The 273729-nt window shown below is 35.6% G+C and overlaps 5 protein-coding genes and 1 long non-coding RNA gene across 7 annotated transcripts; 3 read left to right on the top strand and 3 right to left on the bottom strand.

The window, feature by feature from the left end:
• Nucleotides 1–60141: 60141 nt before the first annotated feature.
• On the bottom strand, nt 60142–75932 carry LOC126828284 (uncharacterized). The gene is made up of 2 exons (XR_007682971.1): nt 75900–75932; nt 60142–61796 (listed from the first exon to the last, which is right to left on the bottom strand). It is a non-coding gene; the product is annotated as an uncharacterized LOC126828284 (long non-coding RNA).
• Nucleotides 75933–82710: 6778 nt separating this feature from the next.
• LOC126828279 (histamine H2 receptor) lies at nt 82711–96129 on the top strand. Its single transcript, XM_050557961.2, has 2 exons — nt 82711–83730; nt 95107–96129. The coding sequence occupies exons 1-2, from the start codon at nt 83319–83321 to the stop codon at nt 95625–95627; spliced, it is 933 nt and encodes a 310-aa protein (XP_050413918.1). The 5' UTR covers nt 82711–83318; the 3' UTR covers nt 95628–96129.
• Nucleotides 96130–103533: 7404 nt separating this feature from the next.
• On the bottom strand, nt 103534–237633 carry LOC126828272 (integrator complex subunit 13). The gene is made up of 17 exons (XM_050557954.1): nt 237022–237633; nt 236623–236688; nt 236094–236284; nt 234445–234525; nt 163229–163319; nt 134344–134472; nt 127751–127841; nt 117992–118087; nt 116690–116779; nt 115062–115240; nt 113789–113876; nt 111958–112034; nt 111165–111322; nt 110233–110448; nt 109166–109275; nt 104927–105059; nt 103534–104523 (listed from the first exon to the last, which is right to left on the bottom strand). Exons 1-17 carry the CDS (start codon nt 237238–237240, stop codon nt 104457–104459), a joined length of 2082 nt encoding a protein of 693 aa, XP_050413911.1. The 5' UTR covers nt 237241–237633; the 3' UTR covers nt 103534–104456.
• LOC126828273 (FMRFamide-activated amiloride-sensitive sodium channel-like) lies at nt 222083–223966 on the top strand. The gene has a single exon (XM_050557955.1). The coding sequence runs from the start codon at nt 222083–222085 to the stop codon at nt 223817–223819; it is 1737 nt and encodes a 578-aa protein (XP_050413912.1). The 3' UTR covers nt 223820–223966.
• A 765-nt stretch (nt 237634–238398) lies between the features above and the next one.
• On the top strand, nt 238399–242061 carry LOC126828282 (EF-hand calcium-binding domain-containing protein 10). The gene is made up of 4 exons (XM_050557965.1): nt 238399–238561; nt 239168–239332; nt 241284–241374; nt 241906–242061. The coding sequence occupies exons 1-4, from the start codon at nt 238438–238440 to the stop codon at nt 241946–241948; spliced, it is 423 nt and encodes a 140-aa protein (XP_050413922.1). The 5' UTR covers nt 238399–238437; the 3' UTR covers nt 241949–242061.
• Nucleotides 242062–246441: 4380 nt separating this feature from the next.
• On the bottom strand, nt 246442–264542 carry LOC126828276 (class E basic helix-loop-helix protein 40). 2 transcript variants are annotated; one of them, XM_050557958.2, is made up of 6 exons: nt 264143–264542; nt 259035–259107; nt 258307–258408; nt 249667–249748; nt 248889–249080; nt 246442–248108 (listed from the first exon to the last, which is right to left on the bottom strand). In XM_050557958.2, the coding sequence occupies exons 1-6, from the start codon at nt 264217–264219 to the stop codon at nt 247402–247404; spliced, it is 1233 nt and encodes a 410-aa protein (XP_050413915.1). In that variant the 5' UTR covers nt 264220–264542; the 3' UTR covers nt 246442–247401. The 2 variants fall into 2 exon arrangements, with proteins under 2 accessions (XP_050413915.1, XP_050413916.1); XM_050557959.2 differs by lacking the exons at nt 258307–258408; nt 259035–259107; nt 264143–264542 and having other exon boundaries at nt 249667–253561.
• Nucleotides 264543–273729: the final 9187 nt, after the last annotated feature.

The raw sequence follows: 273729 nt of genomic DNA, 5'->3' as shown, positions 1-273729 counted from the left end.
TTAGTGATGGGACAAGCTCTATATTATTAGTGATGGGACAAGCTCTATATTATTAGTGATAGGATAAGCTCTATATGATTAGTGATGGGGCCAGCTCTATAAGATTAATGATGGGACAAGCTCTATATTATTAGTGATGGGACAAGCTCTATAACATTAATGATGGGACAAGCTCTATAAGATTAATGATGGGATAAGCTCTATAGCATTAGTGATGGGACAAGCTGTATAAGATTAATGATGGGACATGTTGTATAACATTAGTGATGGGACAAGCTCTATATGATTAATAATGGGATAAGCTCTATAAGAAATAACCGGATCTGAATGAAGACGTCCGTACGCAATGCAGTGTACTATTCATCGAAGTGATACGCCATGTAGTGTGCCATGGGGATTATTTTATCCGATTGCGGCGCTATAGCCTACTCTTCGTAGGTCAATGGGAGGCCAGATTTGGAAAAAAATCGATCTTACTGAGTTACCGCCAAGCACACTGCGGCCCCCCCCCCCCCCCGCCCCCCCCCCCCCGCCCACCCCACACACACCCCACACACACACACTGGCGTGGTTTCGATTCCCCGGTTGTACGTGACAAGGAGTAGGATCGACTGTCCAACCTCGTGGGTTTTCTCCGGGTCCTCCGGTTCCCCCCAACAGCTAAAGACCCCTACGCGCAAGCGAAATATTGAAATAAAATTGAACCATATGTTAGTCCCGAAATGACCTAGTTTGTGTCGAGTGGACGTTAAACCCCCATTTCTATTTTTTTTAACTATTTTTTTAACTAAGAACAGTTAACTCTTTATCTAATCTAAAGAGGCATCATCACTCCCGCCACAAAGTATCTAAGAGTAAGGTAACTTTCATGGGTTAAACGCCTTGGTCCACTAAATTATTACGATTCGTAAATTTAAAGTTAAAATGTGCAGATCTCAGCTATGGTTTGTCAGACCTCTAAAGAAGTAATTCGTTATTCTGAAAAATAAAGTTGGTCCTAAAAGTCAGACCTTTTATTTAGTTCCCCTATGTCACAGAGATATTGTTCACAAAAAATAATCTCACTGAAACACAAAATGATTATGATCATCCCCCTGGGGATTGGATGGTCTGTCATTGTGTCAACTGGCATGGTTTCGATTCCCTGGTTGTACGTGACAATGAGTAGGATCGCCTGTCCAACCTCGCGGGTTTCCTCCCACTGCTAAATACCAATACGCGCAAGCGAATTATTGAAATAAAATTGAACCATATGTTCGTCCCGAAATGACCTAGTTTGTATCCATTGGACTTTAAACCGCACCTCTCTCTCTCTCTCTCTCTCTCTCTCTCTCCACGCTATGTGTTAGCTATGTTTTGCAATGCAGATTATCCTTAATTTAGTAAATTGTCCCTCTAAATTTTTTCTCCGTACAATGGAAATTAAATATACTATATTATGTGTTAATTTCTGAAAATATAACAAGTACCACGTGTTAGTCTTCATTTCGTGGTTAAGGGTTGCGCAGAAAAATCAGGACTTAAAACCCAACTTCATTTCATTTCGATGCGCTGTTGTATCAACCCAAGATTGACGGTAAACAGCAGATTTGCCACGGACAACTGTTAAAGGGAGACAACTACAACTCCAACCTTTACTTTCTGTAAACAAGAATGACGTTGAGCTAGGAAATTTAACCAACTTAGTGTGGGGCATGTTGGAATGAAAATGTATTTACACCAATATGCACGTAAAAGATCCTATGTCAGTTGGAAATACATGTAGATGACTCAGCTGCCTGGGCAATTTTCTCCTCGCTAGCACTGTACATGTGGCCACTTACAAAAAAAACTAATCCCGTGTTAACCTTAAAATGACCCAATTCGTGTTGAGTTTGCGTGACGCTTAAATTCACAGCGTCCATTTCCTGTTTTGTTCTGCAGTTATTCTGGTGCGGAAAAGTAAGGCATTAAACTCCATTTCATTTAATATCTCTTATTTCGTAATATGTCACAAGGTGTTAGGACTATAGAAAACTATCCACTTTCAAGGGCTGACAAGAATAATGATGCTTAGACGTACGGATGGTACGAAAAAACCAGGGTCGTCCCCGTGTACACGTTGGTATGCACGTAAGAGAGAGAGAGAGAGCAATGGGGTTTAACGTCCACTCGACCCAAACTAGGTCATTTCGCAGGGCCGTAACTAGCTCAGAGCAACAAGGGGACGAGAAGTGTTCACAGGAGTGCTGTAAAATTGACGGACAATGTATATCTATTTTTTATGGTCGACAATTTTTTCACAAGGGGGGGGCGAAACATTTTGCAGGGGGCGGGGGGGGGGGCTCCCTTAGTTACAGGCCTGTCATTTCGGGACTAACATATGGTTCAATTTTATTTTAATAATTCGCTTGCGCGCATGGGGGTCTTTTAGCAGTATGGGGAAACCGGAGAGCCCGGAGAAAACCTACGAAATTGGGCCGAAGTACTGTGTTGATGAGACGCGCTACTTTTGTCTTCCACTACTAACCCTAACCCTAAGTAGCCGGATCAACGTACTGCGCCTGAGACGCTAAACCTCATTGAATTTATTTCCTGTTTTGTTCTACAGTTATTCTGCATTGTATAACAATTATATCCGTATTGCTGTAAACCGGACAATGATAACGATCAGTAACAGAGATGGTGTTAGCTTTTAAATTACAAGTTAAACCGATGGACGACGGGTGAATACAGGAATATAATAATATACATCATTAAATTCCCTGAGAATAATTTGCAGACGACAAATTATTGATTTATTCCTGTGACGTCTGCTCGAGTACAGGTAAGCCAATCAATAACCGTTTTATATAATGTCATGGATATTATATACAATATATATTATATACAGTCCACTTGCTATTTTATGGCTTAGGTAGCAATGTTTCTTCTCCGAGAAATTTTTATACGAACTTAACCAAATACAATAAGTAGCTCTACGTCATGAAGGTATGTACGCTCAGGTGTGTGACATGAACGAAAGAAAATGGCTGACAGTCAAAACCTACATGACTGTGGTGAAATTTTAAACTGATCTACAGACTAACAGGTAAATAGAACTCCACTATTTCTCTGCATAATAGGCAGGGCAGATGTATACGCATGGCTGTGTACTGAGATGTTTTGTTGTCTATCGGAATTCGCCGATGGCTCGTGTACTTCGATAAATTATTGGTTCAGGCAGTACATTGCCATTGACAGTAGTGTAGCCACTACATATGTGGAGCATGACTGGATGATATCCAAACGATGTATTACAAATAAATGTCAAATACCAATGATATACGCTAGTGTACCACAAAGCATAGTTAAGTGATTAAAATATAGACATATTTCGGTCATTAACATTGGATAATCTCTCCTTGACAAGAACTCGGTCAGGCCTAAATTTGTTAGCTTATTTTAAAATGTCACCCTGAGCGTTTTGTACCTTTGTAAATAATTCATTATATTCACGAAACACTGGCCTGTCTGTTTAGGCTTGACCTTTAGTTTTTTTTCTATGCTAATATATTGTCTGATTGTGGTATGTTTGTTCTTACTAGAACACCCCATAACATTTATTCACAATTAACAGGTTCTGAAATATATGAACTGAAACATAGTTAGTCACACATAGCATATTCATGTACGCTAATTGTTGGTCTTTTTTTCTATTTTAAAGATAAGCTGTTTTCCATATATTATTCATAATGTAGACTAGATATTCACCTAACATATAATAGACATAATATGCTATTTATATATAGTTACAATGTATGCCGTTTTTATGGTGTCATTCTAAAGTTAAACTTCCTTTGTTTTACTATGAATTATATTATAATAGATATTAAAGTCCCATGTGGTGTTTTCCTATGAATAATATTATAATAAATGTCCAAGTCCAAGTAAGGTCGTAATAGATGTTAAACTCCCAGTAAGGTCGTAATAGATGTAAGGTCGTAATAAATGTTAAACTCCCAGTAAGGTCGTAATAGATGTAAGGTCGTAATAGATGTTAAACTCCCAGTAAGGTCGTAATAGATGTAAGGTCGTAATAAATGTTAAACTCCCAGTAAGGTCGTAATAGATGTTAAACTCCCAGTAAGGTCGTAATAGATGTAAGGTAGTAATAGATGTTAAACTCTTGGTAAGGTCGTAATAGATGTAAGGTCGTAATAGATAGTTTAACTCCCAGTAAGGTCTAATAGATGTAAGGTTGTAATAGATGTTAAACTCCCAGTAAGGTCGTAATAGATGTTAAACTCCCAGTAAGGTCGTAATAGATGTAAGGTCGTAATAGATGTTAAACTCTTGGTAAGGTCGTAATAGATGTAAGGTTGTAATAGATGTTAAACTCTTGGTAAGGTCGTAATAGATGTTAAACTCCCAGTAAAGTTGTATAGTGTCTTCATTGTTTTTTTCATGTTATAGACGTATACATATTCTAATGAAGAGCGATATATGCAAAAGTTTTACTTATTAGTAATCCGACAGAATTAAACATACATTACGCAAGAGCTAAATCTGCCAATTGCAGGTCTTTCTTTACAGGGGCGGATCCCGGATTTTCAGCAGAGAGGGTCCAGAATTATCAGATCTCCATATTAAAGTGGTGTAGCGCAGTAACTATTCGTCAGCACCGAGAGTATAAATCCCACGACGGGGCGTCTGGGTGGCCTCTCCCCAGAAAATTACAAAAAAATTTAAACGCCGTAAATGCAATTTCGCCCCCCCCCCCACCAACAATCGGCGCAAAGTGTAGGCTAACGGCCGGGTTTCTATACCTCTCAGACAGGTTGCAGGATCAGAAAAGTAATTATGACGTAACATAGGCCTACGTTGCGTGTTTTGTAAACAAAGGCATTGACGAACAGGATAATAATATGCATCTTATAATGTCTAGTGATAAGCAAGGTATCTAGGAAAGAAACTTCATACAATTTCATATTCTCTCCCAGTAGGCGGCTTTTCTCATTATAAGTTACATTCTGTCAGTTACAACAATAACGTATACATATTGGCGTGCAGAAATGGAAAAAGAGCAGGTGGAATTGTGGCCGTCCGGGAAACATTCTTCCACCTGCCATTTCCATAGAAATAGAATGTACCATATAATATTTATATTTGTTTGGCTTCACACCGCCATGTTTTTTGTTTACAGAATGACACATTGCGTATTACGTCATATTAAACCTAACAAATAATATTACATTGATATGTCAATCATCTGGTTATTGTGTTTTGTATCTTTATTGACATGGATTGCGATTGTTAATAAAAGCTCAATATTGCATAATAAACGGCAAATATAGCTATTTGTTATTTACACTAGGGAAATAGACTTTCAGGTCATACTTAAAGCCGCTTATCGTCATTTGCATGTTCGGTCAATATATAATTTGTTAGGGGCTTATTCCACGCTAAAGAGGGTGTTTGGTGGCCGAATGGTTAGCGCGTGCGCGCTGTATCATAAGGTCTGTCATTGAGTCAACTGGCGTAGTTTCGATTTCCCGGTTGTATGTGACAAGGAGTAGGGTCGCTTGGTCAACATCGTGGGTTTCTCCGGGTTCTCCGGTTTCCCCCACTGTTTAAGACCGCTAAGCACAAGCGAATTATTGAAATAAAATTAAACCCTAGGTTAGTCCCGAAATGACTTATTTTGTGTCGAGTGGACGTTAAACCCCATTTCTCTCTCTCTCTCTCTCTCTCTATCTCTCTCTCTCTCTCATAGACCGGAGGCTCAGTGTCCGGGTGTGTCCATCAAATGGGCACAAAACCAGACCCAACTTTTCTATAGTAAAATTTTGCGTAGAATACGATGCCGAGTGGTAATCAGTCCGCCGTTGGGGCGTTTTCGAGATATTCGGGGTCATTGAATCTTAAAGACATAAAAGTAGGATGTAAACTACCACTGGTACTGGCACTTTAAAGTAGGTTTGGTTTTAATTAGTTTTAATTAACGAGAAACAATTGAGATAAGTATGGCTACGTTGATAGCATGTGATTATATTTTATTAAGCGAACTTGATACAGTTATATACACACAATTACTTACACCACTGTAACACGTTCTAGAAATAGACGAATCCACTTGTATCTTAAGTGTCAAATTATATTTAACCACATTTTAGTTTGACATAATTACTATTTAATCGCTATATTTATTTCTCTTATTAAACAATTTAGGATAAGCAGTAATAAATATGGTTGACAATTAAAGAGAAATTAGCGCTTTTGAGATCTTTAATGGTTGGAACAAAAACTATTTTTGGATTTGATTGTGATTTGAGTATGCAGTTAAATCGGAGATCTTAAGATGTGGCTGTGGGTATAATTTGAGACACGCCAGTTGTGAAGCCATCCCGGAAATAATATAGACATTTTATCTTTCAAATTACGAGCCGTACACTTTCTAGGAGTATAAGGATCGCTCGTTAGAAAATATCATACTGTAATTTGGTTAATGCTGGGAGATATTAAAAAATAAGGTCAGTTTATTTTTGATAATTGGGTTTCAGTCTTATTTTGAATATGATATGATATTAAAAGAGATGGGGTTAAATATCCATCGCCGCTAAGAAGTTCATTTTGAGACTTTAGCGATGTTACTCGTTGTCACATTCTAACTCGGGGTCAAACTCCTGACTCATTTTTGGCCTGTTGTTTTAGAACAATATATTTATATACACTACTTACATATTTATGTACTTATTTTATATATTTATATTACCCGTTGTGAACACAGGTCGAACATGCAGAAGAGTTAACCTACAACATATAGAATAAACAAAACACTTATGTACAAGGCTCATGAGCAATTACAACCCCCTTTCACCTTTCCCCAACCCTCCTCAATTGAGTTCAACACTAGTTTAATTATATTATATACTTGATAATATTATTTTAGAGTAATTCATTCATGATATTTCAATTGGGAGAGATAATCTGCATTGCAAAACATATCTTACACATAGCGTGGAGGAGAGCGAGAGAAAGGGTTTAAAGTCCACTCGACACAGACCAGGTCACTTCGGGACCAACATATGGTTGACTTTTATTTTAATAATTCGTTTGCGTGTATGGGTCTTTAGCAGTGGGAGGAAACCGGGAAACCCGGAGAAAACCCACGAGGTTGGACAGGCGACCCTACAACGTACAACCGGGGATTCGAAACCACGCCAGTTGACTTAATGACAGGTCTTATGATACAGCGCGCACATGTAACCATTCGGCCACCCAACCCCACCTATTTCGATTGAACCGTTTACCAATATCAGTTATACTAAAGTTAAAGGTATTTATATGTACATGTATATCCTATATTCCCTGTTCGACAGTATATAATAGCATAGTAGAATACCAGTTATATTTATATGTACATGTATATCCTATATTCCCCGTTCGACAGTAGAAATATCATAGTAGAATATTATTGTACGACTGATTTATTATATATTACAACCTGTTTCACTTCAACAAATCACACACTCTGGAAACACGAATAGATTATATAAAATAAATTAAATTAAATGGGGTTAACATCCTACTTTTGTGAATGATATGGACTAATGGAGACGAGCATACGCCATGCAGTGTGCTTTGAATGGAATTTTGCCCAGATAGCGGTGCTACGTCCTATCGGGATCGAACTGGGTATTTCCTGCTTAGTGAACCAGCACAATACTCACTGAGTAAATTATACAAGATACCTTGTTATTGTCTATTTCCAGAAAATGAAATCTAACATAAAAATAGGAGCTCTTTTGATTAATAAATAGGAGCGAGGGCTGGTAGGCGGAGGAATGGGAAGTTCTAACTAGCTTAGTTTTCAAAAGTCGTTGCAACTCACCGCTGTGGAAAGTTTTAATATTTATTTCTCGAGAAATAAGCCTAATGTGTTGTAAACAAAACTGCCACACTCCAATTTATGTGCCAGAAACGTTTTAAACAAATAATCTAAACGACAGCATTTTTTGTCCTCGCAATAATAAAAGTAGTGAGACGGCGAGCTTTCAGCCAATGAAAATCTAGTAAATAGCGAATAACAGTAAATACACGTGACCTTAAGGAGAATTTAATCGATCACCGTCGTTATTTTGCTATAATATAATTAGGTCGATTTTTTTAGCCAAACTCGTTGTAAATCATATTTCTAATGAAAAGAAAGTGCGCGCTATTAACACTGGTATTTACCGGTGTCGGCTAACATGTAATAAGTGCATAAATGTGAAAGATTTAGGTCAGCAATGACTCATTGGGTAGAGTGTCCAACTCACAGCTGCTTACCACTTGGCGATAATGTGCCGTGTTTTCGGACCCTTCACCCCATCAGACGGACAGTTTTCCCCGATGCCAGACAAGCTTTACCCCTTTTACCCCCGTGAAGCCGCAACATAATGAAATTACAATAATAAATCAAATACATAAATATACACATATATATATTACATACACTCACACACACATGTACACACTACACATACACTAATTCATTAATAATTAACATCAAACAACTGAGAAAAAATGTACCATAATAGACTAAAATAAATATGTATGCTGCACATGTCTGATATATAAAGAAATAGTTAAGATTTTTAATACATGTAGTTCAAAAATTAAACATTAAATATTACTGCAATGACTTTAATTGACAAAAGTTCTGTTTTTAATGAAAATGAATATGGAAAAAACAGTATGTACAAGCTCTGTTGATAAGATATGAATTTATAGGCTTGAATCAGCATACAATAGGTATGTAAAAACATATATACAAAGTCATTTTAAAATTTAATAAAACATATTGATTTTGATTTTATAATTATACTAAATCATTCATGGACTAAAGTGTACAAAATATGCATAATGAATTTGTTATGGTTAATATATGTGATAGCGAGTTCAATGATAGGTTCAATATTAACAAAGATTACTTGAATTGTAAAACTGTTCAAAATTTAAACTCGACTAATGATACAGATTTAAAACATTAGTTTTACTATAAAATAAAACAAAATTATAATCTGATAGAACAAATTGATTTTAAAAATATCAGAAATCAAGAGAGAAAAAATCACTAAACTTCTGCTGATCATAAGGGACAGACACAAAAAAATCCCTGATGTCAGAGTTATAAACTATGTGAGAATGTAGCATTCAACTGAGGATAAAATCCATACTCCCATATATTGCTTTAATTTTAGTAATGCCAGGTTAAAGGTGTACAAAGAATTGGGGATAGAAAATCATTTTAAAGAAAAGGAAAAAATAATAATACTTTTATAACAGATATTTGTTGATGTAATAATGAAAATATATATATTTATTTTTTTTATATATAGTTTTTACATTCAACATTCTTCTTCATCATCATGATCATAATCATTATCATCCATAGCCATCTCTGTGGGTGTAGATAGATCTGTACAGGAAAGAGCAGCAACTTTACACGAACATCTACATTTAATACAATTGTGTGAAAGATTAAATTATCTTTGCTCAATTAACAATATATTACCAGTAATATAGTAACTTAGCTCAGACTTCCTGGGGGAAAATTAATTTCTAAACTATAATTCTTGCATGATATTTATACTAGAATATATCGCCTAAAACTACGAAGCCCAATTAACCGGCCCACTAGATCCCTACATCTAAATTTTTTTGAGCAATGCAATCTCTAAATGAAATCAAAATGACTAATGTAATTTGTTAGTTATGTTTCATAAAAATGTTTTGCCCTTCACCAGTTTAGGCTTCGGTTTTGTTTTAAAACTTGAAAGTTTGCCCACCACTGGTTTGCGTGGGTGATACCATGTATTCTGAACAAGTACTTTATATATTTCTTAACAACAACCAACGTGAACACTCACAGCCTAGAACAAATTTAAATACTAAGACTAAGAAAATAATAATAATAAAATAACAAACAATAACATACAAACATACCTTCGAGTTCGAACACATCTCGATACGTGATTGCAATGTTTTTTAATTTGTTCTTCTCCATCTAAAGTCTGCCACTGTTTTGAATATTCCACACAATGCCTCCAGGTGTTGTCGTTAAAAACCAGTAAACTTGCAGGGCTGTGTTGCATTCTGATGAATAAGGCACTTCATTTTTCTGGTCAGAATGCCAGAAAAATGTGTCCTTGTTGACTATGTACGCCATGATTGAAGGATCGGGGATAGAAGTTTTCTTTATTTTGATTGGCCAAAATGGCACTCGGCATTGATCATAGTGCGTATTCCTACGCGTGTAATGTTTATTTTTTAGGTGATTAGGTTTAAAAGAGATTCCATTTTTAAAAAATTATTATTAAATACTGGCACATGCTGAATGTGTGGAGATCTGTTTTTTTAAATTAGTACAATGAGACGTGTAATTTAAAAATTAAAATCTCCCACAGAGGTTGTTGCAACGAACTTGAACGATAAATTGCTTCGGTCTCTCGCCTATGGGGGATATCGTGGGTAGTCGCCCACTGTCTAGATTTTGGCGGGTTTCACTGGATACCTGACAATTCAATAAAGTAATTGAATGTCATTAAATAAGAGAACACGAGAAAAATAGAAATAGTCCGTACATTCCCATGTTTTTATTCATTCTATACCTTATAAAAACATGGTAATGCACGGACTTTTTCTGTTTTTCTTTCGTGTTCTCTTATCTAGTGGCAGTCAATTCTTTTTATGAATTTTCAGATATCCTCTCACAGTCTCACACAACAACTTTTGGACTTGGAAGGAATTATTAGTGAGCAGAAATTCGGCCGTGTATCTGTTATTACTCGTCACATCAGTCAGTTATATAGAGGTATGACTCGTGTTTTCCTTTGGCGTTCGTCACTTCCGATTCAGGAAACCTGTATTACTCAGCTATCGTAGCAATGATTTCTGTGTTAAAATTATATTTGGAACGTGTTTAATTTGTTCTATCACATATGTGATAATGACTGACATCAATATTGTCCTTTAAACTCTTTCGGTGGTATTTTTGATCCACAGTCGAAAAAAAACGATATTGCTCCCGATTTTAGTAAATATCCATGACGATTTGGTGGCGAAAAGATAGTATAGTTAAGAGGTTCTTTCTGTTGGGATGTACGGTCAATAGATTTTAGGGGTATTTGTGTGGTTCTTTGGTATATAACCAATATGTCGCAGTTTCTATCATATTCCGACTGCCGTGGAAAGTGCAGTAATACAATAAAGCGATATAAATGATGTTCACTAATTGCTGTGCACATCCAATAATTTGTTCACTCTGTTCTATTTCCAGATATATATATATATATACAGTATATACACCGTACCACAGCTGTGTGGTGCACATTTGATTTAATTGTGGTCTGTAACCTTTAGTGCTTCGTGTTTCAAACTCAGAGTTATTTCCCTTCAATAGAGATTGTTTCACAACTAATTCGTTCATCACATTTATTCCCCTCAAAAGACCACAGATTAATTTCGAAGTTAGTTGATAACTGAATCCTAAAGAAGAAATGCATCTGCTCTGCCCGGGGATCCCAAGCTTTAAATGTTGACACATTTATTGCCTCCTTCGCACAAGAATCCCGAACGTCATAATTATTTAACTTATTATTAGGCCTACCTAAATCAAAGAAGTCTGGAATGGGGTTTAAAGTTTCGTAAACACAATATTTCTGTCATTTTGAGACTTAACATACTGAAACTTTCGTCTCTATGGTTACCTATGCAACTGTACTTTTACGAACATGCAGATGTGTACCAGGATGGACTTTGGTTTTGCAACCCATTCGAACGACTAGTCACCACCACCTCTCAACCTATTCGGGATTGGAACCCGGAATATCCTAGTCGAATCCTAACGCAAATGGTAAAATGAACAGACAACTTGAAGCAGTTCCGGTTTGGGTAGCTCTGGGACTTCGGATCAACTGGATTCCTTGGGCCCCAATCGCGGCGAAGATTACGTGATGTGAAGTAAACGAGCTTCATACACCTTTTCCCCACCCTAACTCATAGATCATTTTTCTCCTCGGATTAAGGCCTTTATATATTTCAGTGTATGCAAAGATGAATTTTATTTATTTTGAAAAAGTATTCGATCCCTGCATTGGCCGAGAAAGTTCATCCAGTTTCCCCTTGTCAGTGGTGCAGGACGGAGGGCCTGACAAGGACAGCTGTCTAGTCGTTCCGACGGGACGAAAAACCGTGGTCCCGTGTACACATTGGCGTGCACGTAAAAGATCCCTTGACTGTTGGAATTCGATAAAAGACTAGGCCGTAGTGCTGCTGTCCGGGCAAAATTTCTCTCATAACACACTGTATGGCGTACGCCCGTCTTCATTAGCCCAGTTCGGAGCAGAAGAGTAGGGCGTTAAATCCCATTTCATTTCATTTTCATTTATTTTGAAAAAAAAAACATATGGGCTCTTGGGCCATGTTTGACGGTCCGAGTTCCAGCCCGCCCCTTTATCATGATATGAATTAAATGTTAATATTGTTTTAATCATTACAGATAAAATGTCGGAATCAACGGATGGTGGTGACCTCAGTATAAGCGATGTTTTGGGTAAATCAAAATTACGATCATCTTATACAACGCTGACGTACATTAGTGACGACGTGACATCTCCAGAATACGTCAGTCCGGATTTTAATGACAGCTATGATAACCCTGCTATGGACATGGAAGACGGGGCGAGTGCAAGGACGGAGGTTGTGAACGCTTCTCCACCGAAAATTCCAGCACCGGAGATTCATGCTAATACAGGAAATAATTCGGATAACGTTGTTCCAAAGATTGATGTGTCTAGTTCAACAAACGTGGCGACAAGAGCGGGGCATGTCACAATTCCAGTCGTTGTACAGAACATTTCTCAAAATGGTGTTAACTCCAATGGTCATGCCCAGAACGATTCAGCAGTTACGTCACAGACTGCAACAAACGGACATCCCAGTTATCATAACGTGCAAATTGTACAGACAAATCGTTACGACTCCGATCAAACGCCATTAACGAAGCGACGCATAACGTTACTGAAAGTGTTTTCAATATGTGCGGCCATTTTCTTTTTTCCCGCTGGAATACCAGCCGCGTATTACGCCTTTAAGATAGACAAAGCTTTTCAAGATGGCATTATCCAAGGAAACATTGACCTGGCCTTTAAATTCGCGAAGAGATCAGAAAGACTGATTATTTTATCCATTGTACTCGGTGTTTTGTCTATGGTGATATTATTTGCAATTATAGAACGTATTCTGGTAGGTAAGGAATATTACTGGCATTCGGGAACTGTCGTCGGTCACTGAAACCAGACGCCGATTGATTTGAACAAACAGTCCACACCTATAATTGCGGATGTGCTAGCGGATTAAAATCTGGAGTGATTTTCGTTTCGTTTCGTCTTACTTTTTTGACAAAGTCCTCCGATGATCTGAAAAAAAATCCGAAAACTTCACGAAACGAAATTGTAACCTGTTTTTAATTAATACGGAAGATACTAATAATACACATTTTCGTTTCGTTTTATTTTTGATCAAGTCCTCCAATGATGTGTACAAACCATATAACTTTCAGCAACGAAAGGGAAACCTGTGTTTTTTTATTAGTTAGGAAGATGCTGATAATTCACAACCTTTTATTACGTGTACTGTTTAAAATGAGATTTGGTCATTAGCAGTGTCTGTATAATACTCACTTGGGGCTCTCTCGACTTTTGCACACGACACCAAGTATATTTTATTATCTGAATTTTGTGCATGCTGTGTATTTTAACAGAAAGGGAAATAAAACGAAATATGCATTATTGACATGTATTCTGCACCGCCTGAGCTAATGACGATGGGCATACGCCATGAAATTTTTAATAACAGAACCTTTCAGTGTGATTGTTTGACAGATAAATACGATAGATTAAAACGTCATCGAATTGTGCAGTATCATAGTGTGATGAATAAAATACAGAAAAACGCCATTAAATTGTGCAGTGTCGTCTGGTGATTTAGATAGAGTACGTCATCGAATTGCGCAATATCCTGGTATAATGAATAAGATAGAGTAAAATGGCATCAAATTGCGCAGTTGGGGTGGAGGTATACTTGTAGTGTTACTTTATGATCGAAATACGAAACTGCACACCTAGTCAACAGCATCAGCACGCCGTGGCTACTAACTTTAATATGGCAAACTCTAAACATCATTATGCATATTTCTGTTGGAACATTGTAATTTTGAAAATATTTTTAGTTATATAGCGTCAATGGTGTAGTGCTAAAAAGAAGTGAGGGAATCCATTTTGAAAGAGTTATCAACTAGTGGTGCCAAGAAGCTACTTTTATTAAGTAAAGCGACGATGTCATAAAATCACAATACCTCAAAGTGTATAGGCGAGAATTGAAACAGTTTTAAAATTAGTCTTTCTTATGTTTTTTTTGTGGTAGAAACTACAAATGTTACTACATTCTAGAATTGTAAGTTTGGATATTGTCCCAAACAAAGTACGAGAATGCCCCCCCCCCAACACACACCACACTATACTACTATATATGGTTGATTATTAAATTGGGTATTTGTGAAATAGAAGAAAAGGTTTTTGTTGAGATGAAAGCAGTTAGTAATGGCTGTGCTAGTCAGAACTAGCCATATTAATTGGGTTAGAAGATTACCTTTATCAGAGCTACTTATATCGTATAGTAAAGATGGCCGTGTATTGGAAATTGATAAATAGTTCGATAACGATCTCCTTTAGGACTTCCGGTCTTGAGATTTTCAATGACGTAATTACATGTCAATACAACTGTCTATTGTCTCCTCCTTACCAAGTAGACCGAGAAGACCAAGATCCATTTTTAACTAGACTATAATTTTCGATTTATTTACTTACTCTTGATCGTGCCACTAGTATAGACCAGTTAAACAAATACCATTATGTCAACATTTCTGATAATATATGATTATATACCCTCGAGAGTAAATTAACCGTTAGAAAGGGGAATAGGTGACGTGTTACACTTATTAATTAACGATGAAAAAGGAGTTATTGAATATGCGCAATGAAAAGCAAGCACAGTCGGACTTGAGCTGTACTCAAAACACTATCTGTAATGGTGGAATTCTGAAAGGTATACACCCCCTTAGATTTTAATGGGCATAGTTTACTGTGACTTGTTGGACTTATAGAGCACCGATATAAATGACGTCATTGATGTGCAATAAATAATATAACAAGCACAGGCATTCCACTGCCCGTACTCAAAACAATAACTCCTAGATGTTATCTTTAATTCTGACATGATATACTCCTAGATGTTATCTTTAAATCTGACATGATATACTCCTAGATGTTATATTTAAATCTGACATGATATACTCCTAGATGTTATCTTTAAATCTGACATGATATACTCCTAGATGTTATCTTTAAATCTGACATGATATACTCCTAGATGCTATCTTTAAATCTGACATGATATACTCCTAGATGTTATCTTTAATTCTGACATGATATACTCCTAGATGTTATCTTTAATTCTGACATGATATAATCCTTGATGTTATCTTTAATTCTGACATGATATATTTAATTTATTCGAGTTAGTCAATGCTTTGTTTTTGTTTTAGATATCTTGTCTATTCCAACAAAACAAATGGATAATATATCATATTGTACTTGATCAATTAGCTATATATTTATAAACTTAACACATACTTGTGGAAGAACAATTACTAAGTATTTGGTAAACGTTGATGAAAGTATAGTCTTCAAACCGTAGTCGAAATGACTTAGTAATTGTTTTCGGTGAGAATATATTATAGTTTATTACTCTATCCAGTTACAAAACAAGTTATTGTGTGGGTGACCGCTTGAATAACACCGCCATAAGCAGGGCGTTAATTGGGATTATTCCAGTAAGCTTACAACACTCCCCGACGTCATTGTCTTCGATGAAAATCGATGTGATGTAGGCGACCGATTGTAATTAACGAGAAATCGGCATATTTTAATTGTTTAATCCCAATGCGTATGAATCTGGGAATTCCATTACATAGTAAAAATATAGTTAGCTGGCGGATACAGTTTAACACAGTCTATTAGCGACCGATAATCCTTGACACGCGCAGACCTTTGCCAACACTGTGCTATTACCTTTTTTGTGATAATGGCTTATGATAATATCAGTTGATGTTTAATAACAAAATACCTACCTGACTGTGGGCTAATACTCATATTAACTATTACTATAAGATCATTGATGTATAATAACAAAATATCCCAAGGTATAATAATAGTAACAATGTTCATTATTACGATACAATCGTTATTTTATTTATGCATGTATAATAAAAACATAACAGATTACATAATGATAAATTTTTCATAGTTACACAGTAAGTGCGTTATTATATTCATGGATGGATGTAAAATACTTTCAGAAAATAAGGACATTCATTGGTGTTAAGAATGGTTATAATGTTCCCTAATATTTTATAGGCAAAGGGCCCTTATTTCTGTAGGGTAATCCCCTGAATACACCATTTTTTATTTTCTGTAGTAAACTCAAAAATTATTGGATGATTGTTTTACTGAAATGAAATATTTTATTTGTAGGAATATAATACTTATGACATATTACCCCCTTTATATATTTCCTACCCAATCTGATTAAAATACAGATCTATATTTCGTTTCGTTTTTTGTATATACTTTCGATAACCCACACTGCATAAAGATCTGGTCAGTTGTACTGGTAGCTTGCGAACGGGTGGCTTTTGGCCCTGTGGTGTCAGAAAATGATTAATCATTCAGCGTTAACGTTTCTAGTCGTTTACCCACAGTTTCGTGCATCGCACGCCAAGAAGTCGCCGTAATAGGCGTTACATTGGCTAATCCCTCACTTCAACCAGAACGCCGGTAAAATATAACAACTCTTCCAGACCCTAGTGTAGTAAAGACAAGTAAAACGAAATTTTGAACTATTAAAAAAATGAAACGAAATAAGATCTGTGTTTTATCAGATTGTTTCCTACCCGTCAAAACTGTTATTCTGGTGAGATCATGATATTTATTAAAGGACAATGTTGGTGTTTTAATATGCTTATCTGTGATATAAATAAATCTGCCATTATCTTGTATGAATCGGTGTATATATTAGCATTAATTGTTTTCTTTGTTTCCATATATTTATAGGCATACATAATAATATTTATGTGTTCCTTATTTAACTTACATGTTTTAATGCATAATGATAATATATTTTTGTTTTCGGGAAAAATTGTATTAAAGCATTCATTTTAACTGCCGTCTTGTTCTTCTGTCATCGACTTTTTGATTAGGGTAAATTAAAATTTTGTAAAGAATTTTGTGGAACGAAAAACCATAAGTACTGGTATTTGGTCGGCTCGATGATGGACCTTTCTAGATCCTCAATAAATAAAATGAAACGGGGTTTAAACGTCCTACTGTTCTGTGTCGACTGGGCTAATGTAGATGGACATACTTTAACCCTTTGTGCTACGAGGGAAGTTTTGTCCGAACAAGGGACTATGGCCGGCCAACTCTTATTCCCAATGTGTACATGGGATCTCGGGTTTTCGTCCCATCCGAACGAATATAGGTTGTCCCTTGCCACCCCGCACCACCACCCCACCCCCACCCCCCCGCCCAACACCACAGACAAGGGGTGTCCTTGTCTCATATGTTTCAAATTTCACGAGGAACCAAATGGATATCATTTTTTTTTGGGGGGGGGGAGAGAAAAGGTGAAATAGTGCAGCATTAAAATCTACAAGCAAAATTATTCACCAGGCTTTGTGAGTCTTAATTATTTTTAGTCAACTGTATGCTAGTTGGCCGAAGTTGGTACGTGCAAATACGTTCGGATACGTTACGATACGGTTACCACGATTGCTACGAATATATGATAAGACCTTATAGGATCGCCACGATTACTTCATGGTTAATATGGAAGGGTATGCGAAAAATGTAAAACGTAGACACGTAAAAAAACATAAAACATAACAAAACATAAAATTTTGTCATTTAACACTTAACATTTAACGTTTTACATTTAAACCTTGCCTTAGAGGTATTTTGTCTTTAACATTATCGGTATTACGACTTTGTACATTGTACTTGTTACATATAATCAATGGTAACGACATTGTCGCACAGCATTTAATATTGGCAGCGATACCCTTCCATAGGTTAAAACCACGATTTCAATCGCAGCACGAATCGTGATAGTGGGCACCTGCCATTACCAATATGATTATATGGTGTAGTAGGAGGGCTCAAAGTTTAGATCCATTGCATAATCACAACACTTTAGATTGTTAGTGCACTACTTTATTCTCAATCTGGTTTCTCGTCTTACAAGATATATGTAATGGTTACAGGGAATAAACCACTCTAAGGCCCGCTTTCCATGTACGAGTTTCCGTCGGTGAAAAAGTATGTCGAATGCGATTTAATGGAGCCGTTTCCATAGGCGAGTTTCCATGCACGAGTTTCCGCCGGCGGAAAAGTATGTCGAATGCGATTGTACTCTATCCGTTTCAATGACGACTTTTTTCGTAACTTTGTCGCAAATGTAATAGGGTCCTTTCGCAGCTTTTTCGCAGCGTTTTCGTCGCGTCTCCTTTATAAGTATGCGGGCTCAATCGGTTGTTTATGTTCTCGGACGTGGGAGGAAACCAGTGGGCCCGGAGAAAACCCACGAGGCGGTGCTATTTTGAAAGGCGGCGATTAAATGAAAGCCATGTCGGTATTCCTGAATTGAAGAGAAATCTTCATTTATGACGTCATTTACGTAGGATTCCCTAAACTTTTCATCGATTTTCAGTACACATGGAAATACACGTGAACACACGTACACGGAAAGCGGACCTTGCTATATAGGTTGCTAATTATTAACATGTGAATAATACAATAAATGAAATGAAATGAAATGGAGTTTAACGTCCTACTGTTCTGCTCCGACCTGGACTAATGAAGACGGGCATCCGCCATACAGTGTGATATAAGGAAAATTTTGCCCGGACTGCGGCACTACGGCCTACTCTTATATCGAATTCCAACTGTCAAGGGATCTTTTACGTGCACGCCGATGTGTACACGGGTCCTCGGTTTTTTGTCCCATCTGAGACTAGACAGCTGTCCTTGTCAGGCCCTCCGTCCTGCATCACTGACAAGCGAGAACCACGCCGGAAAATCTGGATGAACTTTCTCGGTTAATGCAGGGAACGAACACCTGATCTCCAGGCTAGCAAGCAAGCGTCTCACCTACTTAGCCACCGTGACCCCGCATAACGCAATAATGAAATGAAATGGAGTTTAACGTCCTACTGTTCTGCTCATAACGCAATAAGTATATATGATTTTATATAGTGCCTAAACTGTTAAAAGTATGTGCATGGTGCAAGCTCTGCATTTGGATGCTTAGTGAAATTGTGTTGACCATTCTAGCATGATAGTTCTGTAAATGTTTGGAAAATATTAGATATACCCCCTGTAGCTAACGATGCGGTTATGTAATTAAAACATAATGAAGTGTGACTTAGTGATTCGTTTGAAAGTAGTTGGGTGATTTTTTTGTCACCTTCGAAACCCCACTGAAAATGAGGCATTTGTTTTTTATGATCAAATTTTATCTGACCACACTTAGCACTACATTAGCTAATTAGTACGATGGACTGTCCTGTTCATCCTTTTTGTGGTGTAGATGTAGAATAATTCTCCTACTAAAACAACGAAAGATACTGCTAGTCCTATAGCTGATATCAGTAATGTGCCGAACATATCAGTCACATATACGATCTTCAGGGGATTTACTACAGTTTGACGACAGCCCTTTGGTCGATGATCAGCGTAGTGTACCTCTTCTAATTTTTCTAACAAACCAGTTTTAGATAATTCTATCATAACTCTTTGTAAATCCCGTTTTAAGTAAGAGTTCTTGTTAACCGCGAGCGCAAGGTTTAAAGAGGAGACGAGTCTGTCAAGCCATTGAAACACACAGTCCTGTTGATTATACGCAAAGTATTTAGCATCGACGACAATATAGGCGTAATTTTCATCTCTTCTTCTAATTCTGTTCATATGGTAGTCATGATCCAATAGCAAAACACTTGGATCTGATTTGTTAAATTTTATTATCCCTTCCCACAATGCTTTCATTTCCGATGACGTATGAGTACTGAGGATATCTTGTACAAGTTCATCGCTTGACCCCCATTTCCAATTCTCCAAAACTGCTAATTCTTTTATATTGCTGAATGGCTTCTTCTCCTTTGTTTCTGCTAATTTCGCCGTTAAATTGCCGACATATGTGGCACTGACTACAGCACAAAATATCCAGAAAAATGCTACGAGAACACGAATGGATTCCTTCTTTGGCCACAACTTATTATCTCTCAGAAGTATAAATCCAATCAAAGAAAAAATAACATGGGTGATATACGCGATGTTAATAGACCGGGCGGAAGTTTCGTTTGTAGTCGGAAGTCTGTCGAAGACAACTATCATTATGCCAAGTACGACGATTGATGCCAAAATACAATAGTATACATAGGTATGCAATGGACCGAAAACCTTAGACCATGTGGTATCAATTATTTCTCCCCGGTGGTAAAGTATTCCCATAGATTGTACTAAGTATGCTGGGAAGATGAAATCGATAACTTCTTGTCTTTCTGGTGTGGCGGTCAGATCTGCGACTACAATATCCACTTCCTGTCGAAGTAGTTGACCCACCATACCTGTCCAAACACCGTTGACCTTGAAACCCCAGTTATAGTCAGCAGGTTCGACAAAGGTGAAGGTGAAATTTAACGACTGGGCCAACATTTCTGTGAGTTCGACCACGAGACCAGAATAAACGGTTCTGTTGTTCTTATCGAGTCGGATATCGAAATATGTTGAAGATTCGATTGTACCTATAAGAAGATGACGCTTACTGAGTTTATAACGGATGGACGGATAAAGGTCGCCGGTCGTACAAGACGCAACGCTTTCTACGAGTGTTACATTTGCATTATAGAGGCAACGTGGTTTTGTTGCAGTACCCCGTACAACCGTGTACACTCCGTGCTTCTCTTCAAAACAACTGCATATTATCAAAACATTATTTAGTTTGAATTCATATTTAACTAAAGAATTGCTCATTTCTTGGTCGCATATTATAATCCACTGGGAGTTAGATCGATAGTTTGTTGTCCTGTTCGAATCACAGTCTACTTCATTGATGTCGTCCAATAGTTTTAAATTGTATGACTCTAGCATTAAAATAGCACGAATGCCCAAATTTATCCGTAAATACAGATTTATCAAACTTGATCTCATCTCCTGGGTGGTGAAGTTCGAGACGTCAAATATAACAGTTTTCACACCAGCGTTGACCTCGTATTGATAGCAAGTATCCAGAGCGGTTTGTATCATTTCCAGATGGTGAGAAGAGTCGTAGAAAACGACAATATCCTCCCATCTCAGAGTCTTTACTGTAGCGCATAGGATTTGTTGAGTCTGAACAGAGTCTTCAAGTCTGTTGTGAGAAGTAACTGCTGGAAAAGATTGTGATAAAACAGAAATTAAACACACAAAATCTGTGATATTTATTATGAGATAACTAGATGTCTTCATGTCTAATTGTTTTAGTCCATCAATAACCATTAATCTACTGTTTTAATCCTTCAAATTACTATTACTGTTTTAGTCCTTTAAAAACCATTAATCTACTGTTTTAATCCTCTAATAAACATTTATTCGCAGCTTTAGTCCTGTAAAAACCAGGAATCATTTAATAACCAGGAATCTACAGTTTTAATCCTTCAATAGCCATTAATCCACTGTTAAATCCTTTAAAACCACTAATCTATAGTTTTTGTCCTTTAATAATCAGGAGGCTACTGTTTTAATCTTTCAATAACCATTAATCCACTGTTAAATCCTTTGAAACCACTAATTTACAGATTTAGTCATTTAATTACAAATTATGATTTAGTCATTAAAAAACCAGAAATTCTTTGTTAAACATTGATCCATTCTTTTAAACCTTGTATAGCCAGTTCTTCAATGACCATTAATCCACCACTGTTTCAGTACTTTAAAACCACATTAATCCACTGTTTTAGAACTTTAAACCCCCATTAGTCCACTGTTTTAGTACTTTAAAATCCGATTCATCCACTGTTTTGTATTTTAAAACACCATTAATCCACCACTGTTTTAGTACTTTAAAACCCCATTAATCCACTGTTTTAGTACTTTAAAACCACATTAATCCACATTTTTTAGTACTTTAATAATCAATCAAACCACTATTACAGTACTTTAATAATTATACGCATTTATCCACATTTAGCTAGGACTACTTTGTAACCCCTTTTCTGGATAATCTCTATAACAGTTAAATTGGGTACGGAAAATGGACAAACATCTAGCAGATTACATCAACACTAAGACTTCCTTGTGTGCTTTCCTTTGCCCTACACGAATACAGAACTACTATGTTAACTAATGTCTGGACTTATCATAACATTCTAGGGAAGCATAACTTGTAATCCTATTTCCTAATAATCTTTCTGGCACTCCGATTGGCTGATTTCAAACTTTAAACAATTACGGCTAATTGGTTTGGTGTGTTTTGTTTTATTTATTTATTTTTTTTTTTTTCGTTTTCTATTTTGTTTTTTATATCAAAGGTGTGAATTGTGCTAGAAAGGATTTCACCTCACATCGATGTACTATTATTTATTGATAAATCTTTAAAACAAACATCTAGTCATACGTAATCGATATCCTGTCAATCTAATCATAATCCACTCGTTTAAAGGAGCTAAATCTCTATTCTTTGGCAACTAGAAAAGAACACAAATGGGTCGCAACGCTTTTAATAAAGTAATATATAAACTGATTTACATTCAATCGTTTCTGTTTTACTGTAATTTCTAATCAGTTATGTTCGACGAAGAGTTCATGCAGTCTACACCAGTCTACACCGGTAGTATCCTCCTGTGGGATATGTTTAGCCCCGTTCTTCAAGTCGCTTCATTGCAAAATTTTCATTTTGTCTTAAATTGGATATCAGAATGCCATCTTTTCACGGTAAGATAACAATGTTGATTTAAATTAAGCAATAAGTTGTGTTTGGAATGTCAAAGACTGTGGATGATATTGAGTTAGAGACTTGCCTCCTTTAAAGTGGAGTACATCATTATCTCAAAATAGATTTGTCTTTATTCGTGAGCTAAAATAAAGGCAGAAACAAATATTTTTCAATCGCTTATAGGTGTTTTTTTATACCTGTTTGTTTGCTATGTGTTTTATCACTTATGAATATGTGTACTACTTTTTAGGCGCGGAGGAGCCGCGGTGGCTTCGTGAGTAAGACGTTGGCTTGCTAACCTGGGGGCCCATGTTCGATCCTGGTGTTGCCCGAGAATGTTCATCGGGATTATCCGGCATGGTTATCCCTTGTCAGTGGTGCAGTACAAAGGGCCTGACAAGGGACAACGTATAATCGTACTTATGGGACGATAAATTGGGGTCCTTGTGTACACATTGGCGTTCGGGTAAAACATCCCTTGGCTGCTGGAATTCGATTTAAGAATTTCCCCCCATAGCATAATGTGTGGCGTATGTCCGTATTCATTAGCTAAGTTGGAACAGAAGCACGTTAAATCCAATTTCATTTCATTGTTGTTGGCGTGGGGTTCGTTGGGGTCTAACGCATTCGCTTTAGGTCATAAAGTCAGTTATTTGGTCAAGTGGTGTGGTTTCCATGTCAAGCTTGTATACGACAAAGAGCAGAGTCGCATACCCAACCTGGTAGGTTTTTTTTCCGGGCGCACCGGTTTCCTCTCGCAACTAAAGACCCTTATGCGCATGCAAATTATGCAAATGTAATTGAACCATACGTTAGTCCCAAAATCACGTAGTTTGTGTCGAGTGGTCTAATTAAAAACGGCTATTCGTTCCGACAAAGAAACCGAGTTCCTCAGTCCGCAAAACAGCACGTGACGGTTGGAATTCAATGAAGAGTAGGCGGAAACACCACTGTCTGGACAATATTTTCCTCGTAGCACACTGCATGACGTATACCCGTCCTCATTATCTCGGTTACTCAGCAGTAACGTCGTCATTTGTAGCGGAGATGGAGAGGGGAATGGGGTTTAACGTACGGGTCATTTTGGGACTAACATACGGTTCAATTTTATTTCAATAATTGGCTTGCGCGTAGGGGTCTTTAGCAGTGGGGGGAAACCAGAGGACCCGGATAAAACCCAAGCCGATGCTTGCCTAAAATACAATAGCAAACCCATTTATAAAACTTTTATAGGTATTGCCACAAAGTAAATACCAGTAAGAATTTACTTAATTTCTCGATTACCATTGGTCGATGAATTAGTTCGACGCATGCTTGTCTGGCATTGACCAACCACAATTGATGGTGGCTGGCATTTACCAATCACAATCAGGCATGTTTGCGCGATTGTCACATGCGCAGGCGTGTTATTAAAACCAGCTTTGTGGTAGAATGAAATCGTTTTTATGTCACCAATTCGAACAAACATAAATGTTTAATTGATACGCTTTCAATTATTAATAGTTCTCGGAATTTTTAAGTGGAATATGTAATATTTAAAAGTACTTTTTCTTGTTTTATTGAGATAAAAAGGGCCAATTATTCCACTCATCGTGGTTTCACATTAGAGTACAATCAGTAGCCCTTCTTCCGGTGTCGCGGTTGGACTGGGCACCCGGATGCTTGCCTTTGGAATGCGAAGGGAAACTACATCTATATATAATCCATACTCTGTCGATAATTGTTTTTGAATAGAGCAAACATTTGACTTTAGTAATGCTTGTTAATAAATGAATTGATTCATATCACTAAGTGATGACCTGAGCGAGTAGTAAGACGCGTGATCAAGCGAGTAAAGAAGCGTGATCAAGCTAGTAATAAGAACTGTTTCAATGGCATTTAGTAATTGAACTAGGGTATGGAGATGTGGCAGTCAAACTCATTGAAAGTATGTATACTCTAGTTCAATTACTAAATGCCATTGAAACAGTTTATCAGACATCAGTATGGAGAGTCAAACACATTGAAAGTATGTATACTCTAGTAATAAGAAGGGTGCTTAAGCGAGCAGTAAAGAGTGTTAGGGAGTCATGGTCCGAGCATTTATGGCAAAGCGGGCCAGACTGCGCACGCTTGCCATTCTTTCATTTCACCTCTAGATGAAATTCACCTTTGGCGCTTCCCTGCAAAGACATTGTGTCTTACCCCCCAAAATACTGGATCAAGCCTATTTTGTGGCTTCCTCTGGCAAGTTTCTTAGGAAACACTTGTCTACGATATCACCTTTGCTGGAAGTGGACGTACAACTCCAGGAACGAACGAACGAACGATGGTCCGAAAAGAAGAATGCCCTTTTGGTGGCTATCAAGATCACCCGGTTTTTGGAGGATTTTAACACAGATTCCGTAGCGAATATACCCTCATTTACATAATGTTATCGAGTCATTGTGGGTGCAGGAGCAGGGCCTTATTTAGCGGGGGTGCAGGGGATACATTGCACCCCCAGAAAAATAAGGCGCCCCGAGAAATTGCGCCATCCACCCCATCCAAAAAAACAAAAATTATTTGACAATCTTTCAATTATAAAATAATACACTTGATTATGATCACACAGTGATGCCCTTAAGGCAATGATCAGTCGATCGGTTTTAAGGGCGCCCACACGCCAATGGGTTCGTTTGCCCTGATCCAAACTTTCTTATATCACATACGTGGAGGCTATGGGGAGGCGCCCCACCACTCTGCTGCACTCCCACTTTTAAAATCCTACATACGCCCCTGTGCAGGAGAATGCCTTTTTGGTGGCTATTAAGACGAACATGTTTTGTTTTGGGTTTATTGGAGCATTTTGAACGCTGTCATACCTAAATTACACATATAACAGTACCATTCACCTTTCTAAAGTCTTTCCTCAACATATGTATTCACAGTTCTGTAAAAACGAAACAATAAACCTACCGCGCATTGATAATTACATATTTTCAGCCAACATGTTGAGAGAAAGAGAGAGAGAGTGACCCTACTCATTGTCACGTACAACCTGGGAATCGAAACCATGCCAGGTGACACAAAGACAGGCCTTTCAATACAGCGCGCACGCGGTAACCAGGGGATATTCGTTTGGGCGTGACATCTAACATACATTTCGTAGGTCTGATCATAATCATTTTGTGTTTCAGTGAGATTATTTTTGTGAACTTTCTTAAAATATCCCGACAAAACAGCCAGGGCCATATCTCTGTGTCATAGGGGAACTAAATAAAAGGTCTGACTTTATCGGACCAACTTTAGTTCTTTAGAGGTCTGACAAACCATAGCTGAGATCTGCACATTTTAACTTTAAATTTACGAATCGTACTAATTTAGTGGACCAAGGCGTTTAACGGACACCCATGAAAGTTACCTTACTCTTAGATACTTTGTGGTGGGAGTGATGATGCCTCTTTAAAGATACATTATGGGAGATTAGATAAAGATTTGACTGTTCTCGCTATAAAAGTTATCCCCCTTGTCAGTGATGCAGGACGGAGGGCCTGACAAGGACAGCTGTCTAGTCCTTCGGGTGAGACGAAAAACCGAGGTCCCATGTATACATTTTAATGCACGTAAAAGATCCCTTGGCAGTTAGAATTCGATATAAGAGTAGGCGATAGTGGCACTGTGCGGGCAAAATTTCCCTCATAGCACACTGTATGGCGTATGCCCGTCTTCATTAGCCCAGCATAGGAGCAGAACAGTAGGACGTTAAAGACCATTTCATTTGCTATAATAGTTTAAAAAAAATAGATAACGTAAATAGAATATGTTGAAAATTTCAATCAAATTGCTCCACTCTGAACCAAGATATTAGCTTTTGAATTTTAGGCTAGCCTCGATCATCATTACTAAAGTCGACACGATAAAAAAACCAAAGTCTCGATTATCCACTTCTACGTTTAAGTTTAAGTATTTTTTCAATAAATGTAGATTTGGCTCCATTATTATTTTTCCAATTACTTTGTTTCTCTTACTCATCAATTATAAAATAATAGCCTCGCTACTTTACGAATTATTAACGATCCACCGAATAGCTCTGTGTCACATAACATGATAAATAAATGATCATGTATTACACGACAGATAATGAAAATAATATTTCTGATATGCCTGTAAATGTAGCTATATATTAAAGATTGATTAGCAGATTTTCTATCAGGAACTAGGCCCAAAGTGCTACACATCTTTTGATCTTCGGTGCGACGCACTTCGAAAAAAACCTTAGGCGATTCACATCAATTTGATATGACGTTACAATTCAAAGATGGCGGCGATGACGTCATGCGCTGTTCCTGCTCCATACACAACTATCGTACTTGTTACTTAAAGATACATTATGGGATAACGAGTTGGCTGTTCTCACTATAATAGTTAAAACTAGATAATGTACAGCCATTTGCTGACAATTTCATTCAAATTGATCCACTATGAACCCAGAACTAAGCGATTGAAATTTCCGGCTAGCCTTGATCATCATTACTAAAGTCGGTACGATAAACAGCATAGTCTCGATTATCGATTTAATCGTCAAATCGTGAAGGAAAGTTATGAAGTAAATCGGCTCATCATCCACTTAAGATCGCAGGCCTTCGATGCCATCTAGAGTTGATTATGGTCTGAATAGGTTAATTAATGTCTAATTAATGATTTAGATAACATTTCAAGCCTAAAGAAAGACCTGCAATAGGCAGATTTAGTTCTTGCATAATGTATGTTTAACATAACCAACGCTTTTGATGAACAGTTTAATGTTATTCAACAGCGCCATTATACCTCCCAAATATATTTTCATTCCAAGACTCGTTCTACTCATATGCTTGTCTTGAAATTACCTAGTTTGTGTCAAGTGGGCCTTAAACACATTTGTCTCTCTCTATCCCTTGATCAGCTAGAGTAGCGGCATTGTCACGTTCGAATTTGCGTATTCAAGACATAATTATGTAAAAATGGGACGGAAAAGGTGAAAAATTAGGAAACAATAACACAACTAAAAACTGTTTATTCAAATATTAAATCAAAACATGTAAAAACATATATCAATTAATAGTATACTTTTTATTACAAATACACCTGATATATACTGTTTATTTTACTGTTTGACATTTCACATGCGCACTGGCGTTTGGCTTCGTTCACCAAGGCGCCTCGTTTGAAATTTGGTTCGAGAGTATAGAGAAAACGACGTCTCAGACTGATTTTAAAATGTTCACCGTGTCTTAAATATTGGATATCGGGAACTCAGTGTTTTTAAATATCGAAGATTGGATAATATTGGGGTGTGGGTTATCATAAGGACTGTCATTGGGTCAAGTGGCGTGGTTTCGAGCCCACACTTGTACGTGACAATGAGTAGGATCGCCTGTCCAACATCGTGGATTTTCTCCGGGTACTCTAGCGAATTATTGAAATAAAATTTAACCATTAATTTATGTTACACCCGAAATCGCATAGCTTGTGTCGAATGGCCGTTAAACCACAATTTGGGTGTTGTTTTTAAGAACATTACTCAGTAATTATGCTAAAAATAATGCTATATTCAGAATTACATAACAAAAGCTATAGAATGCAAATATCCATATAGATTACTACAAAAATTAATTTACTAGTTCTATCTAATCTTACCCCACAAACCCCACGAAAAACATCCATTTGTTTGGTCCATGTAGCCGTAAAAACGGGTAGGGCCTACATCTATTTAATTCTTGGCCTTAAAACAAGTAACTTACGTGATTGAAGCAGGCACATCAAATACTCAAATAAAGCAATCAAATAAAATCTAATGTTGTGATAATAATAACAGTTTGTTTTGCAGAAATAAAAGCAACTGCAAATAATAAACATTTTTTTTTTTGTGTTCATTTCAGTATTGTGCAAGTTTGTCTTATATTTCTATTCTTATCTGCCATTTTTACCGTGCATCGTCATGATCATGTGTGTGTGCCGTGTGACACGGGTCTATATTCAGATTGATTGAAATATCGATGGAAACAGCTCATTGAAGAAAATCGTTATTCTTAATATTGTGTGTGTAATATGAACACTACCCATTGATATTATGCCCTTATAAGAGAATGAGACAATTTGTCATTGAACATAGGCGGATCTGAAATTGATAAATCTGCTCTCGAAACATGAGATTAGAACCCATACTCACTCTCGGGATTAGACCCAGGGTGGAATAAGTGTAAAACATACGCAACTGCCATGTCTCAGCGTATTATTTATTGAGGCAGTGACAGCTCATAAACTTTAGCTTTTGTCATCATGGCTAATTGCATCAATAAACACGACTGGATATATCTGACTACATCCCTTTAAAGATGCATTAGATAAAGAGCAGTTTTTAAAAAAAGATAATGGAAAAGGAATATATTGAAATTTCTTGTAAAATTACTTCATTCTGATCGAAGTTATGAATGCTGGAAGAATAGCGTAGTCTCGATTTTCTGAGGTACCGGTGTTACGATAATAAACAAAGTCTCGATTATCCATTTTTAAATTAAATTATTTAACTGAGATCGTGTTTCAATGCGTTCAAAAGCACAACCATCCGATGGTATAGAGGGTTGATTACGGGCTTGTCATGTTAATAAATGTCTAATAATTTATATAACATTTGGCGACAAAAGAAAGATCTGCAATAGGCAGATTTAACTTTTACATATTGCATCTTTAAAGGCGTTAAATATCAAACTCAATATTTTCCATAATATTCGAACATAAAAACACGAATTAGAATTCAATATTGATCAATTTGAATCAATATTGGTGTTGTTATCTTGCCGTGAAACTATAGAATCCTAATATTCAAGACACAATTAACATTTTATAATTAGTACACGAGTCGTGTACCCTATGGTTTCGGGTGTCATTTTGTAATGAACAGATAAAAACATATCCCACAACACACTGTGGAAGTAATTAGTAAAGGCTGATTCACAAACGACAAAATAATGATTTAAAAAAACCTGTAGAATGCACTAAGCAGACGTAAACGACTGCTATTCAGTTTGAACTGTTCACGTATTTCACCGAACATAATTGATTAGAAATTACAATATTTATTTTTCAAAAACTGAATATAAATCACTTTACATACATTCATATTACATTAATATGTGGTTTTAGAACCATTTTTGTCTATTTCAAGGTTCCAAAAAATATAGCTATACGCCCTTTAAGCAAATTTAGTAAAATCGAACAAACTGACCAGACTAATACATAACCAGCTGCATAGTATCCGATAACGTTCGCTCGTGACAAATAACTTACCTTCACTTGCTCAGTGCTTGGATGTTCAATAAACATGCGAATTATAGGATAATATTCACAATATTTACATTTAGCGATTTTCAGGCCTGTACTAAATCTAAATACAGAAAAATTCCGAAAAAAATCGAAAAGTACCGAAAAATTCCAAAAATCAAAAAAAAAAAAAATACCTAAACATACCGAAAACCCTTTCTTAATACTAATTACCGAAAAAATCCGAAAAACACTAAATACCGGGAAAAAAACGAAAAAACAACACTAATTACCAAAAAATCTCTAAGCCACACATAAAAATTGTTATGTGGGTCATGGCTTAGGCTAGGACACGCATAAATGGTGTATTCCCGCGAAGGCGCAGTTACAGAGCGTGACCAAAATTAATCCTTCCCACGAAGGCGCAGATATCGACTTGTCGGCTTTCGTTTGAAGAGAGGCATGTTGCTATTAGGACCCAATTAACGGTGTTAAAGATTTTATGAATTCATGTTCACTCTGAATTCTATTCACCAATTGGCAACTAATGATTAAAATCATCAAATTATCCAAGTTTTCAATATGAATCCTAATTTGGAGACGAACACAGAAAGTAGGTCTACAAGTGCAATATAGAGAAGATGAAGAAATACAGAAGGTGGTACGGGGGTTTGCAGCTCTACCGTTGGTACCAGTAGAAAGGGTAGGTGTATTATATTATGTCTTGCTGTATTGGCCTTCGACTTCTCGAGGGTTAATTTGCAACTCATCAGTGGGACTACTACGACACAGAGGAGCACAGAACCAACAAGACTCTGGAAGGATGGAATGCAAGAATCAAGAAGCTACTTGGAAAAGCCCATCCGAATGTTTTTGAAAAGATCACATTTTTACAACAAGAACAAAATATTAATAAGATTAGAATCGTTCAGTATGCTGGGGGACAGGAACCACCAAGGAAGAGATATAAATATGCTCAAATCCAAAGCCAACTCCAGGAATTAAATGGAAGACACGAGGAAGGGGAATTGACTTTAGTCGATTATTTAGACAGGGTGTCTTATTTGGCGAAATTAAATTAATTTTTGTTATAGTGTAGTTATGTTTTTATTTCTTATGCCAAAAATGAAGCTAAAATAATATTGGTTAATCAGTTACATTGGGGATTACGAAAGTGTCCTTTCTTATCATAACAATCTATAATACAATTGTTACGTTTTTAATCCATTTTAATCCCTAGGAGCTGGATTCCCACGAAGTCATCGAAAAGGGCCTCGTTTAATCCGTTACGGCCAATAACTGCGCCTTCGTGGGAATAAACCGCATAAATATTGTGGGGTATTCTTGGCCACGCATAAATATAGTGAGACACTCTAGGTTGGTCATGAATCACATAGGTCCCGCATAAGATTTGTGGGGACACTGTAGGTGGATCATGGGTCAGCCTACGTTACAACCAACCTCTGTTGTAGTAGAAACTTCTATTATAATAAATATAATAATTTTAATAAAATTTCACGTAACCCCTATTGTAATATCACCCCCTATTGTAATAAATGTGATACTTGGAATGAAATTTCCTCTTAAGCCTATGGTAATATAACCCCTATATTGTAATAATTGTAGTTAATGTATATTACCATACAATAAAATCGACTATGGATTTTAATCACCATTTCCGTATGATATAGGAGTATTGGTGTGCTTTTATACTGCATAGAATATTATGAAGCAACATTCATTTTTTTTATGCGTGGCCTTGTCTGAGCAATGGCCCGTTATGTGTGGCCTACTTTTTTTGGTAATTTGTGTTGTCAGGGTTTTTCGGATTTTTTCAGTGATTAGTATCAAAAACTTTTTGGTGGTATTTTTCTGAGTTTGTTCAGGGGGGGGGGGGTACTTTTCGGAAATTTTTTAGAATTTTACGGTACTTTTCGATTTTTTTCGGATTTTTTTTATGTCTGTATAAAGTACAGCGGGACTTTCAAGGTTAGTTGACAATTCTTTAAAGGGGGAGTGTGAAGCATGCACTTGTTGTACGTCTTGTCTTCGATTTTCGGTGTAGTGCACTTATAATATCATTTTCTGATATAATAATGAAGAAAAAAGTCCTCGTATTTCTTTCATTCGTTATTCTGTTGTTGAATAAAGAAATAACGATGTTTGGTCGTGCTGCTGGTATCAATATTGACATAACACGTATTTCGATTAGGGAAATTAGTATAAAGTTTTCCTGACCTCAGTGGTCCCGTGTACACATTGGCATACACTTAAAATATCCCCTGGCCGATGGAATTCGATATAAGAGTAGCCCGTAGCGCCGCTGTCCGGGCAAAATTTTCCTGCATGGTATATGCCCAGTCGGATAAGAGCAGTAGGACGTTAAACCCCATTTCATTTCATTTCATATATCTTGCAGTGTTATTTGGAAGTAAACGTGTGGACTATTCAGTCAGTTTTCAAACTTATTTTCATCAAATTGAGTTTAGACGGAAACGTGGAAAAACAAAACGTTACAGGTTTTTACCGGTATTTACCCCTTGTTTACCACGTGGTAACCCACGGGTGGTTTTTACCAGCCAACCCTTTCAATTAAACAATCGTGGAAAAGAAATAAAGTCATTGATTGATAATGTTGTTTTTTTTATTTCTTATGTATGTATATGAATAACTTATATAACATCAAATATTTATAAATAAATACAACATAGATGTATAATAAATGTATAAAAAAATGTATAAAAAATGTATAATTTTTTTTTTTCACTTCTTCGTTTTAAAAATAGTTATCGGGCTTACATCTTCAAAAAATAATGGAAAATTTTAAAATATATTCTGTATATAACAATGAATAATGTATATTTTGTATACAATAATAAATGAATAACAAATATAATATTGTATATATTTAATGAGGGTATTTTTTTTTTTTTTTTTTTTTTTTTTTTTTTTTTTTTTTTTTTTTAGTTCTTTTCTCTGAAATAATTTTGTTTTAAATGAGTTCTCTATTTTCCCCATAACAGTCTTAATCAAAACAATATAAATTGTTATATATAACAAAATACTACATAATATGGAGGGTATCACAAATATTTTAAATTGTAGCTTCATTCTGTTCTCATTCCCTTTTTAATTTTTTAGAAAAACAATAAACTGTAGTATTATATTATCCGTTCAACGATTTTGTCAAAATTTAAATGTTTTTATTGAATTCTTACACACAAATGTCATCTGTTTGGACACAGCATGTGAAGAGTTTCTTTAAGTTTTTAGCCGCTTTTCTTCTCCATCGTCGTAATCTGGATTCTTTAGGTTTTGTTGATGAGGTAGGAGTTAAATCTAAAACTATAAATAAATATAACATTTCAATTTTCATATCAAGAAACAGTAGTTAAACATTAAATACCTAAAAATTGTCAATGAATGTTGCAGCTCAGTGAGGAAGGAGGTGGCTACCTATAGCCATGTCATGGGTTCCATCCAGATGTTGACCGAGAAAGTTCTCCGGGAATTTCCAGCGTGGTTTCCCTTTGTCAGTGGTACAGTAACAGTGTCGGATGGGACAAAAAAAGCGAGGTCTCCTATAAACATTGCTGTGCACGTAAAAGAGCTCTTGACAGTTGAAATTCGATCTAAGAGTAGGCCGTAGCGCTGCTGTCGGAATAAAACTGCCCTCATAACACACTCTATGGCGTATGCCCTTCTTCACCAGCCCTGTCGGTGTAGACTTGTAGAACGTTAAACCATCATGCCATATATTGTAAATTATAGTGATTACAATTCCTACTAAGATAAAGAATAATAAAATAAGACAATATACCCGTAGTAACACCATCTATATCTTTCTGTACAAAACGTGGAATAGTATTATTCATACCTGTAACAGAATAGTTTTTAAATTATATAAAAAAAAAAACATTTAATATCAATAATGACATTTACCGAGGTCGTACTAAATTTCAAAATTCATATTTACCATAATATTACAACCCATTGCAATATGTCACTTGCCTTTAGCAGTGGGAGTGAACCGAGGAACCCGGAGAAAACCCCCGAGGTTGGGCAGGCGTCCCTTTTCCTTGTAACATACATGTTTGGGATTGAAGCCCCGCCGCTTGACTCAATGGCAGACGGTACGATCTAAAGCCCAAGCGTTGCCCCCCCCCCCTTTCTCTCAACCAAATATATACCAAAATAGAGGCCCGGCAATTTAGCTAAATACTGACTGTATTTATATGGAAGTATACTATGATACATTTCAGACAGCAGACTATTTCAACCAATTTAAGCAGGTATTTTAAAGTCATATCATAATATACTATGATACATTTCAGACAGCAGACTATTTCAACCAATTTAAGCAGGTATTTTAAAGTCATATCATAATTAACGGTACCTTTAAAGGGGTCTTCAAATCTTTTTGGGGGATCATCATCATCCTCAGTATTAAACAATAGCTCATCATCAGTAGATAGTTCATCAACAGCATCACTGCCATCAGTAGACAATACATAACCGTCATCGTCACTGCTTAAATCAGGGTTGCCAGTAGATACAACAATTACTACAGGTTCTGATGGATATTTACCATGTTCTTGGTTTAAATCTCTTGGAGAACCCAGATTTTGTATCAATCTATCTAAAGCTATTGTTTTTGTAGACAGTTGATTTTCTATTGCAGAACATCTTGTTCTCATTTGACAAGCTCCAATTAATAAACTTGTTCTCTCATCAAACGTCAAATTGGCTGAAAAATATGAAAATGGGACAGCGTGACTTCTATGAAATAAAATGGCGGATAAACTTTTATACCTACATTGTTTTTATTACATGTACATGTATTTTGTGTGTCCCTTTGTCTGGGTTTTTCAAAACGGAAAAGAAATGTCAAGATACCAAACCTGTTGGTGGATTGGGCTCTTTTCGGTTTGACATGTAGTCTTTCAAAAGCTCGGCGAAGACCAGGACGATACAATGATCGATACATACGTGTTGATCTTCTTCAATCCGACCAAATTGTTTTAATATTTTACCATATTCCCGACCCAATGATTATAATTTCTGGGAGCAAGAATGATCTGGCATGACCAGTTGCAATACTAACCCCAACCCTGGCAATTTGAAATGATGTCAATATTTGAATATTACTTACATAACCAATTGTTCAAGAAGGTATGAAGATTGTTGTCAACCTTGTTATCCATTTTAAAAAGTTATCTAATAAGAGAAAACAGAATTAATTCCGAGTTCCTGAAACCTGTACATAGGCCTACATCTTGTGGAACCATCGGGTTATCCGTTACTACCTTGATAAGTGGTTTAAATTTAGATTAAGTTTTGATCAGAGATATTTTTAAATAGTTTAAAATTGTAAAATCATGTAATACATACCCTTTTCTCGCTTATACAAAGTAAATACTTGTAAATAAATTCGCTGAGAGTCTTTTTAACGTGCGGTATCAATAAAGATTCCAGCTCAAATGGTGATATTCTATTATGACGTCATAATAACTTGACGTCACCTTTAAGTGTTGACGTTATTCCATTATAGTCTAGTCAGAGTTGCGGTTCGTGTTGTCAATAGTAGCCTTGATTTTATCCTATAATTTTTCGGAGAACGCTAGATCGGAGACGGTCTGCAAATATGACGTAATATGTGGGTTGCCCGTTGGGGTAAGAATTTGGGGGAGAGGTTGAGTCTCCACATCAGCACTAACCTAGGATGATGAAAATTCAGTTTGTGATATTTCCTGGTTTTATAAAAATACAAAGGTTTTTTTCGCAAAAATAATGTTAACTAACACACTTCACATGTCGCCGAAAGTGTGTATAATATTTATAACATTATCTGAATAAGAATTATATTTTTTCTCGTCTAACAAAAAGTTGCTACACGGTCAAGTAATTGACTAATAAAACTCGTTGGATTGCACCATGTGATTAGTCACGTGATCATTGTTTATAAACCAATCGGTTTAACTGAAATAATTATGTTTTAAGGCTGGTTATTGTCATTTTAAGCTTTGTGGAAACGGTGTTTCATCAAGGATTGGTAAGAAATGGATTTAGGATAATCGAGCACACACGAAACCGTAGAAACGTTGAATTTGTGCTTCAAACTCAGTGCAAATAGCGTCATTACGGTATTATCTATGTGTACACTCACCGATAAGATAATCATGCAGTTTTCAATAATTGTTGGGGACGGCCTGGGGACATATGGCTCAAAGCTATAAAACATTATTTATTTTACTTTTTTTTTCATATATAGTTCATATTTCAACGGCTTTTTACTATAGTAGCTTGGATCTAAATAATATTGGAGAAAAATCAACTCAGTAATTTCTTGATGCTACAATAAATTTGATTTAACTTTTAGCTGAGTAAAACAAGTTTTTGTGGCTGGCCCATGGGCTAGGAGAAGGGTCAAATGAACCTGTGAGTCCCCAAACTATGATTTCCATCAGGCTATAATTACATTAGGCCTCTATACTAAAATTTAATTTCTCATCATTTTGCAAAATAGGTTAAGGCATGGCAAACCAACATAAATAGATTGAAGAATGTTCGATCAACCACTGGCTATTGCTCTAAGATTGACAGGCAAAGCAATGCTACATGTAGGTGAAAAGAGGATAGCAATTGACATCCCCTAAAGGCAATGCACAAAATAAGACCAAAAATATTGTTAATTTTGTATTTATTAACAAGCCGACCAGGGAGATAATTCTATAAAAACAGTCACAACAATAACAATGCATAATAGTTTGTTTGAAAGATCTCAAATTATTTGCGACAGCAAAATCCAATTAAGAACTTATTTGTTCAAAAATATCTAATGTAGACTAAAATTGAATAGACATATACATGTATATAGTTTATTGCTCTTAATAGTCTTAAAATAAAATAAAACCAAGTACGAACAATCCAAACCATAAGACAGAATTCGAAGTCCTAAAAAACGTTATAGGCAAAATAATGTATTCAAGCAAAATAGTGTAATCAGCAAATGGACTGCTCCTCGTGTACAAAATACACGACAAACAGTGGTAACAGGTGTCCGGAAGAGTAAGCTTACCCTGCCTGGCGCCACACCCGCCATAGCTGCATCCAAACTATTAGGCGAAATGTCAGTAAAATAGCGTGATTGGCCAATGAACTATCGGTATGCAAAATGCACGCGATGAACTGTGTTAACGATGTAGTAGACATTATCAGGGAGATAGTATACGTGTCAATTAAATATATCTAGAATAATAGCCGAGAGAGACATGTTATATTTATCAATCAAATCAATATGACGGCCATAAAACTTTTTAAAGGTTTTAATAAGTTTAGTGCGCAAGTATCCTTGTAGTTGAAGCTTAGATGACAAATGCCTCGATCTACTTAAAAAATCAGAATAAAAGGAACAAGCTCTCGCGTAAAGAATTAGCTGAGACACAAACACTCCATAAGCTGGTGATATTGGAATGTTACTACTAATAAATGGAAAGTTAACAATCGGAAAGTCAAAGTCATCACGTTTATCGTACAATTTAACACTCAGTTTATGGCAATTGTCAAAATCGAGACGCAGATCCAAGTAGGAAGCGTAATTGTCACTGTCAGTGGTGTTTTTAATTTCGAGCTCATCAGGATATATGAATTCTACATAATCACTAAATTTAGGATTATTAAGTGATAAAACGTCATCGATATATCGATAAGTGAAATTAAAAAGTCTGACTGATCGTTTATTAGTTTTTACGAGCGTCTGTATGTAATCGGCTTCGTAGGAATAGAGAAACAGATCAGTAAGCAAAGGTGCACAGTTGGTGCCCATGGGGATGCCAACCACTTGCTGATATATTTCCCCTCCAAATTCAACAAAGATGTTATCAATTAAAAAATCCAACATCTGAATTATCTTGATGGCCGTGAATTTGTTTTTGGAATCACTGTGATTCTTAACGAAATATGTGGAATTGTAATTTACAACTAAATATTGATATCTAGCTGTACCTGATTTAGACGAAAAGACGCTGTGAATAATGTCTTTCAACCGGGATTTTAATTTACTATGGGGAATTTTAGTGTACAAAGTTGAAAAGTCAAACGTTTGAATAGATGAGACTGAAGCAAGGGATCTAGATTGCAAACCATCAAGTAATTCTTTGGAATTTTTCAATATACGCATTTGATTTATACCACTACGAGAGTATATTTTGTCACAGTATTTTTGAATACCCTCTTTAACAGCCGTTAGTATAGATGTCAATACTTTTGAAAGTGGTTTTGTGGAACAACGGGATGAACCTGCTATAAAACGTTGCTTGTAGGGATTTTTATGTAGTTTAGGTATCCAATATAACAAGGGCAAATCTGTATAGGTATCTCCACACGGAGTACCAAATGAAGTGAGTACGGATTTGTGATTGGATATAATTTCATCCTTACAAAGAGTAGATCGTTTGTATGTAGCACTGTCGATTGGTTTCCCGAAATTAAGTTCTTTGAACAGACAGTCAAAATAATGTCGTTTACATATAAACACTATGTTATTGGACGCCTTGTCAGCCGGAACAATGACATACTTGTCATGCAAGGCATTGAGATTTTCAACGATGCTAACATCATTGAAAATAGACTTAGGCCTAGTGTCAACTGACAAACGTTGCATGTATATTCTTCGTTTAAGTAAACGACTGATAGACTTAGTCCAATCAGAGAGAGTATCCGAGATAACATCTTCCCTCTTGGCCCATGATCTAGCGTAGTCCTCTACGGCATCCATAAAAAGTTTGAAATTTGATCCCATGAAAATGGTTGCGGTTCCCGGTATATGGGTCCTTTGGACAAAATTTCACGTAGCTTATTATTCTGGACTATGTTCAAATAACCAGTGACCACATGTCCAGCTGGTGGGTAAAAGAAGGACGACGTAGAGCAAGAACATGGTAGAGGGTTATTATATAAGTCTTTTGCATTGATGTCAGATAATGCGTTTCTGTAATTAAATATTGTGGATGCAATGGGTTTAGTATAAGTATAAGAAACTTTGAGCATGCTTATGGGTGATTTGGCGCTCAAGAACTGGACGTTTATTATTATTGCATGTTCATATTGTTCAATCAGGAAGCTTATGATCAATATTCATCAATATCATTATCTGATAAATCATCAGCATCAATTTCTGTTGTCGTAAGCATAGTATTATTACAGTCCCTACATCCACAAAGATTGGTGCATGAGAGGTTTTCAAGTCTCCGTGAACATCTTTTAGAGTTACAGGATCAAGTATCCTCCATTTTATTGAAATGTCATGATCAGCTATATTCCACCCATCCTCTGACGGGAGTGGAGGGGAAATAACATTTTTCATAGTTACATCTTTTAACATGCAAAACCAGGGCATATTTAGTTGTGGGGGGGGGGGCGCTTTGTTCAGAAGAAGTTTTTAAGCAGAATAATTTATATCTGGCACTGTCCACACTATTACCTTTCTGTATATACAAATCACAAATTAATTCTTCTAAAGGGATATGAGGGTTTCATCGAGGATGAAACTACTTCTAAGTTTTATGAAGGCCTGATCGTATTTCTGATTCCTAATCATTACTTCATAAAGCTTTTTCTAGCCTTTTCCTTGGAAGCAGCTTTTTGAATCACAGCCAGAGAATGTATGAAGTCCAACCATGGCTAATGAAATTTCACGCCCAAGTGACTGAAACACTTTTAGTAAGGTTATTATTCGACTTTTATTTTTTGTCCCGGTGTAAAATAATAAATTTGCCACAATGTCCACAATAACGGAAAGTAAAATGATTGCCACATATCAGGTCTTTTGATGACTATATCTGTAAAAGTCGGAGTAGAAGCATGGTCAGCTTGAAGAATAAGTTTCTGCCTCTTCATGATCCGAGTATAATTCAGGAACATTCTCTATATTTAGGACATCATTATCAGCACCAAATTTGGTACATAATAAATTTCCATGGGTAACATACAGATTAATTACACCTGGTGTAGAAGGCTCTATAGTTTGCCAAGGGCTCCGTTGTTTTATCCATTACTAAAAAACTTGACCACTCATGTGGAATGTTTTGGTTCTTACTGTAAATTATTTTGACACACCTTTATTAGCTCGTCTACTGTACTTGGCATTCTTGATGCTTATAACTGGGTACTGATCCGCAACGAAATCAACTTGAGTTACATTGCGGTAGAAGATGTGACGAGTTGAGGGACTATTTTGGGTGTTCGTTGTTGCTGGTGCGGCCCTTTTCAGGAATCTCTTTTCCAAACATCAGACCCATTGCTTATCACAGGAGCGAGATAGCATTTGGAAGGGTAACCATAGATCTTAAATGGTTCTTCTTTTGAGCCTACAAAAAGTAAAAAATTACAGCCCACCTTTGAATAAAGTTTATATTTTCAAAAAATTAATGCATTACCTAATTTTCAACAGTTTACAGTATCTGGTCAGTATGAAATAGATCTCCTGTAAGTTTAGATATTGCGTCAAACATTTATGTTCGAGTTCGACATGCCATTTTTATTTTATTTATTTGTTACCATTTGGAGACGGATTAATATAAGCTTAAGCTTTATAGTTTGTTTCCAAATTCATATAATTTATTCAATTGTATATTTCGTGCAATTATATATTAAATATTGTTTAAACCAAACATGTATCTGTGTGTATTAGGCATAGACGTAATGAATAAAATCCGTTGTCATTTCAGAGAGAAAAGAAAATTATTGTAGGCCTACTTTACCTTTAAACACATCATAAGAAATAGCAATTTTCTGCTCCTCTCCGTCGAGATTTTGCCACTGAGAAGCGTAGTTCGCAACAGAATTTCAACTGGTATCACTAAACTGAACTAATTTGCACGGATTCTTAATTGCTTGGTACATAAAGCACTTCATAATTCGTTAAAACGTTGACAAAATAATCGAACGTTCGTCTTTGTTGATATTTACATCGGTTCCCGTAATAACGATTTTTCTGATTGCTGATTAACTGAAATCCCGAGCCCAGACCGTTTAGTTACAACTTCTCTCAACCTGTTTACCGGCGCATTAATATGGCGGTGAAAAGGACCTAGTCCGCGAAAACAAAATAATAAAAGTTAATTAAAAAATATTCACACTCATGGAAAGCAAGGTTTGGAGAACTGTCATTATTCATTTTATGTATTTTTAAATTAGTCTGTTTATGTATTTTTAAATTAGTCTGTACTCTAATATAACACAGTTTGGGTTAACAGAAAAAAAAGATGGTCTGGATTCAACATTTTATTCTAACATATACAATGGTATACTAAATATATGAGAAGCCCTTCTCTGTGAGCTACCAAAGCTCGTCTGTTGTATATCCAAAAACCTAAGAGAATTTATAGTCAAATGGTACATTCATTAATGATATTGAACAAAAAAACTTAAGATTATCTTACGATAATCACATAGCAGGTTACAGAACAATTGATGTGTGACAACTGGACACATTGTAGTAAACGCAACTAGCGGTCAACGTAATAGTATTATCTATCTTGACCATTATAGTTATGCCAACCGCTGGGCCTTTGTTAAATTAAACAATAGTATGGTCAATTAAGGACATCGGAGATTGTATCACACAAGCTGTCATATGATGATTCTAATCTTTTACCTATCACTGTCTTTCACATTATGCAACACATACCCGTTTTTCGCTTATACAAAGTAAATACTGGTAAATAAATTCGTTGAAAGTCTTTTTAACGTGCGGTATCAATGAAGATTCCAGCTGAAATGGTGATATTCTATTATGACGTCATAATAACTTGACGTCACCTTTAAGTGTTGACGTTATTCCATTATTTATAGTCTAGGAAGAGTTGCGGTTCGTGTTGTCAATAGTTGCCTTGCTTTTATCCCATAATTTTTCAGATATACATGTAGGCAAGACGTACGAATAGAACACTTCTAATGACACCAAATTATCGTCTATGAACTTTTCATCTGTATTTTTCCATTATGCTGCATCTTTCAGGTTATGATATAACGTGAATACTGCTAGATTGGCAAATGCCCCTTTTTATACGCCCACAATTCAGTGTGAGCGTATTATGTCGTCACCCCGTCCGTCGACCCGTCATCATTTGGCTTGCAATAGAGGCTAGAGTTTTTGTTGCATTCTTTTCAAATTTGGTGTGAAGCATTGTGGTCATGAGAGGACGTTGTGACGGGATAGAGGCTAGAGTTTTTGATGGATTCTTTTCAAATTTGATGTGAAGCATTCTGGTCATGAGAGGACGAACCCTATCGTTTAGTTCAGTGCTTCTCAACCTTTATGATTCAATTCCCCACTTGAGAAATATTTTCTCAGCTATTCACCCCTGGCACTATAAAACATCAAATTAATAAAAACTAAAAACTGAAACATGTTAATTAGGTATCGTTTCAAACACATATTTAATGAACAGATGCCATAGATTTACACATTAAAAGCACAACGGAGATGTCATGACCCTTGTTTAGTGAGCACCTTGTGCTTGGTGTTTTTGAACAAGGGTTTTAACATCCGGAACTAACTTTGTTAACTTCAGGCGTAGATCGCCGCGTTCAGTAATGTTCAGACTGCCTCGTTTTTTTGTCAATAAATCCGCTACGGCGCTGAATGCACACTCCACGAGATACGAAGTGGGGAAAGGTAATAGCAAGTTCTGTACTCGTGTACTCAAATTTGGATAGTTTTCAATGATTTCTTCGTCAAGCCACATGAACTGGCGCTTTGCTCTGTGGAGAAGTTCAGCTGATGGGTCGTTCTGAAGATCAGCAAGTTCAACTTGGAACTGTTGCTCAACGTCACCGAGATCGACCAATTTATATTGAGTAAGCCACCCAGGAAAGTCCATCTTACTCAAGTCGACGAATCTCTGTGTGAACTCTGTCATCTTACTTTGTAGGTGACGCGTGATCACAGTCAAGACCCGATCTGAAACATCATCACAAGAACTCAAACGAATGAAGTTCACGAACTCCCGCCTGGCTATTTCCATTCTGTATTGACGGAGTTTGGTAACAAAACCGAATATTTTCGTTTTTGAATCCAGAAGGGTCTTGTTTGCACCCTGCAACTCTGCATTCAAACCGTTGAGCTTTCCGAAAATATCGGCGAGATAACAGACTTGTGCTTTTGCTTCGACCCCTCGTAAGACAGCCATTTCGTCTTTATCAGCCAGAAACTCATCCAAAGCATCATACAACTCGACAAACCGATCCAAACAGTTACCCTTGGACAGCCAGCGCACTTCTGTATGCAATATCAAGCGAATATGAGTTTCTTCCATTTGCGAACAGAAGTCTTTGAAAAGGCGTTCTTGTTTAGCATTTGACTTGATTAAGTTGATACACTTAATAACTGCTTTCGTGACAGTGTTCAATTCTGGTGACAGGTTTTTAGCCACAAGATTCTCTCGATGAATGACACAGTGCACATTCAACATGCCAGGATTGTCATCCTTCATCAGCTTCAGAACTCCCTGTCGTCTACCCATCATAGCTGGAGCACCGTCTGCTGCGCATGATATTACGTTTTGTAGTGGAATACGTGATTCTGTCATGTATTTGGTATATATTGTGTAGATATCTGCCGCAGTTGTGGTTGTTTTCAGTTTTTCGCAAAACAACATCTCCTCTCTGAATTGTCCGTTCTCTACATATCGCACGTAAGCGAGTAGCAACGCTACACTTCTGCGGACTGTCGATTCGTCCATCTGCACTGTGAACTTCATGTTTTGTAGTTTGGATATCAGTTGTTCATGAACATCCGTTGCCATTTCATCGATTCGCCGGCGTACGGTATCGTTACTGAGAGGTACTGAATCAATTCCCACTGCATCGTCGCCCTTCTGTAGTACAGTGCGAGCGAATACTGATAATGCCGGCTTGATCAATTCTTCACCAATTGAATGAGGTTTTCCATTCTTTGCAATCAATAACGATATTTCGTAACTAGCCTCCAACCCGCGTTCCAAATTAGACACTTGTTTTCGGAACAATGACTCGATTGACTTTGGTTTCTCTTTTTCCCGTTTCAGTTTTAAGTCTTTGAAATATTTGACTGTTTTTTTGGCATGCTCCTGATGTTTAGCTTTCAAATGTTGCTCAAGTTTTATCGGTTTCATGGAATCATTGCACAACGTTTGATCACATAACAGACACAGGGGTAATCGTTCATCGTGAGGTGCTGCAATAAATCCAAAATTCAGATAATCGATTGAATATTTTCGAACTTTCACCTTCGCTTTCGTAGCCATGATGTTAATTCACTAGGACACTAGCTTTGGTGTGTGATACTGCAGGGGTAATAATGCACAATCGCACAATACAGTGCTTATTGTCACATTGAAACGGAGAAACTGAGAATTGAGCAACCAATACTAAAGACAAGTGATTGAAGTTAAATTGGGAATCCCCATTCAGGCCGTACAAATTTCTGGTGTAAAAAGAAACTAAGCAATCGACAATATATCCTACCTAGCTGCCTATAGTCTATTTCACATTGAGATGAGACTAGGTTACCCACCTCCCGGACAATCAACAGTACAGCAAGATAGGATAAGAGCCATTATACTAAGCGTCGAAATTAATTATGCTAGTGCTAGTCATGCAAATCCCCCCCTATTCACAAAATTCACCCCTTTGTGTATAATTCACCACCAATTCCCCCTTTTTCCAAATTTCACCCCCGAGCATTTCGAATTCACCCCTGGGGGTGCACATTGACCCCGGTTGAGAAGCACTGGTTTAGTTCCTTTACAAACGGTCTCTGGTCGCACGCTGCCCTCTCAATGTCCCTGTTCATCCCTATTAAGCTGCAATATGAAAATACCGCTCTACCCCCACCTATGTTCAAAGCTCATTTTGGAATTCTTACCTTCTATTTTCCACCGTGACTCTTCTTTTTCCACCAAGGGAATCATTTCTCGCCACATATGACACAAATCTATAATAATTCAACACTATTTTCCAGTAGAATATTGCGATTAAAAAACCTAAACAAAATAGGCTTGCATTGGTCGCCATTATGAAACTCGCGTTTGCGCAGACTGGAGATCGCGGGTTCGTGGCTGAATCAATAAACCCTATCGATATTTAATGTTCCGCGACTTTCCATTCGGGAGTTATCATCCCGTTGCCGAAAAACTTGTGAACACTGTAGAGGTTGGAGTTTTCAACGGATGTTTTGCAAATTCGGTGGGAAGCATTGAGTTCATAAGAAGATGATTTTCAGTCACCCCCTCTTGTGAACTCGATAGAGGCTATAGTTTTTAATAGATTTTTGCAAACTTTGGGGGAAGTATTAGGGATCATGCGAGGATGACCCCTTCCGATAGTCCGCGTTACGCGACTTTCTGTTCTGGAGTTATGCATCCTTTTCCTTTTTGAAACAAGTTTCGAAGTGTTTTGGTTCTGTTATGCAAGATCTTTTTCGGCGTTCCAAACTAATTGTACGGTGCTAAGACTACCTTAAGATAAGTTTTAAATGTTCCTATTATTAATTAGAACAGGTTTCGCTTTAGTTTTTATATTTTACGCCGACATTTTATTGCTTTCAATCTTCCTAGTTCAAAAATATAAAATTTGACCTTTTGAACGCTGGGGTCACAAAGAACAAGGTAAATTTAGCAAGTTTACATTTTTATTGAAAGAGTGATTACTTTCGATCATTTTCAGCATGTTTTCATGATACAAGAATAGCTGCGCATTCACTTTCTGTGCAAATGATCTCATTTGACCTTCGACCCCAATATCTCGAAAACGCCCCAACGGCGGAATGATTACCACTCGGCATCGTATTCTAAGCAAAATTTTACTCTAGAAAAAATGGCTCTGGTTTTGTGCCAATTTGATGGACACCCCCCGCACCGAGCCTCCGGTCTATTAGACACGTCGACCATTTACTAAACTTCAAGGAGCACAACCTCTTTGAATCCGGTAAAAATAAAGTATGGAATTGGGTTGAACTGATGTGTTATTTGTGAATGTGATGAACTCTTACAGTTTTTAACAGATCTTTTTTTTTTCAAATTTGGTGTGCCGCATTATGTTCATGTCAGGTCGAACACTATCGATATTCTGGAATTACCCCCCTTCGCCGAAAACTTTCTGAACGCGACAGAGGTGCAGTTTTTAACAGATGAGGCCTACCGATTTTCCCAGTTCACAACACATTTCTTGCAAAATGTAGGCGTATCTCGATGGCAACCGTTTGTTATTCGATTTCGAGACAACTTAAAGCATATGTTTATTGCACAAAAATCATGGATGAGTTCGATTTTGGTGAAAATTGGACTGTAACTTTCCGTCAAAATAGCCCCTCCCCTTTACGCAAATGTGGCAAAGCATGTAGATAATCTTCTCTATAAAAAAATCAAAAATGTCTGTGTGTGTATGTATGTGTGTATATTCGCCCATCACGCTGCGTCACCACAAACCACCCCACATATGCGGTATCAAATTAACCAGCGTGACCCCGTGAATGTTTAGGTCAGGATTTATGAAGGTCAAGATCATTTATTAGTTTAACACAGACAATTACAATTAACGGTTAACGTAAAGTAAGTCTGTTTATTAAGGTAATTATGTTTTAAAGACGCGGCAGGAAAAAGCTATTTTCTTAACTACTGTATGGATTTCATTGAAATTTGGCAGGTGTTTGGATGGTTATTATAAGTTTGTGTGCAAAACATCAAATAACTAGGTATATCAGGTACTAAGTTGTGAACATTTTATTGGAGGAAAACGGTTGAAAATTATACATTTTTTAGGGAAAGTAGTTTTCCCAGGAAATATAATATATACCATAGAACAACGTATTTCTGAAGTCCAAATGAACCATTGTACAGAATTACCTATATAAAGTTAATGATGACCTTCATTTTAGAAAATCAGTGTTAGCTAACTTCATCACTGATGAAAAATTTTAACTATTTTTTTCCATTTTCCAAAGACAGATTGTAAATTATGTATATAACATACCAGTCTCAGTAGGTTTTTTGGAAACAAGCACAGTTTTACTAATGTACTTCCAAACACGGGAATGCAACCCTTCATTAGCATTTTGTGTTGTTTTTTTTTTGGGGGGGGGGGTGACACCTTTTTAGTAGTTCTTCATTTGTCAGATGTTTGAATAAGTCAATGAAGTAGTGGGCGACCTCTTTTGTTAGTGGGGTGTCATGTGTTTTCGAGCACGAAACTCCTCTAGATCGATACCCTGTTCCGTAGCTTGTTCATAACAGCACCAAGCCATAGCACATCTACCATGATGCGGTTTATTGTTGTCGGACATGCTATGAAAAAAATAGCCCAGATTGCACTTTTCATGTCACAAACCGATTCCGAATTTTCAATTATTGCCTTTCGATAATACGATGACCAGCTCCTCGTTCGAGCTTTCATCATTTCACCATGACCGCTGACAGGGTTTCTAGACTTCCCTTCAGTCCTGGCTGCTGTCATCACATTTTTACTGATCAGCTCAAGGCCTTTGTACATCCGTTTCGACACATGATTGATGCACTCTTCTTTAATAATAGGGGTAGTCTCTCCGTAAGGGCACAATTCATTTAATGCATCGATTGTTTTAGCATCTCCAACACTTAACACTGTAGTGTATCTGAATCCTAAATCTTGTGAAAGTGCCCACAATATTTTTGCAATGACAGTTTCCATGGAGCTAGATGATCCATCAAATTTTGTTTCAAATTTGTGATGTGTCAGCCATTCGGCCTTTTCAGCATCCGAAAGTTTATTGCCATGCACTTAAAAAAACATGGCAATACTTGCTCAAAATTTCATAATCAATTATTAGTCCAGTGTCGACATGTATGACAAAACCTATGCCATGTAATGAAGAATGCCCATGGGTGTGCTTAAAACCGCCGTAACTGACGAGTATGTCTTTAGGATCACCAGTATCATCATGGAATTGGCTTTTACATTTGTTAATTATCTCATGTGAATCACGTAAAATATTGTTGTTTGACAGTTTATCATGCAATGTTGTTAAAATTTTATTATATGTCTTATGATGCAATGCACCTAAAACACCACAATCGGATGTAAATTTATTTAGCGAGGTACAACCCATACCAATATCTTTAGAACCAAAAACGACTTGGTGATTAAAAACAAATGCATTTTTATCGTGAACTAACTTTTCTGCCAATTTTGGACTAGACCAAAAGTTATTTTCAAACGGGCAATTTGGGCATTTAAAAAGAATCTTGGTAGCGTAACCCTTCAGCATTGACAGAGGGACAGATACCTTTAGTGTGGCATTCCGGACACAAAAATTCAGTGGGACTGTAAAATGTCAGTATGCATCATTATAAAACCGCTAGTATTAATACTATTATTGTTGTCATTTTCAATATCTTCAGTTTCTTTTTTATTTATATCATTGTCTTTTAATAATTGTTGAAGGGTCATTTTCCTAACACTTACGGAAGAATGACCTTGATAAGACATAGTAGGCCTGTGGTCCTCAGTCAGAAACACATTCCTCATGACCTGCATTTGTGTCATGTTCATTATTAATGGTTAGTAAGGTAGATTCATTTTTTTCTGTTGATCCACATATGAGTATCTGTGGAACATGAAAGGATAGAAAAATCGTCTGCTATAGAAAATTCGTCTGCTAGGCCTACATCTATGTCTGTTGGCACTGAGGTTTTATTTACATTATTTTTAGATCTACATTTCACTATATTCTTTTTCAAAGTATGTCTTTCTCAGTGGAACTTTTACTGGCAGCCATGTCAAAAGTTAATTAATCGAAATTAAGTAATTTGTTTCTTTAAAAAAGGCCCGGTAAAACACACGTGAAATTTACTACAGTAATTGTAGCCGCAATTGTCATTTATAAGTAGTCATAGGTAGTTGGGAAGTCGTGTATGATCCCGTATCTCCGCAACAAGGTTCCGTGGGGAAAGTAAGTAACAGCGCATGCGCCGTAATAGGTCATGACTGATTGACCCTTATTATGTATTCAAAAATCCATAAAAGGCAATTTCCGTGACATTTTTTTAACGGATGTAACCGACAATTGCCAAATATGTAATGGTTATAAATAAAATATTTTTAAACCGTAATGCGTAGCGTAATTTCCTCTATACATCGATATGTGAAACATGGCGAACAAAACACTAGAGTCAACGGCACAGAAGCCGAAAACAAAGGAATATTTAGCGATTCACGTGTCAAAAATATTGATTTTAATTGACGTACACATTTTTAAAACATGAAATTAGGTATTTATTTTTATTTTGTCAATGTAATTTTTGATAATGACATCATTAGACATAATTAAGCTGCCCAAAATGTCAAAACTCATAAAATTGATATATTTTCAGACATTTTCAATGCCGCGTCTTACCTTTATGTTAAATAATAAAGTGTGCAAGAAAGGAAGATGGCGAGTAAGCATATCTTGGGCCCCGGGAGAAGCCGTGTAGCGAGCTAGTACATACTAATAAAAAGGTTGTGGACCCTCTTGCGGTCCATTTGTTTAAAAAAGGATATTTTTTTTGGGGGGGGGGGGGTGAACTTGATTTTGGTGCGCATTGAACCGTAACCTTCTGGGTTATGACATTTGCCTTTTACGGAAAGTGTGTAACAAAGATCGCGGAATCTCCTGTCTGATATATTGGGAACACAAGAGCATGAAACCTCGGTTGTCCGTCCGCTCCATCAGTGAAGCACGGTATCATAATCAGCATATTGCAACAAACCCCTCCGCTCATACAACACATGCAGAAAACGTGTGAACGTAATAAAAGCTACAGTTTTTAACAAATTATTTTTAAAATTTGGTGTGAAGCCGGTTGCAGTGTTGTTGAATAGATATGAATTAATTAAAGATACCTTCACATGTACATACTGTGTGATTTGATGATATCTTTGAACTAAAACATGTTCAAACCAATTTATCCATTAAAAGTTGGTTTCAAATCCCCCACAAAACATTTTAACAGTATGGAACTACCCCTAGCCGAATTAATATATTTTATGCAGCCTAAATTTTCACGCGACTTGAGGAACAGTCCATTGTAGCTGGTATTTGTCGTTACTCGCTATACATTACCATAAATACCTATTAGTAGAAATACTGTTCTGAGAGAGCTTATCTGCCCGTCCACCCTGCCAGATGCGTTGAACCGTCCATTTTTCGGGCAATGTATTTCAGTTTGTCGGGCACAAGCTTCAGAGGATGGAGAATGCGACCATATCTCATAGAAATATAATTGTATATTTGTGTAATTAATTCAAAATAAACAACCATCACAGGTTTGGGAAAATTCATTTTAGATAATGATCGATTCATTCAGAAAATTTGGGTGTCAATTTTTCAGGCAAATAGGCTCAGCCCACCCTCACCCATGTAGCCCTTTACCTGTTGTTCAATCCCATTCAGTTTCTTGAATCAAATATTGTTTAAACTATTGTTTTCCCTCCCATCCGAACGACTGGGCATTGTCCTTCCAGCCCACTCCCATCCCGTACCACTCACAGGGGGATACTGCACCGGGGTTGTTTTATACATGTACATATCTAATCTGTGTAAGTGTAGTAAATGTGAAAATGAAACAAAAAGACTGTTGATGTTTATACATATAGTGACAGTGATGATGATAACGACTAACTTTGATGGCATTTAAAGTGCAGGGTAACTGCGTAATTTTGATTTTCAATAATTGATTTACTTCAATAAAATTTTGTTGTCTTAAATCTATATTTGTTAGCAAATTACACAATTATAGAAACGGTGAACACGCACCTGAAATACTGTTACCAATTGCAAACATTTGTCAGAAAGGGAGATAACTCTCTATTACCGTTAATGGATTTCCAAAATTCTATATGTGCCCTTGTCCATTATGTTTTCTGTATTTTGGTTTAAATCAAAATTTAACCAATAACATATTCTTTGCCTAGGATGAAGCATCGGGTGTTTTCGCCAATATTTAATTTTATGTCAACTTCACAATTATTAGTATAAATATAGCATTACTTGACAATTATCACAATTTTTATCTGGCCCTAAATCGAGTTAGTGCAGACTTTTTGCTTGGAACTACTGGATTTGTGTTCCTGGTGTTAAAAGCTTTCCAAAAATGTATAGTTTGTTTATTTGGGAGGACCATGTAGCGGAATTGTGTTTCTAAGCAAGCTAGAAATTTTGGCTGCAGGCCTAGTAGTGGTAAAAAACTGTATAATATTTTTTGGGAAAAAATATTTTGCCTTTTAAAGTTTTAGTCAGCAAAATGATGCGTAAAAAAACCCGATGTATTGTATTTGTATAGTGCCACTCTATTGTAGTCACTCTGCCCAAGCGTTGCCCCCCCCCCCTTTCTCTCAACCAAATATATACTAAAATAGAGGCCCGGCAATTTAGTTAAATACTGACTGTATTTATATGGGAGCATACATGATACACTTCAGACAGCAGAGTATTTCAACTAACTCAAGCAGGTATTTTAAAGTCATCATATCATAATTAGCGGTACCTTTAAAGGGATCTTCAATTCTTTTTGGAAGATCATCATCATCATCACTATTAAACAATAGCTCATCATCAGTAGACATTTCATCGTCAGCATCACTACCATCAGTAGACAATACATAACCATCCTCGTCACTGCTTAAATCAGGGTTGCCAGTAGATACAACAATTACTACAGCTTCTGTTGGATATTTACCATGTTCTATATCTATATCAACTTGGTTTAAATTTCTTGGAGAACCCAGATTTTGTATTAATCTATCTAAAGCTATTGTTTTTGTAGACAGTTGATTTTCTATCCCAGAAGACCTTGTTCTCATCTGACAAGCTCCAATTAATAAACTTGTTCTCTCATCAAACGTCAAATTGGCTGAAAAATATGAAAACGGGACAGCGTGACTTCCATGAAATAAAGTGGCGGATAAACTTTTTTACCTACATTGTTTTTATTACATATACATGTATTTTGTGTGTCCCTTTGTCTGGGGTTTTCAAAACGGAAAAGAAGGGTCAAGATACCAAACCTGTTGGTGGATTGGGCTCTTTTCGGTTTGGCATGTATTCTTTCAAAGGCTCAGCGAAGACCAAGACATACAGTGATCGATACATACTTGTTGATCCTCTTTAATTCCACCAAATTGTTTTTAATATTTTATCATATTCCTGACCCAATGATCATAATTTCTGGGAGCAAGAATGATCTGAAATGACCAGTTGCAATACCGAACCTATCCCCAACCCTGTCCATTTGAAATAATGTCGATATTTGAATATATACTTACATAACCAATTGTTCAAGAAGGTATGGAGATCGTTGTCAATCTTGTCTTCCATTTTAAATAGTTACCTTATAAGAGAAAACAGAATTAATTCAGAGTTCATGAAACATGTTCATAGGCCTAGATCTTGTGGAACAATCGGGTTTTCCGTTACTACCTTGATAAGTGGTTTAAATATAGATTAAGTTTTGATCAGAAATAGTTTAAACTTGTAAAATCATGTAATACATACCCTTTTCTCGCTTATACAAAGTAAATACTGGTAAATAAATTTGTTGAAAGTCTTTTGAACGTGCGGTTTCAATGAAGATTCCAGCTCAAATGGTGATATTCTATTATGACGTCATAATAACTTGACGTTACCTTTATGTTTTGACGTTATTCCATTATTCATAGTGTAGGTAGAGTTGCCTAGCTTTTATACCTTTTTCAGATAGGCAGAGGGCTTTGCAAGACATTTACACCAAGCTAGTATTGATCGTGGCTTGCCTCTTTATCTTCTTTTTTAAACTTCTATTTTACGTTGTCTTTATATACTCTTCAAAAAAATATAGGGGATATTCAGAAACAATACAAATCTGCGGAAATACACTGCTGTTTTTATTAGAGGTAACCAGTGTATGTTAATAACAGGCCAATTGCCTACGCAGGAACATAAACAGTTCATATGGGCGGCTTATCTGACGGCCCCATTTCTCTCGCAAAGAGATACACCGTCAAAAGTGAAAATGGACGTTTTTTATTTTTGTCTTAATAATTAGTAATTGCTCCACCAATCGCCAGACATTCAGCAATTCGTCGTGGCATTCTCCTAATCAACCGTCCAATCACGATTTGGACGTTTTTTATTTTTGTCTTAATAATTAGTAATTGCTCCACCAATCGCCAGACATTCAGCAATTCGTCGTGGCATTCTCCTAATCAACCGTCCAATCACGATTTGGTGCAATCTGACCCACTCCTCTTGCAGTGCCACGGCCAATTCTTGAAGTGTTGTCGGATGACGTTGACGTCGACGAACACGTCTCCCGATCAAATTAAACGTAACACACTAAAGCAAAGATACGCTAAACAGTAAATCTTATGCAAGAACCGATAGGAAAGCAAACATGAATAGATAAACCAGCACGTAGCAGTTTTCATCAACCCTTCCTTGAAGTGTCAAATTTGATAATGAACCCTTCCCACGTGTATGGCGCTATTGCGTGTCGCATGTGCAGGTGTGAACATACCCTCGAAGCATGTCAAATGTCCATGACTATTTATCATATCGCAACCTGCATAGGTATTTGCATTTAAATATCCCCTACTTTTTTTTAAGAGTATATTTATAACATTAGTTCCAAGTGGGGCAAAAATACAACGGGGCGCAAAAACTCTAATGCGATGACACAAAGCGCGCTATGCCGCCCTCTCATGTAGCTCCGGTCTTCAATCCAACTTTCGCCAGACAGACAAGTATATGATCTTATAATTCGGAATTTCGAAATTGTCTGTCCTTACCTATTCTTAATATCTTTTAAATCAAAACCTGTTTAGCATTGTCGCGTTATCACAGACGAAACTTCGGTGACAAGAAATCGGACTGTGAGCGCCATACAATTTAACTCGTCCGATAAATAGTCATCGGTGTGATTAGGCCTTTAATTTCAATTGATCTTTACAAACATATATTGTCAGGCAATGAAATTTACGCCCACCCACAGTTAAGAAATGAAATGAAATGGGGTTTAACGTCCTACTGTTCTGCTCCTAATCTAGGTTAATGAAGATTGTTTCGCTAGTCTGGAGGTCACGTGTTCGATCCCTGCATTGGCCGAGAAAGTTCATCGGGATTTTCCGTCGTGGTTTCACTTTGTCAGTGGTGCAGGTCGGAGGTCCTGACAAGGACAACTGTCTAGTCGTTCGGATGGTTATGAAAAACCGAGGTCCCATCTATACATTGACATGCACGTAAAAGATCCCTTGGTAGTTGGAATTCGATATAAGAGTAGGCCATAGTGCCGCTGCCCGGGCAAAATTTCCCTCATAGCACACTGTATGGCGTATGCCCATCTTCATTAGCCTAGTCGGAGTAGGACGTTAATCCCTATTTAATTTCACTTTATTTACCCGTGATCACCGTTTAAGGGCTTCACGCTTTTTTGTCACGAACATTATAACTGGTGACACTTTTAGTTCATTAGATGAACAGTATTATAAATATAAACTTTATTGTACACTGTATAGCGAGGGTATGTCCGTCTTCATTAGCCCAGGCGGAGCAGAACGAAATGAAATGGAGTTCAACTTCCTACTGTTCTGCTCCGACTGGGCTACAATAAAGTTTATATATGTCGTATTATCAGGTAAAAATGTCGTGATGTCGGGTTGTCGTAGTGTCGGATTAAAATATCGTGATGTCGGGTTGTCGCCTTTATGAAGGGCGACACCACGACATCGCGACATGATACCAATCATGTTAATGGACACAGATCACCAATAAATTCCTACTTTGGTCATGTGGAATGTCTAGTCGTCTAGTCAGTTTTGGTGGGAAAAGAGGATATTTGCGCGGAAGAATAACATGGGTAAAAGGGCTTGAAAGACGTCTCACATTGAACCGGAAGTACAGAATTCACCCCAATCTACTTTAACTTTTCCTGATTTGAGATTTCCATGTTGAACCTCACACTGCCAGGTGTTATAGTTTATGCCTTGTGAAGGAATTAGCTTAACGAATATTGTGGAAAGAGTTACAGCTTGTGATATGAGCTTGAAATAACATTGAAGTCAATCGGGCAATCTTTGGTGATCTATATCCTAATCACGCGCTGCGCAGGGGTCAACAGATTTACTTCCCCTGAATTACATTTTACAAAATAGAGTTTTGTCCCATTTCCCCAGAGATTGAAACTGGACCCCTGACCCCACATGGGGAGTAGACGTTGTCGCCCAGCGACCTATTTCAAATTCCGGGTACTACATTTCAGCGACAGCCCATAGGGTATTGACAGTAAGTTATTGATTATGAAAGAAAAGTTCAACCTTTGACTAGAAAAGTTGAATTACGCATATCAATCGGGTATGGGATGCATATTTCTGTCCACGATTTTCATAATAGAATTCGAGTTTCTCCGCTGCGTACCAATGACGCCATTCGGCGTTTACACGATCGATCCCATTGCTGGAGCCACCCCAACGCATGATATATAAAAATTGATTGTATTTGTTGAAGTGAATATCGAAGTTTATTTTAGTTATTTTATACTATAAAATCCAGAATGCCTCGTCCGGCATTTTTGTCCAAGCGTGGCAAAAACGTGTTAATTTTTTTTTCACAATTTTGCTACGTTGTACCGTGGTAACAACAAAATGCCACGTTTGTCTGCAGTTCCAAAAAGTATTTTTTTTAAAAATTGCCATGTTTTTGGAACGAGGTATTTTGTGCAGAACGAGGCTGTTCACAAAGTTGGATACATGATTTTTTAAAAGGGTTGGGGGTGTGGTTCAGCCAAACCAAAGTCTCGTCGAGCATATCGAGGACAGCATAATATTATTTGGTGACATTTTCAAGCAATTGTGTAGAGACAAAAACACAAGGCAATGTCGACTAGAAATGACATTTGTTGCATAAAAAGAATTTGTTACATTCTTTGTTGCAGTTTCATATGTTCACACAATATTTCCAACAAAGAGATGTGAGAAATGAAAAACAGCTAAGTTCAAAGTGGAGCGAAATCAATAATTGTACTTTAGGTCTTTGAAAATTATTAATTACAAATATGCTGTTCCTGTTTTTATATAATAAACTATATTATATTTAATATATCTCATGAAATTTTATGTAATTGGCACCCAGTTGTATGTATAAAAATTGCAAAAGCAGCATCTTAACGGCCAATTAAATTCAATCTAAACATGAAATAGACACAATTTATGTTTATATAATGACATGCAAAGTGAACAACTGGATTCTTTTTAAAGGGTCGATCTGGACTATATATTGGAGAATAAAACTGCTTAATTTTGTGTTAAAAGCCCTTAAAATCGTCTACATTTGGGCCGAGCAACCAACTCAATATACGTGATACGTTTTGATCTTAAAACCGTCGTTTATTATATAAAAACAGGAACAGCATATTCGTAATTAATAATGTTCAAAAACCTAAAATACAATTATTGAGTTCGCTCAACTTTGAACTTGGCTGTTTTTCATTTCTCACATCTCATTGTTGGAAATAATGTGTGGACATATGAAACTGTAACAAACTCTTTTTAAGCAACGAATGTCATTTCTAGTCAAGACTTTGCCGTGTGCTTTTTTTTCTCTACATAATCGCTTGAAAGTGTAACCAAATAATGGCATGTTGTCCTCGATACCCTTTTGAAAGATAAGCTGCGAGGAAACAAAACATACGACCACAGCAGCTAAATCGTCCGGTGGGTGACAAGGGTTGTCGCATTTATTCTTTTGTAGGTAATTTGGGGCATTTAATAGACAATTTCATACAGATGACATTATAAGATTCGTCGTTTGAGGGTTCACAAGGTTCTAAAAACTAAAACAAGGGCCGTAACTCTGGAAGTAATCTACAGAAATTGCTGAAATGCGACAGGCATTTTCATTTTACTAATTCAAATAATGCATATAAATTTCATACAGATCGGATGATAAATTTTGTCGTTCGAACGTTCACAAGGTTCAACAAAGTAAAACAAGGGCCATAATTCTAGAAGTAATTGTCGGAAATTGCTGACGTTCAATAGGCCTCTTCATTTCACTAATTTAAATGATGCATTGTGATTTCATACAGATTGGGTGATAACGTTTGTCGTTCAAACGTTCAAAAGATTAAGCAAAGTGAAACAAGGGGCATAACTCTAGATGTAATTAACGGAAATTTGCTGAAACTCAATAGGCTTGTTCGTTTTACTAATTTAAACGATACATATAAATTTCATACAGATCGGATAATAACTTTTGTCGTTAGAGCATTCACAAGGCACAACAAAGTGAAACAAGGACCATAACTCACAGAGTAATAAATGGAAATTGCTGAAATTCAATAGGCTTCTTCGTTGCACTAATTTAAATAATGCATATCAATTTCAAACAGATCGGATGAAAACTGTTGTCATAAGAGCGTTCACAAGATTCAACAAAGTGAAACAAGGGCCATAACTATAGATGTAATAAACGAAAATTGCTGAAATTCAATAGGCTTCTTGGTTTTACTAATTTAAATGATGCATATTCATTTCATACAGATCGGATTATAACTTTTGTCGTTAGAGCCTTCACAAGGTACAACAAAGTGAAACAGGGGCCATAACTCACGGCGTAATTAACGGAAATTTCTGAAATTCAAAAGACTTCATCGTTTCTCTAATTTAAATGATGCATATCTATTTCAAACAGATCGGATGATAACTGTTGTCATTACAGCGTTCACAAGATTCAACAAAGTGAAACAAAGGCCATAAGTCTAGATGAATTAACAAAACTTGCTGAAATTCAATAGGATTCTTTGTTTTACTAATTTAAATGGTGCATATAAATTTCATACAGAACGTTCACAAGGTGCAACAAAGTGAAACAAGGGCCATAACTCCAGAAGAAATTAACGGAAGTTATAGAAATTAAATAGGATTCTTCGTCTCACTAATGCAAACAACATATATCAATTTCAAAACAATCAGATGATAAATGTAGTCTGTAGAGTGTTCACAAGAAATTGTGGACGACGGACGGGAGCGACGGCAATATACTCCACATTTCCATGTATCTAACCTTGTGAACAGCCTCGTTCTGGACAAAATACCTCGTCACAAAAACATGGCGAACGAGACATTCTAAGGTTTATAGTGTTAGTTATAGGTCAGAAGCTGGGCCAGATTTTTATGACTTTTTGTTCCACCATCGGTGTTGAGGCTAAAAATATTTTCAAAAATTCAATAAAGTATCCAATTTGTCGAAACGAGCTCAATAGCGCGAAAAACCTGCTAACCAGATATCAAAATTATTTTCTTAATTTAGGATTTTATTTTGACGCGGGTTCAGCGATGACAACTGGCAAGTAACTGCTGGTCGAGTTATCAGGCAATGAAATCGATGCAATTTGCTGTGATCTTTGAAGGTAAACAGAACGTCTCCTTTTGATTGCTGTCCTTTTATTTCGTCGTAAAGTTACACGTCAGCCACAACGTTCGTATGTAGGACATACTATAAATATACGAGGCGATGGATCTGTAGACATTCGAAGCTCTTCTTGTGTCCGTGGGTAGTATACGTCCTGAAAATAAAGATGCTATTCCGCCAGATGCGTGTCAGATGTATGATATTGGCAGAACAGTACATTACAACATGCTCAGACAATATCGTTATCTAATATGGCAGGACTTTTTATCAATTGCACTGGAACATTGACACATTTTGAATTATTCTTTGTAAAGTGGTATGTTTTTGACATGATAAAATCATTAATGATTGTGAGAATGAAGTAATCATTATCGTTAATAAGAATAACGTCATGCTTAGTTTGTATAAAACCGAAAAGTCTTATATGTTGCAGTTCTTGTCTTTTGGGGTATGGTGTTTGCACATGGCATACTATTTGGGAAATTGCAGGTAACGGTTTTTGGCTAGGAGCGCCTGACCGTGTCATCGCCTGCTGGAGATGGCTTAATTCGCCGCCTAACAAAAAAATAGTAATACTGACAATGCACAAGGAGTATGCCATTTTTCTGGTTATGGTCAAACAAGTTTGGTGTGTCGAGGGATGCAGACTGACAACGTACATAACAATCTCGGCTCCCAGAGGATACGTAAAACTCGTCGGCCATTTTGTATGTCACGTGATGTATCCTTCCGTTGGTCGCTTGACAAAGATCCAAGATGGCGGCTCCCAAACTCGCGTTTCTTAAAAAATTCACGTATTTTACCGAATCACTCACATTGTGCGCTAAAATAGTTCCTAATAAACCATCTGGATGTCAAGATGTGGAAAATGTTCCAAGGATCATTAACATGTAACTCACGCAACAAAGTGGTGCCTAATTGTCGAGAATCGGCAACAACTAGGGGCGGAGCTTAGGAACCGATTTAAGACTGATTAATGGCCGGCGAGTTTTCCCAGAGATAAACGAAGGGTAAACTTAACCCGGGGGGGGGGGGCGAGGTTGCGTACATAAGTCACTCACACACAGAAACTAGTCCACTGACTGGATCTACATAGTTTTATAGTATAACAGTTTAGAAATGAAAATAAATTTTGAACTCTTGCTATCCTGTACAACTATACATTTCCCACCCATAGTCAATTTCTTAAACCGAAAATTTCACATGATTGATCTCCGTACCTGTATGTGCGCATGTCTGAAGCAGTCTGTACATAAAAAACGAACATATGGCTACACAGGTTATTTGTGTGCAGACGGATACTGGGGGAAGGGAGGGGGGGGGCATGTATTAAAACAAATTTCATACAGTAAAGATTCTCTTGGTAGTAGTTTATTTACGTTTAAAGTCCAAAGATACAAAGACCATACATACAATTTACACAGTTGAATAAAGTTGGACATAATATACTGCCATTGATTTGTGAGTGATGAGAGAGAGAGAGAGAGAGAGATATCACCCGGCACAAACGAGGTCATTTCGAGACTAACATAAGGTTTAATTTTATTTGAGCAACTGCGCTTGTGCGTAGGGGTCTTCAGTGGGGTCTTTATCTGTGGGGTGACCTGGAGAACACCTACGAGGTTGGGCAGGTGAACCACGCCATTTGACACAATAATAGACCTTATTATCTAACGCACAAGCGTTAAACTATTCGCCCCCCCCCCATCTCCTCTAGTGAGAGATGTGTAATGATATATAAAACCAACAATACAGGGGTTACTCGACTTAATAATATAAAACCAGGAGAATATTGCACAAATACATAGATTCACATACATTTTACATTAGATAATATATAATATTTATAGTATAATGAATAGGTGAAAAATATAAATTGGAACCCTGCCATATAACACATTTATTTGAGGTAAGATTACATCAGCCCGTCTTTATCTTTTGTAATTTTGTAACATCTTATTACGAATAGATTGTCTTATCAAAGCATATAAAAAATATATAAATAACAAATTATTAATGCCCCTAGCCCAATTACCCCTAGCGCTATCATATAGCTGGGTGACATTATACAAATATTTTTTTTTTTTGGCAATCTACAAACATAAATCTCTAATAAGGTAATCTAAAAAATATTTGGTTTTCTGCCATTGTCCCACGGAAAAGAAATTAATCGTGTTTAACATCCCGCCTTTCTGTGCCAAACGGGCATACCCCATATTGTGTGCTATAGGGTGAATTTTGCCAGAACAGCGGCGTTTCCGCCTATTCTCCGTCAAATTCCAACCTCCATTTGTTAAACCATCCGAACGACTAATCAATGTTGTTTGCAGGAATTTTCTCCGCGAACCCGTGACCTCTAGTTTATTTTAAATTGAAGAGACATTATGCCCAATGCAGATCTTTTTTCTGGCTTGAAACGTTATATAAATTATTTTAGTCATATATTCACAGATGACTCTAAAGACCAACGTTCCCAGAAACTATCTATCTATGTTGAGCGGACGTAAACAATATAATTCTAAGTAACAAATTTAACGACCATATAAAACTGCGCTATAATGTTAATATACAGTTTTTATATCCAAATTAATATTTTTAGGCCTTTCGTACTGATGCCCGATACTATGGAAACGCTTTCCTAATGTAAAAAATCCAAGATGGCTGCCAAAAAGACTATGGAGTAAACACAAACTATACCTAAAGTCAGATTTTAAATAGCACGATAAGTTACCGTTGATGGGAAAGTCTTTAATTTAACACAGGGGCTTTGCTGCAACCATATTCTCGGCACAGGTTAAGGGCAATTTCAGTCCCCTTTCTATAAAGTTGATAAGCCCAATAAATCCACTGCAACAGGCGGCAAGCGGGCTCACTAAAACGTAGATGGGAGCACAGAAAAATCCGATTGGATAAGCGATGCAAATAAGGATGACAAGCCATACTAAACACCATAAGAATCCACAGCCCGCCATTTTATGTAATTAGTCTTTAATCTGTTCACTCTGAAATTCTAAAAAAAAAATTCTAATTATTTGTGAGAAATTCAGCCAAAATTAATAAAACGAATACAACGTAGGCCTATATAATTTTTTATCAATAATGTCAGATATAATTTAGGAGGCATTTATGACAAAACTTCAATTCGCCTAATAATCAGATAATAATATTTCACAGCTTTATCAAGGTGATATATAAGACTTTCTATATAATTATGATGATCATATCCTATTCCGTTCATGTTTGAATGTATATGTGACAGTCAATGTCTACAATCAGGCAATGTGTACAATGCCTGAAATATACCAGTCAATGTGTACAATGCCTAAAATATACCAGTCAATGTGTACATTGCCGGGTTAGGGTTAGGGTGGGGGTTAGGGTTACAAAGGCACATAACAACTTTTGGTCTTCGACGGAATTAATAGTGGGCAGAAATTCGCCCATGTACCTGTTATCACCCGTCACTTCGATCAGTTATATAGAGGGATAACTCTTGTTTTCCTTTTGCATTCGTCATTTCCGATCGTTGAAGCATTGATTACGCCTCTATCGTAGCAATGATCTCTGTGATAAAATGATATTTGGAATGTGTTTAACCAGTTCTATCACATATGTGATAATGACTGGCACCAATATTGTCCTTTAAGAATTAAAATGTTGGTCAATTAGCTTCGTATCTGACACATTAAGCAGCGTAGCTCAATATTCGTATGTTTAGTAAACTAAGAAAAAATACGGCTTCGATATAAAGATGTTAGGCTTCTGGGCTCACCCGAGTTTAGTAGCTGTATTCGACAGCTCTAGAAGTGGAATGCTTTAGAAGGAGTGGACGACATAATAATATGCTCTAGCCTTTAGCTATACACCGTATACACACCTGTATGATTATGTATTTATGTTCTTGTATCTGTTCCTAGTGTAAATTTTATATGTCTTGTTCCTGGTGTAAAAATTATATAATTTCTTGTTCTTGGTGTAAATATTATATAATTTCTTGTTCCAGGTGTAAGTAGTATACGATGTCTTGTTCCTGGTGTAAGTAGTATACGATGTCTTGTTCCTGGTGTAAATATTATGTTTTCCTGTTCCTGGTGTAAATATTATGTTTTCCTGTTCCTGATGTAATTTCTTGTTCCTGGTGTAAATGGTATATAATTTCTTGTTCCTGGTGTAAATATTATATAATTTCTTGTTTCTGGTGTAAATAGTATATAATTTCTTGTTCCTGTTGTAAATAATATATAATTTCTTGTTCCTGGTGTAAATATTATATAGTTTCTTGTTTCTGGTGTAAATAGTATAAAATTTCTTGTTCCTGGTGTAAATATTATATAATTTCAATAGTCCTGCTTACATGGAAACGGTCTCATTGCATTTGCATTAGACGGACTTTTTCGCCGGCGGAAACGCGTGCATGGAAAGCTGGCCTTACACATATAGCAGATACAGCTTTCAAGCATGAATTGTAATACTTAAGACATTAGTGTATCTTTAACTAATTATTGGTTCACACAGACTAATGAAAATGAATGATATATTTATCTTTCAAAAAAAAATAGTGATATTTGGGAGAATGGGGTTCTTTATTCCATATATGGTGGAGGCAGAAATAAGGGAGTTATAAAAGAGGGTGTTGAGCGAAATTGATCAGAGCTTTATTGAGAACGAGGGACCTTCGAAGCCAACCAATTTAACAATAAATTGGAGGAACAACTATCTAGTAGTTTAATTTACGATCATAAAGGAAGTACAACAACGATGTCCGATATTACCACAGAATGTCGAAGCCCAAGAACGTGACTTCCGTTTGAAAACAAACACTGCTTTCATCTAATATTTACTTCGTGTATTTTTGTACCGACAATATCCCTAGCATGAACAAACATTTTACCCATTAAGCCAAAATTAATTATCATTTCTCAACCTTTCCAAAATGATTTATGACCGTAGACAACCCATCTATCTCGTCAAGAGATACCACTTCAAATATATTTTAATTACTCACACAACAAACAGTGACTCGTTTCCACCTGTCAGGAATGCAGGACGTGGAACATGTTTAGTTGTTTGCATGCACGTAAAACAAATGAAATGAAATGTAATGGGGTTCAAAGATACATTCCCGGGTACAAACTGGGTGATTTGATGATATATTTGGACTAAAAACATATTCAAACTAATTAATTTATCATAATTTTGCTTCAAATCCTTCTCAAAACACTGCAATTGTCGGGGAATACCCTGGCTATAAAAAATAGATCAAAATAGGTCATGTTTGCGTCAAGTGACTTGCATCTCTCGGTACTTTGCAACGGAGGCGAAGTCGGAGGAGAATTCATTGCATACACAAGACGATGTTGTCTTTTATCGCTGACTATTTATTACAAATATCGAAGCCTAATTAAATTATCGGATTATCTACTGCCCGCGACCTTTTCTGTGATTTTTATCTCAGAACGTTTTGTAGGTCTAATTCTTCATAAAGTTTATCAACATGTACATCAAGCGCTCAATCTCCACGTGCAACCTTCGACGTCACGCGTGGAGACACTCCTAATCGTCGGGCTGTAGATTAGGGAAACCCTTACATTTTGGTCCTGTATGCGCTCCATGAGTGTTTTTCATGGAATCCAGTATTTTTCTAGTTAGATTGGATATTTCTACTTTCCATATATACCAAAATTGTCATACTTTTATTGGAAATAATCACCCGATAAATACTTTTCTGGGAACGTAGCTTTGATGTCCTACTGTTCTGCTCCGAATTGGGCCATACAGTGTGCTATGAGGGAAATTGTGCCCGGACAGCGGCACTACGGCCTACTTTATATCGAATTCCTACTGTCAAGGGATCTTTTACGTGCACGCCAATGTGTACACGGGACCTCGGTTTTTCGTCCCATCCGAACGACTAGACAGCTGTACTTATCATGCCCTCCGTCCTGCATCACTGACAAGGGGGAAACACGCCGGAAATTCTGGATGAACTCTCTCGGCCAATGCAGGGATCGAACACCCGACCTCCAGGCTAGCGAGCCAGCGCCTTACCCACTTAGCCACCGTGAACCCCACATGCACGTAAAACACACTTACCAATTGAAATTCAAAAAAAAAAAAAAAAATAGGCAAAATGCAAATTGTCCCTTATAGCACATTGTCTTGATTATCCCGACGTTTGGTGGGGAAAAGTGGGATGTTAACCAGCTATTATTTCCATTTCATTTCCGCAACAAATGAAGATAAAAACAATCATTTCCATGAAAAATGTTTTTACATACAAATCCAAAACACCGATCGATCATTGACACCTTATCTTCAAATAAATACCAAGATATTCTAGGAATAGTAACGAACATAACTATCTTGACACCATTATAGAGTCTTCGCGTGATGAATTTAGAATCCACAATTGTATAAACCATGTTACACTGCTTACAATAATATATAGCCATCATTATTCGATTTATATATACCTTCAGTACGGCTTCTTCACAAATAAGTGAAACATTCGCCTCAAGGAACTATCGTGTCACATGGGGTGGTTTGGGTGGACCCAAAAAATAAAATGGCGTTATTTATCACTTAGCGCCAGGTGACATTTAAAGATGCATTCCCACGAATGTATAGTAGAGACACTCAATCTTACTAGAAGAATACTGAATTCACCGAAACAAAACACGAGTCGTGCACAGGACAAACAGTGACGTTGGGGGCGCTTGGTAGGTGTTGGTCAATTACTAACGGTTATAAGAACCGTGAGAGGTTTAACCGTACCAGAAAAAGAAATAATCCAATAATTTACTTATATAGACTTGGACATTTATCGTAAATGTGCAGCAAGTAACGACAAATACAAGCTGAATGGATCATCCCTAAACTTGGCTATTGACCGTGACGGTCAAGTCACGTGACAAGCAAGGCTGCTTAGAATAGATTTAGGGGATTTAAAGCTAACTTTTGATGGATAAAATGGTTTGAATATGTTTTTTAGTCCAAATATCATATCATCAAAGTAACCTACCATACAATTATATCTGAAGCGATAACACACTCAACAAACTCAAAGTGGATAATGAAGATGACACACACAATGCAGTGTTTAATGGGGTGTGTGTGTGGGGGGGGGGGGGTAATATGATCTACCCAGTTCTGCACCGCTGACAAGGGAGTACCAGGCTGGACCTTTTTTTTAGAACTCTCTCGGCGAGCTCTGGGATCGAACCTTACACCGCCTGGTTAGTCAGTGACGTAGGTATATGTCAGTCTGGTGTAGGAATTTAATTGGATAATTTGCATGGCTGTTGTGAACATTTAGCCTTATAGACCAAAAGAAATACGAATTAAGTTGTCAGATTTGCATGGACATGGGAAACGGCTGGATGTCACATCTTTGGGGATTTTCAGAAATCTATGGTTACCGCAAAAACTAGTCTCAAATATCAAGACTATAAATTTTAAATGAACTATTGTTTTAATTTTAATTCAACACCAACTATTCTGTGAGTTTGGGGGGGGGGGGTGTTTTTCTTTTGTTGTTGTAGTTTTTTAAACAGTTAGACATGTCTTTACCTCAGCAAGAAATCCGACACAACTTCGCTATGAGTTAAGAGCGCGAAGGCAAGAAATGAACAATACGTAGGTATGGAAGTGTCTTCGCACTTAGTCAACGCCAATGCATGCAGGGCAGGAGAGATACTGATCGGTTTTTGAGAGTAACGTCAATGTAAAAATATTCCAAATTTCATGAAATTATATCACAAACCGTAAATACAACAACAAAACTACCCAAATTGTATGCTGTATTGTAAAATATAGCTATAACAAAACAATATTTTATTGATTCTGCTGACCGAATCTTTTCTTAAAATTAATTGTACCTGATTGTCAAGTGGAAAGTCAATGCACAAATCTACAAATGTTGATGAAATAGCATCTCGAAACGTAAATATAAAGATACACACAGCAACAAAAGTACCAAATGCCGAGTCGTAACAAATAACTAACAAAACAATACCGTAGTGATTCTAAATTAATCATAGGTCGTGTGCCTGTGCTTTAAAACATTTTTTAAAAATTCAATTAACAATTAATAGTTGTATTCTTCAAGTTTGACCATGCGCAGAAGCACGCCATATTAAATTCTCTACAGACAAAAGTTCCTAGATACTAAATTCTTTGGGAGAACGTCGAGAATAAATGTCTGAGTAACAAATATAAAGATCATACAAAAATATGCCATATGTACAGTTTTATGTCAACATTAATGTTTGTACCTCTTCCTTACTGATGCCCTATACTGTGGAGTACTTTCATCATTTGACAATTCAAAATAGCTGCCAAAACGACCATAGAGTATACGCACAATGCCAAAGTCAATCGGAAGGTATTAATCTAACACAAAGGTTTTGCGGAGACCATATTCTCTGCACAGGTTAAAGGCAATTTCACTCCCTTTTCTATAAAGGTGAGAAGATCAATAAATCCACTGCAACAGGCGGCAAATGGACTCACGAAAACGTAGATGGGGGCACAAAAAAATCCGACCGGAAAACCAATGACAAACAGGATGACAAGCCATACTAAACACCATAAGAAGCCACAGTTCGCCATTTTATTAATATAGTAGGTTCTCTAATCTGCTCAGTCTGAAATTCTAAAAACATTTTTAATTATTTGCTACAAATTTAGAATAATAAATAAAACGATTACAACTAAAAACAAGCGGTTGCCATGCAAGATACGCCCACATTTTGCAAGAGATGGACAGGAAACAAGCTAAAAAAGGGCGATTTATCGTACAATCAGGGGACATAATCCTGGAAGTTATGGTCCGATATGCGTGAATATCAAAAGGAATCGAAATCTCTGGGATATAAACATATTTTAAGTTTCATCAAAATCGGATAAAAATTCTGACCTCTAGAGGATCCATAACCTTGGTATTACACTTTTACACTATTTGCGTTCAAGGAGCGGCCATTTTGTCGGGCAGTTTCGGTCTGATTTTCACGAAATTCCAACTCAACCGCCATTAGGTTGTAACACTGATATGTGACCTGTAGAGTGTCCACAAACAAATTGTGGACGGATGGATGACCGGACGGACAGGGGCGACGACAATATAACCTGATTTACATATACAGTAGTTTTCTCATTATTGTAGGTGATGAAATTGATTGTTATATTTAGGTATAGAGTGTGCCATAAATCATCATCGACACCTCCCCCCTCTACAAGTGTCCCCGACAGACCTGGGCAGCAACCCACACACCCCCTTCAACAATCCTGGCGAAGGGCCTGAATTAGGGAAGTGATGCCTGAAATGTGGTTTAGCGTCCTACTTGTATGCATCAAGCTGGCCTATGACGACTGGATTTTTCTGTACAGTGGTGTAATAATCGCTAAGTCCAAGCACGTGACGCCATGGACGCGAACAGCTGACTACATGAAAACAATATGGCAAATCGAATGTCTATGACCTGACTGTACTACATCAGTATCAAATGTGAGATAATAACTGCCCTCGACTTTTATATAGTTTTATCTGTAGCTGCTACGTGATGGGACACGAAGTGATGAAATCGAGCATTCTGTTTATGATAACACGCCTGTGTAGATTTAAAAGGGCACTGAAATCGAGCATTCTGTTTATGATAACACGCCGGTGTAGATTTAAAGGGGCACTGACCAAAGTGTATCTTGGACTTCTGTATCCAAGGACCACTATTCTGTTTTGCAAATAACATGTTCAAACTCCAATAGGTCGACACCAGTTTGTAACAAGATAGTGGTACTGAAGCGTCTCTAAAACGCTTAAATTTACTGAATAAAATGTCCCTTTAAGCTATGCCAAATCTTGGGGGGGGGGCGTGTTCAAACGTCAAACAGTAGGATACGCAGTGTTTCAGGACTGCATTGACCTAATTATCTCTTTAAATTACAATTAATATAATGCCCAACTAACTCTTTAAACTACACTTAATATATAATTATCTCTTTAAACTACACTTAATATAATGGACAAATATCTCTTTAAACAACACTTAATATAATGCCCAAATATCTCTTTAAACTACACTTAATATAATGCCCAAATATCTCTTTAAACTACACTTAATATAATGCCCAAATATCTCTTTAAACAACACTTAATATAATGCCCAAATATCTCTTTAAACTACACTTAATATATAATTATCTCTTTAAACTACACTTAATATAATGTCCAAATATCTCTTTAAACTGCACTTAATATAATGCCCAAATATCTCTTTAAACAACACTTAGTATAATGCCCAAATATCTCTTTAAACAACACTTAATATAATGCCCAAATATCTCTTTAAACTACACTTAATATAATGCGCAACTATCTCTTTGAACTACACTTAATATAATGCCCAAATATCTCTGTAAACTACACTTAATATAATGCCCAAATATCTCTGTAAACTGCACTTAAAATAATGCGCAACTATCTCTTTAAACTACACTTAATATAATATTGTAATTCCCAATTATATCAAAACACTTAATTTAATGTCCAATTTCCCCTTTAACCGACACGTAATATGATTCCCAATTACTTTATACTATACTTATAATGCTCAATTATCTATTATCTACTACACTTAATACAATGTCCAATTATCGCTTTAAACCACACTAAAAATGCCCAATTACAGTTATCAACAACGTCGACACCCACTTGAATAATGGTCTAAAACTATGGACTGCCGTCAACACATTTAAACAACATGTCTTTAGTAAAGCCAGTGTCTTACAAATCCAGTTAAAAAGTAATAACCATTTCTTTTCAAAATGATTTATGCCCGTAGAGACAACCCGTATATCTCGCCAAGAGAAGCCACTGTAAAGATATCAATGTCTGCATGGCGTACACAAAAATTAATGTATCTACATTTCATTCAAAGCTCATATCCAATCCCCACCCCTGTCTCTTCGATGCTATGATTTCTGTTCATAGTTATCCTTATCAAAAACATTCTCAACACCGGAAGTTTTGGAAATTGTCTCGGGGAGCTCCGCCCCTACTACAAAATCCTATGACAGCACAACAAATGAACCCAAAACAAATTAATTATATCATGAAAAGATTTCAACACAAAATTTCCCCATTACAAATATTATCAATCACCGGCACCTTATCTTTAAATAAATGCCAATCTATCCTAAGAATAGTAACGAACACCTAATCTTGTCACCATTATCGTGCCTTCACATGAAAAAATCCATTAAGAATCAGCAATGTTATAAACCATTTCATATATTAATAGTAATAGCTACCACATATTCAATTTATATACCTTTATAACGGTTTCTTCACAAATAAGTGAAACATTCGCCACAAAAACATTCAGTGCAAGCTAGGAACTGTCGTATCATATGATTTGGTATGGTCGGCCTCAATAAACAAAGTGACGTCATGTATCATTTACCGCCAGGTGACACTTTAAGATGCGTGTGATCTACTATTGTATTTGAAGTGATAACCCAGATGACAAAAATACCTTTTATAAAGTTTACACCTCCGAAACATCTCCGTCTATATCCAGATATCATATCATTCATAATCTGTGATTCCGTTCGTTTTGATACCATGATCCATTATATCGGATTTTCAGAACAGTAGGTAGTTGGGCATAAACTGGATATCCCATTCGTTTCTAAATTCCGGGGAAAATTCATGTTCACACAATCAAGATAGAACACAGTCCTACTAGGCGTGCATACTAACGTTTGTGTGTGGGGGGGGGGGTGCAGAAAATGAAATATTTTTAATAATTCTTATATTCGTAATAAGCATAATTTTATATTTGAGCAGAAATATAAATCTGAAAAACAAAGCGGAGTTGTTATAGGCCAGAGTAGATAGTAAAGGTCGCGTCCTTTACACCAGCCCCTGGGTGGCCGAATGGTTGGCGCGTGCGCGCTGTATCATAGGGTCTGTCATTGAGTCAACTGGCGTAGTTTCGATACCTCGGTTGTGCGTGACAAGGAGTAGGGTCGCCTGTCCAACCTCCCACTGCTAAAGAATCCTATGCGCAAGCGAATTATTGAAATAAAATTGAATCATATGTTAGTCCCGAAATAACCTAGCTTGTGTCGAGAAGACGTTAATCCCTCTCTCTCTCTCTCTCTCTCTCTCTCTCTCTCCCTCCTCTCTCTACGCCAGCCCCCACCCTCACTTCGCATCCCACACTACTTCACACAGCTTTCGCTCAAAGAGGTAATTTGGCAATATATAACGTGCAGTTTCAAGTGGTAATTGGGCATTATATTACGAAATGAAAATGAAATGAAATCGATAACGTCCTACTGTTCTGCTCCGACTGGCATTTCATTAGGTGCAACTTAAATAGATGTATTAAGTGTAGTTAATTGACAATTACAGTAAGTTTAAAGAGATAATTTGGTCAATGTAACCCTGAAGATGCAGCTTAAAGGGACAACTTATTCAGTGAGCTTAAGTGCCACTATTATGTTACTAACTGGTGTGGACCCATGAAAGGTGTTACAGTATTGGGTCTTTAGATTAGGTTCTTGACGACAAGACTGGTTTAAACTTGACACAATACTTTTATTCTTCTTTAAACATATGTACAAGACTTGTTCTATAATAATACTTAGTTAACAGGTTCTTCATCTGGTAGCGGTCTTGTTTCCAGCTCGGTTCTCAGATCTGGCTTGGACACAAACGTTTTATCTCATCTTTTATATTACTGGGCAGGATCGATGTCCAGCCTTGAATTCTGGATACCACACCCACGCACCGTGACCTGTTTGGTCAGTATTCAGTCTGTGGTGGGTTAATGCCCCGAACGGACAGATACTTGTTGACCAATCCGCTACGGACAGGTGTTATATTTCAGATTACATTATGGCCGGAGGTTGCAGCTGGTCATTATATAATAACAGGTTAAGCTTCCAGTACATATTGCTTTACCATACAAAGGACCTTCCGCATGGCTGTTAGTCGTACCAAGCTAGTGCCAATCTGATAAGAATGCTAATCGATTTCATGTAGTGCGGGTGTTAAGTGATATTTCCTAAATAATGTCAATTGTGTAACAAAGGTTGAACATGTTATTTTCCAAAATGGAATAGTGGTCTTTGGATAAAAAAAAATTGAAGATACAGTTTGGTCCGCGTCCCTTTAAAACATATAAACAGAAAGTTCAACTCATCACTTTCTTGTCCCATCATATAACAGCTACATATAAAACTAAAAATGTCGAGGAAAGTTATTATCTCGCATTCATTTAATACTCTGATCTATGTAGTGCAGTCAGGTCATAGATTTTCGACTTGCCTCATTAATTTCACGTTGTCAGCTTTTCACGTGGGGTACCTGGACATAAAATCAATTTCATCAGATACAATAACAATAATTAAGGCACCACTGTACACGTAAATCAGTTTTTTTAGTGGGCATCCTGTTGTTATTTGACATTATAATCGTTTTATTTATTATTCTTAAATTCTCGCAAATAATTAAAAATGTTTTTAGAATATCAGCGTGAGCAGATTAGAGAACCTGCTGTATTAATAAAATGTCAACCTGAGGCTTTTTATGGTGTATATATAGTATGGCTTGTCACATTCTGTTTGCAATTGGTTTTATGGTCTCATCTACGTTTTCGTGAGCTCATTTAATTACCGCCTGTTGCAGTGGATTTATTGATCTTATGAACTTTAAATTTATAGATTGGAGAGTGAAATTGTCCTTACCTCCACACACCGTCAACATGTGCATGACATACTTTATACTAAAATTTGTGACTTCCGTTCGTTTGTTTGTCTGTCTGTTCAGGGTTGACGGCTACACTAGGGCTTTCCCGTGGCTGAAATAGGTATATAGGTAGTAACATAGGCCTGGTGGTGACGGCCTACCACTTCCGGTTTCGGTGTTATGCTACTTTCAGTTCACGGCTATACCCGTACTACGCAGTGTCAACCGGTAGTACAAAATAAGATACAAACGGGCGCAAATGATTTCCACCATAATATACTTAGCAATACCTTTTGTCAGACATTTTAGTTTTTCACCGCCGCCTAACCCAAACTCCTAGCCACTTCACTGGTCTGTTTTGCTGATGTCACATCGTTTTGATGTCATCTGTGGGACAGCTACTAGACGTGCGGATTGAACGAAAACCGAGATCAAGTCGTGTAACTGTTGGGGTACACGTAAGGAGCCCTTGAAAGCTGGAATTCGATGTCGGGTAGGAAGCAGATAAATGGAGTTTAAGTTTCTACCTTTCTGCATTAACCACAGAGGCGGATCAAAGCTCAGATGGGCCCTGGGCAGCTCGACCAGCTGGGCCCTTTGCGGAACTGGTTTGCCGTAGTAAAACTAAGACCACTTAGTTTTCCGCTTTTTTTCAGCATTTCAGCTTTATGTTTTTTCTGTTCTCTCTTCTCCCATCCACACCTTTGCCTTTGGGTCATATCAACGACGAACCGGCCTACGTCAAAATGACGCGGTCTTCACGTAGTGAAAGAAAGACAAATTTCAAGAGAAAATCACAAAAACTTTTTTAAAATGAAAGCGAAACCGGATGCCAGGCTAATGCGAGGCGAGCGAGTGACCAGTCTCCCTGTTGGAGTGATCGATTACACGAAAGCTCATCTCGAGCGCTATGGTGTCACTGACCGTGTGGGCTTCTTCCCTCATAGTGAACGACCGACACAAGCAAGTGAGGATCGTCAAATTTGAAAAGGTCGTCAAAACTTTTATGGGACCAATTTTTTCTTGGGCCCTAGGCATTTGCCTACACTGCCTATGGGGTAATCCGCCTCTGACCAACCATGAAATTCTGCCTGGACAGCGGCGTTTCCACCTATTATTCAACGAATTGTTTTACGTGTACGTCACTGATGCCATTCGAAACACTAAACGTGCTTTGTTTTTTTTTTTAAATTACCAGGTCTATCAATCATGCACCCTATCAAAAGAACCAGTCCTTATACACAATCGTCACGACCTTTCTAGGCCAACATCAACATTGAACCTGCTGATTAAGATAATCTGAAGTAGCGGTAAATCTATGAGCGGTGTAGAGTTCACTTAAAGTTGTCTCCCTTTGTCACATATCTCAATACTATGCCCTATACTTGATTCTTAGGGGCATACTATCAAAGGGTTGACTATCTGGGCATCACAGAAAACTCTACGCCACTTCCGCCCAGGTTATATAGTTTATGAGACAACTCTTTATAGTTTAGATTTAATTGCTGGAATATAATTATGTCAAAATATTTAAATATGATCATGACCTTTATATAATAACCCGTCACAGGTGTCCTTGAAGGCATGTGTATTTCTGCTTAAAGGCAAAATGAAAAGTCCTAGTTTACTATTTAATGAAGGAGAAAGGGGGGAAGTTTTAAAACAAGTATGAGCGTACCAAACATGACGTCGTCGCGGCCATCTTGGATTTGTTACGCCACATCAAAAACGGAAGTCCGTAAACCGCTGCGCAATTTTATTGTCCAAGGAAAAACCAGCGAGACAAGGTTTATGCCAGAACTGTTAACGAAACGAACGTAGTCAGGGGCATGTTTCACGAAATTTTAACTAAGATAAAATCCAAATTTTAGCAATTTGATGGGATAATATTAGATTGATTTTAGTGCTTGGCCAATCAAAATTGAAGTATCTACTAAAATTTGGATTTTATGTTCAATTAAGATTTCGAGAAACGGGGCCACGGCCATTAAAATCTGATCTGGGAGCCACGGTGTCTAAGTGAGTAAGACGCTGGCTCGCTAGTCTGGGGGCCGTGGGATTTTCCGGCGTGGTTTGTCCTTGTCAATGATGCAGGATGGAGGACCTGACAAGGACAGCTGTCTAGTCGTTTGGATGGGACGAAAAACCAAGGTCCCGTGTACACATTGGCGTCCACGTAAAAAATCCCTTGACAGTTGGAATTCGATATAAGAGTAGGCCGTCCCATTCGACCGACTATAGACGCTTTTACTTTCCAGATCTACCGCCCTACACCACTGGCTGCAGGTGGAAATCAGGCTGAAAAATCCTTTGGAATTTTGTCGGCCAATACCGGGATCTAACCAGCGCATTACTTATTTAGCTAAAGCGTCGGACATACTAGTCGAATTTCTATTCGCCCGAATGATTCTCCCTGGGCTATACTATATACCGGAAAACACCGGAAAACTACCGGAAAACACCATGTTATACTGAATACCGGAAAACACACTAAATACCGGAAAACACACTAAATACCGGAAAACATCCTAAATAGGTAACTCGGAGCCTGGTCCTCTGGAAAACACCTTAAAAACCTAACCCTAACCCTAACCCTATCCCACCGCTGGTCCTCTGGAAAACACCTTAAAAACATAATCCTAGCCCTAACAATAACCCTAACTCTCCGCAAAAGAGGACCAGGCTCTTTGTTACCTATTTAGGGTGTTTTCCGGTATTTAGTGTGTTTTCCGGTATTTAATGGTTTTCTGGTGTTTTCCGGTATTCAGTATAACATGGTGTTTTCCGGTAGTTTTCCGGTTGTTTTCGGTATTTTCCGGGTGTTTTCCGGTATATAGCATTGCTATTCTCCCGAATCAAACATGTTTAATATGTTCATTCGCCGTGTTTATATTCGCCTAGCGTGTCCGTTTCGCCGAAGCATTCACCCGATTGTAGAATTCATTAGCCAATCACCACTGATGTCGAGAAGTCATCTGATTAAAGATATGGTCGCTGCCATGTTTAATCATGTGACGTGAAAGGTGATGCAATCATAGACCTTATGATAGTATTAGGATATAAAGTCCATGATGCAATCAACTGTTGAATCGGGCGGAGAATTCGCCTAGTGTGTCCATTCATACGGCTGCAATTCGGCGCCGAATGATTCGGCCAGTGTGTCTGCCGCTGTGGGTCTATTTACACCATATTGACATTTTGCGAATGTAATGCACTGAAAAATCTAAATTAGAAGCGATTCAGCGTTTGTCATAAATGCCTTTATGATATTAGATAACAAAAATAGTAACTTACATTAAATGAAATTCTTAACCACGTTGTAGAAAATAGTAACTAACATTAAATGAAATTCTTACTAACCAGGTTGTAGAAAATCTGCTGAGTGTTGCGGTCTGAATCCAATAATAAAAGTTAATTGGGTGTCACGACTATATATTATAACTATGTTATTATTAAATCAATAAAATGATTCATATCCTAACAGCTGTTACAGTATGTATATATATATACTTGTCTACAACTATAACATGTTTTATACTAAATAATATATGATAATATTATATGTAATGGGGATATATTTATATGTATCTACATTGTTCTTCCATCCTTCGTTCATTTCATTTGTTCTCCCATCCTTCGTTCATTCATTTATTCATCCATCTCTTTATTAATTTGGTTATCTTATATATATCATGCGCGACGTTAAAAACTTTTTAAAATTTAATCGATTTGTTTCGTAGAAATTGCACCTGGGGTCGTTAAACTTGTATATGGCACGTTAAAGGCGCAGTTCCAGATATATGTTAATTCTGTGCAACTATGTAAAACTCAATAGCTTCAATTGTATGATAAGCGTAATCAGTTATTGATTCCGTAGGATTTGTGCGAAATAATAAAATCACATACTTTGTTGTTATCCCAGGGGTGCTATGCGCCAATTATATAAAAATCTCACGTTCCGGGACTCAACTAGAGAGTTGATAATAGGCTTGTCATGTGAATGACTGTCTAACTAATAATTTACATAATACCTGAAGCTAGAATAAACACCTGCAATAGACAGATTTGTATTACTGAAGGTTATCATTTCCACAATTTCACATGCTTAAAATAAATTTGTTTAGACATCTGAAGGATTTAGGTCAAAATATATTATAAAAGAAGCTTACTAAAAATCACATGTTTAAAAAATGCAATGCCAAGGTCGCCAAGCAGAACTGTGGTTACGTGGCTGTTTATGCAACGACATTCCAAATATGGTTCCCTTGAAATTGTTGGCGTGGTTTCTCCTTGTCAGTGGTGCAAGCGGGGGGGGGGGGGGAGTAAGGATGGGAGGAATAACGGAGTTCAAGGGTACCCATCGGTGTGCACGTAAAGGAACCCTTTGCAGTTGTCATTCGAAAAAAGAGTATCGGCTATAGCGCCGTCGTCCGTGCAAAATCTCCCGAATCCTAGCACTCCGCATGGCGTCCTCACTCGCCCGGTTGGTGCAGGAAATTAGAACGTAAAACCCTGTGCCATTTCATTTCAAATATATAAATGTGATCCAGCTAAATAAATAACATGTCGTTTGTTTAATGTAGTTGTCTGCATTATCTCTGAATAAATCTGGTATTAAGCGGTATCTGTCAATCGACAGCTATTGTAAACATTGTAATCAACTTAAGAATGGTCCAGATGTTTTTTTCTACATAAAAACTACGCTATATCCACCTTCCCCATTTAAACACTTATACCTCATTCGCTGGGTGCCTATCAAGTGGTGGGGCGGGGGGGGGGTGTGATGGCCGAATGGTTAGCGCGTGCGCGCTGTATCATACGGCCTGTCATTGAGTCAACTGGCGTGGATTCGATTCCCTGGTTGTACCTGACAAAGAGTAGGGTTGCCTGTCCAACCTCGTGAGTTTACTCCGAGTCCCCCGGTTTCCTCCCACTGCTAAAGACCCTTACGCGCAAGCGAATTATTAAAATAAAATTGAACTATGTGTTGGTCCCGAAATGACCTAGTTTGTGTCGAGTGGCTCTCTGTCATTTATAATAAATAATGCTTTATCTTACCCTACATGTCTCTGACGGAAAGGTCAATTATAACCAACTACCAACTAGAGAAAAAGTGAAGTACCTTCAAATGACATAAATGTCATGTAAATGAAGTACTTTAAATAATGTAATATGTAATCTTATGTAAACTTATCCCATTTAAACCAATCAATTAACTTTTAAACTTTTACTTAAATTCAATTTGGCTTCCACTTTAAAACAAACACAAATTTGCACAAATACTAAATTAAACATACATTATGCAAGAGCTAAATCTGCCTATTGCAGGTCTTTCTTTAGGCCGAAAATGTTATCTAAATTATTAATTAGAGATTAACTTATCCAGACCATAACCAACTCTCGATGTCAACGTTAGCCTGCGATGTTTACTGGATTAGGATACCATTTGCTGCTTGACTTTCATTCTAGATTAAATCATAAAATGGATAATCGAAACAACTGGAACAACTTAAAGTAGCTAAGTCTCTAACTCAATGTCATCCAAAATCTTCGACATTGAAAACACGATTTATTTGTCGGTTTAAATCAACATTGATGTTGTGATCTTACCGGGAAAAGATGGGCTTCTGATATCCAATATTTAAGACAAAATAAACATTTTACAATTGGTACACGAATCGTGCACCATAATTCGTTTCAGCGCTATGTGTAATAAGGGACTCGAAAAACGAGGCTAGGCATATTCCACAAGTCATGTCAAACGGTGACGCTATATTCTTATCCGGAGAGCATGCCCAATAAATACTATCGGCGTAGACTGGAATAACCAGAAGCTAGAGATAGAAATTTGATTGAAAATACTGCGGTATGTCACCAAATCTAACCGATTAGAAATTACACTAAAAACAGAAACGATCAATTTATATACATTCATATTAAATCATTGTATGCTTTGCGACCTATTTGTGTCAATTTCTAGGTCTCAAATATTAGCGACTAAGCTCCTTTAATGTAAGTATACTACAAAACTTTGTATATCAAAGGAAATGAAAGATGTCTGTCTTTCGATATACAAAAACTATAGGATGAATGTCTCCAAGGGAACACCCATAAAATAACTCACTAGCATGTCTAAAGGGTTAAATACAATGCAGGGTAGATTTAAAGGAATAGTACAACAAATATTACATTTTATTAAGTTCAGATATCTTAATATCTAGAAAATTCTGGGGAACTTTCTGGACCAACAGCTGGTTCCAACCCCCGGACCTCCTGAACCACCACAGTTCCACTGATTTACTGTGTTGCAGGACGGAGGATCTGTCATGAAACAGCGCCTAGTCGTTTCGATGGTACGAAAATCATCCGAGGCCCAGTACACACGTTGGGGTTTCCATAAAAGAGAGAGAGAGAGAGAGAGAGAGGGGGGGGGGGGTAACGTCCACTCGACACAAACTAGGTCTTTAGCAGTGGGAGGAAACCGGAGGATCCGAAGAAAACCCGCGAGGTTGGACAGGCGACCCTACTCCTTGTCACGTACAACCGAGGACTTTTTCATAAAAGAACCTTGACAATTGGAATTCCGGTAAGAGTAGGCGGAAACACCACTGTTCGGATTACCCTCATAGCCCAAAGTATGGCGTATGTCAATCTTCATTAACTCGGTAGGTGTAGAAAAGTAAAACCAAAGTTCATTTCTTTTCATTCTCGTGACAAGGTGGGGATAATGGCTCCCGTTCTATTGTCGTACAGGTACAGGTTGTATATGTACCTGTGGGTCTAAAGGTCATGTACAGGTGATGTTGTTACAATTAGTCTATCAATAAAATGTCAAGGTTTAAGATATGAAAGGACACTGACCCAGGAAAGAGACAATATCCCGAGACTTATCACGAAAACTTTAATCTTTAACTTTTAACCTGATTAGAACTTTCTCTTCTGGCACAATGCCCATCTTTATTATCCCAGCAGGTGCAGAAAAGTAGGACGTTAAACCGCGTTTCATTTAAATACAGAAGGATCACTTTATCCATATTGCGACATTAAACATAGATTATGCAAGCGCTAAATCTGCCTATTGCAGGTCTTTCTTTAGTCCTGAAATGTTATATAAACTATTAATTAGACATTAAATAAGTTATCCAGAAAGGCCATAATCAACGCTCGATGTCATCGCTAGCCTGCAATATTTATTGGATTAGGAACCGATTGGCTGTTCAACTTTCATTCATGATTTAATCATGAAATGGATAATCGAGACTATGTTGGTTTTTAGCGTACCGACTTTAGTAATGATGATCGAGGCTAGGCCGAAAATTCAGTCGGTAAAATCTCGATTTAGAGTGGATCAATTTGACTGAAATCTTCAGCAAATTCCCTTTACATCATCTAGTTTTTAACTATTATAGTGAGAACTGCCAGCTCTTTATCTAATCTCCCATAATGTATCTTTAAATAAATTCTATGTAATATAAAGGTTAACCGCTCTCTTTGCACCAAGATCGACATTAGTTACACTTGAAATTAAACTTTAAAAAGCTGTGACCATTAAATGTATATAACCTTCTTTTAGGTTCAATAATAAGTCGATTTCTAGCGGATTGCAAACAACCTAATCGTAGTTAAGAAAATAGTAAGTCGATAGCTAATTTATCAAACAATATAATCAAAAGAAAACGACAGCTTTTTAAGACTATGCAGAATAAATCACAAAGAGTTCTTTTACGTGCCTGCAAAAGTGTATAAGTGACCTTTAACCGACTGAGCCACCGTGGCTCCGCATACCACAGGATCGTTGCGAAATTTGTAGCGGAACATGCTAAAAGTTAGAACAATTGAGTGACCCATGTACTCACAGAAATACAGTCCACCGCTGATAGTTCGAGACTACCATTGAAGCGTGCACATTCGCCGTGCCGAGACCAACTTTCTGACAGTATGATACTATAAATAGCCATGGCAGGTGCAATTCTCTACAAATCTATCAACTATTACAGCCGTAAAAAATTTATTGTTGACGATTTTGAATAGCAGTAAAATTAAGCTTCTTGGTTATTACAGCAGATTTAGAAATTACGTTCGTTTCATTTTTTAAATCGCTTTATCATTAACTGTACCGTTAAGAGCGGCATCTTTTGGTTTAGTACAAATAATATCTCTGAATCACTCGGGTTAGACAGGAACATGATACTAGCAGTAGTTTCTTTTTACTTTTACAAGCTTCTTAAAACGATTGTTGAGCTACCTAACGTGCTTATTTCTAAATTCAATTTCTTGTTCTAGCTTTCTGTTATGTTTCGTAAAAAAGTAGTCTTGATTATCCCGACCTGTCAATCAGACGTAGAATGGTCGATAGACTGGTTAAGCGAGACTAATTTCAAAACAAGGGCACGTAACCTATCTTTTACTCAAAAGTGTCTGGATGTTATGGACGACTCTTGGAACCAGTTTTCAGTCTATTATTTATACATGATTAATGATCATAGCTTATTAAGTACAACATGATCGTTTATTTGGTGACTATAATTGTGTGAAACTGATTTGAGGCTTGGCATATATATAAATATTGTGGCGTAATTGTCGAGATATATGGAGATATTTATTTATGGTGGGTCACCCTACAATGCTGTGATAGCTGATTACTGCGAGTATGCACACATCTGGACTTTTACATGATCGTTCAAATTAGTGAGACCCCACCCCCACTCCCGCTCCACTATACCGTAGCCCTGATTCTCCAATATAGATTTACAGGAGGTCCAAGGGACTATTTCATTGAGTAGCTGAGTCTCACACACATACACACACACCCACACACCCACATGTCCAACTTTATTCATAACAACTTCATCCCAAAGAGAAACTTAAAGATACACTATGGGAGATTAGATAAAGAACTGAAAGTTCTCACTATAGTGGTTACAAACTTGATAATGTAAAGGGAATTTGCTGAAAATTTCAGTCAGATTGATCCACTCTGAAACGAGAATTTAACAATTGAATTTTCGGCCTAGCCTTGATCGTCATTACTAAAAGTCGGTACGATAAAAAAATATAACATGAATGGAAGTTGAGCAGCAAATTCGATCCTAAACCAGTAAATGTCGCAGGCTAGCCATGACACCGAGAGTTTAATATGGCCTGGGTAAGTTAATTAATGTCTAATTAAAAATTTAGGTAACATTTCAGGTCTAAAGAGGCAGATATAGCTCTTGCATAATGTATGTTTAATAAGATGAAGTTTGTTTGTGTCTGCAAGGGTTTTGTATCAAATGCAACGGAGGTTATAAAAACATTAGGCTACTTAATATCCACAACCTGATTGTTGATTTCCATTAACTTCCATTATGTTTTTCGTTGTCGATGCAATGTAAATCAGAAATAATTCATCCCCCCTAGAATGTCGTCATAGCTACCTGGTTAGTGTTTTTTGCTGTTATTTGTTGTTGTTGTTTTAACCCTCCGTTAGGTTTGTTAGTGCATCTCGTTTATGCAATAAATCAAAAGATTTAAGAAATGGGCATGAATTGTGTTTCATGAGAGAGAGAGAGAGAGAGAGAGAGAGAGAGAGAGAGAGAGAGAGAGAGAGAAATGGGGTTTAACGTCCACTCGACACAAACTAAGTCATTTCGGGACTAACACATGGGGTTCAATTTTATTTCAATAATTCGCTTGCGCGTAGGGGTCTTTAGCAGTGGGGGTTAATCGGAGGACCCGGAGAAAACCCACGAGGTTGGACAGGCGACCCTACTCCTTGTCACGTACGAATTGTGTTTCAAGCAACTGTAGCTAACCAGTAATTATTTAGACGGGGGGTCAAGGTTACTAAGTAAGTAAGACGCTGGCAGCGGTCCCCACACACTGATTAGGAAGGTTGTTAATTTGTTGTAAAGAAGATATTGCGTTTTGTGGAAATTTCTTTTGTGTTCTGTATACGCTATAAGTATTAATCAATAAACCAAAATAATACGAAAATTATACATCACGTGTCCGTTTTTCCGGCTAGTTTAGAATTATCATGGGATGGGCGGCGCTTCAACGTGCCTAGGAACTGTAAATCAATGGCCATAGTAATCGACGCTTTATTATAGAGGACGTCATTGGTTATTCAATATTCAATTTCTCTTGTGGAATCTTGGTGAAGTCCATCTAGTGAGTTGGGCTAATATTGGAAATACGTTATAACATTGTGTGAAATAAGATCGATTTCATTACATCTCGGGAACTTCTTTTGATTTTGAGTACGCATACTGTACAAACATTATTTAATTGTTCATTTTATGTCGCAGATTTCCCTTGATGACGTACATGCGGTGGGTCGGTTTGTTTGCATTTCAGAACTGATTTTATTTATCAGAGTTAGTTAAACCGTAGAAAGGGACGCGGTTGAACCTTTCTTATTGTGACTAAACCCGTTAAACGGTTAAGCTTCTTATGGTGACTAAAACCGTAGAAAAAGACGTAACTAAACTTCTTATGGTGGCTAAAACATTTAAACTGCTTATAGTGACTGAAACCGACAAACAGTTACACTTCTTATTCTGACTAAAACCGTAGAAAGGGGACGTTATTAAACGTCTTGCGGTGACTAAAACCGTAGAAAAGGGATGTAGTTAAATGTCTCGTGGTGACTAAAACCAAGAGACATAGGCGTAATGTCAACACCATTATTATTTAAGAGATAATTAAGTGATACAATTTATCTCGTGGGTTCTCGATGAAGTTCTAGTCTCGGGTGAACTTGTATGATTACAAACAAACGATACATAAGCATCAATAATGAATTGGACAAATGACACCGTTACTGATGAAGAACACAGATCAACTGCTGAACAGATCATAGTCATAATAATAATGATTTTAATCTTCTTTATTTCCATAGCAGGTAACGCATGTGTATGTTACATAATAGTTAAAGACCCAAAACTGAAAAAGATTTCAATGATAACCGTGTTCAACCTGGCAGTGACTGATCTCGGATTTACTAGTACAAGTATACCAATATCCGTCATAGTTCTTATTCAAGATAAATGGCCGTGGGACGGTGTCGTCTGTCATCTTAATGGGATCACTATGCTCGTATTTGGAATTGCGTCTCTGATGAATCTTGGAGTTATTGCAGTTTCTAGGTATATTGCTGTGTGTCATTCACAGTTCGCGAAAACATACCTGACTAAAAAGTTTTATATCGGTAAGTGCATTGTATAGTTTATTCCATTAATGCCATAATATTAAAAATCCTGGATAACATGATTCTTTTCTTTTTAAAATTATGTTATCAAACAGGCGCGGATAGGGGGGGGGGCACCCGGCGCACGCCCCCGCCCCACCCTATTTTTTGCGGTGGCGAACAATTTTTTGCCCCATATATTCTCGCGGGAAAAGTTTAGGTTTAGGTTTAACAACCAGTTTAGGTTGGAAATCGTAATTTACTCCGAAACGAGTCGGATGGTGACTTGGTTGATTGCCCGTCTGTCCGCCGACTCCCAAGTGAGGGCAGCACGCCCCTCTCCCCTTTCTGCAAATCCTGGATCCGCCCTTCTCAAATTTGTTTTGTTATGTTTTGATGCCCTTCTTTATTGGCCCACATGAAGCCGAAAAGTAGGGCGATAAACCCCCTTTTATTTCATTTCATTTTTAAAAAATATGATACCAAATGTTTTGCTGAAATCCTACGGTTTGATACTAAATTGTTTCGGTTCTTAAAATATGGCACTAAATGGTTTTTTTCGGGTGAGTTCTTAAACTTGGACGCGGGGTTCTTAAAATTTGACGACAAATGTTTTTTTGGCGGGGAGTTCTGAAAAATTGACTCCAAATGTTTTTTGAGGGGAGTTCTTAACATATGACACCAGATGTTCTTTGGTGAGTTCTTAATATATGACACCAAATATGTTTTGTGTGCTTCCTAAAGTATGACACCAAATGTTTTTTGTGAAGGTGTGCGACCCTGCACCTTGCCATGTATAAGCAAGAGAAATGAAATGAAATGAAATGAAATGGAGTTTAACGTCCTACTGTTCTGCTCCTAACCTGGGCTAATGAAGACGGGCATACACCATACAGTGTGCTATGAGGGAAATTTTGCCCGGACAGCGGCACTACGGCCTACTCTTGTATCGAATTCCAACTGCCAAGGGATCTTTTACGTGCACGCCAATGTGTACACGGGACCTCGGTTTTTCGTCCCATCCGAACGACTAGACAGCTTTCCTTGTCAGCCCCTCCGTCCTGCATCACTGACAAGGGAGAACCACGCCGGAAAATCTGGATGAAATTTCTCGGCAAATGCAGGGATCGAACACCAGACCTCCAGGCTAGCGAGCTAGCGTCTTACCCACTTAGCCACGTGATCCCCTTAAATCATATAAGCAAGAGAGATCGAACCTATGACTGCATGGATGATCTAAGTTACTCACCCGCCCAACACCTATTTATCTTTAATAGATCCATTGTCTGAATACAATCATCGTACATTTTCCCTGAGAATGATAAGATCAAATTATGTTACCATATTGTTTCTGTTATTTATAGAAATTCACTTTCAACAAATTAAATAAAAAATAACCGTATTGTATTAAGTCATCGTTTTATCTAAAAACAAATTGCAAAGCAAAAATTATTGATTTTGTTTCCGTTTTTTTGGAGATTCTAACATTTCTGTGAGTAAGCAATGTGATATTTAAAGACAATGCATTAGATAATTTGGTTGCTTTTATAGATAAATTTTTGAAAGGCCATATGCATTAATGTCCATTGTCTGTTTTGCACTTAAAATGTCATTAAAACAGAAGATGATCATCAATGTGTCCAATATGAAAAACACATTCCAAGGTCCATGGGCGTGGGATGTTAATGACGGCGTGTTATTTAATCACAAGAATCTATTAAATTTTTAAACAAATAGATCTTCAAAACGCTCGCCTGTAAAGTATGCACACCGTATAGACCAGAATAATGTACAACCCAAATCGAATGATTGTACAAAACACAAAAATATCGAAATTTGAGAATTTTTTCTTTGGTTCAGTTTACCGAACAACGAAATTTTCAAAATAAAACGCTTAAGAAACTCTGACCTATGGAATGGTTTCTAATAAAAGGGCGCTAATTCTAGCTGGTCTCTTTAATATGTTTGAGAAACTGTGCGAAAAATTAATTCTCGATTTTTCCTTGTAATAAGATTATTTCTAGAGGCTCAAAAATGCCATCGAATGCTCAAATAACTTTAGTTTCTTTAGGAACGGTCTCTGTTCGGACGCTGTCCGCTAATCGTTCCTTTCCGTCCCTATTTAGCTGCAATATGAAAATACCGCTCTTCCCTTCCTCTGTTCTAGGGCTATTTTGGGATCCTTGCATTCTATTTGTCACTACGACTCTTTATTTTTCGCAAAAAGGAACCATGTCTGGCTACATCTGACACAAATTTATAATAATTGAACACTATTTCTAAGCAGAATTTTGCGATTAAAAATCATACACAAAATACCTTTGAAATGATCAGCCATTACGAGACTCGAACATGCGTAGACCGCATGATTTTTTTTTAATCGCAAAATTCTACTTGAAAATAGTGTTGAGTTATTATGTTTCAATGGCATTTAGTAATTGAACTAGAGTATACAGGTCACAATTCTATGGAATACAATTACTGCTTTTTACTGAGCGACGTTTCGACTAGGCTTCTCTAGTCATTATCAAGCTATGATTAAAAAAATGAAAATATGACAGGACAATATATACATGAATACAACAATGCTCAGTTAATGCTGACAAACCAGGGATGTAACTACTATATCGGCATCCCTGCATCGCATGGTTTGTCAGCATTAACTAAGCATTGTTGTGTACATGTATATATTGTCCTGTCTATTTTCATTTTTTATCATAACTTGATAATGACTAGAGAAGCCTAGTCGAAACGTCGCTCAGTAAAAAGCAGTAATTGTATTCCATAGAATTGTGACCTGTATATTGAGTTATTATGATGGCATTGGAAACATTTGACCATAGTTAACTTGAGGGGGGAGGCGTTTATCGACTTTCATAGCTGGGCCAAAAAGCTGTCCACCGCGCCGTTTAACTAATAACTTTATAGGCCTATCATTACACGGGAGAGATAGAGAAATGGGGTTTAACGTTCACTCGACATAAACTAGGTTATTTCGGGACTAACACATGGTTCAATTTTATGTAAATAATTCGCTTGCGCGTAGGGGTATTTAGCAATAGGAGGAAACTGGAGGCCCTGGAGAAACCCACGAGGTTGGACAGTCGACTATTGTTACAGATTCTTTTGTTCTTTTCAATAAAACTCTGAATAGTAGCCCATTGTGGACGGATTGACGACCAATAGGCGAGATGACAATAAAAGCCTACATTATTATTTGGGCGTACACCAAACAACAAGGTAAAGTGTTTATTGTAACAAACATAACGTTTTATTTCGTATTTGTATCAGGCACGAAATCATTATTCCAAATTTTAAAATTAACGATTCTTAATACAATTTACATATAAAAAAAATATCGTCGATATACAACATCCTTGTTTTTAATTGGCAATAACTACCCTTCTAGTTTCTATAAGAATGTTTTTAAAGGCGTATATGAAACAAATATAGGAGGTTTGGTTTATCATCATGATCACGATATCCAATTAAATAATTGTAATCAATATTAATTAGTTCAGCGTTTTTGCATTGTCCTCTCCTTTTGTTGAAAAGTTTTTAGAAGTAAGCCTAATCTGGTTAGTTTCTTATCAAAAAAAAATCGACTGTGTAGATCAGCAAACTACAACATCCAAATCAATGAATCTAAGTTCAGTCAACGTCCTATCGATGTTAACACTAATTTTATTGATTCGCCCCTTTCACAATTGGTATTTTCATTTCTGACATGGTTTATTTCGGTCATTTAGGGTATCTTATTAATTTGGTGTGTGGTTAAAAGAGAAATTTATTTGTTTTATAAACATTTATTAATGGTTGTACAGGTTTTGGTTAATAAAGTTTAATTATTGTCAATGTATATACCTTGGGGGTTTTTTTTACAGAATGATTGTGGGTATGTTTTAACAAGTTAGGTAATGAGGGTGAACGTAATATATAGAGGATTCTCGATTGTCAGTCCGGAACGTTCCGAATTGACGGAATTGTAATCGTGTGACGCGGAATAATTCAGTCCTGCCACAGTTCTGTCAGTCCCAACAACGAAGGTGGTGTGAGTAGAATCATGACGTAATTAAGCACAACCAATATGTTTCAGCTGTCATGGATGGTTGAGATGTTTTCTCATGCAGTCGGCGCATGCGTTCTAGCCCCAAATTCCCATTTTCACTCGATTGTCACTATTTTGGGGTTTGACAGAATTCAATTTCGGAACGTTCAATCGGACATCCCCAATGTGTCTGGACTGAGATGCATGTGCATGTGGTGCTTAGGTTTGATTGGATGTTTGAGCCATTCAAGGTTTTTTTGGTGTCCTAATTGAAAAACTTTGTCAGAGAGGTTTGAGTTTGGTTACAGGTTAGGCATGGCTGTTTTCTCTACATAGTCTAAGACTCCTTACGCAAGTTCAAATAGGTTCAAACGCACAATTGTCAACACATATCATTACAGTTTGTATTGGAATAAGTAATTCTATGACAAATAGTGAAGACTGGACCACTAAAATAGTTACCGAACAGTTTTTCTTTGTGGTTGTGCGTTCTACATTTGCATAGCGATGTTTCTTGTAATGACGTATTACTACGCAAGCCACCATGACACCGGACAGTTGAAATTTCGCGTTTCATCAAATCATATAAATATGCGGTAAGGCTTCACCTTTATTTTAATGAGAATTGATTTATTATATGTTAAGCTATGTGCAGTACTGTTTTGGGTCAGTTTATGTGTAAATTAAGGGAACTATAGGCCAGTAACCTTTTTGTAGTCATTTGACTAAAAAACTTGCGCAAAGGAACTCTGTAGGACGAGCCACTACTGTGGCTGGAGTAAGGCGGAAGACATCAGTAGTGGAACCATTTCTACGCTGTCCCGGCAAAGCTGCCTTCGTAACACACTGCATGGCGTATGCCGTCTTCATTTGCCAAGTCATTAGAACTCATTTCATTTCCTTGGTCTTGAGGGTTTTTTCTTTGTGCTTGCTCGTGATGTATTTAAACAAAATAATCTTGTTGTGTTTGGAATTTAAATATTTATGACTAGATTCCTATTAATAATGTAAACAATACCCCAGACAGAGCTATTATTTAGACGATAAGAAAATCAGATTAAATCAGCATTGTTTCACTAAGCATAAACTTTAATAAGCATATTAATAAACAGTCGGGGATATTGCGTGACCTTATAAACACAAACGATGAATATGTTATGAAAACTATTGATTGTAAATCTAGACAAAAATATATCAAATTATACACAAAGCCTTAAAATAACAAAAAGAGTTAAAATTGCCTTCCGTTTATTTTAAGTTGTTTACTGCCCTGCATTTCGTTTTAAAGACACGTGTAGAATCGTTCAATAATACGTCATACTGGTTGTTTTGATATCTAGAAAATGTCTTAACAATCGATGGCGGACATCCGTAGATGGGCGAAGAGAGCTTAGGGATGTTCGATTGACATAATCGAGTGACACGAATTCAGGCCCTGTCACAGTTCTCTTAATCCCAAATATGGGAGTGGTGTGAGTAGAATCGTGACGTTTTTTTTAATGCAGTCGCGTGCAAATCCACCTTTTCCCTCGATTGTCACTATTTTTGGGATTGAGAGAATTCAATCGAGTAACCCCCCCCCCCCTCTGGTTAGTACTAAATGATATGGACAGCTCAATTTTTCGTGATAGGTCACGAGATGTAAACAGGGCTAGCGCTAATCGCAACACTAACACTAACACTAGACCTAGTCCCAATGCTTACACTAACACCTAACCTTCAATCTAGCCAACAATCACGTGCCCTAACCTTATTTACATCTCGGCGACCTTGACAATAATTGAGCTGGCCATAACAAATAGCCGTCCCCCACCCCCCGGCTTTGGTCTTTTGATTATTTGATCAAGAATTTTGGTTTCATCTCAAAATGATTTTTTAATGTTGCAAAAGAAATGAAAGTTGTTTGACAAATTTACCTCATGTCTAAACTAGATATTTTTAATATTAAAGTAGCTAAGTCTCTAACTCAATATCATCCAAAATCTTCAACATTGAAAACACGAATTATTTGTCAATTTAAATCAACATTGATGTTGTGACCTTACGGGCAAAAGATGGGCTTCTGATACCCAATATTTAAGACAAAATAAACATTTTACCATTGGTACACGAATCGTGTACCATGGTGCATTTCAGCGTCATTTTTAACAAGGGACTCGTAGAAAGGGGCTAGATATATTCCACAAGTCATGTCAAACGGTGACGCTATATTCTTATCTGGAGAGCATGCGCAATAAATACTATCGGTATAGAGTGGAATAACCAGACGCTAGAGATTTCCATTCGATTGAGACTTCTGGCGTATTTCGCCGAACATAACTGATTAGAAATTGCAGTAAAAACAGAAACGAGTGAATGTAAATCAGTTTATATACATTCACATTACATTATTATATGCGTTGCGAGCCATTTGTGTCAATTTCTAGATCCAAAATATTAGCGATTTAGCTCCTTTAAATAGTGTAACATTGACGAGAAATTATTTTGAGATGCAACCAAAATTCCTTAACATTAAATTTTTGATCATTTGCATGTTATACTAACATCACATCTGGGCTGGATTCACACCTTAAGCGCCCCTAAGTACGAAAGGGGGTGGATGGCCGAATGGTTAGAGCGTGCGCGTTGTATCATAAGGTCTGTCATTGAGTCAACTGGTGTGATTTCGATTCACCGGTTGTACCTGACAAGGAGTAGGGTCGCCTGTCCAACCTCGTGGATTTTCTCCGGGTCCTCCTGTTTCTTCCCACTTTGTATTATAAGGTCTGTCATTGAGTCAACTGGTGTCATTTCGATTCACCGGTTGTACGTGACAAGGAGTAGGTTCGCCTGTCCAACCTCGTGGGTTTTCTCCGGGTCCTCCTGTTTCTTCCCACTATTGAAATAAAACTGAATCATGTTAGTCCAGAATTGGCCAAGTTTGTGTCGAGTGGACGTTAAACCCCATGTCTCTCTCTTTCTCTCGCCAAAGTAAGAAAGGGAGCCACGATGGCTAAGTGGGTAAGACACTAGCTTGCTTGCCTGGAGGTCGGGTGTTCGTATTGGACAAAAAACGGAGGTCCGTTGTATACATTGGCGTGCACGTAAAAGATCCCTTGGCAGTTGGAATTCGATACAAGAGTAGGCCGTAGTGCTGCTGTCCGGGCAAAATTTCTCTCATAGCACACTGTATGGTGTATGCCCGTCTTTATTAGCCCAGTAGAACGTTAAACCCCATTTCATTTCCAAAGTAAGAACTGATGGTTTCGCTATTTTTAATTTGAAATAAAAACCATACTAAATTGTAAATAAATTTGTTATCTTTCATCAAATTGAAACAAAGCTTGCATGATGCTGAATTAAATATAGTATTTTTTATTTCTCGATTTTCTGATCGAAAAATCCTGGATAATTTCATTTGAATCCAGATTAATGAAAAGATTAAAATGATTTACCATTGTTATTACAATACATGTTTACACATCGCCAGTCATATAGATTACAGATAATACGCAATATCAACATTAAGACACGATCATCACATACGACACGATCATGACATACAGTGTAACTGTTGTGGAGCCACGGTGACTCAGTGAGTATGACGTTGGCTCGTTAACCAGGAGGTTCCGTGTTCGATCCCTGTGTTGGCCGAGAAAGTTCATCGGTATTTTCCGGCGTGGTCCCCACTTGTCAGTGGTGCGGGACGGAGGGCCTTGGACGGGATTACATATAGTCGTTCGGGTGGCACGAAAAACCGATGCCCCGTGTACACATTGGCTTGCACGTAAAGGATCCCTTGGCAGTTGGAATTCGATATAAGGTTAGGCCCTAGTTACGCTGTCCGGGCAAAATTTCCCTCATAGCATACTGTATGGCGCATACTGTATGGCATATGCCCGTCTTCATTAGCCCAGTTCGGAGCAGAACAGTAGGACGTTATCCCCCATTTCATTTCATTTTATTTTTGCACCGATTGTGTTATAGGGATAACTTTGCCCGGGTAGCGGCATTAGACTTACAACTATCAAGGGTTCTTTTATGTGCATGTCAACGTGTACACGTCCCATCCGAAAGACTACACGTTGTCCCTTGTCTTGCACCACTGACAAGGGGGAAATAGTATGTGTCGAATTTCCCAGAATGAATAAAGAGCAGATGTCATTCTGCACCAATTATAACAAATATAGGCTAGAATCGGAAGTGAATAACAGCATACGCCACTTTAAGATAGAAAAAACACAAAATGTCCATTATGTTTTATGAAGATAACTCATGCAATGACCCGGTTTAGTGAAGAGACGGGTAGCAATCTGATAATATTATAGAAATGAGCAAATATGGCAATTAACAAACTTGGTTATTTCTCATTATCTTATACATCCACATGTTCAACCCATTCATGTCGACAGGAAAGATTATATTATGTTTCCTTCAAGGAATGGAACAGACTGGCGTATAGGGTTTAAGCCTCGTCAACATAATGGTTTTATTGTTCAGGCGGAACCTAACAAATCGGAACAATAACGTCTTTGGTTTCCGTATTATTTATATTATAGCCACACTGATCAGCAGTGAATTTTCGCTAGATCTTTGTGTATTAGATTGATTTATAGCATGTGATATGAGATTAAACATACGCACACTCTATTATGTTCAGGGAATCGGTGTAATTAGGGATTTCTTTTAACCGCTCTGGCCACCAGGGATTTCACAAAATCACTGAAATGTTCCGATTTTGTGAAACCTCTATTGTATTTCCAGCGTATCATCTTTCACCTTTCACCTTTCCCTTGGGCGTGGTAGTGCGAGCATCCTTGATCGATGAAATACCATTTGAATGCAGATCCTGATACATGCATCTTTACAGAATTTAAACTTTAAGTTAAATCTGAAAACATCATTAATACAGCTTGATTAATGGCTACTAGCTGATTAATTTACTCAATCTGTCGGGTGATTATTGAGGCTTTGTGGGGAAAGAGGAAGGAATGGGGTTTAACGTCCCCTTGATACAAACTAGACAATGCCGGGGCATTATTTCAATAATTTGTTTGCGCGTAGGGGTCTTTAGCAGTGGTGCGTGGAAAGTGGGAACCGGAGGACCCGGTGAAAACCCTCGACGGTTGGAAAGGCGAGCCTACCTCTTTAACGTAGAAGTGGGGATTCGAGACCACGCCACTTGACTCAATAACAAACCTTATGATCTAACGTGCACGCGTTAAACTATTCGGCCATCCCACACCTCGATGCTTTGACAAGAAGGAGAAGAACAAGAACAAGAAAATAAATATCAGCCAAAATGTTGGAATAGGAATACAGTTCTGGTGGCCAAGGTTCGTCAGATTTAACCTCGTTGGGTTTAACAGCAGATCTGGATGTTTCAAGAAGTGAAATGGGGTTTAACGTCCTACTCTCTTGCTTCGACTGGGCTATTGAAAACGGGCAAACAGTTTGCTATGGGGGATAATTTGCCAGGGCAGCTGCGCTACGGCCTACTCTTATATCGAATTCCAACTGCCAAGGAATCTTTTACATGCACGCCAATGTGTACACGGGACATTGTTTATTTGTTTTTTGTCTCATCCCAATTGTCCCTTTCCAGGATGTTTCAAGAAGGTCAACTTTTTCAATCGGCGTTCATAGCAGACTATGTTTTAATAAATAACCGAATAAATATGCAGTGTCTCTTTTATGTAAAAATCGTCCAGGGGTTTTATGCAATCACCAGGCAGTTGCCAAAACCAGGGATTTACATGAAATCCCTAATAGATACTCTTTGACGTATTTATGAATGGCAATTATATACGATCATAATTCATCTGAAGCTTGTATGCACATTATTTAAGTCACACGACGTACTCGAGTACCATTTTTCCCAAACTGATACGCAGTAAATATTCGCTTGGATGCTTCATAAGAAGAGAGAGAGTGAAATGGGGTTCAACGTCCACTAGACACAAACTAGGTCATTTCGGGACTAACACGTGGTTCAATTTTATTTCAATAATTCGCTTGCGCGTAGGGGTCTTTAACAGTGGGAGGAAACCGGAGGACCCAGAGAAAACCCACGAGGTTGGACAGGCGACCCTACTCCTTGTCACGCACAGCCGAGGAATCGAAACCACGCCAGTTGACCGAATGTCAGACCTTATATATACAGCGCGGACGTGCTAACCATTCGGCCATAAACAGTTTCCTTTATTACCTCTGCGTTCCCGTTTTCGACATTGCTTAGATTACGCTATCCACCAAATGCGCCATATTCTTATACAATAGTGTCGTCAGTGTTTTCCTTTGGCGTTCGTCACTTCCGATTCAGGAAACCTGTATTACTCAGCTATCGTAGCAATGATCTCTGCAGTCCTTTAAAAACCAACATTTGGAATCAATTTTATCCATTAATATAGTTTGGGTGGTCGGTTTCCTGACGTTATCATTGTTGAAGCAGGATATAACTTGATAGCCAATCATCATTAATTGATAACGGATATAGAAGCTTCCAAAATGACCTCGTGATGAATCAGTCACCGAAGACGTGACAATAAGAACGCCTCTGCCAAGAAGGACGGGATGTGCGTATGCATATTCATTGTTGAATCGATGTTTCGTTTTGATTCTTCTCGATGATTAGAACCATAAATCTCCCTCTTGACAAACGATACGTGCTTTCTGACCCGTATGTGAGCTAAAGTGTTAAATTCGTAACTGTGGCTATGTTAGAGGATCTTCGTATTAAAGGAGCTAAATCGCTAATATTTCGGACGTAGAAATTGACACAAATGGAACGCAACGTATATAACAATGTAATATGAATGTATATGAACTGATTTACATTCAATCATTTCCGTTTTTACTCTAATTTCAAATCAGTTATGTTCGCGAAATACGCGAGAAGTCTCAATCTAATGGCTATCTAGAGCATCTGGTTGTCCCAGTCTACACCACACCGGTAGTATTTATTGCTTATGCTCTCCAAATAAGAATATGCCGTCACCGTTTGATATGACTTGTGGAATATGTCGTTCTTCAAGCCCCTTGTTACAAATGGTGCTGAAATGCATTTTGGTACACGATTCGTTTACCAGTGGTCAAATGTTTATTTTGTCTTAAATATTGGATATCAGAAGCCCATCTTTTCCCGGTAAGTTCACAACATCAATGTTGATTTAAATTGACAAATAATTTGTGCTTTCAATGTCAAAGACTGTGGATGATATTGAGTTAAAGACTTAGCTACTTTAACGTAGCTTTGAATAAATGAAGTAGTTGTCATCCATGTCTTATAGGCTAATGCATTAAATTTGTCATACGAAATGTTAATTAAATTTTTTCTTTGTCTTAAAAAATATTATTATTCTATTTTCCAGGTTCTGTGATCTTTATTTGGATAATATCGATCGCCATTTCCTTTCCACCAATAGTTCACTGGGGAAGCATTGAATACAGTTATGCTAAAGCAGCGTGTACCCATTACTGGCCATCAAGCATGTCCTACACCCTGTTTTTGATTACGTCGGCAGTTTTTGTGCCTTTTATAGTGATCGTGACGTTGTATTCTTTGCTGTTCTCCACCGTTCGGAGCAACACAAAACGTATTCGTGACAAATCCTCGAGTATTACCATAACTCGATCGGATATAAGATTAGCCAAAGTTTCCGCTAGTATTTTCTTTTCCTTTTTGATATGCTGGTCGCCAATCTCAGTAACAAATTTCCTGGAATTAGCTGGCTTAAAGGTCAGACATCAGTGGAATATGTTCGCTATGGTGATGATGTATTCAAACAGTATCTGTGATCCTATAATTTATTCACTCATGTCCAACCATTTTAAAGCTGGTTTTATGAAGCTTCTATGTTGTAAAAATCAATCGGCGGAAACATCAGATTAAACCATAAACTCTTCGGTTTATCTGAGTCAAATGAGAAGATTTGGGGTAAATGGACACAGCTAACCAAATATTCCTACGCCATACGCCATAAGAAAAAGTACTGCCCCTGTCACCGAAACTCTGAATGCGATGCAGGCCCTAAGGACAAAACTGTTTTACATTTGTTACGAAAATTGTCATGATATTGTACGGCAAAGTGTGGTATCAAAATTCATAGTTAGGTTTGGTATTATGCGTATTTATTATTGCCCTTAGGCTACAAAACCTGAAGACCAACCTTCAAAATGCAGTATATATTCATTATCTGGCAACGCTAAGTTTATTTAAACAACCCCATGCATTCAGTCTCTATACTAATTTGTTAAACATAGAATTTTGATCCAATTGAAAGGGTAGCTTCCCGCGCCCTTGGTCATGTTTTGGAAGCAGTCTATATTGAACAAAAATTCTACGACAAGAACAACAAGAGAGGTAGCGTTTGGGGACCAGTTGCTAGGGCGGGATTAAAAGGGGGAGGAGTGACTGGGCTGAAGCCAGGTGGGTGGGGCCGGGGCGGGAGGGCAATATTAAATGGACCCCACAAACTATTTTTAATAAACATTTGTACCATAAATAAATATATATTATATTGTACATGTTTCTGCCAAATAAATCTATCTTATACTACACTGGTAGGGTCGCCTGTATCATAAAGTCTGTCATTGAGTCAACTGGCGTGGTTTCGATTTCCCGGTTGTACGTGACAAGGAGTAGGGTCGCCTGTCCAACCTCGTGGGTTTTCTCCGGATCCTCCGGGTTCCTCCCACTGCTAAAGACCCCTACGCGCAAGCGAATTATGGAAATAAAATTGAACCATATGTTAATCCCGAAATGACCTAGTTTGTGTCGACGTTAAACCGGATCTCTCTCTCTCTCTCTCTCAAAAACCCTCTCTCTGTGTCTTATTCCGTTCTACCCTGGGTTAATCCATAGGGTTTACACGATTTCAAATTATCTGCCCTAACCTTGATTGTAGCTTAAGTCAGCGAACCAATCAAAAGACAGTTTACAAACCAGTCATTTCGCCTTCGTTTTTATATGTCCATTTACTGAATGATTTATGTAAATGATGTATATATTTCTAATTCATTTATATTTAATCTTATTATCAAAATCTGTAGCATGTTTCGCTGATTTCAAATATGTATAACATCTATATGTTTGACTTTTGTTATTATTGTTACTATTCGTTCTTTGTCTGAAATGTTTCATTCTGTGATGTTTATTATTATTCAACTTAAACCTGGCAATTTGATTCTCCACAGAAACCCATTAAGTGTAAATAATTTAATTAAATCAATCTGTCCATATATATCGTACTTAATGTATTGGACGTTAAATCTTTAATAAACAACAATCAACAACATTCTCAATAGAACTCTTGAACCTACATATATAAACGTCCAGTCTTCAATAACATATTATATAATACTTGTAATTTGTTGTTAATAAATACTTATTTAGTATAATTTGGACTTCTCGCATTTAGGCTACCTTCTGGCTAATTCCTAATCTTGTATCTCGAAGGGAGCCTTTGCGTTTTACTTACTTTACCCGATGAAAGTTACTTCCACAGAGTTTTTGCTCTGTGTCACTTCCCTTTGCCATCTTCATTTGCAATTAACCTGATTGGTCGATAAAAATAGCACACTCAATAAGGGTGGATAACTTGAAAACGTCCCCCCCCACCCCCTATAGATTAAGCCAGGGGTTAGTGGAGTAGAACGGAATGAGACCACTGGGGATACCGAGGATGTGCAGCGACTCACTCGCCGGTATTCCATGTATAAAGTCTGTCGCACTGTGTTGATTCAAATACCCAAAGCTTCTCCTTTAATGAATTTCAACTTGGGCGCTTCCCTGCAAAGACATAGTGGCTTTCCCCAAAATACTGGATCAAGCCTATTTTTGTGGCTTCTTCTGGCAAGTTTCTTAGGAAACATTGACTACGACATCACCCTTGTTGGGAGTGGACGTAAAACTTCAGGAACAAACGAACGTGTTGATCCTTTCAAAAAAACTGGGCTAATGAATAGGTGCATACGCCATACAGTAATCTGCTGTGAGGGAAACGTTGCCCGGGCAGCGGCACTACGGCCTCCTCTTATATAGAATTCCAACAACCAGGGGTTCTTTTACGTGTACGCCAGTGTGTACACAGGACCTTGATTTTTCGTCCTATCCGAATAACTATACGTCGTTCCTTGCCAGACCCCCTGACAATCGAGGGCAACAACTCAACTATACAATTTGCTAAGCTTCTTCCTGACACTTACATCAACGACACGTATATATTTCAAATCTATCAGATGTTAAATACTGGGTAACTAAGTAAACCATAACAATGTAAGAAGTAAACAAAAGCGGTAATAACTGAAATCAATAGACGAAATCTTCTATAATGAACACTTAAGTCAATCTGATGACAACTTACATCCCCCCAGCACGTCCCAGACATTATTTTAGGGCGATTAAAGACAATGATTCTGTAAGTATTTATCGGCAATCGTTAACAATCAATAGGTGTCTTTGTCTCTTGAACATTATGTATATCCCTGCTTTTCAACATCACGAACGATTAATTTTTATTTTATTTAGATTTCTCCACATACAATTGCAATTAGAACAATTCTATCTAACACAGGTTCAGATCTTCCATTGTCTATCGAAGCGATAAACCTGGTGCCATGTAGATATTCTCATTTCAAGTCCAAAACGGAAGACGTTTACAGATTAGCCTTCAAATGTTATTATACGATTATAGCCGGCCAAGTTAGTGAAAAACAACAAAGGATGAACTTAAAGGAGCTAAATCGCCAATATTTGTGACCTAGAAATTGACAAAAATGGGTCGCAACGCATATAATAATGTAATATGGATGTATATAAACTGATTTACATTCAATCGTTTCTGTTTTTACTGTAATTTCTAATCAGTTATGTTTGGCGAAATACGCCAGAAGTGTCATGTGAATGGCAATCTCTAGCGTCTGGGTTTTCCAGTCTACACCGATGGTATTTATTGCGCATGCTCTCCAGATAAGAATATAGCGTCACCATTTGACGTGACTTGTGGAATATGTCTAGCCCTGTTCTTTGAGTCCCTTGTTCCAAATGGCGCCGAAACGCATTATGGTACACGATTCGTGTACCAATGGTAAAATGTTTATTTTGTCTTAAATATTGGATATCAGAAGCCCATCTTTTTCCGGTAAGATCACAACATCAACGTTGATTTAAAGCGACAAATAAATCGTGTTTTTAATGTCGAAGATTTTGGATGATATTGAGTTAGAGACTTAGCTACTTTAACTATAGAGAGATACAGGGTAATAACTCTAAAACTAAACGTAGTTAGTCTTTTTATGTCAATTATTTCTTTTGTTTCTTTCTGAGCCACGGTTGCTAAGTGTGAAAGACGCTGTCTCGCTAGCCTGGAGGTCGCGAGTTCGATCCCAACACTGGCCAAGAAAGTTCATCGTGATTGACGTGGTTTCCCCTTGTCAGTGGTGCAGGACGGAGGGCCTGACAAGGACATGAAATGGGGTTTAACGTCCTACTGTTCTGCTCCTTTGCTGGGCTAATGAAGACCGGTATACGCCATACAGTGTGCTATGAGGGAAATTTTGCTCGGGCAGCGGCACTATCGCCTACTCTTATATCGAATTCCAACTGCCAAGGGATCTTTTACGTGGATTCCAATGTATACAGGGGACCTCGGTTTTTTGTCTCATCCGAAGGTCTAGACAGTTGTCCTTGTCAGGCCCTCCGTCCTGCATCACTGACAAGGGGGAACCACGCCGAAAAATCTGGATGAAGTTTCTCGGCCAATGCAGGGATCGAACACCCGACCTCCCGGCTACCGAGCCAGCGTCTTACCCACTTAGCCACGTGATCCCCCTGACAAGGACAGCTGCCTGGTCGTTCAGATGGGACGAAAAACGGACGCCCCGTGTATACATTGGCGGGCACATAAAAGATCCCGTGGCAGCTGGAATTCGATATTATAGTAGGCCATAGTGCCGCTGCCCGGGCAAAATTTCCCTCATAGCACACAGTATGGCGTATGCCCCTCTTCATTAGCCCAGTATAGGAGCAGAACAGTAGGACGTTAAACCCCATTTCATTTTTTTCCGTTCCCCGCTTTTACCTAACATTTTTGTTGGATGTTTGAGTGTCAATTTTCTGGTGAATATTCATGATTTTGAAATCAATGTTCGCATATATTATGTAATTAGGTACTAGACACCCGTCAATACTGTATTGAATGTCCGAATTAAGCTGTAGCTACTAGGTAGCCTACTTTTTGTTTGCTAAGGGTGTGCTTTGACGTGCACGCGCTCAGGTTTTCTCCCCATTCGAACAGTTTTACCTTGCAAGGCCATCCGTCCCGCACCACTGACATGGGGAAACCAGTCTGGCGAATCTAGACGTACTCTCTCCGCCAATACCGTAGCTCTGATGGTTGTTATATGTTAACTAATATACTTCAAACCCAATTTCATTTGTTTGTCCACAAATTTGGACAACGAAATAAAAGTGCTCTAAATATCATCTACGGCGATGTAATTTTCAAAATGTTCAAGGGGAACACCCCCCCCCCCCCGTCGTTGCATGAAATACTCACACCGATTCACGCACAGGTTGACTTTCGCACACCCTAGTCGAAAGGGGAATCAAAGAAATACCAGCCACATTCAGTCGATCCCATTGAGGATGAAAGCAAACCAGCAGCGAGGAGTAGTTGGTGGTGTATATTCGTACATTGAGCGCGATTGTTTTTTTTTATTAGTGTCGCAGGATCTGGTTGGAACAAGGGAAGGGCAGCAGGAAAAGAGGATACAATATCGTCATTAGGACAATGGGAATATGATGATACTGACGTGGACATTTTAATGAGTATTTGAGGTAACTCGAATTTCGAGGGTACTTTTTCATAATGGAGGATACTATTTCGGACGGTAAGGCACTATTTTAAAAGGGATGGCACACAGCTACCCCACCCCCTTACCCTGGTTGGAAATCTCCTACCCGTCCAGTGTCCAGTGCGCTTCTGCGGCTGAATTTGGGCATCGTTGACTCGGCTGCAAAACTACTGCAATCACTTCTTGAAAACCGTGGATACTGTGCTGTCATTGATGATTTCGTATAAAAGAAGGCTGAACTACTTCGAGGTGTGCCACCAGGATATGTTTTAGGCCCAATTCTGTTTAACCGGTTTAACCGGTTCAATTGTCAATATGGGGTTCTGCGGGCTAGCCACTGGAGAGACTGTTAAGTTATAATGAACCAATGTTTGTAAATTATTATTTTGTTGGGGTTTTTTTTTGTTTGGTTTATTTTTTTCGATTTCTCATGCCTGTCTCTATTGGATGACAAATTTCGAATGATCGATAGTGGTCTAAATTTCAACTTGTTAGCAAGCCAATTAGTCCAGTTAGTATAATGCACTATAAAGAACAGGGCTGATATATTCCAGTGTGATAGTGGTCTAAATTTTAACTAGTTAGCTAGCCAATTAGTCCAGTTAGTATAATACACTAAGAACAAGGCTGATATATTCCAGTGTGAATATTTCAATAAGTCTTTTACTTTAACGGCTTAAAATATTTCACACTGAAAACATACAATGACAGATTTTAAAAGCTGAATACAATAGATCCTACAGAAAACATAACGACCCTTTCAACTTCATACAACGTTACTTTCAATACGCATACAATGGCTTCATTACTCTTTGTCCTTTTCCACGAATATTTCTTGAAATTAGATTTTGATCTACTAATTTCGACAGATAGTATTGAAATACAGGAATACTTGATGAACTGAGGGCCCACTAAGTATTCTATTGTGAACATTGTTATGACTTCCCTTCTGTCTTAGATAGATGTTTAGTTGATTAGATGATGACACTGGATATTATTCTTTTATCCAAACATGACGAAGTAAAATTTCTTTTCAGAAGACTTGAAACATGAAAATGTAACTGTTCCTTCAACATAATATATTTTGATACTAAACTATTATACCATTATACTATTATAAAAAATTAGAATTTTCAGTCATTAATTGTTTTGCCCACCTTTTAATACTACAACAGAATAAAACAAACATTACAGGTGTATAATGAGGGATTAAACAATTTACTTTCATATTCAGTATTTATTGTGGGACTTGGTGGCCGATAATGTTTTAACAAAATCATAGTAAAACATACACCTTGCTTCTCGACAAGGATTCAAAAGGACGTTCCTGAACGTACAGGGCGAGTGTAATGAGACCTACGTACAGAGATGAACTATCACAGATGATTTTGCTACACCATCTGAGTATTGTTCCGAACATTGGTCCGCTTACTCTATCTCCTGAATATGTGCAGTGCCAGGTTAGATCTATGTGATAAGGTCAACTTCAAGTTTGGTCAAAGGTCACGAGATGTAAACTGGTCTAGCGCTAACCCCAACCCTTACCCTAACCCTGGAACTAGCCCTAACGCTTACCCAAGCCCTAACCTACAATCTCGCCAACAATCACGTGCCCTAAACTTATTAATATCTTAGCGACCTTGACGAAAATTGAGTTGGCCTTAACAAATAGATCTAGCGATGTAGCAGAGCCAGCTGGGCTTATTTTCAAGATGGATGACATCGAAAACATTGTCAATGACAATGTGAAAGTCGTTTTTACCCTTTCTAAATAAATGAAGTTGGTTACAGTGAAAATTCTAGGGTTCTTTTAATTTTTTAAGTGAACTGCGTACACTGATAGACGCAAATACGATCAGGCAGCATTTCCGGCAGTCTATTTTTCACAATTTTCTTGGGGAGGTCCCAATACCCTCCGTAAGAACTCGCTACTTTGGCGCTCACGAGGGGGCTTCGTTGAGGTTCGCAAGTCCGTTTGTTTGACACTTTCTTCTCTGGTCAGCTCTATTTATCTAGACTGATTACTGTCAGAATGCATTTACGGCAGTCTATTTTTCAAAATTTACTGGGAGGGGGGGGGGGGTCCCCCATGGCCCATACCCTCCGCAAGGACTCACTACTTTGACGCTCGTGAGTGGGCTTTGTCGAGGTGCGCAAGTCTGTACGTGTGACACTTTATCTCAACGATCAGTGCATCCAGACTGCATTTCCGGAAGTCTGTTTGAAGCTCATGCCTTTGCCCCATTAACCTTGGACTTTGCTCCAGCGTACTTATTTTATTTGCCCCTTCAACCACAAACGAATCCCACAATAAAAACAATATCAGACCATGATAGACTTTTTATAAAATAAAATCCTCAGATGATTACTAATAACATGAAATAGGGTTAAAACGTCCCAGTTTTCTACACCAACCAGGCTAATAAAGGCAGTGTTTACACCATGCAGTGTGCCGTGAGGGAAAGTTTGCCTGGATGGTGGTGCTTCCAACCTACTCTTTGTCAAATTCCAACCAAATGCCAAGGATTCTATTACCTGTAACCTACGTGTACAACTACACGTTGTGTCTTGCCAGGACATTCATCCTACACCAAGGGGGAAAACACACTGGTTAACTAATGGCAGAAACAATGGCTTATTTCAATAATTCGCTTGTGTGTAGGGGTCTTTAGCAGTGGGAGGAAACCGGAGGACCTGGAGAAAACCCACGAGGTTGGACAGGCGACCCTACTCCTTGTCACGTACAACCGGGGATTCGAAACCACGCCAGTTGACTCAATGACAGGTCTTATGATACAGCACGCACATGCTAACCATTTCGGCCATCCAACCCCCCAGTGGCGTACAGAGGTGTGGCCATGCCCGGGGTCAATACTCCCAGGACTCGATTATAGGGGCTAGTATAAAGTACTCAGAAATGGGAGAAAGGAAGACAGTTTAAATATTTAAAAAAATTTTTATTTAATTTCACTTTCTGATTAGATGCCCACCTGAAATAGAGAGGGGTTAAATATAGGCCATGCCTGTTCCCCAATCCCTATTCAGATAAAAATGAGAATAAAATATTGTTTATAAATTTTTTTAAAGATACTTGGCAGAGAACAAACCATACTCGCACAACAGCTAAATCATCCGAGCAGTCAACAAGGGTTTTCGCATGTTTTCTTTTGTCACTAAAATCTTATTAAGAGTAATATCCCATTAAGTAATTATAAGAACTTTAGCCTCTAGCACCTCCGTAAGGTTTCTGAAGTGATCAAGGGCCATAACTCTGGCAGTAATTATCAGAAAATAAATAGTCTTCTTTGTCTTGTGACTGTAAACACTGTATATAAATTTAAAGTCAATCAAGTATTCACTTTGGCCTCTTGAGCGCCCATAGGACTTTTCAAAGTGATCAAGGGCTATCACTCTGGCAGTAATTATCGGAAATCAATAAACTTCTTCATCCCATGGCCTTATAAATTTAAAGTCAATCAGAAATTAACTTTAGCTTCTAGATTTTAGCCGTCAGGAGCGACAGCAATATGGATGCCAGGGGCAGTCGCCCTCTCTGCCACATTTTCCAATATACAGCCACGGTAATGTAGACATAATATATTTGTACTTAATATACCTAGCTGGTAATTAGATCTTTATTATATCATGGCTATTATCATGTCTTCATTCAATTAACAATAACAGCTATTCATTTATCCATTAATATAAATTTACATTAAGATTTATTCATTAACGATAACAACGATGAAGAAAAGCAATTGTTTAAACTTAATGCGACCGTATTTCTTGAACAAGATTGTTACAATGTTGTCATCTGATTAATTCTCCAGGGTATCAGAGGTATTCTGTCATGTCTTTTTCTTTTCTACTTGCCAGGGATCAGAGGTGGTCTCTTAATATTCTGTTGATTAGAGTCTGGTGGTGTTGTCTCCCTTTAATCAGAAACAAGAAATTAATTTCAATAATAAACTGGGATAAGTATGGCAACTTAACATCCACGACTGAACACAGAGAGAGAGATCTCCTTTAAAGGGAGTAGTAGACAAGATGAGAGAGAGAGATATCCTTTAAAGGGAGTAGTAGGTTAAAATGAAAGAGACAGAGAGAGAGAGATGGGGTTTAAAGTCCACTGGACACAAAACGGATCATTTCTGGACTAATATATAGTTCAATTTTATTTCCATAATTTACTTGCATGTAGGGGTGTTTAACAGTCTGGGTTAGGCCAACATACAAGTGTGGGATCGAAACCATGCCACTTGACTCAATGACAGACCTTCTGATCTAAAGTGACCATTCAACCACCCCTTAGTGAGACAGAAGTTCAATAGTTACTTTTTGTTATCTGTCAATCCCACATATAACTCAGCTATTGGTCCAGTACTGTCCTCTCTACCAGCAAATTCAGCATGACGTTTATTGTGAATAGTTTTTATTCTGTTGGTCCACATGGATAATAAATTCTGTCCTGAAATTACAATCACCAAATTTAGGGCAATAAGAAATGAATCCTTATAAGAGAGAGAGAGAGAAATGGGGTTTAACATCCACTCAACACAAACTAGGTCATTTCGGGACTAATATATGGTTCAATTTTATTTCAATAATTCACTTGCGCGTAGGGGTCTTTAGCAGTGGGAGGAAACCGGAGGACCTGGAGAAAACCCACAAGGTTGGACAGGCGACCCTACTTCTTGTCATGTACAACCAGGGAATCGAAACCACACCAGTTGACTCAATGACAGACTTTATGGTACAGCACGCACGTGCTAACCATTCAGCCATCCAACCCCCTGAATCCTTATAAGACTATAGAAGTAGATTTCACAAATTAAAAACACTTATATGGATATACTACTTCTAAATTTATTAACAAGCTACGTTTCGATACACATACAGGTATCGTTATCAATTTGTTAACATGCTGCGTTTCGATACACATACAGATATTTGCTTGATAAATTAAGAAGTTGTATATCAATATAAGTGTTTTTAATTAAAGATACATTATGGGAGATTCGATAACGAATTGGCAGTTCTCACTATAATAATTAACAAGAGCATCGCTAACGCTGCAATATACGTCCACATTCCAGCTTTGACTGATATGGTACTTTTTAAAATGAAGAGAATGAAATATGTAATGGCTGTAATATGATCAGAGGCAAAGAAGGCTAGGCGTCGGGTTTGTTTTGCCAAATTAACAGACAAAATACTAACAATAAAGTGGGTGTGACACTGCCCCAAGAGGTCGGGGCAAGTATCAAAATAAAGAGTTGCTGTCTTTATGGTATAAGGAATAAATATGCAAAGTTCCAAGATGATTCATTCAGAATTGCAGCCTGTAGACGATAAATACAAAAACTGGGCGTGGCTCTGCCCATGGGGGTTGGATATGGAAACAATATAAACAGGTACCATCCTGTTATTGAAATGGCAACATCAATAGTTGCCGTCCTTAGGGTCTAAGGAATAAGTACACCAAGTTCCAAGATAATCCATTCAAAATTGTGGCCTTTGGGCGTTAAAGGCAAAAATTGGGCGTTGCTCTGCCCCTGGGCATTGGGGCATTCACCAAAATCAAAAGTTGATGCCCTTAGTCTATAAGGAATACATATGCCAAATACCAAGTTGATCCATCCAGAATTCGGGCCTGTAAACGATAAACATAAAAATTGGGCGTGGCTCTGCCCCTGGGGGTTGTGACATGCAGTTGTCGTCCTTAGGCTATAAGGAAAACATATCCCAAGTTCAAAGACAATCCATTAAGAATCGTGGCCTGTAGGCAACTCACAGAGACACAAAGAAAAAATGGGTGTGGCTCTGCCCCTGGGGGTTGGGCAATCACCTAAAAAATAGAGGTCAGCCTTTGGGTATAACGTATAAGTATAAAAATGTTTTCAAGATGATTGATTAAGCATTGCAGGCTGTAAGTGACATACAGAGACACAAAAAGAAAATGGGTGTGGCTCTGTCCCTGGGGGCTGGCCATTCACCACAAACAATAGGGATGTTCCTTAGGATAGAAGGAGTAAGCATGCAAAGTTTCAAGGTGATACGTTACGAAATGCGGTCTGTAGATAGCAAACAATGAATACAAGAAATGGGCGTGACTCTGCCACTGGGGGTCGGGCATGCACCAAAAACAATAGGGATCATCCTTAGGGTATAAGGAATTCATATGAAATTTTTTCAAGACGATCGATTAAGAATTGTAGCCTGTAGGCACACAAAGAGAAAATGGGCGTGGCTCTGCCCCTGGGGGTTGGGAATGCACCCCTAACGATAGGGGTGTTCCTTAGGGTACAAAGAAAAAGTATGCAAAGTTTCAAAATGATGCATTAAGAAATCCGCCCTGTAGACAACAATAACAAATATAAGAAATGGGCGTGGCTCTGCCCCTGGGGATCGGGCATGCACCAAAAACAATAGGGATCATCCTTAGGGTATAACGAATAAGTATGTAAAGATTCAAGATGATAACTTAAGAATTGTGGCCTGTAGGCGACACACAGACACACAAAAAGAAAATGGGCGTGGCTCTGCCCCTGGGGGTTGGGCATGCACCCCAAACGATAGGGATGTTCCTTAGGGTACAAAGAATAAGTATGCAAAGTTTCACTATGATACGTTAAGAAATTGGGCCTGTAGTTGACAAACAAAGAAATACAAAAAATGGGCGTGTCTCTGCCCCTGGGGGACGGGCATGCACCAAAAACAATAGAGATCATCCTTAGGGTATATGGAATAAGTATGTAAAGTTTGAAGATAATAACTTAAGAATTGTGGCCTATAGGCGACACACAAAGACACAAAAAGTAAATGGGCGTGGCTCTGCCCCTGGGGGTTGGGCATGCACGCCAAACTATAGGGATGTTCCTTAGGGTACAAAGAATAAGTATGCAAAGTTTCAATATGATACGTTAAGAAATGTGGCCTGTAGATGACAAACAAAGAAATACAAAAAATGGGCGTGGCTATGCCCCTGGGGGTCGGGCATGCACCAAAAACAATAGGGATCATCCTTAGGGTACAAGGAATAAGTATGTAAAGTTTGAAGATGATCACTTAAGAATTGTGGCCTGTAGGCGACACACAGACACACACACACAGACAGGGGCGAAGGCAATATACATCCACATTATGAATGTGGACGTATAAAAACTAGATAACGTAAAGGCAATTTGTTGAAAATTTCATTCAAATTGGTCCACTATGAACCGAGAACTAAGCGAATCAAATTTCTGCCTAGCCTCGGTCATCATTACTAAAGTCAGTACAATAAACAGCATAGTCTCGATTATCCATTTAATCGTTTAATGGAGAAGGAAAGTTATGCAGTAAATCGGCTCACAATCCACTTAAGATCGCAGGCTAGCGATGCCATCTAGAGTTGATTATGGTCTGAATAGGTTAATTAATGTCTAATTAATAATTTAGATAACATTCCAGGCCTAAAGAAAGACCTGCAATAGACAGATTTAGCTCTTGCATAAGGCTGACCTTAAAAATATCTTTGTTTCGCCTAACGCGACCGACTAACTAAAACCACCCCCGACTTAAATTATTTTATTGCACTTTTCCACGATCTTTTTATTTTATTTTGTTTGTCAACCTGAAATATATCATGAGAGTTATTTCCCTTTACTATGGCTATGGTTTGATTCATTATTGAAACTGGTTGATCAAGACAAAAGCGTCATAGGTGTCGCTTCTCAACAAAATGGTTGCAGACGAATACACGTCCATTCCCACAAAATGATTCTGCCTCTATGTCTGTGGTGCGTAGTTTTAAACATGACGACGATATTTTCAATATCCGTTTTCGAGAAAAATGAAGGCACAACCCGCACTATCGTTAAGTTCGTGGCAAATCGTGTGCGAGTCGGGCATCACGAAAAATCCCGATGTCATTGATTTGTTTGCCAATAAAGAAGACGAATGTTTAATAAGTTTAATAAAAACTTTCAGTTCGTTACTTTTTACGTCAGACCCCAAATTCATTAAACAAAATTAATGAATCTGTAGTATACAGCTAATAAGTTTTCTGTATTGATTTCTCTGACTTTAAAAAAAAATCTGAAAAAAAAACCGACCTACCGACCCTTCTCCTCGATTGTGGGTCGGGTTTGGTGAAACAAAGATATTTTTAAGGTCAGCCTAATGCATGTTTAATATGAAATGAAATTAAATGGGGCTTAAAATCTTACATTTCTGTTCCAAAAGAAGTACAGGCCAAACAGTAACTTCTTCATCAAATTTTAACTGCCAAGAGTACACACATGCAACTTGACTTTTTTGTCCCATCCAAACAACTAGACATACAGCACTACTAACAAGGGAAAACCTGAGGAACTTTTTTGAAAAAAACATAGGGAACAAAACCACGACCTCTGGTTAGTAAGCCAGTGCCATTTTGTTTAGATGTTATTGCAGTGAACATCAAAATAAGGAATGAAAGTAACTGATATGACTATATCTACATGCAAGTCTAAACCACAAAAGATAAAATATATGAATCTTTATCAGTTTAGCAGCAACTGGAAAAATATGAGTTCTGTTACATATAAATACCTCCTGATCTCATAAAAGACTCTTCTCCCTTGAATTTTTTACTAGGAACAGGATCAGATTTATCTCCCTTGAACTGTTCAGTTTTCTCTCTTTCTGATAATCCTTGAAACCTACAAAGATAAAGAAATGAAATGGGGTTTAACGTCCTACTGTTCTGCTTCGACTGGGCTAATGAATATGGGCATACGCCATACAGCATGCTATGAGGGAAATTTTGCCAGGACAGCAGCACTATGGCCTACTCTTATATCAAATTCCAACTGTCAAGGGATCTTTTACGTGCACGGCAATGTGTACACAGGACCTCGTTTTTTTGTCCCATCCAAATGACTAGACAGCTGTCAGGTCCCCCGTCCTGCATCACTGACAAGGGGGAACCACGACGGAAAATTTTGATGAACTTTATTGGCTAATGTAGAGATCGAACACCCCGACCTCCAGGCTAGCGAGCCAGCGTCTTACCCACTTAGCCACCGTGACCCCCTACAGAGATAAATGGAAATAATAAGACAAATAGGCTATTTTGTCTATTTTCAGTGGGGTTGGAGTTGGAGAGTTCAGGCATTTTGGGGAGGTTATATCCATTTGGAAAATTCATCTATCTGGAACCCTAACTTTTGGTCAGGGATAGTGATAGGGTTACTCATTACTCTATCCCTACCAAATTTTGTAGTGTTTTACTCGATATGTGGAAATTATCGACCACCCCAACGGACCTGAAAATGCCTCTCTCCTTATTGGACACAGTGTTTATCCATTTTAATAAATGACAGACTAAAACAAGCAATTTTATAGTTACATGGCGGGGTTCTATGTTCGAATATGGGCTAGTTTTACGTTGTTTAAATTGATTGTTGGGTCTCAAAAAATTTCAGTCAATTTTAAATACAAGTGATCAAGACCGGCATATAATATGGCCGACTTGAAACCCATGGTTAAGTGTTCTGTTTTATGTTCAAATATATGATGCAGCTATGGGGATTTGATTTAAACTTTGATTGGATAGAAAATATATAGACAATTAAAGAGTAAATAACCCTTTAATTAAATCAACAAAAACAGCCAACCTGTCCATTTCCTTCCAACTGAGGTCTGCTTCACTGACTTCCATTTTTTCTTCTTTAACAGAACCTTTTTCTTTTTTCGGTGATGATTTGGTGTCATCTGACGGCCGTTTACAGTCTCGAATACAGTTTAAAATTTCACTGTGATTGGATGACGAGTCAGCATGCGGACTGACCATCTGTTCAAGCTCCGCCCACAACTGTCGATATTGTTCTTCTCTAAAATATAAACAAACAGATGAATGTTTATGAAAAAACAGAACTGTTTATTGTCTAATGTGTACTCTGAAGAAAAAGGGAAGCAGGTTTTGATTAACATATTGTCCTTTGGATAAATCATGGGGTCATTCCAAGTCAAATCACCAAAACATGGTGGCTGAAAACATGACCTGTTCAATTTTAGCTATTTTTATTCTTATGGTACATGTATTCTTAATTCCTTTAAATTGTATAATTACTTCGAAATGAAATGAAATGGGGTTTAACATCCTACTGTTCTGCTACGACTGGGCTAATGAAGACAGGCATTTGCCATACAGTGTGCTATGAGGGAAATTTTGCCCGGACAGCGGCACTATAGCCTACTCTTATATCGAATTCCAACTGGCAAGGAATCTTTTACGTGCACGCCAATGTATACATGGGACATCGGTTTTTCGTCCCATCCAAACGACTAGACAGCTGTCCTTGTCAGGCCCTCCGTCCTGCATGACTGACAAGGGGGAACCATGCCGGAAAATCTGGATGAACTTTCTCGGCCAATGCAGGAATCAAACACCCAACCTCCAGGCTAGCGAGCCAGTGTCTTACCCACTTAGCCACCGTGACCCCCTAATTTCTTCGAAATAAGTTTTTAAATCATTAGTTCAGATACAGTGCTTGAACCCCACTTTAGAAATACAGTTGAATAATACATTGAGGTAAATGGAAAATACCTTTTTGGGCCTTTTCCTCTTGTTCCAGAGGCAGCAGCCATTAATGGTTCATTTTTATTCTCCATGGCTACCACATGATAAATTGCTTTTTTACACTCTAAAACCTCTTCTTCTGTTAAAGATTCCTTTACAATTAGGGATGGCAGAGGTTCTATACTCTAAAATAGAGAGAAATGGGGTTTAACATCCACAAAAACTAAGTCATATGGGATACAACATACAGCATAGTGTATTTTAGTCATTTACTTTTGCGTAGATGTCTTTAGCAGTGCGAGGATAAAGCAGAGAACCCATAGAAACTCCACGCGGTTAAGTAGGTGATAGTGCTTCTTGTCACATACAAGAATAGGATTGAAAACAATGACACACTACACACACACACACACCCACACACACACAGAAATGGGTTTTAACATCCACTCAACACAAACTAGGTCATGGTTCAATTTTATTTTTCGTACAATCAGGCGCCATAATCCATGAAGTTTCAATCAGATATATGCCAATATAGAAAGAATCCAAGATCTTTTGGAGATAAACCTATATTTCAAGTTTCGTCAAACTCGGATAAGAATTGTGATCTGTAGAGTGTCCACAAACAAATTGTGGACAGACAGACAGATGGACGACAGAGGCGATGACAATATACGTCAACATGAAAATTTGGGCGTATAAAAAATGAAAAGAAATAGAATCTGTGTTTTAATAAGATTGAGTTGGTTCAAGATAAATCCTTGTTTAAGAAAAAAAAAAAAAAATATTAACAAGGCTATGAAATGTATGTAGTACTTACTGATATCATACTTGATAAAATGGAGTCACTGATAACCATTGGTAAATATCTGCTTCTTCTTTCTAACACACTCAGAGCTATCAAAAAAACAACACAGTATTAGTATTGTTTTATTATTATTATTATTACAGCATATTTATAGTGCACCCTTTCATATAACATGTTCAGTAGCACTTTACAAAGTGACAAAGTAAATCATACATAAACAACAAGATTATGGACATGTTAACGATTGTATACAGAGTCAGTTAAAAGCCTGATTAAATAAATGTGTTTTAAGTTGTTTTTTAAAAGAATATAGAGATGTACAACATCTTAAACTAAATGGTAGATTATTCTATAAAACAGGTGCTTGATAACTAAAAGAGCGCTGACCATAAGAGACTAGTTGAACAGTTTTGGGCTTTAAAAGTAGTTTATCTGATGTACGTAATGTTCGACCAGGTGTATAAAGTTCTAAAAGATCTGAGAGGTAAACAGGAGCTAAATTATTTAAACATTTAAAAGTAAGTAATACAATCTTAAAATCAATTCGATATTTAACAGGTAACCAGTGTAAATTATATAAAACAGGAGTTATGTGGTCACATTTCTTAGTTAAAGTAACAAGTCTAGCCGCAGTATTCTGTACTTTTTGTAATTTATCTATAAGCTTTAAAGGTAAACCAACTAAAAGTGAATTAAAGTTATCTAATCGAGAAGTGACCAGAGAATTAACAAGTGACTTAGTGGCCTCTACAGTTACACATTTACGTATTTTACCTATATTTCTGATATTAAAATAGCACAATTTACAAATATTATTTACTTGAGCTCCCATAAGCATAAAACTATCAAAGATTGCGCCAATATAACGAGCAGAATAAGATGAAAATATATCACAATTACCAATTACAACAGGGGGGTTATCATGTGCAGATTTACTTAATTGATGCCTTGAGCCTAATAACAAATATTCGGTTTTATCATCATTCAATTTTAGAAAGTTCTTTGACATCCATTTTCTAATTTCACTAATACAGTTCTCAAGTTGCAATTTTGATAAATTGAAAGAAGATGGACAATCAGGTGTAAATGAAATATATAATTAAGTATCATCGGCATACAAATGAAAGCTGAGACCATATTTTCTGACAATATCGCCTAATGGTGACGTATAGAGGGTAAATAAAATCGGACCAAGAACAGAACCTTGGGGAACCCCAGATGACAAAACAGATTCAGACGACGATTTGCAATTAACTAAAATACGCTGTTTTCTACCCACAAGCTTTCTGGAACTCAGGAAGAGAAAGAGAGAGAGAGAGAGAGAGAGAGAGAGAGAGAGAGAGATGGGGTTTAACGTCCACTAGGTCATTTCGGGACTAACACATGGTTCAATTTTATTTCAAAAATTCGCTTGTGAGCAGGGGTCTTTAGTAGTGGGAGGAAACCGGAGAGGTTGGACAAACAACCCTACTCCTTGTCACCTACAACCAGGGAATCAAAACCATGCCAGTTGACTCAATGACAGACCTTATGATACAGCGCACACGTGCTAGCTATTTGGCCATCCACCCCACCTTCTGGAACTCAGAAAGCACATGAACATATTTAACGTTTTGAATTAACACTAATTTTGGAAAATTAGGCGCAGAAATGTTTCATGATGATAAACTGAGATGTTTAGACCTAGATTTTCTCTGCTAGTATGGTCAAAAATGTCTACATAAAAAGAGTAAGTACAATCAAAGGAAACTTCTCCTTCAAGATCAATATATTTGTAAAAGTATTAATGACATGACCAAATTCTACCTGTTTAATGAATAAATGAATAAGAAATATATTTTACCTCTCTGTAAGGGTGTGGTAGAATATTCACTTTCCATAATAGGCGTCGCTGGTGCCAAACGATTTTCTTTCATGAATATACCAAAATCCTATAATAGCAAGTAAAAACAGGGAAAATACATTAGCATTAATGTTAAAACTTTAAATGAAAAACCATGTTCTCTCAATGACCTGCTCTTTATTTCAATTTTCAACTATCAGGAGATCTTCAGTCCTTCACGTTTATAAAATTGTGCAAGAGTCATAGAAAGCTCCTGCCAATTTCAAAAATTAGAAAACAGCTCCTGTAAAAAATTATATTGAAAGAGTAATTCTACATTTTCTTGAATTGTATTTATGCTTTAGTCTTGTTTCATATTTGGTGAATATGTTTGGTGAATATGGTAGCATCAGAATTATCATCATGGAAACTGATAGCGCGAACGCTGTATGCAGTTCAACAATAACAAAAACTGAAAGTAGCTATTAATCTCACTATTTAGGAGAGCAATTTAGCTAATTTGCAGGAGTCTATAATGACTCCCGTGAAGGAAACGTCGCGGTGCGTCGACTGGAGCAGGAGCGAAAGCGCACCTTAAACGTGAAGTACTGGATCTTTAATTTTATTGTCAATCCCTCGGGCACTATTTCTGACAAGTTGGAACCATGCTTGGAAAAAAACCCAGAAGGTGACATGTATTGAAATGAAATGAGGTTTAATGTCCTAATTTCTTCTGGGGGTTGGATGGCCGAATGGTTAGCACGTGCGCGCTGTATCATAAGGCCTGTCATTGAGTCAACTGGCATGGTTTCGAATCCCCGGTTGAACATGACAAGTAGTAGGGTAGCCTGTCCAACCCCAGTTGGTTTTTATCCGGGTCCTCCGGTTTCCTCCCACTGCTAAAGACCCCTACACATGCAAGCGAATTATTGAAAAAAAAAAATTAAACCATATGTTAGTCCCGAAATGACCTAGTATGTGTCGAATGGACGTTAAACCCCATTTTTCTCTCCCTCTCTCCTAATTTCATACACCAACAGGGCTAATGAAGATGGACATACACCATGTAGTGTACTATGTGGGATATTTCGCATGGACATCAACTGTTCCGCCTATTCTACGTTGAGTTCCAATTGTCAAAGGTTCTTTTACACGTGCATGCCAATGTTTTCACTGGACCTTGTTTTCTCGTTCCACCCGAATAACAAGATGCTGTTCGTCACCAGGCCACCGCCGCCACACTGGAAAATATTGGAGAAATTTCTCGGCCATAATAAAAGGTTTAATATCTTACAGGTATTCTATAATCTGTAACTCGACCGCCACATCCTTCACTAATAGATGGTGGATCTTCTAATAAAAATCGGTACGTATGTAAGGAATGTATGAAGATTTCTCCCCCGTGACTCGCCAATATATGGGAGATCACTTTACCCCCTGTTTTACGAGGCTGTTCTAACATCACTGACCGATCTGAAAATAGAAATTATAAATTATTATTTACACCTTGCTTAAAATTATTGTAAATGTCAACTGAAGGCTGGTGAATATGGTCTCTTCCGAACGACTAGATACTTTTCCTTGCACGGCCCTCTGGGAGCAGTTGTGGCTCAAAGATCATCGTTCTGGCTCATCTCATCCGAATGTCATTGAGTCAAGTGGCATGGTTTTGATTCCCCGCTTGAGCATGACAAGGAGTAGGGTTACCTGTCCAACCTCATGGGTTTTCTCCAGGTCCTCCGGTTTCCTCCCACTGCTAAAGACCCCTATGTGCAAGTGAATTATTGAAATAAAATTGAACCATATGTTAGTCCCGAAATGACCTAGTTTGTGTTCAATGGACATTAAACCCCATCATCTCTCCTTCTCCCGGTCCTGCACCACTGACAAGGGGAGACCAGGTTAGATAATCATGAGGAACTTTCTCAGCTAACACCAGGATTGAACCTTGTGGGTGAGCTAGACAGTCTCATACTCACTGAACCATTGTGGCTCCTAAAAAATTTCAAAGGTCTATGGGTGAGAAAGTTCAGAAAAAATTACTGATTAAATGTTTTAAGGCCTGGGTGAGAAAGTTTAGAAAAAATTACAGCTTAATGTTTCAAAGGCCTAGTGGTGAGGAAGTTCAGAACAAATTACAGATTAAATGTTTCAAAGGCCTAGTGGTGAGGAAGTTCAGAACAAATTACAGATTAAATGTTTTAAAGGTCTAGGGGTGAGAAAGTTCAGAAAAAATTACAGATTAATGTTTTACCGGCCTAGGGGTGAGAAAGTTCAGAAAAAAATTACAGATTAATGTTTTACAGGCCTAGGGGTGAGGAAGTTCATAACAAATTACCGATTAAATTGTTTAGTGCACATAAAACATCTGTGTATAATTTTGACATTTTAAAATTATCTTGTACATTTAATTAAGCAATCCATTATGTATTTACTTCTAAAATCTTGTATATTTATATTATCAGAGGTAAAGTACAGATGCAATATAAACTACTCACAATGTTTACATTTTTAATGGTGTATAATGGAGCAGGGGAAGTATGGTACCATGCCCCCACAGGTCCACACTCTCAAAGTCAAAAAAAATAAATACAAGCAGTTGACATGCAAGATAAGAACACATTTTGCAAGAGATGGACAGAGAATCAAGGAAGTTACGGTCCAATATGTGTGAATATCTACAGGAACCTAGATCTTCGGGATATAAACATTTTTATCAAAATCAGATAAAAATTGGGTCTTCTAGAGGGTCCACAACCTTGGTATTACATACTTTAACACTATTTGCGTACAAGGAGCAGCCATTTTGTTAGGCAGTTTCGATCCAATTTTTATAAAATTCGAACTCAACCATCATTATGGTGTAACGGTGATATATCTAAACAGTTTTTAAAATTGGATAAAAATATATAAATGTTTTACCTCCCAGTAGAAAGTTAGTAAGACATGATGATGGTCGACTATTAACATCAACAGGTGTTATTCTATATGCTCCACAACAATGATGTAATTCTGAAATCATAAAAATATCAAAATGTTGACAATACATCCCAAACGTCACATATTTGAAGTAGGAGCTGGTTGCACACACTTGGTATATTCTTGGGGGTCTGCCAAAACGAGTACAATCAACATTAAATTTGTCATGCTTGTTCTTTCAACAACTGCTCGTCGATTGACAGACTTCGCTTTTTGACGTGACGCCAAGATGGTACCAATTATGTCTTACTCGGGCCTAACCTACATCCCTGACATGGGGGAACCGTGCCGGAAAATCCAAATGTACTTTCTCGACAAACACTGGGATCGAACATGGGCCCTCCTGGTTAGGGAGCCAACGTGGCTCAATACATGTGTTGGCCATGAAAGTACATCAGTATTTGCTAGCCTGGTTTGCCCCAGTCAGTGGTGCAGCACAAAAACTTGGCAAGGAAAATGTCTAGTAATTAGGATGGAACAAAAAACTGAGGTCATGTGTGTACCACTGAAAGCCTGTTAAAGATCCCCTGACAGTTGGAGATCGAAATCATGCTGTAGTGCTGTGGTCAGGGCAAAGTATCCTCACACCTCAATGGATGGTATATATTAACTATTAGGTCGCTCAATTGATGCAGAAAAAACGTTAAACATGTTTCATTCCACATTAGCTTGAGATAAATTGTTAACTGGGAAAACATATTCCAACTAGAGACACCCACCAGCAACACAGTCATACCTTCTAGCTACAAAACTAAGTTAAAGCAAATTTGTTTGTCAATGAATCCAGGGAAATGTTGACATTTTCTCCAATTTATAATGGAAATGAGTCAAATAAATCTTAAACATGTCTTAAAAAGTTAATGGAGTGACCCTCCCTCAAGAAACTGAAAACAGATTGTAATATTGATTGCAGAAAGGGTATTTTTTTCAGGCTTCCTCTACATTTGGTCAATCTGTTTTTATGGGAGAGAGAGAGAAATGGGGTTTAACGTTCACTTGGCACAAACTAGGTCATTTCGGGATTAACACATGGTTCAGTTTTATTTCCATAATTTGCTTTTTGTGTCCACTCGACACAAAACTAGGTCATTTCTAGACTAACACATGGTTCAGTTTTATTTCCATAATTTGCTTGCGCGTAGTGGTCTTTAGCAGTGGGAGGAAACTGGACGACCCGGAGAAAACCCATGAGGTTGGACAGGCAACTGTTTTTATTAATCAAATCAAGAGATAAAAGAAACTCACCAACTGCGTTTGTTTTCGGTGTACACCACTTGAGTAGAACGGTATTAGTAGGTAAGCCTTCTTTAGATGCTACAATCAGACCTTCAACATATCCAGCTAAAACATATAAAGGTTAAAACTAAACGTTAATACAATCAGACCTTCAATCCAGCTAAAACATATAAAGGTTAAAACTAAACACTAATACAATCAGTTGTTCAATTCAGCTAAAACATACAAAGGTTATAAACACTTCTATCCGACCTATAATCTAGCTAAAACATGCAAAGGTTTAAAAGCTACAAACAGACCTTCAACATATTCAGCTAAAACGAGGTTGGACAGGCATCCTTACTCCTTGTCACGTACAACCGGGGAATCGAAACCATGCCAGTTGACTCAATGACAGACCTTATGATACAGCGCACTCATGCTAACCTTTCAGTCATCTACACCTCCCCATCATTTTTATGATGTGGTTCAATATATATATGAGACAAAACAGAGAGACTGTAATAACTTAAAGAAACGACAAATCTTATCTTCCACCTATAAATTCTCTGACTTGTAATCTAATGATTACAAACAAATGAAATGAAATGGGGCTTAATGTCAAACGCCACAAGGTATGCTATGGGTGAAATTTTGCCCAGGTAGTGGTGCTATGATGCTATATCGAATTCCAATTGCCAAGGGTTCTTTTATGAGCACGCCAATATATATAATGGACTTTGGTTTTTCATCCCATCCGAACAACTATACATTGTCCATTGTCAGTTCCTCCGTCCTGCATGTCACAAAATCCTGATAAACTTTTTCATCCAATGCAGGGATAGAACATGGGACCTCCAGGTTAGCGAGCCAACATCTTATTCACTGAGTCACAGTGGCTCCCTGATTACAAACAAAATATTTCTCTAAGAAACGTGTAATAAATGTTCGACCTACACTTAAATTGTGAACAAATAAAACTCATCCACATTTCAAATTCAAATCAAGTTTCTCTGGAGGAACTGACAGATTGTAGATATGGATGGACGGTATATCACATGCATCCTGAATTTTAATTTCAGTTAGCAGACAGCCTGCTGGCCAAAGTAATGTATTTTTTAGTTCTCAGTCTATATAAATAAATAGCTTGTGAACAATATCTTATTTAAAATTCATAGTTTAAACATTTGAAACTGGAAACAGAATATCAACCACGTACTTTTTGTTTTTAAAGTAGCTAAGTCTCTAACTCAATATCATCCAAAGTCTTACACGTTGAAAACACGAATTATTTGTCAATTCAAATCAACATTGATGTCGTTATCTTACCTGGAAAAGGTAGGCTTCTGATATCCAATATTTAAGACAAAATAAACATTTTACCATTGGTACACGAATTGTGTACCATAGTGCGTTTCATCGTCATTTGTAACAAGTGACCAGAAAGAGCGAGGCTAGACATATTCCACAACTCATGTCATACGGCAACACCATAACTTATCTGGAGAGCATGCGCAATAGACTGGAATAACCAGACGCTAGAAATTTCTATTCGGTTGAGACTCATGCCATATTTCGCTGTACCTAACTGATTTGAAATTAGAGTCAAAACAGAAACAACTAAATGTAAATCAGTTCATATACAATCAGATTACATTATTATATGCGTTGCGACCTATTTGGGTCAATTTTTAGGTCCCAAATATTAGCGATTTAGCTCCTTTAAATTCTGTACAGCAATGTAGGCTTTGGGATTTGTTTACTGGTAGAGGAAACTGCCGATTTCTCACCCCATTACTGCTAAATTGTATGTAATAAGTGTTTTAATAACACCAATAATGCTGTCTTCATCGCCCGGGTTGGTACAGAAATGTGAGAGACTACAATACATGTAACTGTAAACTTTCTGTCTGGTTGAAGTGACTCAACTAGAAATATCTAATCATCCGATTGATTCTCTGGGGGAATAACTCTTTTATAAAATAATAGTTTAATGGATATTTTTACAACTGGTGATAAGACTGGATAATGTTAACTACATGTGTACGTTATTAGGATTAAAAGCTGTGAAGCTAGCTGTCTTCATAAGACTGGTTGGTACAGAAATGTATCCAATTAAACCACATTTCATATCCTTCCCTTGAAACCCCATTCATTACCCTCCACACATCTTAAAGGTAGTTCAGAAATTACATGCCCCTATCATTGCCCTCTACAAATCTTAAAGGTATTTCATCAAGTACATGCTTCATTCATTGCCATCTATACCATCTTAAAGGCAGTTCATGAGAAAGTACATGATCACATTTATTACTCTCTACAAATCTTGGGGGTAGTTCAGAAAGTACATGCCCCTATTCATTGCTCCCTACATATCTTGAGGGTAGTTCAGAAAATACATGCCCCTATTCATTGCATTGCCCCCAACAAATCTTGAGGGCAGTTCACAAAGTAAATGATCGCGTTTATCACTCTTGAAGGTAGTTCAGAATGTAAATGCTTACGTTCATTACCCTCTACATATCTTGAAGGTAGTTCAGAGAGTATATGTCTCCGCTCATTGCCCTCTACACATCTGGAAGGTAGTTCAGAAAGTTCATGTCCCCGCTCATTGCCCACAACACATCTGGAAGGTAGTTCAGAAAGTACATGCCCTCATTTATTACCCCCTACATATTTTGAGGGTAGTTCAGAAAGTACATGCTTCATTCATTGCCCCCTACACACATCTTGAGGGTAGTTCACAAAGTAAATGCTTTTTTTTGTTCATTACCCTCTACACATCTTGACGGTAGTTCACAAAGTAAAGGCTAGCGTTTATTGCCCACAACATATCTTGAAGGTAGTTCAGAAAGTACATGCTTCATTCATTGCCCTCTACATATCTTGAGGGTAGTTCGGAAAGTAGATACTCATTATTCTCTACACTGCATGCATATCATATATATAAACAGTCCTCGGGTCAAATATGGTTAATATAAATAGTTTTTATTCTCCAGAGATGTTTTAGAATCCAATCTGTGATACCCAGAATCAAATGCCGTAAGCTAGGAAATAATCATACATACATGTGGATGAAATCTTCACAAAGAAACCCTACATTAACTTGTTAATTAAGCTACAGTTGTCCTCTAACAAAACATAAACATGCCTCCATATCATTAAATGAAATGGATAAATGTCTAATTAACACAATACCTTACTTATTTTCATACAAATTTAAGGGGGTTTAATGTCCTACTGTTCTGCACTGATTGGGCTAATAAACCCGGGCATCTGTCATACACTGTGCTATGAGGAAAATTTTGCATGCCAATATGTAAACAAGAGCACTGTTTTTTGTCCCATCTGAACAACTATACACCATTGTCCCTTGCCAGGCTCTCCGTCCTGCACCACAGAGAACCACAGCAAAAAATTCCTGTCCCAGCTGAACAACTATACGCCATTGTCCCTTGCCAGGCTCTCCGTCCTGCACCACAGAGAACCACAGCAAAAAATTCCTGATGAACTCTTTCGGCCAACATCAGTATCGAACAATCTTTTTCACTGCGCCACCGTGGCTCCCATTTTGATACAACATGTTTACTTTTTATTTCTATAACAGGATTTTTAATTAGGATCATCTTGACATTAGATTATATGAAAGTACATGTATGGATACTGCCATTTAATTGATTCCAACAAAGTTTTTTTAATAATTTATTTTATTCATAACATTTCCTTATGTAAGGAAAATCAGTCTAGCAACATTAAAATACTCAATGTCTATACTAAATGTTAGTAAAGAGAAATATTTCTATTGATTATAAAGAATATAACGGCCAGTACTTAAATCCCAAAAGACATTAACTGAAACAAATTCATTGGATTCTTAGAGTATAAATAAAGGATGTAGAAGCTTTTTATACAATTTGAATAAAATGAAATGGGGTTTAACGTCCTATTGTTCTGCTCCGAACTGGGCTAATGAAGACGGGCATACACCATACTTTGTGCTATGAGGGAAATTTTGCCCGGACAGCGGCACTACGGCCTACTCTTATATCGAATTCCAACTGTCAAGGGATCTTTTACGTGCACACCAATGTGTACACGGGACCTTGGTTTTGCGTCCCATCCGAACGACTAGACAGCTGTCTTTATCAGGCCCTCCATCCTGCATCACTTACAAGGGAGAACCACGCTGGAAAATCTGGATGAACTTTCTCGGCCAATGCAGGGATTGAACACCCGACCTCCAGGATAGCAAGCCAGCATCTTACCCACTTAGCCCCCGTGATCCCCAGAATTTGAATGTCTATTCTTCTAACAGTAAGTGCAGGTGGACTGCACCACACATAATTTACACACAACAAATCCACGGACAAGAAAAAATACCCAGAAATCACAAACAAATGAACATATCAAATTAAGTGCATGGATCCAGGGGCTAGTCGTAAGCGTCCACTGCGCTGTACAGTCCCGGGTCTGTAGTGATACAGACTTCACTCAAAATTGAAAACAAACAATCAGGAATAAAACACAGAGAAAAACATTGTGTAATACCAGCACGAGTCCTGATCTGCTATATGCCACATGAAATATGAATGTAAGCATATTGAAGTAAAAATTACCTATACAAGTATAACCATATCGGTAAAATGTATAAAAAAAACAATTTAATTCCAACTGTCAAGAGATGAAACAGCCTTGGAACAAGATATTTTGAAGCTTCAGATCACTTCAATTTATAGCTTCCTGGTTTAATTTTATTTTATGATGACAAAAAAATTGTCTTGAATTGGTTTGAAAATATACCGTTAATTAGAGACCCTAAAATCAAACAATCTTCAAAGAAGAACGTGAGAATTTAAAGGATTATGAAAGAGCTTCTACTCCCTCTGTTCCAACTCCCTGTTGAAATTAAAAACAAATAAGAACAAAATACATTTCTAGATTCCAAGGAAACTGACGCATTAACTGTAATTTCTTTTTATTTTAAATGAATATATCCATGTAGAGTGTCTCTAAGGAAAAAATCAATGAAACATTATCCAATTAATTTTATTATCGAGGATATTGAACAAGTTTCTTCCCGTTCCAATTCATCTCATAAAATCATATTTTTGGAAATGAATTAAAATAAAATCAAACTGAATGTTCTTTTGACAGTCATATTTGAATATTGACATTGAAACATGCAAGATACTCTTAATAAAAATAAAACACAGATTTGATCAGACACTGATAACACTAATAAATTATAAAGAAAAGATTTTTTTCATTCATAAAGTCTATAGAGAGAGAGATATCATAACATATTAATTCTTAATGGAGTTTGAAATCTTGAACTGAACTTATATATCAAACTATATCAAACCAATGGAATCTATGATGATACCGGAATTAACAAACACAATCTGGTCATATAAAGGGTGAAGAACTATTGGCAGAAATGAAGGTCCCCTGACTGTTAGAAAAATATATACTTATTGAATGGAATATGACCACTGTACTGTTTGTTCTATATAGTTTTTATATGCAGTTTGGGGGTTTGAGTGGACGAATGGTTAGCATGTGTACGTCTGTCATTGAGTCAGTTGGCGTGGTGTTTTTTTCCTGGTTGTACGTGACAAGGAGTAGGGTCGCCTGTCCAACCTCGTGGGTTTTCTCCGGGTCCTTCGGTTTCCTCCCACAGCTAAAGACTCCTACACGCAAGTGATTATTGAAATAGAATTGAACCATGTGCTAGTCCCAAAATGACCTAGTTTGTGTCAAGAGGAGTCTCTCTCTCTCTCTCCCCCTCTCCCTCTCTCTCTCTCTTTTGTTCTATCTGAACATGATAAAATATTGAACACAACTACTTTAAATCACTGCAAATAATTGAAAATTGGGAAATATACAAGATTAATGTAATTATTTTGTAATATTATCATGCAATACTGCCCAAGAATTTGAATAGAATAAACTGATACTGGATATGCTGGTGAGAGGTGGAACAAAATAAGACTGCAGATTGCAGAACATTCACCGTATATATATTACTGGTAATTTGTACAGAAAATATATAGCACAGTAATTTTCAACAGTTCAATGAACACACATTGATCTAAGGCAAAAATATTAAAGACCCAATTTCAGTCAGAGTTCGGCATAAATTGGACTCTCACGGGCTGTTAATCCTTAGTTTAAATAATAATAGTACATGAACTGATAAAATAGTCTAGAAATAAAGTAAACAACCACTCAAAAAGATGTCAAATTTAAATTGCTTGTCTGTTAAAATAACGTCATGCATTAAGGAAATATATCATGGCAAGTCTGATAAACAGACTGATTTTTTGCTAACTTTTAGCAGAAATAAAAATTTAAACTGTTGGGCATTCTCAACAGCGGTTGATTTCATTTATTGAAGCCTATATACAGTCTTTTTTAAAACAAAGGGGTATAACTCTGGAAACACGACTCTCTTGTGTTAATTAATACTGTTTTCCATTAGTGAAGTTGTGTTATTGTACATGCCACTTTACAGTAAATAATATGGGAGGTAACAAATACAGCATGACAAATGGTATGGAGGATGGAGGTCTTGCCAAGAAATAGCGTATGTTCAGAAGAGGCCCAAAAAAAAACAAGGACCTGTATTGGCAGTAAAAGATCCCTTAAGAGTTTGAAAACGAAATAAGAACAGGCCATATTGACATTGTTGCATGTCCACTGCCTGGTGTATGTCCATCTTGATTAGTCCAGTTGGTGCCACAAAGTAGGACGTTAAACCCCATTTCATTTCATTTCTTGTAAATCATGAGACAGTCCTTTGACCCATGTTGTAACACTTTACAATTACACCCATATAAACCTGGCATGTTGAAAACAGAACTAATATATACGAAGAGCTACCAGATGACTCCTAACCCCCTTTATAGTTCAAATAAAAAGTCAGACATGTTACTCAATTAAAGTGACTTTCTGAAAGATCTCCGAACCATTATTAAACAACCTACTGTCACCGACCATTATCTAAATCAGATTTTAAAATTATTGTAAACAAAAGTGAGTAAAACGGTATGCAATATTGTTGTAAAATGCTTTCTTATAATAATTATCAATAATTGTTGATGACATATAACAATTAACACTAGGAAGTCAATATCTGGCTGAATCCTACCACAACCTGGGTTTGTCTGTAGGACTGTTTTGGATTAACTCATCACCTATTAGTTTATGGTACAGACAGAAATTGTGTTAGTATATGTATAATGGATTATATATAAACTGGTGATTACAATTTCCTATATTCGGGTAACGGTTATTGATTATTTTTGTTAAAATGTCAGAAACAAAATACAAGTAAGGCCACATCAGTTTGAACTTTGGGAACACAAAATGAATTAAATGTGGGTTAACGTTACACTTTTCTGCACCAAGCGAGCTAAGGAAGAATGACATATGCCATGCATTGTGCTATGAGGGGAATTTTGCCCAGACAGCCAACTCTTCATCGAATTCGAAATGTCAGTGGTTCCTAATGTGCACACCAACGAGAACACAGGTGATTCTCAAATTTTCATTCATCTGAATGACTAGATGCTTTTTTCCCTTGTCAGGTAATTAAATGAAATGGTGTTTAACATCCTACTTTTCTGAACCATCCGGTCTAATGAAAACTGGCATATATGTTATGTGGTAGTCATAATGTGAATTTAGCCCTCACAGTGGCATTTCTACAAATGAGTACATAGGTAATCCCCAATTTTAGTCTAAACAACAAGACACATTTTTTCTTGCCAGGCCCCACATCCTGCACTCCTTATTAATGGAAAACCAGAATGGCAAAATCGATCTCAAGGAATTTTCTAGGCCAAAAGTGTGATCCATCCAGGGACCTGGTTAGTGAAGAACTATTTCTTGTGGGGTTTTGTTCATTGATCTCAAGTGACTATTTATTTATCAAGACGCTAAACAACTAAAAAAATAATTTTGGTTTGGCCTATAATGGTGGTAAGTTTATTACAAAATAAATTGTCTTAAACAAAATGGCAGACTTTGCCAGAAGGGTATACTTTGTTGTAAATTCTGTGCTGGACTGACCCTAAACAGTGTGGGGGTTAATAATGTTATTATTTGTTGCAAGTAGATACACCACAAGATAATATTAAGTTAGCGTTAGATATCTGACATTGATGTCTTCCAGCATGAATCCTAATAAAGCCAATGTTACGTTAAATATATTTTCCAGCTTAAAAGCTTTGAAAACCAGCAACAATGACAAAAATCACATTAGAGTTATATAGCTTTTATGGCAGTCTCTTATTTTGTATCTTGTCAATATATACTCATCAGAAATTTAGCACTAATTAAGCACTGATTTCTCTCACATTCGTTTAATATCAAATCTTTGTTTAAAAATTTGTAAAAATTGTTTAAAATCACCAAAAATTATGTAATTTTAACTTGTGTCCAGTTTAAAGCTGACCATTCAATTTTGATAATGAGTGTCCAATTTACAAGCGTTTAATTTCTTAATCACTGTTAAATACTAAACAACCCAATTGATTAATGATGTATTTATAATGATTAATTTTTTAACAGAGGTCAGGAAATTAAATACTTGTAAATTGGACGCTCATTATCAAAATTAATCAGTTAGCTTTAAACTGGACACAAGTACAAATTAGATAATTTTGGGTGGTTTTAAAAAGATTTTTACGTAGTATTATAAACAAAGATTTGATATTAAACGAATGTGAAAGAAATTAGTTCTAGATACACAAGATTAAATGATACTCTGTTTATAGTGATGTAAGCTTATTTCGGCTCTGGTGTAAGATTTTATCATAGAATTAACAATTTTAAAATGATTACTGCGTTTCTACGGATGTTATGGATTTTACCATAACCTAAACTAACTTTAAGCAAAGGCCTGGCAAAATCTGAAGAAAAAAAATGTCATGATTGCTAACTTTGTGAGTGGTACACTATGGATAAATTCAATTATATTTCCTAAGAAGACACATTTTCAATTAGTATTTTATGGATGATTTCCCAGAATTTTGACTAACAGAATAGTTTATTCGGGTGTAGAAGAACACATCTTTAAATTAGCATGAGTGTAGATAGGCGTCTTGTGACAAATTTCTACTTCTGTTCATTGATTGCCTGTTTAGTAAATCATTCCTCCGGGAACAACATTAAATTACCATGGTCATCTTAAAAAAATAAACAATGTCTATCAAGCGAAATATGCTGACAATTAATTCCCCTAACACCCCATAAGTGCCATAAAAATAATGTTCTATTTTACACCACGATTTCTTGTTGTCTGATGTTGTCCAATTTCCAGAATAAAATGCAAATATAGACTTCCAGACCTTGACACAAAAAAATACAGTCTTAAAAAAAATCTAAAAAACTATTAAAACCAATCCATCCAAACATGAGTCAAAATACACAATACTTTCTATTGATTTCACAATACCATTTATAATTTATTGTAATTGTCTGTTGATGCCTAAATGATAACTCATTTCTAGGGCACAAACACTGAGGCCAAGATGGCCAAATTATCCTTATATACATATAATAAACTTTCCACATGTTTTATATAAGCATTTTATATATTGTAATATACATATAAATTTAATATTATCACCAATTTGATGACATGGTTTCTGTTGGCTTCAAACATGCTTTATTTGAAACAGAACTGCCATATTATGAATATTCGATTTAAACCGTTCCGTCCAATTTCCAAAGCTGCCAATATATACACCATCAATTGATTTAAACAGCGTATTTATCCCTTACCTTTAGCCGCAGAGATTAATTCCCGATGGGCTTCAGCAGAATGAAGTAATTCTACATCATAATTGGCCGATGAACTGGCATTTTGTTCTTCCTGAAAGTGAAATAAGTTCGAAAGAAATGTCATCTTTTAATGCAATAAAAACGAAATACGATACAATTGTCATTTTTCATTTTTCAAATTCATAATTTAGTTGAAATAGGGTAAGAGGTGTGGCCAATTGAGCGGTCAAGGTTCAAAGGTTAAGGAATAAAAATCTGCAATGTGTCAAATACCGGTACATTTGTACAATCCACGTCCACTGGGTCCTCTAACTTGATGTGTTCAGTTCTCTGTATTTAGGATTTAAAATCCACCATTACGGTCTTATTTCTTCCAGCTATGACATTTATCAAGTTATTTTCGTACCTCTATAATCTTGTTAAATATAGATTAGGGAATTTGATTAATACAATATATTATGGCACCCTGGAATTATTAAAGAACTGTCTCTCAAAAAAAATCAGCATCTGCTAAAAAATGGAATATGATTCTTTCACAGAGAGTAGTATGATGCCCAACGTTTTCATTGCAAGTTTACTCTTTATATTAAGTATGTGGGCAAGTGGCGTGGTTTCAATTTCCCGCTTGTAAGTGACAAGGAGTAGGACATGGTAAGTAAAAACATCTAGTTGAGTGGATGGGGCAGAAAAAAACTGAGGTTGATCTATGTACCTGTTGTCATAAAAAAAACACTGATTGCTGGAATTTCGATGGAGTGCGGGCAGAAATGCTGCAATCAGGGCAAAGTTTCACACATACTCAAAGCAAGAATTATTATCCATTATCAAAATAAAGTCTTTGTTTCTTTTAGTGCCCAAATAAATATTGGACATGATCATATTTTTAAAGGCTATTCAAACTACTGGAATATCATATGTTTTTTTCTCTAATAATATTAATTCAATGAAATCAGTTAATATTCAATTATAAACAATCAGATAAAATAAAATATACTGATTTTAAAGATTAGTGATATTTACAAATCTAAAAAAGGAACCCAAAACAGCCCAAATTTACCACTCTAATTGAATAAAAAAAAACATCATTTGACGTGATCACAAGTTCATTTACTTTTATATTAATATCAACTGGCTCCAGTCCAGAAATTACAATTTATTTTATTATTTTCAAATTAGGAATAAAATATATAAGGAGTTTGTTTATACAAAAATAATCTTTCTTTAATTTTTCTATTATCTCTATAGATTTTCTACAACACTAAAACCCGCTGATTAATAAAAAATGCTATCAAGTGTCTGGATTTTTTCTTTTGTAATTTGGCCCCTCTGTCCTCTGAGATGAGAGAATTGGTAATTCTGTGTTTAGAAATTATGTAGAAAACGGTAATCAGATTAGCAGACTTCATTTGTTGTTGGTCTTTGGTGTATATTGGCTACTTATGTCTTTAGCGCACACGCCACAACAATTAACAACTATACCAAGCCGAAAATTGATGTTTGACAAATTTAGCATTCGGAAATGATCAGATCATTCATGGCTAATTACTTGCCAGGCTGGCCTTTCCGTCATTCAAAATCAAATTATTGAAACACACAATGGTGGTTCATGGCTGTAGTTTCGCTGTGATCACTTGTAACGATAAATCACTCAAAGTGACAAGTAAGCCTGCTCATTTATCAAAAGATACGTTAACTTAAATATTGTGTCAATTTGCGGGGATTACAATAATACTCTCTGATTTATGAACTATTTACTCATCTGCGCTGGCTGTGATTCTGCTGATGGAAAAACACGCTAGACTTAAAATAAATCGTTTATTTCACCAACATCAATAAAAGCATGATAACAAAGTTGGTGAGCGTTATCTGCATGTTTTGGGCAGTATCTCGTTTTCCATAGCTATAATTCACGCTAAAATGTGCTTAAATTAATTCTGTAACATGTAATTAAGAAAACAGATTCAAATCTGACAGCTTTAGATTCAATCAGATTAAAAAGAGGTCTATCAAAAGATTTTATTGAAGATTATAGGTGGCGCTGACTGGTTTTGACCATATCCTGTTTATATCGTCTGCATAGGATGCTGAATGTTGACAAATATTCAATACATTATATCTTTGTCAATCTGGTTAAAACACAGATCGTATTTCGTTTCATTTTTTATACTTAAAAATTTTGTTTAACTTGTCTTTACTACACTAGGATCTGGAAGAGTTGTTATCATTGACGTGTTCTGAATGGTGTGAGAGATTAGCCAATGAAACGGTCTGTTACGGCTACAACCGGTCAGATCTTCATATAGTGTAGACCATCGAAAGTATAAAAAAACAAAACGAAATATAGATCTGATTTTAATCAGATTGTATCTTTGTAATACTGAACGGAATTGAACTATTATTGGACTGATGTTAATTTTAGAGAGAGAGGGAGAGAAATGGGGTTTAATGTCCACTCAAGACAAACTAGGTCTTTTCTGGACTAACATATGGTTCAATTTTATTTCAATAATTCGCTTGAGTGTAGGGGTCTTTAGCAGTGGGAGGAAACCGGAGGACCCAGAGAAAACCCATGAGGTTGGACAGGCGATCCTACTCCTTGTCACGTACAACCGGGGAATCAAAACCACACAAGTTGACTCAATGACAGACCTTACGATTTACGACGCATGCATTAACCATTTTGCCATCCAACCCCCTGTTAATTTTAGAAATTCAATTTTCACAATATTGTAGTTTGCAAGGGCTTCAAAATATTTGACTATTAAGGTATATTTATGATAATAGATAAGATATATATATACACACGATAACGTCGAAATTGGATTACTGCAATTCACTATACCATGGAATTAGTGTGTCACAGATGAAAAAACTCCAAAGCTTGCAGAATGCAGCAGCCAGACTTGTTACGCTAACAAGGAAGTTTGAGCCAATTACCCCTATACTCTACGAATTACATTGGCTCCCCATTGTTGAACGCACAGAATTTAAAGTGCTTTTAACCATTTTCAAAATTGTAAATAATAAAGCCCCTGCCTATCTTAATGAACTCATAACTGTTATGACTAGGTTTAACCAATCGCCCTCTATATCCTACTAAGAAATCGAAAAATAAATTTTATGACAACAAGATTTTTAGTCAGTATGCTCCAACCCTATGGAACTCCTTATCACACAAGCTGTGCAATGAAACTAACATTAATGTTTTTAAAACGAATATTAAAACTATGCTTTTTAAATGATATTTTATGAATTAATTTCTTTGATATGTTCTTATTTTAGCTTCGATTAATTCCTTTTTTGTCTTGTAATTTTTTTATATTGTAAATGTAAAGCGCATTGAGATATTGTGCCATTTTATATGTTGCCTTGTAATGCACTATAGAAGAAATTATTATTATTATTATTATTATTAAGCAGGGTATGTTTAATATTTATAGTACATACTGTCCATGGTTTGAGACAGGGTATGCTAATTAGAACAACTAATACTAATTCTAACTTGAGGAGTTCACATGCCTACGGACAAATCAAATTTATAGTTTTTCAAAATTTAAAACCTTTGAGAAGAGAAAAACAAAGTCTATTTTTTTACGTTTACCTTTTTTCTTCTGAGAAATAAGAAGCAAAATTTTAGAAGGTGTTTTAGAAGTGTACATTTTTGTGGCCTAACAAACCTTTGTGGTAATTTGCAATTAAACTACTGGCCGTACTGGGCATTTGACTCCAGATCCGGGGGGCTGAATGGTTAGCGTGCACGCGCTGTATCATAAAGTCTGTCATGGAGTCGACTGGCGTGGTTTCGAATCCCCGGTTGTACGTGACAAGGAGTAGGGTCGCCTGTCCAACCTCGTGTGTTTTCTCCGGGTCCTCCGGTTCCTCCCACTGCTAAAGACCCCTACGCGCAAGCGAATGATTGAAATAAAATTGAACCATATGTTAGTCCCGAAATGATCTAGTTTGTGTCGAGTGGACGTTAAACCCCCTCTCTCTCTCTCTCTCTCTCTCTCTCTCTCTCTCTCTCTCTCCAGATCCAAACAATCACTTTGTTAATATAAACTGTACATATAAGTAGTGATTGTCTGATAGGTGTCATACATGAGGCAGAGTAAGCTTACTCTGTCTAGAACATCTAATATCACTCCTTTCTTGCACTTTCTTGGTTTATGACAATTTCTTAGTTGAATGTACATCACAGTGATTTTAAAAAAAAAAAAATTATTTTTCTTAACATAAAGAGGAAATAAAATCAAATAACTATTGTAGATCTATCATTTGGCCCGAAATGTAATATAAATCATTAATTAGACATTTAATTACATGACAAGCCCATAATCAACTCTCCAGAACATTCATTGTTTTTAATTTTCAACCGATTTAAATATGATTGGCAGTTAATGATTCAATTTATAAATGGATAATCGAGACTTTGCTTATTATCGTAACAAGGGTAGCAATGACGGTCGAGATTTCACTCTCTGTTTTGCAAACGACGATAACTTCACTCAACATGAAGTAATTAGACTGAAATTTTCAACATGTTCGTATCCCTTTTCATTATCTATTTTTTTTAACTATTATAGTGAGAACTGTTAGCTTTTTGTCTAAATCTTACATAATGCATCCTTAACCTAAAATATTTTCTAAAATTTTAAATATTGATGTGAAATAGCCAAATTGTGTCAAATCCTCCCTGTTTTTCGTTGTTTGTATTAGAAAGTAATAAAATACGGAGCCGTATCTTGTGTTTACTGACAGCATTAACAAGTCTGATTACTCTAAATTGACTACCTGACGCACAGAATGGATTTTGGATTAATGCAGAAAGTCGGGGCATGGTTTGGCACCAAAAAGAGAAATGATTTTGTCTTTATAATCAAGAGGATGTCTGTTTGGATGAAGCGTTAAGTGGTCGAATGGCGTCAAACATCAGAAGTTCTGCACCATTTTGTTATGAATGGATACCCACTTACTTAGATGCCTGATCGAGATAATAAAAGCCTAGCAGAACATCCCAACAAAAGTCTTTCCCTCAGTGTTACTGTTAACCGATTCATGACATAAATAATACAGTACTCTAATCTGGCATCCCGACTGACGCCTTGAAGCCTAAATGCGTTTATCTACAGGCATAAAAACACAAATCTCTCTTTAATGTAAAGAAAGTAAAAATATTACACGGGTCAGACAATGATTTGACACTCAGTTCAATCGTTGATATAACTAGAGGACAAGAGATAAGAGCGAGAAGAACGTAAATTGTTAATGGATTTTATCTCCTGGTTATTCTCCAGAAAAAACATTCCATTTGTGAGCAGGAATCAAGTATTTATGGTGCTAGTTTTGTAAACTCACGTACACATATTGGCTAATTATATTTTTTTTTGTTTAACAAGAATTAACTGACATTAAATAGAATCTTCATACGTGGTTTTTGACAAACACTTTTGATTGCTAGACTTGATAAGTATTTAAATGATTATTTGGTCTTTGTCATTATTCAAGTAGTAACATTTTTATCAATCTATATAACTCAGATCATGTTTAATCTTACCATATAATATATATCACAGGCATTTAAAGCTGATTTTATCCAACATTTTCTCAAATAAATATTTGAAAATCCCACTTCTTAAATTAGTTGGCTAGCGCTGGCCAAATAAGGGCTGTGAACATTTAACAATATATACATTAGAGTAAACATAGGATATTATTTGGAAATGTTATAACAAAGCTGAAACTGTCAGAATTTTCAATTTCATATGCTTGTTTACTAATTTTATTTTAATTTCTGGCTTATTTTGTCGAAGGTGAAACACAAAATCAGTTATATTTTAAAGATGCATTATGCAAGATTAGTTCTCACTATATTATAGTTAAAAACTAGATGATGAAATGGGAATATATTGAAATTTCAGTTAAATTACTTCACTCAGAGTAACATTAGGGCTGTTTGGAGAATAGCACAGTCTCTATTGTCATTGCTATCAATGTTACAATAGTAAACAAAGTCTTGATTATCCATTTTTAAATGAAATCATTAACTGCAAATTGTATTTAAATCTGTTGAAAATCTAGATCATAAAACAGCATCAAGAGTTGATTTTGGTCTTGGCCAGTTAATAAATGTCTAATTAATAATTTATATAACATTTCAGGTCTAAAGAAAGACCTGCAATAGGCAGATGTAGCTCTGGAATAATGCATCTTTAACAGTTAAGCTTCATGAATCATATGGAGGTATACACCATGCAGTGTGCTATGAGATAAATTTTGTCTGGACAGCCGTGCTTAAGCCTTCTCTCATTTCAATTCTTCATCTATAAAGGGTTCTTTTATGTGCATGTCAACATTTACACAGGATCTTAGTTAGTTTTACCATCTCATCCAAATGACTAGACACTGTTCCTCCAAAGTAAAGAAAGGGTCGAGCTGCATCCTGTATGTCATTGTGTAGAAGCTTATTAACCAGATCAGAACTAACAAATCATTTGTGGTAGATCTAAAATTGGTCCCCACAAAAAATTTGAGCATTTAGTGAAAGAAGTAACAAATCAATTCTGGTAATTCTTATATTTGAGAATGTTAATTACCTTCATTGGTATTCCTGTAACTGTGGTTGAAGATAGATCATAGTGTATCTGGGCTAAATGAACCAATTTATTATAAAGTTGACGCCCGGACTTTGTTCCTTGGACTTCTGACGATAAATATGGTGAAATCTGAAATAAAAAGATTAAGATTTATCTGACTTGAAAAAACAACAAGTCAAAATCATTGAGGCTGATGTCCCCACTTTAATCCCAAAATAAAGTGATGACTCTCATTATTTAATTGTACATTTCTATTTCTATACAGCATCAAGCAATCAAATTACTTATTACTCTGCTTAACCTGAAAAGAACATTCTCATTATCAAACTTAGTCAACGAAACTACCAGTATCCGCCAGGTTGTTTTCAAAGAATCCAAATTTTAGTGCTCCAAAATCATTGACAAATCAAATTTCGTATCTGCATTCCTAAATCAGAAACAGAGTTATTGTGTTCCAAAAGGTGTGACCAACGAACAGGCAAATGGACGGCTTTTTTATATAGTAAATGCTCTTCATCAGACTTATGCACAGTCGGCAAGACACTCACCTAATGAACATCTAGTTGGAACATTCTATCTCAATTAGAAGCAGAGTTATTGTGTCCCAAAAAATGTGTGACACAGATAAAACAATATATGAGGAGACAAATATACCCATCAGGTTTCATTGAATTTTCTTTCACAATTTATGATTGTTAGAATTGGAAAATATCCCTTTAAAATATCTATACATAGATAATATTTTGGTGAAAAAAAAATGTCTAAATTTCTCCTTTCAACAGCACTAGTTCAATGGTAAGAATTAAAAAAGAATTGACAACATTTTTATCTCTGGCAATAATTCTAAGTGTGTTTGATGTTGGTCCTCAAATGACCTTTCTGGAACCACGTCTTTCCAATATCAAACATCTTAATAATCCTTTAAGATGCATTTAGTAAAAACTAGATTGAGCGGTATACTAGAACAATCACCAATTTATTTAGGCAACGTTTCGATCGAAGAGCAAGTACAGAAACAAATCTTCATTCCTAATCTCTGGAAAGTTTATGAATTTGACAATATAAAAATGAAAGAAAGCTATTTATGTCTTGTAACCAACAATCATTACAACGAAAAGATCGGACATGAACCTAAGATCAGTACCTTCAGAGTTGAATAAATCTGACATCAATTGTGATTACCGAATTGCAGTCAAACACACTTTTGAGGCACTCAACAATAAATGAATCCCTTTGAAGTTCCTGTTAGGATTTCTCACAAGTCTTTATAATTTCACACTCAAGGTCGCATGGAAACCGCGTAGTATGGATAAGATGAGGAATTAATGCAGCGGAAGTAATCTCTCTGCATGCATCTTGTTGGTGTTAATAAAAACATAGGATATTGTAGCGGCAACAACTTATTGAACTCGATAAAAAATGAAAAAAGATGGCTAAGAAGTAGTTGACATTTTACACTGTGTAATAAAGTGTGAATTATTACACTATCAATGCCAAATGGCTTGTATAGTATATAATTTATGATATGACCTTCTTAGCAAGGAAATATCATCTGTTACACGTGTGAATTTATTTTATAAAGTTAGAGAATGTGTCCGTAGACATGTATGATTAATTCTTGCATCAATGATCATGACCGTCATCATTAGACTTCTTGAGGAAGAAAAGTAGGATGCTGAACCGTATATCATTTCCTATCAATGAGTTATAGTTTTGATTTTCTGACCTTTCCGATTTAACATTTATTTAAGACATATTCCGTTAAATGAGATCGTTAAATGAGCCTCTTTCTTTCGATTGAATCCAAACTTGAAGATTATTTACTGTTGATTTTTTTTTATTCTTAATTAAATGTTAAATAATCAATTTGATTACATTTTAATGAGAAGTGGTATCTGGTCTTCTAGAAAGAGTTGTAAGCATACCCTGCCTTATACACAACATCCACCACTATATGGAACACAAATGTGGGTAGGTTTTTAGAAGCCAAAGCCACTCATTGGTTGAAGATGTATTTCACCAAGTTTTCAGAAGCCGAAGCCACTCATTGGTCGAAGATATATGTCACTGCCGGCAACAGGACTGACCCACATTTCAATATCTATTCAAACATTCTTTAATCCAATCACAGTGATCAGTGAATCAGAGAAAATCAAATTGGCATAAGAATTGTTATGACAATATACACATTTGACAAGACTGAACGTGATATAAATACATAACAAGAAAGGAACCAGGATAAAAATAGAGAATATCTAAATGATATATGGTTTTATAACAACTGATATGAATAGAACTATATGACACTAGTGGCATTTTATTCACAGATTTATAAGACTTAATGTAATTTGAAAATCCTATTGGCAAACATCCAGATTGGAAAGTAAAAATTTGTTTTAAGCGTTAGGCTAGGGTTAAGCTACATTTCATCAATATTCTAGGGACTATTTTCTGTTAATATTCTCCCTCCATCATCCATAATGTATAATAAATTCCAATATAACCAACATACAAACATTTCATGCGAGAAAATGAAAATCTAATCTTGCTAACCTACTTCCGTTTTTGTTTTTGATCAGATTATTCTTTTAATAAAATCAAGGTTCGGATGACTTGTCTGTACTAAATAGATTTAATAATGAACCAAATAATAGGTAGATCCATGCAGTGTGCTATGAGGGACATTTTGCCTAAATGGCGGCATTTCCACCTGCCTTTCATCAAATTCCAAATGTCAAGGATTCTTTTACATGCATGCAGGAGCTTTTTTTTTTTATCCCATCCAGACAAGTACTTGTCAAACATACTCTAGTGATTTAAGATCTAACTGCTGTGTTCCAAATATACGGTCAAATATTTTTCTAGGGTAGAGCAGGCATTTGGTGGACCACCTTTCTACCAGTACAGAATTTTAAAAAAAAGATTTTTTTAATACATTTTCTGTAAATTTGTTACGTATAGCACATTAAAGCATACAACTTTTTGATTTAATTATTTTTTTCTATGACAGAAATTGATGATTTGGTACAGCAACATTTGCCATGGTACAGAAATAAATTTTTAACTTTTCTATGAGGAAATGTAAGAAATGTTCAGTCAATTGCTTGAGAATATATTGATTTAATTCTTGAACTTCAATCTGTACAGTATTTGATAGAGTTTCTAGAGTAATTCAATGATATCTGAAGCATGAAATCATTTTCCATTTCCTGCATGCACGCATTAGATAAGACTTTTATTTAATTTAGTAAAATAATATCAATCTTCAAACCTGAATAACATAAACAAAACCCATCATAGTTATCATAAACAAATTTCAGTTTTTAAAGATATATTCCATGCACAGCCAATGAAAAGAAATGGTGGATTAACATGTTTTAATTTTCTACAAGTACCTTGCAAAAGGTGGTGGGCATAGGCCATGCGGTATATGTTCTGCTCTGACTGGGCTAATGAAGACAATCATGCAGTGTGCTATGAGGGAAATTCTTATATTGAATTCCAACTTCCAAGGGTTCTTTTAAGTACACGTCAATGTGTACACGGGACTTCAGTTTTTTACTCCCATCTGAATACATTGTCTCTTGCTAGCCTCTCTGTCCTGTACGAATGACAAGAAGGAACCATGCTGGAAGATCCCGACAAACTTTGTCGGCAAACAGCGGGATCAAACACGGGACTGAAGGTTAGGGAGCCAAAATCTTACTCACTGAGCCACTGTGGCTCCCCAGTATGTTGTATTATGAGTGAAATTTTGCATGGACAGCAGCACTCCAGCTAATTCCTATTTCCTACTGTCAAGGAATTTAGAATGTTGTATATACAGGATCTTGGTGTTTTGTCCCAAAAATCATACTTGACCTATTGATAAGTAAGCCATCACCATACTCATTGAATCGCAGTGGCTTCCAGGCAGTAAAAAACGTACACAGGCTCATTGAATCGCAGTGGCTTCCAGGCAGTAAAAAGCGTACACAGGCTCACTGCGTGTTTGAAACAGTTTAGGGGGGTTGGATGGCCGAATGGTTAGCACGCCCGTGCTGTATCATACGGTCTATCATTGAGTCAACTGGCGGGATTTCGATTACCCAGTTGTACGTGACAAGGAGTAGGGTCGCCTATCCAACCTCGTGGGTTTTCTCCGGGTCCTTCGGTTTCCTCCCACTGCTAAAGACCCCTACGCGCAAGCGAATTATTGAAATAAAATTGACCTATGTGTTAGTCCCGAAATGACCTAGTTTGTGTCGAGTGGACGTTAAACCTCATTTCTCTCTCTCTCTCTTGAAAAAGTTTGTCAGGAATTTCCAGCCTGTTTTTTCACTTTGTCCATGGGAAATACTAGCAAGATCAGGAAAAAGCAATTAGTTGTTTGGATGGCTCGAAAAACTGAGGTCCCGATTATACCATTGGCATCATATTAGATATGTAATTTACATCTCTCATTTCATTTTTTTTTTTTGGTCCATTCTCAATGCATGAATCAATGTTTATACAATAGATGAAATATCGGTAAATAATTTTTGTGGGTTAATAAATAGATGACCTTATTCAGTTGGAGGTAATACAGCTTTAAATAATGTACATTAAATTAAGACTAATTATCAATCAACAGTCAACATAATCGAATCTATGACAAGAAATAACTTCCATCAACATAAAATGAATCTCTAGAAATAATTTCTATCCAAATAAACTTCAAAATGGATTGTTTTTTATCATTAATATAAGAAAATGAAATAATATTGATATTAGAAAGTCAGTTGATTTATCTTCAAATAACAAATAGCTATTTTACGAACGCAGCTTGTCGCAGAATCTTTTATACCACTAAAAGTCTGATAACTACTATTTCATCCCAAGTTAAACATACCCTAGTAATTACGACAAACACTCAATTACTAAATTAGTTACACAGATTCACCAGTCTTTTTTTCGTTTTCATTAGGCAATGAACAGAAATAGATATTTTTATTTGGACAAATATATTTGCCGATTCATCACACTTCATCATCAAATTCAAATACCGATAATGATAATGTTTTAATGACTATAACTGGGTTACTACCACGTAGAATTAATAAGTCAAATTATTTGTAAAATTGTTCTATATGATAGGAATTACTATAAATACCTCTGGGTATTCATACCACTTAAATTATTTTAGCTGACCGAATCTGTTATTATCTAATTTAGTGGGATTATTCTGGCTAGTAACTGTAAATAAACACACTGGGCATTAAAGAAACCGAATGGAATAAGAAAAATGAGCATTGGATGAGAAATAAAATGAAATGAAATGGGGTTTAACGTCCTACTGTTCTGCTCCTATGCTGGGCTAATGAAGACGGGCATACGCCAAACAGTGTGCTATGAGGGAAATTTTGCCCAGGCAGCGGCACAATCGACTCTTATATCGAATTCCATCTGCCAAGGGATCTTTTACATGCATTCCAATGTATACACGGGACCTCGGTTTTTCGTGTCATTCGAAGGACTAGACAGCGGTCCTTGTCAGGCCCTCCGTCCTGCATCACTGACAAGGGGGAACCACGCCGGAAAATCTGGATGAACTTCCTTAGCCAATGTAGGGATCAAACACCCGACCTCCAGGCTAGTGAGTCAGCGCCTTACCCACTTAGCCACGTGATCCCCCTGGATGAGAAATGGAATCAAGTATAACATCTTGTCAACATAATACAATGACCATTTTATAGATAACATGTGTAATGCTGAGTTTTTTTTTTTTTAAATCCATTGTAAACTATGATATTGTAAAAGTTGAATCTCAGCCAGATGAAAGATCATTTTGAAATTAACATGTGTCTATTGCTGAGGGGTTTTAAACCCCTAGCAAACATTAATACTGCAATAAGATCAATCTCCAAATGGAAGATCGGTCTAAAATGGTTCAGTTCCATTCAGTAATTGCAATTACATGATGAATTAAAACTTTACATACATTCGGCATTGTTGGCTGTGTAAAGATGATATGGTCAAAACAAACCAGTACCCCTTTTAATATTCAATGATAATTTTTGGGAGGGGCACTTTTTAATTTGATTGAATCCATGTTGGGAGAATATTTACTGTTGATATTTCAGTTTTGTGTTCTAAATTAAATGTTAAAAAATGCAAATGATAATCAGCAGCTTAAAAAAAAAAAATCCAATTTTATTGACTAGAATTTGAATTATATCCAGATCCCAATAGAAAGAACAACCCTGGAAACGAAATATTAATAGGAGTACATAAATAATTCAAGACTTTATTGGAACAGATTGTCAGGAAATTAAATTAGTCATTCTTAAAAAAAAGTTTATAATATATTTAGATGAGTATCTTCCTGTTTTTTATAGGGTTAAAATTACATGATGACATCTATAATGATTTCGTGTATAGACTATATGAATATAAATTATTCTCGATATGACGACACACTATAATATACGATAAATACATCCTGTTTTCATTACATTATAATCTATAGATCATAAAGGTTAACTCGTTCATAATTTACATTAAAGCCACGTGCCGTCATTTCTCTTTTTTAGAAAATATATAATATATTATGGCTTAAAGATGCCTTCCCATGTCAAAACTGGGTGATTTGATGATATATTTGTGGTAAAAACATATTCAAACTATATAATCTTTCAAAAATTTGTTTTAAATCCCTTTCAAAACATTGTATTCGCAAGGAAATACCCTAAAATATAAAAAAATCTATTTTTGGAAGCCATGCTTGTCATAGCATACATATTGAAGCCTTAAGTAAATTCTTGACATTGGTCAGCTAGTTAATGACCATTTAGTTTAGTTTTGATATTGGTCATCCAGTTTATGACCATTTAGTTTCATAAACTAGACAACCGATGTCAAACCCAACGGTAGCACAAACTAGGCGGTTTTTGATGAATCTAGATGGTATTTAACTCTTTCTGCATGGCAATCTATTAACTGAATATGTGTATTAGATTATAGATGGTAATCTCAGTTTCTTTCCTTTTTTCATCAAATCTGAATGATACCCGGTCCCTAGTGACAGGATCTTGGTGTTTTTTCCCAAAAATCATACTTGACCTATTGATAAGTAAGCCATCACCATACTCATTGAATCTCAGTGGCACCCAGGCAATCATAACCCTACACTGGCTTACTTCGTGTTTGAAAAAGTTTGTCAGGATTTTCCAGCCTGTTTTCACTTTGTCCATGGGAAAGACTAGCAAGATCAGGAAAAAACTGAGCTCCCGATTATACCATTGGCATCATATTAGATATTATGCAATTTACGTCTCTCATTTCATTTTTTTTGTTTTGGTCCATTCGCAATGCATGAATCAATGTATTATACAATAGATGAAATATTGGTAAATAATTTTTGTGGGTTAATAAATAGATGACCTAATTCAGTTGGAGGTAATACAGCTTTAAATAATGTACATTAAATTAAGACTAATTATCAATCAACAGTCAACATAATCGAATCTATGGCAAGAAATAACTTCCATCAACATAAAATGAATCTCAAGAAATAATTTCTATCCAAATAAACTTCAAAATGGATTGTTTTTTATCATTAATATAAGAAAATGAAATAATATTGATATTAGAAAGTCAGTTGATTTATCTTCAAATAACAAATAGCTATTTTACGAACGCAGCTTGTCGCGGAATCTTTTATACCACTAATAGTCTGATAACTACTATTTCATCCCAAGTTAAACATACCCTAGTAATTACGACAAACACCCAATTACTAAATCAGTTACACAGATTCACCGGTCTTTTTTTCGTTTTCATTAGGCAATGAACAGAAATAGATATGTTCATTTGGACAAATATATTGGCCGATTGATCACACTTCATCATCAAATACCAATAACGATAATGTTTTAATGACTATAACTAGGTTACTACCACGTAGAATTAATAAGTCAAATTATTTGTAAAATTGTTCAATATGATAGGAATTACTATAAATACCTCTGGGTATTCATACCACTTAAATTATTTTAGCTGACCGAATCTGTTATTATCTAATTTAGTTGGATTATTCTGGTTAGTAACAGAAAGCATACTAGGCATTAAAGAAACCAAATGGGATAAGAAAAATGAGCATTGGATGAGAAAGGCAATCAAGTAGAACATCTTGTCAACATAATACAATGGTCATTTTAAAATTAACATGTGTTGTTGAGGGTTTTTTAAATCCATTGTAAACTATGATATTGTAAAAGTTGAATCTCCACATGGAAGATCACTTTGAAACTAACATGTGTCTATTGCTGAGGGATTTAAAACCCCTTGCAAACATCAAGATTGCGAAGAGTTCAATCTCCAATCTGATTAAAATGCAGATCTTTATTTTATGATCAGTAGTGGAATATGGCGTTTTATCAGTGAAATAAAAGTGTTATTCCACTGGCTAGCAGTGAAATAAAACTTGTTATTTCACTGGCCGCCGGGACTACTTTTTTTTCTTTAGTTACACTTTTTAGTGACAAAATTATGAAAACAATTATGGCCGACACGCAGACTTGTCGATCGTTACATTCTCAAAGGTATTCATACACCAGAAGCAGATAAAGATGTAAAGCGGTCTAACCCCCCGCGTTGTCAAAGCGGACAAAGTAGTCCATATTGGTTTTACCTAAAATGATTGTAAAATCATAAAATAAATAGAACATTTGTCGTTTTGTCGTGAATAACATATTTTATTTCATCTCGAAGCAAGAAAACGTTTATATTTTCACTCATGCTACGCATTTGTGAAAATATAAGTTTTCTTGCTTCTCGATGAAATAAAATATGTTATTCACGACAAAACGACAAATATCCTCTATTTATTTCGTTTCGTTTTTTTTATACTTTCAATGGCCTACACTACATGAAGATCTGACCGGTTGTAGTGATAGGTCTTGTCAGAGGTCATATGATCGGTTTATGACCCTATGACATCAGACATTTGATTAACCAACCAGCATTGATGTTTCTAGTGGATTACCCACAGTTCTGTGCACCACACGCCAAAAGCTCGCTGTAACAGATTGTTTCATTGCCCAAACCCTCACATCATCCAGAACACATCAATGATAACAACACTTTTAGATCCTAGTGTATTAAAGACAAATAAAACGAAATTTTGAACTATAAAAAACGAAACGAAATAGGATCAGTGTTTCAATCAGATTGATCAATCTCCGAATGGAAGATCGGTCTAAAACAGTTTAGTTCCATTCAGTAACTGCAAATACATGATGAATTAAAAATTTGCATACATTCGGCATTGTTGGCTGTGTAAAGACAGTCAAAACAAACCTGAGCACCACCTATTAATATTCATCAAAAGTTTTCTGATGGGCCTCTTTTTAATTTGATCGAATCCATGTCGGGAGAATATTTACTGTCGATATTTCAGTTTTGTGTTCTAAATTAAATGTTAAAAAATGCAAATGATAATCAGCAACTTAAAAGAAAAAAAATCCAATTTTATTGACTAGAATTTGAATTATATCCAGATCCCAATAGAAAGAACAACCCTGGAAACGAAATATTAATAGGAGTACATAAATAATTCAAGACTTTATTGGAACAGATTGTCAGGAAATTAAATTAGTCATTCTTAAAAAAAAGTTTATAATATAATTTAGATGAGTATCTTCCTGTTTTTTATAGGGTTAAAATAACATGATGACATCTATATATGATGATTTCGTGTATAGACTACATGAATATAAATTATTCTCGATATGACGACACACTATAATATACGATAAATACATCCTGTTTTCATTACATTATAATCTATAGATCATAAAGGTTAACTCATTCATAATTTACATTAAAGCCACGTGCCGTCATTTCTCTTTTTTAGAAAATATATAATATATTATGGCTTAAAGATGCCTTAATTCCCATGTACAAACTGAGTGATTTGATGATATATTTGTGGTAAAAACATATTCAAACTAATTAATCTATCACAAATTTGTTTTAAATTCCTTTCAAAACATTGTATTCGCAAGGAAATACTCTAAGATATATAAAAAATTTTTTTTTAGAAGCCATGTATACCATACATATTGAAGCCTAAAGTAAATTCTTGGATTATTCCAGCCAACTTTCTTTTCTGCTGTTTGATTGCAGAGCTCTGTTGTACATTTAAACCCCTCAACGTTCCCAAAAACACTTCACCATTTGATCAGAAAAAAACCCAACTGCTCCCTATGTGAAGCTGGCAGACAATAAGCCATCAGGCTGAGAATTAGTGATACCCTGACATTTTGGCCCAGTACTTAAAATTACACCCATACTTTTTCTCGACTCTTTGATGAAAATGGGAGGGTTTTCACCGATACACGGGCCGTGTATCAGTTGAAAAGTGGCCGTGTATCAGTTGAAAAGGGACAAAAATAACAAAATCATGAATTACATATTTATTTGAACATCTACAACCTGTTTTGAACATGTTATGGTAAAAGAGTCATCATTTTCAATTGTCTCAGCACTTTTCGAATGTGCATCACTCTCAGTCATATTCTTACATTTTGTCTCACATATTTCTTTACATTTTGATATCTAGTCGCACTTTCACATTTTGTCGCGGCTTATGCTCATCCGCAGCACATAATCCAAATATTTTACTATTATAAATTAATCCCTTGGCATTTTCAACACTAAAAACTTTCACATTTTGTCGCGGTTCATGCTCATCTGCAGCACGTAATCCAAATATATTACTAGTATAAATTAATCCATTGGCATTTTCTACACTACAAACTTGAGAACTCTACAATTCCAACTAATCGCTGTTCTTGTTTTTGTCTGTCAGTGGATGTCAATACCTTGCGAAGTTAATGAATTGATCTGTGCGGAAATTAGCAAATGTACCTTGCTTATCAAAAAAGTTAAAATCCAATCTTTTGTACTGATCTTGAAGTGTCACCATATTCCTATGTAATTGGTATTTTTCCTCGTGTTTGGCAGAATATACTCATCTGCATGGCTTTAATTTCTTGTTCTGTGATTGTGAAGGATCGGGTTTCTAAATCTTCGCGATCATTGAAATCTCTTGCAGAACTGATATTCTCGGTCTTAGAAATATATATCTGTGACATTATAAAGTAGGATTCTTCGACGAATTACCCGCATTCATTTCTGCCATCCACTACAATCGACGCAGCCAGGATGTTGGCAAAACAACAAGAAATGGCTATTGTACAAAATGCAGATTGGATGACGTTTGCTTTTCTCAACCAATCAATATCCCTGTTATGAACATTTTCCCTGACCTGATTTAAACCGTGAAATGCACGTGCGGTGTACTGACATCATTTACCTGAGTAGAAATAAGCATTTGCAATGAGATAATTGTGGGGCTCTAAATGGGAAACTTTGATAAATTTGTGAAATGAAAAATGCTTTTGAAATTGGGAAAATGGAAAAAATCTCTATTTCTCGAAAAAGTATTTAGTATAAGTCAGTTATATACCTTGTTTTCTCGGTGTATGGGTTGATACACCGTCTCTTTTTTGAGTGGAGATCTCCTCGGCTTCGCCTCGGAGCCTCACTCAAAAAAGAGACGGTGTATCAACCCATACACCTTGAAAACAAGGTATATAACTATTACTTATCCCATGGGTGTTTTTCAGGGAATCCAGTATTTTTCTAGTAAGATTGGGTGTCTCTACTTTCCATATATATCATATAAATACTTTCGTGGGAATGTATCTTTAATCCATGATTTAATATACTCAAATTGATTATTTAACAAAGAAAAAAAATAATCTCCCGTTTTGGAATCAATCAGTTTAAGAAGAGGCCCATCAAAAGATTTCGGCTGAACTTAGATGTGGTGCTGTTTATGTTGATTTTAGAGGAAACAGACCTAACAAATCAAACTGATCAATTAAATATTCGTTATTTATTAAGCATACAACAATATATGTTGTAACCCTTTTAATCCATCATATTTTTGTAACTACTGAACATAATTTTTTACGGCGGTCATTTCTTTTAAAACGGCATTAGGTAAGTTTGGATAAAGAGCTGACAGTTCTCGCTATAATAGTTACAAAAATAGATAATGAAAAGAGAATATACTCAAAATTTCAATCAAATTACTTCGCCCTGAGCCAAGCTATCAGCGATACATTTTTCGTCTAGCCTTGATTGTCATTACTACCATTGTTACGCTAATCCATTTTTACGGTTATTTCATCAATAACAAAACCTATTCAAATCTACTAAATATCAGAGCCATCTTATGGCATCAAGAGTTGATTATGGTCTTGGTATGTTAACTATTGTCTAATTAATAATTCATATAACATTTCAAGCCTAAAGAAAGACCTACAATAGCCAGATTTAGCATATTTAAAGATTCAACTTTCAACTCGACAGTCACTTGGATATAATATTATTTACCAATATCCAGAATGTCTACAGATCAAGTTATTTCAAAGACAATGTTCACATAATCTTCAAGTACTTAAATCCTACAATTTATCTAAAGTATTCTAATCCAAAACTTCCTATTTTGTTAAATTCATTATACTAATTTGGTGGGTTCATCCATTTTAGTACAGATTACATAGCAAAAATGCGTAATTCCTCTTTGATGAAGAAAATCTATTGAAGAGAATGTGGCAGTAAATTGAACAAATGAGCACGAAAACTGATGATCATGGTGATCGAAATATAAGCCTAATCAATGCAAAATCTTTATTCCCATTTACAGAAAAAAAAAATGATTAGGTTGTTGAGACTGACAGATTGGTGTTAAATATGAGGTTGAGAGCGATAATTACGTTGTTTGTGTTTGTAAGGTGCAATTGTAACCAGCAATAGAGAGGCCAATAATTTCTGTCAAAACAGAACATAGTAGAGAATATTCATTTAACAGATTCTTGGTACTAATAAGACAAGTGTGATTGGTCAATCCTCTTTCTTGAGCAGACGCCAAAGTCGTAGAGGGAACACATGGTAAATATACGCAATAAAACAAAGCAAATTATCCTGACAATTTCAATAGCAACGAGTCAAACCAAATAAAAGAAGTGATCATGTCAATGCCTGATCAGACATGCTGACAAATTGCTTGTTAACAATGGTTAGGTGAAAATAAATAGGCAATTTTAAATGCAAGCGACAGCCATTATACATATTACCATATGAAGACTGAGATCAAGCCAATCACCTAGAACATTTAGTCAGTATTAACTCTTTAATAATAATAATCCAAGACTTATAGGTTAATAGCCACTGTATTTATTCTGAAGACTCATTATTATTATGATGACTGTTTGTTGGTAACTTCTGTTCATAATACAATACTTAAAGGAACTAAACCTTTTTTATTTGTTGCCAGACAATGAAACCAACGCCCACACCTTCCAAGATGTTTCATATTTATTTTTGTGTAGGTAATGGCAACATTTACAAGATACTGAAAACTCATGAAGAATTAATCAGAAATGATTAAAATTTGATTGGTATCTATACTAATGTCCAAAAGAAAGTATACACTGTGCATTTTGTGCTGCAACAACCAAAGTCGTTTTTCCATGGTATGGTATACGGTATTTGGGTAGAATGTCAATTTGTTTCACATTTTTATTTTGCTTAGAAATGTTGAGTTTGGATGCAAGAGACAAACTTAGTAATGCTATATCAAATGTTTTTAATCTAAACAAAACTTAGTCATACTTTTAGTGTGTATAGTTCTTTTGGACATCAGTATAGTTCTCTTCAGTGCAGTGTTGTATTCTAAATAATAATTCACATCCTATGGTTTTTAAATACATGTCAGGATTAATTAATTATAATGTTTTTCTTTTGACAGTGTATCTACAACAACCTAGTACTAAAATTCATACATTAGAACTTTTAAAGATACATTATGGAAGATTAGATGGAAAATTAGATAAAGAGCTGGCAGTTCTCACTATAATAGTTAAAAACTAGATAATGTAAAGGGAATTTGCTGCAAATTTCAGTCAAATTGATCCACTCTGAACCAAGAATTTAGCGATTGAATTTTCGGCAAAGCCTCGATCATCATTACTAAAGTTGGTACGATAAAAAACATAGATTTGATTATCCATTTCATGATTAAATGATGAATGAAAGTTGAGCAGCAAATCGGGTCCTAATCCAGTAAATATCGCAGGCTAGCGACGCCATTGAGAGTGTGGATAACTTAATTAATGTCTAATTGTAATTTAAACTGTTTCAATGGCATTTAATTGTAATTTAGATAACATTTCAGGCCTAAAGAAAGACCTGAAATAGGCCGATTTAGCTCTTGCATAATGTATGTTTATAAGTAATGTTGGCTTCTACTGAACCTTGAGCTGGTGACAGACCTCATTGTTAGTATCTTCAGGATATCATCATTATATATTATGGATAGCTTTCATAATCATGACAAATATTCCACTGGGAAGAGTTTCAAGTTACAGCCGGAATTGCTTATTGCATATAAAGCAAATTACCCAACAATCTCAACTAGTAATGGGATATCCACAAGAGATTTAATTACTAGTCAATATATTATCTAGTTTAACTCCAAAAAAACATCTTTAATCAACTTATTAACATCATTCTACAGAAAGTATACATGTATCATGTATCATTTGGACTATGTAATGCAAGACAATATCATAAACTGTGGGGTTATTATTAGAAAGAAAAGGGAATGCAATGAGGTTTCATGTTTCATCAATACAATACTTTGGTCATTTTGAGACTACAAAACATTTTATCTGTGGTCACATGTGCAATGCTAAGTCAGTAAAGATTGCCAGGAACCCAGTATTTTTGCCTAGTCTTCAACAAATTACAACAGTCATGTTTCTTTTTTATGATCACGTCAATATGAACATGGGTGGACTTTATTTTGTTGTCCCATTCAAACAACTAGACACATTTGCCATAATATCTCTGAGAGCACTGGGCTTGGAATTTTTACAAGATCTTCTCAGCCCTAGCCTGGACTTGAACCCAGGATATTCTAATGAAGAATCAAGGGCTTTAACCATACGGCCATAGCAGCACCATAAAATAAAATGTCAAAAGATTTAGCTTTGAAATAAAATACTGTTTTGTCTGCAAAAAACTGCTTGATGCTGACAAGTTTCCAATTTATCATATCTTTGTAAATATTTAATTTTTAGATAGATATTCCTTTTCAAGATTTAACTTTCACAATACTGTAGGAAGGGTTTAAAAACGACAGGCAGAGACTTTAAGCTAGCTAATAAACAAGTTTAAAACCAAAAAGCTTTCTATGGGATGGCTTTTCTGTCTGGACATGTCAACTTAAATTGCCACCTTCAGCTAGCTTTGGGCATGCAAAATTCATCCTCTTTAAGCTGACTTATCTTATATAGCTGTCTGAACAGCTAATAATAGAGGTCAAATCGGTAACCAAATCAGTTTGATTTTACTTCCAAAAAATGTCAGTATTCAGAGAATTCCATGCAAATATTAAACCTTCTGGATAATTAAAAAAATATATCAAGCTTATTGAAGAATTCCATGCACACATTTATACAAATTGACTGAATTTATCGGTTGATGCACTGTAAAAACCTAATTTATTTCAATTGTCATTTTTTATCCGAACTTTCCATCATTCAACAATGAGTAGAATGCCAATTTGTACGTCTGTGTAAGAATTACAAAGTTACAGCACATGTTCTAATATAGTGTGATAGAATACCAGAATTACAACGTTATATGTTGATATAGTGTGTTTATATACAAGAATTACAAGGTTACAGCACATGGTTCTAGTATAGTGTATATAAATATAAGGTTATAGCGAGAAATCGAGAAATGGGGCTTAACATCCACTCGACACAAAATAGGTCACTTTGGGACTAACATATGGTTCATTTTTTTTATTTCTATAATTCGCTTGCGCACAGGGGTCTTTAGCAGTGCGAGGCTACCGGAGGACTCAGAAAAACACCCAGGCCCCACGTGGCCCCTAGATACAGAATGAGAAGTCATTCTATGTTTATAACCTACCCGTACTTGAAAACTATTAAGGAAATCTAAATAGCCTTCATCCATATCAAAAATTAAATAAGGCAATTTAACGTAATCAGAATTTTATATGATTAAAATTATAATACTGAAGGGAACAAAATTATTGGTTCTACATGCACAATTCTTTATCACAATTAAAGGAAGACGATAGAAGGGCAGAGGTCACCTCAAATAACTGTCATCTATGGGATAAAATCTGGCAATGAGTAATAATAGAAATTACTTTAACCAAATGACGTCAACTGAAGAGTAGTTACCCTTGTATTGAATAGAAGGAAATCATCGTAGGTTCAAGATATCACAACTCCCTAAGGACAAAACCATCCGTCCAATTACCATTAATAAAGCAAGAAAAGTCACACAGAATAAAGATTTTTGATGTTAGAAAGTCACAATGGACTGAATTAGTTTTGTTGAAGTAGAAACATTACCTTGTTAGCATCCTAATACAGATCAAAGTTACCAGTTAACTTACATAATCTTAACCTTTAAAGATGTATTCCATTAAAGATACATTATGGGAGATTAGATAACAAGTTGGCAGTTCTCACTACAATAGTTAAAAACTAGATAATGTAAAGGTAATTTGCTGAAAATTTCATTCAAACTGATCCACTATGAACCGTGAATTAAGTAATTGAAATTTCCACCTAGCCTCAATTCATCGTTACTAAAGTCAGTACGATAAACAGCATAGTCTCGATTATCCATTTAATCATTAAATCGTGAAGGAAAGTTATGCAGTAAATCGGCATATAATCGACTAAGGATCGCAGGCTAGCGATGCCATCGAGAGTTGATAATGGTCTGGATAGTTTAATTAATGTCTAATTAATAATTTAGATAACATTTCAGGCCTAAAGACTGTCAGATTCCAATTGAAACACTTAAACTCCTCTCTGACTCCAATGGACTGACTTTACTCTTTTCAGTTAAAGTTTAAAAAATACAATGTACCAGCCTTTTATGGACTGCTCAGATGTTTCACTGCAGACTGCTGAAATGTAAACTATTAACTATTGGTGAGAATCATGCATGAGGCAGTGCATTCTACTCTTATTACAATACCTAGATACACAGTCTAAAAATAAAGTGTCCTAATTTTCTGCACCAAATAGACTAATAAAGACTGGATACCACCACTGATCAACAGAGGGGAAAACTGATGGGGAAATTCCCATGGAACATTCTCGACCAATACTGCATTCGAATCTGAAACTTCAGTGCAAGTGAACCAATTCCCTAAGTGTACAGTTACATCATTTTGTTATTATGTCTAATGGTATCTTGTAACATGTAGTAAATATGTACTAGAAAAACATTTAAACTCTATGATTCCATTGGACTGTTTCTACCGCCTTTAGTTAAACCGTCTGATTCCGATGAACTGTTTCTAGAATCTACTCCCTTCAGTTTGAATCCAATGGACTGTTTCTAGAATCTACTCCCTTCAGTTTGAATCCAATGGACTGTTTCTAGAATCTACTCTCTTCAGTTTGAATCCAATGGACTGTTTCTAGAATCTACTCCCTTCAGATTGAATCCAATGGACTGTTTCTAGAATCTACTCCCTTCAGTTTGAATCCAATGGACTGTTTCTAGAATCTACTCCCTTCAGTTTGAATCCAATGGACTGTTTCTAGAATCTACTCCCTTCAGATTGAATCCAATGGACTGTTTCTAGAATCTACTCCCTTCAGTTTGAATCCAATGGACTGTTTCTAGAATCTAATCTCTTCAGTTAAACTGTCTGATTCCATGGACTGATTCAAGAATCTACTCCCTTCAATTAAACTCTATGATTCCAATGGACTGTTTCTACTGCCTTTAGTTAAACATACATTATGCAAGAGCTAAATCTGTCTATTGCAGGTCTTTTTTTAGGCCCTATCCAGACCATAATCAACTCTAGATGGTTATGCTAGCCTGCGATCTTTAGTGGATTATGAGCCGATTTACTACATAACTTTCCTTAACAATTTAATGATTAAATGGATAATCGAGACTATACTGTTTATCTTACTGACTTTAGAAATGATGGTCGAGGCTAGGCAGAAATTTCAACCGCTTAGTTCTTGGTTCATAGTGGATCAATTTGAATGAAATTTTCAGCAAATTGCCTTTACATAATCTAGTTTTTAACTATTATAGTTAGAACTGCCAACTCGTTATCAAATCTCCCATAATGTATCTTTAAACCGTCTAATTCCAATAAACTGTTTCTAGAATCTATACTCCCTTCAGTTTGATTCCAATGGACTGTTTACAGTTACTGTCTGACTCCATGGACTGTTTCTAGAATCTACTCCCTTTAGTCAAACTGTCAGATTCCAATGGAAACACTTAAACTCCTCTCTGACTCCAATGGACTGACTTTACTCTTTTCAGTTAAAACTTTCTGATTCCAATGGACTGCTTCTACTCCTATCAGTTAAACTCTCAGATCATAATGAACTGTTTTTACTCCCTTCAGCTAACCTTTCAGATCATAATGGATGCTTCTACTCCCTTCAGTTAAACTCTCAGATCACAATGAACTCTTTCTACTCCCCTCAGTTAAACTCTCAGATCATAATCAACTGCTTCTACTCCCCTCAGTTAAACTCTCAGATCATAATCAACTACTTCTACTCCCTTCAGTTAAACTCTCAGATCATAATCAACTACTTCTACTCCCTTCAGTTAAACTCTCAGATCATAATCAACTGCTTCTACTCCCATCAGTTAAACTCTCAGATCATAATCAACTGCTTCTACTCCCTTCAGTTAAACTCTCAGATTCCATTATTGTTCTTCGAATTCCTTTGTTTATACTCCTGGCTTTAATGTACTGCTTCTTAATCCTCACTACTTTTCTCTAATGTTAAAAAATGTATTTCCGGTACTATCTTAATCATCTTATCCATTTAAAAAACAAAGTCCATCAACATTTATTGATGTCACACTACATCAGCTGCACTGAAAGATTTTTATGATAACAATTTAGAAAATCTTGAATACCACAAGTCTGTGGTAAAATTTATTGACTGCCGTACAGATGATTTATGCAACCAGGGTAGATGGCAGATCAAGGAAGGAAGGATGTTCTGTTTTGCAGTTCCAGTCCTGCTCACAATTTAGAAACGTTATACTCAAGCTGAGTTTCTCAACATTATCAGAATGCTGTTAACACACTCTATATTATAAAATCAGACTTTATTAAGATCACAGTCAAAATTCTTATAAACCAGAGTTGCAGGAATTGTTAATAACAGTTGATGACAAAGAACAATTATCACCAGATAGTCCTTATCTGGCTAGAATTAGCCCAAACTGGGCAAATGATAACATGCACCCAGGCGTAATTAACTCTTAACCAACCAAGTCTGAATACTGAATAGTTAATAAACTGCATTGGCTATAGTGTGAAGGCTTCAATCCCTGATTTAAACATGTCTGGGTTTTTTTTAAACGAGTCTAAATAGAAGGGTCTGACTGGCCTATAGGACTGGTTCTTGAAAGAACACATAATCCCAAACAAATGAAAAGTTATATTAGATGTTCGCAAGATACATGGCATTTACTCATAGCAAAATAGAGATATAGTTAGGATTTACAGGTGTGGTTCCCCCTTGTCAGAGGCGCATGACAAGTTACAATGTATAGTCATTCAGATTGGACACAAAACTAAACTGAGGTCCTGTGTACACATTAGCGTGCACATAAAAGAACCCTTGACAGTTAGTGTTAGGAGTTTTAAATAAGAGTAGCCCGTAGTGCCGCTGTCAGAGCAGAACAGTATGACGTTAAACCCCCATTTCATTTCATTATCGGTTTAAGAGATATATTTAAGAGGAAACAAACAAGGATAGACAGAAGCCATTTCAATATCCCTTTGATTAAATAGCAATATTGACATCAATCAAAATGACTCAAGGCATGTCCAATCTTTGTACTGTGTAAAACCATTAATACACAATGACCACATACAGCTTCTATATGACAAAACCTCCCACATGCTAAGAAATAAATGTTTGAAAACTCTACTTCATACATTAGTTGGTTACCAAAACAAATTTAACAGCTGTATACATAGGGGTAAACAAGGAATTTTATTTTCAATGTGATTTAAATGGTTTACTGTCAGAAGGTCGAAATAAATATGCATAAATTAATAAGATTAAATAACTGAGTCTACGTTTTCTTATGTACTGGTATTACTAGATGAACGTAATTCCAAAAACTCCTTCATTTCTGATCTTTAATGGCAGCTACCTTAAAATTTGCAGATTGTCTACAAAAGGTTTCTTTGAAGTATCTCTAATTATAATTTTGGGGGTAACAAATATTATTTCCTTATGTCGCAGCTATATGCGGCGCCTAAATAAAAGTTTAGACTTGCTGCTTTAAGTGTTCGAGATAGGGTGAGGAGAAATGACAACGCAAGATGGTTTTAAAAGTTTATATAAATATCACCAATATCACATAGTTACAATAAAATAATATAATGATCATTCCACGAACACGGTTACAGTTTAAACATGAAGCATCAGAGCATCACATGAAGAACATCAAAAGCCTCATGGATAAGAATAACAACATCCCATTAATTAAATAAGACCAAACAACCAAACGGACAAACTGAAAAGTAGCAAATTATACCCTGCTATATACACTTAAAAATTATCTCGAAAGATATAATGTATTTGGTAACAAATATTATCTTCTTAAAAATTATCTAGGAAGATATAATGTATTTGGTAACAAATATTATTTCCTTAAAAATTATCTAGAAAGATATAATGTATTTGGTAACAAATATTATTTCCTTGAAAATATCTGAAAAGGTATAATGTATTTGGTATCAAATATTATTCCCTTAAAAGATATCTAGAAAGAAATATATCTAAAGAAAATGTTTTTGGTAACAAAATAGAAAGATATAAATTAACAGATATTATTTTCTTAAAAAGATATCTAATACCGGTTATGTATTTGGTAACAAATTTTATTTCCTTAAAAGTATCTAGACAATATGCTTTTGGTAACAAACATAATTTTCCGGATATTATTTTGATATGTTTCCCAGTCAAGGTTTTTGTATTTAGAAATGTGACAGATTGGGAAATAACTCTATAAGCTATTACAGATTGATTCAGCAAGCCTTACATATCTGTGAATATTGAAAATTGAACAAGGCACTACAGGCCATATTTCTTTTTAAAACTATTTTCAAAACTGCTAGATTTACATTTAGAGTCTGGGTTGAAATGACTTTGGACAAAGTGATGTTAAATTTTGTCAACTTTCTATTCTATTTGACATTTCAAGGTAATAGTGTATAGCATAGTTAATTAAAATGTCTGCTATGACCACCATATAAAGGAATATCTTCGTATAATCAGTCTACTCAACTCCTAATACTGGAAACTACATAATTTGGAAGCCAGACTTTCTACCAAAATGATTTGGATAAAATGGACGATTTAACAGACACTGGAAATTACATTTGAAAGTATTTATTTAACATACAGTCATGATTTACAGGATGAAAAACATTTCAAAACATGGTCAAAATAAAAATTGGTCTCGCTGATTGGTACAAAATAAGAAAGGATAATTTAATGTCTGTTTTTTTGGGTTTTTTTACAATTCTTTGGTTATTTTGCAACTGACAAATGGTTAATTTGAATTATGATGGTTTTTTTTAAACAATATTTTTTATTCAGGATGTCTGAATAGGATTGGGGAACAGGCTCCATGATGATGGTCTTGTTCGCAATGAGGACAATGTTTGCTCAAAGCCGCTGCAGAGCATTGTTTCCTTTTCTGTTCTTTTATATGTAGAATTTAATCTGTCAAGGATTCTTTTATTTCTAAATTACTTGCTTGTATTTCTCAAAAGCTTTTAGTTGCAAATTTGTTAAGTTTTGGCATTTGGGAATACAATGTACATAGCTAAAACAGCATAACATATTGTCATGATTGTTTTTTGACTTGTTGCTTATAATGTTTGAGGATGGTCGAATGGTTTAACATGTAAATGTTAGATTGCAAGGTCTGTCATTGAGTCAAGTGGCGTGGATTTGATTCCCCGCTTGTACGTGACAAGGATTAGACTCTTACCTCATGGGTTTCCTCCCACTGCTAAAGGAGCCTACGCACTAGCAAATTATTGAAATAAAATCAAACTATATGTTAGTCCTGAAATGACATAGTTTGTGTCAAATTAATTTAAACACCATCTCTCTCTCACTTTATATGTAACAGCCTAGTTGTGAGCTAAAAATTATATCACATGTGATGTCATGGTAAATGACATGGGTAGTTTGTGTCAAGTGGACATTAAACCCATTTCTCTCTCTATTTATAATGTAATACGGTAGCTTAGTTAAAATTATATCACATCATTATGATGACATAGTAATTTGATGTCATTTACAATATTTTAGTCTGGTAGCCAAAGGGTTAAACATTTGAGTTTCCTGGCATGCAAATTGACTGACAAGATTGTTTCACAGCTTAACATCGTGTGCCAAGAACGACAAAAATTTGTGCTCTAGGTCCAACAAAAGTCATTTCTTTAAATGGCGTATTTGTCAGTCAGTACAAAAGATCTGGAACCCAAGAATAACTTGACTCACATATTTATTTCAATATGTTCTTAATAACAAAAAAACGATAAGATTTTCATATTCCCAAGAGTCATCCCACTGAAAAGGAATCGATACATCATGAGAAAACTTCAATCAAAGAACAAACAGTTAAACACAAGCGTGAACTCTTAAACGAAGAAATACATCATCAAATACATCTTGGTAACATCAAGTAAAAAGCTTTGAATCATTTGGATCAAATAGTTTATGAGTTTTGACTCTAATCATGTCTGTATAACAAATGATCCAATGTCTTATAAATAGAGTTAATTGGTCTCGATAAACATAGGGGTAGGACTTATTGATCTGAGATTATTGTAGACTTGGTCTTCTATTACGTACATCAAATATACTCCCTTTCTCCATTCTTTACTCATTTATGACTTGAGCTACCCTATGGCTGATTTGTTTGCGAGACATAACGGGGGTCAATAATGTAATCTCCATCTTTTATTGGTACTCGATAGGGTTCGATTTATGTTTATTGATTTGATTAAAGACTGGTGTTCAGCTGATTCTCAGACCACTATCTACAGATAATTCTATTTTACTCTGTTTCAGGCATTGACAAATCATCAATGAGACGCTAATGAGATAACGCTAATTTGCTTTTGTTTCTTTGGTGGAAAATTTGACTTGTCTCCTACCATTAATGTCGTCCTTGGGTCCAAATTTTGTAGACAGTGTTTAAGAAGTAGAATTAGTCAGATCTGTGAATTTCGAGTTCTGGTTCATATCAGAGAAAATGAATACGTCCAGTATGTGTATAGTTGGTAGAAAATAACCATGATCAAGAATATTATAAAGTCAATGACAAACCCATTATTATAAGCAAAAGAAAAAAACCCTGACATTAAAAACTCTAAAAATGGACATAAAGGTTCCATCAAAGACAGAAATAGTAAACTGCCATTGAAATGGTATACAAAAAAACCATAGTAATTTGCTGTGATTCTGTTATTTTGTATGCAGTTTAAACAAGATAGAGAGCATCATTACGCATTTCAACATCAAAGGACAATATTACTTAATCCAACAACCTACCATTGTAATTTGGCCGTACTTTTAACAGAGAGAGAGAGAAATGGGGTTTAACGTCCACGTGACACAAACTAGGTCATTTAGGGACTAACATAGCAGTGGGAGGAAACCGGAGGACCCAGAGAAAACCCACGAGGTTGGATCCTTTTAATAGAAATTTTTTGCCGTCCTTTTAACAGAAATTCTTTGCATATCAAAAATAAATATTCTACTCCAATATGGATGCAATTCTATAAAAGAAAGTCCACAGTAATCTCAATATTTTTTCATGTCTGCGTTACATCAGAATTTTTCATTTCATGGACTATCGAATATATTTTTTTATTTTATTTTATGAATTTCAAGATACTGCGAGTCAATATGTTCGTGTTTAGATTATACTTGACAAACAGCAGGTGATAGCAATGAATGAAATTAAATGCGGCTTAATGTCTCACTTTTCTCAACCAACAGGGCTAACACTGAAATGAGCAAACTGATTTAGCCAACTAACAGACAGAAATGTGCAAACCGATTTATTTAAGCCAAAGGAAAACACTGAAATGAACAAACCGAATTATTTAAGCTCCAAGCTGATATACTGAAATAAGCAAATTGACTCATTCAAACGTGAGTAAAACACTGAAATGAGCAAACCGATTTATCCAAGCCAGAGTAAAACACTGAAATGAACAAACCAATGTATTCAAACCCCTGATACACTGAATTAAGAGTAAAGTACTGTCTGTTATCTTTTTTCTGGAAAAAAAGGTAACAGAATTTTTTTTTTTTTTTTTTTTTTTTCAGTCATAATTCTGAGCTGGGTGACCTGTTGGTATACCAAAGAATTTTTAGAATACCCAACAAATCACTTTAGATTTACCAGTGAACAATGACTTAGATTTAGAGATCTGCAAAAACAAAATTATCAAGGTCCTTTACTAAGGCTGTGCAAAAATATCGATATAATCGATAATCGGTAGAAGTTATTTAGTGATACGATTATCGGTATATTTACCTTCTGACGGCAAGTTACGGTCACTTTCACATGACTGAACTTGCCGTAGTCTGGCATGCAGACGCCTTCTATTATATTTTATTCTATTATTAGTAACACTGTGTGATCGCCAGTAACTCCCAAAGAGAAATCATGTATTGTCTTTGTATTTATCGGAGATATTGGAATAAAAAAAAGGTTCAAATGAATCAAGAACAAAACTTAGAATAATACTCAAGTTAATCCTACATTTAGCAACTAATTATTTTACATTAATTGATTTTTTTACGTACATCGGCACAGTATTAGACTAGGATAATAACACTACTGTAACTCGATCAACACAAATAACAGGTCGGTAAAGTTCGGTTTTTCCGGAAGAATGATAATCGATTATTATCGATAATCGCTGACAAATTCTTGCCGATAATCGATATTGAAATTTCATATTGATTCCCAGCCTTATCCTTTACTGAATTGGCACTTGATGACCTGGCGCCTGGTACGTTCGGGCATTTTTATGCGCGAACTCTTAGTTTTTTTTTACTGGCATGCGCACAGGTACTATTTCTTTTTCTTTTAACAAGTACCCAAATCGGGGATTTCGTGCGGAGGTAGTTCGGAGGTAAACAGTCTGTGAAGTACAACACTTGCCACTGTACCTGTGTATCGCTAATTATAAACCGAATGTGTGAAGACAGTTCATACACTAAACAAACCCATCGGTTTATTTTCTCAACAGTGTGACCCGAAGTGACCGCGGATTTATTGACCTTGTATGAACTTATCCATAGCAAACTAACCTGCCGCACATGAGGAAGTCATTATACTAATAATAAAAGGCGAGACCTCTTTTTGCGGCGCATGGCTTATCACTGAGTAGTAAACCGTCCACAAACAATAATATAGGAAGCCTAGTGACGAGTGTAGTACTGTAAGTAGGCTATAGACTATAGGTTTGAGTCGAGATTACTCGCTTTCAGTTTACTCTGTTTTTGCGATAACCAATTATGTGAGAAATACCATACTGACATTCGGTTTTTAAAAGTTGTACGCGAACTAAATGCGTTTGTTAGATACTGACAGAGCAGCCCCGAGTCGAACAATCACCGCCCGAGCTGTCTTCGTCAGCTAGTTTCACAATATCGTGCAATGGGTGTATTAATGTGATTTTTAGGTTTAACCCCGCAAACAATGCCAAAATAGTGTTTTCACTGCTTACAGAAAACTGAAATTTAAAAAAAAAATTTTTTATGAGGGTGACCCTCCCACACACTCCCTATCGAGCTGCCGCTCGGTCTGCGCAGCCTCATGCCTGGCATATATTGTCAACATTGTATATTTTTCCGTTTCCGCCCTTCCCCCCCCACAATATATATTTTACGGCTACGTTGCGACGGTACCAGCATACCCAGTTGTTGACACCCATTACATCACTCCTGTCTAACAAATCATAAAGCTGTGGTGTTACGGTGGCGGCATAGTATTTCACCATAACACCACAGCCACTCTAACCATTCATAATACACCTAACTATCCCTTTACAGCACTTCACTCCCTACACATTTCCCCTCGTCCTACTTTCCCAAACGTCAACAACACATCTCATACATCCAGTTCGCTGATTAACCCTTGTACCACGTCTACTGGATAAAAAGAGTTATTTGTAAACTGCAGATGATAGAGCTCAACTTGAATAACAATAATGTATCAGTACTTAATTTGTGTCTGACATTCCATAGAACAATGTGCTGCCAATTGAGCACTTCATGATCCTGTCAAACAAGATAAGATCATGTCCAATAAATGCATGAATATTTTCTAAACCATTAAGCCAAGTAAAATCAATGTTGTTGCCAAATCTGTACAGGACTCTTTATGTTTGATAGTTCTCTAAAAATCTGCACAAATATTTATCAATTGCTTGTTCCTGAAAAATTTCTTACTCTATTAAGGTTAAGAAGCTCCCTTATCTCCAAGTTAGAATTGTAGGCCCATACCACTACGAAAAAATTATTTCATATCACTTCGAATGGCATGTCTGTAAAACAACAAGAAATTGCATAATATCTTTTCAAATAGGACATTTGTTATAACTGTTATAACAAGTGAAATCCCTTATGTAACCTGATCAGCCAGGTCCACCATGTCTTGTAGAGTGGTGAGGGCCTATGAAGAGTTGTTCATAATTAGCATCGGTTTCGACCAATCACAGAAAAGGATGAGGAAACGCGGACTCACCCAGTCTCTGACCACTGAGCCGCTAGACTGATGGACCTTTCATCTGGAATTTAATATTTTTTTTTTCTTTTTGCCATGAACTGCGGGAACCCTGCGCCCATTTAGCCCATGTCTAAACATTGAAACATGACTGCAAGCCAGAGGTGACACATTGTACTACTAGGCCATCCCAACCCCCCTCCTAAAAAATTGTCCAAAAGTAGTTTACTGTTAAAAGAAAATGGTTAAATTTGCCCCAAAAACATTAGGGAGAGCTGAACTTCCCTTAAAACCCTCTGCCTAAATACACCTATATATATATATATACAGAAATATTAGAACAACTGTAAAGCTGCACTACTTTGATTCACAGTAAACGATGAAAAGATAAAAAGTATGCCGACACAAACTGATTTCAACACTGGTTTAATAACATTTTAACATATTAAAGTACTTTTCGTCCGTCTTGGGACTATTCATAAATAATGTCATTGTATAAAGATGGATAGTATAGTATATTTTAATATGTATACATATTTACATAGTAACACTGTGGTTTATATATATATATCATTAGTAATGACCAGAGTGTATAATGACTGGATAAACTGATCAAGCATCCCAACACCCCCTCCTGAAAAATCTCTGACAATTGTCCAAAAATAGTTTACTGTTGGAGGAAAATGGTTAATTTTGTCCCCAAAACATCTCTCGGGGCACATTGGGGAGGGCTGAACTTTCCTGCAATCCCTCTACCTAAGATCATTAGGAATGACCAGAGTGTAATGACAGATAAATAAATGTATCAAGCATATTAACTAACATGGAAAGATTGATTGATAAACAACGATGACACGATTGTTTAGTGATAAACTGACCAACCACACGAAACAAATGTCAATATAATAAATGAGCTTCTGCTTCAGTGTTTAATTAATCAGTTAACGTGTGGTTTAACATGTATATAGCTTTACAAATCATCTACATGTACAAGACTCATATATGACAACAACATATACTACTATCCACACTAAAAAGAAACTACCAATTTAAAAAGGTATGAATGAAATGAAATGGGGTTAACTGCCTACTTTTTCGCACCAACCAGCCTAAAGATGACAAGCAGATGCCATGGCAGGGGAGATTTTGTCTTACGCTTATTCAACTTCGAGCATGCCAGGCCCTCTGGCTTACATCGCTGACAAGGCCACCATATTGGAAAATCCAGAGGACAACACCAGGACTGAACTGCAAACTTTATTGGTGAGCCAGCGCCAAAAAAGAAAATCTAATTCAATGTTTTCATGACGACGAATATTCTATTAGCAAAATAGAAACCGGTGTTTCGGAAAATGCAGCCTTCACAATTAAAGAAGGGAACATATCCGGTATACACATCGCAGCTTGTAAAAAATGTTTTCGGACATTGCCCCAAAGACCATAAAAAAACGGCCCTAAAAGGATCATTTTCCTTTGTAATTAAACATTTTATCTTTCACTTTTGTACTTTAAATGTATGAAACACAGATAGTGGTATGCATATATATCCTACAGAATTCCTTATTTCGAGAGGGGGTCTTACCAGTGACCAATGCCATTTGCCAAAAGCATGAAAATCAGAATACTTCTTCATTTAATATATAAAGTTGGTTTTCCTTATAACCAGATTTCTTCACAATCTCTGTACATTGATGACAAGTTTAGAAATATAACAAAAATATAAACACAATGGATGGGTAAAAAGGCAATGAAACAACCTTGCTTCTCTTCAACAAGATGGAAGAATATTTGATTGTTCAAGAGTAATATTTTAAGAAACAACAAAATCCAACAAATGGGATTGTAGCCTGAGTGCTTCAAGTCAATTGGAATAAAAATAAACACTTTCTCAATGTTCAAGTCTCAAGACGCACCAAAACAATCAGTTTATTGTTTATTTTGTAAATTTATCACTTACTTCTTTTATTGGTTTATCTGTTATTTTCAGTTCTTCATTTACAGGAACAATATGGAGAAGAACCAATTCACAATGATCTATTGGAATTAAACTGGAAGAAAATTTACAGAAAGCATTAAAATTGCAAGATTTTTATTTAAACATACATTATGCAAGAGCTAAATCTGCCCATTGCAGGTCTTTCTTTAGGCCTGAAATGTTTTCTAAATTATTAATTAGACATTAATTAACTTATCCAGGCCATAATCAACTCTTGATGGCATCAGATTTCTCCGATATTAAATAGATTAGAACAGTTCGGTCATATTTTTATTTAAGCTAAAAATGAAGGAGCAAGACTTAGCTTCGAACAACCGGTACAGTGGTTGAAATTATTGCACACGTCTTGTTAAACCTTCAAAGCTAATATCTTCGCTCGCAATAGAGCAATTTGAATGAAATTTTCAAATTATTCATTTTGCATTATCTATTTTCGAACTATTATAGAAAGAATGGTCAGCTCTTTATCTAAATCTTACATAATGTATCTTTAATAGAATTGGCAACAAAATAACCACAAACAGCCAAGAATTCATTCATTCTATATGTTGAAATTAATATATAATCATAGCATGCTGGATTTCAAATGCAATTATGTGACCACTGTTGTACAATGCATTGTCTTATGTTTGTTGATAAAAAAAATGAAATGAAATGGGGTTTAACGTCCTACTGTTCTGCTCCTAAACTGGGCTAATGAAGACGGGCATACACCATACAGTGTGCTATGAGGGAAATTTTGCCTGGGCAGCGGGGCTACGGCCTACTCTTATATCAAATTCTAACTGCCAAGGGATCTTTTATGTCCACGCCAATATGTACACAGGACCTCGGTTTTTCGTCCCATCCGAATGACTAGACAGCTGTCCTTGTCAGGCCCTCTGATATAAAAAATGAATGTAAGCAAATATTTTAAAGATTCAGCCTTTTTATCGGTTAAAATTCTAGTACAGCAGCATTAAGTTTAATTTGAATAAGGCCCCAGTGCTTTTACTAAAAAGTGTTTCAGTCTGAAATTTTGATGCAACAAAATATCTATAATCCACAAGTTGCCAGGCAACAAAAAAAAGAGCTGACAACACCTACATCGTCTGATCAGTCTATAAAGATTGTTGGATTGTGATTCTTTAAATAAATAAAATTTGATCAGCTGATTTGTTGCAACAATGGAAAAAAGAAATATAGATTTTATGTAGATCCATGAACCTTATAATGTATTCTAAGGTCCATGGTAATCACAATCTGATTAAAACACAGATCCTATTTCGTTTCAATTTTATAGTTCAAAGGAAGAGTTGTTAATCGAATGTCTGACGTCATAGGGTCAAAAGCTGCTCGTATGACCTCTGACACGACCTATCGCTACAACTGGTCAGATCTTCATGTAGTGTAGTCCATCGAAAGTATAAAGAAACGAAACGAAATATAGATTTGTATTTTAATCAGATTGTGGTAATCAGATATTTAAATTGTACAGGTCTTACTAATCTGAACAATAAACTGTAGATGGGATGAATGTCTCTAGAGCATTACTACTCTGGAAGTAATAAATCTAACAGTGCTCATTAATCTAAAGATGGGTTGCCAGACAACGAAACATACGCCCACAGCAGCTAAGTCGTCCGAGCAGTTAACAACTGTTGTCACATATTTTTTCTATTGTCGGTAATGAAACATTTATAATACACTAAAATCTAATTAAGAGTAACAACACATTAAGTAATTATCAGAAAATCATTAGAATTTGTTTGACTTTTAGTTCTGTACCATGCTAACATTTAGTATACGAAGCATTTAATATCATGAATTTAGCTGTTAGTTATCAAAATTGATTGAAAATCAATATACTTGTTTGTCTCAGGACCTTAAACACTATGTATCAATCTAAAGTCAATCGGATGATAACTTTGGTCTCTAGAGCATCCACAAGATTTTTGAAAGTGATCAAGGGCCATAACTCTGGCAGTAATTATCGGAAATCGCTGAAAATCAATAGGCTTCTTCATTTCATGACTTTAAATACTGTGTATAAATTTAAAGTCGATCGGATATTAACTTTAGCCTCTAGAGCGTCCACAATCCGGCCGGCCGGACAGGGGCGACAACAATATTCGACCAGATTTCAGTGTGGGCATGTAAAAACAAAATATGATAACTCTTGCCACTAAGACACAGCCATAATATTTTACAAAGTCAGAAAGAGCAATAATTTTAGAAGTTGCTGGGGGAGTACTTTTCTTTATCTTAATTCTAGAAGTATGTTTGCTTAAATTTTAGTTACAGCTAAATAATGTTTTCTATCTCTACTAACATTTTTTGTTAATTGAATTTTTAAAAATTATATGGCACATCTGAAGTCGTATGGATAATATTAGGAACAAAAAGAAACCTGACAACCTAGTTGACTAAATCAGCATTACAGTCGGATCCCTAAATCCCCAGAGCTTCCCTAGATTGTTGAAATTTGGTGCCAGTTTATTCTGTCTATTGATGAATCTATAAAACAGACTGTCCCCAATCTGCAAATTCATTTTCATGATAGCCATCGCCTATACGTGCAAGTTAAATTGTAATCCATAAAATCGCACCATTTCAGATAAAACTGTGTTGATATCTGACTGACAGACGCCCCAACAAGAAATGAAAAACCAATTTTTATTAACAGACAGAAAGATACAATATTAAGTAACTGATTCTTCTGGGACTCCCATTTTATAATATAATCAGAATATAATGTGTTTTCATGTGTTCAAATTCATATTTGATATTTATGGAAGCTAGTAGACTGAATATATATTATTTCTCATTGAAATAAACTAAAATAAATGAAATGAAATGGGGCTTAGCATCTTACTTTCTGCACCAACTTGTCTAATGATGGCCATATGCCACGCAGTGGGCTATGCGGGGAATTTTGTATTGCACCCTACTCAGTCCATGCGAAATGATATTTTTTTTACTGGACATTTGGGCAGGTATTATTCCAACTATTACTGGACCGAATGAGATTTTACTGGTCCAAAAAAGTTCATACCAAAAATATGCATAAAATAAGTAATAATGGCCAAAAACTCGAAAAAACAACAAACAGTATATACATGTATAAGGGGGAAAATACTTTACTTTATTACAAAGATTATTTTTTGTACTAGACTAGCTCGATATACGGTACTACGTACTCGAGATAAGATTTTGTTTACATTTTAAACAATAGTGAAATTAACACAATAAATTAAACGAGAATTCAACACTAACAGTCCGTGCACAAAGTGCCGTCAGTCAGTGCCAATACGGCGATGATTTAATATTTGTAAGTTGAGTGTCCGTTAACCCGTCCACAAGCAAACCCATCCACGGTTAAGGTAAAACCGGTACTTGACTTGTATATTATTTAATTGATTAGAATAGATCAGTTTTACTCATTGTTGTTTATATTGTTTTATTTACCTAATAATCAACTAGCTTGGCTCGCCATCCCGACAGCGATTAGTTCGGGTTCAAATTCTTTATTCCTTTAAGCCAAAGACTCATCAGGTATAACATATAGCAGGGATAGAAACTAACGCTCGCCCATGTCCCTACTCATATTTTGATTTCCTAATCCCCAATGTAAACGTGTACATTGCACCCCACTCATATTTTGATTTCCTAATCCCCAATGTAAAAGTGTACATGCACTATTTATATGGTGTGATTCACCTATCATTTGACAACTCTACTAATCAGAATCAAGACAATTACAGATCTTGAATTATATGGGTGGAAATACTAGATAATATAATATTCCATATTAAATATCTATTATATAGTCCATGGTTTTATGTTAATGTTAAAGGGCATCTCTGGTGTCCACAGACTTTACATGTGTGTGAAAGAATTGGTTAAACACATTCCAAAGAACTTTTAGTATGTATATTGATAAATACAGATGGCCGTAGTCGTTTTAGAATGCATGTCAAATTGTGATTTGTTATCAATGTGGCCGAACCAGAAATAGTAACTTTTAAAAAAAGAAATCAATAATAGCATGCTTTTGGTTTATTTGTCGCTTCAAATGAAAGGCGCAAAATTAATCAAAACCAGGTGATATACAGGCTGTGTTTTCTAGCCTTTTCTGGTTTAGTGGCTGGGAATTCTCCGTAGAAATAGTCTGTTTCCAACTACAGTTTATTATCTTCTCACATTGTAATATAACAACTTTATCAATTTGAGAGGATTTATCAGTAAGCTGAAAATCGTTTGTGTATAGCTGTTACAGTTCTCTATGTTAGTTGGCAACAATAACTAATTTTCTTTTTTGCGGCATTTATGTCATCATGCCATCTTCTAATCGTGACAAAAGATTAACCATAGCAAAGATCTTTATGTTAAAATTATTCTTTCATTTTGTCTTGCAGGGCTCTCACTTCAAAAATTTACCAGTTGGTCAATTTTTGACATACCCGGTATCTTGTTTACATCAGTTTGACACGTTATTTTTTTTCCAAAATATATGACAATGTTTAGCATGTTCTTACACATAAAGACTATAATAAATGTTTTCTACTGTTAAATTGTAATAATTAAAAAAAATGTAAATTGACTGACAGGTTGGTCAATTTCACGACCGATCAGTCGACTCGGAACTGATAGCAATTAAATGGGCAACTAGCTTCAACTGACTGAACAAGACGCTTTGATTTCCAAGAGGCACTCGGGTCGACCATTTTCAGTTGAAGCCAGTTGCTTTCAGTTGTAAAGCCCCGCTTTAATATATAATACATTTGTTGTTCAGATTGATTAAAATGTGTCTGAGGAAGAAGATAAATGTATAATTGTCACTTTATGTATTCGCCAAATTCTATTGAACTTTATACTTAACAGAAATTTTCTCATTAATTTTGAAGAAAAAAACACAAAAAAAACCAATTACATTGAAGCCTTGGATAAAAATGATATGAAAGCTATTTGTAAAAAAATAATTTGCCACCCAGACATGATCATCAACAGGTCTGACCTCAAGTTACACATCTTATCTTAAAATATTATTTATCTAAATTAAATATTATATACCCAGTCAAAATGACCAGAAATAATTTCGTAACTATTCCAAACATTTTAGGCATACAATGGCTGATGAAAAAAAATCATTTAAACATTGGTTCTGATTCTTTGAGCGTGCTTCCAATTTTCAAACAATTTCTATATATTCCCTATTAAGTTTTCAAGAATTTTGTTTTCAATTCATTTCAAACCAGAAATCCAGAAATGAAATATTTCTTAAATAGTATAACAGCATTTTTTTTTATTCATTTAAAAGTCACAAATGAAATATTTCATAAAATGCACCTTTTTTTCGTATTTCAGATATTTTGGATTCCAAAACCTGTTCACATTCAACCCAGATCATTGCAGATCTCATTCTACAAATAATCTCTTTCTGCCCTTTTCAAATCATTTGCACACAATATAATGTTTTAGTAATTATTTTTAGTTGGATTAAGTCATGAAAAATTAGATTTATCCGAAGAATGCAAATGAGAACTACAGGCTTTAATGAATAATTGACAACTAAAAAATACAAATATTCTTAGTTATTATCAGAAAAAAATAAAATAATGCATGCATTTTTTTATTCTGGATTAATTTGTACCTCCAAAAATGCAAATGACATTTACTGGCCATGTTGACGAATAATTTTAAAATTAAAAAGGTAGAAAGACTCATTGTATTATATATGTCAATAATAAAAAAATCATGCACATTTGATTACATCCATATTGTAGTTCTGATTTTTTGGTTAAATGCTAAACAATCAACTGAAGTAGATATTAGCATGCATTAGACTGTTAAAAATGACATATTGTCCAAAATATTCTAATGACAATCCCGTCTTCATTAGCCCAGGTTAGGAGCAGAACAGTAGGACGTTAAACTCCATTTCATTTCATTTCATTTCTAATGACAATCAGAAGCTTTGATGAATAAATGGCAATTAAAAAGGTACAAATATTCCCAGTATTATAAGTCAATAATAAAGATGATTCAATTATGTAGATTTGACGATATTTATACGGTCATTTACATTTTAACCACCGTTTATCTCTTGATATGAACAGTTTTGTATCGTAACCAACAATGTGAGAGTTAAACTTAAGTGTGTAAAGGCTATTACAAGCGAAGCTGTGATCAACTCTGTGATCAACTCCCAATGCCTGATAATAGAGACGTGACTAGAGGGATATATTGGTTCAATACAAGTCTTTATTTTCTACCGTATAGGGCGATAAACAAGAGGCTCTGCTTGAAACTAACAGTATCTCAATCCAGTCTTTATCATACAGATTAATCCTTATTGTCTGACGTGACTTCGTTCAATGACCAGTAGCTCGAATTATTCAACGTCTTGACCAACATAAAGTGATTATTTCAAGCTGTTTCTGGGATAATTGAATCGATGTAGAACTTTTTCAAAATTGAAAAAGAGAAGATTTTGTGAAGAGGAATAGTTTTTTGTGAATAGGGAATGTATCATCGTAGTCGGATTCATAGCGAAAAGGATATGTGCTCCCAGTACAGCAATGGATATATACCCGCAAACAGGTATGGTCTCTAAAATCAAAAACATATTTTTATATTTTCAATTATGACCCCAAATCTGGTATTCATGCAAATAACAAAACAATCAAAGGTATTCTTATTTTGTCTACCATATGATATTAGTGAATTTTTTTAAAACTTTTACACAAAACAATAATAAACAATAATGAAAACATTTTTTTTTTTTTAAATTTTTGCAAATTATAAGGACTATCAAAAAATAAATAGGTTAAAATTAATAATACAATTACAAGTACATGTAGAACATCTCTGTTTTTTGTTTCGTGCAACAGGATTTATTTTTGGTGCTACCTGAGAATCAGAGTGTTCTATCTCCATTTTGGGGAAAAAAAATAGAGTATGATGTGCTTGAAGATTTAACACCAAGATCTATCTTGTCCAAAATATTTCCGACCACAATTATTATAAATAGGTTTTTAAAACTCTTTAAATTTCTAACTTTTATGTGAAAACCTGGCTGTTTGATTTCCTGCTATTTAAAGGATATAGAACAGTCTGGTTCCATGGTTTCTGTCCACTATTATTATGTAATATTACGGTACTTAAATTATAAAATTCTTCTTAATTTTATTACACATCTGACATTTATCTGAGGCAAAGTATAAACGTGGAGGGTATTCAAAAGATAATCATTCAGGGCTTTAACCCAGACAGTAATCAAATGTATTCATATGGGATATCATAAAATATGGAACTTTTTATTTCAAGAGACTATGAATAGAAAATAATAAACATATTAGCCAATACTGACTGTCCTCGAACACCTAAAAGATCTTTATGTATAAAAAAAAATTAAAACAAAAATTAAAAATAATAACTTGGAAGATCTTGAACAGACTCCATATTCAGTACAGTTTTTAATCAATAATTTGTAATTCTAGTGAAAGTAGACTAAAAGTACACATATCTTGGAATCATATCAGAATATCTGAGCAAATTTATCCAGATGCATCTGAAGATATCCCGGAATCTAACAGTAGGATATCTCAGGAACCTGAACAAGGATTTCCCAACAATTTGCAGGAAATAACTTCTTATACCTTGGCATATTGCAGAATCCCAACCCATCCTACAAATTAGGATAATATTAGTTAATATTCCTAAAAAATCCTACCAACTAGGACATTATTCTTGAAGATCCTATACCAAATAGGATAATAATCCTGACATTTTTAATTACTGATAAACATTTAATTTTCCTGGCACAAGGAATTCTAAGGAAAATACGATATACAGATACTGGGAAATAATAATTAAGAAGTTATAGTTTTGTATGTTTAAATCATTTTCCTGATTGGCAGAATTAATTTTCTATCATTATCGTATCCTGAAGTGCTGGGAAGGTATGCATTATTTGTTGAAAAAAAAACAACATTAATTGCTTCAATAGGAATTAAGGGAAAGTTGCATTTTTATTTTTCAAGCATTGACACAATCCAAGAGAGGTGAAACTGTGCTATTCAAATCGGAAGAATTAACATTGACAATGTAGGAGAGCATCCATTAGACAAACTGTCCTTCTGTGTTCAACCATCTTTAAACATATGGGTTCAACCATCTTTAAACATATGGGTTCAACCATCTTCAAATATATGGTTTCAGACATCTTTAAATATATGGGTTCAAACATCTTAATTATATGTGTTCAAATATCTTTTTAAATATATAGGTTCAAATATATTTATATATTCCGTTATGCATATGACTCAAACATCTGTATATATTTATGGGTTAAAACATCTTTATATATTTATGGGTTCAAACATCTTTAAATATACATATACAAGCAAATATCTTTAAATATATGGATGGGTTCAAACATCTTTAAATATTTATATTGATGGGATCAAACATCTTTATATTGATGGGATCAAACATCTTTATATATTTATGGGTTCAACCATTTTTAAATATACATTTACAAGCAAATTATATGGGTTCAAACATTATTGAATATATGGGCTCAAATATCTTTAATTATATGGGTTCAAACATCTCTACATTAAATATAAATATCAGAGTAACATAAATTCTTTGAAAAAAAAAAATTTCTTTGAATGAAACCAAATCAAAGAATTTTATGAGAAACTGTGAGGTAAAAAAATAAAAGTAGTCTGACAATGAACACATTTTTTTGGATAGAACACAGACCGTTATATTGTTAAATGATTGGATTATCTAATGATTTCTATTCATTTCAGCCGTTAAACATAAACTATGATTATATATACCCGGTATATACTCTAATGTGGATGATATACTGTTAGAAAGAATATTGAATTAAGTTGGGTATGGTATTTAGGGTCATATACAATTACTATATACTATAGGCAATTGCACTCTGAAGCAAAATCAGAGCATGGCGTCAGCGCAGCCATGTTGAAATTGGGATGTCGTATAAAAAATCAAAGATTGTCAATCAATGCACAATTGTCCAAGGAACAAGTGTGCCAGGTTTCATATCAATCTAACTTAACTTGGTAGGGGCGTAGGCTATTTTCGAAATGCTTGGGCCCCAAAGAATAAGATGAGTAGCGACTGGAGGCAGGTTCCTGATCTAAAAACACCAGTCTTTATGTGGTGCAATGTAGATATACATTAACAAGTAGGAACTGTACTTATTTTAGTTTAAGAAGCTACTTTAACAATCTGAGAAAAAATAAATTAACCAACACATACAATCAAAGAATTGTTTCGTCTAGTATAAAAAAAAACATGATGTCTGGAAACGGAGTAGAAAGTTGTGTTATTGAAACACTAAATCAGTTTGTGGTGTACTTTTCTTACTACCCTTTTACAATAAATGTCTTAAGAGGTCTGCACTTTTTCACAATAAAGTTTTTGTACTTAAAGAAGAAATGTCAGTTTTTAATGACACTCTGGAATGTCAGTTTTTAATGACACTCTGGAATGTCAGTTTTTAATGACACTCTGGAATGTCAATTTTTAATGTCAGTTTGGAATGTCATGTGTAATGACACCTTGGAATGATGGTTTCGAAAGATACTTTTGAATGACTATTTTTAAACACACTTTCGAAAGTTCTTTTTAATGTCAGATTGTTTGATGCAATAATTCAATTTTTAATCATGGTAATTTGAATGGGTGCATGTCCAAAAAGACATTGAGATTATGGTTGGACAGTAACAATCCCACCTACTATATCTCCTTCAAATTTCCACTGCCCAGTGATCTTTACTTTAATGTACACTATCAATTTATATGTGTACAGGGCCTCAATCTTCAACTTGGTACTTTGATCACAGTATGTGCGCTGGTAAAGCAAGGTAAAGCAATGATAGTGTGGCGATTTGAAGCCACACCTCTGGTTGGCGACATAACCTTGATCATAACTACTTAGGGACCATCAACACTTGTATCCAATTGAATGACCCATGAACAGATCTTGACCCACCAATCACCTGCTCATCCTCTCTGAGTAAGAAAATGTTTCTGTTCATGATAATACCGACATTTAATTTACCAATTTTTATCCATAGTGTCGTTCAACCCATCAACCCAGTGAGTCCTATGGGTTATTCATTTGGAAGCAAGTGTTGAAATTTTGTGATGGTCCTTTACTTACACATTTAAAATAGATCTTAGTATCAGATTAACCAGATGAAATAACTTCGTAATATACTATTCAAAAAAAGTAGGGGATATTTCATTTTGGAGGCATAATACTAAAATATGCAAATGACTACGAAAAAAGTCACTATAGAACCTAACAGAAGAAACATTTCCAGTTACATGTGACGCCCAAACGCACCAATAGCTACCGCATGGAATGCAGGTGATGCTTGGGATCATCATGGGGGTCCAACCCAAGATTTGCACGACTCTGACTTTGAATGTTACAGTCATTGTGGCATTGAATTCCAGGGTGGAAACATCAGTTTAATTGTTTTAGTGACCAGAAAACAAATTTTGATATGCGTCGGCTTACCCAAAATGAAAGGTTACGTGCCCGTGGCATGCTACAGATCGGCACAACACAGGCGGTTGTGGCGCGGACGATGAATGTTTCTCAGTCTGTCATAAGCAGGCTATGGTCCAGATACCGTGATACACAATCTGTACAGGACAGACCACGCTCAGGTCGACCAAGGGCGACAACTCAAGCCCAGGATCGATTTATCCGTACCTTGGCCTTGAGAAATCGTGTCATCACAGCAAATCAGATCAGCGCTCGTCTTCAAACAGACACTGGTGTGAGAGTGAGTGGCCAGACGATTCGGAATCGACTGCATAGGGGTCACCTTCGCGCCCGACGTCCTCGTGTAATCCCTTGTTTGAGAGATCATCACATTCAGGCAAGACGTCGTTGGTGTAGGGATCGTCAACACTGGGATAATCGACGCTGGAGCAATGTGATGTTTTCAGATGAGTCAAGGTTCACTGTTGATTTTTTGGACAGACGTAGGAGGGTGTGGCGTCGTCGAAACGAGCGCTTCCAAGACGTTAACGTCATCAGACATGATCGATTTGGGGGTGGTTCTGTTATGGTGTGGGGAGGCATCACTGTTGCTGGAAGAACGGCTTTACATGTTGTTGCAGGGCGTGTTACAGGCCAGTACTACCGGGACATCATCTTGGCAGTCCATGTTGTGCCGTTCGCACGACGTCATGGCCGCCGTTTCATCTTCCAGGATGACAACGCAAGATGTCACAGGGCCAGGATCGTTACAGGTTACCTCCAACAACAGAACATCACCACATTACCTTGGCCAGCACTGAGTCCCGACCTCTCCCCCATCGAGCATGTCTGGGACATGCTTGGACAGAGGTTACGTCAACGTCAACAACGTCCTGCCAATGTCCAAGAACTTGCTGCTGCGTTGCAACAGGAATGGGACAATCTGGACCAAAATGACCTTAGACGTCTCATTAGGAGTATGCCACGTCGGACCAATGCTTGTTTGGCAAACAGAGGAGGATTTACCCGTTACTGACTTGGTTGTGATGCTGTGGTAACTTTGCTGTTTGACCCCGGGTATCATTTTACCCTTATAATGGTCAGTCTGTGCCTTACTTAGTCTAACGATCATTTGGAATAAATCGATGAATGTGAACTTCATTTCATTTTGTCATTTGTTTCTTCGTCAGTTTCATTAGGTGACTTTAATAACACTTAAAAATCAAATATCCCCTACTTTTTTTGAATAGTATATATGGTTAACAAATTTTTCATCTGAATGTTCAAGATTTAATTTCTACAATTCACATCCTTATATGTAGTTATTCATGTGGTCAGTATTCCATTTATTTTAGCAAGCGTCATCAAAGTTCTCATGAACTAAACTGCCAATATTACTCGATGGACAGATTTTAGTAATCAGATCTTCTACTCCCTTCATTTACAATCCCACACTAACTCTTTATATAAAATAGAAACCTCATCTTGAAACAAAACCTTATGAGAAATAATAGGCCAATGGTGTGTGTTCAGCCACAGTATTCAGTTATTTTCTGGCCAGTTTGGGAGGTTATTTCCATTTGGAATATATATTAGTAGAACTTGCTCCGGCGTGCACTCCTAATCAGCGAACACTTGCTTCAACGAGCACCCAAAAATCCCCCCCGAGCGATTTTTAAGTAATTTAACCTCTACTAAACACGCACCTGTTCAACGCGTGCAACAGGAATCATGATTAATTCCCCCCGTAAAAACTCTACTGTTTCAACGGGCACTCATCTAACGCGGTCAGCGGTCACTATTTTACTAAGTAATAAATTCAACAAAACATCACCCATTCAATGGCCATTGTTGAATGATAGCATCTTGTCGTTCTTTCTTTTTAACACTCCCGCTAATCCCGTGAGTAGTAGTAAATTAACTGGACCCCCACTAGTCAGGTAAAAAGAAATGTAAAAATAACAATCAACCCGGGATTATCTGTTTATTAATCTTTTGTTTTATTAAACGACTAACCTGGTCATTGTTTTCACGCGTAACGACACATTATTTGATACTGATTGAATAAATGAAAGTACCGAGTTTTGTCACGATTATATCTAGTATCTCTTTTCCATTGCCACTTTTTTTTTTTATTAAACAGACGTTTTAGCGCCCCCTATAATATTACATACAGAGTTACATCCCCTGTAAATAAGTGATAAAATCAGCGATGTTTTTTTGTTCATGTGCTTTTTTTGATAAAATTCATCGATTTTCTTCACAAAAATGGATAAATATTACCGAATGCATTACAATGGTAGACAGTAGTATCGAAGGTTGCTACAAAATGACAAGTTTACAGAAGTTATGTTCGAGATTTGAGTAAAGAATTTTCGTTCGGCGCAAGATTCAGCGACGGTCAAATTTATCGATGCAAGTATTGATGTTCGCTCCCAATGCACCCAAGCGTAATTAATTTATGTCAGGAAAATAGCACTGAGATTATATTAAGTGGTCGCGTAATCGCTAAAATAGTTGGGGTGGGAAATACTCAAATTCACGGCATTTTGAAACGCTATGATTCAGTATGTTGAAAGTAAAAGAAATATTGGGGGGCCAGAGATCCAGTATTACTAAACAAACATGTATACGCGACTACTTTGAATTCACAACTAGATGTATTGTTATTGTTATACTACATGAATAAAAAAATATATGCAATCTATATCTTTATTTTTTGGGGTAGGGGTTGGGGTTGGGGCAATATTAGATACCTCTAGTCAAAGAGCACCTCCATTAAGCAAGCATTTTTAAATTTCCCTTGGGTGCTTGCTTAATACAAGTTCTACTGTACATGCATCTATCGAGAAATTAGGTTTGAACAAATCCCGGAAGCTTTCTCTTGAATTATGCTTGGATTTGAACCAGGAAGAACATTACTTTAATTTGAAAAACTATCTTATATTAGTAAAAGAAAATCTATTTAATCATAGATAAGGAATACCACATTACAGGAAACTAAAAATGGTTTCTATGTATAACATACTATTAATTTACTATCTGTTTAGCGTCAGTTGCTCCAAATCAAATTCTGTCCATAAGCAAAACATTCTGGCTCCAATCAAGACAAGTTGAAAACTGTGTCATTCAAAGTTGACCCATCTCAGATACTCCAACTATCATACAATATTCATATGTGGACATGATATAGCGTTGATCTCATGGCATCTGGAGATGCAGGGGATGGGTGGTGTCTCCACGTGGTCTAGCTTGTGCATTTCAGATCATTTGATTTGTCAGATGGATGTGCATTTTCGGAGACTGATTAGTCTAACCGATGCATTCCAGATCATCAGGTCTGTCATTGAGTCAAGTGAGATTTTCTCTCGGTCCTCTGTTAAAAAAAAATGTGCATGTGAATTACTGAAATAAAGATACACTATATCTTAGTACTGACATAAAGATACACTATATCTCAGTACTGAAATAAAGATATACTGTAACTCTGTACTGAAATATAGAGATACTTTATCTCTGTACTGAAATAAAGATATACTATATCTCAGTACTGAAATAAAGATATACTATAACTCAGTACTGAAATGACCTAGTTAGTACAGAGTGGATGGTAATCCAATTTCTCTCTCTTTGTTTCATTGTAGTTAAACTACAGATTGGCTTTATGTTAATTTCTAATTTTTATATCATATTATTCTCAACTCTAAATAAGCTAAAACTGACATATTTTAATTATTAAAGTTGCTACTCTTTTCGTTTTATAATCCCAGATTAACTCCCTGGAAAAAATACAGACCTCATCTTGAAATAAACTTTTTGATTCATTTAACTAATTTGATTTATTAAACAAAACAAAAAAACACACACAATTGAAAAAATTAAACAATTTTTGATTTTAAAAACGAGCAAAATATGCTGGCCAAAGCAACTCAAAAATGACATGGACTGACATTTCTAAGAAAAGACAGTGTATCTAATTTCAGACTTGTAATTGAATGAAACCTTTAACAGATCCAAGAGTTTTTGTTTAATGTCAGACTTCATCTGATAACAGAATCTATAAACAGTTTTTTGTCACTTTCATATCATAAAAGCAACAGGGTTAAAAGTATTCCATGTGATAGTGACGACAACAGACGTCTTCAAGATGATTAGTTATTCATTGGCTGTAATGAACATGATATTTTATTTCCTAATAGAAAGTGTAGGAGAACAGCACTACACACAAAACAATACCAATAAAACAAACATGTGGACATGACAAATGTTAACGTCATGCAGTGTGCTATCTGGGGAATTTTGTCCTGACAGTGGCACTACAGCCTACTCTGATTTTAATTTTCAAGTGGATCTTTAGACTGCTTTCAATGGTATGTCACTGGACCTCTGTTTTTGTCCCATCTGAATGATTAGACATATTTTCTTGCAAGGCCCTTCATCCAAACAAACTTAAAAATCCTGGTCAGTGAGTCTGCACCATAGACTTAAATATACTTGATAAAAAAAAGTTGGGGCTTACTCTTTTTTTCTCAAAATCTCAAGTGTCGTGAACTTGTTCAGTTCGGATTTTGAACTTGGAACATTAAAAAGAGAACCCACAAAAACAATTTGTGACAAAATTCACAAAACAGATAACAAAATATTTTTGCCTTTTAGTTCCAACAAAACAATAATAAAAAGACAAAATCGGCTATAAAAAGAGAATTAAAATGGTTCTAAAGATTCGATATAGCTCAAGATTAAATTAACTTAGTAAGCCACTTAATGGAACTTCCTAATATATAATATTGAATCTAGTTTCTACAGACTATTCTTCGCTTTAAGATAATTTAAGATATAAACCACATAAAGGAATTGGGTATCAGGGAAATGGTGAGTGAACTTTTGTTAATATTCAAACTTGATATAAAACCAATATTGTTCCAGTTTTATAAGCAAGTTTAGACAATCTGATTAAAATACAGATCTATATTTCGGTTTTTTTTTTTTTTATACTTTCGATGACCGACACTACATGAAGATCTGAACGGTTGTAGCGATAGGTCGTGTCATAGGTCATACAAGCGGCTTTTAACCCTATGACATCAGACATTTGATTAACCAATCAGCATTGATGTTACTCTATAGTGGTTTACCAACAGTTCCGTGCATAACACGCCTAAAGCTCGCCGTAACAGACCGTTTCATTGGCTAATTCCTCACACCATTCAGAACACATCAATGATAACAACTCTTCCAGATCCTAGTGTAATAAAGACAAGTAAAATGAAATTTTGAACTATAAAAACGAAACAATAAAGAATCTGTGTTTTAATCAGATTGCTATTTGAGATTTCTTATTCTACTAATCACAGAAATACCGTATGTACTAAAAGATACATTTATTACAGTGGTTACTTTGAATATTGTTCTACTAAATAAATATAACAATCCAGTTTTACACCCTTTATGGTGCATTTTAAGATTTCAAGAATCTATAAATCTTTAATAAATATATTTTCTTTTATCAATTTTTTTAAAAATTTTAGTTGATTTCTCAATTAAATATTCGTAAATATTTCAAAGATGATCAAAAAATAATGAAATAACCAATACTAAAATATAAGCTCACATATTATAGCCTTGCAAAACTAAAGAAATTTGAATATTTCTATGAACACCAATAAGATATTACCGTTATCTGTATATTTCACACCCAAGTAATCAAGCCCAATTCAAATTAAATCTTCATAGAAAGTGATCAATAATGTTGAACAAGTATTTGTCTAGCTTTGTCTAGCAGTGTGTGATGTTATCTAATGGTCATCACAACTCTAATAATAGTATAAGTGGCTAGCAATATATAATACATATATACTATTCAAAAAAAGTAGGGGATATTTGATTTTGGGGGCATAATACTAAAATATGCAAATGACGCCCAAACGCACCAATAGCTACCGCATGGAATGCAGGTGATGCTTGGGATCATCATGGGGGTCCAACCCAAGATTTGCACGACTCTGACTTTGAATGTTACAGTCATTGTGGCATTGAATTCCAGGGTGGAAACATCAGTTTAATTGTTTTAGTGACCAGAAAACAAATTTTGATATGCGTCGGCTTACCCAAAATGAAAGGTTACGTGCCCTTGGCAAGCTACAGATCGGCACAACACAGGCGGTTGTGGCGCGGACGATGAATGTTTCTCAGTCTGTCATAAGCAGGCTATGGTCCAGATACCGTGATACACAATCTGTACAGGACAGACCACGCTCAGGTCGACCAAGGGCGACAACTCAAGCCCAGGATCGATTTATCCGTACCTTGGCCTTGAGAAATCGTGTCATCACAGCAAATCAGATCAGCGCTCGTCTTCAAACAGACACTGGTGTGAGAGTGAGTGGCCAGACGATTCGGAATCGACTGCATAGGGGTCACCTTCGCGCCCGACGTCCTCGCGTGATCCCTTGTTTGAGAGATCATCACATTCAGGCAAGACGTCGTTGGTGTAGGGATCGTCAACACTGGGATAATCGACGCTGGAGCAATGTGATGTTTTCAGATGAGTCAAGGTTCACTGTTGATTTTTTGGACAGACGTAGGAGGGTGTGGCGTCGTCGAAACGAGCGCTTCCAAGACGTTAACGTCATCAGACATGATCGATTTGGGGGTGGTTCTTTTATGGTGTGGGGAGGCATCACTGTTGCTGGAAGAACGGCTTTACATGTTGTTGCAGGGCGTGTTACAGGCCAGTACTACCGGGACAACATCTTGGCAGTCCATGTTGTGCCGTTCGCACGACGTCATGGCCGCCGTTTCATCTTCCAGGATGACAACGCAAGATGTCACAGGGCCAGGATCGTTACAGGTTACCTCCAACAACAGAACATCACCACATTACCTTGGCCAGCACTGAGTCCCGACCTCTCCCCCATCGAGCATGTCTGGGACATGCTTGGACAGAGGTTACGTCAACGTCAACAACGTCCTGCCAATGTCCAAGAACTTGCTGCTGAGTATGCCACGTCGGATCAATGCTTGTTTGGCAAACAGAGGAGGATTTACCTGTTACTGACTTGGTTGTGATGCTGTGGTAACTTTGCTGTTTGACCCCGGGTATCATTTTACCCTTATAATGGTCAGTCTGTGCCTTACTTAGTCTAACGATCATTTGGAATAAATCGATGAATGTGAACTTCATTTCATTTTGTCATTTGTTTCTTCGTCAGTTTCATTAGGTGACTTTAATAACACTTATATTGATAACAATTGTTCAATTGTCTTAAATATATTATATCTTTGATAACTTGTTCAATTGTCTTAAATATATTATATTTTTATAACTAATCTTCAATTATAAGAAACAGTTAATGGAGAAGTTACAGTTTTCACAGGATTTCTAGGACGGAGGGCCTAGCATGTATGGGATGAAAAACCGAGGTTCCGTGTACAGATTGGCATGCATGCATGCATAGTTGGAGGAAACATCGCTTTCCGATTCTCCAAAAGTTAACCCATTGCACACTGTATGACTTGCTGATCTTCATTAACCCACTTGGTGCAGAAATACAGTCTCAATTGGTATATATAATACGAGTAATAACAGTACAGACAAAAGATGATGACAATAATACCATGGCGATTTGGTATTCACTATAGTCTAGTTTTGAAATGTTTGTAGGTCGGTATATAGAACCGTATTTAACGTCATCCTATATTTGATAATCAGAAATTAGGGATGTTTTATTATATTTGCAGACGAGCTAACTAAGGTAATAAAGACAGTGTTATGATTGGAATGTTCGTCATGGTCCTTCCTTAAGGAATACAAACTTTATATAATTCCTACTTTATACACAACATATAATGATCTTGCTACACTCTTACAATCATTAAACTATATAGAACAAAAACCTATAAATAAATAGCAAATACTGTTTAAAGTTGATGATGGTTATTTCCATTTTTTCAGGGTTTGATCCACACTAAAATCTACTCAAATTTATTACTTAATTAAAAAAATCCATTCATTTTATTTGAATTCTTCGTTTGTTTGTGATTTTTTGCGTATTGTGTCTTGTCCATATATTTGTTTTTGTGTAAATTATGTGTGATGCAGTCATTTTTAGATAGCCTCCAGAATTCAATTGGTTTGTAAATTACTCTTTCTCATGCTTAAAACACTCCAAGTCCGATACCAATATATAAACTTGCCAACTAATCTACTCACAAAGACTTTTTATTATTGAAAAACATTATGATGCTATGAATTTCTTATTCAATCACCTTGGTTATTTAAATCTAAATGTTAGAAAAATGCACATAGAAACCATTTACGACATGATGACAGATACATGTACAGCCAACAACTTTCTTAAGATGTGATATCAGTGTGGTTGACAGTTGTTGATTTCAAACTGCACATAGAAACCGTTTACAACATGATGACAGATACATGTACAGCCAACAACTTTCTTAAGATGTGATATCAGTGTGGTTGACAGTTGTTGATTTCAAACTGCAGATTGTTAAATAGATTGGCAACAAGAATTGGCAAAAGACAGTTGTGAGAGGCGATTTTAAGAGTTTGTTATACATTTTTCTCAAACAGTAAGCCGTGGAAAATAAATGGAGGAATACGGACACATTATCTTTTAGAAAAGAAAGATATTTTTCTTGTCAATAAAAAGTTTGTTGGAATAAAATACAAAAGAAAGAATAGAAAAGGAATGAAATTTATCATCGACCTACACAATTTTCTTCATTGTTGTGAGACTATATGATTAATTTTATTTACTATATTATATATAGTCACTAGTGGAATTCTAAAATGGCATGTTCACCTTTTATTCTTTGAATTCAAACTGCCATGTGCCATCCAAATGATTTAGCAAGCAGTGTGCTATAATAGACATTTTGCCTAGGCAGCTGTATTTTTGCCTACTTAACTGCCAATGGTATTTTTACGCGCACTGTATACAAGGGACCTCATGGTCAGTTCTTCGTCAAAACTGAACGACAGTTAATAATCCTCGGAACTTTCTCGGCCATCACCAGGATCAAACCTATTACCAGAAGCTTGATTACTGAACCCTGTGGGTCCCGTCTCCAGATAAAAGCCCTGTATACACTGCAGATAAAGGAGTTGGGAACAGCCTAGTGGTCTAGAGTGTCACAATTCAAGCTCTAGCTTGCCGGTCACACCACTGATATGTGATCATGGGTTCCAACCGTTGTGTGAGAGTATGTGGTTTTGAGATAGGGGGGCGCTTTACACTGGGAACTCCAGTTTCCTCCCACAACTCAGACTGCTGGGCAGAGGCTTGTCTGCGATGTCACTCAAAATGTCCAATTAACCAACCAAATGCAAACTAATAATGAAATATTGAGGTATACAGGACAGGATTATAGTCCCCAAATCACTTAGCTCGGGTTGAGTGGACAAAATATTCCATTTCTCTTCTTCCCTCGACACATCAAAACCAAAATAATTCAATTCTCATTTGCTCTACACAGTCTTCTAGTTTTTGCTCACCAAATCGTGTTTTTAAAACCTCCAAGGAAATAAAACGCAGTAAATTTATAATGAGAGTTATAAAAAAAAAAATCAATGTTGCGTGCAGTCATGTCAAAAAGAAACTGAGATATCTCCTGTTCTATTATTGTGGATGAGATAATAGGACAAGACTTCTTAGTTAATCGTGAAAAAAAAACCCAGAATCGGTTATCAACTATAAACTTTAGCTTACGGGCTTTCATGTACATGTGATTCTTTGTTGACTTAACAATAAAGATAATCAAATTAGTTGGCGGCTACTAAAAGTTCATCGGCAATAAACCATTGAATTATACAATTCTATTATTAAATAAGAAAACGATGGCGGATATTGGCCTGTTTATCTAAGCTAGCACCCTCTAGGGGAACATAAGATTATTATCTTCCACCCGCAGATCATAAAACTGTAAAGACGATTGCCTATATCCATGAAAAATATCAAAAACTTTCTCCTCTTCAGTTACAGGAAATGATGATAAAACACTCTCACTTGTTCAATTGTCTGTAAAATTAAGATAACCAGCCCCACCTTTGTGAAAACTGGTTATCTTTTCAAATGATTAGAAATAAATGATTTAATCTAACCAGGTTGCCATGTATTGTTTAATTGAGGTGTCTGGTAGGAGCGGAGTAGGATGTCGTAAAAAAGGGCACTTGGTACACATCTTATTTCCAGCTTTTACTGTTTGGAATTTATGTTTTATGAACATGGCACTCCTATTTGTTTTGGGAATTAAGGTGATGCTAATTATACGATACCAAAAGGTTGTTCTATTTTCAGGAGGGTTAGGGAAGAGATCAGGTCAGTTGGGGTGAGATCAGGCTGGTTGGGAAAGAGTTCAGGCTGATGGGGAAGAGATCAGGCTAGTTGGGATGAGATCAGGCTGGTTGGGGAAGAGTTCTGGCTGATTGGGGAAGACTTCAGGCTGATGGGGAAGAGATCAGGCTAGTTGGGGTGAGATCAGGCTGGTTGGGGAAGAGTTCTGGCTGATTGGGGAAGACTTCAGGCTGATGGGGAAGAGTTCAGGTCGTTGGGGAAGAGTTTAGACCTGTTGAGGAGGACTTCAGACCAGTTGGGGAAGACTTCTGGCCAGTTGAGGAGATAAAGCTAGTTGGGGAGGTGATTTCCATATGGAAATATCTTCTTTCATGAATTCTAAGTTAGGGTAAGAAGACTGCCTACCCTTCCTTCTAACCCCTATTTTGTCTTCCAATTCCCCCTTTCCCCAACACGTGGCTAAGTGGGTAAGACGCTGGCTCGCTAGCCTGGAGGTCGGGTGTTCGATCCCTGCATTTGCCGAGAAAGTCCATCCAGATTTTCCGGCGTGGTTTCCCCTTGTCAGTGATGCAGGACGGAGGGCCTGACAAGCATAGCTGTCTAGTCGTTCAGATGGGACGAAAAACCGAGGTCCCGTGTAAAAATTTGCGTGCACGTAAAAGATCCCTTGGCAGTTGGAATTCGATATAAGAGTAGGCCGTAGCGCCGCTGCCCGGGCAAAATTTCCCTCATAGCACACTGTATGGCGTATGCCCGTCTTCATTAAACCCCATTTCATTTTATTTCCTTTCCCCAACAGTCCTTATGCATCCACAGTATTTTCTTACAGTTAGGTGTGGACATCATTAGATAATTATGCCTTAACATTATGTGATTTAGAAGAAAAATGTCTCAATGAAACAAAATGAGGTTTAACCATTTCAAATTAAATGTCTTTCTTTGATGCACCAAGTGGGCTAATGGATACAACATAGGCTGTGTAGTATGTTGTGAGGGACAATTTGTCTTGGCAGCGATGAAAAAGACCTGAAAAGATGAGATTTGTGTGTTAAAGACCTTAAAGATAAAACTGGTCTGAAAAAGCAAGGGACTGTGATGTACTCATGTTGTGTGACTGCATGATCTTCTAATTTTCTTGTCGTAAACTTGGTGTTAATTTGTTTTGGAAGAAACAGATATCTTTGGACATTCAAGAAATTTATTAGGGAAACAAGTTTTCTTATGTATAGTTGATTGATATATAAAGGATTTAACTCAGATGAAGGTGGATAGGATGGCTGATACTAAATCTAGTGGTGATGAATTACATGGCACACATGGTATAAATTAGCTACATAATTTACTTCTTCTTTAGATCATAATTATTGGCTTGTAAGATGATTACTGCCAACTGTCAAACGACAGGTTAAAGTACAGCGGATATTTGTCTTTCATGGCAGTTTCATGCGCATTTGCTTCCAAGTTTAATAATAAACCCTATTTGTTTTACCAACTTATACCAGTAGGACAAACGTTGTAAATGTAAAAAGGTCATTTACACTGCCAAGCTATGTTCCCGCTATTTTTATTAGTCAGCATTCGCAAAAAATCTCATGGTAAGAAATTACTGTGACAATATTATGTGCAATATATTTGTAGAATGTAATGGTGAAATTGTTTTGGAAAATCTGCGGCCGGGTAGTTTTGGCAAAGATTATCTATCATGCCTACTAAAACCAAATTGGCAAATCAAAATGGGTAATGCAGCCCTTAAATTTGCAAAACATTTGTGCAGCTTAAAGGTAACAGAATTGTCGAGCATAAATTTGGCACTAATACTGTATCAGAATTACATGTATTTGAATTTTATTGCAACCATAGCAAACCTGAGTATAAATGAAGTTTAAAAGTGCTAGTTCTACTTCAGATGTAGTTGTCAGAGCTATAAATGTAACAATTCTCACTTGAAGCTAATCCAATTCGTCTTCAATTGAAAATAAAAGCTGACAGTTACATTATATGGCCTTTAAAATAATTAAGTGATACTAAAATTGGAATTTTATCTTAAATGTATTCTGGCACTTGCACATGTTTTTGAAAATCTCTAGTAACACCTGCACTTACTGTAAAAATATTAACATGTAGATAGAGAGATCTATAAAATATAACATAAATATAATATAAAGAGATTAAAGATATATTTCTTTGACAGTGACGAGAGTCTAATTACATATCCTTCAAAAAGGAAAATATATTCAAACTACAGATAAAGATATATATCTGTTGCTAAAATCATGGCATCTTAAGTTGAACTGGTTTAAAAACCCTGAGGATCGTTAAACCAGTTTAACTTGGTCGTCTGAATGCAAATGTGGGGCTAATAAACTAGTTTAAAAACCCCAGCTCGCGATCTGTCTTCGAGAAGGGTTTTTATTTTAAACTGGTTCATCTTGGCCGTCTGAACTGGTTGGCTTAAAAACCCTGGCTCCAGCCCATTTTGAGCATGCGCAGTACGCAGTAAGTTACATTCCTGGGATAATGTCGGCTTCAGGCAGAGCCAGTGTTATCGAACGCCTGCGAGAACTGAATAAAGAATGTGAAGCTACTCATGCGTAGTTAACTCTAACCTCCATCCAAAGAGGTCAGAATAGTTAAACTGGTTTGGCTTATAGTACATGTACGTGTGACTGCAACACGATCCTGTCTTAAAAGCCCTGTCGATTTTGAACTGGTTTAAAAATAAGTGTCTGAACGGTATATTAGTGATAGGAGAAGTGTGGGTGGATCTTATAACTATACACAACACTGCAGTCATACTTCACAAACTGTCATCTGCCAACCATACTGCTGGCATTTAAGGATTTCTTTTTTATTTTATTTGGATTCAATCAGATTAATAAAGAGATCATTCAAAAAGATTTTAGTCAACACACTTTAGGCTGATGCTCCAGGTTTGTTTATATAGCCAGAGAAAGCTAAATGCTGCAAAAGGTCTTTGTGATGCCCCAGGTTTATTTATATAGCCAGAGAAGGCTAAATGCTGCAAAAGGTCTTGTAAACAGAATTTAACCATTATTTTACAATAATGTCATTTGCAATTAGAGATTCAAAATCCTTCAATTGAAGTTCAGTTTATTCAAAAAGAATTTTCAGGATCTACTTTATGACTTGATAAATCTTCAGGGAATGTAACTTTAATCGGTAATTAGAGTTTTAACATTAAAACAAATGTTGGCATGTAAACACTGTAATAAATGTCCTATTGTTATCTGTAATAGGTTTATCCATTTAAATCAATGCCAGATTATTCACATATATTTCAAAATTAAAAAATAAGTACTATTTTAATATGTAACGACAGGCATTAAACACACCTGAGTAGAAACAGATCTTCAAGTACATTGTAGACTGGGCTTGCACGAAAATTACAAAATTATTTCTTGTCTAAGAAAGATGAAAAATCAGTAGACCCATGTAAACATATAGAATGACCATACCTAAAGTTAAAATTGATCAAATTAAACAATATTGGGTCTAAAATATTATTTTAATAAAAGTACTTCTGGTCTCTATATTTAACAGTTTTCAAACCACAAAATTTTATTATTTTTATACCAAAAGCACTACAGCTGTAATAAATGTTCGCACTAAGGATAAAAAATTGATTAACATTATTCAATTGTTTCAATATGTAATTGTAAAATCACCTGTCTAAACTGGTTCAATTCCTACGTTTACAAAGCCATGATGAATTGAAATTTCATAACAAATCAGCATCCTCTGTAGGTATCAAATATTTTGATGGACTTCTTTTAACTCTGATTGAAGCCAAGCTAGGAGATTATCTATCATTGATATTTTGGTTTTCTTTTCTTAATTAAATTTTGAATATTCAATGAGAACATTTAAGTCATTTGTCAGCATGGTCTGTCAAGATCTTATTACTTTTCTATGGTTTAATTAATTATGGGTTACCATAATATTGATATGATATCTTGGAGCATAGTCCTCTTAATAAGTAGTCTAATAAGAATGGGATAGTGTGTGTTAATTGTAGTATTGTAATGCATGTAACCAGCTTAATATCAGTTCTATATTGCTGTTGACAATTCATCATACTGGTTTCTTCTTATTCATAAATCATAAACACTTGATTCTGGTAATTATAGAATGTAGATACAGTAAATAACAATCATAACAGACGATATCCAGAACTGTATAATAACTACAGAATTATGTATAAAATCAACAGTTGGCATAAGTCTTAAGTGTAGCCTATTATCTGTATCTGTGACACATTCATGACAAATTAGATATGGTTTGAAAAATGCAAATGAGGATGGATCTGTGGCTTAAATTGAAATCAAAAACAGAACTTTATCACAACCAATGATTGAAATAAGTGTTTGAAATAAATGACCAGTAAATTTTACCAGGGCATAATGACCCCTATTTTTCCTTAGTTTTGATTGAAAACCTGCTTTTTCTTGGGGAAAATATGTGTAATTATGAAAATGGACAACATGATATTATTATCATGTTGATTTCAGCTTAAATCTATTTATAGTAAATAACTATCTGTAATTTGAATGTTTATAGTCCCCATGTGACTAGAAAATCTGCATAAAAATAACTATGCTCCAGCATAACTCAATATTCAGATAATCGAAAGCTTAAGATAAAGGCCACACCAATAACTTAATATTCAGATAATCGAAAGCTTATGGTTAAGGCCACACCAATTTGAATATTAGTTCTTTCGGAAGTACCTATAAATTTACTTCTTAATTCTTTCGGGGCTAGGGAGAGGAGGGAGATAATATAAAAACAAAAGGTTACTGGTTGCCCATCTAACTTTTTTAAAGAATACATTGAAACCTAAGTATTTCTTTTATTGATCTAGACCCAGAAGAATTCAAATTTAAATTGATTAGGGTTATGTCAATCCCAGGAAGAATCCTAATTATGACATCGGGCATTGACAGCTAACTCCCTAATCTGTAACTCACCAGTTGTGATGAAGTCTATATCAGTAAACAGTGGTTGGTAAAGATAACATATCAACTTTGAGTGAAATCTAAGGAGAGTTTTATTATTTTTTCACAAGATCTTACATATGTAGACATGTTTTAATCAGTGAATTGTAAAGGAACACAGCTGGTACCAATTACATTCTGTAAATAATTTCTCCTCACAATGTTACATATCATTAGAACCGGGTCTACAAAAGTGAGAGAAAAGCTGTCATTTCCGTAAGGGAAAGACACATTAATATGTGACAATCATTCACTAGGTTTAAGTCACTGTTTTGTCTCATTCTGATCTGCCATTTCTCTGAAATGGAGATATGCACCAAGAATGCTTTCATCTATTTTCAAGCTTTCTAATTTTCATCATCTTTCAACATATTACTACCAGTACTTAACACAAACAAAATAAGGGTTTAATCTTTTAGAGTCACAATGTGGAAGGTCTAGCTATCATTGGCTATACCATTTATATTCCTTTCCTACACTTGTGGGGGTCACGGTGGCTAAGTGGGCAAGACACTGGCTCACTAACCTGGAGGTCGGGTTTTTGATCCATGCATTGGCCACTAAAGTTCATCCAGATTTTCCGGCGTGGTTCCCCCTTGCCAGTGATGCAGGACAGAGGGCCTGAAAAGGACAGCTGTCTAGTCATTCGGATGCGAAAAAAAACATGGTCCCATGTACACATTGGCGTGCACGTAAAAGATCCCTTGATAGTTGGAATTCCATATAAGAGTAGGCCGTAGTGCTGCTGTCCGGGCAAAATTTCCCTGATAGCACACTGTATATGGTGTATGCCCGTCTTCATTAGCCCAGTTCATTTCATTACATTTCCTACACTTGTAATGAGAAGAATCATACAAAACCGTTGTTTTTATGTCTAACTTTATTCATCTTTTATATAAAATGATTAAAACAGATGTGTTTTATATAGTTTGGAAGATATTGTTAGTTATCTGTATGGGCTTGATAAATTTATAATACAAATGCAAACAAATTCCTTAGAAAGAAAAGTTATTTATTTTCATGTAGACTATGGATATATTGTTAGTTTTTTTTTACATTTATTTCAATTTTAAATATAGACTCAGATGTTAGAGTTATTTCAAATTGTTTCAGGTAGACTTAGATATTGTTATGTTTTAAATTTGTTTCAATTTGTTTCCAATTGATGAAGAATAGTAGTGAAACTGTGTCCCATTAATTTCTATGGTTAACATTTTATATGCTGTAATTATTCATTCTAAAGAAATGGTGGAACTAATGAATATTTATGATGCGTATAATATAAGATTATAGAATCTATTACGACAAATCTCTGTTGCACATATGAGAAAAGGTGGATCTAACATGTGTTGAAGCATAGAATCATATATTTAGTCCTATGGTTGAACATTGCTTCATCTGAAAAACAGCACCAGAGAATATTTCTAACTTTAGAACTTCCAATGTTAAAATTATTTCTACTAATAAGGCACCTGTCACAGACAATGTCAGGCACAGATTCTGGTGACTGACCGTTTGTCTGGCATGATGTGTCCTACTTCTGTTATTTAATTAATACTTTCAACAAAGCAGAAAGCTAAAAATTTCAGGCATTATACTTCAATAGTCCCCTACATTTTATCAGCATGGACAGTGTAGAAAGGTAATTCATTTCATTCCATTTTATCAGATGAAACTAAAATCCTGTACCCTAATGATAATTTAAAAAAACATTGATTCGCCAACATGCACCAGTGTTATACAATACACAAGTAAAATGATTCTAGGTTCTTTCCATTAACTTGTAAAGTCTGTTGATCTCTGGAATTGGGTGTTGAAGGAATATATACCAGTTACCGGTAACTAGTTATTGCACCCAGTACAACTCAGTATAACACAACCTGTCTGGAACCATCAAACAGCAAGCTTATTTTATCACTACATAGATTAAAGGCATGGTTAGACACAAGACTGACTTAAAAATCTATAACTCTGCACTGATGACAAAAATTTGTATCAATTTGTTCCTAGCATGTACAGAGCCAGAGTTGCTCAGTGAGTAAGGCATAGATTCACTAACAAGGAGGTCCTGTTGCTTAGTGAGTGAGTTCACTAACAAGGAAGTCCCGAGTTGGGTCATGATGTTGGCTAAGAAAGATCCTCAGTATTTTCCACTTAGATTGCCCTTTTCAGTGGTGCAGTCGAGCCAGAGTTGTTTGGCGAGTAAGGTGCAGACTCACTAACCAGGAGGTCCCAAGTCGTATCCTGATGTTGGCCGAGAAAGATCCCCAGGATTTTCCAGTCTATGTTGCCATGTTGCCCTTTTGAGTGGCACAGTCCTGGCAAGGAACAACATCTAATCATTCAGACTGCACAAGCAACGTAGGTCTTGTGTACACGCAACAAAGGTCTTGTGTACACGATGGTGTGGTACAAGCACATGATTTTCCAGTCTATGTTGCCCTTTTGAGTGTCACAACATCTAATTGTTCAGACTGCACAAGCAACAAAGGTCTTGTGTACACGATAGTGTGGTACAAGCAACAAAGGTCTTGTGTACACAATGGTCTGGTACAAGCAACAGAGGTCTTGTGTACACGATGGTGTGGTACAAGCACAGGATTTTCCAGACTATGTTGCCCTTTTGAGTGTCACAGTCCTGGCAAGGAACAACATCTAATTGTTCAGACTGCACAAGCAACAAAGGTCTTGTGTACACGATAGTGTGGTACAAGCAACAAAGGTCTTGTGTACACAATGGTCTGGTACAAGCACAGGATTTTCCAGACTATGTTGCCCTTTTGAGTGTCACAGTCCTGGCAAGGAACAACATCTAATTGTTTAGACTGCACAAGCAACAAAGGTCTTGTGTACACGATAGTGTGGTACAAGCAACAAAGGTCTTGTGTACACGATGGTATGGTACAAGCAACAAAGGTCTTGTGTACACGATGGTGTGTACATAAAAGAACCCTTGTCAATTTGAATTAGCTAAAGAGTAGGCAAAAAACGCCACTGTATGGACAAAATTTCCATCATATATAGTACAATGCATGGTATATGCACGTCTTCATTAACAGAAAAGTAGGAGGTTAAACCCCATTTAATTGTTTCATTTCACAGAGTCACAGTGATCTTTATCAATTCTTTTAGTCTGGATTAAACAAGACACATCGTTTTATCTCTATGGTTATTTACGCCTGGGTAACCTCACCTTTAATCATCTTTTTTTTATCAAGCATGGTGAATAATGACAAATTTGACGTCGTAAAGGCTATTTACATATCTTGACATTAAGTTTATTACATTTAATACAGCAGTAGATTCATTCAATGGTGATATAAAATTAATAAAATAAATCATCTATACTATGATTAATTAATTTGCATCATATTTTTTCTTTGAGACTCAATGACATTGTGAATTTTTTAACAAAAACATTTTATTTCTTGTTCTTACAATCAAACTAATAAATGATAAATATCTAATAATTAAATATAAAAGTACTGTACAAAGCTTAATGTGGAATGCTATCTTAAAGTATCGTTACAAAATAGAAGATCCTAGTTTTATTTTAAAAAAAACCATTTTGGGCCAATTTACTTTACTTGTATCAGACTGGGTAATCTGTTCGATTTTTGAAAGTGAAGTGCCAATCTATTTTTAATAAACTCAGAAATGGACATTTACTGTAATGACCATTATGTATGCCTTCCAACAGGCTAAATTATGAACATAAACATAGTATTCGTGAACACGCCTAATATTTCAAGACAGAATAAAGCACTTTGGAGCAGACCTCATAAAGGAATCATATAAGGTGATATGCAAAGTGATAGAACTGTTGTAACATAGAAAGTAGAGTTATTGTTTTAACAGGCACACTAGGTCATTTGACAGGCAGACTGTGACCACAGGCTGTCATTCTGACAGGCAACCCTTCAATTCTTATTTTCAGGCTTGGATGACTGTCACTACTAAGTTGACCTGAAAACCTCATTTAAGTCAAGATTTGCCATTAGAGTATATATTTATGTTTACTTGAGAGTTCCTTGTAAACCAGATGCACAATTGGTCATATTTAGCGGACAAAATTAACAGAATTTATTGATTTAAAGATGCAGTATGTACATGTAAGAAGTTACATCTGATATTGCAGGTCTTTATTTTGGCTTCAAATGTTATAAAAACTATCATTTAGACATTCATTCACATGACAAGCCTATAATTACTTGAATTAAAAATGGTGGATCGAGGCTTAGTCTCGAATAACAAGTACGTTGCTACGATAATAAACAATCTATATCACATCTTGTCAAAACTTCAAACAGTAATAACTTTGTACATTTGTACTTCACAAGATAGCAGGAATTATTATTCATAATTTATTCAAATATTCTATGCCACTTCTGTGATGACAGTGAGTGTCACACTTCTGTGATGACACTGATTGTCACAATTCTGTGCCGACAGTGGGTGTCACACTGACACTGGAGATTAAGCAGACAGTTCAAAACACTGGGAGGTTGGTCGAATACAGTAACAAGTCAAGAAATGTTTCTCTCAAACCCAGGAGATTCAGCTTTTTATTGCACATGTGATTATCTGTCTGCCCTTTCATTTCGCTTTTTAAAACTTGCTTGAATAACAAAATTGAAAATAATAGGAATGGTCTAGTAATTTATTTCTATACATTGCACTTTCTTCTTGATGCAACAACGTGAATCACCAATTCAACTAAATTACGTTCCAAATGAAATTAAAATCCGCTCGTGCAAAGGAGAACCGAGGGTAAAAACTGAATTAAAGTATAAATTGTTTAAATTCAAGGTCTGTGGTATTAATCAATTATTATTTCAGTGGAGAATGTATGGACAGAAAGCCAAACCAAATAATTAAAAGAATCACTAAATTCAGAGATAAAAATACATGTGCGGGATAAAGCTTCCATCCAAAAAGAAAAACTTGATTGTTGCAAATGAAATAATATATCACAGAATGTTTTCATTACCTTTCTGTCTTTGAATCACTGAATCTGTTTCTACTCTAGCTTTCCGTGTTATAGTCAATAAAAAAACCTAACAGCATCTCTTTTTTAGAGCTGCTTGTTTTGGGTAAAATTAAAGTATTATATTATACCACAACTATATTTATCATAACAAAACTATTACAAAAACTATTCTACCATAAAAAAAACTATTAAATACAATAACGAAACTATTAAATACCATAACAAAACTATTAAATGCATAACAAAACTATTCTACCATAACAAAACTATTAAATACCATAACAAAACTATTACAAAAACTGTTCTACCCAAAACTATTCTACTATAACAAAACTGTTAAATACCATAATAAAACTATTAAATACCATAACAAAACTATTCCACCATAACCAAACTATTACAAATCTAGTACAAAACTATTCTAACATAACAAAACTATTACAAATCTAGAACAAAACTATTTTACTATAACAAAACTATTTTACTATAACAAAACTATTTTACTATAACAAAACTATTTTACTATAACAAAACTACCAGTACAAAACTATTCTACTATAACAAATCTAGTACAAAACTATTCTACCATAACACAACTTTAAACATTTACCAAACCTACAGTTTAATGTTAAGATATACAAATCTCTCTCTCATATAAACTGACCGAATATTAGATTATTTGGTTGGACATTTCTTTAAATTTCAGCCCAGACACAACAAGCAAAAATGGCCCAAATATATGTACTTGCCTTGCTATAATTATTGTGCTACATCACTTCCTTTACATCAAAGCAGGTCTCTAATAATCATAATCCTTTATGTCTAGTATGTATGATTTGAGTGACAGTTGCAATGAACACCCGCACAATTTGGCTAAATTCTCAGCTGTGTATACTCACACTTTTGAAATATTCAAGCATGCTGGCACTCATGCATGTCACTCAGTTCAACCATGTGCTTGTCTGTCTCACTGGATGGTCAATGAAATTAACATCTGAGAAATTTACCTTGTCAATTTGAAGAGAGAATGTTAAGTATTTATAATATGACTTTCTTGTTTGGGTGGAGCCATGGTAGCTCAATGAGTATGACATTAGCACTCTAACCTGGAGGTCCTGTTATAAATCCAGCTGTTGCCAAGAAAGTTGCTGAAGATTTTCGAACATGGTTTCCCCTTGTCAGTGGTGCAGGACAGAGGACAGAGGTCAACGTAGAGTCAGTGGATATCAACTTCAGCTTCTGAAATCCCAGTTGAAAATATTGCTCTGTTCAGTCATAAATGTATTAACCCCAATGCTTACACTTTTTAGAAGACTTGATACCATTTCTCATTGGCAGAGTTCACATAGCTAACAAATTTGAATATAAAAGTAAAGAAGACGAAAATTGTTACTTTCATTCAGCTCCTCCCCTGCCCACCTCTCATCTCTAGCCCCACTCCCATCGCATCTAAAATCACAGGACACCATTCTTATACCGCTTTACTTCCCCTCCCCCAGACCCCCACCACCCCAAAAAAAAACTGGACACCATTTTTCCCATTTTAATTTGCAGAGTTCTTAAAAATCCCACTAATAAGGTACAAAACTATTAATTTCATTGAGATTAACCCCCACCCCACCCCCTTCACCTAAAAGCATATATGTATCTATTTTATGATGACTGAGTTTCCCTAGAAGTATTTATGATATCTTATCTTCAGACATGTGTAGGGTACAATATGATCAATCAGATGTGTAACATCATCTAAATACGAAGGTTAATCTAGTACAGATCATTACAGCACCTGAACACTCATTTATTATCGGCAATTATAGGTCTCCTTCATCTCTCCAGTAATAATAATAACTGCTTCTTTTATTACACCAATATGCCACATTTATTTTGATCACAAATGCCAATTTATACAAATGTGTAGCCTTCGTGTGATGTATTTACTTGAATTCACCCAATGCAAGCATTTAAAACATTTCCTTTTTTTCCCCTATATGTTAGTCCCGAAATGACCTAGTTTGTGTTGAGTGGGCATTAAACCCCATCTCTCTCTCTCTTTTAACCTCTATATTTAATCTTTATTCTTTGGGATTCTTTAAAATAAAATTGTTGGTCGAATGGTTAGCACGTCCGCGCTGTATCATAAAGCCTGTCATTGAGTCAACTGGCTTGGTTTTGAATCCCTGGTTGTACATGACAAGGAGTAGGGTCGCCTGTCCAACCTCGTGGGTTTTCCCCGGGTCTTCCGTTTTCCTCCCACTGCTAAAGACCCCTACGCGCAAGCGAATTATTGAAATAAAATTAAACCATGTTAGTCCCGAAATGACCTAGTTTGTGTCGAGTGGACATTAAAACCCATATCTCTGTCTCTGTCATTCTTTACAAAGATAAGTATATTCTTGATTTTTCAGACCCTTCATGTGATATAACTTTTAAATCAATTTTTATGTAAAAGCAGCCAAGGATAATAAATAAGAATTAAGAGAAGAAAAGTGAAAATATTTAGTCCTTTTTCCTGTCTTTTATCACTAAATCAATTGAACAGAAATCCAGAACAACCAGGAATTTATTTAGCACAGACAGTCATTTTTCTCTCATATCCACCTATTACACATGATCTACATTTTTATCTACCAGGTTATTTTTTATAAAGATTCTATATTTCTAACCTTAAAGTCTCTATACATCAATCGCATTTTCGAGATATCAAATTTTCCACAACTTATAAGACCTGCTAAAATATAGTCAAATTGATTATTTAATTAAGAAAATTAAATCAAAAAGTCAACGCTAGATAATCTACCGACTTGCATTCAATCAGAATAAAACTGTGGAAATAAAGATGAAAGGGTGTTTAACGTTCTACTGTTCTGCTCCTACTGGGCTAATGAAGATGGGCATACGCCATGCAGTGTGCTATGAGGGAAATTTTGCCCGGACTGTGGCACTATATGGCCTACTTTTATTTTAAATTCGTACTGTCAAGGGTTCTTTTACGTGCACACCAATGTGTACATGGGACCTCAGTTTTTTTGTCCTATCCAAATGACTATACGTTGTCCCTTGCCAGGTCCTCCGTCCTACACCACTGACAACGGGGTACCACGGCAAAAAATCACGATGAATATTCTCTATACCGACGCAGGGATCGAACACAGGATCTTCAGGTTAGCAGGCCAATGTCCTACCCACTGAGCAACCATGGCTCCCATAAAACAATGGACTTGTTAAGATTACAGGTGGCATTGGATTTTGAATATATTCCATTTAAATTGTCTGCAAAAGGATGTCAATTATTTTCAATTCTTTTGTAAATACTGAATAGAATTGAGTCATTTTTTGACTGTTTTTTTTATATTATTTGATTCAACATTCAAAATATTGTGTTTTGCAAGGGATTTCTCAATCCCTAAACAAAAGTGACATTTAGAGGCTTTAAATAAGATATTTTCAGAAATATTCAATCCTTTTTATGAACTAAAATTTATTCAAACTACAGTACTCAACCATATACAACAAATAAGATATTTTTAGAAACATTGCTTCCTTTTTATGAGCTAAAATTTAGTCCAACAACTCAACCATTCACCAATATTCAATAGTTCTAACTACAAATAAAAGATATTTTCATAAATATCAACCTTTTGAAAAAAAAAAGAGAAGAATTTATAACAAATTTCATATTTTTTTCCCCTTAAATGTAGAAGAGAATTAATGTTTCATTTTATCAATATTTGGCGGCATGTCTGGATATGCTGCTTAACTTTATTAGAAATTATACAAAAATACTGGAAGAAAGAGTCTTTAATACAATTCATTGATAATATGAATGGAAACATATTCTCGTTACTCGTGGAACACATCAGACTTAATTATATTTATATGCTAAAGACGACACAACTGGGCTCACAAACTGCTTGTTAGTAACCTGGGTTAATCTTAAGAGCAATTTATCTAATTTAATAGACAATGAATGTAACCATTCACAGCCTTGTACAAGGATGTTTAATATGTAATTGGGTTAAACAGATTAAAAAATAAGGGAGAGACTGGAACAGTAGGTATGTTGTAATCGATGGATCACTTTAGACGGATGAATAAATGAATAATACACATTTTACATATGAATGAATATCTTTGAAAAGACTTAAACAAGTTGGATAATTATCAGTATGATGAATAGGGTTGTCATGACAACACTATACTTAGGTCATTTTCAGACTAACATACTAACATACAGTTACATTGTTTGGTGAATTTTGCCCAGGCAAAAGCACTATGCCACCTACATGTACTCTTCACCAAATTTCAACTGTCAAAGGTTAATTTACGGATACTCTATTGTATACATAGATGGAACTTGTGAGCATATACAAAACTTTTGAGCATATACAGAAATTGGGGGTGAACAAAGTCAGGGTTGATGTCAATCAACTCCAGCATAAAATGGGGGAATTAAAAATGTTGTACATAGCATTCCAGAGAGAGCGTTTTGCTTGCACTATCTTATATACAAACTGTAAATGGTATTAACCTGTTCATCACACTGAGCTATTTAGTAGACATTGAATGTTTTTATATGTATCATTAAGATCTTAAAGCCACACTACACGATAATAATAAATTACACCGTTATTGTTACACATGATCTGAAGAAAAACTAAACCACTTGACTCAAAACGATAATGAATACCTTTATTACTTGATGTATTTGACAGCTCGTATACCAACATAGACAACTTTTCCATTTCCTTCAGCATCTCTGATGTTATTGGTCATAGCTATATGTTTAGTATCTTATGTAAAACAATACCTTTTATCTATATAGATCTACACAATGATCATATCTGATTGACTTTATGTCATACCTATGATAAACATTATGGTAAAGATCCTAAAGATAAGCCATAAACATCTATAGATAAAAAGAAAAATAACTGATAATCTATCAAGACATTTGTGGTTCTCTCACCATTAGATATACAAAGATTTTCTATCATTATCAAACTAGCTGTGTTACTGGGCTTTTACTTAAACATACATTATGCAAGAGCAAAATCGGCCTATTGTAGGTCTTTCTTTAGGCCTGGAATGTTATAAAAACTATTAATTAGACATCAATTAACTTATCCAGACCATAATCAGCTCTCGATGTCAAGGCTTGCCTGTGATATTTGTTGGATTACAGTCCGATTTGCTGCAATGCTTTCCTTCGTGATTAACGATTAAATGGATAATCAAGACTATTAGTTTTGTCTTATCGACTTCAGTAATGATGATCGAGGCTAAGCGGAACTTTCATCCGCTTAGTTCTCAGTTCATAGTGGATCAATTTGACTGAAATTTTCAGCAAGTTGCCTTTACATTATGTAGTTTTTAACAATTATAGTGAGAACTGCCAACTCGTTATCTAATCTCCCATAATGTATCTTTAAAGATATACCTGTTTTATATTATTATCAAACTAGCTGTGCTATCGGCATTGCATGGGTAGAGTTTATCTCCATTCTTGTAACATCCATAATAACGCAATAATCATTTTAATCAATTTCATCATTAAATTTTCATAAGCCTATTGTGGAGTTCACATATATAAATAATGAACTGTTTTGTTGTACTTTTGTAGTGAAATATCATTTTGGAAAAGGAACAAACACTAACAGTCAACGTTCTATAGCAATACTGCCCATATTGCCCACCTTCTATCCTATAGTAAGATTCTTCATATCATTATTCCTTTGGCTATTTTTCCCTGGTTGTAAGTGACAAGGAGTAGGGTCGCCTGTTCAAACTCGTGGGTTTTTCCTGGTCCTTCGGTTTCCTCCCACTGCTAAAGACCCCTATGCACAAGCGTATTATTTAAATAATATTGAACCATGTTTTAGTTTGTGTCGAGTGGACGTTAAACCCCATTTCTCTATCTTTGGCTATTTTTTTTACAGCATACATAAATGTTTATACTGTACTCATCATGGTCACATTTCTATAAAACTTGGTCAAGAAGTCAATAGAGTGCAGACCGAGTAGGCTAATACATGTATCATTTAATCTACCACCATTAGTCAAGGGACAATACTTCATACCTCTGGAACTATTTTTGTGAAAACACTGAAAATCAATATGTTTCATCTTTAAAAAAATCTGAATATTCCTGAACATTTGATGAACTGACCTTTTCTTTTCCAATATTTCGCTTCCTCGGTTGTATGTGACAACTGACAAGGAGTAGAGTCGTCTGTCTAACCTTGTGGGTTTTCTCTGGGTCCTACGGTTTCCTCCCACTGCTAAAGACCCCTACGCGCAAGTGAATTATTGAAATAAAATTGAACCATATGTTAGTCCTTAAATGACCTAGTTTGTGTCGAGTGGCCGTAAAACCCCCTTCTCTCTCTCTCTCTCGCTTCCAATAAACGATCTATAAAGGGTGGAGACTAGTTATTAAACATACATTATGCAAGAGCTAAATCTGCCTATTGCAGGTCTTAACTTATTCAGACCATAATCAACTCTCAAGGTCATCGCTAGCTTGCAATGTTTATTGGATTAGGTTCTGATTTGCTGTTTGACTTGCATTCATGATTTAATCATGAAATGGATAATTGAGATTATGTTTTTTATCGTACCGACATTAGTATAATGATGATCGAGGCTAGGCTGAAAATTCAATCCCTAAAATCTCGGTTCAGAATGGATCAACTTGACTGAAATTTTCAGCAAATTCCCTTTACATTATCTAGTTTTTAACTATTATAGTCAGAACTGCCAGCTCTTTATCTAATCTCCCATAATGTATCTTTAATAGACAGAGACGTATAACAAGGTCTAGAGTTATCAGCAATAAACACCTTCACTGTTTGTAACGCATTTTATATTTTATCTTGTAATATTTATTTAACTATTGAGCTTCCAAGTTATTTTATACTTGCATATATATATTTAATTATTACACATCCAACATGTAGGGCCACTTTGTCTCACCAAATTACATTAAGATCTGATGCAATCACCAATCCACTCAATACTCTTGGCTTTTATGGCTACTCATCAAGATCTAATTCAGACATCTTATGGCTTTTTAAGGACTATACTGATATGTTTTTCAGCCTGTTAGATGCCTCAAAAAATTCATCATGCTGTCAAAATAGGGGTAGAGTATTCAAGTGAATGCATGTGGATTGTTGACGATCAATATATTAGCCGTGAAATAAATTGATTTAGGGTTGAAACGATATTTACTTAGCAAGTTTTCTTGTCAAATGTTAGGCAAAATCTGTACTTCTAGCAGAAATGGATTGTTGTCGATTTGCGAAACGTGATATTTATATAAGAACAACTTTTAATTCTGTAGAGGTAATCAAAGACGCGTGGCAATAGATTTCCTCACGATAATTGAAAGCCGTGAACCCTTACATCCAATACGGATTGTTGAAATTAGACTTGAGAATTTATCCAAAGTAAAAAACGGAAATCCAATTACCTGCCAAATACACTAGATGTAGATTAGAAATGGGCAAATAATTTCATCAATAACTCTTGCTTTTTCTGCGAACTTTATTTACAGACAAATAGTTGAAATCAATGTTGTTAATGAGGGTACTAGCAGTTGTAGTACTCTTTACATACCCTAATCCAAATGGCTATAATGTCAACGAAGTTCAATTTTCTTAATATTTATAGTAAACCATACCATGACCATATATATGTACCAGTTTTAAAATCATGATCATATTATGTACCAAGTGTTAAAATCATGAACATATCAGTACCAATTGTTAAATTGACTAGACCTTTTTGATTTAGGTGAAAAATGAAATCAAACAAGGTTTATCAGCCTACTTTTCAACACCAACCGGACTAATGTTGACAGACATATATGCCATGCAGAGTATACTGTGAGGGAAATTCTGCCTGAACAGTGGATTTGGGCAGAATATAAAAATTTTGATTTAATTAACTCTGATGTGTTGATTTGCTCATGAAGTGAGTATCTGTCTAGATTAGAAATTTTAGATCCACAGATTCAGCCAGTATTAGGATTTTGTTTATATTCTGTGTTTTACTGTTGCCAGTTTAAGCCAAAACCAAAATTAAATTACTATCTAAACAGATTTCTGTTTAATATTTCAAAATGAATGACTTTATTCCATTACTTCATTGACGCTTATACAAAAAAACACTATTTATAATTAACTGATGCGAAAAATGGAAACTACATGTATGTATTGAATTGATCATGTTTTTAAAAACAATCTTTTCATAACTCGTTAACTTTTCAAAACCTCGTCTAAATATCTTAATACAGAAAACAATATCCATGGGGAATTTCTGATGTAAAGGGATTTATTCTTTTTCAAAAAAGATCAGATTCTCATTACATTATCACTTCCTCCTAGCACTGAAACCAATAAAGCTATTCAAAAACCATTTACTTTTGGATAATGTAAATGGTAATATTAAACTTAAAACACATCACAGTGAATTTAGAATTACACTGACAATATACTGACATTTAAATAAACCATTTATTCTTTTCAAAGATCATGATATTCTCATAACAAAGCTCATAACTATCTTCTGATCCATTGTTTTTACCTAGCTGTGATATTACTTTACAATAAATGTAAAAAATCTAATTTCATTTTCCACAAAAAAGTCTATTAAAACCAAATTGGATATGGATAAGTTAACAATTCGCCAACCGCATATTTACTTTTAAGCAGTGTTGGGATTTCAAACTTTTTCTTGTCAGACATTTTTACCGAAAATAAAGGGCCATAACTCTTATTGTTATTTAAGCAGGCAGTTTCAGACCACAATTAAAAATCATGTGTCAACAAAATATTCAAATTTGTACATAATAAAAAAATAGGTGCACCTTGTTATTTTTCATATTTAATTCCCATACGGTTATTCAAATTTGTCAGAAGTATTCCTACAAAATTACATGTTGTCATAATATGATAGAATGAAAGCGTGCCAACTACTGTCAACCCGTACTTTTTTCAAATTGACCTAAAAAATTACTGTCTTTTTCGGGGTATTTACTTTTAACTGAACTGTTAAGGCTCTTTTATAGCCTGAGAGTTTTTAAAATTTACTGAGATATGGAACCAGGACTCGAGCCTTTCTGTCTCTGTCACGGAGAGATGGTGGCACAATCCAAGGGTTTACAGAGATACTATCTCATGATTTCCAATGTAGTTTCCCCATATCAGTGGTGCAGGCTGAGGGACCTAGCAACAAAAGTATCTAGTTGTTCGGCTGGGACAGAAAACTTTGGTCCTGTATACACATTAACAGTTGGAACTTGATGAAGAGTAAGCGTAAATGCTACTCCCTGGCAAAATTTCCATCAACCCCTCATAGCAGGGGGCCAGAGGGGCATGTTGGTCGTTGGCTTCGTATTGCGTCCAATGGCAGCCATGGGGGCAACTGATTGTTTCCAGGGGAGGCAGCTGTCCCTCTTGCCCCTCCGCTAGCTACAGGCCTGGGCGTTTGGCCTTATTCATTAGCCTGAATGGGTAATGTAACATTTATGTGTAATGCTAACACGCAATGTAACTATCACACATTTTGTTGAAATATCTTTATAAAATAAGTAATGGATCACTTTAAAAGTAAGCAATAGAAAAGTAAGTACATGTACGTACATTTCCAAGGACTTACAGATCTGTATAGTTCGATTGGTAAAGCAATATTTATCATGTATATATTCAGGGATGTTTTACAGGTGATATCTGATCTGTGGAGTTATTTTGCCAGACATGCATGTAAAGTGTTAATTGATCAAACATAGACACTTATAACCAGACTGAAGTAATTATCACCAAATATCATTTATAATAAAACTGGCTTTTATGGATTTTTTGGAGGTGCCATTATAAAGGTCCTGGGTATGTGATTAATTCTACGGTGTTAGTTACACGTAGAATAGAAACATGATTGTCATGAAGAAGTCCATCAGGACGTACACAAGGCCATATACATAAACACCTCTTTTATCTTGTTCAGAAATCTGGTCATATTAAAGGGTGAGTGGCTCTACTCTTTCAAACCTTAAAATAGACAAAATTGGGTATAAAAGCACATGTCAATGTAATATGAATGTATAAATTTCTTAAAAAGAATTTTTATTATTTCTTAAAAATTATGTACAGTGAAATACGGGAACCGTCCAAATCAATTTGTGAATCAGCCATAACTAATTGATCTGCAATTGTAGGATATGTTTCTCTTTTATTAATACAAGTGGCGCCTAAAACCATAGAATACATGACTTGTGTACTGATTATAAAATGTGCATTGTGTCTTAAACATTGGATATTAGGATCCCATATTTTCATGGCCAGATAGTAACATTAATAATGATTGAAATGGATCAATACTGAATTTTAATTGTGTTTTTAATTCTGAATAATATGGCAAATATTGAGTTAGAGGTTTAGCCCCTTTAAGCTGGTATAAAAACAACTGTAATATTAAGGGAGATAACCCTCTTAACTAAATATTGTCCATGATATTTGAAATTAAAAACACAAGGTAGAATTCAATATTGGACCCTTTCAATCAACATTAAACACATCATGTAGTTGTCTTGTACTATTACAGAAAGAAACCTCCGATCTGTAATGTTATCGGTGCCATCTTGGAAATGTGACGTCACATCAAAAATCCAAGCCTGTCCATCGATGTCCAATTATCCTAAGTGTACAAGCATGCCAATTTCCATGTCGATTGTACTCAATAGCAGTACCTTAGGATTTTATTTAAAGAGCATGGCCCCAAGATCATGAACAACAACAGAAGATTACCAAATTAAACCAGTTACTGGTTCAAAGAGAAAATTCGACTTTCAGTCCATAAAAATTAAAAAGTATATTGAACCAAAAATGATCAAATATCGATCAATCTTATTATAAATCATGGTCATCTACAGGTTTCCATTACTTTCTACTGATTTCTGTCTTAGAATGTCAGCCAGCTACTGATGTATAACTCTTTATTATCTGAGTTATTATTGTTAAATTGCAAACTTTTATTTTTTCTTTTCACATGTGTATTTCATCACTTTCTACAGGAAATGAAGGATATGCACATGCATTTGTGTAAACTTGTTAATTAGGTGACATATAACACATGTTTTAGTGATAGCATATGTATACCTCTGAATTCTACTTATATTTCACCTCTTTATAAATCAAAACATTTTATTCAACAGTCAGATGTATGATAAACAATATCTACCTACCACATAATAAAACCTGAGATATAATCAGGTGAATCAAACTATTACTGTACATTTGTTTTCCACTGTTAATGTGAATGAGGTCTTTGAAGCCTCAATTTGTTTTGTCATATCCCGACTCATACTCCTCGCAGTGTTTTATTTGATTAGAGCTAATCCCACTAAACACTGCTTTAATGGAAGAAAAAATTTCTGTTCCAAATTATGACTGGTCAATAGTCCGATTAACAACCAATAGCTAACTGCATAACAATATTGTTACATTTTAAACAAAGCTCCAAATTGGATCAAATATGTTTGCATATAACATTATGTCATGACTCACGATTTTATTATGTCCAATTAACCAGTGCATAGCAGAATATTGCAGAAAAACTAATTGCGTGACAAACGAGGCTGTCAACACGACAACAATGTAAACAATAATGTATGGAGACGAAGAATACTTTCACCGTTTTTAATACCTTAAATCACTGTCCAAAGTTTAAGGGAAGACCCCAAATTAAACGAAGGGCTGTCATGTTGCTGTACTTGGGATAGATTTGATTGGACGGGAAGACTATACAAACAAACTCAAGAGCTCAAGTATCAGAAGCCAATCCAGCAATGGGCAGAGAGAGAGATTTCTCGGGCCATTGCTTCAGGAAAATGATCCGGACTGAGATTATGTATCTCTGCTATCCAGAAGACTGCATTGGGATCTGTGATGACAATAATTGAAAGTGCAATCTGTTTTGTTGTTTTTTTAAAGTAATGTAAATAATGGGCCTCTTTTGTAACTGATGTAATAATGGGCCTTTTTGTAACTGGTGTAATAATGGGTCTTTTTTGAAGCTGGTGTAATAATGGGCCTTTTTTGTAACTGATGTAATAATGGGTCTTTTTGTTTGTGCTGCCAAGAACAATAACCCCACACCAATCTTCAAGACATCTATTAAAAATTTGTTTCCAATGTCTTCAGGAATAAACGTTATTTAAAAAAGAATTGAATTTGGTTGTGTTTCTCGAAAGCATTTAATTTCAATTTCTTAAGTTGTGAAATTTAAACAAAACATCATTCATTTATCAAAACTTTGAAACACTAAAAATTACCTAAATTAGTTTGGCCAAATTGACGAATTTTATTGAATAATTAGCAGTTGTTTAGATGTTAAAAACATGTTTACATATTTTATTGTTGATATAAAAAAAATGTTACTATATACAACCTTTCGACAAGATACAGGTAAAGCTTATTCCCACCCACTTTATTGATGTCTTACGTCAGAGTGAAAGCATTTATTCTGACAGATCGTGATCACAGGATCTGTGTTGAAATCCTCTTATGAAATCCTCATACACCATGAATGATGCAATCAAAGACAGTACCAAAAGCTCAGAAATAAGGAGTATATGACGTTGGGGCAGAGCTGGATGTGCTCAAGAGATTAAGTGAAAGATTATAATATTTGTGAATGCTCATTCAAAGTATAAGTACTCTAAAATATCTTTTTAAATAATGGTTCAATTAATAATATAATGTTAGTATATTTGTAGCAAATAGTTAAAAAGAAAAAAAGGAACACTGTATTGTTTTTGTGGTGGCCTCACACAGTACCTGTAGCCCAAGGACCTACATGTACAAATTCTTTAATCCGGTTCTGTGTTATAGAACATTTCTCATGCTGAGGATTACTTCTCACCAACAGCCTAATTTCCGTCAAAGATGTGCTGTTTGATGACATCCATCAAAGCCACAAAGGCGTGTTCGAATAAGTGTGCATTTGGAGATTTCAGATGATTTGTCTATGAGACTGTCTCTCAGCAGTGAACAAGTAAAGGAAACACCAGGAACAATCGGTCAGGTTGTGTAATATACAGAAGACTGATAATGAGTATTTGTCAGTGATGAATAAGTATTTATCCATTGTGTGCACAGGGCTTAATTCCATCACTCGAAGCATCTGCTAGTGTACACAAAATCAATGTAATCTTCCAAAACTAAATATTTTTCATTTCCTGTTGAAATCAGACAAAGGTAATTTTACTAATTATAATAGACAAAATCTCAGTTTTTTATGGTTCACAGATATTTCATAAATAGAGAGAGAGAGAAATGGGGTTTTACGTCCACTCGACACAAACTAGGTCATTTCGGGACTAACACATGGTTCAATTTTATTTCAATAATTCGCTTTAGCAGTAGGAGGAAACCGGAGAACCCAGAGAAAACCCACGAGGTTGAACAGGCGACCCTACATCGTGTCACGTACAACCGGGGAATCGAAACCACGCCAGTTGACTCAATGACAGACTGTATGATACAGCGCGCACGTGCTAACCATTCGGCCATCCAATGCCCATTTCATAAATAAACTACATGAAGTATTTTACCTAAAATCTAAAAACTTGCTGCTATATTACGATCAATCAAATGATACAGATCCCAGCATTTTAAGAAACCTGTAAAAATAATGACCGTAGTATTTGTAAGTAGCCGATCTTAGGAAATTTCAGACCCCCACCTCATTGACACAACTCAACTTGTTTCTCAACGCTGAGCCGAAATACAAATTAAATTTGTTTTCGACAGTGGATTTCTGTTAAATTTGTGGGCCCTCCATGCAGCTGCATGGTTCACACACCTGTAAGATCTGCGCAGTTCAAAAATGTCAACATCAATTGATTAATTGAAATAAAAGTTTGTCCCGATACTTTAATCAGCTGAATTATCAAAAGTTATACAAGGCTGTCATATTGACCAAAACATGTGTTTTGAGTTCTTGTTTCTTCATCTAAAAGCTTTAATCATTTATACATAAAAAGTAAAAATCTTATAACGCACATCTGCTGATTTTAGAGACTAAACTTATTCCATAGAAAACGATGAGCAAACAGAACTATCTAAGATGATATGGGATAATAAAACATGACTAAGACACAGTAAGATGAGATCAACATGAATCAATGTTATCTTAAAACATTATCAATATTTATCCTTCTATAAAAACTCCTGTTATTACAAGTAAATGTCTGCATCAGCGCCGGTGCTTTGATGTCTACAAACCCTTTATTTAAGAAAATAATTTATTTGTATAAAGTCTTTGATAGAAATCACAGGAAAGACTCAGAGTTTCATGAACGGAATTAATTGTTTATTTGTAAATACCTTGAAGGTTGTTTGTTAAGATACCAGTGGCTTTGTTTATCTAACATTTCGATATTTTTCATCCATTTTCTATCAAAGGATTCCATTTTGCGTGACCTGCAGTCAGTGTTAATTCCAAATGCTATAGTTAGTTAAACGAAGTAATGGTTTTGGCATGGACTCAGTTTGTGGTCCGTTAATAATTCTCTATGTTTGTTATTTTCTGCCGATCTGTTTAGCAAAAGAGGCAGTTACGACACATCCATAAAGTAAGTTTTATACCGTGGACTTTATATACGTGTGGTCTGGGTAATCATCCAAATTAAACAATTCTAGCTGACCCAGAAAAATGACAGAACATCCCAGATCATCTTTCATATGTACAAACAGCACTTGATATGTTAAATTACCTTACAGGTACCAAGATAATAATCAACTTCTACTCAAACCAACTCTACAATCCGAGTAATTACAACTTCTATCAATTGCTTAAAGGAGATTACTCCTCTGTTTTGTTTAGAAAACTGGCATACACAAGTTTGCTTATTTAAGCAGATTTATTTTTTAAGCAAAATAATTCTTAAGTTTATAAAACATTAACTATATGTTGTATCGTATTGTATGTGTTAGAATCTGCATTGCTGCATCAATCAATTTGAGGTTCTATGGTGAACCTGAAAACCTTCAAAAATTATTTTCATACTTTTGACGCTGTGAAGCATCTAAGTCATATCGATGGATGTTCTATGGTGATCTTATGAGAAATATTTTGAAATCATTGTAAGATTTTTGATGCATTGAAGCAGCATTGTCCAATTAGAGGTACCTTCTCCTTTAATAACAACCATTGGCTTATCAGTATGAAACTTAATACATTAACTTCTAGTAGTTGGTGGAATACTTTATCATTATTAGTCCATGTCTTAAATTCATTTCTCTTCTTACATGTACTTATACATGTACTTATTAAGATTGAACCTCATGTACTGTAATTGGATCAGACAAAATGAGGTATTTGGGTTAATTTGGATGACCAGTTATACACTTAATAGTATCATAACAGTTATTTCACCTTAACTTGCCAATTAGAATTAAAAATACATATCTGAGCATTTCAAAACTGTAAATTAAGAAACATTTTATTTTGATCCATGTTTACTTTGCCAAAATATTGTGTGTCAATTATGGACACAGTCCATTTAAATTATCCATTATTGTCTGGTCTAAGTTAATGCCCTCCTTGTCAAATTTTCTTCATATCGCACCTTGTGATATTTGCCTGGTTGGTGTAGAAATGTAAGACTTACAGCCCATATCACTTCATTTCATTTTCTAAATTCTACAATATATTCAACTTAGAATTATGTTAGGTAGAGATACTGAATTTCTTGAAATCTAGATCCTGCACAGACAGTTGTAAGTTAGATAAAGGTCTTAAACTGTAATCTCCGACAACAGTGCGCTAATTGTAATGCAATGCAGACAAATCGCATCTCTTATTTAGACAGAAGAGAGATGTTTTCCAATACAAGACCATTCTCTGTGTGTTTATGTATTCTGGAATTGGCAGGAGAATTAATAGTTGTGGCTGTTTTAAATAAGGCTATTAGAGAAGGGTTTATTACTATAATTAACATGAGAATTTACTGTAGATATATACATGTAAATATATATATATACATTACATATATATCTCTTTCAGCTTGTTTACATGTATATTGGTTTTTACATAGGTGGTAGATAGTGTTATTAATATCTTATTATAGTATTTAGTCCCAAAAAATAAATGTAATTCACAGAATCAAGAACAATGCCACATTAATGAAATGGGGTTTAATGTCCTATTGTTCAGCTTGTTTACATGTATATTGTTTTTTTACATATAGTTGATACTGTCCGAAAAAATAAATGTAATTCACGGAACCAAAAACAATGCTACACTAAGGAAATGGGGTTTAACGTTCTAGACCGATAGGGCTACAATACCACACTCAAACTCCCAAGTAAAACTAAGTGACTAGAGATTTTAAATCCTAGAAAAAAAATGAGTACCCAGTAAATCATTTTAAGTCAATTGTCTACTAAATGATACAGTGACCTTATAACTGCTATATTTTTTCAATTGGCTCTATTATTTTCATAATGTAGGGGTCAGATCAGTAGGTCACCACATACCTCCAAAATTGTCCATTCAGAATAGTAATAAGCACTGTAAAAACAGGAGATGAGAAAAAAAATGGTTCACTGGATTCTTGTGGCCATTTATTTCTCACAACTCCAACTAATTAAAGTATGGATCCAACAATTTAGAAGTTTTTAAAGCCTTGTTGGCTAAAAACAGCTGAAAATGGACAAATGGGTGTAAGTCTAGAAAAGACCATCTTTTCCAGATAAGGGTTAAAGTTGCCACATCATCACTTCTTCTTAGTTTTAATCATCATTATTTAGAAATTTCAATTTATTAGATCTTCTTTATTAACCATTTTAGATTACCCATTTACCGTGGTAATTGTACTATGTGCTTTTATTGGCTAGACTGAACACAAATCAGCAAGTCAATCAACAGTTAAAATGAAAATATTGGTTAATGAATGCAAGGGTTCAATTTAGGGAGTTCAAATCAATATACCCTTGTACTTGGAAGATGAATAGTGATAGGTTTCTATACACAGAAATTGCAGATTTAACCTGGTTTCAGTCAAAGTTTGTTTATTGTTCATCTTTAAGTGGTTAACATCATATAGTAAACATTTATGTAGATTTTAATGATGACCAAGCTAGAGAGTAATTTGTGTGGGAAAGACGTTAACGACCACCTATATAGATCTATTTTTTCTCATCTCTCAAACCTGCTTTATAATATCATATTTATTACTGGTGTGAGTAGGATACCATATACTCATGAGATCAGATTTAATCATTCAAGGTACACTACTAATACATCAAAATACTGAGATATACTGGTCAGTATATTCATAGTTAAAAATACAGGTCAAAATACTATCAATGGCATTTATTCATACTGCAGCATCTCATAACCCAGTGGTTCTCAACCTTTTTTTCCCAACGGCACAACTTGGAACACCTGGCTAAATATACATGAAAAGTATTTGAATTTTGCAAAATAAAAGCATGGTAAGTCAGACAGAATACAACCGTAGACAGAAACTAGTCATAGACACATAGAATGACTCAAACTAAATAAAGAAAAACACAGCTATGAACTTATCAGTAGATAGACACCAGTGAATACTCAATTGGGATCACATGGTTTTTCACACTTCCTTAGTGTGCGGCAACACACTGGTTGAGAATCACTGTCATAATCCAACCAAAGTAGTAATATTATAATTATTCTATAAAAACAAATCATGTCCAGTATTTGAAACATATAATGATTATCAACAAACTTACTGAATCCTGGGGGATCACGTGGCTAAGTGGGTAAGACGCTGACTCGCTAGCCTGGAGGTTGGGTGTTCGATCCCTGCATTGGCCGAGAAAGTTCATCCAGATTTTCTGGCGTGGTTTCCCCTTGTCAGTGAGGCAGGACGGAGGCTGACAAGGACAGGCGTCTAGTCGTTCGGATGGGACGAAAAACCGAGGTCCCGTGTACACATTGCCATGCACGTAAAAGATCACTTGGCAGTTGGAATTTGATATAAGAGTAGGCCGTAGCGCCGCTGCCCAGGCAAAATTTCCCTCATAGCACACTGTATGGCCTATCATTAGCCCAGTTTAGGAGCAAAACAGTAGGACGTTTAACCCCATTTCATTTCATTTTCATTACTAAATCCTACAAACTCATAAATTTCTAAAATAAGTATAAGCTACGTTTTTGGAGATAAACAATTCTTTATGAACACTGCACGTATCGATTCTTAAATTGGATTACATAGACTTATTGTTACATTAAATTGTGGTTTCACAGATAAGTGAATTTAATCAATCACATTGAAAATTGACTGTGTAATTGACTTTCTAAGTATTTGTATTTGTAATTGTAATCTAATTGAACACACTGAAAACTGACTGTATAATTGACTTTCTATGTATTTGTATCAGTATAATATAATTGGACACACTGAAAATTTGCTTTGTAATTGACTTTCTCAAGTAATCAAATAATTGTAAATTAATTGATCACAATGAAATGTTTTTCAATTTCTCAAGCAATCAGATGTAAACTGTATTTAGACATTATAGATATTATAAGTAAGTAATTGTAATCTAATAGATCACATCAAAACTTTGTCCTGTAAGCGACTTCATGGTTCTCAAGTAATTTGATGTAATCAGTATTTGGACATTAGACAATTGTAAATTAATAAAATTAATTATTTAAATCATATTGAAAATTTGCTATGTGATCAGGATTGGTTTTTCATAAAACATTATTAATCAATCGACTTCCATGTCAAGGTGTTTAATTACTACTGGAACCACAAGAATGTTCATTAACAAATATACACATATTACAACTCCCATACTCCAAATTGACACATACTACAGGTTTATTATTGTTTTTCGTTGGGCCGACAAGTACAAGTACAAGTTCCAGCTAGTACATGTACTCACAGTTTGACAGAATTTTTCAATAGGTATTCATTCCACTGAGGAGAATTTTCAGAATGTTTTCGGTGAAGGTGTTTAAACTCTCTTTATACAGTAGCTATGAGTTCAATGATACACGATCTATCAACAGATAATGAACTGAGATCAATCAGAGATGCGGTTATTGTAGATTTCACCCGTTTCTTAATATAATTAACTTGATGACCCTCCGTAAATGTGAAGCTATAACAATCAAAGCCATGGTTATTTTGTTTTCTGCTTCATCACCATGGTTTTCACTTAAAAATATGGTTCTTTAAACAGATATATTTTCTTGACAGCGGACATCTTAAATACATAAAAATTATTAAAACAACCAAGAAAAATAAAATATGTGCTTGTTGCTAAAAACATTGTAGTCTGTTGTAGACGACATCGTAAATACTTAAAAATTATTAAAACAACCAAGAAAAATAAAATATATGCTTGTTGCTAAAAAACATTGTAGTCTGTTGTAGTCAAATAGTTTCAGTACGTGTGAAAGCAGCATGTTTTAAAAACCCAGGTGATTTTGAACTAGTTTTGGCCAAGTTTACAAACGATATTGAATAGCCAAGTTTACAGGTCACTCAGTAAACAATTCCTCTGAAGAAGAAAAATATGTTACTCCTAAAAACTATTTAAGTGTTAATTTTCAAACTTTTAAACAGGGGTTTTAATAGTCTATTTGTTTTGGTTTGCATACCTCTAACAATGCCTCTTAAAACATGCAAATCTCCTTTAATGTTTAATACTGTCTCTAGAAGACATCTTTTATATTTGTCACCACAAAGAACTGTTACGTGTCGATTCCATTAAAAGATCATTTGAATCTCCTGTTGACAGGAAATTATAAGGATGGTTGTTACATTTTTTTTTTACAGTAACTAATTTTCTTTACATTCTTCCAGAATTCTAGCAACACAACAAAACTACAAAACATTAAATTCAGGAATTTTCAGGGATACGAATTCAATTAATCTCACCGACATGTTTCCAAAAGTGCAAAAGATATTGTACGCTATGCGAACTGCCCATGTACATGAAAATAATAGTGAAATGAAATGAGGTTTACCAATTTAATTTTCTGCATCAAATGGGCTAATGAAGGCGTGCTATGACGGAAATTGTACTCGGACAGCTCTACGGCCTATTCTTAATTGGACTTCCAAATGTCAGGGGATTTTTGATATGCTGCAAATGGTATTGACCGGTCTGGCTTTTTGTATTTTCCAAATGACTAGATGTTTTATTCTCAATCAGCCAAGACTTCACCATATTAACACCTACACCAAAGACAAAAATCTGCCAATGGTATGCACCATACTTTGTTTCTTTTTTGCCCAATCAAAACTCCAACTAGACATTTTGATCTTTGTCAAGCATAACATCCCAAATGACTGAGAAAACAAAATCACTTTGCAAAACAAATCAACACATCAAATTCCATTAAAACAACAATTTTTACCCAATTCATAGAGGTCCATTCAATTTGAACCAATTTGTATCTGAAAAAAACCCCAAAACAACCCAACCCAAACAAAAAGCTATCACAGGTGTACTTCATTACCTGATGAAGAATTTCGAAGAATGGAAGGAAGTCATCCATTAATAATTGTAACACTAACACATCAAAGTAACATTTCTGGAATTGGTGTAAAGATAGAGGTTTTACCAATCATTCTTAAGATGCTTAACATATCAGCATGCAGTAAATCATTCTTCACAATTTATTGATGGGTTCCAAATAAGGACAAACCAAATTAATTGATAACTAATCAAGAGCAGATTGCACAAACCAAACCAAAAAACACTTTTTGGTTCTAAGGGATGTTGATAAACAAATAGCCACTCAAGTCTAAATCACCCCATTTTGTTTAAAATTTGAAAACTAAACATGTAAATTAGGAATTAAAAGCCTTTGAGAAAAGCTACCAAGCACTTTTTGTTTTTGAATTAGTTTTTTTTTCTCCCAAAGATATAGGAAGTGGCTCAGTGAGTAAGATGTTGGCTCGCTGACCTGAAGGTCCCTTGTTCGATCCCTGTGTTAGCCGAGAAAGTTCATCAGATTTCTGGCATGGTTCCCCCTTGTCAGTGGTGCAGGACTGAGGATCTGGCAAGGAGTGTGTAATCTTTTGGATGGGATGAAAAACTGAGGTCCTGTCTACACATTAGTGTGCACATAAAAGATCCCTTGGCAATTGGAATGCATAAGCTCGTCTTCATTAGCCCAGTCAGAGCAGAACAGTAGGATGTTAAAGACGTTAAATCCCATTTCATTTCATTTTACGTTCCCCAAGAACAAAAAAATCAATTGGTGTGGCCTAAGTCATTCTTGACAAATCATTAATGGAGTTAAAAATAACTTTTGTAACTTAAAATACCTTTTGGTTAGACAGAAAACATTAAGTCATAACAGTGAGTCTTTTGATTCCAGAGATTCATTATAAAAGGTTTTGAATAACAAATTAATTCTTTTTGAAGAAACATAATACCTGCAACAAATTGATTAGATTCTGCACTTTCTTTTTGCCATAATTTAAATTTCAGAAACTAGTAAAGGATTTAAAAATATTTTCGCTGGAATGCATAATTATTGTTTACAGTGTCGTGAAATTACGCAATTACAAATATTATCACGTTGTCCATAATCAAAAGATCTTTCCTGGAATGAATAATTATGGTTTTCAGTACTTTTCACAGTGATGAAACTATGCAATTAGTGATAACTGGCAAAAACTGAACTTTCTCGATCAATGGAGGCATCGAATGTGCGACCTTCAGACTAGCGAGCCAGTGTCTTATCCACTTAGCCACCATGGTTCTGTTAAACCTAATATAGATGGACATATGACATGTAGCTATGAGGAAAATTTTCCACCCACTCTTGATCAAATTTCCAACTGTAAAGGGTAGAGTACATGGGTGAATCTTGTTTTTTTGTCCCATTTGAATGACTAGACACCTTTTCATTGCCAGGTTCTCCATCCTGCTCCACTGAAAAGGTGGATAAACAATGCTGGAAAATCCTGATAAACTTTCTCGGTCAACACTCAACACCTAGAGCCACCTCAGAGAATTTAGTTATCAATGCAAAAATGATTTAAACACAACCTATTTTTGATTTGAGGCAAAGATATGACACAATGAGTTCAGCAAGTTTTTTGGTCTGTGAAACAGATCCACCTGACAAAACTGGTTTATTTATCTGAGAAAGAAAAATATTACATGACATGAAATGGATGAATGATACAACATGGTACCAAAAATAAAAGGGGAAACTTTTTTTACAGATGTTAGATTAATTTCTCTTTGTTGGCGCAAATTATTTAACGATATATTTATATATATACACATCGCTTTGCTACATTAGTAGAACTAATGTTCCAGAGCTAATAAAAGTCACGAGGAATGAGTTAGAAAAGTTGGCCAGTCAAAGACTTTTGGTCTAAGACAGGTGTAATTAATACATGGGTGTAAGTACTGGCCAATAGACGGAACACGTACAGTGATATACATATAACAAGTTCCACTACGACTCTCACTGATCAGACAGTGACTACAAGTTTCATCAACTTCTACAATGTTACTCTCACTTTACAGACGTGGTTTTTAAACAAGAGGTCTAATCAAGTTAATCAACTTCGGCAAATCGTCTATTTACACATATCCAGTCTCGGACATTCTTAATTGTGCTATCAATTCGTTGTTTACCTCATCAATGTTTGATCATCATACCTAGTTATCATCAACTTCGGCAAATCGTCTATTTCATATATCCAGCCATGGACATTTTTAATTGTGCTATCAATTCATTGTTTACCTCATCAATGTCTGATCATCGTAACTAGTTATATCATCAATCAAATTGAATTGAGTGTGGGCAGAGTGTGATCAAATTAATAGATTTAATTAATGGAGAGTAAAAATTTGTTAATGCTGGTGGATTGCATACAAAAATATTGATCTTATTTTCTGTTGATCAATTCAAGGACTGGAAAACACCATCTTTTAAAATTAACTACAATTATACCCCGTGATGGTTGCTGAATTTGATTTTCCAATTTATTTATGATGTAAAAATTGACTGACATTTGAAAGACTTTTTTTATGTGACTAAGTAACAGTGATATTTATAGTAGTACATATACATATCACAAATTACCGAGTGAAATAACCAGTTATGAAACATTAAAACTTTGGAAAACTCGGAATGGTATAAATGTTAATACAGTATGGAGAGAGAAAATAATGATACCAATCACAAAGAATCTTTTATATCTTTATTAGCTAATAATAACGAGACATCAAAACGAGGAAAGCAATTCGATGACACGTAAGTTTATGACTTAACATTATTTATTAATTTCGACAAGCACAAGTTAAAAAGTGGTCTTTAAGTCGAAAAAAATCCTCTATTATTACCTTAATCAGAATATCAGTGAAACAACTTACATGTAAGTCTTAGATATCACAGCACATATTTAAACATACATTATGCAAGAGCTAAATCTGCATATTGCAGGTCTTTCTTTAGGCCTGAAAAGTTATCTAAATTATTAATTAGACATTAATTAACTTATCTAGACCACATTCAACTTACGATGCGATATTTACTGGATTAGGATCTGATCTGCTGCTCTAGGCTCATTCATGATTAAATCAAGAAATGGATAATCGAGACTATGTATTTTATCGCACCGACTTTAGTAATGATGATCGAAGCTAGACCCAAAATTCAATTGCTACATTCTCGGTTCAGAGTGGATCAATTTTACTGAAATTTTCAGCAAATTCCCTTTAGATTATCTAGTTTTTAACTATTATAGTGAGAACTGTTAGCTCTTTATCTAATCTCTCATAATGTATCTTTAAATTATAGAAAATATGATCATAAATTCAAAGGAAGATCAGAAACTTCAAAAATCAATTTAATTTAAATTGACTATAGACCTATTTGAATTAGTCCAAAATAAAACTTGATTATACATTGATTTGTTTTGTTTGTTTAAGATTTCACATTTATAGATAAAGCTGGTGTTAAGATATAACTGATTTTGAGTTCCACTGTTGACACAGTAAACCAAAATTTAAACTGAACTTAGTAAATAAATTGATTTGTACTTAAATTTTTATAAAAGGAATTCAATGGTATGTTGGCCTATCATTAATAGAAATAACACATTACATCAACACAAATTAATACTTTACTTTAGCTCTTTCAGTAAAATGAATTGTAAAAAATGTCTATTAATTGTCTTAAGTGTTACATGTTATGCATAGTATTTAGAATTTAATTATTCTATGAAATAAAATTCAAAATTTCAGTGATTTGGAAAAATTTGTAACTTTTTGTGATTTGGAAAAATTTGAAAATAGTGCAAAATAATTTGATAGCATACCCGCCTTAACTTCTGTCTTGGTTATCCTTGAATATTCTGACAAAATTAACATCTTTAAAAAGATTTTCCATATAATCGTGTCCTGGAATAAAAACTTCTACTTTCGTACAAGTCTTGTCAAGTGTGTTGCTGGGGGGGGGGGGGGGTCAGGTATATTTTGGGATTATTTTCAAAAAGGACCGCCTCCTTTTCGCCCCCAATGTATCACTAATTACTACTACTTGAGTAAGAAGTTTATTCGTGACAGTCTTGGAATTATATAATAGAGTTGTGACATCACAGACATTTTCTTAGTGTACACAATACTTTAACCCTATACACTCACTAAAACAGTACAAATGATCATTTTAATCGTGTTACATGTACCATAAGAAAGTTGAGAGCGAAAATTGTTAAGATTTATTCACAGTAGTACACAATGAGAGAGTAAGAGAGAAATGTGGTTTAACATCCACTCGACACAAACTTGGTCATTTCGGGACAAACACATGATTCAATTTTATTTCAATATTCCCTTGCACGTAGGGGTCTTTAGCAGTGGGAGGTAAACGGAGCGCCCGGAGAAAACCCACATGGTTGGACAGGCGACCCTACTCCTTGTCACATACAACCGGGGAATCGAAACCATGCCAGTTGACTCAATGACAGACCTTTTGATACAGTGCGTACGTGCTAACCATTCAGCCCCCCCCCCCTTAGTACACAATGAATGAGTACCGGTAAGTAGATATGGTTAAAATATATTTACTGACAGTAGAACATCAGCCTAGGGATGAGTATTAGAAGTACCAATTGGTTAAGACAAATCTGTAATCAGCAACCTGAATTCGATCCATTGTCCAGTACAAATCTCCTTGTGCTGGTCAGTTTATCTAGTACAAATTTGTTTTTACTTTTTAATACACGTGCAACACAAAATTGATAGTTACAATTTCAATATAGCGCCCGACTTTTTGTGACAGTCAACAAAAACAAACTATTACAAATCTAGCGACATAAAATTGTAATTTAATTTCATCTGTATCTTACAATGGATTCAGACTGCATCATTAATGTCACTGAGTGTACATAAAGATGAACTATACTGTAAATATAATGGAATAATGAAAACAAAACATAATTCCTGTTTAAGTTTTTCTTCCTAATTGTCGACATACAGTTATCTGCCTTTTCTCAAATGGTTCTAGTGTATTCTTTATTCATTTAGTAACAATTAATAGACCTTATTATATTGGGTCTATGCACCAATAGTAACCATAGCAAGGATCTTATATTATATTGGGTCCATGTAGACCTTATTATATTGGGTCTATGTACATTTAGTAAACATGGACCTCGTTATATTGAATCCATGTAGAAACTAAATCTTTAAGGTACTGATTGTAAGTATATTGGAATCAAAAGAATGTATAAAATCATTTTATAAAATTATTTTGAAAATAAACCAGATAACATAAGATCAATATTTCAATACACATTAATTTAGTCCAAACCAATTTAATTTGTTATTCTCTAGGGCCTTGGTATATAAATAGTTACTGGAGTCTAGTGAACAATATTCTGTTTAATATTTCAAAACTTTTTAACTAAATTGAGAAAAGCATGCAACTAAACCAGTCTTTCTACCCCGAACAAATAGGAAGCAAATCATTAACAGGTATTTCCAAAGAACAAAAATTCAAATTATTGTTGCCTAATAGATATTAAATGCAGGGTCGTGGTGGCCCCAGTTGGGCGTGCGAAGCCCGGCCCTCGGTGGGCGGACTGACGGGCAATCAATCAAGTCACCAACCGGCTCGTGTCAGAGTAAATTATGACTGAGATCACTACCATTTTTATTTACGTTTTTCTCCTTTCCCGCGAGAATATATGGGGCAAAAAATTGTTCGCCATCGCAAAAAATAGGGGGGGGGGGGGGGTGCGCAGAGATCTGTCATTATGTGGTACTATGGAATTAAGGAAACATCTGTGCCATATTATTATTCCATTATTATAATTAAATGGTTTGATGCACTCTGATACAACAATAAAACAAGTTTAATGAGGCTTGTTCCTACTAATTACAATATTTTAAAACACATAAAAATATGAATAAACATGAATTAAATTAACATTTTGTTTAATTTGAGTTGCTGTATGAAATAAAACATAAAATTTGTAACAAATGTAAGAGATACGCATGTGGTATCTTAATTTATTCTATAACTGCATGCAAATACAAGGAAATATCATTGAATATATACAGCCATTGAATAATCTATGGTTGTATTCAATGGCTTGTACACATACTACTTTCGTCCAGAATGACGTCATTTTCAGAATTACGTCAAACTGTTATGATGTCACCACTAGCAACCACAATATTTGTAAAAAGGAAAGAAAACAGGGCGGAACCTATGATGAAGTTTAATGTTATTGGTGAAGATTTTTTTTGATAATCTAGATAGTACAGTGTATTTTGAGATTTGCATGTAGCTATAGAAAAAAAACAGAAATTGATGACCATTGAATACCGTGCGGGCAGGGATACACTCTCTTGAACCATTGAATAACCCGAATGGTATTCAGTGGTCATTGAGTTCTATCTATGTATTCTGTATTAATACAAGTAAAAATACACAAGTATATATAGTTTATCTTGAATATCCTAATCACAAGTCGAATACCTTACTTAAGTTGAATTTCTGAAAGATCTCTACTGATGTCAACATAATCCGAATGCTGTCATCGACACCCTCTTGCTACTGTACATGTATATATAACACATATTCATGGACCATTATCAAAATAAGACTTTCTTTGATAAGATCACAGTCAAATTCCTTGTAAACAAATGGTATTAAATATTGTAGTTAAACGGTTGTTGCCAGTAATTGTTAATGACAGTTGATGACAGATAAATATCATCAGTAGATAACACTTATCTGGCTGGAATTTACTCTAATCTGGCCCATAATTTGTAGAACTGTTCAGAAGAGAGAGAGAGAGAGAGAGAGAGAGAGAGAGGGGGGTAACGTCCATTAGGTCATTTCAGGGCTAACACATGGTTCAATGTTACTTCAATAATTCGCTTGCATGTAGGGGTCTTTAGCAGTGGGAGGAAACCAGAGGGCCTGGGGAGAAAACCCATGAGGATGGACAGGCGACCCTACTCCTTGTCACGTACAACCCGGGAATCGAAACCAGTACGCCAGTTGATCAATGACAGACCTTATGATACAGCGCGCACGTGCTAACCATTCCACCCCCCACCCAACCCTGTTCTGAAGAAAATATTTATCAGAGAGTATGACATATATTGTATAGAAGATGATGTAGGAACCAAATACCAAATGGTTTTTGTAAATTAAAAAAAAAAACATTCCGACAAACTATTCAAATCCATCAAGAGGTGACCAATTTACAGAGCATTCTTTCTTATGTACAATGGGTTCTTGCTGGTTTTCTTGTTTTTTGGGTGGGGTATGTTGCGTTAGATTTTTTTGATTGATATTCACATTATGTATCTTAAAGTGGTTGTGTATATAAATAAGACACCTACATTACCATCATGTATTTTCAGAAATAAATATTTGTTATATTTCTGTCATTTCAGGGGCCAGAAATCCGAACATATGAAGTTTTCAAATTTTGGAAGATTTGGTGTATGGAATGATCATTTCAGAATGGTGCATCGCAACACTGGGCGCCATCAAACAGTACTTTCACTGGTGGCGGAACTTGGATCGGAAAGTAACGCTCATGGTTTGGCTCGAGTTGTGACTTCCAGAGATACGAAACGTAAAGTGATTTGGGCCTTATTAGTTATTATTGGTTTCACTGCTGCTACCCTTCAGTTGTCTTTATTAGTTCGTAAATATCTTCAGTTTCAAGTTGTGGAAGTTTCAGAAATCAAAGACAGTATGCCTGTTGAGTTTCCGTCTGTGACAGTGTGTAATATCGAGCCCATATCGTTACGGAAGTTACGTATAATGATAAACAACTCGGACAGTGATTTAATGCAGTGGTTACAATTTCTAGGTGAGTTTCAGTTCGGTCCGCAACAGGCTCATTTAACATCTATACGAGCCTTTTACGAAAATCTTGGCGATGCTGCGGAATATCTGAGTCATGACATCAACGATTTTATGATACATTGTCGTTTTAATCAGGAATTGTGTTCAGTGTCGAATTTCACAAGTTTTTTTGATGGAAATTATTATAGCTGTTTTACATTTAATAGTGGTGCCGTGGAAAAGCTATTGATGCATGCCACCGGTCCTCAAAATGGATTATCTTTAATAATATCATTGGATAATGATGATCCGCCTTATGGAACATATGGAATGTATCATATTGGTTCAAACATATTGCATAGTGCCGGAGTACGTGTTGTGGTTCATGCGCCAAACACTATGCCCAGTCCCGTAAACCATGGTTTCGACGTCCCCCCAGGATATTCTTCTTCTATAGGATTAAACGCTGTCATGCACACGCGACTTTCACAGCCTTTTGGAAATTGTACCAACAAAAGATTAGACGGATATAAAACTTATCGGAATACATTTTTCTCTTGCCTTCAGTTGTGTCAACAGCGAATTATAATACGCGAGTGTAAATGTAAATCATCGAGTTTACCGGAAGTAGCAGAGACAAATATATCATTTTGTGGTGTTATTCCTAATTGGAAAGATATTCTAAACAATTCAGCGAAATACAAGGATAAACAAATAACGGTGCCGAGTTTAGCGTGTGAAGAAAAGCATTTAGTGAAAATGGCCAACGACAGAAGTTATGAATCAACATGTAGATGTTTTCAACCGTGTGATGAAACAACGTATCAAAAGGCTGTGTCCTTGTCGTATTGGCCGCTTGAATTCTACCAACTTCACGCTCTTCAGTTGTTCTACGGCAAGACAATCAAGCAAAGCTTCATGCACGAAGCTTATACATATTTGGCTAAGTTAGGAAATCTGGATCACTCGATGGATCCAAACGACACAAGACGTATTGAAATTTTACAACAGAGTTATAATCTCAGTGATAAAGAACAGGCCGAACGGGCTTCCAATTTAATCAGACAAAACCTACTCAGACTCAATGTTTATCTAGAAGATCTGAGTGTAGTGGAATTTCGCCAAATGCCAGCTTACGGCTTGGCAGACTTATTTGCCGATATCGGTGGAACTCTTGGACTATGGATGGGAATCTCTGTATTGACGATCATGGAATTGATAGAACTGATCATACGACTATTCTTACTTTTATTTAACTCAGAAAAGAAAAAGCCAGAGGACCCTGTCTCTAATGGTATGCTTAGTGAACATGAAAAAGATTATGATTATGAACAAAGAATTGAATCTCCTGTATGACCCCTAAAAAAAATATAAATCTGGACAAACTACTTATGAAATAAATTTCTTGAAAAACCACTGAGAAGAGTACATGAATAATTCGGTAAGATTGACCTTAAAAACAAAATATTCTAGACAAAATGTGTTTGAAATAAATATCTTTAAAAACAGCAGAGATGGGTATTGTGTGTTGAGTATTAGCTATGATTGATCTAAAAGGAGTGACATAAAAATGTTTTAATGTGCTGGTGCTGCAGGTCAGGAGAACCATAATAATTCAGTAAGAATGAGAGTAAGCCCAAAATATACCAGACAAAATATGTTTGAAATAAAAATCTTTAAAAACAAAGGAGATGGCCCTTACTCCTCAGATGGGTATTGTACATGTACATGAATATTGTGTAAGTCATAGATATGAACGATCCAAAAGAAGTGACATAACAAAAGTTTAAATGTGCTGATGATGCAGGTCAGAAGAACCATAATAATTCAGTAAGAATGAGAGTAAGCCCAAAATATACCACACAAAATATGTTTGAAATAAAAATCTTTAAAAACAAAGGAGATGGCCCTCATTCCTCAGATGGGTATTGTACATGAATATTGTGTAAGTCATAGATATGAACGATCCAAAAGAAGTGACATAACAAAAGTTTAAATGTGCTGATGCTGCAGGTCAGAAGAACCATAATAATTCAGTAAGAATGAGAGTAAGCCCAAAATATACCAGACAAAATATGTTTGAAATAAAAATCTTTAAAAACAAAGGAGATGGCCCTCATTCCTCAGATGGGTATTATACATGAATATTGTGTTAAGTCATAGCTATGAAGGATCCAAAAGAAGTGACATAAAAAAAAAGCTTAAAAGCTGGTGGTGCTTCAGGAGAACCATAATAATTTGGGAATAATAAGAGTAAGAACAAAATATTCCAGACAAAATACATTTGAAATAAATATCTTTCAAAATAATTGTATTGATGAGTACATGATTATTGTGTGTTGAGTACTTGCAATGATCGATTCTAAAGGAGTGAAATACAAGGTTTAAATGTTCTGGTGATGCTGCAGAAGAATCATAACTTGGTAAGAAGGGTTGGTGTAGACACGGTCTACCCTAAAGTTGTCTTTCTGGTAACCCTAATTAAAGAACTGTATCTGTCTTTTTTATATAAAGGATAGAACATTAAGGAGTAAAATAAAAGGTTTAAATGTTCTGGTGATGCTGCAGAAGAATCATAACTTGGTAAGAAGGATTGGTGTAGACATGGTCTACCCTAAAAGTTGTCTTTCTGGTAACCCTAATTACAAAACTGTATCTGGGTTTTGTATATTAAGGATAGAACATTAAGGAGTAAAATAAAAGGTTTAAATGTTCTGGTGATGCTGCAGAAGAACCATAACTTGGTAAGAAGGGTTGTTATTCTGGTAACCCTAATTAAAAAACTGTATGTGGGGTTTTGAATATTAAGGATAGAACATTAAGGAATGCATGAAACTAAGCTTATATTTTCATTTAAATGAGAGATCAGATAATTTGACAAGTTGCCTACCGCTGGACAATTTACATGTTGGTGTAAAGTACAAGTGCTGCACTGTAAATAATAATTTTTGTTGTATGTGATAAAATGTTGGGCACTATTGAAGTTGTATCTGACATCATTAATTTTGTGCTGGCTGTGTATTAAAAAGATGAATAAAAAACTGAAACAAGACATACATTGTGCCAGAAGAATTGTGCCTGACAAAAGTTTGCATTTGTCTCTGACAATGTCTGTGACAGGTCACTTACTTTCAGACTTGATTTAGTGAAATCGAATTGGAAGTTGTATGTACATGTATACAGAGAGAGTGAGAGAGAAATGGGGTTTAACATCCACCCGACACAAACTAGGTCATTTCTGGACTAACATATGGTTTAATTTTATTTCAATAATTCGCTTGCGTGTAGGTGTCTTTAGCAGTGGGAGGAAACTGGAGGACCCGGAGAAAACCCACGAGGTTGGACATGTATACAGCATTCAAGAAAGAGTAACAGCATAACACCCATTGACAATTACAACTAATGGACAGTGATCAGTTTTTGTCTTAACTACTGATTATTGAAGAACAGTTTTCTAAAGCACTGTTGGTTGTTAGATTGGCAGTAGAAATTTACTCAAAAGAAAAGATCTGACATAGGAAATATTTAATAACACTAGTTAAAGATGCATTATATAAAGAGGTGGTCATTGTTGCAGTTCAAAAATAGATAATGAAAAATGAATATATTGAAAATTTAATTCAAATTACTTTATTCTGAATAAAGTTATGACTGTTTGAAGATGTAGCGCAGATCATTTAGCATCTTATCAAGGGTACTTGCCAACTAAGACTAGGTCATTATTAACATTTTATCGTTAAATATTTATATCTTGAGGGTGTTCTAATCCATTAAAACTCTGCCATCTGATGTTCTAGAGAGTATATAGGCTTGTCATGTGATTAAATGTCTAAATAATAATTTATAAAAGATTTGAAGCCAGAAAATAGACCTGACTGCAATAGGCCGATTTAGCTCTTACATAATGCATCTTTAAAAGCAATTAATGTGATCAGTTTTTTGTCTCCTATAGGAAAAAATATTTTTTCAATACAATGCAATAAACTGGTTTTAAAAAATGTGCAAAAGCACCAAAAACAATGCAAATAATGATTACCTAAACTGAAATGAATATTTATATAACTTTGAAACAAAGGCTTGGAATATATGATTAGTCCATGTTGCCATGATCTCAGATAACGGGCTATACTATATACCGGAAAACACAGGAAAACAACCGAAAACTACCAAAAAACACCATGTTATACTGAATACCGGAAAACACCTGAAAAACACTAAATACCGGAAAACACACTAAATACCGGAAAACACACTAAATACCGGAAAACACACTAAATACCGGAAACCACCCTAAATAGGTAACCCGGAGAAGGGCTATACTATAAACCGGAAACTAACCCTAACCATAACCAGGCTCCAGGTTACCTATTTAGGGTATTTTCCGGTATTTAGTGTGTTTTCCGGTATTTAGTGTGTTTTCCGGTATTTAGTGTTTTTCCGGTATTCAGTATAAAATGGTGTTTTCCAGTTGTTTTCCGGTGTTTTCCGGTATATAGTATTGCCGTCAGATAACACATAACATATTGTCGCGTTTGAATCTCTTAAAGATTCTATTAGAAATCTATAATGATAAATTGACTGTTCCCTTCCAGTCATAAATTCAGTCTACCAGGTCTCTCAAATACCATACATTTAATTTGAAAACACTTCAGCTTAGTCTGACAAGAGTGATTGGGTGATATTGCTACATAAATTTATTCTCCAGTATTTAAAGCGGAAGTCTGGTCACTCCAATCCAAGATGTCTCCAAACAAATTAACGTTTTATTGAGATATATGTATCTTGCGATTGGATGAGGTGGAAAATGACCTTCACCTTATAATGTTGTGTTGAGACAACAATCCTGTAGATGCTTGCTTGAGTTGTCATTTAAAAACTAAAAGTATTTTTTTCTATTTCTGAAATTTTGATTTTAAAAAGTTGGTATGTCAAGGTAAATCGCTATTATATTTTCAGGCCCCCTTTAATTTGCAGACCCTGTGATTTCCGTCCCATCCGAACGACTAGACAACTGTCCTTGTCAGGCCCTCCGCCCTGCATCACTGACAAGGGGAACCAAGCCGGAAAATCTGGATGAACTTTCTTGGCCAATGCAGGGATCGAACACCCGACCTCCAGGCTAGCGAGCCAGCATCTTACCCACTTAGCCACCATGAACCCTATGACACAAGAAATCTGGAAGTATATGGTGATGTGTAATAAAGGCCAGACATTTGCCATATAAATAAAATAACACACTTTTACACTGATATTTATGTTAAAATTTACCCACTATAAAACTTAAGGATATTCAAAGATTAGTCCCCCCCCCCCCCAGGATTCCAAGATTACTTGAACTTTCCAGTTGATCCAGGAATTTCAAGATCCCCTGGAACCAAGAATAACCTCAATGCAAAATATAGCAGTATCACACATTAAGTAAATTACTAAAGAGATGGGGAGATAGCCACTTTAAGATAATATAGATCTTATAAAAAACACAATTTATATGGAAAACAATCACTGGTTTGTACACATATATAGCACAAAGTTTCGACAAGTCTTATCTATATCCAGCACAAATAATAAAATTAAAAAAGAAATAGGGAGATAGTCACTTTAAGTTAATATCAGATCTTTTAAGTTTAAGTATTAAGAGATACAGACATTTCTACTTAATATCTTTATAAATAATAGAAGTGAAATCTAGTCTTGACTGTTTATTTTTTTATTAAGATATATTCTATTCGCGTGATTGAATCAATATATCATCAAACATTGTCTCGATATAAGACAAGTCTTTATTTCATAACATCTATTTGTTACTAAAAATCTCAGGCATATGTGGATATCATTAAATTATGTGGCATCTTTTTTCTTCAGGATGAAAATAGTAACATCTCTTTTTTTAGACAATATGTCAGTTCAGGATCTGCTGTATACAATTATGTAGAATTTTGTGTACAAGTTTAAAATAGTAACCTTTAAGTAGGGCTGATTGCTCCATGACAGAAAGCCACCTCAGGCCCCCATCCCTGTGATTGAATTTTGATTTGTGACATCCTCGATACATAAAGAGCAATAACAATCAACAATATTCAAAGGTTATTTATTTCAAATTATTCCATTTAATCCTCCAAATTTCCTAGAATTATGTTGTATAATTTGACACTGCTATAATGAATCATGCAATCAAATTGTGAAAAATCTGTGTTTTTTTAAATAACTTGTGCATTTTGTTTTTTAAATCAAACACAAATAGTGTATAACAAATATATTGAAACTTTGAGAATCAATTTATAATTTCTAGTTTTAATAATTATATGGCCTTCAATGGATTTCTTAAGTTGACTGGATTGTTAAACTTACCATCAAAATTACCACATGATGTTATTTAAATTTGATATTTACCAGATACATGCATTACTTGGGGGGAGCCACGGTGGCTCAGTGAGTAAGATGCTGGCTCGCTAATCTGGAGGTCTCGGCTTCGCTCCCAGTGAGGGCCGAGAAAGTGAACACATTGGCGTGCACGTAAAAGAACCTTTGACAATTGGAATTTGATATAAGACTAGTCTGTAGCGCTGTTATCGAGACAAAATTTCCCCTCATAGCACACTGCATGGTGTATGCCCATCTTCATTAGTCCTGTCAGTGCAGAACAGTAGCGCGTTAAACCCTGTTTCATTTTATTTGTATTTCTTCAAATTTCTCATTAATATGCTTTACAATTTTAATGACTGGAAAAACTATTTTCAAATTTTTGAATAAATTAGTAATTGCACCACATCAAATCAGATGTTGTAATGCTTAATGGTTGTTACAGCTAGCAGACGGTGAAATATATTTTACATTTGAAACGCATATAATTGATACAGTAGAATTTGTTTAACTTCAGATGCTGTCTTCACATCAAAGACAATTAGCAATTAAAAAGGACATGAAAAAGAAACTTAATTTTAAAAATTTCTCAAATAACAAGAGAAATATGAAAATTCATTAAAGATGCATTTTTAGATTAAATCATTAAATGGCTGAACCATTCTGATCTACTTAAAATCAGACCTATCCAATGGCATCGAGACTTGATTATGGTCTTGTCATGTTGATAAATGTCTAATTAATAGTGTACCGTATATAACATTTAAGGCCTAAAGAAAGACCTGTAATAAGCAGATTTAGCTCTTGCATAATGTATGTTTAAATAAACATCATTTTTGCTCTAATGTAGTTGTATAGGTCTTGTCACAGCTGTGAATATTTGAACTAAATTCCACATTATATCCACAACATTCTAGAAGAATTTTCATCAAAATATTCATTCCGGAGTTAATAAATTCTATTAAAATCGCATGTTCACAAATATCTCAGAAGTGCATGTAATAATTGTTGTCTGTGATATCACCCTTCGTGGAAGTGGGCTTCAACCTACAGGAACAAACGAACCATATAATAAAATACTGTTTTCTAACATAATATCTTGGTACCAAAACAAAAACAACAGCAAAGAATTGGCTAACTCGTAAGGCAATAGAATTATTATTACACTGTTTACCCCAAACATATAGATGACAGTATGAGATCAACTTTAAAACGAGGAGAGAGAGAGAGGGAGAAATCGGGTTTAACATCCACTCAACACAAACTAGGTAATTTCGGGACTAACATATGGTTCAATTTTATTTCAATAATTCGCTTGTGCGTAGGGGTCTATAGCAATGCGCTGAAACCGAAGGACCAAGAGAAAACCCATGAGGTTGGACAGATGACCCTACTCATTGTCACGTAACTTCAAAAAGCCAAATTAGAACAGATCAATTCAATTAATTTTTTAGTTAGAATAACTTAAATTACATATTCCTTTGTTCATTATACCAATATTGGATCCAATATAGAATTACATTATTAACTTGAAATGAATATGATGTGGATATAGTGATAAAAGTCCTTATTTAATATAACAAATCGTTGTATCATCTGTATGGCGACAATAAGATTTCTTCAAACAATCAACAATATAGTTTAATTTAAATCACCAGTTTCTGAATCAAATCAGTTCAAACCAAACATAAATTTCAAATAGAAATTGAAAGCCTGATAGTGATAATGTGAGAATGAACCGTCAAAACATTGGATAATATGAACGGATACTGTCATACCATGTGGCGTGTCTAAACACTTATTTTTCATGCTAGATACCCACTGCTCAGCAAGGTAATTACATGTTTCAAAGTCAATGTGCAGAGTTCTGTTTATGTATAAATTAAATCTTATGTATTATTTATGTTATTAGTGATGTGCGTATGTACATGGCTCACTTTAATAAGGTGAAGATGGTGGACCCCAAAGTTCACAGTTATGTAAAATTAAACTAAAATATTATACTACATAAGTATGTGCATTGCATTATGTACATGTATGTGCATAACATAATGTATTATATAGATTAAATTTTATGTACATTAAATAATAACAATTTAGTCTATAACTACATGCAAATACAAGCAAATATCATTGAATACGGCCATTGAATACAGCCATTGAATACAGCCATTGAATAACCTATAGTTGTATTCAATGGCCATTGAATAACTTATAGTTGTATTCAATGGCTTGAAAATGTACTACTTTTGTCCATAATGACGTCACTTACAGAACTACGTCAAACTGTAATGACGTCACAACTAGGCAACCACAATTTTTGTAAAAAAGAAAGAAAAAAGGGCGGAACCTATGATGAATTTTAACGTTAGTGGTGATGATTTTTTTATGATAATCTAGATAGTACAGTGTATTTTAAGATTTGCATGTAGTTATAGAACAAAAACAGAACTCAATGACCATTGAATACCGTTTTGGTTATTTAATGGTTAACTCGAGTGTATCCCTGCCTCATACTTGCACAGTGATACACTCTCTTGAACCATTGAATAACCCGGGCGGTATTCAATGGTCATTGAGTTCTATCTATGTATTATACATGTATGTAGCACACTGTTACAAGAATAAAGCCTGTGGACCCCCAAGTTAAGAGATTTGTAAAGTATTATATTACATAACATGTGCAGTACAATATACATGTATATAATGTATAATTAAATAAATTAAATTTTGTGTACCAGTCTCTCGATAACAAAGATGAAACCAAGGACAACCCAAAAAATAGAATTATGTACATGTATACATACATGTATTATAATAAATAAAATATGTTGTTGACATACATGTACGTATCATGTGCATTACATAATATATAAAGAATTATATAAATTAAAATTCATGTACATAATAATGTATAATAAATGGAATTTTATGTACATAATAATGTATAATAAATGAAATTGTATGTACATAAAACTAATGTATAATAAATTAAATGTTATGGATAAGTATAATTGTATAATAAGATTGTATGATAGGTGTATGTATAAATGATGATTACAGAAAAAGAAATAAACAATTTGAATAGAACGAAATGGAATGAAGTTTAATGACTTGTCAACATAAATAATTCCAAGGAAGAGACGATAAAACCCCCACACTCGATAAGAACAGGAAGGCGGAAGATTCCCTAAAACAGTGCAGGCAAGTTCGGATCTCAGTGATGCATCCGGGGAAAGACAGGAACCAATCCTTGTAGATAAATCATAGAGGAGTATCCCGGGCATATTGCCCTTCATCAGCTGGGTTTTGTTAAATACCAGCTGATGAAGGGCAATATGCCTGAAACGTGTACTGGAATATAACTTTTATTAACCAATACAGTGTTGTGAAGTTTGTTGCCTGGGATACTCCTCTATGACTTGTCAACATGATACCTGGGTCATATACTCAGACAACATATATATGGATCATTTATATTTTCTACACTTACGTGTGTAATGTGAGTTAGGTGAATTTTGCATGTCTAGTCGTTTGGATGTGTACACATTGCGTGCACATAAAAGATCCCTTAGCAGTTGGAAGTCGATATAAGAGTAGGCTTTAGTGCCGCTCTCTGGGCAAAATTTTTCTCACAGCACACTGTATGACGTATGCCCGTCTTCATTAGCCCAGTTTGGAGCAGAACAGTAGGACGTTAAACCCCATTTCATTTCATTTGGAGAATTTTGCAGACTCTTCTTCTCTGACATTCACACCATCTGAACAATTAAGCATATGTCAGGCATCAAAACTCAGAAAGGTTCTTCTCGGCCAATGGTATATCCTCTGCAGTGGAGAGAGAGAGAGAGAAAAATGCGGTGTACCGTTCACTCAACACAAACTAGGTCATTTCGGGACTAACACATGGTATTTATTTATTTTATTAATTTGCTTGCACGTAAGGGTATTTTGCAGTGGGAGGAAACCGGAGGACCTGGAGAAAACCCACACGCCTTGTCACGTACAAGCGGGAAATCCAAACCACACCACTTGACTCAAATGACAGACCTTATGATGCAACGCGTACCTCTGCAGAGGATGCTGAATGTTACACCATTTTAAATTCATCATAACATTGTAAGCACTGAACAGAATTGAACCCTTAAAAGATTCAAGTTTCACAATATAGGGAATCACAAACTCTCAAATAACAATCAGTAGCATTAATGTTCAATGAGAGAGAGAGAGAGAAAAAGAGAAAGAGATAGAGAGAGAGAGAGAGAGAGAGACAGAGAGACAGAAATAGGGTCTTTAGCAGTGGGAGGAAACCGGAGGACCTGGAGAAAACCCACTAGTTCGGACTGGCGACCCTACTCCTTGCCACGTACAACCGGGGATTCGAAACCGTGCCAGTTGACTCAATGACAGGCCTTATGATACAGCGCACGTGCTAACCCATGTTCAATAGGGGTATTTGTAAATTTAATAGAGCAGTAAACTAAAAGTAACATTGGATACAGTTATAACATCATATCTACATAATCAAGTCCCCCCCCCCCTCCCCGTATTTCAATAAGAATACAAAAGCTGTCTATTAATACACTTCAACTAAAGTCAACACCAAATAATCATTAATGATAAGTAGCTTTTACTATGGAAGGGAAATAACTCTCTTTTTTTCCTCCTCTTAAAGGAGTAATATGTGCATCATGGGCAACTCATCAGAAATTATATTGATTAAATATTTCTAAATAATATAATCAACAAATAAACCAAAATGTTCTCAACATTTGATTAGCACCACAAATAATATAAAATGTTCTCAACATTAGATTAGTACCACAAAAAATATAAAATGTTCTCAACATTAGATCAGTACCACAAATAATATAAAATGTTCTCAACATTAGATTAGTATCACAAATAACAGAAAATGTTCTCAACATTATAAGTACCTCAAATAACATAAAATGTTCTCAACATTAGATTAGTACCACAAATAATATAAAATATTGTAATAAATAGAACAGATAAATATTGACTTGACAGTCATCCGGTGTTTGTCAAGGCTTGTTCTGTTGGTGCTACAAAGTTCTTTTTTACTGTATTTGTATTTAAAGTGTATTTAAACACAAAGATAACTTCACAAGTGTTATCTAATCAATGTTAATATTAATATTGTATGCTACATATCTAATTATGAAGAAAATCTTGTACAAAACTCTGATTTAGATGAGGCTTGTAAAGTCTCTGTTATATAGGGCTCTGTGTACTGTAAAGAACTGGTGTAATATAATATATGTAATACTGACGACCTGCCTATCACATAAAGACCTAATGTAATAAAATGGATGTAATATAGACGCCATGTCTGTTATGTAAAAACCTTGTGTAATATACATAAAATGGATGTAATATAGACGTCCTGTCTGTTATGTACAGACCCAGTGTAATATAAAGGATGTAATATAGACATCCTGTCTGTTATTTAAAGACCCAGTGTAATACAAAGGATGTAATAAAGATGTCATGTAAAGACCGAGTGTAATATAGATGTCCTGTTTGTTATGTAATACCGATGTCTTGTCTCTCATGCAAAGACCTGGTGTAATATAAAGGATGTAATATAAATATCCTACCTGTCAGTGGCCGCTGCTAATTTATTATGCTGTGTAATAGCATCTAAAACACATTCTTCTAACATTCTTATATGGGCTTCACTGTAAAGACAGTCAACATCATTATTACACTACATGCAAATATTACATTAAACATTGCATAATTATACTATAAAATATGGAAACTATTATAATAGATTGATGTGTGTACAAAGTTTCATAAAGATATCTTGAGCAGTTTATGAGATATACTCCAGAATATAAATTGTATACCAAAAACAAAGTCAAATTTATTTCCATGAAAACACAAAAATGACTAAATCCAAGAAATTTATGATTAGTTTTTTAAGTCACATCTGCCATATAGTTTGTGTACAAAATTCCATAAGATACTTTGAGCAATGCACAAGCAATGCTTTTATTGACCAATTTTCTATACATCAGTGCATTGAATTGAACGCAATAAAATCCAGCCTTTTCGCTGATGAAGAGAGAGCATTAACAAATGCTGCAATACATTCTTTTATATGATGTGTTTTTTGACAAAATAACAATCATTAAAGGTGCTAAATCGCAAAAACTTGGTACCTAGAAATTGACCCAAATGGGTCGCAACGCATATAATAATGTAATCTGATTGTATATAAACTGATTTACATTCAATTGTTTCCGTTTTGACTCTAATTTCAAATCAGTTATGTCCAGCGAAATAAGACATGTGTCTCAACCCTATAGCAATTTCTAGTGTCTGGGTTATTCAAGTCTATTCAGCAGGCTCTCCAGTTGAATATGTCTAGCCTCGTTCTTTCTGTTCACTTGTTGCAAATGACGCTAAAACGCACTATGGTACACAATGGTAAAATATTTATTTTGTCTTAAATATTGGATATCAGAAGCCTGCCTTTTCCTGGTAAGATCACAACATCAATGTTGATTTGAATTGACAAATAATTCGCATTTTCAACATGTAAGACTTTGGATGATATTGAGTTAGAGACTTATATTATATAATAAGCTACTTTAAAGTATTTTCTTTTCAAAAAAAGAAATAATATGATCAAATACATAACAAAACAAAGACAGCCTTTAGAATTAATTTGGTTACTAAACTGACAGAATTTACAGAAATCATATCCGAGAACTTAATATCTGAGATTAGAAATGAAATGAAATGGGGTTTAACGTCCTACTGTTCTGCTCCGAACTGGGCTAATGAAGATGGGCATACGCCATACAGTGTGCTATGAGGGAAATTTTGCCCGGACAGCGGCACTATGGCCTACTCTTATATCGAATTCCAACTGTCAAAGGATCTTTTATGTGCACACCAATGTGTACACGGGACCTCGTTTTTTTGTCCCATCCGAACAACTGGAAGCTGTCCTTGTCAGACCCTCCGTCCTGCATCACTGACAGGGGGGGAACCACGCCTGAAAATCTCTATGAACTTTCTCGGTCAATGCAGGGATCGAACACCTGACCTACAGGCTTGCGAGGAAATGTCTAACCCATTTAGCCAGATAAGAGGCAGGGAGTTTTCATTTAAGTGACAAGTTTCAGTGACAGGTAATTCATTGGCGCAAGTATTGGGGTAGTCACTATTTTCAAGTACCAAGTGCTCTAGGGTAAAAACGTGGTCAGTTTATGGGTTTGTTTTCAAAATAATTTACCTTTTCAGATTTGTTAAGCATACAATACGCCCATTGTTTTTAACAGTTTCTTCTTCATCCATAAGCTGTTGTTGTAGTTCACTGGGTTTACACAAAGATTCTATAGCTTGGGATAAACCATGCATAGCACTGTATTCATCTTCCATACTGTCTTCAGTGGGTGGACCAAGATAGGATAGACTCATCATTAACTATAATAAAACAAATCATGTACAATATGTTTAGAATTTTACTATTATGTTCAAATGCGACAGGAGAGGGTTTTTCAGTGCAATGTGAGGCAATTTGTACCAGAAATCCATCAAATTTGTAGAAATATTCATGATTCACTTTCCTAATTTCCACTCCCACCACCCTCCAACTTGTCAAACTGAGAGAACGCTTTTGAAGTTTGTGAATTATGGAGAGTTATTTTCAGCTCACTCTCCAAATATAGTAAACAATGACTGGTAACCCATCACTGATGGTAAAGTTTACTTTGGGCACAGTAAATGGTGCAGATAACCAAGAGTTTAAAGTAAGTACTTACATGTTGTATATTCTGTTCTTTTTGAAGCCATGAATTTAAACTATTATTACTAGACACCAATTGTATCTGGAAAATAAATACAAAATAATGCTACAAGTTTTAAGCTTTAGGACGTCATATTGAAAGATGTAGTAGTACCGTTGGCGTGTATCGCTAATGTATTCTTGAGATTAAGTGTTGCATTTGAACAGGATATAGGTACGGTGCCAATACCAGGATATACATGTAGACCCGAGTCCGAGTCTTCACTATCTATGATTGTCACAGAAACTCTGAGAAACAAATCAGTGCCAACAACATAATAAGAGTGCCTCTTCACTATCTATGATTGTCACAGAAACAAATCAACGCCAACAACATAATAAGAGTGCCTAGCCGACATGCAATAAATTAACTTACCAAATGATTAGCTGGAAAGATATCAAATATAATTCTCATATATTCTAGAACACATTCAATACACCAAGTCCATAGAGATTTAAAGATTGGTGCTGCAGGAATCATGCCTGGTGTTTTGGACTTGCTGATCACATCATAATCAATCGGCTCTTTACTAGATTTACTAAATATTGGTCCATGGTCCAACACAAAAACAGTTTTATGTGATTTAGGAATCATTTTGAATTTGCAGTATTACACTGATTTATAATTTACAGACTACACTATCTTTTTTACCATTACTTAAACCTATATATTAAAAAATCCATCAGTTCTTGTCTGCGATATAACCTCTCACACACTCTTCGTGATTGAAGTTACCGCCATACCAGCAAAAACTCTTTTAATTTTTGTTCAATGAATCAAGTCAAGTTTCCTTGATTGACGACAGTATCCTACTAATAAAATGACATGAGTGTTCACTGTCTAAAATTTTGAAATATTATATAGTAACTGGGGTAAAACTGTAATATTTATGCAAATATTTGGAAATTATAGTGCAAAAATAATTTCTATCTCGCCTCCATGTATTTTACCACTGTATTCCGATCAAAAGATGTTCATGGGCGCCGCCATATTGGGAGCAGTCTTTATTTTTGTTTTTGTAATGGTCGTTTAAAATATATCAGTAAATAAAAAATTATAAAAATTTGGTGTTTTAAATTTCTGTATCATCAAATATTACTACTAATAGTGGTATATACTGTTTTAACTTTAATACATTTAACATTACATTGGATAATTAAATGTATGGTCCCGGTTATAATTCGATATTTTGGTCAAAGGGGGGCAACTGTTTTTAATTCAACTTAAACGTTATTTCGTAATCCTACCGCTTCTATTGCAGTCATTTTGTCCAGTAGAATTCTATAGTTAAAAATAGGATCGTCTTGTGTCCCAATTCAAATTAAAAGTCTTCAAAACGAAAGAATGTAATGGACACAACAGCTTCCATCAATATCGGTAGAGCTATATAATTGAAAGAAGAGAATTTTGCCTGGATATAGCAGTGTTGTGTTGTCTCAGAAAACGGTGGTGTAGTCTCTTTGAATTCTAATTATTGCACACCAGTACAGAGATGCATCTTGTTCTTTTGTCCCATTAAAATGACTGGACAGTCATTCCTTATCATTCCTGCAGAGCTAATCCCTGAAATGTGGCTACATGCTTAATTCAAACATTTTATTATTGTTGGTTGTAGCGCTTATTTTCGAAAACTTCTAGATTCTAAACAGTTTGAGAAAGTGTCCCTTGAAGTATCCAGGTAACGAATCGACTAAAAAGGGTTTCTACATGATTAGTGTCTGGGTGATCGAATATTCAATGCCGATAAAACTCCGTCACTAAAGCAACTTCACGTCACATCCGTAAACAAATATGGCGTTCAGCGGACGAAAATCTACGTGGTCCAGCCAAAATGATGCCACAGATTATCTTGAAAAGCACAAAATAATGGAATTGTTTAATAACATTACTTCAAATTTAATTTACCATCGACCAGGTAATATTTATTTTTAATGTATGTCGCCGATTAATAGAAACACACCTAGGCCTAGATCAACAATGACAATGTTACAACATGTAAAAATTTGATTTGTTGTTTTGGCTAGTTAACACGCACAGGCCGGCTGTGTTTGTTTATACGATACCACCAATCCATACAATCGTCGGATGCAACATATCGAAAAGCTGTTTACAGTTTACACGATACAATGGTTCTATCCGTTTTGTTGCAAAATGACGTGATGAACAACATCTCTAGTCATTTGGATGGGACCAGAAGCAGAGAAACCAACGATTCTCATCATAATTATGATATTTATATACGCTTGTGAGAATATAATAGGGATAGGGCCTATCTCATGATCAAGCAAATAGTTTATCAATGTTAGGCACCTGATCAACTTGGATATAAACAATGATAATTTAGACTAGTTAATGATTTATTTTCAGTTGATTTGAAAAACCGGTTGCTAAGGTAAGGACTGATAGACAAGCTTAGTTATAGTTGGTATATTTGGCCTATAGCTGAGACCAACTCTTTGCTTTGTCAAACACTGGGTACCTAGGAATGATTACATTTGATAATTTTTTTTTTATTTTTTAGATGACCCCAAAAGCTTTATGATTGAAACTTTAGAAAAGCTCCAAAAATCAAAAAATTCGAAAGGAAACTGTCCAAGTTTATTTGATGACAGCAATATTCGATCTGTGTTTGGCATGTTAGATCCCACGAACAAAGGTTTTATAACACTTCAACAGTACAAAGAAGGTAAGTCTAATTGCCCGTAGGGGGGTTGGGTGGCTGAATGGTTAGCGCGTGCGCGCTGTCCCATAAAGTCATTGAGTCAACTGGTGTGGTTTCGAATCCCTGGTTGTACGTGGCAAGGAGTAGGGTCGCCTGTCCAATCTCGTGGGTTTTCTCCGGGTCATCCGGTTTCCGCCCACTGCAAAAGACCCCTACGCACAAGCAAATTATTGAAATAAAATTAAACCATGTGTTAGTCCCGAAATGACCTAGTTTGTGTCGAGTGGACGTTAAACCCCATTTCTCTCTCTCTCTCTCTCTCTCTCTCTCTAATTGCCTGTCTAAGACTGGGTGAACAATTTGGCATTATGACATACATGGCAGAACAGCCACACCATTGTCACTGGGTCCTGCAGTGGATTTTACTTGATTGTTTATTAAGGAGGCATTATGTAAGATTTAGGTAAAGAGCTGGTTGTTATTGCTATAATAATTTAAAAATAGATAAGGCAAAATGAATATTGAAAATTACATACAAATTACTTTATTCTGAATGAAGATATTAGCCTTTGAAGGTTTGACCAGATGTTTTGCACTGATTGTTATCACTGTACTGGTTGTTCAAGGCTTAGACCCACTTCAAGATTTTTAAATTAAATCATTAAATGGCTGAACTGTTCTAATCTACTTAAAATCAGACCCATCCGATGGCACCATGAGTTGATTATGGTCTTGTCATGTTGATAGATGTCTAATTAATAGTTTATATAACATTTTTAAAGGCGTAAAGAAAGACCTGCAAAAGTCAGATTTGCTCTTGCATAATAACTGTTTAAACATACATTATGCAAGAGCTAAATCTGCCTATTGCAAGTATTTCTTTAGGCCTGAAATGTTATCTAAATTATTAATTAGAGATTAATTAACTTATCTAGACCATAATCAACTCTCGGTGTCATTGCTAGTGATATTTACTGGATTAGGATCGGATCTGCTGCTCTATGCTCATTCATGATTTAATCAAGAAATGGATAATCGAGACTATGTATTTTATTGTACCAACTTTAGTTATGATGATCGAGGCTAGACTCAAAATTCAATCTCTAAATTCTTGGTTAAGAGTGGATCAATTTGACTGAAATTTTCAGCAAATTGCCTTTACATTATCTATTTTTTAACTACATTATAGTTAGAAGTGCCAGCTCTTTATCTAATCTCCCATAATGTATCTTTAAGGAAATGAAATTAATGGAGTTTAACATCTCCTTAACACATTACATTTTGAGACTAACCTGCATTTATTTTTTCTTTGTGCTAGAGAGAAGAATTTTGTCAAATTCCAACTGTCAAGGGTTCTTTTAAGTATATGCGATTGGAACAGTTTGGGAGTATTGCTGCCTTCCTAAGAAACCTGCATCAATGGTTGGGAGTCCAGTAGCTGTTCCCTTACCACTTGATTACCATGACTCTAATAAAACCCCAAATACTGTGGCTTGTGACATCTATGAGATTCCCCCAGTACTCCTTTTAAAAAAGTGGTTTTGATTCCCCGGTTGTACGTGACAAGAAGTAGGGTCGCCTGTCCAACCTCGTGGGTTTTCTACGGGTCCTCCGGTTTCCTCCCATTGCTAAAAACCCCTACGCACAAGTGAATTATTGAAATAAAATAGAACCATATGTTAGTCCCGAAATGACCTAATTTGTGTCGGGTGGACGTTAAATCCTATTTCTCTCTCTCCCATTTAAAACAAGTTTATACATGATATCATCAGTAAAATGTGAACTGGGTGATGTGTTTATATGCCAGGGGCAGTGTACCAATAGTCAAAATTTGTCTTTTGCAATGACAATGCAAAGTAAGCTGTTGATAAATTTAAGCTAAAGGTATAAATAGCGTTGATTGTACTAAATTTTTATATGATTCATTAATCGTCTCATTTATATCAAAATTAATGTAATATCATTAAATTTTAAGCAATGACAACCTTGGGAGTTCAAAATTATCCGAGCACACCAGAATTACACGAGAATGAAATGATTAACATGGATACATTTTATAGAGATGCGTAAGTACATACTACTATATATTAATCAATTTATTTTACTTCTTGACAATCTTATATCTAAGCCAATAAAAATGTGGAGCCTTTTAAAAAATATTAATATTAAGAGACAAAACTTTCAGAAATACCAAAGTGTTATAATTAAATTGAAAGTACAATGTAGCTAGTATTGTTTTATGGTTGCTTAGTTACGCATTTGTTCTAATTATTGTTGAGCCTGTATTGTTTAATATTTATGAAGCGGTTAAACATGTAAAACTATTTCTGAGATGGTACATTTTGACTGAATAGGAATATAAATTACTGTTACTGCTTAATTCAGAATCAGACATGGATGTTCAGACAAGCTTTTTAAATGGCTACACAGGCATTTTTTATAGAAATTATTCAGAAAATATTTAGCAATATGCATACAATATTTTGACATGTTTTTTCCCTGACCAATTGGACAGAATCTAGATACACCATTCGTTTATGAATATCACTTGTTGTTCTATAATTAATATCTAATTTTATAATTATGTTGTTTTTCAGAAAGAAGGGCCTAGAAAAAGCATCAGCAACGTATGCTAGTTGAGATTTATATCTTTATTAATTTAAATTATTATTTATTGTATCATGTCTGTTGAACAAAGATGGAGATTTTATGTTTGTATATAAAGAATTTTTATATAATATTCCAATTAAAAACTTGTATTTTCTCTTTGCCCACATTTAATGGGGTGATATATTGTAGCCACCTAGGAGTGTTGGATGGGTAGATGGTTAGCACGTGCACGTATCATAAAGTCTGTCATTGAGTCAACTGGTGTGGTTTCGATTCCCCAGGTTGTGCGTGACAAGGAGTAGGGTCGCCTGTCCAATCTCATGGGTTTTCTCCTACTGCTAAAGACCCCTACGTGCAAGCGAATTATTGAAATAAAATTGAACCATATGTTAGTCCCAGAATTACCTAGTTTGTGTCGAGTGGACATTAAATCCCATTTCTCTCTCTCCCTCTCTCTCTCTGTAGCCAGCTGAGAAGAATCTCAGAATTTTTCAAGCCTTGTTCTAGAGCTGGGGTTTTCAGATGGTACAAAAAAAACCTAGGTCCCCTTAAATTATATTCTGTACCTCATTTCATCAACACATTAATGAATGGATGAAAATATTTTTCATGGAAAGGTGGCGTGGGGTTAAAGCAATATGTTGCAGAAATGAATATAAAGAAATTAATGTGGTGTAACATCCTACTTTTCTGCCCCATCTAGGGTAATGAATAAAACTGGGCATGCAGTGTGTATTGAGTGAAATTGGCCCAGAGAGTGGGGTTTCCACAGAATTCCAACTGCTATGGAGTCTTTTACATGAGGCCTCGATTTTCGTATCATCCAAGAACTAGACGCTGTTCTTGATGCTCTTTCAAAGAATTACCAACATCCAGTAATCAGTGGGGGGTTGGATGTCTGAATGGTTAGCACGTGCGCGCTGTATCATAAAGCCTGTCATTGAGTCAACTGCGTGGTTTCGAATCCCCGGTTGTACGTGACAAGGACTAGGGTCGCCTGTCCAACCCCTTGGGTTTTCTCCGGGGCCTCCGGTTTCCTCCCACTGCTAAAGACCCCTACGCGCAAGCGAATTATTGAAATAAAATTAAACCATGTTAGTCCCGAAATGACCTAGTTTGTGTCGAGTGGAGTTAAACCCCATTTCTCTCTCTCTCTCCAGTAATCAGATGGAAATGAGATTCTTAACTAGTAAACATTGTATGCCTCATAAACCTTTCCTTGTGGATGTTGAGTGACAGCTTCAGCTTTTATGGTTTACTGGGGTGTGGCCATTCCACAGTGATTTCTAATATTAAAAAATTGGTGTCTATACACTTCAATAACCTAGCCTGGTTATACTAACAGTTCCCATATGTTTATTTATTTTAAACGACAATCAATAGGGTTGGGGGTTGCAAATAGGTCTTTATAAAATGGCTATTCTTTAATTATGGAGACAGAAACTCCGGTGATCAATGCAAGACTTCTACTATGCTCCGGTCTGCAACGACTGTATAAAACCGCACAGTTTCACTTAGCTTGAAGAGTTCGCATAAGAGCCAGTTCATTTACATGAAGTGTAGAGATACACCAACAATATAAACAATCCATTGACTTGCAACTATGTGAAAATAAAATGTAAGAAATTATAAATGTTTATACTTTAATTGAACATATATATACCGGTAGTATGATGAACAATGAAATGATAACAATATAAAACGATATATATATATATATATTATCTTGTGATAACAGTAAATTTATAGTATATTATTATATAGTCTGATAGCAACACTAACAATATTAATAACAGAATACAACTAACAACAACTTCAAAGTAACTTAACTTGTATATACATTATTTAACAAGATGTAATTCAACAATAAAACTGTGTTTATATTCATATATTATGTTCCAAACTTATACTTTGTACAATATTTACAGTCTTACTATTCAAAATTAACATTAATGCAAACAAAATTAATATTAATGCAAACAAATTTAATGTTAATGCAAACAAATTGAATATTATTGCAAACAAATGTACAAATGAGGCAAACCTGTAACTATCATTAACAAGTCAATTAACAAAAAATCTTTGAACACTCTGTTTACATTAAGATTTATTTAAATGTGCAAATATCTGAATTAAATGGTTTTTTCATGCCTTAAAATACAGATGGAAAAGTAATTAGTTACAAAATTCAAATAAATATGGACTGTTTCCTAGGTGATTTTGTTCTGGGAGCAAATGGACCAAAATATATATTATCGCATGATCAAAGAATAATTATATAAAATAAAACAACTATTAATTTACACGATTCTAACAATTATCAAAAATATAATTTGTATGTGTACTTCACGAAGGAAGTGGTATTAGATGTTCTAGAAGGAGAAAACATACAAGGGTTTATTTTATACCAACAAATGGTCATTGGGGGGGGGGGGGTATCTACTGAATCCAGGGTTAAGAAATCAAAATGTTAGGGTAGAATTTTCTATAATGATCGTTTTCTTTTTATATTTTAAATTTAATGCTCGCTGCTTTCTTACATTTAGGTCAAATAAACAAATGTAATGAACATAAATAATTTCATACAAGAGGATCATTAAAGTATTTTCATATTTCATTAGGGATCAAATTCAGGAAAACTTAAACTAAAATATGACAGCTGGATCGAGTCGGTGAATATATCATCAATTAATAGATAAACATCTCCTGTTTAGAATTTATCTCACTGTTCTTATTAGTGTTTAACGCCCGCCCCACTTCCATTGATGGTGATATTACAGACATATTATCTTATTTTATTATGGTTAGTGCAAGCGCAGGGGTCCTTCCTGTAGGAGGAAACCAGGGTACCTGGAAGGTGCCCTTCTTTCTAAGCCACCTATGCTCACATCAGAGATAAAAACCATGACCGCAAGTCAGAGCTTGAAGCACAACACTGATCCAGTTGGCCATCCCAATCCCCCAATTCTATTGTTCATTCCAGTTCAAGATTGCTTCAAATGGAATATTTAAGAGGTATCAAATGAACAGTGTGATAAATTCTAAGTAGGAGGTGTTTATAAATATTGTAACCCAATATTTTAAACATTTTCTTGGAATTCTTTTTCGTTCGTTTAAGCCAAGTAATACAACACAAAAATCAACTTTGTGGTAAAAAATTAGGTTACGTAATAAGATAAAACACTACTGTTAGTCAATTTGGATAAATTTCGCTGTGGATGACATACAAGCATGACTTTATAAAGATTTGCTGTAAAGAAATTTGTCAAGTGTGAATTTTCTCTATTACCATGGTAATAATATACTTCCTATACGAGTCGACCAATGTTTTCAACACCAGAATCCAAGAAATTGCCATTTTGGGCTACAATAATTAATAAATATACAAGGAAATAACGGAGGGAATGTACAATAAGTCTTGGTCGAAAGTCGAAATTAATTTCATTATAAATTTTGATAATATGCTCCACTTATTAAAAGTTTTAAGGTAAAATAATGAATACCGGACAATTAATTTACAGTGTATCTTAGTATTAATAACATGTATTCCAAATTTTGACATCAAATTTTAATTTCCAGAGAGTACATTTAAGCTTTTGGGTTGTTTTTTTTTTTTTATGAAAACTTATTGTTACATTCCCTCTCTCTGAAATGAAAAAAACAAAAAAAAACCTTTTTCTCCTCCCCCTCCCCAAAGCCTATAAACAAATAGAAAAAAAATAACCAAAACATAAACAAAATCATACGTAAATAAATTTTCTTAAAAAGCCAACAATTAAAAACAGATGGGATAAATTATATACATCAGTAATTCAAATACCCTCATTAATATCTTTTAAACTATTATCTTAAATTTAAAATAGAAAATTAAACTACTGCAATGTGGTTTCAAATAAAGTTCCAAATATGGTGTTCACATGCTATATCTAATTAATTTGATATTATCATAGGATACTAATTTTGTTAAAATTATTATTATTCTTTAAATTTTATTATGATGTCAAATGTTGTTATTAACATTTATTATGTCAAAATTATTCAAAAACCACTCAAACAAAATTTGAGAATAAATTGTCAAACCAGAATTATGTCAGAAAAAAAATGTATCGAAAATACAGTAACAAAAAAAATTAATGGATAAATTGTTATATTAGAATTATGCCAAATTTATTTAAATATTATTATGCCAAATTTTTATACTTTAGAATTATGCCAAATTTTTAGACCTTAGAATTATTCCAAATTTTTATACTTTAGAATTATGCCAAAATTTATAGAATTGATGCCAAATTTATAGAATTGATGCCAAATTCATAGAATTTAGAATTATGGAGAATTTATAGAATTTAAAATTATGACAAATTAATAGAATTTAAAATTAAAATTTATAGAATTTAAAATTAAAATTTATAGAATTTAGAATTATGAAAAATTTATAGAATTTAGAATTATGAAAAATTTATAGAATTTAGAATTATGAAAAATTTATAGAATTATATCAATATATGTCAAATTTATTGATCATATTGTAGCATCTATTATTAGCACACAGTCACATTCTAGCTGACAACAGATGAACAATAATGTGACCTGTAGAACGTTTACAAGGTTGCAACGAGCAATGAATTACGCAAAAACAGAAATTTTATATATTCTTTTCCTGTAAATGTATTCTTAAGAACATAACCTATTAATTTGTTTAATCATATAGTGCGTATGTTAAAAATTAAATTAATTTAAGTTTAGGCTTCTATTGAACCTCTTTGTCATTTCCTGGAAAATGACCATAAATCTTTTCCATAAAACTTATATTTTAAATAATGATGTGCCAATTTCCTTTCTTGCTTTTTGAAAACATTTGTTCGTGTGTTTATATCTGATAATAATCATTGATTTTCTTACAGGTTTACCCCTTTGGACCAAGTCTGGAAATAGGGCACTGGTCACAGACACTGTCAGGCACAATTCCTCTGATGCCAGCAATATGTCTGGCCCAGTTTTTATTGACATTTTGTCAAGTATAACTAAAATAATTTTTTCCAGGCCCGAGTCGATAACATTAAATATTAGTAAACAATTTTAATACATTATTCAGTTACATCTTAAATTTCAACTATTAGCGGCTATCAGCCTACAATAAATATTTACAATTTAATTATCACATCCAACATATAATCTTAACAATTGTATTAACAATTTATATTAACAATTTATATTTACAACTCTATTTATAACTATATTTACATTTTCAATATCACATGTAATGCATCATTCCTTTTATTTACAAATCAAATTGGATTTATAATAATGGCACTTGGACGCAACTGAGCGCTCAATTTTTTTTTCTAATTTTTCTGTGCTGTTGGCACTTTATACGCGCGATTGAGCAGTTCTGGATTACATAATCACACCAGTCTGATTCCAATTAGCACTCTTTCATATCACAATTAACCATTCATACTCTATTTACAAAATTCTTATGTTTACACTTTCAATGCATAAGCGGCACAAAAATGAACCGGGATACTGATTGGATGAAAAACTTTCTGACTTGAGTAACTTGAAGTTTCAAACAAGTCTGGCAGGAATGACTGATTAACAGAAATGGGAACATAATGAGTGCCTGAAGGATGGATAACGAAGCCTGGTAAACAAGTTAGAGAACTCTCACCATCATCTCTCTTTTCATTGTTAGTATTATCCATAGTAATGGGCATATTATTCAATGAAGAGGACGATGAACAAGATGACATGGGACTTGAACTGTGGCAGGATTTATGATATCGGCTGGCCACATGTTTGGGTCGAACCTCTCTTTCCTGCTCGTGGGAGCTCACCGATGATGTGTCGCTTTCCTTCTCTTTAGAAAATCTTCTTCGGATACAATGTTTAAATTTGTAGTACCCTTTGCTTGTTTTACTTCTTTCTTCCATGCTGTCATCTGAAGACGTCTGACTACTAAAAGTTGAATTATTATTGATGGATTTGATAGAGACACCAGAATCTGTCTCCAGGTCGGACATTCTATGTGCTGTCATCCCCATAGCAACATCATTATTATCAGCATCACAGGACATTTTCTTGGGTATGTCACCTTCATTTGTGAGAAGACATTTTGCTTCTGTATCTATAGGTATAAACTTGGTTTCACGCTCTGTATTAATTTCTTTTCCTGCCTTGACTTGTAAATCTGAAAATATGTCAATATTGATATGTAATGATTTGGATAAAAAAAAGTGTCTAATTAAATTTGATGTTGATTTGTTTTGCCGAGTGGGCACTGTCGAAATCTAAAATTTAACATTCATATAGTGCCAATGAATGTTAATGTCTCTCTGAAATTCGCCTGCAAGTATGGGTCTTTAGCTATGGGACGAAACCAGAAAAAACCCACAAGGTTAGACAGGCGACCCTATTCCTTGTCCCTTACAAGGGGAGAATCGAAACCATGCCACTTGACTCAATGAGAGACCATATGAAGCAACATGCATGCGTCAATCATTCGGCCACCCAATACCCCACCCGCCATAGCCAAACAAAAGAAACCTAATGGCTTTCATCTCAACATTAGTGTTATTTTCAGTGTGTAGGAGATACCGGTAGCTCTAGTAGCTCGAGGAGTATGGTGCCGATTCAGTAACCAGGGGAATCCCAGGTTTAATCCTGTAGTTGGCAGAAAAAGTTCCTTGAGATTTTCCTACCGGATTTCCCTTTGTTAGTTGAGCAGAAATCAAGGCCTCTCAAAAAAAAGTATCTGGTCAGTTGGATACGAGAAAAACTGGGGGTCTGTGTTTACCAAAGACAGACAGAAACTGAAGTATGCTTGTTTTCATTAGCCTATTTTGTGCATTAAAATAAAAAAAAAAATCATTTGTTAAAGAATGACACCATCTCCATTATTCAATATTTGTGATCTGCCATTTTGTTATTCAGCAATAAGTCAACTGTACTAAATTTTATCTAATCTCACCTGTCACTTCGTCAGCCATTTCTTTACTCTTTTTATCTAAATGACTGCAGACTCGGCTACAAAACGGATTTGATGCACTCACTCCTTCAACATCCACTAAAAAGTTGAAAACTTCTTTCTTACACAGCTGAAATCCATGGATAAAAGACTGTTTGACCTCATCTTTAGACACCTGCACATCAGATTTGTTAGCTGGAATTTAAAGATACCAATCAAAGTTACTACATGTGAATATCATACAGCTGCCGCATTGCACTGTAAATCTCCAAGAAAACAACAAACAGGTTGCCAGCAAACACGATAACTGTCTATGTCAACAGAGCAATATATAAAACTAGGTGCATTGTGATTCTGTTGAAGGTAACTATAGAGCCTTTACAAGACACTAAAAAGTGATCAAGGGCAACAACCCATGAAGTAACTGTTCAATAAGAGAGAGACAGAGATGGGGTTTAATGTCCACTCGACACAACTTCAATAATTTGTTTGCATGTAGGGGTCTTTAGCAGGGGGAGGAAACTGGAGGACTCGTAGAAAACCCATGAGGTTGGACAGGCGACCCTACTCCTTGTCATGTACAACCAGCTGTTCAATAGGATTCTTCCTTGCTGTTACATAAACATACAACATCTACAAGATTTATCAAGGTGATCAATGATAGACCTTATGATCTAAAGCACACGAGTCATACTACTCGACCACCTCCCGTTTATAGAATAACCTACTGGAAACAATACAACACCTAGTAAAACATCTAGTTTTAATTTGGTTAACTCACCATGTTTAACTTGAACTTGTAGTGAAGTAATATGCTTGATGGCCATTTCAATAATTTCTGTCTTTTCTATTCTACCTTGACCCTGAAAAGAAAAGATTCATAAGTTTTCCTTCGAAATAATGTCAACGATAAATTTGACGAAAAGAGTTTATGTGTCTATTTTATGCTGGTCATTAGAAGACGATCGTGAAATAACTAACAGAAAAAAAGCTGACTGGAACAGCCACAAGCACTGGTCATCTCAGCAACTGGTCATCTTAAGAAAATCAAAATTGCTAATGTTGGTACTGCAATCCATTAAAGCCAAACGCAGGATAAGTATATATTTAAGCTAATGAAATGATGTTTTGGAGCATATAAAGCCACTGAACATTCATATAAGCGTGTTTTAGTTTATGCCGCAATTAAAGACTTCACAGGGTAAGCTGCCATGACATGGAGGTGCATGCTCAAACTTACATCTTTTTGATTTTGATCCTTTAAAGACTGATATTTTAATGCTTAAGAAGTGGGCATTTAATAGAAGCAAATTGCGAGTCAGCTGCCATGACATGGAGGTTCATGCTGAAACTTACATCTTTTTGATCCTTTTAAGATTGATATTTTAATGCTCAAGAAAAAAAAAACAATGATAATTTAACAGAAACAAATCGTAATTTCATTCTCATGACCAACCAAGATGAAATATTGTCTATATATTATCGCTATTGTCAGAACTGCTGGTGGTTTAGCTGCCATTGACATTTTTGGGAAAAATCCCGCTGAGGAATAAAAAAAAAGGGTAAAAAAAAACTGGAGTGGAGGAAAAAATGATTGGGCCAAAAAGATAATTATTATAAGAATGGGGCAAATAAAACAGGTGTAGAGAAAATGATTCTTTAGAAAAAAAAAAAGCTAATAAAACGCCTACATGTAGTACCTTCTTACAATTCTGCTTTTAAAAAGTTTGGGAAATTATACATGTACCTCGTAATGTATACAAACCTTGGCGGAGACATACTACCTCTTTTATATTACATAACATTACTCACAAAACACGGTCCCCTCATACTCTATAACAAGCTAGACTAATTCAAGCACTCCTGCAAAATCGATATATGAGAAAACTTGACGATGTAAGGGACGTGCACAATGACTTTTCTGTCGAAGACAAACACAAAAATATTTAATCAAACAAAAATCCTGAAATAGGAGCCCAAAAGGGAAACTTTTAAGTCAACAAAAACCAAAGACACAGTCGAGTTTGATAGGATGAGTGAATGGCACTATTAGTGCTTGTTGTGAACTCAACATGCAATAGTTCATTTAGACCACGCAACAGAACATATAACACAGACGGGGGCTTGTTAGGCCCCTTAAAACAAAGACAAGCAGCAAAGTCGTACACTGAAATAAGGGTCACAAAAAATCTTTGGGAAAAAGTTTTAAACAAAGCCAAATAGAAAGATACCAGATCCAAAAAATTTCTAATTTAAACTCTCTCTTGCTTCAATGAATAATCACGTTAAGTTTTTGTTCTTTTATCGCGTTCACATGATTACACCAATTTAAAAAAATTAATTTTGACATGGCTCTTTCTTAGGCCCAATGAACTACATGTATCCCAACAAGTTTTAAAAAAATTACAAGCTTTTAAAGTCAAAATATGACCAGAGAGTACAAAAGTAAATGGGAAAGAATCCATCCTTTCGACGAATTCCTGTAAATTTGGAAAAAGTCGGAGAAGATTTGTAGTATGTAAGGTTGGACAGACAAGGTAACAACAATATACGTCCACATATAAATGATGTATAAAAACGTGGAATAAACGTCCCATGTGACGATTTGCTTACATAGTTTCCTCATTTTAAGGATAACCTCTATGTTTAACCTAAGACTGGCATTAAACTAACACGAACCTTCAAACGAACAATATGTATTAAAGAAAATCTGCATTGTAATGTGTAACATATCATTTCAAAGAAACTTTCCTCGACACCACCAGCTTCAGTGTTATCAATATAACTTTGAAACTTTGACCTGAAAACTTTCCTTGAAACTAACCAAATATTTCATTTTAAAATGAGACTTTCATTAATACACACTGGGTTTGTAAAAATGCATGCGGACTTTAATGCAAGTTCAGTTCTAAGCATAGATATTACACCAAACTAAAATTGGACAATGAAGAAAGAATATAGGCTCTGATGTTTGCTCTAGGCATACTGGATACTTTTCAAATGTTTGATTGTCAATATTTCGATTTCAGAATATGATTTTTTTTTAATATTAAACATTTCAAATTTTGGTCAGTTCTCTTGAAAAGAACTACTGGTAATACTTTTTTTTCTGAATTCTGAATTCATTTGAGATGTTAAGAAATCTGTCATGAATTTGAAATATTTAAGTTGTTGCCGACAAGTTCCTCTATTTTTATACTTAATTAAGTTAAAGACAATGCTGACCAATTCAAGAATCTGAATTATTGTTCTTCCCAATCAATTCCACAGTTTATTTTGAATCAGGAATATTGCCGGAATTTACTAAGCATGAAATCTTAGCCTAACATGTTAGGAATTACTGAAATTGACCAGCTCTAGGCTTAAAAGGCAAAATGTAATATGGGAGATAACTCTAGAGATTCTTGATGTGGTCAGCTTGTCATACAACATAAGGAAATATAGGAAATGAAGTGATACATGAACATAAGTGATAGGAGATGTTTAGAGAGTAGTTATGAAATGATCCAAAAAGAAAAAAAAAATATTTTGTGAAAATATAATTAAACATGCAAACAAAGAGTTGAAACAAGTCAAGAGTAAGGAAGATATCCCCCATCTCGATCACAAAATAAAGAGATGACATTCGCCTACTGAAAGAGAGAGAGAGAAATGGGGTTTAACATCCACTTGACACAAACTAGGTCATTTCGGGACTAACATATGGTTCAATTTTATTTCAATAACTTGCTTGCACATAGGGGTCTTTAGCAGTGGGAGGAAACCGGAGGACCCGGAAAACCCCCACGAGGTTGGACAGGTTACCCTACTCCTTGTCACGTACAACCGGGGAATCGAAACCATGCCAGTTGACTCAATGACAGACTTTATGATAAAGCATGCATGCGCTAACCATTCGACCATCCAACACCCCTCACCCAATAAAGCACACAGCTAATGTCCCCAAAAGTCTTGACTGATCAAATTGCTTATCTCTGATAAGCATAATGGATCTTAGTTCATCTTTACCAAGTTTCAACATTCTAGATCAATTAGAAGCTGAGTTATTGTGTACAGACAGGAAATCGGACGGACAGACAGACAGACAGACAGATCCAATTTAATAGTCTCCTGCTTTCTTTAAATATTTTGTCTAAGTTCAATTGGACAGTAAATTTAAATCACATGTATTGTTCTACAATTACTGGATTACTTGAACTTTGCCCCTTTTTAATGATAAAAGAATTGAAACATCTAGCAAATAAAGGAATATCATTTAATATAATTTTGACCTTTAATTTGCTTGATAAAAGAATTAAAACATCTATGAAATAAAGGTATATGATTTAATATAATTTTGACCTGTAACTGATATACATGTAGACATGGTAAACCAGACATGATCTTTATTTCTAAAGATTAGTATCTACCAGGGAACTCTCAATGTAATCCAGTCTATGTATAAAACTATAAGACAAGTGGGCGGTTATTTCTAGAAAAGCACTGATTTGGTTTCCGAAGCATTTTTTAATACTATTATATTCAACAAGACAAATTATAAAAGTAATTACGCGACTGTTTATTCTACAACAAAGTAAATAATCGTTCTATGTTATCATGATGTTGTTTCTACATTAACATCATAGCAAGCAGTTTCATCATTGATATTAACCAAATGGCTGACTTATAGCTGAAACTGACAAATGAGAATATGCATTCTTATTTTATCATTAACAAGATTAATTAATAAGGTAAGGTGTATGATTTCATTTTTACTGTGCATCAGAAAAACCTAATTTTAAATAAAAATCAAAATCAGTGGCAAACTACTGATTCCTGTAAATATATGTCTCTGTTTTAAAGGCTTTTAAAAAAAAAAAATATTTTAATAAATTTTGTTTCTGATTTGTTATGTTCTGAAATTTTAGTCCAGATTTTGAATTTTAATACAGATTTTATATGGGCGCAATATGGATAATAGGATAATTCTAAACGGACCACTTGTCTTAACTAAACAAAAATCAGGACTGCATTTAACAGGGAGTATTTCATTCAATATATTTTGCACTGATAATTCATTATTCTAATCCTGGCATAATGATAATGTGCACCTTGAAATGTTGTGAACTAAAATGCTGCATAAAGATATGAAATGATATCTTGAATTTAAAAGGTGACAAAGAACCCAAGCCAAGAAATTATAAATGCCAAGATGATAGCACATGATAAAGACAACATCACATGATAGAAAGAATAAGCATGAAGTAGGAGACTACAAGAGTTATTAAAGATTGGGACTGTCGAAGTAACCAGTTGCAGGTCTATTCAACAATTAAATTTCTTTTACAAATTTAAGTACAAATGTTGGTATTTCGTCAAAAATTAAAACCTAACGTAAAATTCAGGTAAGACAAGAGTGCTACAATATGAAATCGCTTTGTTAAATACAGCCCTGAAAAAAGTGACAAACATGTGATTTAACATAAATAAGTTCTTCAGTAAGTCTTCTTACCATCGCTGAAGGTAGATTCGTTAATAATTAATCCAAATACCATTAATTTGGCAAACGAATTCAGAATTCCATGAGTATTCTTACACCACTTAAGTTTGGATGTCTTGGAAGAATCCACACTTACCCGGGAAGAACCCATGAGGTGACATTGCGCCCCGTACTTTATATAACTTACGTTACACATGTATCGTTCCCCTGCGGCAACAACATCAGTAGTAGTAGTAGTAGTAGAAACAGGCATGCTACAAAAAAGAACCGCTGCAAACCCAAATGCAATAAAAAGGCAAAGATACATTTAATCGATGCTGTATAAATAACCAAAACAAAGAACTTGAGCATTGTTAATAGTACTTATATTTTGAGAAGACAACAGATAACAAGCACGGCTATGCAAAATTCATTTTTCCAAACAGTCAAATCATTTCACCAAGTACTCTCATTTAGTGTAAAGATAAACACAAATCTACAAATACTTCAGAACCAGAAACCTTGGACAATCGACTGCAGAATTTAACCAAATTTCAATCATAAAAATAACTTTTGGAAAACTTGGGTAAATTCTCTTGTCAAGTGATTATTTCTGTGTCTTGAGTGGCCACAACATGCCTTTCTAAACTATGAATATTACTATTGCACACTACTTTTTGTAAATCCAGTCCATAATTTATGCAATTTTTAACACATTTTAAACCCCATTTATTAACAAAACTTGATTAAACCCAATTGTAAAATATATTTCACATCATTTGTATACCGCTGTATTCAGTGAGGTCAAACCAATTATTAATGCTGTATTCATTACAGCTCCGAAATATCATGTTCAGAATATATAAAGCAATGTCAGCACAAAAAATGTGCATTCTTTACTGACAGTGGAAAATATAATTCAATAGTGCTCAATGTTTTGAACTTACACATTTCAATCTCAAGTTAATAAAATGTGCCCCACCTCCCATTGTTTTGCCTATACTTCTATTATTATCTCAAATCTATTTTTACTAAGAATACACAGCTCGAGCACTCAAGTCTAACAGTGTATTGATTGTGCCATACACGCTTAATCACTACCAGTAACGACCATTTGACTTTTCTCTTCTTATAAATAAAGCAGAGTAAAAAAAAATCATGTTTTCAACAATTAATGCAAAATGTCAGAAGGTTTAATCTAGTTTTGTGAAGTGTATGTCTCCGTCAAGAAACACCCAAAAGGGGTCAACAAAGGACGTATTAAGAATTGCATAAACTACAAACTTTCTGATTTACAAATAAATATACATGTATAATAGCAATATTCATAACAACAGGTCAGGTACGTCATAGCTAGTTTATGGATAGTCTTTACACTAAACACGACCACCAAAAACTTGGCGAAATAAACCCATGTTTGGAAAAATAAAATTTGAGAAACCATACCATGGACAGAGTCATCCTTTCTAAATATAAATACTTCTTCTAAAAATGAAGTAAGTAACTTGTTTGGGTTATCTATTTACAAAAACCAAATCATTTATTAGATGTACCTAGTCTTCCAATTCATTCAAGAAGGTGTGATCCCAGTCTCAAATGAGCATCATTTAAAGGAAGATGCTTAATCAATGATTTTAAAGTCAGAATATCTTTTCTCCTGCAGCCCCATCAGCTAGGTCAGAGCTAGTACCAGTACTCATCTCTGGTGAAATATGTTAATTAGCATAAAAAAAAAATATGATGTTAGCTTAACAAAGATGAATACTTGAGCCCAAAATCTGACATCCAGCTGATAGAAGTAACTGTCTTTTTGGTTGTTTTACAAAGCACAAGGAAGACTTGCATACATGTAAATCATAGCTCCATTGACCATACGTGTATGTAAGTACGCCTCCTAAAATCTGCCCCTCAGTTTTAAACACCATACGCAGCACACTTCTGAATAGCTGAAGGCATTTAGTAACTGGATAGAGTAATAAACTATAACACATACTTATGGAAGAAGAATTGCTAATTTATTTAGGCAACATTTCAAAGAGTTCTTCTCAACGTTTTCGTATATGTCATCCAAATAAATTAACGATTGTTCTCAAGTAAGTATGCGTTATAGTTTATTACCAATATAGTGCTTGTTGCCGGTCTTCTCAAGTAACATATATGCATCTTTAGTTACTGTAGACAACAGGTCCATATGATTTTGCCAATTGCCCGAGATTTATATTCTTTTCATCATTCTAAACCAATGAATATGCCCACTTGTAGGTTTTGTAAATGGTAGCATTGCAAGTAATGACAAGTTAGCATTCTATGGCCAAAAGATCTAGTAGAATATACATGTACAGGTATAATGAGAGTTCACAAGCTATTTCTAATATATTATCACAAATTCAAGGGGAATAACTCTGAAAGTTTTGGATGAATCAAGTACAGATTCAACCCTATGAGATATCAAGGATACCAATTTTCCAATTACAATAGGATTTAAAATAGAGATTATCATATAGATGCAACCATACAACAAGTTTAATTAAAATCTGATCAAAACTGTTCAAATTCAAATTTTACAGTTCCAAGTTTTGTCACAATCTGAAGTCAAATGTAGACTATATCATGTGTTTGAAGTCTGACGGAAGGAACGCAAATAATGACAATATACATGTACATGTATTTCCACATAAAATGTGTGCGTATTTAATAAATCCTGCGAATATTCTGGCTTTAAAAATCTTCAACCATGATAGCAAAATGTCATCAATGCCTAAGCTCTTTCATATGTCATGTTTTTTGAGACAAATGTGTGACAAAATTTTCATACTTAAATCCACCAGCCCTCTTACTTTGATTTAAAACCCAATAACTTTACATGCAAGAATGAAGATTATTCAATGACAAAAATTTTATACTTTAAAATAGATTTTTCTATCAATTGAGTTTCTCAGATATTTTTGAATTAAGGAACATGGTACATGTATATTGTATAGTTGAAATTAGCCGCAGCAGTTTTACATTAAAAGAAGATATCTACATGTATCAACCAAATGTTGTTTATATAAGAAAACAAAATCCACCCCATAATAATTAATTCTTTTCTTTTTTTTTTAGATAATTTACTATATAACTAAAATTCTCAAGGAATGATACCAAATTTGTCAAGAGGAAATTCATACAAGAATGTCTATTATAATTTTAAAGCCGATACGCTCCACTATTTGTCAACATACTAATTTATATCTTGTATATCTAAGCTCTAAGGCTCTGCCTACTATTGGTAGTTCTAATCTTGACATTCGTTTATTTTCTAAATAATTTAAAGGTGTGTATTTGTCCGGAATAAAATTTGACAGGTAATCTTGCATTGATAAAAAAAGAAAACGCTAAAGTATTGGGGTAAAATATCTCTAACTAAAATGATACAATAGAGCTGCAATGTTTCTATAAAAATACCTGTGCCCCCACCCCTATTCAGGACATCCAGGTCACAAGAGACTGGATGATCTTAGTCCTAACTCTGAAACTTCATTGATCCACAGCCATGACACATGATCATCAAGTCTCTATTGACATTTATGTATCCGGTAGTTGTAATAAAAGTTTCATTGCAGCCCTGTATCACAAAACTATATCGTGTCACATTAGTATAACCAGGTTCCCTTGGAAACCTTGCTTACAAACAGGTGCGCTACACTCTAATACAATATTTTTAAAATACATCTGCAAATAAATAAATAATTCAAAATTTAATCAAGATCTTTGATTTAGTGAATCAAAAACAAAAAATTAACTTTCTTCTTATTTTGAATTAAAATATTAAATGTTTTTTTTTGTTGTTTTTTTTTTTTAAATGAATATTCCGTATAGGTTAATATAATTCAAAAAGAAAGATTAATTCTATTTTAAAAATCAGAAAAAATTACTTAAAATGGCATATGTTTTTATGATGATTGAAATAAAACGATGAAATACCTGTTTGATATAGCCATGTGGGATCAGTTTACTTAAATCAGCCAAACAGTTATTCATACGATCTCTCCTCCTTTTCTCAATTATCCTGTGCGACATAGGGTCCTAGAAAACGTAACAAAAATAATCTTTTAAAGATGCATTAAAGATGATTTACATAAAGAGCTGACAGTTCTCACTATAAAAGTTTAAAAATAAATAATGAAAAGGGAATATGTTGAAAATTTCAATCAAATTAATTCATTATCAGTGGAGTTATTGCCATTAGAAGAACAGTGTAGTCGTGATTGTCATAGCTACTGTTGTTACAATAATATACAAAGTCTTGATTATCCATTTATAAAGCAAATCATTAAATCTGTTGAAAATCTTAAAGAGTTGATTATGGTTTTGACAAGTTAATAAATGTGTAATTGATAATTTATATAACATTTAAGGCCTAAAGAAAGACAGATTTAGTTCATGAATACTGCATCTTTAATATACAGAATGAAAGGGGTACCGGTACATGACGAATGGATATCCATTAATTTTTCAGAACGTTTTTCCGACTACAGAATCTGTATTGTTCACAATAATTGCAGTGACAATGTCATTTCAGAGAAAATTTGTGTTATCAAAAACCCTTTTGCACTGCTAATTTAACCTCAATTTAAAATCATATTTACCGCAGTGAAATGATGGTAAAAATATTATAAACATAATTACAGTTAGAATTAAGGACGACTTACCCTCTGCTGTTTACACGATTTCCGGCCACGATGGTAATCCATATCTTCTGGCTTTATGTTGAAATTAAAAGACCTGTAATGAATAAGATTGAGCTCATATTGAACATATATATACACCACAGAATAATACTACACGGCCATAAAATAAATCAATATCAAAACAAACTTAATACTATTAAATAATGAGATACACATCATCCATATATCACGAAAGATTAGCAACACTAATACCCCTGTGTATCTTCTAAGCTACTCGAAGCTTCTACACAATTGGGTTAGCTCGGCATTATAGCGACCATTACATAAAACAGACATTATGAAATAATTCCGTAAAATAAAATTATGCAGCAATTAAAGTAATAATATCATTAAATAAATTTATTCAACCATCTAATAATTTTGTTAAATAAAATTATCAGTCATGTCATAATGTTGATTAATAAAACTTATTTTCACGGCATAATTTCCATGTCTGGTTTTCATGCTCATCAACATGTGACTTCAGTAAAAATGCATTATGTATGATTTAGATAAAGAGTTGACAGTTCTTGCTATAAAAGTCTAAAAAATGGATAATGAAATGGGAATATGCTGAAAATTTCAAAAAAATTACTTCATTCTGAGCAGAGTTATCGTCGTTTCCAGAACAGTGTAGTCAAGATTGTCATTGTTAACGTTGTTATGATAATAAACAAAGTCTCAATTATCCATTTTTAAATTAAATCATTAATTGCCAATCGTATTTAAATCTTGTTGAATATCTAGGGCATGTTAATAAATGTCTAATAATTTACAGAACATGTAATTAATAGGCCTAGAGAAATAGGCAGAATTAGTAGTATTTAAACATTCACAACAAAATATGCAGCTTATTCTATCTACTGTATACCTTGTGTTTTGGGGTTTTTTTTGTTATGGGTGGCTTAACTTGTCCTACTTTTCTACACTTTAGTTACCCATGACCTAGCCAAACTACAATACTGTTCTACTTAAGGATGTTAGTATTATAAATGAAATGGCAGAGAAGCCTACTTTTCTGCACCATCAACAGAGAGAGAGAGAGAGAGAGAGAGAGGGAGAGAGAGAGAGAGAGAAATGGGGTTTAACACCCACTCGACACAAACTAGGTCATTTCGGGACTTAACATATGGTTTAATTTTTTATTTCAATAATTTGCATGCGCGTAGGGGTCTTTAGCAGTGGGAGGAAAACGGAGGATACGGAGAAAACCCATGAGGTTGGACAGGCGACCCTACTCCTTGTCACATACAACTGGGGATTCAAAACCACACCAATTGACTCAATGACAGGCCTTATTCGGCCATCAACAAGTCTGGATATAAAGCAACTGTCACAGAAATGTCAGGCACAAATTCAGGCCTTTTCAGGTGCTTCTCTTTTTTAAGATCCTGACATTTTGCTGAGTAAGCTTACAGAAGGAAACCAGGCTCATAATTCCTGGGCAAATTTTCAGTTTAATAAGCCCGCGCCACACTGTGCCACAGTTAAAACTACAATACTGCCCTACTTCTAGGACATCAGTATCTGAAGTACATGTATTGATTGTTATCTAGTATCAAGCCGTAACTAAGGTCACAGCTATATCAATGACATACGTATATGTACTGATTACATGCACGTTCAATGTTCATATTACTATGTACATGTAGTTAGAGTGTGTACATGCCAACCAGTAATGTACAATACTGATTGACGTAGATATAAGCTTAGTTAATCTACCGGTATATTATATAATATTAAAGTGAAAGTTTGAAGGATTGTAAGATTGCTACATGTATAGGAACCAAACTGTTACACTTTATAGGAATTTTAAAACAACTTCAAAATTATAATTTTACGGAAAATTTAATGATGTTATTTATTTTTTGTATTGCTACATATAACACCGTTCGACTTTAAGGCATTTAAAACAATAGTTAGAAGAAACTTAACAGATTGACCACTAGATATCTGTCATACATATAAAACCAAACTGTTACAACTTTTTACAAATTTCAACATAAACCTCATAATACAACCAGTCTTTTGGCACAAGGAACTTAAATGGTACTATTTTAATCTTGTGTTTATTGCAGTTTATATATTCAATGATTAAATTAACAACTGGTGATGATTGGGCTATTATCTATTATTATAAATTGCAACCCATTACATGTAATTTTATAATAACAGACAGTTCGGTTTATTAACTGCTTGATAACGGTGAGAGTAACCTCACTGAAACGTTGCAGTTAATAAACCTAGTGAATGTTCTAAATAAAACTGCTGTTATATATATCGCTTTCACTAAAAGCCCTTTAAAGATAATACATGTAATTTTAGGAAAACTCTTTAATTTTTCTGGCAAAATTTTAGCTTAAAATGATAACTACTGTAATACATGTAGGACATTCACCTGTGTAATAGTCAGATGACTTATTCATGAAGTCTTAAACTAAAACATTTAATTGGTAGAGTACTAAAACATACATGTAGCACAAAGTTGAGCTCATGGGAGATTCCAGGTAATTAATTAGCTGGTACCAATTATAAGCTATGAATTCTTAGCTTATAATCCAAACTCTATAGCACAGGACGCTCACCTGTATAATGCGGGGTCACTAAGCTAGTATTTTATTATAAGCCATGATAAAGGGAAACAATGATGTGATGTACGAACAGAAAGTTCTAGAAGGTGTTGCAAATTGATAAGTTGGGTAAACATACAATGGGCGTGGTGACCGTTGACTTTGCACAAGGAATAACATCCCATGGGGATACAAAAAAAAAAAATATTTGTATTGTTACTTGGTCTCTCCCCACCCCACTCCCCAGAGAAATTATGTTAGCCACTTGTTGAACATTATGATTATAGTAATGAAAACTGCATACTGAAACCCCAACACCTGGTAAACCTCAAGTAGATGGCCAAATCCAAAAATATAGAATGTCCAGATAAATTTCATCTTCAATTTCAATATATAATTTCAGAACATTGTCTCTTGCAGGACCTCTGCCTTGCATCACTGACAAGGCGGAACCACGCCGGTAACTCATGAACTTTCTCGGTCAATACCTGGATCAAACACAGGACCTCCAGTATATAGCGAGCCGTCTCACGCACTGAGCCACTGCCCCCCCCCCACCCCAAAAATATTTTTATGCATTTGGTCTTAAGTAGCATGGACGGACATGTGAAACATTCTGTATTCTAGGGTTAGGGTTAATATCAAATAATGAACATACTGTATGTAAAAGGTTACTTCTTGCAATCCTGTGGGCATCCTAACAGAGGCGGATCCAAGGGGGGGGGCCCAATTTTCGTCAGTGCCCTTTTTTACTGCTGAAAGTGCCTTTTCTCAGACCCAAATATGTCCGTTCCCAACCCGTTGCAGGGATCCCAAATGACTCAACCCATCGACTCAAACACATCAGTCTGGTCTAAGTAATGCTTCCACTTTCAAATGAATTCTTGTTGTTTAGCTGACAGTGCTCTAATCCTATAGGGTGACTATAGACAGACATCAATGATAGCATCTTGTGGAATCGGCGGCATATACACTCATGCCCATCACCGACGCGCATGAGTGCAACTTGATGTAGCATTGTTTCATGTGTGGACAGTACACAGTACAAGTTACAAGGCTTAAATAGTGATGTGGCAAGGGAATAGATTCGTCTTTTTTCCCCATCATGTACCAACTTTATATATTCCGTATTTAAGGAGTGAAATATACCATTTTAACAATAACTCGCTCGCCTTGACAATTTTCGAGTCACATGTTCAACTGGCTTTTTTGCTCGATTTTAAGGCTCTTTTTCAACGATTTCCGAACGTTTACTTAGACAAAAATATCAGCCAAATAGCTCTTGGAATGACTACAGATGCAAGAAAAACCTTGCAGCGGCGTGCCCCGTCTCCGCAGTCAGTGCCCTCATTTTGCGGCGGCCCCCCTTTTCAATATTCCTAAATCCGCCACTGCCTAATATACTAACAGGTTGGCACTGTATCAATAGTAGATAACAAATCTCATCTCTCAACCCTCCGTGTTTCGAGATAAGAGATGGTGCTATATAGTTCCACGTAGCAAAGCACAACGCAAATCACATCGGGCCTCAATAAGCAAAATTGACAATATTTTTCATCAAAATGAGATTGATTATTGTTATTTATAATATTTCTGCCACATCCAACTACAATTAAGCATATAATCCTACCTGAAACAGATGGGTATAAATCATCGTATTTAAAATCAAGGATTTAAGCCACTACTAGGAACGGCATTTTTAAACGGGAGATGTATGACGGTGTATGTCGGATAAAAATAACGTGAATATTTGGAGTTGGGTGATAGTTGTGCCACTACAATGGCCTCTGTAAGTTTAATTAGTCATAATAGTATAAAATTATCTTATTTTTAAAATGTTACATGCATTTAAAGAAATTGAGTTTGCCACTTGGAACTAAAAGGCACCCAATCCTAGCTAAAACCGACTTCAGTATATCTCAACGTTTTTAGCTATGTTCTCATAGCTATATCGATAGCAACAATACACTCAATTTTAATACAAAAATTTCGGTATCTTTTTCAAAATAAATTTTTTTCCCAACTAACCAGACCCTTAACGTCGGCGTGGCGTGCATACAACATTGGCAATATTAGTTCAAATAGTAAATAACTCCAACTCCCTGTGTGCATAGGGGAAGTGATAAGGTACTTACACTACAGCAATTAGTTTAAAACCACAAAAAACATATATACACTCATTAAAAGTGGTGGGTATTTGTAATGGTTTGAAATTGAACTCCGTAATACGTGACATTAAATTGGGTGAACGAGCCTGTTCCCGTTAAAAAAATACGGCAATATGATTTGAATATGCCATGTCCGTGTCTCTGGCACCTTTGCCTTTACAGTCAATTACAACATACATGTAAAAATTTGGAAAGCAATTTCAGAATCTGTCAACGGCTATAAGACTTTCCTGAAAACGTTCTTGTTGACTGCACACGTGTTTGATAAACGTGAAGATTATATATAATACGTAAGTCATACGGTACCATGTACGTTTACTCAGCCAACATAATGAAAGAACAGTACACTTACCGGTCATCGTGATCTTCTCGGGGTCGCTTCCAATAGTTTGAACTAGTAACAGTAGATTCCATAAAATTTTGTTCCATTGTGTGACAACTACAGTTAATAAAAACTGATAAATCGTTAACGACGAAAACAAAATCAAACAACACACACAGTGTTGTAATGTGAGGTTCGAATTCCTTTCAGTGACACTTCTCTGTCTCAGTTCTCCAAGTTATTTATAACAAATGGCCAGGTCCTATATAGTACTGCTATAATAATATAATGCCAAGGCTTCCTGTCAGTATTGCAATAGTTCCTCGCATGGCAAACGTCTAAGATATAATGCAGAAATGATTCCGGCAAAGATAATAAGACTCTTATCATGTGGAGACTGCAGTTGATATTCACGTGTCGAGTTATGCTAAATATTACGTCACGCATACAATCACGCATTAATATCTACAGTCACGTGTACGACAATGTGCTTCGAGGGTCGATAATACAGCGGAAAAAAAGTGATTTTATCCTAACTACGTAAATTTTTCATGAAGTTTTGATTATCAAAGACTGAAAACAAAATTCAAAAGAGATATTTGTCAAAAGGATTTTGTTAAAACTTCTATTTCAAAGAAAATTGAATAAAATAACTTTATTTAACGATATAAGCGACATTGTTTATAAACTATTTTTAGAATCCCACACGTGAATTTAGCTATGTTTATCCAGTATCACTCACTTTATTGAATTGAGAACGAGGGTTCAACTGAGACGCAATAGCTAAATTGTACTTATTGATCGAAAAACGTGCCGATGAACGCGTGGATTAAAGTCCAGGTATAATGAAGAATGTTATGGAACGTGTTTGATATAATCATTATTAATTCATTATCTCTTGTTATTTTATTTTTCTGCGATATCATCCAAGATAGAAGCGGATTTTATAAAAAGGATAAATAAAACCGCAAAATTGCTTGCGGTATGAATTTTACTCATTTAGTGGGCCGGGTCATGTAATGTATCTGCAATTCTGCAGCGTCGGTCAGTGGAATGGGTCTGATTTAATCCTTTTAAAGGAACTAGATTGCAGATTGAGAGCTCTTTTCAAAAAATCCTATATAGAGTTTTTTTCGGGTGTCACATTTTCTAAGAATTTGGTGTCTGTATTTGGAGAGTGGGGGATTTCTGAGTCAACATACTTCATTCATTTCAAGTTTTAGAACATTATTTTTAGACTTTATTTTGATTCATATTTCTATAGAATCCGAAATGAAATGGGGATGACCGTCCCATATTTCTGATCCATCAGGGCGGATGAAGACAGGTATATTTTGCACTATGTTTCGAATTTAAACTGTCAAAGGTTCTTTTTGTACCATCCGATTGACTGAGGCCCTTTTGTCCTGTACCACTATCAAGGGTAAAACGCGTCGAAAAATCTGATAATCTTTCTCTTCCACCTTGGTGCATTACTAAATTATATAGCAAACTATAATATAAATAAAAGACAAATCCCCAAATTGGTTAAAGTTGTGGTTTAAGTATATACATCTGGTATCTACAGAAGACTAATAATCTCTATATTTTTTTTATATAAAAATAAATAAAATAGTTTCTAACAGCATTCAATAGGAAATTACACATGGAAAAAATCAACTGCCGATCCTATATGAAACTATATAATAATTATTTCTGGGTCCGTATTCAAAGTTTTTTTTTTTTATTAAAGTTGAGTAAAAATACTTAATTTTCCACTCAAGTTAATTCAAAAAACAATTGGTTGTCAATTAGATAAGAAAAACCAAGAAAAATAGCAAAAGTCCGTGCTCTGTTTTAAGCGCAATGCTTTTGTAACGCAGTTAGTTATTGGTTGTTAATCGAACCATTGACCAGTCATAATTTGGAACAGAAATTTGCTTTCGTTAAAGCAGTGTTTAGTGGGATTAGGTACAATCAAACGAAACACTGCGAGGAGTATGTGCATTACCATGTTAGAAGGTATAGAATGAATAAAAACAAGGGAATGTATGGACTGTTTCTATTTTTCTCGTTTTCTCTTACCCAGTGACCGCCAATTCTTTTTTTAAATTGTCAGATATCCTCTTACAGTCTCACATATTTGTTGCATTGTATTAATGTTCGTTTATTTGTTACATGTATATTTGTTGTATTGTATTTATGTAATTTTTGTAATTGTATGCTGCTCCTCGTGGGCGTTTTTATGCAATAAATTTACTTACTTACACATAACAACTTTTGGTCTTCGAAGGAATTATTAGTGAGCAGAAATTCGCCCGTGTATCTGTTATCACTGCCACTTCAGTCAGTTGTATAGAAGGATAACTCGTGTTTTCCTTTTGCGTTCGTCACCTCCGATTGTTGAAACCTTCATTAAGCATCTATCGTAGCAATGATTTCTGTGTTAAAATAATATTTGGAACGTGTTTAACGAGTTCTATCACATATATGATAATGACTGACACCAATATTGTCCTTTAAGAGAGAGAGGGAGAGAAAAATGTGGTTTAACGTCCACTCAACACAAACTAGGTCATTTCGGGACTAACATATGGTTTCATTTTATTTCAATAATTCGCTTGCGCGTGGGGGTCTTTAGCAGTGGGGGGGAAACCGGAGTAAACGGGGAAAACCAACGAGGTTGGACAGGCGACCCTACTCCTTGTCACGTACAACCGGGGATTCGAAACCACGCCAGTTGACTCAATGACAGGCCTTATGATACAGCACGCATGTGCTAACCATTCGGCCATCCAACCCTCCTTGTCCTTTAAGAGCACCACTATGCTTATACCAGGTAATGTTCGTCTACAATTAGCTCCCGCTTGAAAACTCGAAGTATACTTTGATAATTTTGAGGAATATTTATTCCGCTTCAATTTAATATCGTTGAAAAGGTTTATTTAGTCATTGCGGGTATAGAACCACACTACAAAATAGTATACTATTTTTGGTACAGTTCGGCCAATTAGGACAAAGACCTATTCTCGAAGTAGACAGTTGCCTGTGTGCAGAATGCACTATAATCTTTTAAACTCATAATTGTCATTACTAGGAAAATGTTTGTCGAAATATTAAATATATAACCAGCGAACAGGGGCGACGATAATATGCAGTACGTCCACAGGAAAATGTGGGGGTATAAAAATAGTATGACTATTAAACTCATAATTGTCATTATTAGGAAAATGTTTATTGAAAGATTCTATAAAAATAGTATGACTATAAATTATAATTGTAAGCATCCTGTTGTTTTCGTAAATTTTTATAAAAAAAATCCTGTACACATCCTGTGTATACGAAAGATGCACGTCACGTTATTTTCTACCTGAATAAATATTACCGATTAAAACGCAATAAGTAATACAAGAAATTAATTGTAAAACAATGGTGGCACCCTGCGACCAGCAATCATCATCATATATTTGTAAATTTAAATACAAACGAAGACAAGAACATGTTACAAACAATACCACTGGGGAATAAATTGTAAAAAGTAAATCATGCCTTGTTTCTCGTGGTGGTATAAATTAATGTTTGTCGAAATCGACAATGGAATATCAATGGAATGTCACACTTTCCAAATGAATTTAACACATCAAACTTTATTACAAGACAGTCGTGGAAAACATGAATAAGCAATACGAAAGGTCCCAATCAGCTAGCATTCGTGGGATAATCCCTTTGAAGAAATCCTAGATTTATTCATCAGAGATTATTTCAATCATAACAATGTGAGAAAAATATAGGTTTCCTTTGATGTTTTGCGCATCTTAAAAGGGCTTATGCAAGATTTACATCTCTAAACTATCATTATGACCAGAGCCAGCCGTCACGCACCCTTCACAGTTAATCATATAAAACTAAGAGGGTAGAAAAAGCGAGGGCGAAGTCAAAAAACTAAATAGTTATGAAAAAAGATACAATTTTAGACGCTTGATCTTCAAAAGATCTATAGAGTGGAATATTCGATGTTAGAGATAATGAAAACGATAGCTTGGATATGTTCACGGTCACGGGTGTAAAATGAACTGGGGAAAAACAATCTGATACCCAAAAAACAAACATTATCAGTTAAATGTACTTGACTAAACCATTGACAGCATAACACTGGATATTCCGATAAACTGAATAATAATGTACCGATGACACGTGACATGCATATATCACCGATAGCCGTTAAGATATGGTTGGAACACCAACAAGACCGCGATTCAAGATTTACCGTTATAAATTTAGTATGGTGACAACAGCTCAATTTTCAAATCATTGTCCGTATAGATCGTGTGGAATTTTATTTTATGAAGTAATTTCAGTGCATTCAAGTAGGCGGACGTTGAAGCAAACCCCATTGCAATTTTAATTATGCTTGGCAGAGGACAACAATAGACAAAAGGAACGAGTAAAACAAATTTCGATAGCTTTATACGATCTGGATGACAGCACTATAGAGAATAATAAATACCAGATTAATGGGGGGGGGGGGGTGCACGGTGTTTAAGTGGGTAAGACGCTGGGTCGCAGGCCTGGGGGTCGCGGGTTTGCTTCTGATGTTGACCGAGAAAGTTCATCGAGTTTTCCGCAGTGGCTTCCCCTTGTCAGTCGTGCCCAGAGAGTCTGGCTAACCCGTGTCCCGATTCTGATTGCCTAATCGTAGTCAAGTAGGCCTAGGTGTTTTTCGATTAAAAAGTCGTCGGTAGCCTATGGTATAAAGTGTTGCGGTATGTTACACAGTTCCCGCCTCTTATATTGACAATATATCTTATGCAGAACTGTCAGAACTCATTATTAGTTCGCTAACGTATGGTATACTTTCATAAATTCGATTGCGAGTAGGGGTCGAACAATGAGAGGAAACTGGAAGACCCAGATAAAACCCACGTGATTGAACAGGCGACCCTGCTCCGTGTCACGTTTAATCTTTGACAGATTCAATGACAGATCCAAAGCGCACGTGTTAGATCACTTGACCACACAACTCACTGTCTCCAAGGAAACACAATAATGATCAAATTAAATCCGAAAGGTTTCTGATTAGCAAAAGACACAAACTAATTGGTTGATGTGTTTACATTATTATCTTTAATTGTGATATGCTCCGGAAACGGAAATGGGATGGACAGGGCCAGTTACAAGATCTTCCCCTTACTTCTTTCGGCTAGGGATAATCATTATTCGATTTAATCTGTAGTAGTCAAACGATTATTGCGGTATTTTTAATGTTAAAAAATAAAAAAAATAGATATTGTCAATAAAATTTACATATTGTGATTATTTGATTTATTGAAATTATTGTCTACTTTAACGAACATAAAAATATACATTTGTCCAGATCTAAAATGGGGGTTGGATGGCCGAATGGTTAGCACGTGCGTGCTGTATCATAAGGCCTGTCATTGAGTCAACTGGCGTGGTTTCGAATCCTCGGTTGTACGTGACAAGGAGTAGGGTCGCCTGTTCAACCTCCCAGATCTAAGCTCTATCTTAGCTCTATCTGCGACGTAAGAATGGGTAACAAAATGACGCCCATGACGTCAGTTGGCAAGACTATATAATACAAGGCTCTGGTCGTGCCTGCCTGCGATATCACCTCGGTGAAAGCGGACATTAAATACCGCTATTTTACACACACCTGTCTAGTCATTCCGATAGGACGAAAACCCGAGGTCCCGTGTACGCATTGGCGTATACGTAAAAGACCCCTTGGCAGATATAAGAGTAGACCGCAGCGCCGCTGTCCAGACACAATTTCCCTCATAGCACAGTATATGGCGTATGCCCGTCTTCAATAGCTCAGTCGGAGCAGAACAGTAGGACGTTAAATTCCATTTCATTTCATTTCATTGTATACGCACCCTAAAATATTTAGAATCTGTGGTGGAAATAATAGTCATACTTAAAACTTTAAGTTTGTGTTTTATATGTTGTTTGGGGTGGGGGGGGGGGTTAGAAAAAATCGGTGGTCGTCGGCGGTTAATTAACAGGAATCGGCGGTCGCCCGAAGAGTCCCAGTTACGGGCGTTCGACGTCCTCTCAAAGAAAATGAGGTTCAACGTCCACTCAACAAACTAGGTCATTCCATGACTAACATTTGGTTTAACCTTGTTTCAACAATCGTTTGTGCGTGGGGGTATTAGGAGGAAACTGGAGGACCCGAAGAAAACACACGAGGATGGACAGGAGACTCTACTCCTTGTCACTCACAAGCGGGAAATCAAAACCACGCCACTTGACTAAATGACAAATGACAAACCTTATGATTTCACGCGCACGCGTTAAACCAATAGATCGCCCAACAATGAATCCTATTATGACAAAACAACAAGATAAGCCGTGGTGCCATTTAAGAAAAATCCGAATTTCTACAGGACTGTAAGTCATAGATCAAATCGTCAAAATCTATTTCAGCTTCTTTAGAAAGCGATATTACTAACAGGGATGAACATAAAACAAGTTAATTCCCCACACGTTTTTAAAACCAGGAGCATAAAAAATTTATATAACTTAATCTATTATAATCTAGGAGATAATCCTTAAACTTAATCAATTATATTAATGATAACATCAATGAATTTAATTAGCCGCATCGTTAATCCTGGACATAAATAACATTTATAAGCTTAATGTTTTACCTTTTGTTATGCCCCCGTGGGGGGGGGGGGGATGGCTGAATGGTTAGCGTGCGCGCGCTGTATCATAAAGTCTGTCATTGAGTCGACTGGTGTGGTTTCGAATCCTCGGTTGTACGTGACAAGGAGTAGGGTCGCCTGTCCAACCTCGTGGGTTTTCTCCGGGTCCTCCGGTTTCCTCCCACTGCTAAAGACCCCTACGCGCAAGCGAATTATTGAAATAAAATTAAACCATATGTTAGTCCCGAAATGACCTAGTTTGTGTCGAGTGGACGTTAAACCCCATTTCTCTCTCTCTCTTTATGCCCCCGTCATATGTAAATAATCTTAATTAAATCAACGTGTCCATAATGTCATACTGATCTATTGAACGGTAATAAACAACCGGAGGCCCCGGAGAAAACCTTCAGGTTAGATAGGCGCACGGGGAGTCACGGTGGCTAAGTGGGTAAGACGCTGGCTCGTTAGCCTGGTGTAGTAATATGGAAGGCAAGAATTTGTGCTAAGAAACATCTATGTAAAATAATACTATGGTTTTGATTAATTATTCTCCATTGCCAAAATATAAGCTATGGTATAAGTTAATTCTGAAACGCAAATTAAAATTGTTTATGAAATACTGTGACAATACCAGGATATGGGGTATAAAGACAAAGAATGGAGAAATATGATGGCTGGAAAAATAGCGTTATCTTTCATATTATTGATTCTAACTTCACAACCATAAATATAGAAAGTATATGCTGGTTATGGTGATACGTTAAATGAGCTATAGATTAATTAACATGTTGGTCATACACATTTTTCTTTGTTAGAAAACATATATCATATTTGTTGACCAAATCAGGTAACAATCCCTATCGATATTCAGTTTGGGGTGCATGTCCTTTCCATATTTAGAACCTAGCTGTTATCAGTCTTTTATCGAAGCCTTTAAATACCATTCATAATTTCTACTTTTCGCCTCTTTAAAACACGAAAGTCGAAAAGTAGAAGTTACGACAAAATGTGAGGCGACAACACGCTATACAAGCGAAAATCAACTCGAAAAAAGGAAATTAAGAATTAACACACAGCGATAATAGCGCCCCTCGTTTTTTCCTAATTTCTTATTTTCGACTTGCATTTCGGCTTGTCGACTTTCGACTTAGTCATATTTTTGTATTTATTGATGTCAGTAAGAAGGCGCCAACACGCATACCGAGCCAAAATGCAACTCGAAAAGTAGAAATTAGGAAATTAACACACCACGTTATTAGAGACTTTTCGACTTTCGCCTCGGAAGTTGTTGTAGTCTCAGTTTTCCAGGTCGCATTTGAATAAGTGCAATCAGGGCTAACATTGTATTTCATTCTTTTCCGTCAAAATGGATAATAATTTATATATAAAAAAATGTTCATATTTTTTTTCCGCCAACTGGAATATTTTATCGGCCAAAAATGTCTGATAAAAAAACACACCTTAGGCTACAACAATTTAATTTATTATATAGGCCTATTATAAAACAAATTTCCCGTACCGATATATACAATATACAACAACATACATGGGGATTGGGTGGTCTAGTGGTTTAACACGTGCGCGTGAAATCACGAGGTCTGACATTGATTCAAGTGGTGTGGTTTCGATTCCCCGCTTAAACATGACAAGGGAGTAGGGGCGCTTGTCCAACCTTGTGGGTTTTCTTCGGATACCCGACCAGTTTCTATCCACTGCTAAAGACCCCTACGTGCAAACGAATTATTGAAATGATTTAGTTTGCAACGAGTGGATGTTAAGCCAGTCTGGAGGTCGGGTGTTCGATCCCTGCATTGGTCGAGAAAGTTCATCCAGATTTTCCGGCGGATTCCCCCTTGTCGGTGATGCAGGAGGTATAGGTCGGATGTTCGACCCCTGCATTGGCCGTGAAAGTTCATCCAGATTTTCCGGCGGATTCCCCCCCTCCCCCCTGTCAGTGATGCAGGACGGGGTGGGGGGGGGGTGCTGACAAGGACAACTAAAAACACGCGCTATTAGCAACCTATCATTTTGGCTTGCTGTCGTGCTGGCGACTTTTCGAGTTCCGCCTCGGAAGTGGTTGTAGTCACAATTTGCCAGGTCGCATTTAAATACATGTAATTTGCGTTAACAAATAGGTCTGTTTGATAAAGTCTAGTATTGAAGGCGATATTTGCGACCTATGATTTTGGCTTGCTGTCGTGCTGTCGACTTTTCGCCTCGGAAGTTGATGTAGTCTCTACTTTCAAGGTCACATTAGAATACGCGCATTGATAATTGAATTTCATTTAGGCTTACTCTGGTTTCATACCGCATATAAAATATACAGGTTTTCCCGATTGTATATTATTATTTTATATCAAATTATATTATCACCATGGGTAGGAAATGTAAGAACGAGTCGATTAGTGACGTTTCAGTACCACCGCCAAAATTCTCAAATGATTGTAAGCATGTCTTACAAATAAAAATGAAATTTCTATGAGGATTCAGATTCTGGGTCATTACCGTACCTGCAATTAAGAATAGGCCTATTGTACATGCAAAACGTTAAAAAGGGAAATCCTTGGATGAGACTGGCGTGTAGAGGCTGAATATAATTATATTGTTCTGTAGGTGGGGGGGTGGGGGGGTGGGTGGGTAACGTTCACTCGACACAAACTAAAAGTTATTTAAAAATTGGCGATGTGAGAGAGAGAGAAAGAGAAATGAAATGAAATAGGGGTTTAACGTCCTACTGTTCTGCTCCGAACTGGGCTAATGAAGACCGGCATAAGGGAAATTTTGCCCGGACAGCGGCAATACGGCCTACTCTTATATCGAATCCCAACTATCAAGGGATATTTTACGTACACGGAACATCGGTTTTTTGGGTCCCATCCGAACAACTAGACAGTTGTCCTTGTCAGCCCCCCCCCACCCCGTCCTGCATCACTGGCAAGGGGGAATCCGCCGGAAAATCTGGATGAA

Source organism: Patella vulgata, chromosome 7, assembly GCF_932274485.2.
Source record: "Patella vulgata chromosome 7, xgPatVulg1.2, whole genome shotgun sequence".
NCBI classification, from domain to species: domain Eukaryota; kingdom Metazoa; phylum Mollusca; class Gastropoda; family Patellidae; genus Patella; species Patella vulgata.
This window is presented reverse-complemented; position numbering and strand designations above follow the sequence as displayed.

What these genes read in the sequence shown, in the direction of transcription:
- LOC126828282 (XM_050557965.1), top strand. Translation starts at nt 238,438, where the DNA reads ATGGCGTTCAGCGGACGAAAATCTACGTGGTCCAGCCAAAATGATGCC. An exon ending in ACTTCAACAGTACAAAGAAG is followed by an intron (nt 239,333 to 241,283) that starts GTAAGTCTAATT and finishes TTAAATTTTAAG; the next exon opens with CAATGACAACCTTGGGAGTT. An exon ending in GATACATTTTATAGAGATGC is followed by an intron (nt 241,375 to 241,905) that starts GTAAGTACATAC and finishes GTTGTTTTTCAG; the next exon opens with AAAGAAGGGCCTAGAAAAAG.
- LOC126828273 (XM_050557955.1), top strand. Translation starts at nt 222,083, where the DNA reads ATGAAGTTTTCAAATTTTGGAAGATTTGGTGTATGGAATGATCATTTC.
- LOC126828276 (XM_050557958.2), bottom strand. Translation starts at nt 264,219, where the DNA reads ATGGAACAAAATTTTATGGAATCTACTGTTACTAGTTCAAACTATTGG. An exon ending in CGAGAAGATCACGATGACCG is followed by an intron (nt 259,108 to 264,142) that starts GTAAGTGTACTG and finishes TATTCATTACAG; the next exon opens with GTCTTTTAATTTCAACATAA. An exon ending in CACATGGCTATATCAAACAG is followed by an intron (nt 249,749 to 258,306) that starts GTATTTCATCGT and finishes TTTTCTTTTCAG; the next exon opens with GGTCAAGGTAGAATAGAAAA.
- LOC126828279 (XM_050557961.2), top strand. Translation starts at nt 83,319, where the DNA reads ATGAATTGGACAAATGACACCGTTACTGATGAAGAACACAGATCAACT. An exon ending in GACTAAAAAGTTTTATATCG is followed by an intron (nt 83,731 to 95,106) that starts GTAAGTGCATTG and finishes TCTATTTTCCAG; the next exon opens with GTTCTGTGATCTTTATTTGG.
- LOC126828272 (XM_050557954.1), bottom strand. Translation starts at nt 237,240, where the DNA reads ATGATTCCTAAATCACATAAAACTGTTTTTGTGTTGGACCATGGACCA. An exon ending in TCTTTCCAGCTAATCATTTG is followed by an intron (nt 236,689 to 237,021) that starts GTAAGTTAATTT and finishes TTTATTTTCCAG; the next exon opens with ATACAATTGGTGTCTAGTAA. An exon ending in TTTTATCAAGTATGATATCA is followed by an intron (nt 111,323 to 111,957) that starts GTAAGTACTACA and finishes TCTCTATTTTAG; the next exon opens with AGTATAGAACCTCTGCCATC.